Genomic DNA, 288358 nt, shown 5'->3' on the forward strand with positions numbered 1-288358 from the left:
TATATATATACACACATACACATATTACTCCTATTTGCTCATATGTTTTAAATCACCAACAAACTCAATAGTACAGCTGGCCAACACAACTAGGATAATATTTAGCCTTAGACAAACCATCACTAACTTATTGTAAAAACCAAAGAAAACAAGTTACCTGCGCTCTCTCCTTAATCCCTATGTATTTTTAAACAAATGGAGGTTTTTAGTTACCTCCAATGGCCATGAGAGGGTATGCCCACCTGTCACGTCAAGGCAGACCTCTTAGGTGGGTCCTAACGCTAACCATTCACCTTGCTTCCTTGAGCTTCTGGCAAAAAATATCTCTAATGAGACAGAAAGGGGTATTTTTTTTATATACATCCCTACATGCTTTTTAACCCTTAATAGGGAACACACGGGATGGGTGGCAGCATTGCAACCTAGCTGTGTGATACAAAAGTGAATACAAATACAAAGAAACAAGTCCTGCGCTCAAACTCCCATTACTCCTGGGCGGCAGCAACGACCATAGTACACATCAGCCAAAATACATATAGTAAAAACCAAAGAAAAAAGTTACCTGTCTCATTAGAGATTTTTTTACCAGAAGCTCAAGGAAGCAAGGCGAATGGTTAGAGTAGGACCCACCTAAGAGGTCTGCCTTGATGTGGCAGGTGGGCTTACCCTCTCATGGCCATTGGAGGTAACTAAAAACCTCCATTTGTTTAAAAATACATAGGGATGTGGAAAGAGCGCAGGTAACTTTTTTTCTTTGGTTTTTACTATATGTATTTTGGGTGATGTGTACTATGGTCATTGTCATTACTAACTTCTTACCCAATGGTCATTCATATGTCCGAGTTCAGTGACTTCAAACTACTTCTGATGGTAATGGCAACAAGAATTGCTATAACTGTATTCTGAACTCAGTCACCTATACAGAGGACAGAACTTCATAATTTTATGTGTGAAGCAGTTGAAATGCCAGTAATACCAATATACGTCTATAATAACCTGGCGCAATCTATAAATCTATCCTGACTGGTTCATGCTTAATGGACTGTTAACAATGATTTGAGATTTTATCGCTTCATTTCACAGGCTGGGTCTCTATGGATAAACAGTTATTGATCTAGCTGACTGATTTTCCATAGGAGAATAACCCTACAGAGCAGACAGGGATTGTGTGTGATAATGTTTAAAAACAAGAACATAAATTACAAAAAAAATCAGAGGTAACCTGGTGAGAACCTCATTTATGCGTACCTCCCAAGTGTCTCTATTTAGGAGAGACAGTCCCTATTTTGGACCCAAATCTCTCTGTCCCTCTTTATCAGTTCACTTTGCTACTATAACATACTATAAAAAAACCTGTTAATCCCCATTTTGAATCTTATATAGCTCATGGTCCTCTTTTAAGAGCTGATTGTGTCCCCTTGTTGTATATTTAAGGTAAGATCAAACAAAATTCCAGTTTGTCAATTTAACAAAGGGAACTTAAAAACACATTTGGTAACAATTGAAAAATGTGAAAATTGGACTCCATGTAAAATTGTGCCTGCTTAACCAAACAAGTCCAAAACTGTCTGTCTGCAACTGGCTATCCAGGAGAGACTTGCTGGCCACCCATCTTAAACGTGGGACTCATTTGTGCCCGACCTGGACACAGGACACATGCTGTAATGAAACTTAATCTCCAGAGCCTGGAGCTCTGCTTGCCCTCGCCTCACCCTACAGCTATAAATTAGAAGCAAGTGTGGCATTGATATCCACGGCTCATTGCTATAATGGTGCTCATCCTTTCAAAGCCAACAATTTTAAAGTGTATCCTGGGATATAGTACATAACATCATCGGTGTTTGCATTATCGAGTAAGATAAAACTTAGTGATATTCCCCAATATATTCGTTGCATGCCCTTTATCTGCTAAGTGCTCTGTGTTCAAATTAACAGGTGTGTACAATGACATTTGTAAGGAACTTGTGACTGCAACACTTCCACTTCCTAAGTGGTGTGCCCTGGCTGTGATATATTTATGTATTTGTCCTGCAGATATTACATGCATGTGTGAGATTTATGGTTTGAAGTGTGTTATGTGGGTGCGTGTTCTGTGAATGCAAGAGTAAAAGTTTACTTCAAAAGTCATGTTTAAAGCACCGACGAGCTTTTGCTGCAACTCATTTTGCCTGCCAGTGCTGGGCTTTCGAGTCGAACTTCTATAAATCAATCTGCAATGCTGACAGATCTTAAAGCCGAAAACAGAACTTTCCTCTATCCCAAAACTCATTGTATACTCATTGTATACTTCATTGCTGCTTCACCTCACCTCTGATATCCCTAACCTTCTCCCTAACCTTGCTCTGCTAACTCTTCTACACCTAGTCTGTTGCTCTGCACAAGGTCCCTTGAGGCATATCTTGACTCTAGATGCCTTCACCACTGTATGCCCATGCATGATATATTTATTGTTGGGTTTATTGTTAGGTCATTAAAGCATCACCAACTAAGGTATCTGAAACCAAGGTCATTAGCTGGTGGAATTTACATGTGTTCTTCAAATGGCCAGGCTTTGGCACTAAATTGGACTAGTATTTGTAAAATATTTGTAAATACAGCCAGAACACATTTGGATCGTTCAGAGATGTAGCGGACCCCGGGTAACACAGCCGGTTACCTCCCTCAGCCACTCTGGAACTGCTTACAGTATAAACTCACCCATTCCTCCCAGTAACTGGACTAGACACAGCTCTGGGAGTACAACACGATTTTATTATGCCATACACGGCTTTTATTCATAACCCCTTGCAAGGGGTCTTCCACACAGACACACAGGGGTTTCTATCCCAGGATCCTCTGTACCTGGGAGTCTGGGCGCAGGAAAAGGGACCTAGTCTCTTTGCCTCCTAGGTACAGAAAGCCCGCCCCCATATACAAGGGGTCTTTCACACTAAACGACAGGGGTCTTCATCCCAGGATCCTCTGTGCCTGGGAGCCCGGATGTGGAAAAAGTGACCTAGTCTCTTTGTCTCCCAGGCACAAAAAGCCCACCAACTAGCCAGTGCACCAAAAGTGTCCCCACCAACCTTAGGACCCCCACAATGTACATTTCCCCGACTGGTCTACGTTCGCGCTGCTCTAGTGCGAACCCCAGACAACGGAAGCGTCTCTTTCCAGGATACGAATGCTCCCCCTGGTTGGCGTTCGTCTATACAAAATGGGGAGCACTCATTAATTACTTCCCTTGCGGTTATTTTACGGGTGTGAATGTTCTAATGAATTGGGTGTAAACATTCTAATGGGGCACCGGGGTGGTCCCCGTTCGGGAGACAAATGGGTTCTGTTACGTATGGACTCTCTCGAACGGCACACAAAATACACGGGAAAACACACAGTACAAGGGGAAACATTAGAATAAGCAATGGTTCTTCTACAAGAGATATTTCAGAAGTTTCCCACTGTAGTTTCAACTTGAATGGACATTTCAAGCAACTGCTACCTAGAGTGGTGGTTTCCAACCCAGTCCTCAATTTTCACCCACACTTGAAGATTTAGACATTTCCTATTTCTGTGCGGTGGAGATAATTACAAAACCTTTAGTGCTATTTTGACTGGAGAATTTGTTAGGGAACCAATGGCATAGTGCCTTCTAGTGCGGTCCCCTAGGTTTCACATTGACCTGAGCATGCGCCCATTTTGTTCAGCACAGTGTGGGTTAATAAAATTTAGATAGTATGCCTTGCAAATAAAACAAAAAATAGTTATTTTTTTTACTGAGAATTAACAGGAAATAAAAGTTTTAGTTTGCTAGTGGATTGTGCCGAAATCTCAGTAGAGACAGTTCTACTATAAAGGTACACTCGAAGCACCAGACGCAATAGAGATTAATGTAATGGTACTGGGGCAAATAGCCAGTCCATACAGTGTCTGAAGTGTAAATGCTGCTATTTCTGAGAAAAGTTTGTGTTTAGTTACAGTCAATGTGAAGGCCACCAGAGGCAGCATTGGCAGCAGTATAAACACTGCCTTATATCAGAAACAGGGCCTTCATAGTTCTCGGCCTGCAAAGATTGCAAGACTGATATTCAGAGTCTCCAACACTTCCCAGAGAGATGCTTTGTGGAGATGCTTACTGACTCAGCACAGCGTTTGCTATGCACTAGCCTTCCACTGTTTCCCAAAGGGGAAGCACTGGGTTGGCTGAAATCCTCAGAATTGATGATCTCAGCCAACAGAGTGGGAGAAACCTTGGAGGGCTTGGCACACCAGGGAAATAAAATAAGTTAAACTCTGATTTTAGTTAATTAAGGGGCCAATAATCTAAATAATTATACAATACTCTAGGATTAGAAATACATGTTTGTATTGCTAATGCTAGAGTGTTTTTTTTTTAAGAGATCACAAGTGCTGTGCAGCACATCCACTTTTCACAGCCTTGATTGTTTCAATAACAACAAACATGTTCTAAGTCCATTCATTAACACGTGTCACATAACAGTATTAAAAGGTAGCATTTTTTTCACTCTCCCAATTAGATCATCCAATCATATAATTACCATGGAAACTAAGCAACCTCAAAGAAGATCAAAGTAATTGATTGTACTGTAACAGTTTCCACAAAATAAAAGGATTTTCAGAAATTCAAGCTGTGACTCTCCTAACACTAGTAGAACGTTTTGGGTGTAATGCCAACATCAAGCATTAGGGTTGAGTAAAATTTACTGTATCTCATGCAAAAATGTCTTATTTTAGGATAACAAGAGGTATTTTCCAATCTTACCCCAGAAATCAATATGGTAAAAAATACTTGGAATTCACTTTAATTTTGGTGTGTACCTTGTCTAATGTTGATACAGGGAACGGGGATAAAGACTGGACTTTTGACTTGACCGATATGCGTGTTTGACTGTTTGTCTTTCATTGTAGTGTCCCTTTATTCACTGTATCACTATGTACTATTAAGTGACTGTTAACTTGGTTTGCTTTCCAAAGTTTCTTATTGCATGGAAAATGTTAATAAAAACTATTTTCGGGAAAACTATCATTATTTTTATTATCATGTCCCAAGTACAGGAGGTTGACTTTGAGTGTCCATAATATTACTAATTTTGTCAAACTGCTTGGTAACGTTTTTACAAAAACCACTAGGGCTGCACCGATCGCCTCTTAGCGCCATGATCCGTCTCAAGAAACTTTAGTGTTTATGGGACTTAAAGTGTCCCTTTAATAAACAACAAAATATTTACCATGAATATCTGAAAGTTGTTTAACAATGGAACTTACAGTGAAATTAAGGATTTAAACTTTTCAGAATTCCAAGGTGTGACCTTCAAAGAACAGCAGATAGGATCAGATCAAGGCGTGATCCAAAAAGCAACAGAACATCTAGTGTTCCTGCCAAGAACATAATTACTTTTCTTGTTTGTGAAGTATGGATAGGAATTGTGTTAGAATAATTGTCTTTCTCAGAGAATTAGATACTTTATCTAGGGTAGTGATGGAGAACTTGGCTTGAATACAATAATATCTACAGAAAGCAAGTGATGCATATCACATTCTCCAACCCTGGCTTATGTGGACTCTGCAGCTAAATAAAAGGACATGATTTAAGAGAGTAATGACAGTTCCCCTTGGAGTCCATTGTCTACACTGAACAGATGGATTCTAGCTGTTCTGAAGTTGTATTCCTAACACTATAGTGTACCTCTGCCCCTGCGGCCCCCTTACAGCAACAAGAGTGTTAAAACCACTCAAATTCACTTACCTTATCCTAGTGCCAACGTCCTGTGGCGCTGGCTCCATCTCCGCCTTCTCTGACGTGAGTGATGGGGCAACCTAATGCGCATGCGCGGCAAGCATCGCATGCACTTTAGCCTTCCACATAGGAAAGCACTGAATCCTATTGGGGTGTTTCAAAATGCCAGACATTGTCATGTTAAACTCAATGAAACAGCATTGTAATGTAAACATTGTAGTTTCTCTAAAACAGCAAAGTCTTACATTGGAGGGTTAAAGGAACAGGGACACTGCACCCAGACCATTTCAGTGTGATAATTGAGATTAAAGTATTGAAGAATAGTGGAGAGTCTGATGTGGATAGGTAGACTGTTCCATAAGAGCCTCCCGTGAGAAGTTGTTAAAGATTGCAGTATAGATATGAAAAGCAGACAGGAGAAAGCCACTGGCAGAGAACAGCAGCCAAGAAGGGATGTATCTATGAAATAGAGAAGAAATGTAAAATGAGTTATTATTAGCTCAATAATATGAAAACATACCCTAAAGCAAGCATGTCAAACTTGCGGCACACAGTGAATATATTTGTGGCCCACCTGCCCTGGGGTTGCTTTGAGCTATGACTGTGGCCAGCTGCGAGACAGGAAAGATATTTCCTGTCTGATTTTTGCCTTCCCTCCCACAGCCGAAAGAGGACAGAATTGGCCACACAATTGGGAAGGTGGGCAGTGTATTAAATTGGGGAGGGGGTGCAGTGTATTAATCTGAGAAAGGGAGGGGGCAGTGTATTAATTTGGGGAGAGGGCAGTGTATTCAATTAGGGGATGGAAGGGCAGTGTATTCAATTAGAGTGGCGGGAGGACGGGCAGTGTATTAGATTAAGGGCCAGAGTATTAGAGGGGAGATAGTGGGGGCGGGGGGCAGTGTATTAGATTAAGGGCCAGTGTATTAGAGTGGCGGGAGGAGGGGCAGTGTATTAGATTAAGGGCCAGAGAATTAGAGTGGAGGGGGGGGGGGCGGCAGTGTATTAGGTTAAGGGCCAGTGTATTAGAGTGGAGGGATGGGGGCAGTGTATTGGATTTGGGGCAATGTATTGGATTTGTGGTCAGTGTATTAGAATGGGGATGAGGGCAGTGTATGAGATTGGGTCTGCATGGAGGCACTGAACGCTCCCTATGGAGATGCTGAGTATGCGCGCACCTTTTACCACTCATGCACAATAGCCTCCCAATGCTTTCCTATGGGAAAGCATTAGATTGGCTGAGATCATCAATTTTGATGATCTCAGCCACAGTTAACTCATAGTACTTCAAAATAAACAAGATAACGTAATTTGTTTTTTTTTACAGCTGTGCAACAGCACATATTCACCATTTTAGTCCCATTACCAAACTTTTCTTAATATGTCATGGTAGTTGGACTGTAACATTGGTTATATGCAAATGCATGTCTCCTTAAAATAAATCCACTCTTTGAAGTTTACTTAGAAGCCCTACGAGCATGAGGACATCCAGTGTCAGTTAGGAAACTTTATTTATACTGTACGTTTCTAAATAAACCTACATTTCTATGAAAACTGAAGCTTAGGCTTTTTTGCGGCCCACATAAACGTAAACCTTGTTTATTTGGCCCGTGTCAGCCTTTGAGTTTGACATGCTTGCCCTAAAAAGTAAATTAGGGAAATACAAATGTTTCTTTTTTTTTAGATGGAAATGATGAGAGCACAATACAGAGACACAGGGGTACAGTGTTCTCTTTAATTTGTGGTTCATGGTAAAATGAAGCCTCTCATTGTGTTGAGTTCTAAAAACAGACTGCCATGGAGGACAGATGGGTAGCTGCATTTAAAGAAACACTTTCACTTTTTTTCTGATGTGTAAAATCCCCCTTGGGCTCCCCTGTTTTTTGTTTTCTTTTAACAATTCTTATTTTTAAAGTTATACATACGGAACTCTAAGAACTACTTTTCATTAAGCATAACCTGCAGGTTGACAAGAGTTGACAAAAAAGGTAATTTGCTCAGGTCTTGTGTGTGTGGGGTGGAGGTATCAATAGGCTGGGGTTATGGGAGGTATTTGTGATGGGACTCACCATCACCAGGACTTTCAGATGAACACTTTATGTAGGACCTTGGACTTCTCCTATTTCAAAGTCACACTGTGTCCATTATAGGTGCAGGGTGTGTATTTGTGTATTGTTGGTTGTTTTGTGTTCTCTCCTGTCTTGCTGATGCTAGATACCAACTAGGTGGATTTGGCTTTGGAGCCTGCATAGCGCCACCTCTTGGCTGCAAGGATCTAGCAACAGCTATATGCTCTACCTGAATAGCAAGGCTTGCTAATTTGCTTATTCAGGTAGATTTGCATATTGTGAATACTCCAGGCAGGAGAGATATTTTGTGTTCGTTATCGTCTCCACCCCCCCCCCCCCTTTATAAATGGGTTATTATGCTATAATAATTCCCTGTATGTTTTCAGACATATTTTGGTTATTTGTTTTTTATTGAGTTTGTCAGAGCAAGGTTGATGTACGGAACATATAGGCTAGTCCTAACTAAAAAAATAAAAAAAATTAAGTATTGTATGTTTGTTCCTTTTGGAACTGGATGTCCTGTGTGGATTTCTAGGGATCGCAGCAACAAAGTCTTTGGTCCTGTTGACTAGATGCACGATTCTTCTAATCCTGAAATAAATCAAGAGAGCTAGCCGAAGTGAAAGGCAATAGAAATCATATTGCAGGCAGAGGTGGATACTGGCCTGGAAGAAGGGCTACAGCAGAATACGCAGAGGGGACAATATCTGCCTGGAAGGAGAGCTAGGGCCTGGTCAGGTGGAAAGGCTCCAGAGAGACCCCAGACAAGCCTCAGAGACTGGGGTTGAAGTGTTCCCTCCCCAACAGCTAGAAAACTGATTTGGCGGAGCTACTCGGTCGGAGTACAGGAGCTCCATCACAATTCTAAAAGCTTTAATACTTTCAAAGAATTTCTGTATTTTGCATTATTACATGGTTATATAGGCTGAAGGGAGTCAGATGTCCATCAAGTTGAGCCTCACACCTGTTTTTGCTGTTGATATTGTTACTCTTTTGTTCCTTCAGTTTTCTAATTACAGTTTCGAGATGTATTGTGGGTGAAAATCCCTGTTCATTATATTCTTTAGTTTCATTTAAAGGGACCCTATAGTCACCTGGACTACTTTAGCTTAATGAAGCAGTTTTGGTGTATAGAACATCCCCCTGCAGCCTCACTGCTCAATCCTCTGCCATTTAGGAGTTAAATCCCTTTGTTTATGAACCCTAGTCACACCTCCCTGCATGTGACTTGCACAGCCTTCCATAAACACTTCCTGTAAAGAGAGCCCTATTTAGGCTTTCTTTATTGCAAGTTCTGTTTAATTAAGATTTTGTTATCCCCTGCTATGTTAATAGCTTGCTAGACCCTGCAATAGCCTCCTGTATGTGATTAAAGTTCAATTTAGAGATTGAGATACAATGATTTAAGGCAAATTACATCTGTTTTAAAGTGAAACCAGTTTTTTTTTTTCATGCAGGCTCTGTCAATCATAGCCAGGGGAGGTGTGGCTAGGGCTGCATAAACAGAAACAAAGTGATTTAACTCCTAAATGACAGTGAATTGAGCAGTGAAATTGCAGGGGAATGATCTATACACTAAAACTGCTTTATTTAGCTAAAGTAATTTAGATGACTATAGTGTTCCTTTAAGTGCTCTTGTTATATTGTAGTTCTGTTTTCGTTTTTCGTGTTATCCCCACAGTCATTGTCTAGTTTGGGTTACATTCCACATTGGATCGTTAATGGTTTTTGCACGACTCTAATTCTGACGGACGTTTCTGTAGCTTCTATTATTGTATAACATCGACATTTAGATAGCATCTGACCCTACTTCCAAACTAAAATTCCACATGGTACACAAATTATGATATCAACATTTTGAAAAAGGTGGAGAATTAATTCTCCTTTATTATCTGATTAATCTAATCATAAATGTGCATCAATTTTCCATCTCTTAATTAAATATTTATTATGAGAATTAGGCAACCCCAGAAGAAGATTAACCCCTTAAGGACACATGACATGTGTGACATGTCATGATTCCCTTTTATTCCAGAAGTTTGGTCCTTAAGGGGTTAAAGAAATTGTTTGTTCCATTAATCTTATCATAAATAGAATTTAACTTCTCAGAAATGGTGTGATCCTCTTTAAATAGGGATCCGTGCCAAGCTCTCCACTGTGACTTGAACTAATGTCTGTGACCCTCGTTATTAAACTGAATTATATGGGGGGGGGGGGGGGGGGCTAAGATGTTTATGGCTGAATTGCAAATTGTCTGAATTAAGGCTAATCAGAAGGTTGTACAAAAGATGTGACTCTGAAGTGCCATATCAACGTATAACTGAGCGACTTGCAGAATGATTGATCTTGTTGATTGGATTTGTGATTTGGAGTTCCACTGCTGGCACCAAAGAAAACAAATTGATGGCTAAGGGAGAGTCACAAAATATTGATTTTATTCACAGACCAATAGAGGAAAAACGGAAGAGACGTTAAGAAATCTATATTTATATATTTTAAAATATATAATTAATAAATATATATATAGATATTTTATTAGGCACCTCCTCCTCTTTTCCCCTCAAATGGCTACTTTTTCTTACCTGATCTGTGAACCAAATTGCGGGAAACATGTTATATTATCTATAAAGTTTGTAGTACATGGTTTGGCTTTTTTTTTTTGGCACCCTTTCTGGTTCATTTGAATTGCTTTCCTGACTATTTTTTATGGATGATATTTGGACGAGCTGAAACATCAAATGATCGAGTATCAGAGGTCTCGAACTAAATTTCATTTTGGGAAAAAATGGTACAGATGAAACCAAACTTTCATAGTTTCTACCGTGCACAAGTCTATGAAGACTCATCTTAAGAAAGTTTTTTACTTTCACAAAATGGCATCCAACTAAAAAAAAACTAGATCTGAAAATTACATTAATACCTTTACCTGATAATGAATGCAACCTTTATGCACTATTATCAATGGATCATAATTAACTCACTCTTTTGATATACTAAACGATATTAGCACTTTGGAGAGAATTGATCCCCATGACCTGTTTAACCACATCATTTTATTGTCCTGACCATCTACTGCCGCAGATTCCAGTGATCGTGTTAGAAATTCTAGAAATGTCTACTCGTAAAGGGACAGGTTAAGAATATAAACAAGTATTCTGAACATTAGAATGTTTTTGTATATTTTTCGACTGATGTCCCCTCCCCTTAGAATGTTGAAATAAATAGTTTTACTTACCTTTAGTCCCCCGTCGTGTCAGTCTCGCCATGACCATAACTGATAATCTCAGCCAATCCAATGTTTCCTCATAGGGAAGCATTGGGGGCTAGTGCACATGCACTGAAATTGCTGCAATGTCCCAATCAACATCTCTTCATAAAGATGCATTAGAACAATATATCTTTAAGGGAAACCTTCAGCATCTTTATGTAGAGAGTGGAGACGCCAAATGTCAGTGCTGCAGGAAGTTGTGCTAATGGTTGTTTGAGTGACAGCTACTAGAAGTGTTATTAGAGACAAATGTAAACACTTTCTGTGACAAACGTTCCTTCCCACAAACATTTGCCACAGACTCCGGGAGGAGTGTGGAAGCCGGCCTCCTGCCCACTGACTATGGTCCAGGTCTCGGACACCGTTTGGGAGTTCCCCTTCCCAGCCGCCATTAGCAGCTTTCCCTGGGTTCCCCTGGTTCGGTACTTTCCCTTCATGCGAATGGAACTGAACGCTAGCTCTCTGGTGGCTGTTCGCATGAACCAAACCCACTAATAGTCCTCAGCAGTGCTTAGTCTAATTTCGGCATGAGGACTTTGCGGGACTTAGCCGCGAATGTTATGGAACTGTTTTCGGCATGAGGTGACGGTGAGGTTCCCGGACAACTTGGTTTGTGGTTTTGAACCACTTTGAAATCTGCCAGGAGAAAGCTTTTTGGAGGGAAGGTGCCTGAGACTAAGGGGAACAAACGCTACCGAAGAGCCAGGAGTAGCACCTAGTATTGCGGTAGCAGGAGCTCCCGAAATTTGACCAGCAAAAGCACCAAATGCCCTGGAACTATTTTGGGCATAGGATCACGTGTGCGGCCGGTCAGAACTTTAACACAGTGGCGTTTCCCCTACACTGCATGGATCTGATTGCTATTTGGAGAACTTGGGCGCTCAGATCAGGGCTATTTAAAGATGTTTTATTTGTGGGGTTATTTTATGTTTTTGGGTACTTTAATGTTTTTTTCATTTTTGTGCTTACCGGTCTTTAACCCAATTATCTCAGAGATTCCTGGGAGGGGCTTGTGCTGAATACAATGGAGACCCCATGCTGGGGTCTGTGCATAAAAGGCTGAGTTTGGCTCATTAAAACCAGTTATACTCCCAGAACTATGTGTCCTCTAGTTACTGGGAGGGAAAGGGCTATAATCAATGATCAGCACCTTGTTCAGCTCGTGGAGGATTCGGCGGGGAAAGTCCTTGTAAGGACTAGAGCTCCCAGGACTGTGTGCCGTCCAGTTCCTGGGAGGGAAATAGAGCTAGTCCCCTATCCTGTTCCAGGATGGAGAGGCTCCAGGAGGACCCCAGCCAAGCCACTGCGACTGGGGCAGAAGTGCTGATGTTTTCCCCTGTTTCAGCTAGGAAGCGGTCCTTGACGGAGGTACCCAGCCGGGCTACACTTCCTTATCTCAAAAAGGCAGTATTTACAGTTATCAGACTGCAGGGAATGACTCTTTGAACCAGGACCACTACAGTAAAGTGTAGTAATTATGTCGCTTAGTGTCCCATTAATGCTGTTTTAGGATGACTCCAAGAAGCTGGGAAAAGCAAAAAGATGGATGTTAATGTATGGCTTGAAAACACAGAACGTATAATAATGGTACTAAAAGCAATAAAAGTGAGACTGGCAGAGATACTGATTCTGGTATTCTTGGAAGATGGGACAGTGAAAAGCCTCCAAGTATGAAAAACATGATGATGTTCAACCCAATTCTTTTTCTTTGTGTCAAACAACACAAATTTGTCAAATAAACATTTCCTTTTCTTAGAGAACAAAGTGGATCTAGTGGGCACAGTTTGCTTTACTTGAGAGAGTGAGTTCAGATCAGCTCTAATGATCCACATTCCGATTCTGCATATTATTATTTACAGAGAGTGGTGGAGTCAATGACAATGATATTAGTCTGGATTTCTGCCTTGTGGGTACAGTGGGGACAATATTACCCCCTCAAACAGATCAGAAACACGTGTAGTGGCAGAAGTGGATGGCGATGGTGGGTTTTGAAGATGACACTCTGTCACACTTTCTTCTCTGACTTGCTTATACAAAGATCCGTTCTGATTGTGTTTGGGGCATGTAACGTGGATGATGTATAAAGTTATAGCAGTGACATATTCTATTAGCTATGATGTACAAGTTTGGGGCTTGGTGAAGTTGTGTTTGTTTAATGGTATTTCATTTCTGTTTCAGCTTTCAACACTATTTCCTTGTTTTACATTTGGTTTTCTCAACAAAAAAAAAAAATCGAACTGACGTAAGACTCTAAGTTTATAAACTATTAGTAATACTATCTACCTATTAAAGAAAAGCCCACTAAATGCCAGGATTAGTAATATAACCTGTTAGACTTTTACCTGACTAAGTCTAGTTCCATTACCCATCAAGCTCAACTTACACCAAAGGCTTCAATCTATTTATACTATCCGATCGACTGTATGTGTGTGGTCTTAAAAAAAAATGTTTTTATGCAATTAATATACTATTTTCAAATTACCATAAAATCATTTTTTTTTATAGTAGGAGCAGCAACACTTAGCAATGGGTAATTGTATCCACCCCACTGCTGGACATGCACCTACTAACAAATTAGCACAAACGGTAACATTTAAGCTCCTCCTTAGATCTCGGCTCTGCGACCATATAAGGTGCAAGTAGAACAGAGCTTCCCAAACACAGGACACATTATAAGGGACAATTTATATATAAAGCACACAAAAAAAAAAAAAAAGACAGGGAATGAAATGTTGCTGTTTCTTTAAACAAAATGATTTTATGATAAGAAAAATTATATTTTTTTTTAGGCATTCGTTTTTTGGGCAAATTGTTTTGGCTGCTCTCTGTTTAGTAGACATGCCCCAACTCGCAGCACAATGGGTAGAGGCAGGAGATAGAATTTAACCTCCCTCATTTACTTTTACTTAGTATTAGTATAGATGTCTGAAAGACCAAAATTACCAAGCCCTTTCTTTTCGTAATTATTAATTGTGAGTGAAAATGACTGTTCATTATATTCTTTAGTTACATTTAAGTGCTCTTGTAATATTGCAGTTCTATGTTGGTTTTCATGTTATCCCATATAATGCCACAGCCATTGTCTAGTTTGTTTTTTAAATGGGTTACAGTTCACTTTGGATGCTAAACCCCTTAAGGATGGCGGGCGTGCTATGCCGTCCTTGGGGACCCGGCTCTAAACGCCGGCGGGCGGCATAGTACGTCCCCGCCGTCCAGGGGTCTTACCTGCTCGCTGGTGCTCGCGATGGGGGGGTCTTGCCTGGCATCCTAGGCAATCGCCCTGCGTCTGATCCGGCTCTCCTGGGCCATGTGATCGCGAGGTCCTTGCGAGGACCTCACGATCACACGGACAGAATAGCCTACCATGGCAGTGCCAGCAGGGGTATAAATATGTAAAATTGAAAAATAAAAAAAATTATAAAAAATAAATAATTTAAAATATATATATAAATGTGTAATTTAGTTTTAACTGTATTTTATATATATATATATATTAATATCAAAATACACTTGTAACGAAATAATATATATATCTTTATACATAAATATATATATACACATACACACACACCAATCAATAATTAAAAATATATATACACATATGTGTATATATATATATACAAAAAGAGAAGTCCTGAGCTCACTCCCATCACTAATGGGCCGGCAGCAATGACCACAGTACACATCAGCCCCAATATATAGTAAAAACTAGTGATGTCACGAACATAAAATTTTCGGTTCGCGAACACGAACTTCCGCAAATGTTCGCGAACCGGGTGAACCGCCATAGACTTCAATGGGCAGGCGAATTTTAAAACCCACAGGAACTCTTTCTGGCCACAATAGTGATGGAAAAGTTGTTTCAAGGGGACTAACACCTGGACTGTGACATGCCGGAAGGGGATCCATGGCAAAACTCCCATGGAAAATTACACAGTTGATGCAGAGTCTGGTTTTAATCCATAAAGGGCATAAATCACCTAACATTCCTAAATCACAATGGATATGGATTGACACCTTGACATATGGATTGACACCTGTCCTCAGAGACCCTGATACACACTGATACAGAGCAGAATAGGGACTGTTCCCCCTACATAGGGTCACTTGGCAGATATGGATTGACACCTGTCCTCAGGGACCCTGATACACACTGACACAGAACAGAATAGGGAATATTCACTTAATGCCAAATATTGTTATACAGTGTAATATTCAGTAAATAAGGATAAGGGGGAGGGGACCTACTGTCCTCCCCCCGGCCCCCCTCCCCCCCTGCGCGGTGGGTGGGGGCCATAAATCACAATGGGGGGACCTACTGTCCTCCCGCCCCCCCATTTAGGGGGGGGACCTACTGTATGATGTTGTATCGATCAGGTAGTGTAAGGGTTACGCCCGCTTCACAGTGACAGACCAAACTCCCCGTTTAACGCACCGCAAACAACCACAAACAGTCCATTTGCACAACCGCAAACTCCCCATTTGCACGAGGTTGGATACCAAGCTAGCCATGTCCCGTTCCTTGTCCTCACTGATGTCATTGAAGGTCTCTTCCTCCACCCAGCCACGTACAACACCAGGGGCCCCGAAAGGTGACAACAAGCCCCCTGGGACGCCTGCTGTGTTTGGTCTTCCACCTCCTCAAAGCCACCTTCCTCCTCTGACTCCTCTTCTTCAGACTCCTCTCTCTGCGTTGCCTCTCTCTGCGTTATTATAAGGTGTTTTAAGTAGTACTATTCTTTTTTTTTTGTACATCTTTCTTTTATTAAGGCATATATGAGGGGTACAAAATAAAGAAAGGGAAATGCATAGGTAGTACATATCTTTGGTGTTAATACATCGAAAACATAGTGAGTTACATTTCCAGGAAGGTAATGCCTTGTTTTTATATTTTGTGAGTCGCTTAGTGGAAAAGAGTTTTAAGCAAGCTAGAATAAGATGCAATACAGCGAGTAAAAGCTTTCCATTAGAGATTATTATCATCTGGGGCATCTTTAGGTTAAGTAATTTGAGCTGAGGCTGATCCGTGAAGGCCAAGATAGCAGCGAGTTAAACTAGTTCAGCAGTATTAGGACAGCTATATTGTTTAGTAATGCTAACAAATGACAGGTAGGTCAATACAGTGTACAGTACACAATTTAGTGTCTCGTGTAGCTAAGTCATGGTATGTCATTCAATGGCAGCCTATGTCAGCCAGACTGGGATTGAGTGCATAAGTAGGTGTCAGCAGCAAATTAACAGGCTGGTTTGCCATCAAGGTTGCAGCTCGAGTAGCCTACGGTTATGTTAACACATGATGATATTTAGCACTAGGATGCATGTGGGCCATGGGCCTAACAAATAACACAAGTACAGTTGCGCTAGTGAAAACCATAAGCAACATTACGATACCGCTGTTCAGTACTGGCTAAGGGGTATTCATGAATGACTGGACACATTGAGGAGACATATGTTAAGTCGCTGAGGCAGAAAACAGTGTGCATGGTAACTACACAGATTAAAAATGTCCCGCCTGTTACTGTATGTTGCCCAGAGGAGTATGCCTGCCGTGCTCCGGTGTGTACAGGTTCTGCCCGCTGAACCCTGAATTGAGTGTGGCCAGGCAGTCAGGCAGTCCAAAGCAGTCTACAGACATGTACCTGTCGGCGGTATCAAGGGTTTGTGGCCCAAGACATGTGTAAGCGTTTGGGAAGTCCGGTTGGTAGTGGCTAGTGTGTCCGGTTATACTCTCATTGCTCGTCCAAATCCCCCACCGGGTGTGCTGTTGTGTCTCAATTGCTTGGTCTTAAGATTTCCCGGCGTTGTGGCAGTACCATTACCATGGGTCACCAGCCTGAGGCCTGAGGCCTTAGCAGGCGCTCGTGCCCTTTCACCATTGATCCCATCAGCAGGATCGTGGGCCCCGGGTTCCGCCGGATCGCGGTCTTTTCCCAGGGAGTATGGCAGGCTGTAGAGGGGTTCCTCTTGGTGAGTGCCCAGCCCAGAAGAAGGGCGTGCGGTCCCATGGGTAGCTCCGTCCACGGGAATAGAGCGATGTGCAGGGTCTTGCTTTCGGTATGTCACCGGATTTAGGTGCTGCTGTACTTTGTGGGTCACCACATGTTTGCAGCCTTGTGCTCCATGCCAGGTCCTGTCTGCTGTCTGCCTTGGGGTCTGCGGTTCTGTCCCCGTACACGTGGCCGCCGCCATCTTGACTTCGGGTCTCAGGCCTGCTTGGTGGTCGAGTAGTGCCTCCGAGTGTAGTCGTGGGGCATGGACCGGGATCACCCCCCCGGCCCGGTGGAAGGGGGGGAACAGGACCAGGCCAGCTGATGTGCCATGTGCATGTTCGGCTCCGTCGGGCAGGATATTGAAGCGGCGGCCGTCCACTTCACTCACCGCCAGGTCGGGTCCCGCTTGGTGCTGCAGGGATCCCACCTCCGGGGGACTGGAACTCCAGGAGCGAGCCTCTCCCCGGCTCCGGTAACCCGCATACGTTGCGGGTCAGGGTTGTTGGTCGCTGGGTGCCTTATGAATCACGGTTTATAGCATAGATGGAGCTTATTGTGCAGGAGCTGTTCTTCCCTGCGACCGACCGGCATCGATTTTAGGAACCGGGAGATGGAATAAGATGCTTGGTCGGTCCTCCTACTTCCCTACTTCAAATTTGGGGCACTGCGCATGCAATCTAATGTGCCACCAGATAGGAGTGGTGTGTTAAGTAGTACTATTCCTATCAGTTTAATCCCTATTATGTGCCTTTTTTCTGGTTTGGTTTTTGAAGCCACAGTGCAGCACCAGAGGCCCGATAAATTAGGCATGTACACAGCGGCCAGAAAAAATTGATGTTTGTTTCCCAGGCAGAAAGTGCCCTAAAACATTGCGGCTTGAACCCTAGTTGGTGGCGGATAAGTCACGCAAGTCAACCGGCATTCAGAGCTAAAATACAGCAGCGATATACAGAACCATTTTTAGCCCAAGGCAGCTCATATCATCAGGCCTTTTTTAGTCGAATGTATCGCCCACTGTCAGTCCCTTCGGGATCCATCCCTCATTCATCTTAATAAAGGTGAGGTAATCTAGACTTTTTTGAAATAGGCGACTTCTCTTCTCAGTGACAATACCTCCTGCTGCACTGAAGGTCCTTTCTGACAGGACACTTGAAGCGGGGCAGGCCAGAAGTTCTATCGCAAATTGGGATAGCTCAGGCCACAGGTCAAGCCTGCACACCCAGTAGTCATGGGGTTCATCGCTCCTCAGAGTGTCGAAAGCTGCAGTTAAGGCGAGGTAGTCTGCTACCTGTCGGTCGAGTCATTCTCTGAGGGTGGATCCCGAAGGGCTGTGGCGATGCGTAGGACTTAAAAAGCTCTGCATGTCCTCCATCAACAACATGTCTTTAACCCCTTAAGGACACATGACATGTGTGACATGTCATGATTCCCTTTTATTCCAGAAGTTTGGTCCTTAAGGGGTTAAAGCGTCCTCTCCTTGGCGGCGTGGTCATGGGAGGAGGAGGATTACTTTCACCTCTTTCCCTGTTAGATTCCCGTTGTGCTGTGACATCACACTTATACGCTGTGTAAAGCATACTTTTTAATTTATTTTGCAAATGCTGCATCCTTTCCGACTTGTTGTAATTTGGTAACATTTCAGCCACTTTCTGCTTATACCGGGGGTCTAGTAGCGTGGACACCCAGTACAGGTCGTTCTCCTTCAGCCTTTTTATACGAGGGTCCTTCAACAGGCACGACAGCATGAAAGACCCCATTTGCACAAGGTTGGATGCTGAGCTACTCATTTCCCGTTCCTCCTCCTCAGTGATCTCAATGAAGGTATGTTCTTCCCCCCAGCCACGTACAACACCACGGGTACCAGATAGGTGACAACGAGCACCCTGGGATGCCTGTTGTGGTTGGTCTTCCTCCTCCTCCTCAAAGCCACATTCCTCCTCTGACTCCTCTTCCTCACAATCCTCTTCCAGCGTTGCCGCAGGTCCAGCAAGCGATGCTGATAACACTGTTTCTGGTGGTGATGGTGACCACAACTCTTCCTCTTCACGCTCATCTACGGCCTGATCAAGCACTCTTTGCAGGGCACGCTCCAGGAAGAAAATAAATGGTATGATTTCGCTGATGGTGCCTTTGGTGCGACTGACTAGGTTTGTCACCTCCTCAAAAGGACGCATGAGCCTACAGGCATTGCACATGAGCGTCCAGTAACGTGGCAAAAAAAATCCCAGCTCCCCAGAGGCTGTCCTAGCACCCCGGTCATACAAATATTCATTAACGGCTTTTTCTTGTTGGAGCAGGCGGTCGAACATTAGGAGTGTTGAATTCCAAAGTGTCGGGCTGTCGCAAATCAAGCACCTCACTGGCATGTTGTTTCGCCGCTGGATATCTGCAAAGTGCGCCATGGCCATGTAGGAACGCCTGAAATGGCCACACACCTTCCTGGCCTGCTTCAGGACGTCCTGTAAGCCTGTGTACTTATGCACAAAGTGTTGTACGATCAGATTACACACATGTGCCATGCACGGCACATGTGTCAACCTGCCCAACTTCAATGCCGCCAACAAATTTGTTCCGTTGTCACATACCACTTTGCCGATCTCCAGTTGCTGCGGAGTCAGCCACTTTTCCACCTGTGCGTTCAGGGCGGACAGGAGTGCTTGTCCGGTGTGACTCTCTGCTTTCAAGCAAGTCAAACCCAAGATGGCGTGACACTGCCGTATCCGGGATGTGGAATAGTACCTGGGGAGCTGGGGGGGTGCCGTTGATGTGGAGCAAGATGCAGCAGCAGAAGAGGACTCAGACGAGGAGGTTATGGAAGAGGATGGAGTAGGAGGAGTAGAGGAGGTGGCAGCAGGCCTGCCTGCAAGTCGTGGCGGTGTCACCAACTCCTCTGTAGAGCCACGCATTCCATGCTTGGCAGCCGGCAGCAGGTTTACCCAATGCGCAGTGTAGGTGATATACCTGCCCTGACCATGCTTTGCAGACCAGGTATCAGTGGTCAGATGGACCCTTGCCCCAACACTGTGTGTCAGACATGCCATTACTTCCTTTTGCACAATCGAGTACAGGTTGGGGACTGCCTTTTGTGAAAAGAAATTTCGTCCGGGTACCTTCCACTGCGGTGTCCCAATAGCTACAAATTTTTTGAACGCCTCAGACTCCACCAGCTTGTATGGTAAAAGCTGGCGGGCTAATAGTTCAGACAAGCCAGCTGTCAGATGCTGGGCAAGGGGGTGACTTTCTGACATTGGCTTCTTACGCTCAAACATGTCCTTGACAGACACATGACTGTGGGCAGATAAGCGTGAACTCTTCAAGGCGAGAGACGGAGTGGCGGATGGTTGAGAGGGGGCAAGGAGGACAGCAGTGGTTGATGTGGCTGAAGATGCTGAACCAGGTGGAGGATGGCGGCTTTGAGTTTGTGTGCTGCTTGTACTCATATGTTGATCCCATAGGTGTTTGTGATGTGCGATCATGTTCCTACGCAAAGCAGTTGTACCTAGGTGGGTGTTGGACTTCCCACGACTCAGTTTCTTGTGGCACAGGTTGCAAATGGCATCGCTGTTGTCAGAGGCAGACACACAAAAACAAATTCCACACTGCTGAGCTCTGCAATGACGGCATTCTGGTGGTGGACACATCATGCGTTGATTGGCGTGCTGTCGGGCTGACCTCCATGGACGCATCGTCATCATCAACCGCTTCACTTGTATCTGACAGCTCAGCAAAGGAAGCAGCAGCGGGTACAACATCATCATCATCACACCGTAGTCCATGTGTGTAATGCTGCCTGACTGAGACATATCCCTTTTATCTACATCCTCTGGCAATAATGGTTGCGCATCACTCATTTCTTCAAACGGATGTGTAAATAACTCCTCTGACAGATAAAGTGAAGCGGCTGTGGTGCTAGTGTTGGTGGTGGCGGCAGGCGGGTGAGTGGTATCTTGAGAGGTGCCCGAAGCTAAGCTGGAGGAGGATGTTGCGTCAAGGTTCCGAGCGGAAGCTGTAGAAGATTGGGTGTCCTGTGTTAGTCAGTCAACTATGTCCTCAGAACTTTTCAAGTTCAGGGTACGTGGCCTCTGAAAACTGGGCATTATTCTAGGGCAAAAGGGAATCACAGCACCACGACCACGATGGCCCCTGCCGGGTGGCCTGCCTCTGCCTGTAATTTTTTTGGGATTATTGGTACTATGCGTGCAAGCTACTGTGAGACCAGATATGAGTGGCACTGTGCAGTGGCAGAGGTTGGCAGAGTACACGCTGTAGGCCTGACACACACGCTTAAAGACAACTAACTGCTATTCAATCTATAACAGTGAAAAAAAATTTTGTTTTTTTTAAATGCACGCTATTGTGACACCAGATATGAGTGGCACTGTGCACTGGCAGAGGTTGGCAGAGTACACGCTGTAGGCCTGACACACACGCTTGAAGACAACTAACTGCTATTCAATCTATAACAGTGAAAAAAATAATTTTGGTTTTAAATGCACGCTATTGTGACACCAGATATGAGTGGCAATGTGCACTGGCAGAGGTTGGCAGAGTACACGCTGTAGGCCTGACACCCGCTTGAAGACAACTGCTATTCAATCTATAACAGTGAAAAAAGTTTTTGGGTTTTTAAATGCACGCGATTGTGACACCAGATATGAGTGGCACTGTGCACTGGCAGAGGTTGGCAGAGTACACGCTGTAGGCCTGACACACACGCTTGAAGACAACTAACTGCTATTCAATCTATAACAGTGAAAAAAGTTTTTTGGTTTTAAATGCACGCTATTGTGACACCAGATATGAGTGGCAATGTGCACTGGCAGAGGTTGGCAGAGTACACGCTGTAGGCCTGACACCCGCTTGAAGACAACTACCTGCTATTCAATCTATAACAGTGAAAAAAGTTTTTGGGTTTTTAAATGTACGCTATTGTGACACCAGATATGAGTGGCACTGTGCACTGGCAGAGGTTGGCAGAGTACATGCTGTAGGCCTGACACACACGCTTGAAGACAACTAACTGCTATTCAATCTATAACAGTGTAAAAAAAAATTTGGTTTTAAATGCACGCTATTGTGACACCAGATATGAGTGGCAATGTGCACTGGCAGAGGTTGGCAGAGTACACGCTGTAGGCCTGACACGCGCTTGAAGACAACTAACTGCTATTCAATCTATAACAGTGAAAACAGTTTTTGGGTTTTTAAATGTACGCTATTGTGACACCAGATATGAGTGGCACTGTGCACTGGCAGAGGTTGGCAGAGTACATGCTGTAGGCCTGACACACACGCTTGAAGACAACTAACTGCTATTCAATCTATAACAGTGTAAAAAAAATTTGGGTTTTAAATGCACGCTATTGTGACACCAGATATGAGTGGCAATCATAGGCGTGCGCACGGGGTGTGCCGGGTGTGCCTGGGCACACCCTAATCCCCGTGGCACGCCTATGTATTGAGTCCTGCAGGAACAGCGTTCCTGCACTTTTATTTGAGCAGGAACGCTGTTCCTGCAGGCACTCAGCTCCCCATTCCTCCCCCTATGTTCCCCCTGTCATGGGGGGGGGGGGGGAAGGTGGTGAAGGACTCCCACCCCCCGGTCAAGCGCCGGTCTCCACTCAGCCGCGGCGAGGGAGCTGTGTGCTCTCTGCTTCCTCTCGCCGCGCGCTGTTTGCTTATGCCGGGAGCCGGAATATGACGTCATATTCCGGCTCCCAGCTACAGCAGACAGCCCACGCGGCGAGAGGAAGCAGAGAGCACACAGCTCCCTCGCCGCGGCTGAGTGGAGACCGGCGCTTGACCGACCCACTGGACCCCAGGGACAAGTCCACGCCAGCACTCCAGGTAGGGAGGCTGGGTGGACATTTTTTTATTAAAAAAATAATAATTTGTATGTATGTGTCTGTGAGTGATTGTGTCTGTGAATGTATGTGTGTGTGTGTCTGTGAGTGAGTGTGTCTGAGTGATTGTGTCTGTGAATGTGTGTATGTGTGTGTGTGTCTGTGTGTATATGTCTGTGAGTGAGTGTCTGAGTGATTGTGTCTGTGAATGTGTGTATGTGTGTGTGTGTCTGTGTGTATATGTCTGTGAGTGAGTGTGTCTGTGAATGTGTGTGTGTGTGTCTCTGTGTATGTGTCTGTGTGTCTGTGTGTCTGTGAGTGAGTGTCTTTGTATGTATGTGTGTGTGTCTGTGAGTGAGTGTGTCTGTGAATGTATGTATGTGTGTCTGTAAGTGTGTCTGTGAATGTAGGTGTGTGTCTGAGTGTGTGTGTCTGAATGTGTGTGTGTGTCTGTGAGTTTGTGTGTGTATGGGTGTGTGTCTGTAGGTGTGTGGGTGTCTGTGAATGTGTGTGTGTGCACGCGTATATATGTGTGTCTGTGTATGTGTCAGTCTGTGTGTGCACGCATATATATATATATATATATATATATATATATATATACACACACACACACACACGTGTATATTATTTTTTTGAGGAGGTGGGAAAAGAGTTCCCACACTTTATTCCCCAGGACTTCACCGGAGATCTCCGGATCTCCCCTGTCAGCTCACGCAGAGTCGGCGCTATCTGAGTGCCGGCTCTGCTCTAAGCCTCCATGGGCTGGCGGGGAGATCAAAGATCTACCTCACCAGCCCACAGCAACATGGAGGGAGGCAGTAGAGGACCCGGGGAGCTCTAGACAGCAGCTCCGCCAGGTTCCTCTCACGAGATCTGAGCATTGCCACGGCAACACTCAGATCTCGCGAGAGTTAACTCTAGCCCCGCAGGCTAGAGTTCACTCTCCACTGGACCACCAGGGATGGCACATGGCAGCAAGGATCCCCCCTCCCTATATAAGGTAGGGAGGGGGGATATTTACTAATCTGCCCCCACCTCCACAATCCCTCCAAACATACAGCCCGCACGCTCACACACACAGTACACTAACCGCACCCTCACAAACACACAACACCCTCACACACAGCACACTAACAGCACCCTCACAAACACACACAAACAGCACCCTCACAAATACACGACACCCACACACATCACACAAACGGCACCAACACATGCACACATCACACAAACAGCACCCTCACACACATAGCACCCTCACACACATAGCACCCTCACACACACAGCACCCTCACACAGCACAGTAACAGGACCCTAACAAACACACACACAAACACCCTCACTCACATAGCACACTACCAGCACCCTCACACAGCACACGAGCAGCACACACATACACAGCAGTGTATGTGTGTGTGTATATGTGTGTATGTATGTATGTATGTATGTATATATATATATATATATATATATATATATATAAATATATATTACATATATACACATGCGCCGTGTGTTTGTGCTTTAGGGTGCACACCCTAATGCAATAGGCTGCGCACGCCTATGGTGGCAATGTGCACTGGCAGAGGTTGGCAGAGTACACGCTGTAGGCCTGACACACCCGCTTGAAGACAACTAACAGCTATTCAATCTATAACAGTGAAAAAAATTTTTGGGTTTTAAATGCACGCTATTGTGACACCAGATATGAGTAGCACTGTGCACTGGCAGAGGTTGGCAGAGTACACGCTGTAGGCCTGACACACAGACGCTTGCAGACAACTAACTGCTATTCAATCTATTACAGTGAAAAAAAAATTTGTTTTTAAATGCAAGCTATTGTGACACCAGATATGAGTGGTGGCACTGGGCAAGTGGGCACAGTATTCACTGTGAGCCTGACACAGAAGCTGGCAGGCAGGCAACTGCAATTGATTACACAGGAAAAAAAAGCAGACTGATGTTCTAGCCCTAAAAAGGGCTTTTTGGGGTGCTGTCCTTACAGCAGAGATCAGATGAGTCCTTCAGGACTGTAGTGGACACTGAATACCCTAGCCTAGCTATCCATTTCCCTATCAAATGAGCAGCAGCTACACTTTCCCTCCTCTATCTAAGAATGCAACTTCAGAATGAATCTAAAATGGATGCTGTACAGGAGGTGGGAGGGTCTGGAAGGGAGGGTCTGCTGCTGATTGGCTGGAATGTGTCTGCTGACTGTGAGGCATAGGGTCAAAGATCGAACCGCGCATATGTTCGCCCGCCGTGGCGAACGCGAACACGCGATGTTCGCCAGGAACTATTCACTGGCGAACCGTTCGGTACATCACTAGTAAAAACCAAAGAAAAGAAAAAGTTACCTGCGCTCTCTCCTTAATCCCTGTGTATATTTAGACAAATGGAGGTAATTTAGTTGCTCCAATGGCCATTGGAGGGAATGCCCGCCTGCCAACGTCAAGGCAGACCCCCCTAAGCGAGTCCTAACACTGACCCTTCAGCCTGCTTCCTTGAGCTTCTGGCAGGCGAGCATTCAAACAACTAAATGACCTCCATTTGTCTAAATATACATAGGGATTAAGGAGAGAGCGCAAGGAGACATCTGACTGCTATTTTGGGGGCAAGAAGGATTTTTTTCCTAGTTTGTGGCAAAATTGGAAGCGCTTCAGACTGGGTTTTTTGCCTTCTTTTGGATCAACAGCAAAAACATATGTGAGGAAGGCTGAACTTGATGGACGCAAGTCTCTTTTCAGCTATGTAACTATGTAAAACCTGTACATGGGGGCAGGGGCGTATTAGCCGCGAGGCAAACAAGGCATTTGCCTTGGGCGGCATTTTCTAGGGGGCGGCAAAAAAAGCCGCCCCCCAAATGCCCAAGGCAAATGTCTTGTTAGCCTTGCGGCTAACAGACATGCTGGGCTGCTGCTGGGCGGTCGGGCGGGGCTCTTGGGCGGCTGGCGAGGGAGCACTTCATCGGAGCTGTCTGCTCAGCTCCCTCGCGCGCCGCAGAGTGAGGCTGGGAGCCGGAATATGACATCATATTCCGGCTCCGCCTCCCAGCCTCACTGTGCGGCGCGCGAGGGAGCTGAGCAGACAGCTCAGATGAAGTGCTCCCTCGCCAGCCGCCCAAGAGCGCCGCCCGACCGCCCAGCAGCAGCCCAGCAGCCACTGGACCACCAGGGAAAAAAGATGCCCCCCCCCCAGCATTCCCAAAGGTAAGGAGGCTGGGGGGGGTTGAAGTAAAAAAAAATAAAAAAAGTGTTAATGTGAGTGAGTGAGTGTGAGTGTCTGTTAGTGAGTGTGAGTCTGTTAGTGAGTGTGAGTGTCTGTTAGTGAGTGTGAGTGTTAGTGAGTGTGTGTGTCTTTTAGTGAGTGTGAGTGTCTGTTAGTGAGTGTGTGTCTGTTAGTGAGTGTGAGTGTGTGTGTGTGTGTGTGTGTGTGTGTGTGTCTGTTAGTGAATGTGTGTCTGTTAGTGAGTGTGAGTGTGTGTGTGTCTGTTAGTGTGTGTGTGTGTCTGTTAGTGTGTGTGTGTTTGCCTGTGAGTGTGTGTGTGTGTGTCTGACTGTGTGTGTGTGTATGTTAGTGAGTGTGTGTGTCTGCTAGTGACTGAGTGTGTGTCTGTTAGTGCGTGTCTGTTAGTGCGTGTCTGTTACTGAGTGTGAGTGTGTCTGTTACTGAGTGTGAGTGTGTCTGTTACTGAGTGTGAGTGTGTCTGTTAGTGTGTTTGCCTGTGAGTGTGTGTGTGTGTGTGTGTCTGACTGTCTGTGTGTGTATGTTAGTGAGTGTGTGTGTCTGCTAGTTTGTGTCTGCTAGTGACTGAGTGTGTGTCTGTTAGTGCGTGTGTGTTAGTGCATGTCTGTTAGTGCATGTCTGTTAGTGCGTGTCTGTTACTGAGTGTGAGTGTGTCTGTTACTGAGTGTGAGTGTGTCTGTTACTGAGTGTGAGTGTGTCTGTTAGTGTGTGTGTTTCTGTTAGCGAGTGTATGCGTATCTGTCAGTGAATGTGTGTGTGTGTATTTAGAATGCGGGACGGGGTAAAGGTTGGGTGGGGGTGGCGCGGGGGGGGGGGGGGGTGCCTGAGATTTGTCCATAAAACCAGGATACACCACTGCATGGGGGTACTGTTTTACTTGGGAGACTTTGCTGAACACAAATATTAGTGTTTCATAACAGTAAAATGTATTACAATGATGACATCATCAGAAAAATGTAAGTCTTTTTTTTAGTAGCCACTTAGCCAAAAACACTGGGCAAAATTGGCATTCAAATTCTTTTTTTTTTTTGCATTTTTCACACACAAACAAATATTAACGCTAACTTTGGCCAGCGTTTGTGACTTAGTGACTACTAAAAAAGACTGGACATACCGCATTTGCAATACCTTGGGTTGTCTACTATTGCAAATCGTATGTCATCATGGGGATTATTCTTATTCCTGGGCTACCGTACGATCTCAAAGGCAACGTAACCAATCTGGCGAATTTCAATGTGAAAAAATAAAAAACATTTAACACACTATAATTGACCCTGTAACTCCCCAAAACACCATAAAACCTGTACATAGGGGATACTGTTTTACACGTGAGACATTGCTGAATACAAATATGTGTATTTTATTGCAGTAAAAACTAACAGTATTATGACATTCACAGTTAAAATGTCATGCAGAACAAACAAAATGTCTTAATTTCGCAATTTTTTTTCTATTTTATTCATATTAAATTATGTTTCATAGCTAAATATTTGATGTTAAATAAAAATCCCTATTTCTCCTGAATAACATTATATATAATAAGTGTGGGTGCACTTAATATGAAAGAGGTGAATTACGGTTGAACAGACATATAGTCAAATTCCAAGTTTTGTTTAGGTTTTATTTTGATCAAAACGTGTACATTTGGCTCAGTCCTTAAGGGGTTAAGCGTTTTTGTGTGGCTCTGATTTTTAGAGAAGTTTTGTAAATTCGATTATTGGATAAGATACAACATTTAGATAGCATCTGCCCTTCCTCCCAAACTAAAATTTCACATGGTACACACTTAAGAGATCAAAGAAATTAATTATTCCATTAATCTTAGCATAAATTAACTTACACTTCTCAGAAATGTAAGGTGTAATCCTCTTTAAATAGGAAATCCTGCCAACCTATCCACTGTGACTTTAATGTCTGTGAACCTCGTTATTAAACTGCATTGTATGGGGACTTGAGCATGACATGCGCATTGTCGTCTCTTTGGCCTATTCCAGTTATAACCAATTAACCTCCAATAAACACAGACACAAGGATTATTTGGCAAAAATATTCCACGGCTTTATTAATCACATAAATATATATAAAATAAGATATAAAATTTAAGAGGTCATTGTCACCAACATTTGAAAGACATTCCCCCAATTAACATAACTAAATACCCAGACAATGACCTCAAACATATTTGCATAATACCATATAACAATGTAACATATCATAAATAACATAAACAATTAACACAGCCACCCAGGGCAACCATTTCCAATTGTAGGGGCATACCGAGACACCCCTACACCATTATCATAGCCACCAAGGGCATCCCATTTCACAGTAGGGGCATACCAAGACACCCCTACACCATAACATAGCCACCAAGGGCATCCCTTTCCACTGTAGGGGCATACCAAGACACCCCTACACCATTGTCCCAGCCACCAAGGGCATCCATTTCCAGTGTAGGGGCATACCGAGACACCCCTACACCCCCAGGTTCGTAGCTACCGCCGAGCTCGAACCTACCACCAAATCTAAAGGTAAGTATTCCTCTTGACCTATCCCACTTACCAAAAACCGACCTATCCCCAATTAAACTAAACCATCCCCCGCCGCCGTGACAAAACGGGAGAGTCATAAATCTTAACCATTAACCCATTAAATTAGGGAGGGTGGGCGGGACAGCTAACAACAGGTAAAGATTTCAAATTAAAATGGAACCCAGTTTTAAAATGGCGAATATTTATATGACTAAGCCACTCCCCTTTTACCAATTGACCAATCAAGTGACACTCCTCCATAGGCCTGCCTCCTAGCTCTGTCAAGGCCCATTCCACCTAGCTTTGCTTATTCCATGGGCTTCATTCGTTCAAATTCAGGCTGATTGGCAGGTGTTCAAATTCTGTAAATCCTAACTGAAACTTGTGCAACGGATGAGCATGTTTGTTAATTCGTGTTTTGTAGTTTCAATACTGGCAACAAAAAATAGATAATTGATGGGAAAACAAGATCGTGGCTTGGGGACAGTCGTTAACTGTTGATTTTAACGCAGATCAAGTGATCAAGAAGTGATCTGTGGAAAAATAGTAAAAAAATAAAATAAAAATCTACGTAAAGCAACACAGTTTGGTCACTTGCAAACCGCCAATACTTACTGATTGACACAACACACAACAACCAACAATAAGAGTTAAAGGGACACTCCAGGCACCCAGACCACTTCTGCTCATTGGAGTGGTCTGGGTGCCAACTCCCACTACCCTTGACCCTGCAACTGTAATTATTGCAGTTTTTTTTATAAACTGCAATAATTACCTTGCAGGGTTAAGTCCTCCCCTAGTGGCTGTCTACTAGACAGCCACTAGAGGGAACTTCCTGGTCCCTAGCACAGATTATCTGTGCTAGAGCGTCGCTGGACGTCCTCACGCTGTGTGAGGACCTCCAGCGTCGCTCTATTCCCCATAGGGAAGCATTGAAATTAATTTTCAATGCTTTCCTATGGGGTGTGCTAATGCGCATGCGCGGCATTACCGCGCATGCGCATTAGGTCTCCTCGGCCGGTGGGCGGGATCAGTCTCGCCCACCGGCCGACAGAGGAAGAAGGTGGAGCGGCGGGGGAGGAGCAGGCAGCGACGTGGGACATGTCGCTGCCTGAGGTAAGTGACTGAAGGGGTTTTCACCCCTTCAGCAACTGGGGATTGGGGGGTGGGAGGGAGAGGGACCCTCCAGTGCCAGGAAAACGGATCGTTTTCCTGGCACTGGAGTTTCCCTTTAAACTGGAAACCAGGATTCCATCAGTGTTTGTTGCATCTTTCACCCGAAACCTGCATGCTCCAAATACAGCACATCCATCACATGCAGGCTATTGCAGGCTGCTGCCCTGGAGATTTGATCCATTTTATTTTCTTCGTTGGCCATCCAAAAGGATGGTTTTCCCATGTGAGAGGTTTCAAAAATGTTATTTGAAGAGGCTCAAAGACTTCTACATAAAGTCATAGTACGAGGTTAAGGTTCTAAAGAGAAATTAACTAGCTTTAACGAACTAAACAACTAGAGGATGACTTGCTAAAGTCTTAATTAGGAAGGAAATTTGTTCAAATGTCGAGAGAAGAAACTAAAACGTCTGTAAGCAGAAATGAGAGTAGTGATACAGATATTTATTGAGAAGGAAACTGGATTCATTACACCACCAGATATTTATCCTGTAAAGCTGTCTTGTTAAGCACATGGTATGTCATTGCTTATATTTGTCAAAAAAGGCTAAATAGGGCCCTTAGATGAGGCACTTGTGACAGGGAGGGGTGCAAAACCAAGGAGTTGGTTAGGCCCTATTTAGCCTTGTACTGCAGAGAGCCCCAGATGGAATTTGTTCCCCAAGTAAGTGGGTTAATCTCATAAGAGCAGACATTAGGCTGTTAGTGAAGGACGTGCCAAAGATGGGGTACATTGCCACTGTGGCAGACTTATGCAATGTATGAAAATATAATGTAACTAAACCCCCATTATTTTTGCCTAGATAAGGTGTTTTTTTTATAAAACTAGCACAATCTGTCAACATTGAAGTTGCGTGTGTGTGTGTGTGTGTGTGTGTGTGTGTGTGTGCGTGCGTGTGTGTTGAACTTTAAGAAAGCATTAACTTAGAGTGGAGTGAATGCATAGCAAAAAATAAAAACACTGGTTCCAATCATATTGAATCTTAGGCAACCCTTGTGTTGATAACATTTATTAACAGATTTATAGGGGTAAATCAAGACCATCAGTATGTAGAGTGCGTGAGATAAAACTGTGCCATGGGAACTTCTAACACCAGAACATCTTCATTCCGTTTAAACTGTTATGGTACTCCGTGTCCCTTTAAGTTGGATAACAACAAGACCTACTTTGAAATTATAGACAAGTTAAATTCTGTTTATCAGTTTTTTCCAGGAACATAACGTAAATAATAACAAGGAATCGGTAGGACAGATTGTTATGTTTTTCACTTTAATTAGATAAGTGTTAAAGCGTATGTTCGTGTGTTGCCTCCAGGCGAATATACTTACATTGGTAATTACCGAATAACGAATGTGCAGAATTCCTAGAACGTCAGCGCGTGTGGCACTGAATGTACTAGAAAGTTCCCTGAATCATCACGTTATTCCGCCTAATCATTATCTTATGTTTCCTTTCAATATCTCCTGAAACAATCTCTTTTGTATTTTTGTGATTTTTATTTCACCAACATAATGAACTGAGCTTATAATGAACTGAAAGGTTACACCATGATATGGTTCTTTGCCACCTAAAAAAAAATAGCTTACTACCAGTACTTATCCTATTGTTACAGGCACTTTAAGCTTTTAAATGACAATAAATTATTCAAAGGGGTACATGCTGCAATAAACATGAGTTCACTGAAAACCACGTGCAATTGCACCTACAGCAATGGATTTAAAGAGAGATAGCCGTGCCACAAAATGGCAATGAGCAGCCAGTTCTTGCTACTGGGCACTGCTAGTACTACCTATATATTCACCTACATGATCAGTAATTCCTAAGTGGTTAGTTCCTAAGTGGTTAGTTTGGTAACCTCCTTTGGAATTTTGTGAGAATCTCATTTAGGAGTTTGATTGATTGACATTGACAGGCAAGTGTATGCCAAGTCTACTTATATTTTGTTATCTGCAAGAATATATACTGATCACAAGATAGTGACTTGTTTGTTGTTTTTCTTTAAAGGAACACTGGAGTGTTAGGAATACATGTTTGTATTCCTAACACTATAATTTGGAATTACCTACTAACCCTAAAGTGGAAAGGTTTGAGCTACCTATTAGGGTTTTTTTTCAGAATGGTGAAATTTGGTTTTAAACTTACCTTTTTTGCACTGTACAGCACTGAGATAGGAAGCACCTCTAGTGGCCGTCTGAGTGACTGCCACTATGTTTCAATTAAAAATTAAGCTGTAGTGGTTCTGGTGACTAGTGTCCCTTTAACCATATTTTTTTTATTGACCAATCTTTTTTTAGGTAAGGTTATATGTGCAAATTAGCACCACCTAGAGCTATTTGCCTATTGGGAAGAAGTGAAATAAACTATCTATGGCTTATTTACGGGGGGGGGGGGGGTTAATATAAGACTCGGTCTTATTTTCAGGGAAAGACAGTAGTAAACAACAGCTGAGGTAAAGGAACATTAAAGCGTTCTATAGGTTTGTATCCCTAACACTTTGGTATCTGTTTAGCCCTCCTCCTTGGTCCAAACTAATGCTCCACATAGAGGAGAATTGGGGACCTGATGCACAAGCACGACAGACGCATCCAAGCTTCCCTATAGGAAAGCATTGAATCAAATCTATGGGGGCATCTGCGTCACGTGACCAAGTTTTACTCGATCAGTGCAACCAAAATGGTGCTTGTGGCCGTCAGCAATACAGCCACTAGAGGTGGAGTTAACCCTGGAATATAAACGTTGCAGTTTCTATAAAGAAAAAAAAAATAAAAAGCTTTAGAAACAAAGAAACATAGAATGTGACGGCAGATAAGAACCATTCGGCCCATCTAGTCTGCCCAATTTTCTAAATACTTTCATTAGTCCCTGGCCTTATCTTACAGTTAGGATAGCCTTATGCCTATCCCACACATGCTTAAACTCCTTTACTGTGTTAACCTCTACCACTTCAGCTGGAAGGCTATTCCATGCATCCACTACCCTCTCAGTAAAGTAAAACTTCCGGATATTATTTTTAAACCTTTGCCCCTCTAATTTAAGACTGTCCTCTTGTTGTGGTAGTTTTTCTTCTTTTAAATATAGTCTCCTCCTTTACTGTGTTGATTCCCTTTATGTATTTAAATGTTTCTATCATATCCCCCCTGTCTCGTCTTTCCTCCAAGCTATACATGTTAAGATCCTTTAACCTTTCCTGGTAAGTTTTATCCTGCAATCCATGAACCAGTTTAGTAGCCCTTCTCTGAACTCTCTCTAAGGTATCCTTCTGAAGATACGGTCTCCAGTACTGCGTACAATACTCCAAGTGAGGTCTCACCAGTGTTCTGTACAATGGCATGAGCACTTCCCTCTTTCTACTGCTAATGCCTCTCCTATACAACCAAGCATTCTGCTAGCATTTCCTGCTGCTCTATTACATTGTCTGCCTACCTTTAAGTCTTCAGAAATAATCACCCCTAAATCCCTTTCCTCGGATGTTGAGGTTAGGACTCTATCAAATATTCTGTACTCTGCCCTTGGGGTTTTTATGTCCAAGATGCACTATCTTGCACTTATCCACATTAAATGTCAGTTGCCACAACTCTGACCATTTTTCTAGTTTACCTAAATCATTAGCCATTTGGCTTATCCTTCCTGGAACATCAACCCTGTTACATATCTTAGTATCATCCGCAAAAAGACACACCTTACCATCAAGACCTTCTGCAATATAACTAACAAAAATATTAAAGAGAATGGGTCCAAGTACAGATCCCTGAGGTACCCCACTGGTGACAAGCCCAAGCTTTGAATATACTCCATTGACTACAACCCTCTGTTGCCTGTCACTCAGCCACTGCCTTACCCATTCAACAATATTGGAATCCAAACTCAAAGATTGCAGTTTATTGATAAGCCTTCTATGTGCAACAGTGTCAAAAGCCTTACTGAAATCTAGGTAAGCAATGTCTACTGCACCACCCTGATCTATAATTTTAGTTACCCAATCAAAAAAATCAATAAGATTAGTTTGGCATGATCTCCCTGAAGTAAATCCATGTTGTCTCTGATCTTGAAATCCAGGTGTTTTTAGATGTTCAACAATCCTATCCTTTAACATGGTTTCCATCACTTTCCCCACTACTGAAGTAAGGCTTACTGGCCTATAGTTGCCCGACTCTTCCCTATTACCTTTCTTGTGAATTGGCACAACATTCGCCAACTTCCAATCTTCTGGGACTACTCCTGTAATAAATGATTGGTTAAATAAATCTGTTAATGGTTTTGCTAGTACACCACTAAGCTCTTTTAATAGCTTTGGGTGTATTCCATCAGGTCCCATTGACTTATTTGTCTTTACTTTTTGAGAGTTGAAATAGAACCTCTTCCTCTGTAAACTCACGTGTAATAAATTACTCATTTATCCTTTTTCTTAACTGAGGTCCCTTTCCTTCATTTTTATCTGTAAATACCGAACAAAAATATTAATTGAGGCAGTCAGCTAGACCTTTATCCTCTTCTACATACCTTCCTTCTTTTGTTTTTAATCTAACTAATCCTCGTTTTACTTTTCTTTTCTCATTTATGTATCTAAAAAAAGTTTTGTCCCCCTTTTTTACTGACTGTGCTATTTTCTCTTCTGTGTGTGATTTGGAAGCTCTTATAACTTGCTTAGCCTCTTTCTGCCTAATTATAATTACTTGTAATAATAATTACTAAATGCTAACTTTTTGTTTTTTACTATTTTGGCCACATCTGCGGAGTACCACAGTGGTTTCTTGAACTTTTTGCTTTTACTGACAAGCCTAATGCAATTTTCTGTTGCCTTCAGTAGTGCGACTTTTAAAATAATCCCATTTCTCTTGGACTCCATTTAAATTGCTCCAGTCTGATAATGACTACTTTACACATATTCTAATTTTATAAAAGCCTGTTTTCCTGTATGGTGTGACTCAGTCACTGTTCTTATATAAAACCACACTGATGATCAGTGGATCCTAAACTTTCACCTACAGTAATATCAGATACCAAATCTCCATTTGGTTTTTTTTTTTCCTTTATTTTTGTTGTGCTTTGGGTAACATAACAAATAAGTTCTTGGTGCCCCAATAGCATTCCTCAAGCACATTTTCAGGCAAAACAATTGGAACATTGGGATTATCAGCACACTTTGTTTTTTTTAAACGTGAGATTAGTATTGATTAGATCATGTTATTGGTAAATGAAGGTCGCAATAACCAGCGTTGTGGGTACAAGAGGTTAATACACATGACTGATCTAGGTTATTAACATGCACAATTCTTTGCTAGTGTATCTGTCTTATGAGGCATATGCTCATTAATGTATGCGTGGTAGGCAGGCTAAACTGAGTGTCTAGGCATAGAATCTAAGGCTACATTAACATAGTAAGAGGTGAAATGCCTAGGGTTACAGTAGGTTGGCTAAGCGTATAAAACATATCTAAGTATAGAAAATAAAGGGTACTGGCAGAATGTGCAGTGCATAAGAGTCAATAGAGGGGGAGATCACCGGATTTTGTGTGTGTTTTATGGTTCTCAGTGTCCTGTGCAGCTGGCGGCCGCCTGCCTCAGGTATTCAGTCCAGTGCTTGTTTCAGCCGATGCCTAGTTTAGCTATGGTCTGATTGCGGGCTGGTGGCTTCTCCAGGGCAACCAACCTCCCAGTCTCCCGGTCAGTGTCGCGGTCTGTTCCATGGGTTCTCCTGTGCGGGAGTGTGTCACGCTGGGTATAGGTCTCTGGAGCCACTGTGGGGTGAGCGGGTCGGGTGCACTGGTGGGTCTCGCTCTGGTGCATGTGGACTTTGGCGCTGGTGTCCAGGCAAGCTTGCTTTGTTTTCCGCTGTGGTGACTTTCGGCTCCGGTTCCGTCTGGGGGCCTTTCTGGCTCGAGGGGGATTTACTCCCAGGTGGCGGCGGAGTGCCGGCGGATCCTTCCCGCTACCGCTCTCATTGCCTGCTTGAAGGTCAGTCTCCGGTTATTTAGCAGTGTCCAGAGGCTGGTTCGGAGCCGGTCATAAAACAACCGAGTATGCTTGGGAAGCTTGATAAGTGGGCGCGTTGTTGTAGGCTGCTTCCGTCCAGCCATCTTGCTTGGGCCTTGCTCTCCCCGTTTTGCTTTGGTCATCGTCGCTTGGTCAGTCAATATTGTGGGGGTAGTCGCCCCCAGCGAGGACCGGGATATCCCCCGCCGGTCCAGAGGGGGTCTTATTTTCAGGGCTGTGTGGAAGTCTCGCTTGTGAGCGTGTCCTGTGCCGGGTGATCGGCCGCCTCCCCCGGGCCTCAGGCTTTGCTCTGGTGCAGGCTGCATGGTCGGCACAGGTTTTTCTGTGTCGCCTCGGGACCGGACTGGTACCATACTGTGTCTCATTGCGTATTGGGTCGGTCCCCAGGTCCTGTTTGTTGCCAGGTCGCTCTGTAGTAGCCCGTTTATGCTTTTTATTATAGGAGCTCTTAGACTGTGCGACCGGCCATCTTGGCTGTCAGGCCCCGCGCCCCAAATCTCCATTTGTTAACACTAAATCTAGTATGGCCTCTTTACGAGTTGGCTCCTCAACTACTTGTTTTAGAGACAATTCCAGTAGGGAGTTTAGAATATGTGTGCTCCTGGCACAAGCAGCTATTTTTGTTTTCCAATTCACATAAGGAAGATTAAAGTCACCCATGATGATAACTTCCCCCTTCTTTGTCATTTAGCTATTTCCTCAACTAGTAGATTATCTAACTCTTCAATTTGTCCTGGTGGCCTATAAATCACACCTACACGAACTACTGTGTGATTACCAAATTCTAACGTAACCCAAACGGACTCTATGTTCGCCTCACTAACCTTTATTAGGCTAGATTTTATGCTATCCTTCACATACAGGGCCACCCCTCCCCCTTTCCTGCCTTCCCTGTCTTCTATACAAAGAGTACCCTGGTATTGCTATGTCCCAGTCATTTTTCTCATTATACCATGTCTCAGTAACAGCGACTAAATCTACACTATCAGTTGCCATTATTGCCACAAGTTCATGGATCTTATTCCCTAAACTGTGAGAATTTGTAGACATGACTCTAAGCTTAACATTTTTTAACACATTTGCTACAGGCACCTTCTGTCCTTGTTTTGGGGGACAATTGGATTGATATTTTATCACCCTTTTGCCCCCTCCTAGTTTAAATACATCCTAGCAAAACCTCTAAACTGCTCACTGAGAACATTTATTCCCTTTTGAGAAAGATGCAAAACATATTTTTTGTACAGTTTATTTCCATTCCAAACAGAGCTACCATGAGCAATAAAGCCAAATCCTTGCTCCCGACACCATTCACCAAGCCACAAGTTAAAGTCCCTAATACGCATCCGCCTGTCGTTCTGAGTGTTTTGCACAGGCAAAACTTCAGAGAATGACAGTGTGGAAGCAACCTGCCGTATATCATTGGCAAAAACACTAAAAACTTCCTTAACCTCTGAAAGCTCATTGCAAGCCAAGTAATTTGTCCCTAGATGGACAAGTACATCCAATTCGCCTTCCTGCTTTGCTCGCTTAACAATATTATAGATACATCTCCTGTTTCTGTGAGTAGTAGCTCCGGGAAGACACCTCACAAGACCACCATTGTTCATCTCCACACCTCTTATGATGGAATCCCCTAACAGCAACTGCTTTCTATTAGGCCTCACCATAGTCTCTAAGCCTCTCTCCACAACACCACTAGCCTCAGTGCCTCTCTCCACAACACCACTAGCCGCAGTGCCTCTCTCCACAACACCACTAGCCTCAGTGCCTCTCTCCACAACACCACTAGCCTCAGTGCCTGTCTCCATATCACCATTACACTCTGAAAGTGCAGAAAATGAATTATGTAGAGCAACAGACTGTGCAATATGCCTTTTATCCACAACTCTAAGTCTACCAGATCCTACAGTGATCCATCTGCCATTCCTAGTATGTCTCTGTGGCAGTGGCTTTGCAACAGTTCCAGCCTGAGTTTGTTTACCAGATAATTTACAAATCTCAGACTTCAAAAATACAATCTCCTGCCGCAAGATAGAGAACTGTCTACAGATTAGACAACAACCAAACCTCCAAATAGTGGAATGTGAAACAAATGCATAGCAACTATTACATGGAACTAAGTCTGCCATTCCAATTAGGTGAAAAGTAAATCAAACAAATCTTAACTTTTTATTTATCCTCCTGAATACCTCAGATTACCTCTAGGTTATCTCCAGAATATCTCCAACCACACTTAGAAGCAACACTCTCCAGAATATCTCCAACCACACTTAGAAGCAACACTCTCCAGAATATCTCCAACCACACTTAGAAGCAACACTCTCCAGAATATCTCCAACCACACTTAGAAGCAACACTCTCCAGAATATCTCCAACCACACACTTAGAAGCAACACTCTCCAGAATATCTCCAACCACACACTTAGAAGCAACACTCTCCAGAATATCTCCAACCACACACTTAGAAGCAACACTCTCCAGAATATCTCCAACCACACACTTAGAAGCAACACTCTCCAGAATATCTCCAACCACACACTTAGAAGCAACACTCTCCAGAATATCTCCAACCACACACTTAGAAGCAACACTCTCCAGAATATCTCCAACCACACACTTAGAAGCAACACTCTCCAGAATATCTCCAACCACACACTTAGAAGCAACACTCTCCAGAATATCTCCAACCACACACTTAGAAGCAACACTCTCCAGAATATCTCCAACCACACACTTAGAAGCAACACTCTCCAGAATATCTCCAACCACACACTTAGAAGCAACACTTAGATGAAGCAACCAAGCTATATTAGCCAAGCTAATGACAACTACCCTTATATAACTCCTAAAATCACCACCGACTACGAATGTTTAACACCTGGGTAGGCCTCTGCTTATTTGCACACAATAGCTAATTAAACAGCAATCAATAGCAAGTAGCTAACTAATCAAATTGAATGCCTTGTAATTACAAACAGGAAATCAAACCTTGTGCAGTCAGTAACCTTTTCCTACAGATGAATCTTACCTGTAACAGTAGAAAAGAAAAACTCGTAGCACAACTCTTAGACAGTTGAAGCTTCTGTAAAACTCTCCAGAATATCTCCAACCACACACACTTAGAAGCAACACTTAGATGAAGCAACCAAGCTATATTACATTGCAGGGTTAAAAGGACAGAACCACTGCATCAGGGCCTGGATGACTATACTGATCCTTTAAAAGGATCTGGAGTTCCAAGTATATTTCACTGCTCAGTGGTTATGGCTACAACACCTATAGTGCCTATACAAACTGCAAGTTGAATTCTCACAATTTAAACACAGGTATGCATTTTAGTATTCACTTTGTGATTTCTACTGTATGCTTCCTGTTGATATGTGTTTCTCCTGTTATAACTGCAACTATCCATTTAGAACAGGGGTTCTCAACCTTGTCCTCAAGGACCCCCTACCAGTCAAGGGTTTAGGGATTACCTGGGTGTGTCTAAGGTGTTTAGAAAAAGAAAAGAAAAAAAACACCTTAGAGTCTAAGTCAGGTAATCCCCAAATCCTGGACTGGTAGGGGGTCCTGAGGACTGGGTTGAGAACCCCTGATTTAGAAGTGCAGTATAAAATAAACTGTACCCGTTACTTTATAGATAGACATATGGATTTGAATTATGTTGATCATTGTGTATGAGATTCAGCTTTACATTAGTAGGATAAACCAACCACCAGGTCAGAATCTCAGTGTTAACAGCTGAGAAACATTGGCAGCCAAATTAAGTTCTTTATATATATATATATATATTGAAATATCTCATTTTCTTCACTTCTAAAGGAGACAGTGTCTGTGATCTGCAATACACCGGGGTTCTTTACTAGAATTGGGGTTTGTGAAAAAACAACTTTTCCAACTCAGTTGCTGTTCAAAGCAAGCAATTTTTGCCTAAAATGTGCCCATATTACCACATTTCATGGACTAGGGGAGAAACCATTTGTTATTCGAAGTTATAATTTTTCAGGTTTGGATAGGGTGTTTTTTTTTTCTCTCCAAAAAATACAAAGTTCAAAATTTACTGTACAATAAAACCTTCTGATTTTAATAGACTTTTGGGCATCATCGATGCTGAACAAAATCCAGCACTTTTATTAAAAATAAATAGAATAAAATCAACTATGTGTATATTGTAAAGAACAAAGGTTGGTATTTTACAGATTAGGTAACACTGTTTCCTAAGTCCAGTTTGTATCCGGATAGCGCGCCATGGGATGATGTTTCCGTGCCTGGGAAGCCAGTTTCTGTCTCAGATCTCGTACTTCATTTATAAGAATGCGTTCTCGGAGGTCTAGGTCCGCTCTGCCTCGGTCTAAAGAAACTTTAAGGAATAAAAGCATAGGATTATTAAATAACATTGTTTGATAAGATTGCTTTTAACAAGCTATAAATATCAAACATAGGTCTCGATTTATTAAGCTTTCCAACTGATTTATCTACAGAAGTCACCATTAAAGTCTATGAGAATTTTTGCAGATAAATCATTTGAAACGTTTTTCTTACAGTACTGAATGATTAAGCAGTTTTGGTTCTGGTGCTTAGAGTGTATCTTTAAGGATTTATAATTGGGAAGAGTGAAAAAGAAAACACACACACAAAAAAATGATCAATGAATATGGTAGTTAAAGAGATTTGTTTACATGGATTTTAGGGAAAAATATGGGAGATGGGAAAAAAAGCCAAGTTGGTACTATATGCATATTTTTAGCTATATTCTACAAACATAATGTTAATGTATGGGGAAGCAATCTTTTGAAATTAAGCCCCATTTTGTCTGGCACCAAATCTATTAATGATTGTAAAGTGCATACTTAGAAGTGTTCTCAACAAAACACTCCAAGCTCCATAACCATTACAGCTCGACTCCCCCTTCCCCTCCATAGTAAATAGTCAAACTGTTTTTGAATGGTTTAACTTCTTACCGGGGGTCTGCCTGGCATCACCATTTACTACCAATGTTGAAAGGTCCTAAGAAAAAGTGTTCCTTTAATAAAACATTTTAAAATATGACCACCCCCTTTACCATTGGTGTCAAGCATTTAAAAATCTATTATTTGTGATAACAACATACATAACACCAACATGTCTCTAGAAAAACCTACAATGAGCAGATGAATCCGAGGAAGAGACATCATTTAAACAGACGTTCCCAGGTCTCTGTTGATCTTCTGTTTTTCGTTGCTCCGAATTTCTCTCAGAGGAACCAAGTCTTAAATTGCAGAGTTTTTCTGTGCGAAACAAAAACATACCAGAAACCTAATATTTAGAAAAACTAGGATACAGTCTGATATCAACCCTAATAAAACAAGTCACAACACATGACATACCAGCATTGCCATGCTACCAATAGATTTACCAAAGCTGTGCTACAAGAACAAAAGTAATAAAAAAATAAACAAAAACACATCGAATTCACAAAGATTAATGAAAAAGAGATTAATTACAAATTCTTTCTTAAAAAATCTTTTTTTTTTTTTTTAAATAAAACAGTAAAACATTGAGTAACATTGGTTTAATCAAATCTTAAATATCTACTTATAAGCACTCACAAAGTCATGTTTTTAATTAGAAAAAATTATATAATTACAAACTCAATGATGATTTGAAAAAAACAGTGAAACCATAAACCCATGGTTAAGGTTTTCTTATGCTTAACACATTTTCTTTACATTTCATATACTGGCATCACAAAGCACACAAAGGCCAGGCACAGCAATTTCCATTAGGCAAGTCATAACACTCGATTTCAGATACATCAGTGATAAATAGTGCTTGACTGCAACAGAATTAAAATAAAGATAAACCAAACCAAATACTACTAACCAAAACAATCATTTTCATCTTCTAGGACATCTTCGGGGAGAACCTCTTGAACCATGCCAGTTTGTAAAAAGCATTTCCTTTGGTTATCCAATACAGATGTTTCATGTTGCTCACTTTCCAGCTGAGCTCTTCTGTTTGAGACATCGGCCCACTAAAATGACAATGACATAGGTATATGTTAGCACAAAAAGGAACCCAGAAACTGCTGTTAGAACTGGAAAACAACAACAAACTGCAGTAAAAATATGGATACGTGTAGGTTGCAAAATGCATAATTTTACTGCATGTTAAGAAAGCAGTTTAAAAAACAAAAAACACATTTGCTACCAACCTTTTCTGAGTGGACCCACCCCATTTATGCCCAGTACGAACCTCCTAGTTAGTGCTGGACAGGGACAAATCAAACGCTTCTCGTACAGAAGCACTGTGGACACAGGGAGTTTAATAGAATATTTTATGAACACTTCCGCAAATAACCGCTTAGTGGATAACAACACACATATTTGGAATATGTAAAAACATACATATTAAAGTATATTTAACTTTATAATTTTTTTTTTAATATTGGATGTTTTACAAGAACATTTCGCAAAAACTCTGCTGACCTGAATGGCATTAGCTGCTTCACAGCTCTGAGCAGGGAGATACGAAGAACCCCCTCCGCACCTTTCTTAATAGGACAATGAAAAAGCCTCAAAGGAGAGGAATGAAATGTATACAATGGGACAAGACTCGATATTTCCACTCAGCACTGCTTGCCTGGGCTAAATGTCCACTAGAGGGTGTAGTATGGCTTGCAGTGGCAAATAACCTCTAGGGCCTGGACTACATATTTTAACACCCTGCATTAGTAGTTAGTGTGGCAAAGGTTAGCTTGGACACACGAGGAGACTAACAGGGTTATTCACTAAATGTAAGGCCAGAGTAACCTTAAATGTGAATTCTCACTTTATTAAAAAACCCTGGAAACATTTCCCGAGAGCAAATTGACACTGAAAATGGGTGAAATGGGCACAGGGGGCATTGCAACGGACAAGTAGCTGCATTGGGAAAGAACAACAAAGAAATCATTTACACTGAGTAGAGAAACTTGGAAGCTCAGGTGAACATTAGCAATATTTAATAATGATTTAGATTTCAAAACTGGTGAAACAGATTAAGCATGCATACTGTAAGACAGAGGGTCAGCAGAATCCTAACTAGTAATTAGAACTGGTGAATCAGATTAAGCATGCATACTGTAAGACAGAGGGTCAGCAGAATCCTAACTAGTAATTAGAACTGGTGAAACAGATTAAGCATGCATACTGTAAGATAGAGGGTCAGCTGAATCCAAACTAGTAAATAGAACTGGTGAATCAGATTAAGTATGCATACTGTAAGACAGAGGGTCAGCAGAATCCTAACTAGTAATTAGAACTGGTAAAACAGATTAAGCATGCATACTGTAAGACAGAGGGTCAGCTGAATCCAAACTAGTAATTAGAACTGGTGAAACAGATTAAGCATGCATACTGTAAGATAGAGGGTCAGCTGAATCCAAACTAGTAAATAAAACTGGTGAATCAGATTAAGTATGCATACTGTAAGACAGAGGGTCAGCAGAATCCTAACTAGTAATTAGAACTGGTGAAACAGATTAAGCATGCATACTGTAAGACAGAGGGTCAGCTGAATCCAAACTAGTAATTAGAACTGGTGAAACAGATTAAGCATGCATACTGTAAGACAGAGGGTCAGCTGAATCCTAACTAGTAATTCGAACTGGTGAAACAGATTAAGCATGCATACTGTAAGACAGAGGGTCAGCAGAATCCTAACTAGTAATTAGAACTGGTGAAACAGATTACGCATGCATACTGTAAGACAGAGGTCAGCTGAATCCAAACTAGTAATTAGAACTGGTGAAACAGATTAAGCATGCATACTGTAAGACAGAGGGTCAGCAGAATCCTAACTAGTAATTAGAACTGGTGAAAGATTAAGCATGCATACTGTAAGACAGAGGTCAGCTGAATCCAAACTAGTAATTAGAACTGGTGAAACAGATTAAGCATGCATACTGTAAGACAGAGGTCAGCTGAATCCGAACTAGTAATTAGAACTGGTGAAACAGATTAAGCATGCATACTGTAAGACATAGGGTCATCTGAATCCTAACTAGTAATTCGAACTGGTGAAACAGATTAAGCATGCATACTGTAAGACAGAGGGTCAGCAGAATCCTAACTAGTAATTAGAACTGGTGAAACAGATTAAGCATGCATACTGTAAGACAGAGGTCAGCTGAATCCAAACTAGTAATTAGAACTGGTGAAACAGATTAAGCATGCATACTGTAAGACATAGGGTCATCTGAATCCTAACTAGTAATTCGAACTGGTGAAACAGATTAAGCATGCATACTGTAAGACAGAGGGTCAGCTGAATCCCAATTAGTAAATAGAACTGGTGAAACAGATTAAGCATGCATACTGTAAGACATAGGGTCATCTGAATCCTAACTAGTAATTAGAACTGGTGAAACAGATTAAGCATGCATACTGTAAGACAGAGGGTCAGCTGAATCCTAACTAGTAATTCGAACTGGTGAAACAGATTAAGCATGCATACTGTAAGACAGAGGGTCAGCTGAATCGGAACTAGTAATTTGAACTGGTGAATCAGTCTCAGGACAAACCTTTCTTGTCTCCAGGTCTTTAATGACATCGAGTAGCTCCTTTTCTTTTTCCTTAACGTCTTCTGCTAGTTTTACAACCTTATCATAACATTTTCCCCGGTCAACATCATCTAGTTTCTGCTTGTTAAGGGCTTGAATTTTCAATTCGGTCTCCAAACACAGACGATCAGCCTGTGCCAAGCTCTCTTCAAGCAACTATTAAAAACAAAGACATGGAGGAAGTACAAAGTTAAAAATTGAACTTCTATACTGTAAAATCTTGTTAAATCGCCTGTTGGACTGGGGGCTAAGGGTTAGACCAGTTCTATGCTTTATCGAACATTTCCAATTCAGTGGCAAGTCGAAAAATACAAACAAGAAAAAGCTACAATAACAATGTGTATAACATTTCAAGTTATTACCATATGAAACGGTTATAAAAAACAAGGTATAGTTACCTTACCAAAACTGGTATGTAACAAAGGTACTCAGAATAAAAACAAGAAATAGAGAAAGAAAAATATATAGTGTAGTATTTTAATGAAATCAAGTTAAAAACATCTGAGTTGATACACTCACAAGTAGAACTCTCCAGTGCGGTGCTACCAAATAGTATTCCAACGCAGGAACTTGGGGAAAAAAAAAGTGAGTAAACTTTGGAAAGGCAGACAGGGTAATAGGAAAAAGGGCACAAAGTTGTTGGCACTTCCAGTGTACATACTAAAGGCAGGACAGGAAAATCTACTCCCCTCTGAATGTATAGATCCTTTTTAGGTTTGGCGTTTCCTGAAATATCTGCAGTAGTGTGGGATTATCTCACTATATGTGGGATCAGTGACAGTAAGGAAAACAAAGATAGTAAAATTGTGAAAGTGACTTTTACCCATTAAGTTTAGATAATTTCTCACTGCAAATTTTGAAGTTTTACATATTAATTCAGATTGTGTGCTCCTATGAGTAATGCTTGCTTTTTATAAATGAAAAAGAAAATACATTATATTTCAGGACAGGGACCTTCTCAGGAAGCATGAAAGCCAAGTTTTTCATTTTTCATATAACTAAACTGCTGATCCAAAGTGCCGCGCAGGACAGAACCAGAGATTCTGCTTCATTCATCTTGAACACTGACCTTCTGATCCTTGAGGTCGTCTTCGTTTTCCATGAGTCTCCAGAACATTTGTTCTTCAAGGTCGGCCTTTCTACGGTTAGTGTCCAGCTCCCCTTTCAATTCCTGAGTCACAGCTTCCTGCTCTTTGGCCAGTTTCTGTATAAGAAGAAATAATGTATTGTTCACCCAATCAGTTGATCTCTGTTTACATTGTTATTGATAGTAAGCCTCTCTAGCTGCCTTTTAGATGCCAGGAGCATTTCAAATTAATTTGTCAAACAAAGCATGTGAAAATAATATTGCACTGCTCATATTTTGCCAAATATTGAATTCATTTTGGGCTGGTTACGCAGTGAGGTACATCTGTGACCTAATCTTTTAATAAATAACAATGGGCTTCAAGTGTTGGATATAAGGTGGATTATCATCAATTCTCTGTTAAACCGAAAATGAACTGGGCCACTAATTGCAGTAAAGGAATGACCCTTACTACATAAAGACTGACATAAAGACTCCATTACAAAAGCCATCGTGTGGAAATCAGTTTATTAAAGTGCCAGAGGGATGAGCAGAAATTTGCTTTTGCAATGTATCCCTTCCCATTGTGCCCCTCCCTTCCAGTAATGAAACATATTTTCTTTTTAAAGAAACAACTTTCTCAAATAAAAGAAAAGAATAAAAAAAAGAAACAAACTACTAGAACTGCATAGACAACAGAGTAGAATTCCCAGCAAGAGCCATACTTGTTCAAAGAACCGTCGCTGTGCTTCAAGTTCCATTTGCCGTATTTCAACATCTTGAACTACCGTGGCGGTTTCCCTTTCCCGCATAGACATCTGATACAGTAACAAATAAACATCAGAACAGTTGTAGAAATACATTATGGTTTAACTTTTTCATCATCGTAATTGCAACATCCAATCTTGTTTAATTTTAATATTCAATTAGCTAGTCAGTGTGAAGACTTTTGATTGGTTGTTTTGTCCTAACCAATCACAATGCGAGAGGGGATTCGTCTATGCTGCAAGTTTGTAAAAAGAGTGCCATTACTACATCCTGCAAGACACTGGTATTGTCATAAATGGCTTGTTTATAGCAGTAGCGCACTGAAAAAATATGTTACCTTTACTATTTAGGAATGGATGTGTGCATTGCAAGAACAATTATAAAATGTAATCAATAAAATCTGCTAAGTCTATATATTAAATAAAGTTATATACATTTGAAGTTTAAAGACATGGCCTGCGTGCTTTCACAATCCCTAGTGCAAAGCCACTCCCTATGCATTGTGGGAAGACCATACTGCTTGGGCTCTCATTGCCATGCTGGCACTTTGTACGTCTATGCAGATAGCACATTGATGGAGGTTAAAATGAGCAAAAATAGTTTTATCTGTACAGTTGCTAGTAATTTGGCTCCCACACTGGACACATAAAACTCTGCTTCACAAAAGGCCATCAGGCTAATTGCAAGAAAAATGGAGTTTAGCTATTAAAAGGACACGGAGTGCAAATCAGAGAAGGAAATACAACAAACAAAACCACACTGTGGGTAGAAGTAATCAATGCGATGATCAAATGATAGAAGAATATATGTATGCTAAGCTAGGAGATCCATACAGTGAATGTTGCTTTTGTTTAAAGAGCAGTACCTTTCGTTCAATCTCATCATCCAGTCGTTTCAGTTCCATCTTGCGTTGTTCCTGCTGATATTTTAGAAAACGTCTTCGCGCTGCATCCAAGAGCTGAAGCTCCTTCAGTTTGAGCTCACGTTTTACAGCTGCCAGCCTGGACAGGACAGATCAGGTTATAATATATCATTGGATTCCCCCCCCCCCCCCCCAAGGAGTTTCTTGTGCTTACATTAAAAACAACAATAAAACATATTTGGTCTCATTGAAAATGCAAACGTTTTGTGATCACTTATTTCACTGCTTTATACCAGTGTGTCTTGTGCATCAATTATATTCTGGTTTGATGATTTGAAGTCAAGATGCTTCTCATTCAGAGCATCAACACCAAGTTAGAAAGGGTGTAGTAATGATGGATATATGATCAGTTTGATGGACCTGTCAAACAATACCTTTGCCTTTGATGTAGCAGTTTGTCTTCCTCTTCCTTTAAAAGTTTCCGTCTCTGTTCCTCTGCCCCGCGTAGTAGTTTCTGCTGCTGGTACCAGGCTTCATCTTCCACCCTGCGCTTCAATGCTTCAATTTCTACTTCGTGAGTTAATTGTCTGTGGTAAACAAATAAAAAGAGGGGAAATGAGAGCAGGACAGAGGCTCTCCTACAGATGGTTCTCCTACACTCTGTTACAACACTATTCCCTTAGCAAGCATTTTCTATAGGAAAGATGGGACTGATGTCACTCCATTTAAACACTATTACTGTGACAGTGAAGTTAGGAGGTGGTAGTCATTAGCTTGGACTACCCTGTTTAGGGAAGTCAGAGATCCAAATAAGATCAGTAATGAAACAGTGGTGGGAACCGAGCAGTTGGTGCTACGGTAACGTATACCGCATAGACCTCTAATCATGACAGCGCTGACACCCTGGAGAGTAGGTGAGATCATAAATCTAAAGCATTACGATATATAATATATCTTTATGACAAATTATATATTTAATGCTGTAAAAATTATAAATGTTTAGTTGAACATGAACAAGTTTCCTTTAATACAGAGAGAAGAAAGTATTACTGGCATTTATAACGTTTCAACAAATTCCGCAGAGCTGTACAATTGTAGAAAAAGACCGTACAATGTATAATACAAAAGGTAAAGAGGGCTCTGCGGATGGTATATAAAATGATGGACAGAGTACAAAACTACAAAGCTTGCAAATTATGATGTAGTCTCCTATTGTACCACTCAATAAATCAAGGGTACCTGGCCTTCCTTATGTTGTCCCCCAGATAGCAGCCTGTGACTACCCTCGCAGGACACGTAAGAACTGATGGTCTAGATTTCAGAAGGGCTATTTAAGGTACCAGGGAGTGAGGGGACCAATATTAACTCTGTTTTAGATAAGAAGTTGCAAAACAAAACAACTACGTTGTTGAGTGTTAAATATCGATTACTTAACTTCAATTAGTCTGTAGCCTCCCAAGATCGTTATCGTATGATCGTATGGTCTGGGCATGACTGGAGGGAGAGCCTGGTGCTCTGGCGGCGTTATATTGACGATGTGATCGTTATCTGGAAGGGGTCTTCTGACAGCTTTTCAGATTATGTTCATTATCTCAATTCCAACTTGTTCAACCTTGTGTTTACTCCTGAGTGGAACAAGAGCAGGATCCATTTTTTGGACCTCGAAATTTTCTGTGATCAGGGCCAAATCCATACTAAATGTTTCTTCAAGCCAACGGATGGCAATGGTTTCGTTCACCAACGTAGCTGCCACCACAAACCGTGGCTTAAAGGCATAGCGCGTAGCCAGTTCACCAGACTTAAAGGACCACTCTAGTGCCAGGAAAGCATACTCGTTTTCCTGGCACTAGAGTGCCCTGAGGGTGCCCCCACCCTCAGGGACCCCCTCCCGCCCGGCTCTGGAAAGGGGAAAGGGGTAAAAACTTACCTTTTTCCAGCGCTGGGCGGAGAGCTCTCCTCCTGCTCTCCTCCTCCGATCCTCCTCTTCTCCTCCCCGTCGGCTGAATGCGCACGCGCGGCAAGAGCTGCGCGCGCATTCAGCCGGTCACATAGGAAAGCATTCATAATGCTTTCCTATGGACGCTGGCGTGCTCTCACTGTGAAAATCACAGTGAGAAGCACGCAAGCGCCTCTAGCGGCTGTCAATGAGACAGCCACTAGAGGACATAGGGGGAAGGCTTAACCCATTCATAAACATAGCAGTTTCTCTGAAACTGCTATGTTTATGAAAAAATGGGTTAACCCTAGAAGGACCTGGCACCCAGACCAGCTCATTAAGCTGAAGTGGTCTGGGTGCCTAGAGTGGTCCTTTAAGCGCAATTGTTCCCGCCCACATGATTTCCATACCCAGTCCACACATATAAAGAATAAATTGTGTGCGAGGGGCTATAACAAAAACACCCTAGAGAAAGAGATCCGTTCCATAGGCTCTTTAGAACGAAGCCAACTTTTGGAGGACAAACCACCGGGGACAGGAGGGAGGGGTAATTTCAGATCTTCCTTTGTAACTCAATATAATACCGATCATCTTAAGATAAAAAGAAGTTTAACTGAATTCTGGCCTATCTTACAACAGGACCCCATTTTGGGCAGTTCTCTATCTGAACGTCCAACAGTGATTTTCAAGCGAAATAAGAACCTTAAGAACATGCTAGCGCCCAGCTATGCGATTAAAACCAACAGATCTAATGTACCTCCCGACTCAGGTTGTTTTAGAGGATGCAATAGCTGCAAAGCCTGCACCACTGCCCATATGGAAAGAACCAAGGAATTCGGCAGTTTTGTAACTGGAGAATCCTTTGGGATTAAATCACCAATTAGCTGCCACACGGACCATGTAGTATATTTACTGCAGTGTCCGTGTGGCAAACAGTATGTGGGACGGACACAACGTATTTTTAAAGTTAGAATCTTGGAACACCTAAACAATATACGTAAGGGACTTGTAACTCATTCAGTCTCCGCCCACTGCTCCAGCTGTCCTTCTTTTTCATTTAAAGAATTTCGATGTATGGGGATCGAGCATGTTCTGCCCTACTGGCGGGGAGGAGATAGAGTTAAGAAGCTATCCCAGAGGGAAACCTTCTGGATACACAAGTTAAAGACCCTGGAACCCAGGGGCTTAAACATTGGGATAGATCTGGTGTGCTTTTTGGAGTAACCGTAACGATTACTCTTCTCTTTATAATTTCTTCTTAAAGGGAGTACCCTTCCTCTAGACAAAGGAGTACCAGTGAATCAATCATATAGGTTATTAGGGACATGTTAATGTGGACTCCCTCTGGCCTGGGGATAACTTTTTTCTCCTTTTTTCTCCTTTCTTTCTTTTTTTCTTTTGATGATATGGGACAATGAGAGTGATCTATTTTTGGTGCATATGTATGAAACCAAAGAATATAAATAAGATAAAAAACAGATCAAGATAACATGTATGAAACAATAATAATAATTAACGTAGTTTACATTATACAGTTATGTGTACTAATCAGGTATTTATAATGTCCTTAACTAATAATATTCAGGGAACATTTGTAAAATTTATAGGTTATGGTTTTTTATTTTTTTAGCCTATCAGGTATGAGTCACTTGGATAATTTTGTAATAGGTGCTTGTCACCTTTACTGATTCACGGAGGAATCTATAACTTTAAACAGGTTTTTGGAGATAAGGTGCTTGTCACTTTAAAATAAACCTATAGAGGGGTTTATTATGACAATATCCTCAATAAAGAAGAGGTTTATAGAAATTTATGAAGAGTCTGTCACTTTAAATAGATTTGCAGAGAAGGTGTTTGCTATTTCCATAGAACTACAGACACCAGAAGTATAATGTTTAATGTTTAATTTTGTCACATGACAAGTTCAAGTTCACTAAAGTAACTAATTATGTTTGTATATCATATATTAATTTATTTTTTCTCTTTCTAGAGATTAATTGCACCTTTAGTTAGGTTTTGAGCTTTTAAGGGCTTTTTTAAATGCATTAGGATGTTTCCGATTAAGATAGTTGTGTAATACCCACTGAGCATGTGCGGACTGCCCTTGGAACGCATGTGGAACGCACGTGGAACGCATGTGGAACGCGGAAGTGAAAGAAAACGTCTACTTCCGGTTCCGGCGTATGAAAAAAACGCGCTCGTTTTCTGGGCATTGAAATGCCGAAAATGGAATCAGCTGGATGATACTATCCCTTGACCAATGGAGAGCAGCCCGGAGGACACCCCCCACACTTAGGACCAATGGGACATTGGGATTAGCCCTATTGATAGTGATTATTGTTAGGGTGAGTAGGATGTGTATTTTTTTACAATCTGCAATATTGCTGTTGATTTCTTTTACTGTGCGGTCCCTAATGAAGTTCCTGTGTTGAACGAAACGCGTTGGACCTACTGCTGCACTTTTATATTTTATCTGCTTGGTGTTGTATCACCTTTTAAAGAAAATAAAACTACAAATATTTTCTACCATTACTCACCTGGAGTCCTGTGTCCCATTTGGCTGCTAGACACTACCGAAGGATACCAGCATCCCCCCATATTTCCCGGGGAGGCACCTTGAATGCTGTTTTACCTTTACTATCTCGTGAGTGCATCCATTTAAGCGCACATTTTCACTGTATATACTGTATCACACTATTGTTTTTTTCCTTGTATGTTCCCTATATAGACTGTACAGCCGTATCCCACTTCTGTTTGTGGTTTAGATAAGAAGTTACCTGTCCAGCATAATTTGAATATCTCTAGTGTACTACTGCTATACATTACAAAAATACAGTTCACATTAAAAGGTTAAAAAGTACACTCTGTAATGATGCAGTATACCATGGACGATGCTTGTTACAGTGTACCTTTGATATTCTATGGGTTAACTCGCACATAACTTCATTTCAACATAAAACAACAAGCACACATCTGGAAATCAAGGAGCTAAGTCATGTACATTATATGCAGCAGTATTAAACTATGCTTACTCTTTGCACTTAAAACAACTGCAAAATGTATAGATGTAAATTAAGCCTTCTATAACACTATGTGAAGTGCTTTGTACGTAGCATATTGTTGCTTGCACACTAAAGGGGAATGTTTAATTTTTACACCTATTTAAAATCACCTATAACTTGTGTTAACCTTTTTCACGGAGATGCTCTGGATTATTTTACATTTATACTAAAGATTCAAGAAATTATATCATAATCCAGTTCAAGACACTGCCAGGGCACACAATGCAAACGAGGAGGAGAAATAGAACATTGATTAATTTCTCCTGTTCTCGGTATGCTCTCTATGAACTACCATTGACACGAAGCTAAGATGGTGGCACTCAGTTGTAGGAAACAAAAAAGTGTGAATTTCTACATCTCTAAAACATATTTGTCAATATAATAGAAACAATATTAAAAATCCGGGGAAATGACTGTTGTCCTGGAAAAAGATAAAAACAGTTTTCTCATGTACCTCTCGCGCAAATATTCCATTTCCTCCTGCCTGATCCTCTCTCGCTCCTGACTCTGATAATCCACAATGAACTTGGGGTATTTGTTGAATATTGGATACTGCCCTTTAGTAAGTGGCACAAAGTCACTTATCAAACGCTGTGGGTGGATGTCTGCAGGGGTGGCATCCATGAGATGATACGCTTCTTTGATCATGTTGTTAATATCCAAATTATTCCGGTGATGAAAAAAGTACTAGACAAACCAAAGTACAAACATGCGTCAGACACCTTATTGCACCAATGATAATCTTCATTATGGTCTACTATGCTTGTGTGTATAATATATATATATATATATATATATATATATATATATACACACACACATCAATCAAAGCTGTATTTATTTGAAATATACCCTAATTGCATTGGTTATTATGCAAGGAGATTCCCTATCACTTACTTCCTGCACAAAATCAATTTAACTCTAAGCCTGCTACTTTTACCTCTAATGTCATGAGAAGAATCTTTACTTTTTCTGCGGATCATACATAGATTTTGACAGTGGTCTGCTGGGAGAGGGGCTCTCTACAGCTGCTGCCGGGGAATTAGCAGAAAAGGGTAAATGTGTCTTTTTTTTGTATTCATATTTTAATGCATTATCTATATGATGTGAGAGAAATAGGGGATACTTCTGGCATGAAGTGAACCTTTAATTAATTCCTGGGGTTTTGAATTTAAGTATTTATTACACTATGGATATTCTAGGAAAATAGTTAAGTAAGCTGACCTTGTTCTATGCCCCTGTGACTGTGAAAGCGAGATTGCACTGAAATACAATTTCAAATATAGTTTCAATAATCTATTGAGGCATCACTTTCTGGCTCCCAAGGAATTTAAGCTTGTTGGCAAAACATTATCTCCTAAATCTTCAAAGTTTGCCTGCACCGCTGAACCATACAATCTGACAAAGTGATGCGACATACGCAAGTTACAGAGGAGAATGAAGAGAAATTTATTTTTTTTCTTCTTTAGAGTGGCCATATGATAACATTCTTTATATCATTGTTACAATCCTATGCAACATTTTGTGACTGAAAATTGTGTATGTTACTCCACAAATATGCATCATTGCAATATAAAGAGATAGTAGGATAGAGATATAATCCAGGACTTAGGAACATGGTGCAATAGATTCCTTACCTCAAAGTCATCCTTCTGGTTGCAGTACAATAATGGTGACCGAGAGGATATGACATAAGCTACAACAGCCATCAGAAGGAACGAAGGGTGGTTAGAAAACACGTTATCAAACAGCTTCAGCCATTCTTCTCTTGTTAAAACCTCAGAAAAGAGCGTTTCCAATAGAGGCCATGCATAAATCTACAGAAAAAACATGAAATTGAAACACATTTAATACAAATTTTTTTATTTTATTTTTTAAATGGGAAGAGTAAAAATTGTAAAGCAACAATATTATTACACTTTAACTTTATGTAACGTTTGGTAGAAAATGCATTTGAAGAAAATAATTAACTTCCATTTAATCTACCCCGCTAGACTCTGCCCATGGCTCTGCACACTGAAAATGATCAAATGGCTGGTAGAAAAAAAGCAAACCTATGGGAAAAATGAATGGGCTATTTGGACATAATCTAAAATCTTGCTACTTGGGTGATATTGCAGATATTCCATTAATTAATAATTCCTTTAAAATAAACCAACATGAACATATATAATGAAATGTAAAACTTCAACATTCTGCCCAATGAATGCTGGCAATGATGTATAACATGTGCAAGTCCTATAGTACGATCCAGGCCTGAAAGTTACTCTGCACTGCAAATCTTCTCCTGCAACAGGAGCTCTAAGAATGAACAAGACAGAAGCACACACAGTCACCCTGTCCAACTTGTGAAATGTGCTTGCATTTGTGTACATGGTTGGAGTTGCAAGGTGCCTTGCATGCTGCCTGTAGACTCCATATTTCTGGTCTCTATATCTGAGAACGAAGCAGTATAGGTGGTTAGGGATCAATGACACACTCATGGCTTTACATTGTCCAATGGCAAGTGGATACTTTGAGGCTGACATTTACATTTATCTGTATGGGTTTCTGTGCAAGACTGTTTTCAAATGATACTACCTGATCTTTCATTGTGTGCTGATCATTCCTCGGTTTAAACTCTACATAAATCCAAAAACAAATAAGAATGGGCAAACAGCTACAGTACATTTCAGACTCCGTATGCATTTATATATGCTTGCAATATAAAGAAGTACAAAGAAAGCTATGTGCGTTCTTTTCACTGTGCTTTTGGTAACTGGGATAATACAAACACAGAGTGTTCTTCTTCAGAGAAATATGGACTTTACCTGGGCTGTCACCCCATGATTCACCAAATGTTGCACTAGCTCCTTGTCATGATGCACAAGGACATTCTCAATCATACCCAGGATGTTGATTGGCGGATTTGGAAAATACTCAAACCAATGTTGACACCAATTAGCTATAAAGAAAATAAGAACAAAATTAACTTTACACGGGAAAGAACTGCACAGTTTATGTACTACAGGTGATACTCGAAAAATTAGAATATCGTGTAAAAGTTCATTTATTTCAGTAATGCAACGTAAAAGGGTAAACTAATATATGAGATAGACGCATTACATGCAAAGCAAGAAAGTTCAAGCCGTGATTTGTCATAAGTGCGATGATTATGGCTTCCAGGTCATGAAAACCCCAAATCCACAATCTCATTAAATTAGAATATTGTGAAAAGGTGCAATATTCTAGGCTCACAGTGTCTTACTCTAATCAGCTAAGTAAGCCATAACACCTGCAACGGCTTCCTGAGCCTTTAAATGGTCTCTCAGTCTGGTTCAGTAGGAATCACAATCATGGGGAAGACTGCTGACCTGACAGTTGTGCAGAAAACCATCATTGACACTCTCCATAAGGAGGGAAAGCCTGAAAAGGTAATTGCGAAGGAAGTTGGATGTTCCCAAAGTGCTGTATCAAAGCACATGAATAGAAAGTTATGTGGAAGGGAAGTTCTATGTACACTCCTTGTTTTATTTATTGCATGTAATATTCTAATTTACTGAGATTGTGGATTTGGGGTTTTCATGAGCAGTAAGCCATAATCATCGCACTTATGACAAATCACGGCTTGAACTATCTTGCTTTGCATGTAATGTATCTCATATATTAGTTTTCCCTTTTACATTGCATTACTGAAAAAAAAGAACTTTTGCACGATATTCTAATTTTTTCGAGTATCACCTGTATACATAGCAGTAGAGAAATGTACACATGACTGTTTCTTCACAAATATTACATAACACTTACTTAGCACAGTAGCAACAACTTCAAAGCAGATAAGCTGATTGTTCTGAAATAATTTCACAAATGGAAATGCCAGCAGAGGCAGGTATTTCGTTTCTCCAAATATTGCAGACCAGTGAGCCAAGGAAGAGAGCGTTCTGTTGGGAAGACACAAAATTGAGACAAATCCTTAATTTCCCACATGGGAAGGATCACCGAGGAGTAAACCAAATCAAGTCAATGGAAATGGTCACAGAGGTTAACTGGCATGGCTCTACATTGCTATTCCCTGCATGCATCAGTACAAAATAATGACACTTTAGACCCTCCCCCCCCCCCCCACCCAAACAGGCACACGACGTAAAGGACAACACTCACGACCACTTAATATAACTCAGACACACCACGGCATTACCCCGACTACACCTCGGCAGACCAGATCACTGAACCGAGCAGACGCGCACCGTCCACAGACGACCCACAGGCCACTGAAGCCGAGACACATATACCCAAAACCCGAGGACGACCACATCACCACACATACACCTACTAAACAGCCCATACACCCACGAGAGACTCGGGCCAGCAGTGGACCCACAAAAGAAACGAATGACACCCAGCTACTCAGACCAGGCGACACGGACACACCAAAATACCCCGCGCACAAAGCCCAAGCACCACACATGGTGCAGGAGCAAACACAGGACTGACCCCAAGACAGCTACTCTTTTAGCACAACACGAGAGACACAGCCCCGCACACACGACCGATACCCACCTCCTTAGCGATGGGACAGTGCCACACAGCAACTCTCGACACCATACTAGATACCATCCCCCCACAGACACGGGGGAGAGGGGTAGCCATACACACAAATATACACCAAAAAAGAAAAAGCACGGCACCCACAAAGAGAGCCACGTAACGGACCAGCCACACACAGCCCAGCTACGGACCTTGCCACGACCCAAAATACAATGAGACAAGACACTGACCGACGCCCAAACGACCACACAATACACCGTGACACACAAAGGCACAAACCCCCACACACGGCCAGCATAACCCACACCGTTTATCGACCCAGACGAGACAGACACCCTGGACGGATGCATACCACCCACCAGGGACTCTCGAAACAGATAGAACCTAATGTATTACACAACTTCAGAAGGAGACCTCGTGGCCGCATACCCTCCAAACAGAGGACCCCAAACACCGTGAACACACACTTCAACACATAAGAGCCGACCACAGTACAAGCAGACATAGGCCAAGGCCACAAACAACCAAACCGATTCGCAGATAGCACACACAATGATACAAAACTGAGAAGTATTGCTATAAGTTAGCCTCGACGTAGGCGTAATGTTAGTTACCTTTGTTATATAAGCAGAGCCTCTACATAGGCGTTTTTCTCTTGATGATATTTTGCCATAACAAGCAGAACCTCTGCGTAGGCGCATTTCCAAGTTCTTGGGATATACGAGCAGAGCCTCTGCGTAGGCGGTTTCCTTCTGATTATATTTTGCCATACCAAACAGAGCCTCTGCGTAGGCACATCCCCAAGTACCCGAGATATACGAGCAGAGCCTCTGCGTAGGCAATGATGCCACGAAAGTATACATATATGCTTTGTGAATGTTTAACATAAGAGAACGTAATAAAAACAATTTAACACAAAATAATGACACTTTAGAAGGTGAAACAAACTGATACGGTTTCAAAATCACACAAAATCGGACCAAAATCTTTTACTCTAGCCTCTATTGGTTTTTGGATAATCTGTTTCACATTTCAGCTTTTTCCATAACAGTGGTTATACGTGTAACATTGTTTACTGCTTGGCTTTGCCCAGTTAGTGATAATTCTATGCCACTGCTTCTAACGTTCTGCTTTGTAGGTTTGACAAAACACAAACTCTAAAGTGAAAAAAGAAAATGTAGCGGTGAATAAATCAGATATGTACCTCTGCAAAACTCTCAGAAGCTTTCTACTTTTGATGGGGTAATCCTGATGAAGAAGTGCATACTGAGAATGGGTGCCTTTGTCAATTAAACTGCTGAAAGCTGCATGATTCTCTGGCAGTTGGAGCAAAGACCTCCAAATAAACATTCTGTGCAGAAATACAAAGAGTGATCACACTTAATTTAAAACACATTTTCAGAATGTAAACATTACACATTTATATAGTACTCAGCTTATTTAGATAACTTAATTATACTTTTCAAAGTCACAGTTACAATAACATCTGCGTCCACGACAAAACATTTAGTAAAATGTTTTTGTGTGTGACAGAAACTCTAAGTTGGTTTGCTAAAGGTTAATTCACAAACAAGAACCATCTCACAGTTCTACTATGGAGCACCAACAGGATGGCAAGGGAACACCTGGAATAGAACAGGAATCATAAATCTGCAATTACTCTTTCCTAGGGGTAGACAAATGATCTGGGCCCAAAATAAGTTCTGAACAAGAATATAAACATAGTATAATGAAAAAATAAAAAAAATAAAACCTCACAAATATTGTGCCTTCCAATAAAACCCCCACTTGCATATTCATTTATGAGATCAAATGGAACAGATTATGATTTTTTTTTTTACATATTTGTTATAGCTGCAAACATTCCCAAACAAAAAGAACAGGAGTTTCAACCTATCCCTTATCACTTCGCTAAAAATCAATCAATTGTACCATTACCTATATTTTGTTGGATACTCTCCGAAGCCTTTTAGTAAAGCCTGCATTCGTGGTTTATTCAGCCCACTTGTCAATTCATTCTGAAAGACAAATAGCTTGTAATTGTGAATTCAGGTACCTAGAGGGCAAAATGGAAAACTAGATTGAAGACAGTGGCCAATCCTGGGTCCAATCTTAATAGGAGCACCCCAAACACGTAAAGCACTTTAGCAAGTTATGGTTCTTGGGATGTTCTAGTTTTTAAAACAGTAAGGTATAACTTACAACACTGTAAAAGATCCATAGATTCAGTAAATGAAAATAATTACATACCTCCTTATTTTCACAAGCTGGATTTGTCTCTGGCCTCAGTATTCTAGTCTTGACTATTTCATCCTTTGATTTCCAAGGCCGACAAGTCCTACCAGATGAGACCCTGACTTTCTCGCTACTTACTCCGGTCTTATTGACAGTAGAATCTTTGTCTTTTGATAAATCTACCATTTTAACAAGCGGTGGTGGGGGCTAAACATAAAAGTAAAAAAAGTATTAGTGATTTCTGTCACTCAGAAAATAAAACTAAAACAACAACTGCTAAGAAATGAAAGCAAAGAGAGCATCAAGACGGGCAAGAGGAGGAGATTATATATATATATATATATATATACACACACACACAGACTAACAGGGTTATTCACGAAAGTCTGAATGGCCCTGACCAGACTGTCCGGTTGCATATGTGGTCATTCGGACTGAAAATTCAAGACGTTGTTGATGGAAGATTTTGTAATTCAGATCCCGAACAGGTCTGAAATTGGTCCGGATTTCAGACGGGCCGAACTCCACTGGACGGCTGAAATCCAGGCCAAATGAGCCAAGTGCAGGCTTGGAGATTTCAACTTCGGCTGGAGGATGGAAAGAAACAAGCAAAAAAACAGGCAAACAATTTGCCCGCTGGCAGTACTAGTATTATGCTAATGGCAGCTAGTAAACAGTTAAAACAAATGGCTGCCCAGTCGCTAGAAAAGACCCTTTCCCATTGGCATCAGGTGGGGACTACTTTAAAATTTAAGTGAGGAGGAACCCATTGTTCCCTCCCCTGGCCCCCATCCAAGGACGACAGGTGGGGGCCCTAATTTTGTAAGGTAGAGGGATCCAGTGTCTCCTCCACCGGCCCCCACCCATTCCGGCGTGTGGTGGCCCTAGTTAATTATAATAAAGGGAGGGTTGACAAATCGCTGTCCACCCTCTCAAATAATAGTACCCCCCATTGTGCCTAGGGGTCCCAAATCCTAAAATAAAGTCCCTACCTATCACATCTCTCACCCTAATAATAGTGAGGAGAGGGGCATAAAATCTAATAAATAAATAAAACATTTATCTATCCAGTCTTCTTTCTTCTAATTCTTTATCCCCAAAAATTCCATAATTCCGGACATTGCAAGAAAAATAAAAGAATAATAGATCTTCACCAATGCAGGGCTTGCTGCAAAATAAGCTCAGGACAGCCCTTTTATAGGTTTCCCACGCTATGAAACCTGTCTCGAGATTTGGCTGTCAAAGCTCTGATTGGTTGGCTTACTAGCTTACCTGTCATATCATGGGAAGTCTACAAACGGGTTTTCCCCTCTAGGAGCACTCATTCTGTGGCGAGCCCACCATGGGTGAAGATAGATAGGATAGGTTTTTATTTTTCCGGCATGTAGACTTCTAAAAGTAAGTATAATTGGATTTATTATTTTAAAAAAAATTAGGTTTTAGATTTTATGGCTCCCTTCTCACTGTTATTAGGATGAGAGGGGGTAGCTTGGGACTTTATTTTAGAGGGAGGCTAAGGGATTCCAAGCCATCCAGGGGGAGGGGTTGAAAAAGTAATATTCACCCATCTCATTTTATCATTAAAGGGACACTATAGTCACCTGAACAACTTTACCTTAATGAAGCAGTTTTGGTGTATAGAACATGCCCCTGCAGCCTCACTGCTCAATCCTCTGCCATTTAGGAGTTAAATCCCTTTGTTTATTAACCCTAGTCACACCTCCCTGTATGTGACTTGCACAGCCTTCCATAAACACTTCCTGCAAAGAGAGCCCTATTTAGGCTTTCTTTATTGCAAGTTCTGTTTAATTAAGATTTTCTTATCCCCTGCTATGTTAATAGCTTGCTAGACCCTGCAAGAGCCTCCTGTATGTGATTAAAGTTCAATTTAGAGATTGAGATACAATTATTTAAGGTAAATTACATCTGTTTGAAAGTGAAAACAGTTTTTATTTCATGCAGGCTCTGTCAATCATAGCCAGGGGGTGTGTGGCTAGGGCTGCATAAACAGAAACAAAGTGAGTTAACTCCGAAATGACAGTGAATTGAGCAGTAAAATTACAGGGGAATGATCTATACACTAAAACTGCTTTATTTAACTAAAGTAATTTAGGTGACTATAGTGTTCCTTTAATTAGGGCTTGCACTAGGTTTCTCCCCCTTTGTATAAATATTAGGGCCCCTACCCAATGATGTAAATGGGAGCCAGAGGTGGGGACACTAGGCCCCCTAGGTCCCTCCTCCCTAAATATTAGAGTAGCCCCTACCCGATGCCCAATGCCAATGGGATAAAGCCTTTTCTAGCATCTGGGCAGCAATGGCTACCAAGTTGTTAGTATTAAAGGTTTAGTAGACATGCCCCCAGCTGGAGGTAGAATACCACCATTATAGTATTATGGGAGTGTTATTGACCCACTATACTATTTCCACGTGGCGGCTGACTAGCTAGCACTGACCTGCTGCCCAATAATTAATCCTTGAACTGCCGTGGGTTTTTAACCATTTGCCCACTGACTACTAGTACGGCCAGCAGGCAAATAGTTCTTCAAATTATCAATTCACTCACAAATAGCAAGTGAAAGATAATTTGTGAACTAGAATCCTGCCGGATGCATTCAGATCATCATCAGCAACCATGCGGTCGTAAATAAATCTCCGATTCTGTTGCTGTACGTTGATTCGGAAGCAATAATGATTTTCCGAACCAATGCTACAGAATCGGTCAGACCAATCGAATCTTCACCACATTTGGTTTTAGTAAATCTGAGAATTGCCAATTTGGTCTTTTAGTGAATAATCCTGTATATATATAAAAAAAAAAAAAAAAAAAAAAAAAAAGGTTGAACATTACCTTATTGATTTCTCTGGTCAGAACTTGTACATTATACAGGTTCACACTGCCATTCTCCATTATGCTGGCAATGTACCGGCCATTGGTGCTGATAGATGAAGTAACTATTCCGTCATCATGGGTGCCAATGTCAAATATAAGTTTGCACGTGTGAATATTGATAAAGCGCATTATACCATCTTGGCTGAGCACCCCTAGGACCTGCATGAAAAATCAGAATTTGTCAAGTCAGAAACTGGTAAAAAAAAAAAAATTATATAATATTTAAAATAGCAAATTACATATCAAATGCTGTATCGTCATTTAAAGGGGAAAACTTAAATATCCTTTTATCTGCGGTGTAGATGCAGAGAAGGCCTTTTACAAGGTTGCCTGGGTTCAATATTTTTTTTTGCATACTTTCGTCTTTCATAAGAAGAAACTGCAAAACAATACAACCATATTTATTACAACTAATGGGCCAGAATGCACTCGAGGGTCGAGCATGAATGCACACTCTTGCCCTACATGGTTTAATGGGGCACTGTAAAGACAATAGCCATTATGAGGACCTGTAGTGGATATGGTGACAGAAGTCTCTTTACAGAGATTGCTATAGAAAAGGTTCCTCTTCCATTTTGAAAATATACATTTTGGTCAGTTTAAGATGGAATTGAGGCTATTAAAGGGATGCTATTGGCATGTCCCTTTCCTCTTAATCCTGCAATGTAAAACAGAGTTTCAGAGAAACTGCAATGTCTACATTACACGGTTAAGACAGCCACTAGAGTGGCTTCCGGAATTTGACGTTGGAAATCCTCTTTGCACGAGTATGTCCAGCATCTTCAAAACCCCCAAAGGAAAGCATTGATTCTATGCTCTTCTATGAGGAAGTTCTAATGCGCTGGAGGAGGTGTCAGATCCAGCGCTGAGAAAACTCGGCATTGGAAATTAGGTAAGTGTTAAAAGGGTTTTTAACCCTTTCAACAGCAGGCAGAGGGACCCTATACCAATACAGCTTTGTATTCCTATCACTAGAGTGTTCCTTTAAAACATAAGTAGGAACTTCCACTCACCTAGGGTGACTGATGTATGTATCGAATCATTCAAAAACTGAAAAGAAGCTAGTATACCTGAATCACCGTGCATGACGGCATGTCACAAAACCATTGCTTACCTGACTGGAACAGCCATCGAAGCTATCTGGGAGAAACTCCAGCTGCCTCACACTTCGCACTGTAGCAGGCAGCTGGATTATTCGGTAAAGCTGCTTGGAATCCAAACACCAGAGGTGCACATTGCAAGATTTTCCTCCAGCTGCCAGAATTCTCCCATCCCTGAATAAGAACAGATCAAATTATTACTACTGCACACAAACGCATTATCTGTTTACACTGTGATTCAGTTTGTGTAAAAACATTAGTCAATGATAAATAAATTATTTAAATGATCAATGTCAGAGCACCATTCAGGTACTATGAAAGTTACGTGTAAAAAGCTAATGCAAGGGCACGTTCTTAAAGAACGAACAATCATCATAGACACCAAGGGAAATCTTGGTTCTATGTAAGATTTCCCAACCAAAAGCAAGGTGGGCGCCAAGTTTGTTTATGAATCCTAGTCACAACTCCCTGCATGTGACTTACACAGTCTTCCTAAACACTTCCTGTAAAGAGTCATCTAATGTTTATCCTTCCTTTATTGCAATTTCTGTTTAAATTAGATTTTTCTTATCCCCTGCTATGTTAATAGCTTGCTAGACCCTGCAAGAGCCTCCTGTATGTGATTAAAGTTCAATTTAAAGAGAAAGAGATAACATTTGTAAGGTAAATTACATCTGACTGAAAGTGAAACCAATTTTTTTTTTTCATGCAGGCTCTGTCAATCATAGCCAGGGGAGGTGTGGCTAGGGCTGCATAAACAGAAACAAAGTGATTTAACTCCTAAATGACAGTGAATTGAGCAGTGAAATTGCAGGGGAATGATCTATACACTAAAACTGCTTCATTAAGCTAAAGTTGTTTAGGTGACTATAGTGTTATTTTAATAACTAAGTTTAGGGGGAAAAAACAAAAAATGTTGTACAATTTCTTAGGTAACATTTTATCGCAGAGATTAATTAGGGAATGTTCTGGTAAATGCTTGTTTCTCCAACACAGAACTAACACACTTAATGCTTCAACGCTAAACGGTTACTAGATGCAGTGTCGTATTCAGTTAATTTGGGAATCCAATAAAATACATAAAAGAAAAACAAACACTATAAATAAGTACATACTTCCCTTTGATGCTCATCTATTGTTTACAATGGGAAATGTGCATATACCAATATAAACCTGCCCGCCAGAGGTTTATAGAATATGAAGTTCTGTGATGGCCAGTAATAACCACATTGCTGCTTCTATTGCTGGGCAGTTTTTGTTAATCAATGCAGCTATAATGCACAGAATGGAGTACAGGTGAAGTAATTATATACACACTCCCAGTACCAGGTAGTACTTTAACACAGCGGTAATCGAATATAGCGTCTCAGGAAGTAACAAACTGGAACTGCACCTTGTAATAGCAAAGGCCTTATAATGCATCTTCGATCCGTCCTCAGGACACGGTAGCTGGTATTTGCAAGTGAGGGTGTCGCTCTCCCAGGCAAAGATCGAGTCATCTTTAAAGCAGCTCAAGATTGTGTTACTTAAAGGAAGGAAGAACACCTGTAGTAGAAAAAGACAATCATCATTCCCTCGTAGCCACACACAACCATTATCTGAAACTTATTACATCTTTGACAAACATACACTGTAAGCACCATAATCCCTAAATCTGCATAAAACCAATCTGAGAAAATCTTGGGGCTGGAGTTTTGTTCTCAATACTTCTGTGTGAAAAACATGTGACAATGCCCAGCACTAACATTTTTTGCACAAGGGCCCCTGAAAGAGACATGCTCGCTTGCAGAGCGCATGCCCGGGTGTGCAATGGAAGGTAGATCTACATAGCTGCAACTGTCCCCTATAGGTGGTGCTATCTTGTTGGTTTTGTTTTTAGCTCCTGGTGCTTCAGCCACCAGGAATCACTTTGGTGGTGATAACATTCTTACGATGAGAGAGAGACGGAGAGTGCAAGGAAAGAGACAAAGAGATAGTGGGAGGAGAGAGACAGAGAGCTATAAAAGGACACTTTTAAAAGTTCCTAAGGCTTCTGACCTTGCAGTAAGTGTAAGTAGTAGAGACCCCTCCACCACAGGGAAAGACTCCCCCAATCAGGTGCCTTTCTTTCTAGTCTTTGTAGAGTTGAGCAGACGTGAGCATGCATAATATGCACAAAATTGACACAGGAAGCGCTAGAACATAATATTCTGCTTGTCTGAGTGACAACCTTGGGGTACTGTTTATGCAATTTGTAAAATTAGTGTAGTTATAAACAGAATAAAAATTGGCACAAACACAATTTTAAAGTGCAAGTATCTACACCCAAATCAGTGTCGTGTCACATCACATGCAGCAACCTATACAGAATCCAGATATAAAACTTCCCGAACAATTAAAAAACAATATTATAGGTGTGCAACCAAATTTAAAATACAGTGCCAACTTGAATTATAAAATGTATATACATAAATATTAAAATGTGAATGGATATAATTTACACTGTAATGTAGTGAAAAAAATCATATAGAGTATACTTGCACAGACTTTGCAATGTCCTTCTTAATGATCTAGAACAGTGGTTCTCAAACCAATCCTCATGGCCCACCAACAGATCAGGATTTATATATTTCCCTGTTTTATTCCAATGGAGATAGTAACAAAACCTGGACTGTTGGGGGGTCTTGAGGACTGGTTTGAGAAACGCTGATCTAGAACATATAAAACCAAAAGAGAAACATAGTACAGCAATGTAAAAAATAGGGGTATGACTAGAGTTAAGCCAAAAACAAACTCACAAACGGGGAGTGGTTGAAGTACCACTCCAGACTATAAGGCAAAGGGAGGATCAAGCCCTTGTGTACATTGGATCCAAATAGTAGACTCGCCACCAGCTGAACAAAATATCCAATGCTTTGTTTATGAATAAAAACAAAAGAACTGTTACGTCCGGTTAAGTAAATAAAGTCTCTGATTCGTTGTTTTAGGCGATCTGCCTTTATAGATCATGAAGTGATTTAGGTGATCTGCCCCTATTGATATACTGAATTTTTTGTTTCTTATTAATTACAGGATGTAAGAGCAAATCTGTATTTTCCCTAGCTGTATATAGTTGTGGTTTGGATTTGAAGTTTATGCATTTTATCTGTTTTCATAACAGTTTCTAGGATAATTATCAGATGTACTGTATTCGCCGTTTATTTGTATATAAAGACTATTTTCTTACCATCTATACACACACACACACACACACAAACAAACAATATAGTGTTACAGGATCCACTTGGATTTTTAACCGATATGAGATGGGACTTGAGATTTTTTTTGTGACGGTATAAAGAGAAGCAGAATGGGAGGACTCACTACATGCTTTAGAAAGCCCCAAAAGGCGGGGCGAAACGCGTAGCACGCTGAACACACAGAACATGGAAGTGAAGTCAGAGATCAGTTGCCTGTTTGCGGGGAAGAGAAAACGCACTCGGACTGCACCCCAACGAACCAGAGACTTTATCTACTTACACACTGTGAGCCGGACTTAACAGTTATTTTATTGTACTTCAACCACTCCACATTTGTGAGCTTGTTTTGGCTTAACTCTAGTCATACCCCTATTTTTTTACATTGCAGTACTGTGTTTCTCTTTTGGTTTTATATGTTCTAGGTCATTAAGAAGGACATTGCAAAGTCTGTGCAGGTATACTCTATTTGTTTTTTTCACTACATTACAGTGTAAATTATATACATTCACATTTTCTCCCAATCTATACATTTGCTAGCAACATGTATAGATAGCATTTTATCTTAATTTAAAGCACATACATTTTTATAGGCATCACAGACATGCATAAAGAGAAATAAAGGGTTACTTTTACTGGTACTTTAAACACAGTATTAGGTGTATAGTCCACATAATTTAGTTAAGCAGAGCAAGTTTTCTTAGACATTTTAGAGAATCTATGTGAAAAAAATATTTTCCAAAAATCTTCTAACAAGAACCTTTTGTATTTCAACAGACTGGCGGACATTGAGTTTTCTTTTCCTTTGGAAGGTATCCAGGTCCCAGAGTTGAGCAGTATCACTGGAGGTTGTAATTGCATATCTCCCAGAGCTATGTACAGAGATGGATGTAACCGAAGAATCATGGCCACGCATCCAACTCACGATTTCCTTTGTATCTACAAAGAAAAAGAAAAAAGCAGAAGTGTATCACAATGATACCAAATGCAAAAAATGTATGCCAGATAAAAAGAATAAATAATAAAATAAAATAAAAATAAAAAAAAAAGCACAGCACAAAGCCATCAGCTGTCTTGCTATGTATTTGTTGAATTTAACAGGTTCTACGGTCTTCACATATGAGATGAACTGTAAAAAGCTTATGTTAACTGGTTCCAGCAGTTCCCAGACACTATAGATTCTAAGTTTCACACAGGACCTGGAATCTGATTTACCAGATTCTGTCCAATTAACTTTGTAAACCTTTTTCAGTGCTACATAACATGCTATGCCAGAAGAGTGCATGAAATGGCCACAAGGAGGGGCGGGGCCTAAAAGCCAACCGGGATGGTCGCATGGTGCTGGAGCTCCACAGGGGAATCCACTTATTGAGCCAAAAATTGGCCCAAACCCTGCATGTAACCATGGTGAACACCCTGCTGATTATTTGACACTTCTAAGCCTGAAGGCCGTGGTTCCAGCTAGTGTCTGACTTTCCTGAGCCCTGCAGCTACCCTCTTCGTGGGGTGAGGCGGTTGAACCTCAGCCTTGACTTGGGGCTTGCTTGCTTAGGGCCCCCCCTTCCACAGACTGGCAGGGGATATACTGGTCCCCACTGGAATACTGATGTGGTCTGATTGACAAGATACACGGCCTACTGCTGAATCGGAGGATTGAGGTCTGGCTATCAAGATGGTCGCCCTGTTGGGGTCAACAGCCAGAGACGCCTGTCCGCAGTCATCCACGCATGCGGAGAGGGAACAGGTCGACCTCCTGCCGCCTGTGCACATGGTGCCCGCCATCTTGAGTGCCACGTCCGGGCCCTCCCAGCTCAATTTGCGACCTCTCGGTCCCGGCCATAGGGTGAGGGGGGGGGGGAGGAGGGGAAACAGGGCCAGGTTCATTCTGTTTCGTGCCCCAGAAGGGGTCCAGGATGCAGGATAGCGGGGCGGCGGCCGTCCGTCCCACTCACCGCTGGAATAGGCCCCAGGTTTTGCTTCGAGAGTCTCTCCTCCAGGAGACTGAAGCTCCTCCAGCCTCTCCCTGGATCCAACAGCCCCCGTGTTCCAGGCAACATCGCTGCTGGTCGGTTTTGGGGTGAAAAATCATATTTTAGTAGGGTGTCTGCAGTTTAGTCGCAGGAGCTGCTCTTACTTGTGACCGTCCAGCTCAGCGGTCCGGCCCTGCCCCCCACTTCCTGTAGGAATCATAGCCCAACAACTAGGGGACTAATAACAAACACCAATGAAATAAACATCTCTCAAGCTCAGAACTGGGGGGAAAAAAAAAAAAAAGAACCTTAGAAAGAACACTGTAGGCACTGTAACCATTTCATCTCACATAATTGGAGCCCTATAGTGCTACCCTGTCATTCACTGTTAAATTATTTCTGAGTAGTTTAACATGAAATAAGGGTCCCTGGTCATTCACAGCCTGGTCCCTACAGGAGGTACGGCCAAGACACATACTACACACTTCCTTCATGACACTCTCAGCCAATTACAGCCACCCATTGCTTCCTCATTAGCCCAAGTAGAACAAAAGGGAATGGGCTGCTGGGGACTCTTAAACATTAAACACTTAAAAAATGATGTCACACTTATTATTGGCACTCCCACAACAAGTTTGCTAAGAATGTTGATGCATATAGGTATGGAGTAAATGTTCCAACTTGTTCTAATTAAGAACGATCTGAAGGAGCAAAAAAGTTTAAATGCAGAAAAAGAAGGTTAAAAATTAACTAGTTAAAAAGTCAATGCATAATTTGTATAACAGTGCAACTACTGGCACTGCAAACATTCTAACATGTCAGTGCAAATGTGTATAAATGCTTTTAAGAGTAACACCTTTATCTGTTACAAAGGTAGCCCTTTACTTGGTAAAAAGGATTGCCAACTCACAAAATGAAATATCCAACAAAAATACAAGCAGCAGTACAAGCATTTAGATGGCCAATGCTGAAAAAAAAGGTGTTGGAAGACGCTATATGATTTATTTTCAATTCCTTTAACATACTATGTACATACATGACTATTCTATGATTAGAATTGGTCGAACCTTCATATAACTTACCTGTGTCAAAACATTTAACAGAGTAATCGGCAAGGGCCACAAGGAATTCTGACTTTCTGTGAAGGTTAAATGCTAGAGCTGTGCATGCCTGTGTGGTCCGTTGAACAAGATCAAACCTATTAGGAAAAATACACAAATACGTTCGTCCACCAATTGTAAAGCGCTGCGGAATTTGACAGCGCTCTATAAATATCATAATAATAATAATAATAATAATAATAATAATGTGATGCACGTAACTTATATTTTATGATATAGGATTATATAATCTATATAGATATTTTTCAGCTGAGAAAATCGCCACCTATTTGAACTGCTGAGGCCTATCTTGTATACAGCCTGGCATTACAGAGTAACCTGCCAAGACATCTAACTGGCAACAAACAATTACGCAGATTTTAAGTGAAATCAGTGTTTTGAATGCCCACTGGCTTTTGAGGAATGACCTGGATTATACCCAGGAAGACATGTAGTAAGAATATCACCTTTGCATATAAAAAATTACTGAAAATAACCTATAAACTTGGTTAACCTTTTTTTCCCCCCCATGTGACATTTTTAGATTTTAAAAATATATTAAAAGGTTATTACAAGCACCATGACCTCTTTAGTGATTTGACGTGTTCATGGTGACTCGAGTTTGTATGTGCAACATTTCACTATGATACGCTGCACATGCAGAGTTTAACACCTCTGCTGCTGGAGGTGTAACTCCACTTTTGGCAGCATCACTGAGGTGTTATCAGGCAGCCAGGAACTAGAGTTCCAGGCTGGCTAACGTCAATTCTGTGCAACTATCATTGCACAGAATTTCATTTATTGGTTGAGAGTGGTCAGCTGATATCACAATCTAGGTTAGTCCTTGGAACACTTTGCAGGAGAAAGAGAAACAAACATTTATTTTGTTGAATGACAAAAGTCAGGGATTATAACAATGACTGACAGGGAGCAAGGACAGAAGCACTCCGTTTCTGAACACAGCACACTTTTTCTGGAAAGCAATCTAATCTGCACATTCTACAAACTCAAATCCCATTTGCCCATATCAAATCAGTAAACTAAAATGTCACATATAAACAATAATTAAAGAAACTTTCTCACTTGTTTCTGTTTAAATTGAATGAATAGATATTTCCAAGATGATCACCAGCAAGAAAGGAGTCCCCAGGACCGTCAAAAGCCACCTGCAAAAACCTTCCCGTATTGGAGTGACTGGCAGTACTTCCATGCACAATATTCACGATAATCCTGCAAAGAAAAACAAAGTAACCCAACCCCATATAAATTAACTTCCAATGGTATCATGTGTTTATTTTTAAACAACAAAAATTGCAATTGCTGCCCCAATTAATATGATTGGATTGACACCAACATATTCCGTTTCTACAAACTCTCAGCAAGTCAGAATGTTTCTATAAAAACAGCTGCCAGTATATGAACCCCAGAAGAAAAAATATATATATATATATATATAAATGACATTATTTGAGGGTTTAAGTTGCATGCTGGAATGAAGGAAACCCTGGAACTAATCTAACACAAGACTACAATGTGACAGGTATTAAATTGTGTGTTAGAACTATTTTACGCTCAGCCCAACTGACAGCAGCAGTACACAATAGTTTGTATTTTTTAAATGAAAACTTTAGTTCATCAATGTCATAAGATGCCACATGCTCTGGGTAAAGCAGTTTCACTGCAAGGATAGAATGAGATTCTTATTGGGAACTATTGAAACCAATGAAATAATGAGTGGAAGATGGTAGCAACACCATCATGTCTGATGAAGCATGTCTGACAGGTGAATTTTACTTAGGTGAAGTAACTTACTATGTGTTGGTTGAGATATAAACCACATGTAATGTTCTTAAAGGTACATTATATGTATTCCTAGCACTATAGTGCTCCTTTACTTGTGTAATTGTGTAAGTGTATCTATGCACTCCCACAGTGCTGGTTTTGCCACACCTAAGTTTATTTACTAAATATTTACCTGTAGTAAGTTGAAACTTGAATTATAAATAAAACAGCCAAGCTGTAACTAAAGCCAAGTTGAATAATATTTCCAAATCAACAATGTTTGCTCAAATATAGTAATTTGGTTTTCAGTTTATTACAATTCGGTGTTTAGTGACTATCAGTTCTTGAGCACACAGATAAAGCACAGCCCACCACAAACTAATAGAAAAACACAGATAATGTAATAAAATAAATTCCCATGGCACCATAATCTATACAGATTGCTTTGGCCCCTTTAAAAGAGTTACAAAAGCCACTTCCTCCTTTAGATACATTACTTTTCAAAGTCATTTATTGGAACTTCACTTGAGGAGGATAGGCTGATCAGAAGGGAATGTCCTGGTGCTGTATAACACAAGTTTAACTGCAATTTAAATTATTAAACAAAAAAACAAGGGCACCAAGTAATTTAAAATTTAATGGGAAAAGTCTTGCATTTAAAAATGTTAGACTCCCCTCTTAAGACAAATGGCTGCATCTTCCATAAGGAGGTAATGGGCCTTAAGGCAGAGAGGTATATATTTTATTTATTTTTTTAGATAAAACCAGCTTGAGACTGAGGGCAAGCAGAGTTGTTGTTCATTCTCAGTATTCTATTGCAATTTTTTTTGCAACATCCATAGGATGTTCCCAAATTAAAGGAGTAATAATGACATGGACCACATGCTCATTGTACCTAGTGGGGTTTAGCCACACCTCACTGACAAAGCCCCCCCAAAGCCAGAATGATCGTTTGGGGTTGTTGTATATATTTCATGTAGAGGGGGCTGACCAGCATTCCAGAACAGGACCACCCACCCTTTTGGGTGGGAACAGCCTGGTTTGCAAATTGCTCAGGTACTCTCTGTAACAGTACAAGATGAGCATAGAACCCCCAAATGCAAGCCAATTGAGCAGTTGTCCATTCTTAGTATTACCGGTATTTTGTACTCTATAGTGGTTTATGCTATTTTTGACTAATATACAAAGTTGACCACACCCCAGAGACCAACCCCAAGGGTGGTGTCTTGTTTACCCATCATTCGTGGCAGGAGTGGACTTTCTATGCCAGATCTTTCCAGTTTCTTTGCTTCCCAAATCTGTAGTTTGCATGATGGCAACCAAAAAAATGCTGATAATGATCACAGCTAGCAGATGAATGTCAAATCAAGCTGTAAAAACAGGTGAATATATAAATGAATAAATTACTTAAAAGCTATTTCATTTTCAAAGAATTTAAACTGCTGGTAAAGCAATTGCGTAAACGAAAAAAATAAAATTAGAGTACAAGATTACTGTGTGAAATCACATCTCAAATAAAGAACAAACAACTTTCTTTAAGTACACTGAACAAAATTCTAAACGCAACACTTTTGTATTTGCCCCCATTTTTCATGAGCTGAACTCAAAGATCTAAGACTTTTTCTATGTACGCAAAAGGCCTATTTCTCTCAAATATTGTTCACAAACCTGTCTGAATCTGTGTTATTGAGCATTTCTCCTTTGCCAAGATAATCCATCCACCTCACAGGTGTGGCATATGAAGATGCTGATTAGCAGCATGATTATTGCACAGGTGTTCCTTAGGCTGGCCACAATAAAAGGCCACTATAAAATGTGTCAGTCAGTATCTGGTGTGACCACCATTTGCCTCACGCAGTGCAACACATCTCCTTCGCATAGAGTTGATCAGGTTGTTGATTGTGGCCTGTGGAATGTTGGTCCACTCCTCTTCAATGGCTGTGCGAAGTTGCTAGATATTGGCAGGACCTGGAATACGCTGTCGTATAAGCCGATCCAGAGCATCCCAAACATGCTCAATGGGTGACATGTCCAGTGAGTATGCTGGCCATGCAAGAACGTGGATGTTTTCAGCTTCCAGGAATTGTGTACAGATCCTTGCAACATGGGGCCGTGCATTATCATGCTGCAACATAAGGTGATGGTCGTGGATGAATGGCACAACAATGGGTTTCAGGATCTCGTCACGGTATCTCTGTGCATTAAAAATGCCATCAATAAAATGCACCTGTGTTCGTTGTCCATAACATACGCCTGCCCACACCATAACCCCACCGCCACCATGGGCCACTCGAACCACAACATTGACATCAGCAAACTGCTCACCCACACAACGCCATACACTGTCTGCCATCTGCCCTGTACAGTGAAAATCGGAATTCATCTGTGAAGAGAACACCTCTCCAAAGTGCCAGATGTCATCGAATGTGAGCATTTGCCCGCTCAAGTCGGTTACGACGACGACGAACTGCAGTTTGGTCGAGATGAGGATGACGAGCATGCAGATGAACTTCCCTGAGACTGTTTCTGTCAGTTTGTGCAGAAATTCCTTGGTTATTCAAACAGATTGAGACCAGCCACCCGGACAGCTGCTGCAACAGACAATCTTGGAGGTTAAGATGTTGGATGTAGAGGTCCTAGGCTGGTGTGGTTACACGTGGTCTGCGGTTGTGAGGCCGGTTGAATGTACTGCCAAATTCTATGAAACGCCTTTGGAGACAGCTTATGGTAAGGAAATGAACATTCAATTCATGGGCAACAGCTCTGGTGGACATTTCTGCAGTCAGCATGCCAATTGCATGCTCCCTCAAAACATGCGACATACATGGCATTATGCTGTGTGATAAAACTGCACATTTTAGACTGGCCTTTATTGTGGCCAGCCTAAGACACACCTGTGCAATAATCATGCTGATTATTCAGCATCTTGATATGCCACACCTGTGAGGTGGATGAATTATCTCAGCAAAGTTGAAGCGCTCACTAACACAGATTTAGACAGATCTGTGAATATTTGAGAGAAATAGGCCTTTTGCGCACATAGAAAAAGTCTTGGATCTTTGAGTTCAGCTCATGAAAAATGGGGGCAAAAACGTTGCGTTTATAGTTTTGTTCAGTGTATATAAGAAGGGCACAGAATTCTGAGAGAGTCTATTATAGGCAGAGAGATCAAGAGGGGTATTGAGTGGGGAAGGTAGGGAGAACTGAATGGATTTGGTGTCAGGTACTAGTACTCAAAAACAACACTCACCAAATTTCAGAATGGAACATCCATAGGCATCTCTAGGCTGCTTAGGAAAAAACTAAAAATAAATAGTGAATAAACAGTACCGTAACTAAACTATTTGTTAGCTAAAGGGGAATTTTAGTGAATTGCAAACTTTCTACTAAAATAATCAACTTGGAAAAAATATTTATAAAGGCTTGACTATTTTGCAAGCAGAAGTAAATGAGTATTACACATGTTGGTGTGTGTATATTTAATAGATTTTTGTTGCCTATGTTATGGGTATATACATGAAGCAGATGTGGGTGTGTGTGGGTGTATATATATATATATATTTATTTATTTTTAAATATAGTTTTCTGCATTTGTCTGTGGTTATCTATGAAGTAGATTTTATTTGTTTTGTGTTTCCTCTTTATTAATGTATTGTAAGAAGGAAACGACTTCCACAAGTATGTCTCTGGTCTGGATGCATAAATGAAGTTGTTGTATTGCATTGGCTGTCTCAGTCTCTACCCTGTTTTTATGTTCGTAGCTGTCTGTCTCTAACTCTTGACTGTATTGCAGAAGTTGCCTGTATCTACATTATCTGTATTAGAGTGTGTCTGTCTCTCCTTTACCTCTGTTGCGGTCTGTCTCTTTGTTCCCTGTATTGCTCTGTGTCTGTCTCTTTGTTCCCTGTATTGCTCTGTGTCTGTCTCTTTGTTCCCTGTATTGCTCTGTGTCTGTCTCTTTGTTCCCTGTATTGCTCTGTGTCTGTCTCTTTGTTCCCTGTATTGCTCTGTGTCTGTCTCTTTGTTCCCTGTATTGCTCTGTGTCTGTCTCTTTGTTCCCTGTATTGCTCTGTGTCTGTCTCTTTGTTCCCTGTATTGCTCTGTGTCTGTCCTTGCCCTGTGTTGCTCTGTGTCTGTCCTTGCCCTGTGTTGCTCTGTGTCTGTCCTTGCCCTGTGTTGCTCTGTGTCTGTCCTTGCCCTGTGTTGCTCTGTGTCTGTCCTTGCCCTGTGTTGCTCTGTGTCTGTCCTTGCCCTGTGTTGCTCTGTGTCTGTCCTTGCCCTGTGTTGCTCTGTGTCTGTCCTTGCCCTGTGTTGCTCTGTGTCTGTCCTTGCCCTGTGTTGCTCTGTGTCTGTCCTTTACCTGTGTTGCTCTGTGTCTGTCCTTTACCTGTATTGCTCTGTGTCTGTCCTTTACCTGTATTGCTCTGTGTCTGTCCTTTACCTGTGTTGCTCTGTGTCTGTCCTTTCCCTGTGTTGCTCTGTGTCTGTCCTTTCCCTGTGTTGCTCTGTGTCTGTCCTTTACCTGTGTTGCTCTGTGTCTGTCCTTTACCTGTGTTGCTCTGTGTCTGTCCTTTACCTGTGTTGCTGTGTTCTCAGTGTATACAATGTATCCATGCACAGGATGTATGATAGACAGTCAGTACTCGGGACATGTGACCGCGTGTCAGCCAATGCACGCAGTGACCACGCCCACTCCCAACGAACACCTGAGAGCGCGACACAGCGGGAAATTCAAACCGCCCACAACTCCCAGCCACCACCAACTGCCAGCTCAGACCGCCCACAACTCCCAGCCACCACCAACTGCCAGCTCAGACCGCCCACAACTCCCAGCCACCACCAACTGCCAGCTCAGACCGCCCACCTCCTCTGCCAGTGCCGGGTGTGGCCGAGTCTAACGCTTGCCGTACCGTGTGCCGCTGTCTGAGGGCTCCGTGTAATGCACTGTTTACTCCGGCAGAGTAGGAAGATGACGTCAGACCATAGAGGAGATGTGAAGGATAGATTGTCAGTATGGCTCGGTTTCCGCCATGTTTGGTGTGGGCAGCTTGCCAGGAAGTGGGTCACATGATCCTTGCAGTGTCTGACAGTGGATTCATTGTAACTCCCCAGGGTCCAGGATTCTAGAACAGGGTTATTGTTTCTCAGATCATAGTAATTACTGACATGTATGTTAATAAAGGAAATGAAGAACTGAAAAAGAAAGGACAAGTTTTGTTACATATTCTAACTGCAGGTTAGAGTAGTAGGAGTTTGAGCTCAGGACTTCATTTTGTATGTTTGTATTTATTAAAATTATTTATAAAGCGCAAGCTTATAGCTCTGTACAATAGGTACAATAAAGGTGCACTGTAAGAGGTTTTGCCTTGATGTGACGCGTGAGCTTACACTTCAATGGCTATTGGCGAGATACTAAAAAAAAGTTATTTAAATGTGCATTGGGATTCAGGATAGTGCGCAAGTAACTTTTTTTTTCTTTTTTTTTGTATGTATTGGGGCTGATGTGTACTATAGTCATTGCTGCCACCCAGGAGTGAGATTTTGAGCGCAAGGCTTAATTTTGTATGTTTACAGCAATGTGTTGTTGTTTAGTTAAAGGACCACTATAGGCACCCAGACCACTTCAGCTTAATGAAGTGGTCTGGGTGCCAGGTCCAGCTAGGATTAACCCTTTCTTCTATAAACATAGTAGTTTCAGAGAAACTGCTATGTTTACAATAGGGTTAATCCAGCCTCTAGTGGCTGTCTCATTGACAGCCGCTAGAGACGCTTCTGCGCTTCTCACTGTGATTTTCACAGTGAGAAGACGCCAGCGTCCATAGGAAAGCATTGAGAATGATAAGGAGGAGGAGAGTCCCCCGCCCGGCGCTGGAGAAAGAGGTAAATTTAACCCCCTTCTACCCCCTAGAGCCCTTTGGACTACAAGTGATAACTAAGTCCTACTTGCTGGGAGTCTGATGGCCATAAGTTGATCTGCAGTATAAAAGATAACATATGGAAAATAAGAAATACCCAGCAACATAATTAAACCAAAATAAGTTGAGCTGTACTGTTTAATGAGCAAGTTAGTAAATTGTCATGTCCAGTAATAAAGGTCTCTCAGCCAATAGAATGCTTCTCATGGGTTATTTTTGTCTCAATTCGGAATTATTTTTTTCATAAATCACTATAATTTGTTGTTTAGTAAATAAACCCTTAACGTTTTTCCTTCATTTCCATGGTTTAAGTATATCATAATATTGAAAAGCGCTACGGAATCTGTTGCCGCTATATAAATGGCAATAATAATAATTTACATAACAACAATTCCACAAAGGTAACTTGAATATCCCTTAATAAATGTTTTTTTAATAAGTGAAATTATTTTGTTTTCATTGTTTCTCACTATTTATATTGAATCTACCTGTTTACTCTTCTAGCTGAGTGTGAAAACTTGTACAAGTGGAATAATAAATATGGACTTGAAAACAAACAAACGTGCGTGATTTTTTGTTCACTTTATTACATTTTTGCTGACCTTAAAGGGACACTACAGGCACCCAGACTACTTCAGCTCATTGAAGTGGTCTGGGTGCAGTGTCGCTGTTCCCCTTGGTCCTAGAGGCTCTTCAAGGAGTTTATCGAACAAAGCGGCTCTGTCACCATCGGTGGTCTTTGCATATTTTGCAATGACGCTTCAGGCTAACACTGCAGCTTGGAGTGTAGCGGAAGAAAGTTATACTTACCTGAAGCTGTCTTCTTTCTTCAGCTTCTAGTGATTTAACTGTGAGAAGCCACATCATTGCTATACTCTCCTGCATGCTTGAGATTACAATACGGATGTCAATGGAGGACCCCACATGACCCTCTACAGATCCTATCGCGTAAGACAATGATTGATTCCCACTACCGTTGCAGACCAAATTTCATGGTGAAAGCTCTGCCACTTGTAAAGTTATTCCTTTACCATCAGAAACAGTGCTATTCCCTAAAGTGAGAATTGCTGTACATTTAAAGGGAACCTGTCACTCCCCAAACCACTCATGCTCTTTGGAAAGAGCATGAAATTAAATTCATTTTTGCATTGTACTAGCTGTTTTTCTAGTAAATGTATAAATTGGGAGAAAAGTTTCTTTAAGAATATTTTTTTCTACCATCTGTCAATCAATCCTTCAACATAGACTCTATGCCAAATAATTGATGGACAGGAAGAGCAGAAGGGACCTTCCCCAGACATCCTTCAGCTCTCTATCCATAGCAATCACAGTGAATGTTCTGTTGTTGCTATGATAACTCCATAACTGGTGCTGGTAGCAATGGCAAGGAAGTATAGGAACGGAATGACTGACATCACTCCATTCAGACGCCATCAAGGTTTGTCCTTCTTGAAACATTATTAAGCAGGTCAAATCAGTGAAGAACACCGGAAAAAGTACCAAGAGGTTGCAATAGGGTCAGGTAAGTAGTGTCAGGTTCCCTTTAAGATCAAAACAGCTGTGAAGAAAATGGACTTTATTTCGACATTTTCTTCTATATTTGTGTGTTTTCTCCATTTTGCTGTATAAATATTGGTTATTAGTTCGGCAGTTTGAAACTACCGAACACCGACCACCCTCCTGGCTTGTTAAGTTCAAAAGTACCGTTGATTAAGTGTTCCCTGGGTGGCCGCTGTTCGTTTAGCCGAACGCCACGTGGAAAAGAAAACGGCGGCCATCTTGTTCGCACGAGGGGAGTCAGCGGGACTTGGTTGTCGAGTGTCTGGAACTAAAATCGGACACTCAACCTCACGAACCACCGCTGAAAACTACCGAACACCAGCTTCTCCCACTTACCGAACAGCCAGAAAGCGGCATTCGGTAGTTATGTTCGTGCAGACAAGGGGAACAATCGCTGCTATGAGCCAGGAGGATCTATTCGGTATTTTGCTCGCTTTTCACCTTTTTCCCAATTGACCGACCGCACATGCTGAATTTGTGGAACTGTTTTGGGCAGGAGCCTCGTGTGTGGTCGGTAAAACATGACTTCAACACTTTTCCTGAACCGATCTGGGTGAAATTTGGATATGTTTGTCCCCCAGATCGGGGCTATCAGGGGATATGTATTTTGTGGGGAAAGGGGTGTTCTAACTTTTGGGGAAAATGTGTGCCCTTGCCTGGAGATAATTGATTTATTCCTTAACTTTTCTCAATATCTCCCAGGTAGTGATGTCCCGAACGGTTCGCTGGCGAATAGTGATGTAGAATTATTAAAAATCTTTATTGTACTTGTATTGAATTATTGTACTAACTCCATTTTAATCTCATACTGTGACAAATCCTCCATTTTGTCCTCCTAACCTGACTTCTTCATTCCTCCATTTTGTCCTCATAACCTAACTTCTTCATTTTAAAACTACATTACATGACAGAATTTCTCAGCACATCTAACAATGGACAAAGACTGTATTTTCTATAAAGATATGACTAACTCAGGAACTGCTGACTTTCCCCTAACTCGCAACATAGTATAATTTGAAGGCCATGAGAACACAGTAGTAATGAAATGTTCTATTCATAAGAGACCTTGCACCTGGCCACGAGGTCTGAGATCACTGACCGTGTAAAATGACGCTCCAGACCCCCTTGTCCCCACCCGTGTCCAAAATAATACCACCTCTTGGTGGGTGGGCACGGGACTAACCACTTAGTTTTTGAGCCAATTAATTATACTGATAGGTGGACACTAATTCAGACACTTAACAATTAACCCAATTAATGATGTTTATTCACTAATATATTGATAATCAATGATGACGTAAAATGTCTCTTAAAAGGGCCTGCGCGCCCGCTTTTCTTCACTTGCCAATAAATTTTCTCGAAGTTATTTTAACCTGAACTCCGTGTGTCAGACTTAATTACTTCAGCGTATATACGCAATTCAATTTTCTTAATTTGGACAGGAACAGATAGACATTTAAACATTTTGGTTTACTGCTAAAAAGTACCATAACAACTTGGCGCCCAACGTGGGGCACCGGGCTATGTCTGGCCGGTGAGCCGTCCTAAGGAAGACGCTGTTGGACGGAGGAATCCAGGGGGAAGGAAAGGAGACTGATCACCTCCAGGTACACGGTAGAGACTTCTGCAGAGCCACCGGCTGTAACGAGGGAGGCTAACGGATCTCGGACCGGTGTCAGTTGTTTTCCGTGGCCTTTGGTAGTGAGACTTAAGGAAGTCGTTCTCCGAGCGGAGACACTACGGGGTTGAGGGAGGTGACTTTGGAGTAAGCACACGAGTAAAGGAAAGGTTTACTGTTGATTTTATTTGAACTGCGATGCATGCACTGTATTTCAATTGTATTATTGTTTTGTTTGTTTAATTAGGAGTCATTTAAACTCCTGTGTCTGTCTCTAAGGATTTTCTTTTTTTTTCCCTTGCCTTTTCCCTTTCCTATACTTCACTTTATTATTATTATTCTATCCACTCCTATTCCTCTTGACAGAGAAGTGATTGGTCACACACTTCTCACCTCGCTCCAATCCGTGTCTACCACCTCGGGTAGGCGGATTCAGTGACTAGTCTACGTTTTGGGAAGACGCACTTGAGGGGGGACCCACCCCTTTCCCCGAGTGGCAGTCGAGCATTGTAGACGCTCTTGTTCCTTTTCCCTTGTCTATCCCTATATCTAGGACGCTGGTATAGGGGGGAGGGGGAATATGGGGCAGGAATTGGGCAAGCCCGGTAGGGGCTGGCTCGCATGTGATTTAGTTGAAGACAGAGAGGGAGAGGAAATGGTTAAAGGTGTTGAAAGAATTGCTAAAGTGTGTAAAATTGCTGTGCCTTCATGTGGTAGATTACAACCAGAAAGCTGGCGTAGATTACTGACAGAGAAGAAAGGCAAGCTTACAGATAACGATTTATTAAAGACTGCTGAAGCGTGGTACAGAGTAGCGAAGGCTATTCAGCAAGAAGGTTGGGTTGAAGAAGAAATAAATCACAAAGGTGTGAAATTGTTTGTGTATCATAATAACTGTGTTGCTGGGGCATTCCCTCAGCCAGCGCCCCAAAATGGCGCTCAGGGGATGTCTATCCCCAAGGTTCAGTCAGCAGTAGGTGATAGCCAGCTGACTATGTTCCCCACTCCCAATCCTCCCGATGCTCATCCCACCACCTCCCCTGTCTGCCCGGTCCTGAATTCTGACGGATCTTTCTTTTCCCCTTTCCCATCTCTAACACTCCCATCATCCTCATCCATCCCTGCACTACCTTCTGCACCTAATCCTAACATTTCATCTGCCATTTCTTCTCTACACTCCCTCTCCGTTAACAACTCTACCCTCCCTTCTGCATCCGCCCAACTAACTACCTCCTCCTCTCTTGCTCCGGCTCCTCCTTCCACACCCACCCCTACCAATCCTTCTCCGTCCTCTCCCGTGCCCGCCTCCGCCCCGGTCCAGTATCCCACCTCCTTCCCAAATCCCCACCCAATTCTCCTGCCCTCCCCAGCCTGGCCATACCCCTTCCCGTATCCCATGGCCCTGCCCTATCCAAACTATCCATACCCCCTTCCCCAAGCCACTCCCCAGGTTCCGGTCATGCCCAGTACGGCACAGTCTGCCCCGGATGTGCCCACATCCAACATGGCCGCCGCTTCTTCCCTTAACCCAAACGCAGCTTCCTTTCCCGCCCCCAATATGGCGGCCCCCAGTCATTCAGCCCTGATGCCGGTACTTCCCGGTGACTACTTATCCCACGACTACGACCCACAAGCCACCCCTGCATCTGGGACTCCCTCCCATCCCCCGGTTCTGACACCTCAAGCGGGCCCCTCACGTAGAAGGGCCCAGATCGTAGAAATAGAGGAGGAAGAGGATGACAGGGTATCCCAGGATTCATTGGAGGCTGTGGGAGCCTCAGCTCATCGTTCTATCGATGATCCCTTTGGACACAAGGGTCGGGGAGAACGGGCCCCTCCCAAATATGTTGCTTTTAACCCCACTCAAGCTAGTGCTTTAATGAAATCACTCCCTGACCCAGAAAAACAGCCTATGCCTTTTTACCGAGGGATAGTTCAGATTCAAAAGACTTATTCCGCCGCATGGCGTGATTTACTGAGTATTTGTGCTATTAAAGCAGGGGATGCATATTGGCCCAGCATGGCCCGTCACCTCAGTACGGATCTGCTCTCCAGTGATGTTGATTACCCCTCCGGAGTAACTTTTTGCAACCAATTAAGAGAATGGGCTAAGGACAAACTTGCTGATCAGGCTGCTGGCCTTACTGATGTTATACAAGATAAAGGGGAATCAGTGGAAAGGTTTCACGCAAGACTGTATCAAATGTTTACCGATTTAGGATTTGATCTTACTGATAAGATCCATTCACAAATGCTGTCCGGTGCTTTTGTCCAAGGTGTTAAAGATTTCATACGCAAAGGAATCATTGCTGCACGCCCTGAATATAAGGTTGTTCCTCTGGACACTTTACTCCTGGTTGCTAGAGGTTTAGAATCTGCCCAAACCCCAAGAAGACCCAGTTCTGCTCCGCTCATGGTGTCCCGCACCACCCCTATCCCCAAAGGCACCAAACCAGAAGATGGTTATTGTTTTAATTGCAGAGCAAAGGGACATTTTAAAAGTGATTGCCCAGAACCTAAAAGAGAGCCAAGAAAGCCTTCCAGGCCAGCACCGGCCCCTAAGGCCGAGACCACAGTTCCTCTGGTTGAGGAACCTGATGATTAGGAAATTGGCAAGCCTGTGTCATTAACCCCTGTCATGGCAGTGACTACAGGGGAGAGGGGGGGGCCACTTGCTACAGTGACTTTACCCATTGAGGGCCAACCAACCACATTTCTTGTTGACACAGGTGCAGCCCGTAGTGTTCTGCGAGAACAAGACCTGCCAGACCCATCTTTTCTGTCCAATATTGATGTCTCTTGTGTTGGAGTGGATGGCCAGCCAAGACACAGCCCTTTAACAACTCCACTACGAGTTGGCTCTAGCCTGCTTGCTCGTTTTGTAGTATCCTCCACTTGCCCAATTAACCTGTTAGGCGCTGATGTTCTCTCACGCCTGCAGGCATCTATCACCTTCACTCCAGATGGACAAGTAGAAATGTCTACACCTCTATCTGATTCAGATACCTCAGCCTTATGCTCCATACCTCTGATGCTGCAGTTAGCAGAACCCCATGGGCAAGCAGCAGAACAGAGGTCCAATTTCCCAGAAATATTAATGACCCAGGTGCCTGCTCACTTATGGTCCTCAGGCCCAGAGGACATAGGTCACCTAAATGTCCCACCTGTGGTGGTAAGGCTTATTCCAGGAGCTAAATTACCAAGAAAACCACAATATCCGTTAAAACCAGCTCAGGCTGAAGCCATTTCAATCCACATCAAGGCACTCTTGGAGAAGGGTGCTTTAGTGAAATGTAAATCAGAGTGTAATACTCCATTATTTCCTGTAAAGAAGAAAACTCCAAAAGGTGAGCCAGAGAAGTACAGGATGGTCCAGGATCTCCGTGCAGTTAATGAAGCAACTGTCCTGGATACCCCTCTTGTACCAAACCCGCATACTCTGCTCTCTGGAGTCCCACCATCTGCTAAGTATTTCACAGTCATTGATCTGGCTAATGCTTTTTTCAGTGTTCCACTAGACCCATCCTGTCAATACCTGTTTGCTTTCACCCATGAAATGCAACAGTATACCTGGACTGTCATGCCCCAAGGGGCCCAAAATTCTCCAAGCCAATTTGCAAAAGCCATGTGTACCATCCTTGACCCATGGCAAGCAGAACACCCAGAAGTTGTTTTACTCCAGTATGTGGATGATTTACTGCTCTGTGGAGATGATATTCCCACTACTGAAAAGTGTTCACTTAGTCTCCTTTGCTATTTGGCAGAACAAGGATGCAAAGCTTCACTCCTCAAGCTGCAGTTCTGTCAACCTTCAGTAATTTTCCTTGGTCATTGCCTATCTCAAGGTACCAGACATCTCACTCGGGACCGGGTGAGAGCAGTACTGGATATTCCACCTCCAAGGACTGCAAAATCTCTTCATGCCTTCTTAGGCCTCATCTCCTATTGCAGAGCATGGATTCCAGAAGCCTCTCTGCTTATGCAACCCCTCTATGATGCACTCAAGTCAGATCCATTTGGCCTGACCAATGAAGCTCTGGACAATTTCCGCACCCTAAAACGTGCTATTGCATCCGCTCCTGCACTGGGCCTACCAGACTATTCCAAACCCTTCAAATTATTTGTCTCGGAAAGACAAGGCCATGCTACAGGAGTGCTTACCCAAACTAATGATTTAAGAGGCCGCCAGAGGCCTATTGGATATTTCTCATGTCAACTGGACATTGTGGCCAGGGGGACCCCTTCATGCCTTAGGGCTGTTTTTGCTGCAAGAGAACTCATTGAAAGAACCTCAGACCTGGTCCTTGGCCACCCTCTGGTTGTTTTGGCCCCTCATGACATCTCTGCCATTATCAACCAAGTCCAGCTCAAGCACGTGTCTCCTGCCAGACACCTACGCCTGCAATGTCATCTTCTCCTGCCTGACAACATTTCCATACAAAGATGTCAAATTCTTAATCCATCCACTCTTCTTCCACTCCCTGAGGGGGGTATCTACTATGGGTTTATCATAGATGAAACCTACATCTACCTTCTCTGTGGGTGCATCAAGAGAATGCATCCAGACCTCACATTTCATGAAGAAGATACACCTTTGTGTGAAGGCCCGGAGTACGCCTTCTGTACCACGTGGTACAAACCAAATATTACTCCTGAACCTTGCTATGAAGATGAGCTATACCACTGGACAAAGGTGAAGCTCACCGCTCAAGATTTCTATTGTGACTCTGAAGGCAATAGCATGGTTCTGATCCAACTACCTCAAGAACTCAACTACCTCTACCGCCATTGGGATACTGCTATCCCACATATTCCTGTTACCAAGTTGAAGACAAGGTCATGGAATTATCTTGGGCCCATGGCAAAGTTATGGGCCACCATGGATGAATCACAGCTACAGGAAAATGGTATTGTCAAATACCCAACAACTGACCTTCTGGAAGCATGGCCACGCCATTTCCTGGAAGAAGAATTTCAAGATCTGGTCATAGTGAATGATTATGATCCAGAAACACCCCATGACTGTTTTGAACAAATGAAGATGGAGACAGTGCACTTACCAACTGTGCATGAGAATCCATTACCAGATCCAGATTTTACCCTGTTTGTGGACGGATCAAGGTATGCTGATGAAGAAGGAAGATACCATACAGGATATGCCGTAACCACAACAGATGAAGTTATCAAATCATCACCTTTGCCACCAGCAATGTCTGCGCAAGAAGCTGAATTACAAGCCCTAACTTCAGCATGCAAAATTGCCGAAGGAAAACGTGCCAACATCTATACAGATTCAAGATATGCTCTGGGTGTGGCACATGACTTCGGCCTCATCTGGAAGACGAGAGGATTTCTTACCACTGCCGGTACACCAGTCAAACACAGCTCTGCAATCAAGGATCTAATGGATGCCCTCCTACTCCCTGAAGAGGTGGCCGTTCTGAAAGTGAAGGCACATGGGAAGTTGGATACAGATGAAGCAAAGGGCAACCATTTGGCTGATCAGGCTGCTAAGCAAGCAGCCAGAGATTTGCAGGAAGTGGATGAAGAAGTATCCGGACAAGAAGAAGTTCCTATTTTTGCTCTGCAAACTCTTCCTACTGCAATTCCTACTGTAATTGCAGCAAGCTGCAATTACCCCTGAAGAAATCCAGAAATGGAAGAAGAAAGGAGCTGTCCTAAAAGATGGGGTATACTACAACAACTTCAAATTCTGCCTTCCAAAGAATTTATATCCAGCCGTTGTCCAATGGGCACATGGACCTGCACATTTGTCAAAAGACTTAATGGCCGCCCTCATACAGAAGTATTATGAAGCACCTGGAATCACAACATTAATCAACAGCTTCTGTAGGGCCTGTGTCATTTGTGCAAAATGCAATCCAGGAAAACCAATCAAGGTGCCTCCAAAACACCTGGCAAAACCCATGTACCCATTCCAGAGAATTCAAATTGACCATATACAAATGCCCAAGAGTGGGCCTCATGAATATGCACTAGTGATAGTGGATATGTTTTCAGGCTGGCCAGAAGCCTACCCAGTGGCCAATATCACTGCAAAAACAACAGCAAAACGTCTACTTACGGACATTGTATGTAGATTTGGACTTCCAGAAGTCATTGAAAGTGATCAAGGCCCAGCTTTTACAGCAACAGTGACTAAAGAAATTTGGACTGCTCTGGGGGTGACCCTAGCCTTTCACACCCCTTACCACCCGCAAAGTAGTGGTAAAGTAGAGAGCATGAACGGCACTCTAAAAGCCAGAATGTTAAAAATGTCACAAGAAACAAAGATGCCCTGGCCAGAAAGCCTGTCAATAGCTTTATTCAGCGTTAGGCACACACCTAGAGGGAAGCACTCATTATCCCCATATGAGATTCTATTTGGAACAGCACCCAGACTAGGTTGTTATTATCCGCAACAGTTACAGCTCCAATCAGATGTTTTAGTAGACTATGTAACTGAACTTGCAAGTGCCTTAAACAAAATACATGCCCAAGTTTTCTCTTCAATTCCAGATCCCGATTTGGATACAGGTACCCACAGCCTGCTTCCCGGAGATTGGGTTCTGGTTAAGAAATTTGTGCGGAAAAATACCCTGGAACCAAGATTTGACGGTCCCTTCCAAGTTCTCCTGATCACCGCAACCTCCGTCAAAGTGGCCGGCAGGCCAAATTGGATCCACGCTTCCCATTGCAAGAAGTCTCCTGCCCCAGAGGAAGCAGATACCGCACAAGCATGTACCTCTGGTACATAATCTCCTTAATTAGTTCAATTAAGGCCCAGCAGGTAGCCATTACTAAGGATGTTAGTGGGTACACCTTTTGGTATAATTCATCATGTACCCATGTGGCTACCTATACCTTTGATTATTGTGATATTGTAGAATGCCCGTTCCCTACATCACAAATTCAGAACATCTATAGAGATATTCCCCATTCAAAAGACCCATATGTTTGTGTAGTGGACAAACAATGGGGGCACAATTGTGACCATTGGGGGGCGGCGGGATGGAATGCCAGGCCTGCCTGGGGTTACAAGCCAAAAAGTGCCTTATCTAAAGTAGATGATCAGGGTAGATCCCTTCTCCAGAGAATGACTTTGAGAAAGCCTGGGGGAGGTACACCATTGAAATTAATTCTTAATATTGAGCATCCAAGTCCAACAGATGCAGACCAATATGTAATGGGAATGTATTGGAAAAAGGGTTCCTATAAAAAGTTAGGGCATTTCTACCTTAAAGATATGTGCAACTCTTCTGAGTGGCAAGGGGCCACCCATATGGTCCCCAATCCATTAAAACCTCACATCCAGACCTTTCAAGATATGATGGCCATTGCAAACCCCACCTTTGAAGATACCATGGCCGCAGAAACAGGTTTTAATGATGTAAATTTATGGTTAGAATGGATGAAATATAATGCTAATAAGCATAATAAGACTGCATGCTATGTGTGTGGCGGTGCCCGGCCTCACCTGGGCACTGTGCCTTTAATCCTGCCAGTAGATATAGAAGCATGTGTTTTGAGCCTTTTTGCCTATCACTATGATTTTAACAGGTCCATATGTATAGCATGGACAAAAGAGTATCCTCTCCTAACCCAGGATGTCAAACCCCCAGATGGTATTACAGTATATAAAGGTAATTACACTTGTTATGCTAATTATGATGGAATTGGCAGATTCTTGGGTAACTTCTCCAAGGGGTATTGTGCTACCTACAGAAATGTCTCCATGAACTTGTTGCAGTTTCACACTAGGTCATTGGGGGATATTTACTGGTTGTGTGGGGATTTACAGTTAAGATCCAGAATGGACAAGGAGTGGTGGGGGGAGTGTACTTTGGCTAAAGCCATTATGCCCATACACATCATCTCTGACACACACCTCATTACTCATGAGTCCAGACACACTAAGGTTAAGCGCGAAGCCCCAGTGAAGGGAAGTTTTGACCCTCATGTTTATATTGATGCCATTGGGGTGCCTAGGGGGGTGCCCAATGAATTTAAAGCAAGAGGTGAAGTTGCTGCAGGATTTGAATCACTTTTTGCCATAGTTACCACAAACAAGAATTTAAATTGGATAAATTACATTTATTATAATCAACAGCGTTTTGTTAATTATACCAGAGATGCCCTCCAGGGATTGGCCGAACAGTTGCAGGCCACATCCCAAATGGCCTTCCAGAATAGAATGGCCTTAGATATGATCTTAGCCGAAAAAGGAGGGGTATGTAAAATTTTGCCCGACACCATGACATGTTGTACCTACATCCCAGAAAACACAGGCCCTAATGGTAAAGTTACATTAGCCATAGAAAAATTAAATGACCTTTCTGAAGAGTTAAAAAGGAATTCTGGGATAAAAGATCCCTGGGAAAGATGGTTTGGTTGGATGACAGGATGGCAAAAAGCTTTAATGCATATTGGTATGGCAATAATAATTTTTCTTTTTATCTTTGCTCTTCTCTTTTGTTGTGTCCTCCCTTGTCTGAGAAAATCCCTCATGAAGACTGTTGATCAAGCGGCACCCACTTTCACACATCTCGAAGTTGATGACCAAGATTTCCAAGATCTCAACTCACCCTGTTTACTGCTGCAAACTATCCCTTTTGTTGATAAAGTGCGAGAATTCTAGGAAGGGACCAGCTTAGGGACAGCATCTGTCAGTGAATGGTAAAGACCCCGTGTGGAGAAGTGGTGGGCAAGCCATCATGGGCCACCCATGGGAGTGAAGTGTTCGAGAGCCATACTGACGATGAGTTAGCCTATTAGGGTCAGCTCTAGGGACAGACTTGCACTTTGCATTAACACCTAGCTAGCGGCCACGGGGTTTCAGAGGCGGCTCTCTAATTAGGCGGTTTAGGCGGCCGCCTAAGGCCTCGCGCTGGCGGGGGCCTCGCGGCCGCCTAAACCACCTGTGAGCAGAGTGTGTCAGGTCCTCGGTCAGTGACCGAGGACCTGACACCAGGAGGGGGCCCGGCGGCTTGCCCGGTATGCCGCCGGGTGCGAGGCCCCTCCTGGCTGCCCGGCCACCATCGCAGACACTGGTCTGCAGCTCCGCAGTGTGCAGAGCTGCAGACCATGTGACTCGCGAGAATTGGCCAATCAGAGCGTTGCCGCGGGTTACCGCGGCAACGCGCTGAAATCTCGTGAGATTACATGGTCTGCAGCTATGCGGAGCTGCAGACCGGAAGCAGTGGCCACCGGACCACCAGGGAACCCACTGGACCACCAGGGAAAGGTAGGCTCTCCCTCCCCATCACCCCCACCACACTCAGCCTCACCCACAGCATCACCCCCCACCACCCTCAGCCTCACCCCCCACCACCATCACCCCCCACCACCCTCAGCCTCACCCCCCACCACCATCACCACCCTCAGCCTCACCCCCCACCACCCTCAGCCTCACCCCCACCACCCTCAGCTTCACCCACCCTCAGCCTCACCCCCCCACCATCACCCCCCACCACTCTCACCATCACCCCCCACCACCCTCAGCCTCACCCCCACCACCATCACCCTCAGCCTCACCCCCACCATCCTCAGCCTCACCCCCCACCATCACCCCTCCCCACCCTCACCCCCCACCACTCTCACCATCACCCCCCAGCACCCTCAGCCTCACCCCCCACCACCATCACCCCTCCCCACCCTCACCATCACCCCCCACCACCATCACCCCCACCACCCTCAGCCTCACCCCCCCCCACCATCACCCCCCACCACTCTCACCATCACCCCCACCACCCTCAGCCTCACCCCCCACAACCATCACCCCCACCACCCTCAGCCTCACCCCCACCACCATCAGCCTCACCCCCACCACCATCACCCCTCCCCACCCTCACCCCCACCATCATCCCCACCACCCTCAGCCTCGCCACCACCACCATCACCCCCCACCACCCTCAGCCTCACCCCCCCACCCTCAGCCTCACCCCCCCACCCTCAGCCTCACCCCCCCACCCTCACCCTCACCCCCCCACCATCACCCCCCACCACTCTCACCATCACCCCCCACCACTCTCACCATCACCCCCCACCACCCTCAGCCTCACCCCCACCACCATCACACACCACCCTCAGCCTCACCCCCCACCACCATCACCCCCCACCACCCTCAGCCTCACCCCCCACCATCACCCCTCCCCACTCTCACCATCACCCCCCACCACTCTCACCATCACCCCTCAGCACCCTCAGCATCACCCCCCACCCTCAGCCTCACCCCCCCACCATCACCCCCCACCACTCTCACCATCACCCCACCACCATCACCCCCCACCACCCTCAGCCTCACCCCCCATCACCCCTCCCCACCCTCACCATCACCCCCCACCACTCTCACCATCACCCCCCAGCACCCTCAGCATCACCCCTCACCATCACCCGCCACCACCCTCAGCCTCACCCCCCACAACCATCACCACCCTCAGCCTCACCCCCTACCACCATCACCCCCCACCACCCTCAGCTTTACCCCCCACCACCCTCAGCTTTACCCCCCACCACCCTCAGCTTTACCCCCCACCACCCTCAGCTTTACCCCCCACCACCCTCGGCTTCATCCCCCACCACCCCCTCAGCCTCACCACCCCCCCACCACCCTCATCATCACCACCATCCCCCACCACCCTCATCATCACCACCACCCTCATCATTACCACCACCCTCAGCATCACTCCCCCCACCACCCTCAGCATCACCCCCCTCACCACCCTCAGCCTCACCCCACCACCCTCAGCATAACCCTCCGTCACCACCCTCAGCCTCACCCCACTCACCATCACCCCCTCCTTCTCACATTACCCCCTCTCACTCTCACATTACCCCCTCTCACTCTCACATTACCCCCTCTCACTCTCACATTACCCCCTCTCACTCTCACATTACCCCCTCTCACTCTCACATTACCCCCTCTCACTCTCACATTACCCCCTCACTCTCACATTACCCCCCTCACTCTCACATTACCCCCCTCACTCTCACATTACCCACCCACTCTCACATTACCCACCCACTCTCACATTACCCACCCACTCTCACATTACCCACCCACTCTCACATTACCCACCCACTCTCACATTATGCCCCCTCACTCTCACATTATGCCCCCTCACTCACACATTACCCCCCCTCACTCTCACATTACCCCCTCACTCTCACATTACCCCCCTCACTCTCACATTACCCCCCTCACTCTCACATTACCCCCCTCACTCTTACATTACCCCCTCACTTTTACATTACCCCCCCTCACTCTCACATTACCATTACCCCCCCTCACTCTCACATTACCATCACCCCCCGCTCCCTCTCACCATCAACCCCCCGCTCACCATCAACCCCCCGCTCCCTCTCACCATCAACCCCCCGCTCCCTCTCACCATCACACCCCCCGCTCCCTCTCACCATCACACCCCCCGCTCCCTCTCACCATCACACCCCCCGCTCCCTCTCACCATCACACCCCCCGCTCCCTCTCACCATCACACCCCCGCTCCCTCTCACCATCACCCCCCTTTCACCATCACCCGCCTCTCACCATCACCCCGCCCCCATACACACAACACACTTCAAGCAGCTACCCCATACACAGGGTCTCAGACAAAAACGCAAACATGCTCACAGAGACATACATTCACACACACAATGATACTCTCTGTCAGACACACTCTCAGGCACATACACAGGTAGACAGTGCATCAATGTGTATATGTGACACTTTTTTGTTAGTGGGGCCTCATGTTTGCGTTTCGCCTAAGGCCTCATAAAGTCTAGAGCCGCCTCTGCGGGGTTTCTGTGCCTTTGGGTTAACACGTCTTCTGATACTAACAAATAAAGTTTTATCTCTTAGAATCTAACATTTCATAGGGGGGACTGATGTAGAATTATTAAAAATCTTTATTGTACTTGTATTGAATTATTGTACTAACTCCATTTTAATCTCATACTGTGACAAATCCTCCATTTTGTCCTCCTAACCTGACTTCTTCATTCCTCCATTTTGTCCTCATAACCTAACTTCTTCATTTTAAAACTACATTACATGACAGAATTTCTCAGCACATCTAACAATGGACAAAGACTGTATTTTCTTTAAAGATATGACTAACTCAGGAACTGCTGACTTTCCCCTAACTCGCAACATAGTATAATTTGAAGGCCATGAGAACACAGTAGTAATGAAATGTTCTATTCATAAGAGACCTTGCACCTGGCCACGAGGTCTGAGATCACTGACCGTCTAAAATGACGCTCCAGACCCCCTTGTCCCCACCCGTGTCCAAAATAATACCACCTCTTGGTGGGTGGGCACGGGACTAACCACTTAGTTTTTGAGCCAATTAATTATACTGATAGGTGGACACTAATTCAGACACTTAACAATTAACCCAATTAATGATGTTTATTCACTAATATATTGATAATCAATGATGACGTAAAATGTCTCTTAAAAGGGCCTGCGCGCCCGCTTTTCTTCACTTGCCAATAAATTTTCTCGAAGTTATTTTAACCTGAACTCCGTGTGTCAGACTTAATTACTTCAGCGTATATACGCAATTCAATTTTCTTAATTTGGACAGGAACAGATAGACATTTAAACATTTTGGTTTACTGCTAAAAAGTACCATAACAACAGTACCTGTCGAACATAGCATGTTTGCGGCCGCGGGCGAACACATGTGATGTTCGGTCCGCCCCCTATTCTTTATCATTGAGTAAACTTTGACCCTGTACCTCACAGTCAGCAGACACATTCCAGCCAATCAGCAGCACACCCTCCCTAGCAGACCCTCCCACCTTCTGGACAGCATCCATTTTAGATTTATTCGGAAGCTGCAACCATTTTTTTTTCCAATTTATTATTTAACAGTCCCTATTCTGCTCTGTGTCAGTCTGTATCAGGGATCCTTAGGATAGGTGTCAATCCATATCTGCCAAGTGACCCTATGTAGGGGGAACACTCCCTATTCTGCTCTGTGTCAGTGTGTATCAGGGGTCCTTAGGATAGGTGTCAATCCATATCTGCCAAGTGACCCTATGTAGGGGGAACAGTCCTATTCTGCTCTGTGTCAATGTGTATCAGGGATCCTTAGGATAGGTGTCAATCCATATCTGCCAAGTGACCCTATGTAGGGGGAACAGTCCCTATTCTGCTCTGTGTCAGTGTGTATCAGGGATCCTTAGGATGGGTGTCAATCCATATCTGCCAAGTGACCCTATGTAGGGGGGACAGTCCCTATTCTGCTCTGTGTCAATGTGTATCAGGGATCCTTAGGATAGGTGTCAATCCATATCTGCCAAGTGACCCTATGTAGGGGGAACAGTCCCTATTCTGCTCTGTGTCAGTGTGTATCAGGGATCCTTAGGATAGGTGTCAATCCATATCTGCCAAGTGACCCTGTGTAGGGGGAACAGTCCCTATTCTGCTCTGTGTCAGTGTGTATCAGGGATCCTTAGGATAGGTGTCAATCCATATCTGCCAAGTAACCCTATGTAGGGGGAACAGTCCCTATTCTGCTCTGTGTCAGTGTGTATCAGGGTCTCTGAGGACAGGTGTCAATCCATATGTCAAGGTGTCAATATGTGATATATCAGGTGTCAATCCATATCCATTGTGATTTAGGAATGTTAGGTGATTTATGTCCTTTATGGATTAAAACCAGACTCTGCATCAACTGCGTAATTTTCCATGGGAGTTTTTCCATGGATCCCCCTCCGGCATGCCACAGTCCAGGTGTTAGTCCCCTTGAAACAACTTTTCCATCACTATTGTGGCCAGAAAGAGTCCCTGTGGGTTTTAAAATTCGCCTGCCCATTGAAGTCTATGGCGGTTCGCCCGGTTCGCGAACATCTGCGGAAGTTCGCCGTTCGCGAACCGAAAATTTTATGTTCGCGACATCACTACTCCCAGGCAGAGGGAAGGCGTGTATTAGTGAAATACTGTATAACGATTGGTTAATGAATTTGTTTGCTGTGGGAGGTCCTCTTGCAGGAGGATTTCTCATAAAAGCCAGCCTGTTTCAATAAAGGTGAGTTCTGTTACACCCTTCATGAAGTCTGGGCTCATGTTTGGGGAATATTCTATTTGCTGTGAAGAATCGTCTTGGAAGCTGTATTCATCTCTACTATTCCTCTACTCCCTGCTGTAGCTATAATCACTTAGGCTCAGCTGTTGGGAAAGGAATAGAAGACCGCAGTACCATAACCACTGCAGGTCTTAACAACAGCCAAACTAAAACCAGAATTAATTTAGACAATTTCTCACATTTGGCTATTTTGGCCTAAATCCTGAAATTCACTATAGAGAATAAGTCTGTAATTAATCCCTACTTTAAGTGTGACTCCAAGCACCACAACCACTACAGCATATTGGAGTGACGGAGCACAAGCAAGGACTCTATATAGCACCTTCAGATGATAGCAAACCATTTTCAATCACTTTGACAATAACCACGGGATTTTCCAGCACCCACTGCCCATCCTCTCTGCTTGCGATATTAGGGTGAGTGCCACAACCATATATTCCTGGTTTCTCCTACCTCCGCTCTGTGCTTTTGAATTTACTTAGGAGCACTTCGGAAGAAAGGCACAAACAAGAGCTTCCCTATGATGCAAACATGCTATTTTATTGTGAGCACATCGGTGTCTCAACAGAGTAACATCTGTATTTCTATCAATATATTCCTCCCGCAAAAGTGAGAAACATCACATCAACTGCAGTGCATGTGACAGCGTGTGAGGCCCCTTGCTCTATTTATGGTAAAAAATGCTTTTGGCAGGTGAAAATACGGACCATACAGGGTTATTCACTTAAATGAGTATTCACAGTTAATATCAAATTTAAGATCCAGATAGCCAAATCAGAAAAATTCCCTAAGTCCCTATGCTTCCCTAAGTCCGCTATGCTCCCTGCTACATTGGGTACGATTCTTTCCAAGCCTGTCTTATGATCTGGTAGTCACTGATTGAGAGCGTTAGCTGACCTCTCTCAGCCAATCAGGCGACAGTCCTCGCTTCCTGAAGCTGAGATTCAGGAGCTGGATGCCGCCTGGGGGGACATACGGAACGGCTCCTTTGTGGTTAAACCGTTTGAGAATAGTTTGACCCCCTGGTGATACCGGAGAAACTGACGGAAGCCAAGCACAGAGAGATGGACACAGGTTTCTTCAGGAAGGAAGAGATTCTTTATTCGATTCACCGACCGGGACTCAGAGGGACTAATGTCACCAAAAAACAGCAAAGTCTGAGTCCTGATCATACAGTGTAGGTCCCTTATATAGGCATGTAGCTCCTCCCATAATCAGTTCAACCTACACATACTCTTATCTAATCAACTGAATAGAGACTAAATTCCTGTTTGACCACATGGTTTGCCCAGCACAATGGAGGAGGGGAAATACTCGTATATCCTGTATTCCTACACTTGCTCAGTACTCTGTTGATTGTATCTTAGCTACGTGCAACCAACCGACCGATACATCAACATATGCAAGTGCACATACCATGTGGCAATCTTGTCCTAGTAAATTTATTTTTACTGAGATTCCACCACATTCCCCCCTTTGATGCTTCTGATATTTCACAATTCCAGATGCATCACTTAACCATAGTTTGCTTACACCTCAGGTTGCTATGAACCAGACCAGACTTTGCGACTCCCTAACGATATGAATACCTCAACATTCCTCTTCCTGTACTAGTTCTCCCTGATTTAGAGCCTCATACCTATATATAGCCATTATCTGTGCAGCAGCCTTTCTCTCTGCTATATTCTCTATAATGCTCTGCACAGACCTAACTACCAAAGGAATCAGACATGGTAGGAGAAGGCACAGCATCAAGATTAGCGTGACTCCACCTACCAATGCCTTAAGTCCTCCAAACTGCTCATACCAGTTACCAAACCAACTTGGATTATACCCTTTCCATACCTGGGTAGGCACATGCGCTAGTTTAACCATATGGCTAGTAAGCTCAGCTATTGCTTGCCCTTCATCATCTATTTGAAGACAACAATTGCTTAGGTTAAACTTCCCACATACACCTCCCTCTACTGCCAATAGGTAATCCAAGGCTAATCTATTTTGGTAAACGGCTGTCCTCATCCTAGTATTATGTTTCGCTAGGAGATTGAGCGCTTGCGATGTTTCATTGGTAATTATCTCAACCACTGCCTGTAACCTTATAATACGGTTGAGCATATATATTGGGGTTCTATATCCAAAAGTACCATCCTCTGCCCACGTAGCTGGCCCATAATAATCTATAATACGCTGGGGAGGCCACTCATTATCTTCCCAGGTACCTATCTCTAGGGGTCCCCTTTTCTTTCTATGATTCACATCATATACCTTAACTCCCAAAGTCTCTCCTGTTTCAATAGGCAACAAGAAGAAGGATGGTTTGAGCATACCTAACACACATGCCCCTTCCCAGTCCTGTGGTAACTCCGAATAGGCTTTCTTACCACAGATCCAGTACAAATTTGCTGGGGCTTTCCAACTTGATGTAGCAGATAGGTCAAACCACACATCCTTTAAATTGGTATAACTTGCAAACGGGTTAGGTGGTTCTGAGACATTTGAAGCTGACCACCAAGTTGTATTCTTTGTATCATCATCATAAGCTTTTTGCCCTAGACAGTAATTGGCAAACCCCAAGAAGCGTTGGATTGCTTTAAGTCCAACTGGTAAGGGCCATTGCTGAATGGCCTCTAACTTTTTCGGCTCCATTTGGAAACCCGTACTAGAAATGATGTATCCCAGGAAATGCACTTCTTCCTTGTGGAACAAACATTTCTCCAATTTACAATAGAGACCATTCTCTAATAACTTTGAAAGAACCAATCTGACATGTTCATAGTGTTCGTTCATGTTTTTAGAGTAAATCAGGATATCATCTAAGTATACTATTACAAACATTTGTAAAAAGTCTCGTAACACATCATTAATGAAGTCCTGGAAGACTGCTGGGGCGTTGCATAACCCAAAGGGCATAACTCGATACTCATAATGACCATAACGAGTATTAAAAGCAGTCTTCCATTCATGCCCCTCTTTTATTCTGATTAAATTATATGCTCCCCGCAAATCCAGTTTAGAAAAGACAGTAGCTCCTTTCAACCTGTCAAATAGTTCAGTCACTAAGGGGATAGGATAAGCATTACGTATAGTAATCTTATTTAACCCTCTGTAATCAATACAGGGTCTTAAATCCCCCTCTTTCTTAGATACAAAGAAAAACCCAGCGCCCGCAGGCGATGAAGATTTAGTGATAAACCCCTTCTTTAAGTTCTCAGCAATGTATTCCTCCAATACTTTATTCTCGGCTATCGACAGGGGATAAACTGTACCTCGTGGAGGCATAGTGCCGGGCAACAATTCAATAGAACAATCATAGGGACGATGAGGAGGTAATCTTTCTGCCTCTTTAGGTTCAAAGACATCTTTAAGATCAATATACTGGTTGGGTATTTGGGTGGTCAATGGTTCCATAGTAGGTATATTGATCAAACCCACTGGTTTGATCGGAGTAATGCATTTACTGTGACAAGATTCTCCCCATTTAAGAATCTCCCTCTTCTCCCAGTCAATCGAAGGATTATGCTGGGCTAACCAAGGAAACCCAAGTATTACAGGAAAAATAGGGGATGTTATCTGTTGCAGGGTGATAACCTCCCTATGAAGGAGACCTGTAGATAATACTAGGGGAATGGTTTCCTGGGTAATAAGAGGTATCGACAGTGGTCTACCATCTATGGCCTCAACGGCCAAGGGTGCAGATTTTCTTTGGAATGGGAGATTATTTTTCTGCCCGAACAAGTGATCCACAAAATTCTCGGCAGCCCCAGAATCAATTAAAGGGTGGATACTTTCTTTCCCTCCCATTCTAGAGTAATAGGTAGAAGAAGCCGGAGATCTTTTTTATCATTGAAGGAGGACATACACATAACACCCAAGGCCTGTCCCCCCTGCGGACTTAGGTGCGAGAGTTTTCCGGCCGGCTAGGACAATTCACTCGTGTATGTCCCTTCCTGCCACAATATAAACATAAACCTTCCCTCCTACGGTATTGTCTCTTTGTCTCAGACAATCTTGTAGACCCTAATTGCATGGGTTCTGGAGGGGTAACTGTTGGGGTTTCTGACGAGGGATAAGTCAGAGCAAGACATTCCGGCACCCTCCTAGGTCTCTCTCTGGTATTCTGCCTATACCTAAGGCGTTCGTCAATATGAGCCAAATATGTTATCAATTCCTCTAGAGTGTCTGGTAAATCTCTTGTGGCCACTTCATCTAAGATTCTGTCAGACACTCCATTCAGGAACACATCCACGAAAGCTTGTTCGTTCCATCTGACTTCTGCAGCTAAAGTACGGAACTCCAAAGAGAAAGGGTACCTTGTCTTAAACGTAACAAGGATTTGGCAGCGTTAGTCTTTCTGCCTGGGGGATCAAAAGTTCTCCTGAAAGCTGCAACAAAGTTTATATAATTAAAGACAATTGGGTTGTCATTTTCCCACAAGGGATTAGCCCAGGTTAAGGCCCTATCTACTAACAGGGTGATAACATGCCCTATCGGTAGGGTACGCTCTAGGATGGAGTTCAAAATAGATGCTTATCTGGTTCAAGAACCCTCTGCATCCCTTAGGATCACCCCCATACCGGAGAGGCGCTGTAGCCTGATTGGAAGTGCCTGTAGGTAGCACTTCCATGGGATGTTCCTGGGGTCTCTGACTAGGAGTCTGCTCCTCCGGCTGGAGATAAGCAGTACGGTTAATTAACGTCTGTACGGCGAGAGCGATCTGGTCCATACGATGGTCCAGTTCCTCAAACCTATTGTCAGTACCAAGCCCAAGAGGGTTAACACCTGCAGGGTCCATGGCCCTAGTGTAATGTCACGGCAGTGACCCCTTCTCGCAGAGTGTAACCTAACTATAGAACGTATACCGGACCTTAGAATGGCCGGACTCACGTTAGAGTAGTCAAATGGGATAGCCAGAGGTCAAGGGATAACAGAAGACGGGATAACGATAAGCAAGCCAAAGTACAGGGAACCAGAGAGTAGAGTAGTCGAATAGAGAAGCCAAAAGTCAAATACCAGGGTAGAATACAAATATCACAGAAAGTAGCACTAGGGGAACCAGCAAGAACCACACTAGGGCGTCTTACTGCTAAAACCACGCCCCCAAAAGGTCCGGGGGTACGGCCGCGTCAGGACCTTGTCGGCTTCAAGCCGACGGCAGTGGCGCGCATGCGCCGAACCTAGAAATTCCGAGCTGAGTGAGCGGCCGGCGTCAGAAGTGCCTTGCCGCTCAGTGAAGGAGGATGCTGTGCTGCGTGGGTCCGAGGAGGCCAGGTAAGGTATCGTGACACTTATCTACTGTCTGTCCCCAAGTTGCCCACCCTACACAAGACCAATATGGACAATAATTATAATTCTTATTTGGGCATTTTGGATCTATATACTTGTTCTTACTACTGGGGCAAATATACTTATCATTAGACCCATACGTTCTTTCCCATTTAAGATCCCCGCATTCATTCCACGTTTTTCTACCACTTGATTTCGCCTTACATGCATCAAATAGCAGAACACCCGAAGAATGTACGGTTTCTAGTATTGTCTTATTTATTATGGTCCCCTGTGAGTCTCCATTCCGAAGGGTCAACCAATTTGTACGGGGTTGATACTCTGGACTAAAACACTTAGGTTATCCTACTCCTAAATGGCATACACTATAATCTATACCTAAGTATCTACACTTAGATACATATCCTTTACACTCATATTGTGAATGCCAAATAAGGGTCTGGGAAATATGATTACCTGTTTTTGTAGTCTTAATGCAAACCTCACAGCCAGGTGTGTCGGTACCTCTACCTTCCTGAATAATTAAAAACACACACATATACATTATAAAACACATCACTCCTGACATCTTTGTCCTCATTCTTCGACCGTGCGATGGCACCTCAGCTTCCAGGATGTAAGGGCTGCAAGGAATGGAGTCCTTCAAGTCCTCTCTTCCCTTCACAGAGGTCCCTTCAAGACACTCTGGCTATGTATCGTGGGTAGGTGGTCAGGCTTTATTATAGCCGTCAAAACACCTACTTGCTGATCTCTTTGTTTACTCTTGAAGTCCCAATATCTCCTCGTCACTCCGACTGAGTTACACGCTTTAACCGGATCTTGCAGGGATTCTCTGGATCTGGTGTAGCTTGCCAAGAATCTACTGCTGCTGGTTTAACCCTGGAGTGATGAATACACGGAGTCACTTCAGCCACCTTTATAGCTGTAGGGGTAGACAAAAGAACAACATAAGGACCCCTCCACTTTGGCCCCAACGGTACACTGTTCCACTCCTTTATCCAAACTTTATCCAAACTTGATCTCCTGGATGATAACAATGGACAGGTGGATAAATATTCACAGGTAATATCTGTACCTCCTCCATAGTTTTACCGAACTCTACAACCTGCTGCAGGGTAATTCCTTCTCCCAACTGACTTAAATCCCCCCTTAAGTTACCAAGTACAGGAGGTGGATGCCCATACATAATTTCAAAAGGTGAGAGACCCATCCTTCTGGTAGGTGTACTACGAATGCGCAACAGAGCTATTGGCAAAAGAACATTCCACTTAAGTTGAGTTTCTTGACATATCTTTGCCAATTGGTTCTTAATAGTTCTGTTCATCCTTTCCACTTTCCCAGAGCTCTGAGGCCTATATGCCGTATGAAGTTTCCACTTAATACCAAGCATATGAGTCAGTTGTTGTAGGCACTGGTGAACAAAGGCTAAACCATTATCCGATCCTATAGAGCATGGTAGTCCATATCGGGGTATTATTTCTCGCAACAGGAATCGCACAACTTCTCCTGCTTTCTCTGTACGAGTAGGACATGCTTCTACCCAACCTGAGTAGGTACACACAACTACTAGTAGGTAGCGATGTCCGCCGGATTTAGGCATTACCGTATAGTCTATTTGGAGATCGGACATAGGGAGTCCTCCCATATACTGGACTCCCGGTGGTTTCACTGGACCTTGCCTTGCATTGTTCTTGGCACATATCACACATCTTCGTACAATGGCTTGAGTCAAGTTGGACAATCTTGGTATGTAGAAATGCTTCCTAAGAGATTCTTCCATGCTATCTCTTCCGAAATGTGTCCCGTTATGATAACTCTGGACAATTTCTACAGCTAGCGATGCTGGAATAACTATTCTTCCATCTTCTAACTGATACCAATTGTTCTCCAGGTACTTCTCAGCTTCAGTCTTTAACCACTCTTCTTCTTGAGCTGTATAAACTGGAGTTCATTGAGACAGAGGGGTCGGTATGAGAGCAGCTATACGTTCCACATACTCCTGTTTTCCTGATTCAGCGGCACGCTTGGCTGCATTATCTGCCATCCGATTTCCTTTGTTACATCACCATCACCTTTCAGATGCGCTCGACAATGTATGATACCAACTTCTTTCAGTTCCCACACGGCTTCCAGTAGTTGTAATATCTCAGCTGCGTACTTGATTTCTTTACCCTCTGAGTTCAGTAGTCCTCTTTCTTTATACAAAGCTCCATGGGCATGAGTGGTTAAAAATGCATACTTGGAGTCCGTGTAGATGTTCACCCTCAAACCTTCGTTTGAGTGCGATAAGTTCTGCCTTCTGTGCCGATGTTCCTTTTGACAATGGCCGAGCTTCTATCACCTTGTCTATGGTTGTCACTGCATATCCTGCATAGCGAATCCCTTCTTTCACATAACTACTGCCGTCCGTATAGTACTGGACATCAGGGTTCTGGATGGGAAAATCACGAAGGTCCGGCCTACTTGAAAACACTTCATCCATCACCTCCAGGCAATCATGTTGACTCTCAGTAGATTGTGGCAAAAGGGTAGCTGGATTCAAGGTATTAACAGTCTCTAGATGCACTCTCGGGTTTTCACATAACCTAGCTTGATACTTAGTCATGCGGCTATTGCTAAACCAATTATTCGCTTTATAGTCTAGCAATGTCTGTACTGCGTGTGGGACTCGCACGTAGAGTTCCTGACCCAGAGTAAGCTTATCAGCTTCGGCTACCAGCAGGGCGGCGGCAGCTACGGCTCTTAGACAAGGTGGAAGACCACTGGCCACTGCATCCAATTGTTTGGACATATATGCAACAGGTCGTTGCCATGATCCCAAGTACTGTGTCAATACTCCCACAGCCATTCTTCTTTGCTCGTGTACATATAAGTAGAATGGGCGTGTATGATCAGGTAGACCTAATGCTGGGGCGCTCATCAATGCCTTCTTCACATCTTCAAATGCCTTTTGCTGTTTGGGGGTCCACAGGAAGGGATCGTGTTCTGTACCTTTTATAGCCATATAAAGAGGTTTCGCCAATATCGCATAACTGGGAATCCATATCCTACAGAAGCCTGCTGCCCCCAAGAACTCTCGCACTTGTCTTCTATTCTTGGGTATTGGTATTTGGCATACAGCTTCTTATCTCTCTGGCCCCATTATCCTTTGACCTTCAGAGATATGGAATCCCAGATACTTGACAGTTGGCTGACACAACTGGGCTTTCTTCCTGGACACCTTGTATCCTGCCTTCCAAAGAATGTGCAGTAGATCATGTTGCTTGCTGACATATCTCTCTTGTAACTGCCGCTATCAACAAATCATCTACGTATTGTAATAGTACACATTCTCCTGGGATGGACTTGAAATCCAGTAAGTCTTGACTTAAAGCTGATCCAAATAGGGTAGGTGAATTCTTAAACCCTTGGGGCAATCTTGTCCAAGTCATCTGGCGTTTCGAGCCCGTTACAGCATTTTCCCATTGGAATGCAAAGATACACTGGCTTTCCGCAGCAATTCGTAGGCAAAAGAAGGCATCTTTGAGATCCAAAACTGTGAAGTAGGTAGCCCCACCCGGAATTAAAGCAAGCAGGTTATATGGATTGGGCACAACTGGATGTATACTTACTACCGCATCATTGACTGCTCCCAAGTCCTGCACAGGGTGATACTCATCTGTACCGGGCTTTTGAACAGGCAACAATGGGGTCTTACAGGGGGAAGTACAGAATTTTAGGATACCATACCTTATGAACTTATCCAAAAAAGATTGTATGTTCTTCTTGGCCTTTTGTGGAATGTGATATTGTCTCAGGCTTACTGGATAAACCCCAAGCTTTAGTTCGATACGAATTGGTGGGATATTACGAGCAAGTTCTGGTGGGTTATTCTCTGCCCACACTCCTGGTATATTGAACAAGGATTCATCACTCTTAGGGTTTTGGCTAGTCAACACTGTATAAAGTCGCCACTCTTCTTCCTTTGGTACAGATATTGTCATTATACCTGAGGGTCCATTGAACTTCAAAGATGTTGTTCCGTTAGGTAGAAATGTTATCTGTGCTTGTAATTTCGACAACAAATCACGTCCTAGCAGTTGGACTGGACATGCAGGCATATAAAGGAACTGGTGTTTCACTATGTGGCCTCCCAATGTACAGAGTCGACTTTTAAGAACCGGTTTAGCGGCACTCCTTCCAGTTGCTCCTATTATGGTGATAGTTCTTCCTGAAGGAGGAGCGACTAGGTCAGTCACCACCGAATGTTCAGCACCAGTGTCAATCATGAAAGAACTCCTTTTTTCCCCCTATTGCTACATCGACCATAGGCTCCGCTCGGCCAAGGGGGATGGAGCCCGGTCGGTATCAATAGTCCTCCATGACTGTGTCAGCCAAACCCACACAGTCCCTATCCTCTCTCTCGCGGGGTCTCTGCGCTGCTGGGTAATATCTATCTCCACTAACACTTCCTCTATTATTCCCACTATTTCCTCCAGGACCTCCTCTACCTCTTGCTCTACCTCTATAATTACTGCTATATCCTGCCCTAGGTCTGTCTCTCTCATACTGTTCCCTTCGTGGACACTCACTTCTCCAATGCCCTTCTTCCCTACAGTACGCGCATTGGTTCCTACTCAAAGGTTCCCCATTCCACTTATTCTCACCTTTTATCCGTTCCCCTATATACTTCCTTTTCCCTTCTATCTACGCCTGCGATAGCTACTGCTAGCATATCTGCTTTCCTACGCATCTTTCGCTCTTCCTCCTTCATCGTCTCTGTCTCCCTATTCATATAGACCTTATTTGCTATTTCCATTAGTTGGGTTATGGACATCCCTACAAACCCTTCTAACTTCTGTAGCTTGCGCTTTATATCTCCGTAGGCTTGGCTGACAAAGGCAGAGTTAACCATTCGGGAATTCTCAGGAGCCTCTGGATTAAAGGGGGTATACAAACGGTATGCCTCCAATAATCGGTCATAAAAGGCACTGGGCGATTCATCACATTTCTGCAATACCTCAGCCGACATATTAATCGCCTTTTTTCCTCCGGCTTTCATGCCAACAATAATAGCGTCCCTGTATGCTTTTAAATGGGCCATATCTGCGCCATTGACATTCCACTCCGGATCAGTATTTGGATAATGTGCTGCGGCCCATGCTGCTGGGTTGGCCTTATTTTGTGTACGGGCCACTTCTTCCAGCGCTTTAATTGCCGCTTGGTTTATCCGTGTCCTTTCCTCGTTATTAAACAATGTCATAAGCAGTTGCTGGCAATCAGCCCAAGTGGGATTATGTGTCTGGACTATGGAGGTAAACAAATCCGTCATGGCTTGAGGTTTATCGGTGTATGAGGAGTTATGGGTCTTCCAGTTAAATAGATCAGTAGTAGTGAAGGGAACATAGACGAATACAGGATCAGCGTGTTGTAACTGGCCGTCACCGTTAATGTGTGTCGGGCCTGGTGTCAGTCGGAGAGGCATTTGATAATGTCGGGGTTGGAGGGTACCGGTCAGTTGTCGGGTTAGTATGGGGCTTCGTTTAGAAACGTCAGTTAGGGGTTCCGTTCGAGGGGTAGTAAGACGAGGGGAAGGGGACGCTTTACTGAGGGGGAGATCAGTGAGTAAAATATTCCGGGCCGGGCTAGGAGGAGCCTGAACAGGAACTAGATATGACGTCAAATCTGGATGGGTGGGGTTAACGGAGGTAGGTACCGGAAGGGGAGGGTTTAATACAAGAGGGCTAGGCTCTGAGCTAGAGGAGGGGGTAGGTGGGGACAACGGGGCAAGGGGAGTAGCGTTACCAACAGCACCTCCTCTTCCTCTTCCTGTGGAGGAGGAGTAAGGGGGCGGCATGGGGATCTCGGATTCAGGAGGCGTGTCCAAAATGGGCGTAATTACGGCCTTAGTGGACAAGCGAGTTCTGGCCACCATGAGGCGACATTGTTCCTCGTGGCATACCCGGATCCATTTTGGCAAGTCATTTACGGCCTGCTTCCAACAATCAATATACGGAAACTGGCCGTAAAGTTCAGGCCTACCTGATACAGCCACGTGTACACGCTGTACCAGATTAGGATCCAAACTGCCACGTGGTGGCCATGCAGCCACCAAAGTAGGCCATTCCCTACTACATAAAGTAGTCAGGCGTGTTGGAGACATCTTTACCCCAAAATCATACACAGTGTATCCCTTTTTAAAGTTTTTCAACATACATCCTAAGGGATCCATAACCGTTGAATCTGACGCACCCATACTAACAATGAAGCGTCGTCTCCAACAGAAACTAAACAAACACACTTCCAACGGTCACACCCGTTCCCTTGGCAACAGCACCACGTGGTACAGTTACTAAGCGAAACGCACACAACAAAACACTCAGGGAATTCCCGTACACACACAGCTGTTACACCAGTCACTAAATAACTATTACTGTGCCTTTTGGCGAAACTATACAGTCACCCATGCTATAATTCCCTATATATGAATTACCCGTTTATAACATACCCCAGTAACATCGTCTTTACAAACAGTAGTTATAGTACGGTTAGCATTGGTTAGAGTACAATTTAAAGTCACAGTTCAATTAGTAGTGGTTATGGTGTTAAACATACAACATAGACGACAGTTATTAGTAGTTATTTACAATATCAGTAGTTATTATACATGGTTATGGTACCGTGCGCTATAATACAGTTACACACTATTCACACTCTCGCTAGACGGCAGAGCTCACGCTATCTAGCAAGATATACACGCTACTACAACAATCTTTAACACATTTACAATTCCCAACTAATCTATTGGCCAGTACCTCGATGGACTACCTAAAACTATTTACATCCGTTTTGGTTAATAGAAAAGATAGATATCAGGTGTATTGAATAACAAAATTTAGGACTGGCAGCTACATACATACACAAGCGTCTAAAATTGAGTGGTAGCTCAAAAAAGTATAAAGAAGTATGTGCGCTCAAGAATGAATATGTCAAAAAATAACTATTGTATAAACTGTGACTTAACACTTATACAAAAAATAGATATATTTATTTTAAAAAATCAAACAAAACACTGAATAAATAAAAAATCACAATGTGTGCACGGATCCACTTTGGTGAACAATGTATCAATCAACTTTCTTTGTAAAATATGTAACACCATACAAAGTATAATATAGATATTAATCTGTCACCTAACTCTGTATAAAGAGTACAAAGTATCACATACGGTATCAGAAGCAGCTGCCAAAATAAAAACCTATAAACAAAAAATAAAAACTATAAACTATAATGCATAAACAATAATAAAAAGTACCTGCCTCGGTGTGGGCCCCCCACCGAGGTAATAGAGGAGAAAAAACCCCAAAAAAGGGAAAGGGTATTGAAGAGGATTCTATGCCGCCGATATCCGACCCACTTCAAAGGGGGTCCGTCGAGGAACGGTGATATGCACCGCGGTCGGGATCTTCGAAAAAGACCGCGGTGAACGATGTAACAGACCACTCACACAGGCACCTGGTGAGTCACTCACAATATATATAGATGCCGCGGTCGGTGTCTTCTCAAAAGACCGCAGTGTAGTTGAAATGGAGCCGCCTTGAATATGTAGCCGTCAGTCCTCGGCTTCACTATATCCGGAGGTATAGTAACCCTCACTTCACTTGGGCCAGGGAGGGAGAACCTTTCAACTGGTGGTGGGCTGGGAGGCTGGCCCGTTTTGGTTAGCCACGCTGCCCAAGCACCACATATAGCGAACTAGAGGGCGGAATTTACAACAGCACCCTCTTAGTCTATATACTCTATCAAAAATCTAGTGGGTTCCAAATTTACACGCCTTCCCACTTACCCAAGATAGGTTGAGATCTAGCGGACCGAATTTACACAGACGCCGCTTAGTCTCCCGGTCCCTCCGACCTAGCGAGCGTAATATACACCCTAGAACGCTAGTCTAGACAAGACACCGGTGTCCGGCTTGGGCTATTTACACAGAACCCAGCCTGACTCCAAACCAAAATTAAACGGGCTGACTACAGGGCGTTTAATTGAGCGGTGCGCCTTCGCTCCTTCCCTCCACTGGAGGGGGCAGATTCCATACACAAATAACCCCTTATGGGCCTACCGCACAATCGGTATCCAATACCCCTAGTGGGTCCACCGTCTAAAACAGTAGTCGTCTTACCTCCTCGTTCCTGAACCTGGGTTCACACTCATCGACGGGGGCACCCCAGCACTTACTACGTAGAGGCCGATGATCTCCTGGACAACAGACCAGTGGCGCCGAGACGAAAGGAGGTCCACGCAGAAATTCAGGGGTGCAGCCGTAGGGAGCGTGGGCAAAGATAGACCGTCTCACGCCTCTGCTTCTCAGCTACCGTTGAACGATGAGCTTCCCGGCCAATTGCACCAAATGATAACGGAGAAACTGACGGAAGCCAAGCACAGAGAGATGGACACAGGTTTCTTCAGGAAGGAAGAGATTCTTTATTCGATTCACCGACCGGGACTCAGAGGGCCTAATGTCACCAAAAAACAGCAAAGTCTGAGCCCTGATCATACAGTGTAGGTCCCTTACATAGGCATGTAGCTCCTCCCATAATCAGTTCAACCTACACATACTCTTATCTAATCAACTGAATAGAGACTAAATTCCTGTTTGACCACATGGCTTGCCCAGCACAATGGAGGAGGGGAAATACTCATATATCCTGTATTCCTACACTTGCTCAGTACTCTGTTGATTGTATCTTAGCTACGTGCAACCAACCGACCGATACATCAACATATGCAAGTGCACATACCATGTGGCAATCTTGTCCTAGTAAATTTTATTTTTACTGAGATTCCACCACACTGGTAGTAAGAGTGCTACGGGGGCCTGCTGGCACAATTACAATTTAATTTATTTATTTATTTATTTATTTTTTTTTTTTTTTTAATATATTTTTATTAGAGAATTTTTTCTTTACATATACAACAATATACTGGTCTCATATTTTGTTTAGCAGACAAATACAGAATCACATAGCGTTCCATTAAATTATATATCATCGAGATTTGTCTTGTGTTCAATTATAGCTCAGTATATATCACATACGAACATAGTCTACAATCACAAAAAAGAAATAAAAACACAAAAAAAGAACAAAAACACAAACAGTAAAAACCCCACACCAAGTCTAGAGCACATGATCAATTAATTTCAGTACTCGCTTATGTGTATTATATTGTCACTTATCTATATTCATCGCTTTCCATATACCAACTGCTAAATTTCGAATAATGGTATAATCAAGAAGGACTATTGGAGGAGCAAAATAATATCTTATATTTATACAGCCAATCACCATACCATTGTTTTTTCTTCGAATTCTCATTGTTGATCATCTCGTGTTCCATAGATATTTGGAACAGGACCTGATCAATCAATAACCGTTTGTTGTATGGCTTAGATGATTTCCATTGTCTCGCTATAATAATTTTAACAGCGACTAAACAATGAATAGCAAAACAAATGTCTTTTTTTGAATCAAATGACAAGTTTAGATGTAAAAGAGCAGAAGCGGCATTCTCCATAATTCTATTAGTAGTCACAGTTGTAAAAATATTAAAGGCCCAAGACCATAGATATTTGACAGCTGGGCAGGCCCACCAAATATGTATGTAAGTACCTGGATGAGTACCACATCTCCAGCAAGTTGGATCGGAATTATGGAACATTCTCGCCAATCTTGCCGGAGTATAGTACCATCTATAGAGGACTTTAAAGTGGCATTCAGACAGGTTCAAACAGTGAATATATTTGTTCACCAGGCTCAAAGAGACATTCCAATCATCCAGAGAAATTTGCAGTTCTAATTCTTGTTCCCACGTCTTAATCAAGCTGTGGGGAGACTCCTTAAGAGCTTCCAACATTGATGCTGCAACAGACATAATCTTATTGATAGATTGGGAATTAAATATAACTTCTAACTTTTTAGCAAAAATGGAAGATGATTTAATCACGTTTTTGTGAATAAAGTTTTTTATGCGGAGATAAGTAAAAATTTCTCTGCGCGGAATATGCAGAGTGTCAATAATATTCTGGAAGGGTAGGATATTGTCTCCCTGCATAATTTCTGCAATTCTTATTTTATCCGCGCAGACCCAATTCTTTAACGAAAAGTCTTGTATAAGTAGTTGGAATATATCCAAGGGACATGTCTTAGGTATCATATTTATTAGGCCTAATTTTTTTTTAATTAGTATCCACTCTTCTAATATTTGGGTTAGTATCGCTGAATTATTTATAGGCGAGTTTATTAAATTTTTACTTGTAACTGTCCACATCAAATATTGTAATTTGTCTACATAGGCCACCTCGGCCTCCATAATATACCATGGTTCCAAGACCTGTTTAGGGTCCTGAAGGAAATATATATGCCTAATAATGCTAGCGTGATAACTATAAAGAATACTAGGGAAATGTAGACCTCCATTTGTCAATTTTTTGGTTAAGATCTTTTGGGCAATTCTTGGTTTTTTGTTATTCCAGATAAAATTGTTGAAGTATGTTTGGATCATCGCCAACCAAGGTCTGGAAACCCCAAGCGGAATCATGGAAAACAGATATAGCCATTTAGGCAAAATATATGAATTAATGATGTTTATTTTTCCTTGCCAGGAGTTTTCTAAATTTCTCCATTTTCTAAATTTGAGGTTCATATTTCTCATAAGAATCGAGATATTCCGCTCCATTATTTCTGACACTTTAGATGTTATAACTAATCCCAAATAGTTTATTTGTGAATCGGTCCATATAAATTTATAGCTTAGGGCTAAACTATTTACTATCTCATTATTCAAATTCATAAACATTGCCGTAGATTTATTTATATTTAACTTGAAATTAGAGATAGCAGAGTATCTGTCGATCTCAAACATTAAAAATTTTAAAGACGACTCAGGGGCTGACAACGTAAGTAACGCGTCATCCGCATAAAGAGATATTTTAGCATTCAACGAATTGGTTTGTACACCTTTTATTAATGCATTGTTCCTAATGTTAATAGCCAATGGCTCAATAGACAAGATATACAACAGAGGAGAAAGAGGGCATCCCTGTCGCGTACCATTTTTGAGTGCAAACCACCCTGCTGTGATGTTCGGACCCACAGTTCTGGCGGAAGGAGAAGAGTAGAGAGCCATAATGGCATTATGTATCCAGCCCGTGAGTCCAAAAGCCTTAAGGGCTTCACTAAGATAGCCCCACCCGACCCTGTCAAATGCTTTCTCGGCATCTAATGACAGGGTCAGGAGGGGAAGCTCATTTCTATTGGCCCAATCTATAATGTCGATTATTCTCCTGGTATTGTTGGACGCTAACCTGCCTGGGACAAATCCAATTTGATCAGGGTGAATCAGTGACGAAATAATTTTCTTAATTCTATCGGCAATTATTGCCGCATATAGCTTCATGTCTGTGTTGATTAACGCTATGGGTCTATAATTACCGGGATCAGAGCTTAATTTATTTTGTTTCAGTATTGGAATAATATTCGCCTGCAACAATTCAGATGGAAAAGATTTGTTTAGGGCTATTTGATTGAACATTTCTGTTAAAGGATTACTTAATAGAGGCTGCATCTGTCTATAATACATATTCGTAAAGCCATCTGGTCCCGGAGTTTTGTTAATAGGAAGTCTATTTATTTGCAATTTGACTTCATCCACCGAAATGGGCCTATTTAAAATTATTAGGTCTTGCGATGTAACTTTAGGAATCTGGGTACAGGCTAGATAACTTTGAATATCGTTTAAATTAGGAGACAGTTTGAGATTATACAGATCCTCATAAAATTGATTAAATCTCTCCCCAATTGCAGAAGGTGTCGAATAAATCTTTTGTCCGTCTGTCAATTGTTCGACTCTATTTTTGGCGTAATGATTTTGCAGTCTTTTTGTCAAGTTTTTATTTGCCCTGTTTCCCGTATAATAATTGTTTAATTTTAGTTTGTGAATATTTAATTTGATTTTTTGCTCAACCTTCAAATTGATCTGTTTTTTTAAAGTGTTTAGCTTGGTTTTTAATTCTATAGATGGCTTCTGTTTATTAAGTTTGGATGTATTATAAAACTCAATGTATAAATCGGTCAGGGTCTTACCATTAAGAACCCTCATTTTATGGGCTAATTTAATTAAGTAACCACGCATAACGGCTTTATGTGTACACCAATTATTTGCCGGTGTTGTATCAGAGGAACTATTTTCTAGCCAAAAATTATTTAATAATTGAATTAATTCCTTTTTATTCTTTGCATCATTAAGAAGAGCATCGTTTAGTCTCCATGTAGTACGGGCCATAGGGGGTTTATTTCCAAGATCCATTAATATGAGGCTATGGTCTGACCATAGACTCTCTCTGATTTCAATTGAGTTGCACAAAGATATCGAATTTGCGTCAAGGAGATAGAAATCAATGCGTGCATACGTTCCATGCACACATGATTGATGAGAGTAATCTTTATCAGTGGGATGTAATAGTCTCCATATATCATGGATATTATATTGTTTCGAAATATTGTAAAGCCTTTTAGCCTGTTTAATAGTTCTTTTATCACAAAATTTGGAAATATGCGTCTTATCCATTTTAGGATCCCATACACAATTAAAATCCCCCGCTATAATTAAATGTCCCTTGGATACTTTATCGACTCGGTCCATTATGGTCGCAAATTTAGTCATAGGATCGACATTCGGAAGATAGACATTAACAAGAGTGTAGGTCACTTTATCAATAATGCAAACAATAATTATGGATCTAGCTTCTGGATCCAATTCAATATATTTAATTTCCAACTCTATATTACAATTAAACACAACTGCAACTCCTCTTTTTTTGTTATCTCTTAGTGAGGCGTGGACAATATTAGAGTATTTATGCCCTCCCCATCTTTGTTTGATATCTTTGAGCCAATGAGTTTCTTGTAAGAATGCCACCTGCACATTATGCTCATTAAGAGTATTATATAGTCTTCTCCTTTTTTTATTAGTATTCAAGCCCTGAACATTCAGCGATAAAAACCTAAGCATCTGGAGTTATCACAAATTGCACATATATTATACTATTCGAAGCCCCGATGTCTATAGGCAAAAAAGCTTTAATATCATTAGATAAAATATCTTTATCAAGAGTATCGTATGCTCTAAAAAAAAAAAAAAGACGAGAAAAGAACACCCATAGAAAAACACAACAACAAACATATTGCGCCTAATCTCGCCGAATAAATTCGTAGTAGATTCAGCGTCAATACACAACATAAAACAAACTTAAAAAGAACGTAGTTCTTTTTTCTCTTTATTAACCCGTAGATTTCTGATTGCGATAGAAATCAACGGAAACAGTGTAGTAGCACTACACCAAGAGGGGCATCCCATCGAGAGGCAAGGGGAAGGGGGAAAAAAAAAAAAAAAAAGGGAAAAAAGGCAGCCTCATCATGCTATTTCTAATAGATAGAGAATAAAACAATAACCTCGTCTGTAACAAATAGACAAGATTCCGATTATTTCAATTAATTTCAAACGAGATAAACGCAGTACGTATCAGCCTTTATTTTATACCGCTATACATCCGGGTGGCATAGTATACGGACACCTGGTGCTGGATTATCCATTTACCCCTGCCACTCGGACGTGGTTAGGCCAAACCTTGCACTACTTAAACATCGTGAGTAGTGATAATAATAATAGTGCAAGAAAAAAAAAAAAAAAAAAAAAAAAAAAATAAAAAAAAAAATAATAATAATTTTTTTATATCAAACCCCTATGTCCTTATATTGCATGATGTTATCTATGGATAGGCCAGATATCCTTAAATGGTTTATTCCCAAATTTGAGCCATAACCATAGATCAGATTATTCTATAATTGTGCTGTTAGATATACTATGTTATGATCATCACCACGGAACAATATCCATTTATATAGATCTATAAGATCATAACATCTCAGTGTGTAGTTATATTCTATTTTATCAAAATGTCTGTGGATAAGCCACATATCCTCGTCAAAAGCACAGTCTATACATTGTGCGCCACCGTCAATAGGTCGACCATAATAATTAAATTGTTCTATGGTGACACCATTACGCACAGTATATGATATTTAGCACCATACAGAAATATAAACAATATACAAAAAAAAAAAAAAATTATATCAAACCCGTGTGTCATTATATTGCATTATGTTATCTGTGGATAAACCTCATGTCCTTATCAAAACACAATATATAACATTGTGTACCACCCTCGTTAAATCCACCTTAATAATTAATTTGTTCTTTGGTAGACCCATTACACATACTACATCATATTTAGGACCCTACAGAAATATCAAGCAAAAAAAAAAAAAAAAAAAAAAAAAAAAGTGTCATTTGTGTTACTTCGTGTCAGGATATCTCCACACAAACCAGACCCAGATTCTTTATAATAGTGTTAAATTGACGTTATAGTCATTATATAGTGTTTCTCAATTAACTTCTGTCTACCCTGCATCAAACCTATTACATACATTATTTGTCACCTCATTTAAGTCATCCAAATTAGCTAAATTGTTCTATAAGTGCTATTACATATATTATCCAATACTCAATCCCATAGAAAAATATTGATACAATACCTATAGTAATGAATCGTGCTATTATATTATTTCGACATATCTGTGCATAGACCTCAAGAAATATTTTTCCATATCATCTATAATAGTGTTACTGTGGTAAAATTAAGCTAATAGGCATTTATACAATGTCTAGCAATTAGTGTACAAAATTCCAAAACGTTGCAGCAAACAACCAATTTACTTTATATCTATTATTTACACCCTTACTTAGGCCGCAATAGTTGGTTAAATTATTCTGTAGTAGTGCTATTTCGCATATTATACCATTATCATCCCCGCATATCGGGAGACTGCGCATCCACCACCCCAAAAATCCTTCCCTTGTCGTTTCTAATAATATTAATTGACCTAACAAACCTAAACCATGTGTATTAAGAGAGAAAAAAAAAAAAAAAAAAACCACAACCAAGTCAGATGATTAAACGACTGCCCTATCTATTCATCATGCTGATTCACCCCCCCCCCCCTCCCCCAGACCCCACACAGCGTTCTGGATCTACTATAGTAGTTTCTTGCCCCTCAACCATTCAAGTAAATCAGAATTTGAATCAAAAGTCTCTCTTTTTTCTTCATGTGTCAGAGACAGCTTTAGGGGATATAACCACCTATATCTTATGTTATGGGCTCTGAGAATTTGAGTTGCTGAGCTGAATAATTTCCTGTTTTGACGAGTTTCATACGATAGATCCCGAAAGACCTGAATGTTTTGGAAACGTCCAGAATTGCTTTGCCCAGTTCTGACAGAGTTTAGAATTGATTCTTTGAATTCATAAGAAAAAAAACACGCAATAATGTCCCTTGGTAGATCTTTCTGAATAGATTGGGGTTTGAATATCCTGTGACACCTTTCAATTATTTGGTCATGTGGGTCAAACTGAATTCCCAATGTTGCAACAAAGTCCAGCAGAATTTGTTTAGTATCTTCTTGTCTATCCTTCTCCGGAATATTCCTAAAACGTAAATTCTTACGACGACTGCGATCTTCTAGATCAATTAATTTATTTTCAAGAGCCAAGATCTTGCTTTGGGCCTTCTTATTCTCGTCTGTAAGATATTTAACTTGGAAATCAATTGCTTTAAATTGGTCCTCCATCCTTTGGATATTGACCGAAAGGAGATTTATCTCTTGTTTAAATTCTGTTTTTATTTCTGCCGCAGTCACCGCCAATTCATTCTTTATTTCTTCCAAATGCGATCTTAAAGTAGTGCGTAATAAAGTAGGCGTAATTAGATCTTTTTCAATAGTAGTTACCCCCTCGGCTTCACATGCCTCAAGAGTAGAGTCATTAACATTATCTTTCAATTTCGGATTCTTATGATGTTGGGGGGAGAAATAGGTATTCAGTGACTTGTCCTGTGAGACCTCTCTCTTATCCTTTCTTGATGAGGATTTATTATCAGTGGATTTCTTTGAAGCCATATTCAGTTGTATTGTATTGGCCCTTATATTGTGTGATATATAGACAGAAGTGAAAAATTAATATAGAGGATGTATAAAATTGCAAAGTATACAATTATAATGTGCGCCACGAGGCTTTAACAATGTCGAGAGCCCCAGCTGCGTTATTCAGAAAAGAAACATAAGTTCTCCCACATGATTGATCTGAATACTTGCAAGCTTAAACAGCAATGATAAGCTGAAAACGTTTAGGAGAGCTCTCAACTACTCGTTTGGACAAATTCTTAGGGTTAAGAAATCCTTGTCACTCTAAGAAGTAAACCAGGTATGAAGTCCTTGACAGAAGAGTAAAAAAAACCTCATAAAACACAGGTGGAGAAGGTTAGATTAGTTTAGTCTGATTCTGCCAAATGTTCCAAAAAAAAAAAATGACTGGAGTAAAAAAATCACAATTAAAGAAAAGATATCCCAATTTCTGTCTCAGGAGATGAACAGGGTAATACCCATGTTGGTCCTTGGGGGCTAAACAACCCGGTTCATTCCAATAGTCTTTGATACCATATTATAACAAATTTATGGCAAAAAAAAAAAGCGACCACGTGGGAAATCAAAAGTACCTTCACTTGAGAAGAGAGAAGTCTCACACGAGGCAGAGCCACAGCAAAAGCAAACTGCCGTTATTGTATGCTGAGTTGAGGGCTGAGTTGAGGGGAGGGGGAGCGGTATATATGCCTCCTAGGATGGACCATCAAGGCTGACACGAGGATGCCGGCAAGTATGTAGACGCCTCATCCGAGAGCGGCCGCATCAAAGCCCGCCATCGCCCGCCATCCCCCTCGCCGGCGGATGCCCCTCCTCTTCCGTCACGACGATACCGCACGTGGGCACGTCCACACGTCAGCACGTCATAACGCCAATTTAATTTAAATGAAGTTGTTATGGTGTCTAAACTGTCCCTTTACATTTTTAATTCAGTTTGAATTCTCACTTTATTAAATTACCCTGATAGCTTAAATGTGTTTTTTTTTAATAATAAATCAGCTAGCTATATACCCGGTACTTAAATATATATATATAGATAAAAGCTGACAATATTTAAAGTTCAATGTATAAAAATAGGGGTTATCCTGTCGGGGAAGAAATGGCACAACAGTGCAAAACTGTATGTTTAAATTGTATAAAATATGTATCATAGGGCCACTCACAATTTGTAAAAGATAAAAAGGCCTTCTGTATATTAGATGTAGATCTTTTCGCAGTCTTGAGCTTTGAATATCTCAGAATAAGAAGAGGCAGGGTGCAATCCAATTATAAGACAACCAAAATAAAGTGCACAATGCAGATTTATTAATTTACAACAGAGTTAATATAGGTAGATGTAGTTGTCACCATAAGATTAGAATGGTAAGTCCTACGTGTTTCGTCCCATCCAGGGACTTCTTCAGGGACAAATCAATGTTGTTCAAACAAAATACAAAGTGCAACTTTGCATAAGTTGTTATGGTGTCTAAACTGCCCCTTTAAATTTTTAATTCAGTTTGAATTCTCACTTTATTGAATTACCCTGATAGCGTACATTCTTTATTTTTATAACTTGCTAATAAAGCAGCAAGCTATATATATCCAGTTCTCTGGATTCTAATAAAGGGAGATAACAATGATCCCCATTCCCTACCAGGCTCCCTCTCCATGGGATTATAGTGACTCTAGGAATAATGATCCCCATTCCCTGCCAGGCTCCCTCTCCATGGGATTATAGTGACTTTAGGTATAATGATCCCCATTCCCTGCCAGGCTCCCTCTCCCTGGGATTATAGTGACTCTAGGTATAATGATCCCCATTCCCTGCCAGGCTCCCTCTCCATGGGATTATAGTAACTCTAGGTATAATGATCCCCATTCCCTGCCAGGCTCCCTCTCCCTGGGATTATAGTGACTCTAGGAATAATGACCCCCATTCCCTGCCAGGCTCCCTCTCCATGGGATTATGGTGACTCTAGGTATAATGATCCCCATTCCCTGCCAGGCTCCCTCTCCATGGGATTATAGTGACTCTAGGTATAATGATCCCCATTCCCTGCCAGGCTCCCTCTCCATGGGATTATGGTGACTCTAGGAATAATGACCCCCATTCCCTGCCAGGCCCCCTCTCCATGGGATTATGGTGACTCTAGGTATAATGATCCCCATTCCCTGCCAGGCCCCCTCTCCCTGGGATTATAGTGACTCTAGGTATAATGACCCCCATTCCCTGCCAGGCCCCATCTCCATGGGATTATGGTGACTCTAGGTATAATGACCCCCATTCCCTGCCAGGCTCCCTCTCCCTGGGATTATAGCGACTCTAGGAATAATGATCCCCATTCCCTACCAGGCTCCCTCTCCCTGGGATTATAGCGACTCTAGGTATAATGATCCCCATTCCCTGCCAGGCTCCCTCTCCATGGGATTATGGTGACTCTAGGTATAATGATCCCCATTCCCTGCCAGGCCCCCTCTCCATGGGATTATAGCGACTCTAGGTATAATGATCCCCATTCCCTGCCAGGCTCCCTCTCCCTGGGATTATAGCGACTCTAGGTATAATGATCCCCATTCCCTGCCAGGCTCCCTCTCCCTGGGATTATAGCGACTCTAGGTATAATGATCCCCATTCCCTGCCAGGCTCCCTCTCCCTGGGATTATAGCGACTCTAGGTATAATGATCCCCATTCCCTGCCAGGCTCCCTCTCCCTGGGATTATAGCGACTCTAGGTATAATGATCCCCATTCCCTGCCAGGCTCCCTCTCCATGGGATTATGGTGACTCTAGGTATAATGATCCCCATTCCCTGCCAGGCCCCCTCTCCATGGGATTATAGCGACTCTAGGAATAATGATCCCCATTCCCTGCCAGGCCCCCTCTCCCTGGGATTATAGTGACTCTAGGAATAATGATCCCCATTCCCTGCCAGGCTCCCTCTCCATGGGATTATGGTGACTCTAGGTATAATGATCCCCATTCCCTACCAGGCTCCCTCTCCATGGGATTATGGTGACTCTAGGTATAATGATCCCCATTCCCTGCCAGGCCCCCTCTCCCTGGGATTATAGTGACTCTAGGAATAATGATCCCCATTCCCTGCCAGGCTCCCTGGGATTATAGTGACTCTAGGAATAATGATCCCCATTCCCTGCCAGGCTCCCTCTCCCTGGGATTATAGTGACTCTAGGTATAATGATCCCCATTCCCTGCCAGGCCCCCTCTCCCTGGGATTATAGTGACTCTAGGAATAATGATCCCCATTCCCTGCCAGGCTCCCTCTCCATGGGATTATGGTGACTCTAGGTATAATGATCCCCATTCCCTGCCAGGCTCCCTCTCCATGGGATTATGGTGACTCTAGGTATAATGATCCCCATTCCCTGCCAGGCTCCCTCTCCATGGGATTATAGTGACTCTAGGAATAATGATCCCCATTCCCTGCCAGGCTCCCTCTCCCTGGGATTATAGTGACTCTAGGTATAATGATCCCAATTCCCTGCCAGGCTCCCTCTCCATGGGATTATAGTAACTCTAGGAATAATGATCCCGATTCCCTGCCAGGCTCCCTCTCCCTGGGATTATAGTGACTCTAGGAATAATGATCCCCATTCCCTGCCAGGCCCCCTCTCCATGGGATTATGGTGACTCTAGGTATAATGATCCCCATTCCCTGCCAGGCTCCCTCTTTCTGGGATTATAGTGACTCTAGGTATAATGATCCCCATTCCCTGCCAGGCCCCCTCTCCCTGGGATTATAGTGACTCTAGGAATAATGATCCCCATTCCCTGCCAGGCCCCCTCTCCCTGGGATTATAGTGACTCTAGGTATAATGATCCCCATTCCCTGCCAGGCTCCCTCTTTCTGGGATTATAGTGACTCTAGGAATAATGATCCCCATTCCCTGCCAGGCCCCCTCTCCATGGGATTATGGTGACTCTAGGTATAATGATCCCCATTCCCTGCCAGGCCCCCTCTCCCTGGGATTATAGTGACTCTAGGAATAATGATCCCCATTCCCTGCCAGGCTCCCTCTCCCTGGGATTATAGTGACTCTAGGAATAATGATCCCCATTCCCTGCCAGGCTCCCTCTCCCTGGGATTATAGTGACTCTAGGTATAATGATCCCCATTCCCTGCCAGGCTCCCTCTCCATGGGATTATAGTGACTCTAGGAATAATGATCCCCATTCCCTGCCAGGCTCCCTCTCCCTGGGATTATAGTGACTCTATGAATAATGATCCCCATTCCCTGCCAGGCCCCCTCTCCATGGGATTATGGTGACTCTAGGTATAATGATCCCCATTCCCTGCCAGGCCCCCTCTCCCTGGGATTATAGTGACTCTAGGAATAATGATCCCCATTCCCTGCCAGGCCCCCTCTCCCTGGGATTATAGTGACTCTAGGTATAATGATCCCCATTCCCTGCCAGGCTCCCTCTCCCTGGGATTATAGTGACTCTAGGAATAATGATCCCCATTCCCTGCCAGGCTCCCTCTCCCTGGGATTATAGTGACTCTAGGTATAATGATCCCCATTCCCTGCCAGGCTCCCTCTCCATGGGATTATAGTGACTCTAGGAATAATGATCCCCATTCCCTGCCAGGCCCCCTCTCCCTGGGATTATAGTGACTCTAGGAATAATGATCCCCATTCCCTGCCAGGCTCCCTCTCCCTGGGATTATAGTGACTCTAGGAATAATGATCCCCATTCCCTGCCAGGCCCCCTCTCCCTGGGATTATAGTGACTCTAGGAATAATGATCCCCATTCCCTGCCAGGCCCCCTCTCCCTGGGATTATAGTGACTCTAGGAATAATGATCCCCATTCCCTGCCAGGCTCCCTCTCCCTGGGATTATAGTGACTCTAGGTATAATGATCCCCATTCCCTGCCAGGCTCCCTCTCCATGGGATTATGGTGACTCTAGGAATAATGATCCCCATTCCCTGCCAGGCCCCCTCTCCATGGGATTATAGTGACTCTAGGTATAATGATCCCCATTCCCTGCCAGGCCCCCTCTCCATGGGATTTTAGTGACTCTAGGAATAATGATCCCCATTCCCTGCCAGGCCCCCTCTCCATGGGATTATGGTGACTCTAGGAATAATGATCCCCATTCCCTGCCAGGCCCCCTCTCCATGGGATTATGGTGACTCTAGGTATAATGATCCCCATTCCCTGCCAGGCCCCCTCTCCATGGGATTATGGTGACTCTAGGAATAATGATCCCCATTCCCTGCCAGGCTCCCTGGGATTACAGTGACTCTAGGAATAATGATCCCCATTCCCTGCCAGGCCCCCTCTCCATGGGATTATGGTGACTCTAGGTATAATGATCCCCATTCCCTGCCAGGCCCCCTCTCCATGGGATTATGGTGACTCTAGGAATAATGATCCCCATTCCCTGCCAGGCTCCCTCTCCATGGGATTATAGTGACTCTAGGTATAATGATCCCCATTCCCTGCCAGGCCCCCTCTCCATGGGATTATGGTGACTCTAGGAATAATGATCCCCATTCCCTGCCAGGCTCCCTCTCCATGGGATTATGGTGACTCTAGGAATAATGATCCCCATTCCCTGCCAGGCTCCCTCTCCATGGGATTATAGTGACTCTAGGTATAATGATCCCCATTCCCTGCCAGGCCCCCTCTCCATGGGATTGTAGTGACTCTAGGAATAATGATCCCCATTCCCTGCCAGGCCCCCTCTCCATGGGATTATGGTGACTCTAGGAATAATGATCCCCATTCCCTGCCAGGCTCCCTCTCCATGGGATTATAGTGACTCTAGGAATAATGATCCCCATTCCCTGCCAGGCTCCCTCTCCATGGGATTATAGTGACTCTAGGTATAATGATCCCCATTCCCTGCCAGGCTCCCTCTCCCTGGGATTATAGCGACTCTAGGTATAATGATCCCCATTCCCTGCCAGGCTCCCTCTCCCTGGGATTATAGTGACTCTAGGAATAATGATCCCCATTCCCTGCCAGGCTCCCTCTCCATGGGGTTATAGCGACTCTAGGAATAATGATCCCCATTCCCTGCCAGGCTCCCTCTCCCTGGGATTATGGTGACTCTAGGAATAATGATCCCCATTCCCTGCCAGGCTCCCTCTCCCTGGGATTATAGTGACTCTAGGTATAATGACCCCCATTCCCTGCCAGGCTCCCTCTCCCTGGGATTATAGTGACTCTAGGAATAATGATCCCCATTCCCTGCCAGGCTCCCTCTCCCTGGGATTATGGTGACTCTAGGAATAATGATCCCCATTCCCTGCCAGGCTCCCTCTCCATGGGATTATAGTGACTCTAGGAATAATGATCCCCATTCCCTGCCAGGCCCCCTCTCCATGGGATTATGGTGACTCTAGGTATAATGATCCCCATTCCCTGCCAGGCCCCCTCTCCATGGGATTATGGTGACTCTAGGAATAATGATCCCCATTCCCTGCCAGGCTCCCTGGGATTACAGTGACTCTAGGAATAATGATCCCCATTCCCTGCCAGGCCCCCTCTCCATGGGATTATGGTGACTCTAGGTATAATGATCCCCATTCCCTGCCAGGCCCCCTCTCCATGGGATTATGGTGACTCTAGGAATAATGATCCCCATTCCCTGCCAGGCTCCCTCTCCATGGGATTATAGTGACTCTAGGTATAATGATCCCCATTCCCTGCCAGGCCCCCTCTCCATGGGATTATGGTGACTCTAGGAATAATGATCCCCATTCCCTGCCAGGCTCCCTCTCCATGGGATTATGGTGACTCTAGGAATAATGATCCCCATTCCCTGCCAGGCTCCCTCTCCATGGGATTATAGTGACTCTAGGTATAATGATCCCCATTCCCTGCCAGGCCCCCTCTCCATGGGATTGTAGTGACTCTAGGAATAATGATCCCCATTCCCTGCCAGGCCCCCTCTCCATGGGATTATGGTGACTCTAGGAATAATGATCCCCATTCCCTGCCAGGCTCCCTCTCCATGGGATTATAGTGACTCTAGGAATAATGATCCCCATTCCCTGCCAGGCTCCCTCTCCATGGGATTATAGTGACTCTAGGTATAATGATCCCCATTCCCTGCCAGGCTCCCTCTCCCTGGGATTATAGCGACTCTAGGTATAATGATCCCCATTCCCTGCCAGGCTCCCTCTCCCTGGGATTATAGTGACTCTAGGAATAATGATCCCCATTCCCTGCCAGGCTCCCTCTCCATGGGGTTATAGCGACTCTAGGAATAATGATCCCCATTCCCTGCCAGGCTCCCTCTCCCTGGGATTATGGTGACTCTAGGAATAATGATCCCCATTCCCTGCCAGGCTCCCTCTCCCTGGGATTATAGTGACTCTAGGTATAATGACCCCCATTCCCTGCCAGGCTCCCTCTCCCTGGGATTATAGTGACTCTAGGAATAATGATCCCCATTCCCTGCCAGGCTCCCTCTCCCTGGGATTATGGTGACTCTAGGAATAATGATCCCCATTCCCTGCCAGGCTCCCTCTCCATGGGATTATAGTGACTCTAGGAATAATGATCCCCATTCCCTGCCAAGCTCCCTCTCCCTGGGATTATAGTGACTCTAGGAATAATGATCCCCATTCCCTGCCAGGCTCCCTCTCCCTGGGATTATGGTGACTCTAGGAATAATGATCCCCATTCCCTGCCAGGCTCCCTCTCCCTGGGATTATAGTGACTCTAGGAATAATGATCCCCATTCCCTGCCAGGCTCCCTCTCCCTGGGATTATGGTGACTCTAGGAATAATGATCCCCATTCCCTGCCAGGCTCCCTCTCCCTGGGATTATAGTGACTCTAGGAATAATGATCCCCATTCCCTGCCATGCCCCCTCTCCATGGGATTATGGTGACTCTAGGAATAATGATCCCCATTCCCTGCCAGGCCCCCTCTCCATGGGATTATAGTGACTCTGGGTCTGGGACGGGGATCATGTGATCAGCATGTTGTTCCTTTCCCATGAGCCCCTGCGCGCGGTGGGCGTGGCCCGGGATGACAGCTGACCGGCCCGGAAGTGGTGGAGGCGCGCGTGCGCCGGGCTGCTGCCGAATTCTGAGCGGACACGTCAGTGCAGAGCGCGAGACTCCGCCAGCCGGTTCTGATCGGCCCGCTCCCCCCCTGCCGCCATGTCCGAGCTGGGAGACTGGTTCCGCAGCGTGCCGCCGGTGACCCGGTACTGGTTCGCGGGTTCGGTGGCCCTGCCGCTGGTGGCCAAGCTGGGACTGCTCAACCCCGTCTACCTGGTGCTCTGGCCCGAGGCCTTCCTCCACAAATTCCAGGTCAGTGACCGGCCCCCCGGGGCCACACAGCACCCCCTCCTCACCGGCCCCCCCGGGGCCACACAGCACCCCCTCCTCACCGGCCCCCCCGGGGCCACACAGCACCCCCTCACAGCACCCCCTCCTCACCGGCCCCCCCGGGGCCACACAGCACCCCCTCCTCACCGGCCCCCCCGGGGCCACACAGCACCCCCTCCTCACCGGCCCCCCCGGGGCCACACAGCACCCCCTCCTCACCGGCCCCCCCGGGGCCACACAGCACCCCCTCCTCACCGGCCCCCCCGGGGCCACACAGCACCCCCTCCTCACCGGCCCCCCCGGGGCCACACAGCACCCCCTCCTCACCGGCCCCCCCGGGGCCACACAGCACCCCCTCCTCACCGGCCCCCCCCGGGGCCACACAGCACCCCCTCCTCACCGGCCCCCCCCGGGGCCACACAGCACCCCCTCCTCACCGGCCCCCCCGGGGCCACACAGCACCCTCTCCTCACCGGCCCCCCCGGGGCCACACAGCACCCCCTCCTCACCGGCCCCCCCGGGGCCACACAGCACCCCCTCTTCACCGCCCCCCCCGGGGCCACACAGCACCCCCTCTTCACCGGCCCCCCCGGGGCCACACAGCACCCCCTCTTCACCGGCCCCCCCGGGGCCACACAGCACCCCCTCTTCACCGGCCCCCCCGGGGCCACACAGCACCCCCTCTTCACCGGCCCCCCCGGGGCCACACAGCACCCCCTCCTCACCGGCTAGCAGTGCATCATGGGTGGTAAAGTCCAACACAGCTGGAGAGGCAGACATTGATTTAATCTTTAATAATGGGAGGGAATTATCCCCGGGGATATCACCCGGTTACTCTGTAACGGGAGGGAATTATCCCCGGGGATATCACCCGGTTACTCTGTAACGGGAGGGAATTATCCCCTGGGATATCACCCGGTTACTCTGTAACGGGAGGGAATTATCCCCGGGGATATCACCCGGTTACTCTGTAACGGGAGGGAATTATCCCCGGGGATATCACCCGGTTACTCTGTAACGGGAGGGAATTATCCCCGGGGATATCACCCGGTTACTCTGTAACGGGAGGGAATTATCCCCGGGGATATCACCCGGTTACTCTGTAATGGGAGGGAATTATCCCCAGGTATATTACTGGTTTACACTGTGCTATAGGGATATCTGGGCGGCCCGGATTAGCCATCACTGACCTGAGAGGGTGTAGGTAACCCCAATATCCCCATCTCCACCCCATTGTATGTAATTGGACAGTTTAGATGGGGTGTAATTACAGATGTCATGTAGGTTCTGAGATGATTTACCCCTTCTTTCTGACTTTTAATGGATGTACGCCTGCCGAGGTATAAACGCTATAACCAGGCATTATAAGTATTACATTAGGGTCACCCATGATGTAATTTCCTCTGGGTGTCTTCTAGAGCAGCACTGTCCCGTCCCCCTTACCCCCACCCCCTCTCTGAAAAATGAATGCTTTGTAAAGATAGAATCCTTATGAAATAGTGATATTGACTGTGTCGGAATTCACTGAAATCCCAACCCTGTCGAGATATGGGACAGTGTAGAGACTACTTTGTCTCTTTATAGTTACTACGCTTGACACTTCTAGACATTGGGCGGAGTTACCTCTGTCTACAAGTGAGAATCACCCAGCTGTCACCAGCTAAAGGGAATTGGATTTATCTATAGAGGATACCACAGTCTCATGGGATCTTCCATAGACCTCAATGCTGTACTCTAGCGGATGAGCGTAATTTCAGCAGTGATGTCTGCTTCTGTCACTGAAGTGGAGCGGCCAGGTAAAGATGATGGTACTGCGAGGGGCAGGCTCAGGTAAGTAGAAATCACCTTTACCTCACCCCAAGCACCGTCGGTGACATTGCCGCTTTAAAGGGTTACTTCAACATTCATGACCACTTCTGCTTTCTTATGATTGTATAATTTATGATACAAGTGACCTAAAGTAGTGGTTCTTAAAGAAACACTCCAAGCACTGTAACCACAACCTGACACACCCCCACAATGTAAATTACCTTAACCAGTGCCTGCTAGGCATCAGCCACCTCCTCCATTGAGAGATGGAAGCTCATACATAGAGCCTCCATTAGTTCTGAGCTTAGTCCTGAACTGCTAGATCCAGAATGGAGGAAGGGACAGGTGTATGACAGATCGCAGATAAGTTGTCAAATGGTTGCACTACTTACATTAGAGGAAGACCACACCTGGCATCACAAACACTAAAGCAATCTTTCCATTTTACAGAGGAAATCATTAACCACTCTATTGTGGGCTGTTGTCTTTAAAACTGTTCTTTCTCCAGGTGGGGGTTTCTGTCTTGTTCTGAAAGTAAAACCTATGCCTTTTCTGTCTCATTTCCAATAGCAGAGTCTTAAGTTTTGCATATTTATCGCCGTCTTTGCTAACCACAAAATAAACTATTTCTGCTTAAAGCATCTGTCACTAACTATAATTTGCAAAGACCCCCAGTGGTGACATCATTGCTTGGGTTCTGGTGACCAGGGGAGGAAGGGGGGGCAGGGGAAGGTAGGTTAATCTTACTTGAACCTGTCCCACGCAGACTCCTTAATCCTCTTTCATTTGGTCCTTTTCGGCTCCTGGCTCTCTCAGGAGCCAACATTAGTACTGTGCTCTCGCGCATGCATACAGCATTGAGATCTGTGGAGGATTACGGGAGATTGCGAGATCTTTCATAAAAATAGCTTTTTTTTTTCTCCTATTACAGCCATCCCTACTTTATCTCAGTATATATTTTGACTGCGTTGTAATAGATAGCGATATAGATATTATAGATATTTGAACGTAGAGAAGAACACAGAGGTTGAGTGGCAAGTCATTACTGAAGTTATCAGCATCACAATGATCATAAAATGCTAGCTGAGCATTAAGGATGGGGGTGGGGCAATAACCAGTAAAGCAGCCGGACCATAGTCCATAACCAATAGGTAAATGTATAAACGTAATAACTGAGAGCCAAGCTATAGGAGGTTATTCAAAAGGGGTGGAGAGGAGGAATCAAAGGGTATCGAGACCGAGAAATCAGGAAGCGTATAGCGGTACAGGATATAGAGTTATGTCTCATCATTGTTTGTGAAGCTTGTGTATCCATTTCCTATTTGTTCCTACACCTTCTCGAGAAATGCTAATTCCAGCCTTGCATTGCTGTTTACCAGGTAGTTTAACCTGCTGCCAGGTAGTGCCAGAACAGATAAAACGCTACGGAATCTGTTGGCGCTATTTAAATCGCCATAATAATAACAACAGATACTTCACGTATCCAGGAATAGACAGAAAGAAAGCCTTGTTCACCAAGCACTGCTTTGCTCCACAAAACTAGTAACTTCAATGGCAATGTTCCAGGGTTGAGTGATAATTTAACTAGACACAGATTAGAAAAAAAATGTCTCAACAGCATTCCCACAGAACTAAAATTTCAAGGAACACTTTAAGCACTGGTGCTCATTGAAGTCATAGTTACAAGGATTCTTTGCGTGCCATCCCTTTTTGTTTTGTCTAACGGTACCACCACAACGAGTTGAGTGAAGCTGCCATATTCACGGTCTTACCTCTATATCGGCATTCACAGTTGTAAACACTAGATGGAGAAACATAATACAATATAATGAAATCTGCACATTTGCTGTAAATGTGGATCAAAACGTACAGATATTTTATTCTCTACAACAGGGCTGTCCAACCTTGGGTAATCCGAAAGCCACACTAAAAACCAAGATTTATCCAAGGGCCATATGCAAAGTTATTGCACCCCTGATACAAAATGCATTCCTCAAACACTGCAGCCCCACACTGCATCCCCTTTAGACACATTATAGGGGATGCCGTGTGTATGAAGGATGCAACGTGTGATATGGGGACGTTGGTAGCCAACATGCATATGTATATTCTTTTTGTTTTTTGTATTACTTTTTAGAAAAAATTAAAAAAATATACAGCAGTCCCATTTCCCTTCTTACCGGTTTGTCAGGAAGGAAGACCCTGCAGGCCCTGGTGCTTCGGTGGTATTCCGTAAATCTGCCTGCAGCTCCTCTGGTTGCAGGCAGAGTTCAGTCCTCTCGCGAGCTCCTCGGAGCGTTGCAATGGTAACCCGTGGCAATACTCAAAATAGCGCAGCTCGCAGAAGGAACATACTGCCTACTGCTCCTCACCTCCCATGCCGCGTATTGGGCTGCTCCGCTCTACAGAGTAGTAACATATGCACTTTATAGCGGCTCTGCCACACCATATCAAAATTGAGTATTTCATAAAGATAGTCTTGTTATGAAATACATCGACTGGATTGGAATTTCAGTGAATTATAATATTTGTGTTTATCAATTGTTTATGGACTATGATCTTGCTGCTTCACTGATAATTGCCCCCCTTCCTGCCCCGCTGACATTTTATAATCCTACTCTACCTCTCCACGGTCAGGTGATATTTATTTTGAATTTTTTTATATACAGACTGTGTGATCTTTTTACTTCAGCCTATTTAGGCACAGTCTGCTTTCTTATTTGTTCTTGAAGGTTGCCCTAGTTTATTTTCTAGAGGATTATTTTATATCCATTTTGGCCTTGGGTTTATGGGTATTTATGTAACACTTTGAATTACACTTACCGTACCTGTTTCATTCAACTACTTTGTGTTTCAGTCGTATTCTTTAAATGAACTCTTTAGACCCCTAAAGCACTTCAGATTTTATTTTCTTTATTTTACAAAAAGTGCAGATTGCATTAGAATTCCTTCTGCAATATCGCTAATAAAAATATTAAAGAGAATGGGTCCAAGTACAGATCCCTGAGGTACCCCGCTGGTGACAAGCCCAAGCTTCGAATATACTCCATTGACTACAACCCTCTGTTGCCTGTCACTCAGCCACTGCCTTACCCATTCAACAATATTGGAATCCAAACTCAAAGATTGCAGTTTATTGATAAGCCTTCTATGTGCAACATTGTCAATTATAGCAGATGTCTTTTGATACCCAGTTGTTCAAAAATTGAGAACACGTAGCATTGTATAAGAAACAAGCGCATATCAGGAGAGTATCATAGATCAATCGCAATGAAACACTCCAGGATATTTTTAAATATTGATCTGTTTTTTTGTGGGAAATTCAGAAAAGAAGCAAACCAATTGGGATGTATATGGTATAATAAGAAATGTGTAATAAAATATAGTACCAAACAGAAAAAAAACAATGATGTATTTATTGGGCTATTTGTAGCTGTAAAGATACTCTAACAAGGGGCAAATGTGGAAGTTGGACATAGAGTATTATATTAATACAAAAGTTTACTTCTATGGATTATTGCATGGATATTTTTATTTCCTTCATTTCATATCAGATCTCTATCTTGTATGTCTTTTGAACAGATTTGGAGACCGCTCACTGCAACATTTTACTTCCCTGTGGGACCTGCGACAGGCTTTTTGTACATGGTGAATTTATATTTCCTGTATCAGTATTCAACACGACTTGAAACTGGTTCGTATTTCCTCTTCTTATCGTCATACTAGTCATCTTGCACACATACTTTTTTTCTTCTTCTTATCCCCAGATTAGAGACAGTGCAACATTTGGATATCCCTATTAGGTAGTAGTGTAGGTCGGACTAATTTTATTTGGTTTTTTTTCCCAGCGTGATAAGGCTACCGCCAGGGAGGACTCTGCTAGATTGTAGAGCAGCTCTGGTTGTGTCCTGGGTTTTCCTACTCGAGTGATGGTTATTCACTATGATGTAGAGTATACCTGCACAAAAACATATTTGAGCTGCTTTGCAATATTTAAATGCTTTTTAATCTGCTCCTAAACACATTGATTTGACTGGGATTTAGCTGTGTAATCTTCATTGAGTAAGACTCCACATGTATATGTCGGGCAAATTGATTAGTTTGGTCGCAGATTAAAAGGCATATGATTTGGACAAATTGGCTCAAATTAATTTTTGTACTAGTCTAGGCTAATAGTGCCCACAATTAATATTGAGTATATATTGAAGTGAGGCTCCTGCATATAGTAACCTAGAATTTCTTATAGTTTAAAGGAACACAATAGGCACTATAAAATCATCAAATTATTGAAGTTATAGTGCCTTCGGTCCTACCCCCAAAAACTTGCAATGTATTGGTTAGGAGGCTTGGAAGCGTGGCTTGAAGCCTCAACTCCAAGCCCCTCTGGGTATGATAGCTGGTAATGTTACTTTTGAGTTCTCATACCCAAACGTACTAGACATCATGCGCGTGTGCGCGGAGTCCTTACTGTGCTGTAGAGAATCATTGGTGAACTGAGGCAAGCATTACTCTATGAAAAAATTACTCAGTGCTGGAGAGAAGGTAAGTCACTTTATTTATTTTAATGAGGAACTTCACAACTGTTGCGTTAGGAATATAACCACATAGCCCCACCACATAGCTGCCTAACTAGGCATAAACAAGTATAAAACCTGAGGCCTGATGGGACATTCCACTGGGTTAACTTTTTCAACAGGTTATCTCTCTATGGAAAATGAAAAGCAAGTGTTTTGCCATGACTTCTAGTGAGGATAGAATACAAGTGAATACATTTGTTTTGTTGCTTACGTGTCCATCCATATTTTATGTTGCAGGTGTGTTTGATGGCCGACCTGCAGACTATTTGTTTATGCTCCTTTTTAACTGGATCTGCATTGTTGTATCCTTCAGAAATGTGTTCAGAATTCTACCTTAATCTAATCACATTTTATATATTTATAGGTATAAAGCTTTATAACATGACTGAAATAACCTCTGACTAACTAACTGTGTCCTGCAAGAACACGTTTTAACAAAACAATGACTTTTCAGGCACCACGTGAACTTGCTTCGAATGGTGGAGAAAGTTAAAATGTAAAGTTCAAATATCATTTAGTGTCACTATAGATAATGATTTCCATAAATTGATCTAACAGATTGCTACATCTGAAGGGGTTGAAATATAGATATACACTTGCAGTGGGTTTACAACCATCCTTACTATCCACAGTGCTGAGTGCAGCATCTCATTGTCAAGATATATGAATTTGCTATAAATTGTGTATGTAAAATGTTACTACTTACTAAACTTCAGCCATATGATCTAGGGATGCAATCATTTAAATAAAAAATATTAACATGTAGCCAGAACCAACCAAGTTTTCCATTACATGCTATAGGGAGAGGCACAGAAGAGTAGAAAAAACAAAAACCAATCATGTGATGCATTCTTAAGTCAATATTTAGAGATGTTTACCCCCCCAATAGTTACTCTAAGCACCATGCCACTTCAGTACTTTAAAATGGTCATGGTGCTTGACGTCTGTGTGTAGAGGGTTTTACTTTGGGGCACCATTAGCCAACTTGGAACAAGAATTCTGTTCTATAAATTGAACCAGGGAACGGGACTAAGGCATCATAACCATTTGAGTGAGCTTGTCCTTTAACCTACACATGCTTGAAAGATGGGTGACTGCTTTTTCCAGTTTACTGTACTATTGACCAAACCATTTGAAAGCATGATTGCTACAATCTTTACTATAAAATCAAATCTAATAAAATAGACTTTTGATTTGCCTTCTTGCCCCCAAATTCTCCCCTACATAAAATCTGCAATATTTAAAAGGGAGCTCTGTCACACCTCTGTACACCTGGAACATGCATTTTGCAGGAATGGTCCTGCCATAGAGACCAAAATGTATATAAAATACAGATTAAGGAACAGCGCACACATACAAATATTTCTAAATTCTATAAGGCTACTTGAAATCACCAATATCAGCAAACAAATATAGGGATTTGTTCCACATATGGCCATATTGTGTGAAGCCCCCCACTACTTCACAGTACCCCCAATATCGCTGGATCCTACACTAATTCCAAATGTGGCAGACAAAAATTACTGGTGGCACTCGTATCATGTGAGAGCAAGGAGAAAACACTGCTGAATTTTGTGAAAATATGCTGAGATTGAGACAAAACCTATTGGCAATAAAGAAACCCAGACATATTGATCTGGTTTATGCAGTTCTGACTAGTGTTATTTCAAACTCTGGAAGAAAAGGGACATTGAATGAAACACATCTCTCTGGGGAATGGAAAAAGGAATGATAGAAGTATTTGTTTACAGATTGCATAAAAATGTTTTTTATATACAGTGGGACCTCGGTTTACGAATTTAATGCGCTCTCCGGGGACGTTTCTTATTGCAAAAAATGTGTAGACCGAAACACTGTTTCCCAAAGGAATGCATTGAAAACCAATTAATCCGTTCTGGAGGTCAGAAAAAAGTCAAAATGAGCTGGCATGGAAACCAACCCACAATGCAGAACACACAGTAAAAGGCATGCAAACGATGAAGCTCAGCTCCCTACCTTTCCACAGCTTGAGAAATGCACCAAAAAGTTCCAAAACAACTGCAAACAATTTCCATAATTGCTCCAAAACTTAATGCCAAAGCTGCTCCAACACCTCCACACTCGATGCCACGTGCTACCCATAGGCTCCAGCATGCAGAGGGTGGTGCTATAAACTTCCCAGGTGCAATGCCTCCTGGGGAAACGTGCTTTGTCTTGCGAAAAATATTTTGTAAACCGAGGCATTATTTTTAATGGATTTATTTGTAAACCGAAAATTATGTTAACTGAGATGTTTGTAAACCAAGGTCCCACTTTGTGTGTATGTGTGTGTGTATATGTATATGTGTATATGTATATGTGTATATATATATATATATATATATATATATATATATATATTTATTTTCTATATAATGTAACATTTTGTTTCTATTATAATGACCGGGTTTATTGATATGTCTGATGTGCTAATGGTGTAACTTTATTTGTGCGTCTCAGTTTTTCACATCTGCAGTTAAGTTGACAAATTTGTAATGCACAAATGTCATGTTTTCAACATGCTTGTGTATTTTATTTTGTTTCTTCAGTGGGTTAAAAGTAAAATACTCTTCTTTAAAATGTGCAGGAATGATCCATCTATATTCACTGTAAAGCCATTTATGACTGAGTGAACAGAGCTTGTTGCCAGTTTAGGTAGAATAATCTTGTAAACCTAAATTATCAGATTTTCTTTAACCGCTTTCAAGATTTCTGCAGTGGTCATGGATAAGCAGGTAAGATGTTAAATAATTATGGTTTCTAAGTAACTGACCTCTGAGCTTGTAATCCACTTTTTTTTTTTCTCTCTCCTTTTTGTTAACATACCAACTTTATCTTCTAAGCATAGATACTAGAAAATTGCCTGTACAACTTATATTTAACAGATCCAAGTAGAACCATCACACAAGCAATAAAACATTTTTGTGTACATTTTTTTTAGGCTGTTTTGTGGCTTTCCACCTAAGATACCCATCTATTTTCATAAGACCCCTTCCTTTATCTCTGTGGTTAAGGATAACCATTGTACCCTCCTAAGGCCTGGGGTCAGGTAAATGTCTTTATAATATCATACCTAAAATTCAATTAGTTATCAAGGGGTTGAAATATATCGGACCTACTCAGCTGCCACACATTACTAAAAATCCAATTTTGTGATCTTGGATACTGATAAAATTGCTGTTTTTCCTTCTCTATTTTAGCTATTGATGATCCCTCTTATAATGTCAGTTCTGTATGTCTGGTCTCAGTTGAACAAAGATACAGTAGTATCATTTTGGTTTGGAACAAGATTTAAGGTATAGTACTCACATTAAGAAAAAATATTTTTACAGAAATTGTAAGATTAAAAAAAACCTTTATTGTATTTTAGAGCAGATCGGGTCCTGACGTAGGTATATTTACACTGTACATTGTCTTTCCTTTCAGCCTGATTTATATTTGCTGTATATTAAAATAGACTTGTGTGTGTAAGAGACCGTTTATGCTAGTCTCCAACTTGCTCTTTGTATTCACTTCCTCAACTGTGAATACAGTTGCTGTATACATTTCCCATTGATTTGTGGTGGACATTTCTGTGGAAGCTATTGTACGTATATCCATGTCACACATGTATAAAAGAAAGGACAACTGCTGGGATCAATCATCTTGCTGTTTTAGCAGAACGAAGCTCAGGTTGCACGATTGATTTGCTTGTAAAATATACTGCAATAGACATTTTGTAACAATAAGAATTATATACCTGTAAAAGAAAAAATAATATACAATGTACATGGTAGAGGCAGTTGTTTTTTATCTTCTGATAATGTAGCTGAGGGTGTGCACCTAAATATTGCATGTTGTTATAATATGATGTCATGAAGTAAAGTCTGTGACAGTGGTTCAAATACAGTACTTCCAGCTATTGGCAAACTCCAACTCCCCATAATCACCGCAGCATAAATTTACCAAATGTTCACTGTAGGCTTACTACGGAGTATAATTATCTTTGTTTTTTTTTCCCCTCTTCTTTTTTTAAGGCCCATTATCTTCCGTGGGTCATTCTCGGATTCAACTACATAATCAGCGGATCGTAAGTAACTCTAATGATCTTTATTAATTATCATTCTATCTTGCCCATTGTATGTGCATCAGTGCACTCTTACATTACCGAGTAGAGCGTCCAACAATTGTCTGATGTTGCAGAAGCAACATCCAATGCTGCCTTATGCACTGGTACCTTTATAGCTCCGACCTGAAAAAAAATCCCCATATAATTATGTAATTATACTCTCCTCCCCATAAATACACATCATTTTAGCTCATCAAAACATATTCCACATCTCAACGTGCACTTGGATAGAGTGCTGAATGAGTCCTCACCCTGCATGCTAGGATAGAGTGCTGGATGTTTACAGATCTGCTCATCACTTACCTGAGTGCAGTAATATCCAGTGCATTATCCCACCTACATAACAAGGACATTTGTGACTGTCAACACAGTGCAATCCAATAAGTCATGGAAGCACATTTTAGTCACTGTGCTTCCTGAGCCACATACATGATTTTCTGGAACCGCATGTTTATGACCCCTATGCTAGCACACCGGATTAAGGGTGTGTTATTCTCTCTAGTGGAGCTATATTAGTATAAAGAGATGTCTTTTGGTAGATGGGTAATCATTATACTTTTCCATTTACATAGCACTGGTTAGACTGGTAATATTTATTTCTGGTTCCTCAAAGACTTTGCTAGGCAGATGCCCATCCTCCTTTTCATGTTTTCGGTCTTAATACAGTTTTTTTTTTTTTTTTTTTAAATACTGGATATATATATATATCCTATTTTATGTTTTCAGAGTCGTCGATGAGCTTATTGGAAATCTAGTTGGACACCTGTTCTACTTCTTGATGTTTAAGTACCCTGCGGACTTAGGAGGAAGGAGCTTTTTATCTACACCACAGTTCCTGTAAGTGTTTCATCACTAAACACAGAGCATGTTTGTTTTTGTTTTTTTTCTCTCAATTCATATTTATTGGTTTATAAGTGCGATATATATCTTATGTATAGTGAATTCCACCAGTTTTCTCAGAAATTTCTGTTTCATAAGTGAAATTCTGACACTTTTCTGTAGAAAAAGTGGCGGATAAATCCATTGCATCGAGGAGAAAACAGCGTATATTTTTAAAAATGGTTTAACTCACAAAGAAGGAACAGATGAGAAAATCTGACAGATTTAAAGGCGCACTATAGGGTTAGGAACACAAACATGTATTCCTGACCCTATAGGGTTAAAACCACCATCTAGTTCCCCTGATCCCCTCATTCCTCCCTAAATATAGTAAAATCTTACTTGTATTCAAGCCTGAAGCTGCTGGATTTGTGCCTGTTTCCTTTAGACCTGCCTGCTGACATCATCAGAAGTGGTAGCCTGATCCAATCACAGTGCTTCCCCATAGGATTGGCTGAGACTAACAAAGAGGCAGATCAGGGGCAGAGCCAGCACAATTCAAACACAGCCCTGGCCAATCAGCATCTCCTCATAGAGCTGAATTGAAACCATGAATCTCTATGAGGAAAGTTCAGTGTCTGCATGCAGAGGTAGGAGACACTGAATGTTTGGATGCATTTTAGGCAGCCATGACCCAGGAAGGATCTCTAACAGCTGTCAAAGGAGTGGCCAGTGAATTATCCCTAGGCTGTGATGTAAACACTGCGTTTTCTCTGAAAAGACAGTGTTTACAGCAAAAAGCCTGAAGGGATTGATTCTACTCACCAGAACAAATGCAATAAGCTGTAGTTGTTCTGGTGACTATAGTGTCCCTTTAATAAATTGTGCCAAAAATTAGACATATAAAAATGTTGGTGACACTTTGATAAATATCCCCATTATATTCTATAAAGCATGTCTTGTGTCCATCTACAAGCAGAGATGAATTTCCTGTTAGGCAGAGTGGGTAATTGCCTAAAGGCACCTGACCACTAGGAGGCGCTTATTTTCAGCACTTATAAAGTACCATTATGAGTTTAAATAGGCAGGTGGGGAGATAAGTACCAAGATCTTTGGCCAGTGTCCTCTGTAGTCCTGTCAGCCTTAATAGCAGAACTGCAGGAACAGTTATAGAGCGTGTAACACTCAGTGCTGTCTAAGCTCCTCCAGTGTCTGTGTGTGAGGCTGAACAGGAAGTGGAAGGGATCACTTCCCATCTGCCAACTAACAGCCTCTCACAAAGGAAATGCCTTGCAGGAGGAGCAGGGGAAGCTTTATCTGATACACACTGTATAACCACTCCTTTATAGAAAACATAGGAGGATAAATACTTTGCAAATAACCCTTCAAACTCCAGCACTCAAAGCATAAACCTGAAAATAAACCCTTTACCTCAATCCTATGTTTAACTTATCTTAGAAACTAAGTACCTCATATACCCTAATACTAATTTTAACTACTACAACCTCAACCCCTCTCAAGCTGTTAATCTTTTTAACACCAAACATCCTATGTAATGAAACTCACACTAAACTTAAACCTCCTTTACCATAACCACTTCTAACATTATCCTTAAAGGACCACTATAGGCACCCAGACCACTTCAGCTCAATGAAGTGGTCTGGGTGCCAGGTTCCTCTAGTTTTAACCCTGCAGGTGAAAACATAGCAATATTCAGAGAAACTGCTATGTTTACACTGCAGGGTTAATCCAGCCTCTAGTGGCTGTCTCCCTGACAGTGTAAATTGCGGAAGCGCCTCTAGTGGCTGAGTAAATCGCACTTGTTTGACACTGGACGTCCTAACGGACCTCCAGCGTCAAAAAAGATCCCCATAGGAAAGCATTGAGTAATGCTTTCCTATGGGTGGGTTTGAATGCACGCCTGCCTCTGGCCGCGCATTCGGCTCCATTTGGGAGCTGACGTCGATGAGGGAGGAGAGGTCACCAGTGCCGAGGGAACCCAGCGCTTGGTCAAGGTAAACAAATGGTTAACCATTTATTCGCCGCGGAACGGGGCCCTGGTCACCATTTAAGTGACTAGGACTCTATAGCATTAGGAATGTATACTTGTATTCCTAACCCTATAGTGTTCATTTAACCCTGCATGCATTTAAACAGCTGCATCCACTAACTTTACTCACAAATTCGGACACCATACATTACAAGCAGAGCATAAATCTTCACATATATACATTTATACATATGCGGTTGTCAAATATGATTGCTTTTTAAGATGGGTTTATGGTTGCAATACCCACTTAATAAATGAATTGTGCTTTAGTTGCCTTATTTTGGGGTTGGGTAGCAGGGGGCGTTTTAGAATGTTGTGCCTGTAGACGCTTGACGTGTAAATCCAACCTGTTGGGGTCTGTATCCAAGCTATATCCTCTATAAAAATTTGCATGGCATTCGTATAGAAAGCAAATACTTTGTGACAGACGTGCATTCACTGGCATTTCCTCAATGCCTATGGAGATCTTCGAACGTTCTGGCAGATGCAAGCTTTGCGGAATGTGTGGATATTGCTCAGGAGATTAGAAAGTACATTGCTAGTTGTTTTTCCAGAATACTAAATAGATTTTAACATTTGTAGCTTGCCTTTCACCTACTTGTTGATGAACAACACATACTAAGCACATGTCTTGGTTCTTATTTGTGCAGAGTCTCTCTATTTGGGAAAAGGCATTCGATTTCTTTTATGGGAAAATTGTATGTTGTATTTGGCATTAGTCGGCTGCATAAGGTTATGATGGGCTCCCATTGATTTTGGTAACATTTGTTCTCGGTTTTCTAGTCAATTTTTATTTATTTTTGTATTTTAAATAGCAGTTTTTTGTTTTTTGTTTTTGTTTTACACACTACTGGTTGGTTTCAATTGTAACTTTTTAATAGTTTTTAACATTTGGTTGTTTTATTTTGCATTGCTGGTAATAAAAGCAATATATAATTTATGGTAGTGGTATGTTAAGAGCAAGAGTGCCACCTTGTGGCCATTTAATTTGTTGTTGTCATTGTCTTTCCTTGATATGTTACAGGGATGTTTATCCTTTTTAGTGGAAGTCTGCTATACCTTCTAATTAAATAAACACTGTAATTTTTTATAAAATGTATGTAATTGATTATAAAAGCATCACTTGTAATTACTCTTCCTTTAAGGGTGCATCACTCTTGATTAGCCTTGTTTTCAATACTTTTACGGTCATACAGGACATGTTGGAACTTTATGAATATTTTCCCAGCATGCATTTTTCTCCCACCAAGCTGTTTATGCCGTTTAAAAGCTATGTATAAACATTTGGATTTTGCTTATCAGTCTACCTTTCCGTTCCTCTTTTCAGCTACCGCTGGCTTCCTAGCCGAAGAGGTGGCATTTCAGGATTTGGCATCCCACCAGAGAGTGCAAGAAGACCAGCAGACAATCCTCCCGCAGGTGGCGGCAGACACAACTGGGGACAAGGTGTCCGACTAGGTGACCAGTAAAAGGCTTATCAGATTTGTGCCGGAAACTTTTTTACTTTTCTTTAGAATTTTAGAATGGACTCGACACATAAAGAGCATAAACGTATGTAAGAGACAAGAAGAATCAACCACTGCTAAGAAATTTCTCTGTTGATGGATGCAACGTGTAGTGGTAAATGTAAACCAAGGTACAAATGTGTATTGAGCTGCTGCACAGGCCAGCTGACTGCAGGTGTGAACACGTCTCCCGCAATTTGTGAAGATTACTCTCTGCCAGTTACGTTGCCTGAAAATCCCTTGATATATGGAGGAATTGCAAAAGGCAAACTCTGTCTTATGGATGTGTTGCGATTCTCCCTTAATGTAAATAAAAGGTTCAAAGGTTCTCTTTAGAGAAGCTTTGAGAATACTCGTCCTCCAAGTCTTCTCTGTTCTTACACCAGTACATTGCGGACCATTATCCCAGGACAGGATAATTATATCCTTTATTGTAAAAAAAAAAAAAAAAAAAAAGCTTAAACGATTGATCACAATATTGTCTTTTACAAGATCTATTCATTAGCAGAAGTGTTTGTTTTTGTTTTTTTGAAAGTCTGGTCCTTAAAGAATCAGTTATACATGGAGTATACACCTATTTATAACAACGTTTAAGACACTAGCTAATTCTGTAGTTTGTTATAATGAAAAATATTTTATTAAAATTACTTGCTTGTTTAATTGGAGCAAAAGTTAGAATAGTTTTAGCTTGAATGGAATCAATCTGGTACGTTACAAAGATGCATATAAACCTTTTTTTTTGGGGGGGGGGGGAGAAGGGGTTTAATTTTTAAATGCAGTACATACATAATGCATTCAATATATGCAAAAACAATACATTAAAGTTAAGGTGTCTACTTATGTTCCTGCATGTGATCTACATTCCAAGCCATTGCTGCTTCTCCTGTGAGATACATGTCTGCACTACAAGAATTTGTCAGGTACAGCATGGGAGTTGGAGTTCATTTGTCAACTTTCTACTGCCGAAAGCTGGCTGCTGAATTAAAACTCATGGAAACCCATGAAGAGGTGTACAAGGAAGAATGATGTGTGGCACTGGACACCTTAATCTGTGCAAAGAACAGGAGATATTATGATGTTTGGAGTTGTTTACACTCTGGGTGAGTGCCCTGAAACAACCATGTGCACCTCAAGCCTATTATGAAATATTCTTATTTTGATATATAATTTGCATAAAGGACATGGTTAAAGCCCCCATTAACAGTCTGTGAAATATAATCATACTTTAAGGAGCATTTGCAGACCACATCAGCCATAGTGCTTCCGGTTTATTGCACATCCCAGAGAGCAGAACAATAGCATATATTTTAAGGTGCATGTTTGTTTGTTTGTTTGGTTTATTTTGTTTAGTTTTTTTCCTTCCCATCCATCTTGTGCATCATGTCTTCTTGAATAAGATTGGGCAACTATTGGCACTCTAGCTGTTGTGATCCAGAACGGACTGTAATGGAAGACTTCATAGCACCTGCTGACTTACTATATTAGAAATGTCACCCTGTAGTTGTTAAGCAGTTCATCAAAGGAGTCATGTAATTAATAACTTTTTATAGAGGATGACTTTTTTTGTTTAAATTTTATTTGTTAAAAATCTGATACCATGTGAGGCCATAATCCAAGAAATGGTGTTGTTCTTCTATAAGCACATGTTTTAGTAAATAAAGCTACTTACTAAAAGCTTAGCAGTTCCCATTCTAGGCGGTCACCGTAGTACCTGCCATTTCCAAAACGGAAATTGCAATATTTAGCATTGCAAGTGCATGGACCCATCAATCACAAACTTTAAAAATGCCTAATAAAGTCTTTCTTTGCTCAAGATCTGATCTAATGCTCATTTCACCAAGGGACCCCTCCAAACATGTTATTACTGAAGAAGTCTTCACCTGTTTGAAAGACCGGATAAATGTTCGTTTTATAGGAGGAATGGTTTAATGTTAATATCTATATATTTAATATTTGCTTCCAATGAAGAACATTTAAAGTTCCACATGACCGCTGTGGTGGAAAATCTGGACCAAAGTAACTGGCTTATTATTGGTATATTATAAATTCTCAATCCACATGGAAGAGTGTTGCATGTATTGTGAAAGGGTTACCCTTCTGCCAAACAAAGCAGCCTGTTCTGTTCGTCTGATATTTGCTATGTTAAATTACCCTTCCCTATTAATTGGACAAATACATGCTTATTGAGGGTATACCTAGGAGTACATGAGAAGCCATATTCATTCAAAGAACAACAGTAGTGTACAAATCCCTTTCATCGGCAACATGCTAGATGTAAACTACAGCTATGATGGATTCTGCCTTGGGTGTATTCCACACACATACTACGGTACTTGGGGGTGAATTCTAGAATACAATAATGTTCCTGTAGTATTTTGAGATGTAACCTTCTTGCTAAACATTGAGAAGCAACACCTTATGGGCCAAGGAGGTACCCAGACCATATCAAACAGTCAGGGTTAAAATTAAATAAAAAATACAGCCTTAACTTCATAGCACCATTAACTTGCAACATGCTGTAGTGCTTATAGAGATTTGAGGTATTTGTTTCCCAACCTTATAGAGGTTAGAGTGCCCCTTTAAGGTATGTTTCCTAACCTGCTTAACACTGTAACCAGCTACTATTTAGAAGTTGATAATAAGCCATATATCAATAACCTTTCCCTGCTGCTTGTTACATTCAATGAAGTGATGGGTTCTAGAATTGTAGCTTTTAGGATAAAATCTGAATGGCCCCATTAGAAGCTGTGTCTGAGCACGGTTATGTATTTTCTCTGCAGAACCCAGAGTATGCCGGAGCACTCACAGAGCATCATAGGGCGATTACCGGTACTCCTCACCGGTAAGCAGTTAAAGAGATGTGACCATTCTACTTTAACTTCCTTATTAGTTAAAATAAAACTCTACCCATAGTAAAGCCAGCCTTTTTATGAACTCTTGGGCAAAATACCTTATTTTAATCATATTCAGGAAACCAGAATATGGGGCGTGGTGATTGTAAGGTGCACGTCTCTTTCAGATAATTTATATGCCAGCTGTTCATTAATATAATGATTACATTTCGGAGTTGGTTAAAAATATTGAGACACTAGCAGCCTCAAACTTTCTCTTAGCTTTCATGCACTAAATATTATTTGCCATCCTTTTCATTAACTCCTTATTGCTTAGCTGAAATCCAAACTAATACCGGTCGGGGGGGGGGGGGAAGCCACCGATGCAAGGAAACTTGTTACAAATGTCGTCAGAAAATACAATTTAATATTTTTGTTGTGGATGAACTTTGTGTTTTAATTTTAACAAAACTTCATTCAAAACATGAATTGACCACTAGCAGTAAGACGGTTCTAGCAGCAGAACTGATCTAACTTGTCATCATGCTTGTAGAATTGGTTGTCAGTGTTTTAGAGAACATTGATACATTAAGGCACTGATTCTTAAAGGGACACTATAGTCACCAGAACAACTACAGCTTTTTGAATTTGTTCTGGTGAGTAGAATCATTACCTTCAGGCTTTTTGCTGTTAACACTGTTTTCAGCGGAAATGCAGTGTTTACATTACAGCCTAGTGATGACTTCACTGGCCACTCCTCAGATGGCTGTTAGAGATCCTTCCTGGGTCATGGCTGTCTAAAATGCATCCAAACATTCAGTATCTCCTCCTTCTGCATGCAGACACTGAACTTTCCTCATAGAGATTCACTGATTCAATTCTTCTCTATAAGGAGATGCTGATTGGCAGGGCTGTGTTTAAATTGTGCTGCTCTGTCACTGATCTGCCTCTTTTTCTGTCTCGGCCAATGCTATGTGGAAGCATTGTGATTGGATCAGGCCACCACTTCTGATGATGTCAGAGGAAGTTCGCAGGCAGAGGCAGCAGCTTCAGACTTGAATACAAGTACGATTTTACTATCTTTAGGGAGGTCAAGGGGGCAAGATAGTGGTTTTAACACTATAGGGTCAGGAATACATGTTTGTGTTCCTGACCCTATAGTGCTCCTTTAACTCCTGGGTGAAGACCCGAAATTGGTCTCCATGCTATTTATTCCCATTGATACTTCATTGTGACCGCACTCCCTTCTCCATTGCAATCGAGACTTCTTTAGACACTGGATATAATCTGTTTATGCTGTTTTTTTAGAATTTGTGTTGTATATTAAACTCTGAGTGTACGTCTCTGAACTAATTTAAAAATTTACAAAAGTCATCAAGAAAATACCACATATGCAATTTGGGTCCTTGTCAAAGAAATGTTAAGAATTGTCATAAGGCACAATTTTCCAAATGATTAACAGATGTCTGCTTCTTGAATGAATGGACACTGTACTGAAACTCTCTAGTTAAATTCCAATCAGCCCTATCTATGTGAAGCCATTCATAGTTAATTGTGCCTGAATTGCAGAATTAACCATTAAACTTCCTACCATAGTGTCTAAATTAAAATAATGGAATGCTTTCTATGATAATGCTCAGATACGTGTAATACAGAATACAAACCTAAAACATTTTCAGATATTTGCCTACAAATGTTCTTTTGTACAAAAAAAACTTATTGTAATCAAACATTATTTGTAATATTTTAAATTAAAGTTTTAAAGAAAGTTATGAGTTTGAATTTTTTTTTCTATAAAGAAAAAAAATCTATAGTTATTCTAAATAACATCTGCATATTCAAGGAGCACTTTAACTTTAAAAACAGACTTTCGGTTTTGTTTGGACTGTTCCTTTAACCCTATCAAAGCCAGGTGCGCAGCCGCTAAACCTAAAAATACCTTCCCTGCCCAGCTGCGAGTCCTCTCTTGTCGCTGCTTTGCGACACCCTTCAAAGACGGTCAGTGACAATAGTCTCATTTCCTGCCCAGATGAAAATCACCAGTCAAACTATTTTCAATGTTTCGCAATGAAAGCTTTTACAATTGTTCAAGAAGCACACCTGGTTGTTAGCTTGACTGTCAGGGCGTTGTTTCTAAATTAATTGAAAGCTCATTTGAGCAGGGTCCTCATCATCTTATTGTTCCTGTAGCATATTGTAATTCTCATTTATTGTTAAATTTTCCCCTTTATAAAATTTTAGTGCTGTGGAATATGTTTTAAGGGTTACTGCCAAAGAACACCCTGATATGTGTTCGGCAACATCTCCTGAGTACAGTGATACCACCTATGCATACGTTTGGGGGGTGCAATGCCAAACTTCTGACATGTTTTTCAAATTTGACATACCGTATATACTCGAGTATAAGCAGAGTTTTTCAGCAAATTTTTTGTGCTGAAAAACCCCAACTCGGCTTATATTCTAGTCACTGTCTGTATTATGGCAATTTACATTGCCATAATACAGACTAGGGGCTGCAGAGCGGTTACTTACCTCTCCTGCAGCTCCTGTCAGCTCCCTTCTCCTCCGCGGCGGTCCGTTAAGCACCTCGGTCAGCTCCCAGTGTAAGTCTCGCGAGAGCCGCGGGGTCATAGTGCGGCTCTCGCGAGACTTAGTGTGAGCTGACAGAGGGAGCTGCACGGACCGGCGCGGAGGAGAAGGGAGCTGACAGGAGCTGCAGGAGAGGTAGGTGCTCCCTGCCAGCCCCCCTCTTCCCCCCCACTGAACTACCAATGCCACTGGACCACCAGGGAAGGAGAGCCCCCCTCCCTGCCATGTATCAAGCAGGGAGGGGGGACGGAAAAAAAAAAAATTATTTTTTTATTATTATAAATATATTAACAAAATAAAATGAAAATAATAAAAATCCACTGGACCACCAATTAAATAATAATAAAATAAAATATTAATATATAAAACAAAACTAATATAACCAAAAAAATAATAATATTAAAATAATAATTAAAAAAATAATAAAAATGCCCACCCCCCCACCAAGGCTCTGCCACACACACACACACACACACACACACTCACACACATATACACACACACACTGAACTCATATACACACACACTGCACTCATACATACACACACTGTAAATAAATATTCAATTAATATAATTTTTTTAGGATCTAATTTTATTTAGAAATTTACCAGTAGCTGCTGCATTTCTCACCCTAGTCTTATACTCGAGTCAATAAGTTTTCCTAGTTTTTTGGGGTAAAATTAGGGGCCTCGGCTTATATTCGGGTCGGCTTATACTCGAGTATATACGGTATATTCTTTTTGGGGGCCTTTTTAGATATCCCAATTTTTTGTCTTGCCATGAGCGTGCATATATTTGAAAAATGACACCCCACGGTATTGTTTATGGAGTGTTTTGATGCCTTCAATAAATTTAGTCAAAAAATTGGAGAAAATGTGTGGTGGTAATTTTCATTTTTACACACATTTGTGTGTGATTTACGGGAACCTGTTGTTGGTTATTGCAATAAAACACTCCAGGTTGTTTTCTGCAAGGCCTCCTTAGTACACCCATATACCCCCAATGCATAGGTTTGCCAGGATTTGGGGAAGGTTCGGTTACAATTGTATGACTTGTAATTTGAGTTGAAATTGAGTCTTTCTTCTGATAGGCCTATCTTTTTAGTTTGGGGCAATTATCATGTACCTCAGCTTTATTTATTGCCATGAAAGTGTATATATTTGAAACGTAGACATTCCGAGGCATATGGAGTGCTTTGATGCAACCGTTTTAGCCCAAAAAAATAAAGTGTGTGGTGGTAATTTTTCATTTTAAATTTTTACACACACACAATGATTTTTTTTTTTACCGATTTAGGAGAGCCAGTTGTTGGTTGTGGCAAGAAAAAACTCCATCCAGGTTGTTTTCTGCAAGGCTTCATGAGCACACCTATGCCCCCCATACATAGGGTAAACGTAACAAAAAAAAGAAAAATAACTGAACGGCAAATGTTAATTTTTTTATTTATTTATTTTTTTTTTAAATGGACCAGTGTGTGGTATCGTTTGAGGCAGTCCCCAATGCAGAGTCCAGGGCAATCAGGACAGTAATATACGGTATCTTTTCTCTGTTCCCTCTTAAAACAGACTCTGCATCTTTTTTGGGGGATTCTGCTTTGCCGCAGTAGGAGGAATTTTAAAAAGAAAATGTGTAGCCCCAACTCTGCTCTCTCCCATCACCGCCCGGGGAGCAGGTGCATCACGATACAAAATCCCCAAAATGATATGGAGCTGAAACTGTAAAAAAAAGTCTGTTGCATTCCAGGGTTTGCTTTTGTGCACAACAAAAAAAGCGTTGTGGGTTGCAATCTGCATTAGGTAGCTTGGAACCTTTTTGTACCAGGCCCTTGTCTTGTGTGTAATTAGGCAGAGCTGCAGCAGCTGATCGGTCAGATCAACCACCCCACCCATATGCCGGTTGTAGGCCTTAATGCACACTGGCTTCCTTGTGCTCTCAGCTCTGCCACGTACAGAGACCTCCACAGTACTCTGTGTGGATAGTGATAAGAAGGTACACATCATTCTTGTCTCTGTACTTAACTGCCAACAGCTCCTCTTAGCGCAGCCAGGTGTGTGCAAGTTGTCCGGGGAAACCTGCACGCTTCTTTTTTTTATTGTACCGCAAGGGAATACAGTAGCTTGAACAAAGGGAAACTTGTATAAAAATTGTCAGTATACAAGTTGTACCCTTTGTTCATCAGGGGGAATGTCAGGTCCCAGACAATCTTGCCATTGGTTCCCATATATTCTGGGCAACCTAGAGGGTCAAGGTGGGTATCCTTTCCTTTGTATACCTGGAAGGCTTGAGTATACTCAGTCTCGCTCTCACAGAGCTTATACATCTTTACACCATACCTGGAACGCTTGGTAGGAATATATTGCTTGAATCCCAGCCTTCCCTTATACTTCGTCAGGGATTCATCCACGCATATATTCCTTCCAGGTGTATAAGCCTCTGCAAACCTGGCCTAGGGGTGGGACTAGCAGCCACAGATATATCATAACTAGATACATCATTAGCAGCAGACACTGTATCTAGTGATGTATCTGAGGACCTGGCAGGGTCGGAGTCAGACATAGACGCATCAGACTCTAGCGCAAGGATGGCATACGCCTCCTCAGCCCTATACGACCTCTGTGACGTGATCACAATCACTTTACTTAGTGATCTGTCATAAAAAAAAAATTAACCCCTAAAAAAATGAACAGAGCAAAATAAGTTCTGCTGTGCAAGAGCTGGTGATCTATACAGTGATCACTGGCAGGATAGGGGTTAATAGCTCTGAAAAGAGCTTTTGGGTCTCACAAAGAAAAATAAAAAAAATGCACAGACAGCAAAAAAGTGCTGCTGCTATGCAAGAGCCAGTGATTATAGTGATCACCAGGGCCGCCACCAGCTCAGGGTCTGGCCTGCCTCCAAGCCCGCCCACAGGGACCGCCTCCAAATCCCGCCCACAGGAATACACACACACACACACACACACACACACAAAAGGACACAGATACATACTAACACACACATACTAAAACAGACATACACGCATATAGGCACACATACTGAGACATACACACATATACAGACACACATACTAAAATACATAGACACACATGCATTAGGACATACTGACATACATACATTGATACTGGCATATATACATACATACACACAGACATACATTCATAATGATATACATATATACATACATACTGACATACATACATTCATAATGATATATATATATATGCATACATACAGTCACACAGACACACAGAGCTCATTTTTCATCCACCCTCCTGTTTCTTACCTTTTCTTTGTAGGAGGGTGGCTGGGGATTGATGGGAGTCGACGCGGCTCTCCCTCTTTACTTGCTCTCCTCCCGCGCGGAGTGAGCTGGGTGGAAGTTACTTTTTTTTTTTTTTTTTTTTTTTTTAAGGGGCCCCGTCTCACTATTACACGGCCACAGCGCTAACCGGGACCTGAAGATATAGGGCCCATCGGGTGGCCCTAAGTGCGTGCGGGCCCCGGTGCAACTGCACTGGCAGCAGTTCCGCTGCTTCACGAGGGGCCCGTGCGGCCGGGCCGCCAGGCCTGTGACAACCGCCATGGTTGTCACCCCCGTGATGGCGGCCCTGGTGATCACTGGCAAGATAGGGGTTAATGGCTCTGAAAAGAACCTTTGGGTCTCACAATTTTACAAATCCAACCTAAAACTACCTAAATCTCTCTACCTAAAATACAGATCTCTCCCCCCTCTCACTAAAACAGAAGTGAAGAGAGGAGAGAGATCCACACTAATCAGAGTCAATATTTACCAATATTGACCTGATCAGACAAATGGGGATCATAGTTATAATAAATATTATTGTAGGGTCAAGCTCTGATTGGATGTCCCCTAGCCTGCCTCGAATTAGCTTCCATGCTCTAATTGGCCACGGACGTATCCGGTACATCCGCGGTCCTTAAGGACTGTTTTTTATCGGGCGTACCTGATACGTCCGCGGTCAGAAAGGGGTTAAAGAATAAGTATTTGGCCAGCATTTGGGATTGCATCTTGCCATGGGATTTTATTTTCTATACCAATGCTCGCGCACTGCCTTGCTCATAGGAAAAATTGCATCACTGCTTTTCTATTGGAATTTAGAAGATGCTGAATGTCATCATGCAAAACGTGAGAACGCACAGCATGGTTTATGGAGTTAACTCTAAAACAGCAGAAAGCGCCTCTAGTGGCTGACTGCGAGACATCCACTAGATGCAGTCTTAACCCAGCTGCTCTAACTCTAACACTGCAATGTTTTCACCTGCAAGGTTAAGGTGACAGGGACTATGCACTCAGATCACTTCATTGAATCCTTTAAACAAGGCATTGTTTGTTAATTGGTGTTGAAAACAACGTTGCAATTAGAAGATAATGGAATCTTCCACATTCCAAGTTTTAGTTATACTTTCTCTCTCTCTCTCTTTCTTTTTTAATTTTTTTTTTTTTTTTTAATCTGATTTGTAGTGAATTGAATATCCAAATCACAGTTAGGCCAAAATAACTGATTTGGATTAAAATAAAATAATAATAATAATAACTTTGCTATATACACAGCTTGGCTGTTTTTAGCTTTTTAATTTTGCTATAAGAAATAAGAGATTAACCAGGCACTCAAGGTGAAACCAAAACTTGCAGATTTATTGTAACGTGGATAACATGACCCTAGCAGGATTTGACCCAACCTTTATGGTCCACTTGCACCCTGGGGATGAGAGTGGTATCCTTCATTTCAATTTTGCTATAGTTACAACAAACTCTGCTACAGATCAAATTACTCTCACAAGGGTATTTGATTAGCGTAACATGGATTTTTGCTGCGCATGCACACTTAAATTTGCAATAAAATAGCCATTTCTAACAGCCAATGTAGGACGGCTGTAGGAACTGACCACCCTTGATTGTGAAAGTCATGCCTTTTGTCACATTTTGTGAACTTAAGGCTCGACTATACCATAAAGTACTCTATTTTATCTTTAAATTGGTTTGTAATGTCATTGATAAAGATGTTATCTATGAAATGTTAAGATATTTTATCTTGGTGACAAAGCCCCTTTAAATCATAGTTTAATGGATCTCTACATTTTATTAAAATGTAAACATATGGAGACCTTCATTCAATGTCTTAACCCCCAAACGACAGGGGCAATTGTCCACTTTCTAAACCAAAACAAAACCTTAAATTTGAGGTATAGGTTCAAGTGCCCCATATACATTATATATCATTATTTAAAACAGAAAGGGCTTTAATTTAACATTCTATATGCATACTGAACACATTACATGTGATTAAAATTAATGTGATTAAAATGACAAGAATGTAGAAAAAAAGAAAACAAACTTTTTTTTCACATATTTGTCTATAATTTTTACACATCCAGTGCAACTAATTAACAATCGGCACTGATTAATCTATGTTGAGTTCATTTTAAATACCAAATGTGTATAGGATCCAAATTAATGTAGTTTAAACCAGCCATACTAAAGGTTTACACTAGGTCTAACTTTTATGCCTACTATATTAGCCTTAACTTCAACGCTACCCTAAATTATCATTAACCCACACCCAGTATTAACCCTATCTTACCCTAATCCCACACAAAGTGTAACTCTACTGTAACCCATAAATCTAATCTTAACCTAACCATAACCCTAACGTAACCCACTGCTAATATCAATTTTCAAGTTTAAAATATATGGTATGTTGCCACCATCTACTGGTCGTTTTTAGACTTACATTTAGTGCACTTCTGAGTGAGCATGGTTCCCAGGCTATTATGTCGAGATTGGTGCTGCAAAGCTGGCAAGCCAAGCATCGGTCCATATTGGCTGGATATAGACTGGAAGACACAAAGCTGCCTACACCCAACAAAAGAAACTGTGGCCGTGCATGATTGCTCAGCCACATTTTTTTTATTAATGGATTTAAAGGGCTCTTTGCAGCGCTTACATATGCACAGAGCTCATCGGTTAGACTCGGGCTACTAAGAATGGCCCCAGGTGATTTACAGAAGTCCCAGGTATCCATTGATACCTCCAGCTCATCAAAAGGTCTCTGGTCACTAAAACTAGCCCCCAGCACTTGAAGGGAAGCCCCAGGTATCCATTGATAGCAGGGGTTAATGGTGTGAGCAGAGATTTAACCCTGCTAACACTGTGATCACTAAATAGGTATTTAAAGAGCCACTTACAGCGCTGGCTTACTGTGCTGCAAGCAGCTAATCGATTGGTACCTGGGGATAGTGGTATGAGTAGGGATTTAACCCTGTTCACACCACAATCTTTTAATAGGCAGGGCTGGCTGAGAGCTCATCTAAAAGTCCTGTGGCTTTAAAATAAAAAAAAAATATGTCTCCAGGGATTTAAGGAATTTAACCCTGCACACACAAAAAAATGCAGGGTATTCTGTGCAGCACTACAGGCTTTATAGCCCACTGTATCTGGGATGGCATTGAACTCCATCAGGGTGTTGAGGGGTCAAAATGATACTAATCATTTAGTACACTTTAGGTTAATGAAGCAGTTTGGGTGCTCACTTCTCAATTCTCTGCAACGTAGGTGTTAAAGTAATCTGGGTGCAGTGTCCCTTTTGCACTTAGTGCTGCACTGTTAAACATTGCTGCTCCAGAGAAACTGCAATGTTTACATTGCAGCTCTAAGTGTTCCTCCAGTGCCTGTCAACCACACAGCCTGCTTCTAAATGGACTTCTGGTCCGGTATCTGATGCTGGATATCCTCATGCTGCTCTGCATGAGGACATCCAGTGTCAGATTAATCCCCATAGGAAAGCATTGATTCAATGCTTTCCTATGGGTAGGTCTAACGCGCCTGCTCGTCGCAGGACTTCGGAGGGGGAGAAGCATTGACTCAGCGCCAAGGGACATCGGTGCTGGGATCAGGTAAGTAAATAAAATGTTTTTAATCCTCTATTAACTGGGGAGGAGGAAGGCAGGGGGAACAATAGTGCCATATAGCTTTGTATTCCTGGCACCAGTAGGGGAACTACCTTTGTCGCAGCTGCGACCGGGCCCGTCACTCCATGGGACCTTGCCTCCCTGTGGACCCGCCGGCCATGCATTGAGGCCCCGGTATGTGCGGTAGAACATGCGGTTATTCATCTGCTGGCAAAGTATTTCCAGTAGGCCCGGTCAGCTCTGCCGCGCTTTAACAACGCGACCAGGCCCCCTGTGATGTGGTCAGACGCTGGGAGGAAGTGACAGCCCTGGTCAATCCTCCCAACTTACACAGAGTGGTGCACGGGAGAAAGAGGAGTAGGAGAGGAGGGAGTCAGAGTAGGAACTCTGACTCCCATCAGCCTGAGCCACTGGACCCTAGGGAAGTCACCCTACTGCACCTAAAAGGTAGGAGACAGGTGGGGGGTTGACTAAAGCATTCTGCGTGTGTGTGTTTGTGCATGTGTCTGTATGTGTATCTGTATGACTGTTTGTATCTATATGAGTGTTATTCTGTGTATTTGCATGTTTGTCCTTAAGTGTTTGAATCTATAGGAGTGTCATTCTGTGTCTGTGTATCTGCATGTGTGTCTGTGAATATATGTCTGTGTGTCTGCATTTGCATGTCTGTGTATCAGCATGTATGTCAGTGTGTGTTTATCCGCATGTCAGTGTATGCACCTGTGTAACTATCACCCTTCTTTAACCTGCCACATACACAATAACTCCCCCAAGCCATACCCACCTCCCATCGCTCTGCCATATGCACCCATTACTCACCTTCTCTCGCATTGTCATATGTACTCCCCCCCCCAATACTGTCTCACCTATGCCATATTCACCCCTTTACATTCACCTTCTCTTGCACTATCACACTCACCCCTCAATCCTGTCACGCTCTTTACCAATCGCTCTGCCACGCTCACCATATCTCATGAACCGCTCCAATTCTGTCATACTCAACCCCCCACCCATGCCACACTAACCCTGCGGGACGTGAATGAGACACATGTATGGGCTGGGGTGGCGAGACGTATGACGGGGGCCCTGTGGTTTCTAGTTAACCTCTGCCTGGCACTACAGTATCTCTTTAAATTACTTTTTTTTTTCTGTTTATGCATCGCTAGCCATACCTCCCCTGGCTGTGACTGACACAGTCTGCATGAAAAAATAAAATTGGCTTTATTTTAACCAGATGTTAACTTGCTTTAGAAGTCTTTATCCTATGATCTGTAAATGGAACTTTAATCACACACAGGAGGCTCCTGCAGGGTCTAGCAAACTATTAACAGTGCAGGAGATCATTGACCTCTTTATACTGCACCTTGGTTTGTCCAGCTCCCTGATAATCATTTGTATAAGGAAAGGAAAAGCATAAAGAGAAGAGGAACGATAATTCCATTCTTCTCGTCATTGGTAATGTGTGCCCTGGCTGTGCCTCATCTGAACTGGGTTATGGTATCAATAAATGGAGCGTTAAATAGGGGGAAAGCATTGAAAAAAATGGGGAATTTTCAATGTTTTATTTAGTTTTGTAATTTCTAGAGAAGTGAAGGTTCCCCATTAAATGCATTACAAGAAAATTTTAAACAAATACAAAATAACCTCTTACATGGCTCGTTTCTCCCTCTACAGAGAATTTTTTATTTTTTTTCAGACAGTACCCGCCAGTAGATTTCTGCTGCAGTTCCTGTAACTCAGGCCTTGGTACATAAGTCATCATCAATGCTTTCTCTTACAGAGAATTTTTAATGCTTTATCCTTGCTATCCAGCGTTATTACCGATGGCCATGATGGAAAAAGGAGGCCATTACTGCTTGTTTTATGGACGGCTACGGTCTCTCATTCAAACAGCCCATTAGGGGGTAAAGACCTGATGCATAGTGGAAGAATATATGGGGTTAAATGGCCACTGCTGGTTGACACCCCACCATTCTGGAGATAATTACATAACATATATTAAAAAACAAATTTGTTGCAAATCCCCAAGCCATGTTCACCAAACCAGAAAACAATAAATGATCACACTGCAGTTGAAAAGACAGATTTATCGAGCAAAACGAAGGGAGATAAAAATTTAAAAAATAAATAAAAATACAGCTACCTGTAGCCTAAACTATATACATTACACTAAATGTGTGTGTGTCCTGAGCGGCCCCTTCAAGTTATCTTCTGTTCATAAAATTGTTGGTTAAAATACACAAACCGCAGGAATCTGGAGTGTTTGTCTGGCAGGATGTAACAAAGAGTTTGATACTGTAATTCAGTGATCAAACATTCGAGCTGGCATCCTGCCTAATTGTTCAGTTTAATGTGATTTGTAACTCATTCATTTTTCCCCAAACTTGTAAAACTGTTCCTAGAAATGCTAGTAATTGTTTAGAAGAATTTAATTACAAATGGCAATTTTTTTTTATTTTTTTTTGTGTGTGTGTGCATTATACTAACTGTATTTAACCACTTTTACCAGCATTTAAAAAAAACGTATATTAATTGTATGTATATTTTTGGGGAATTTCTAGATCATTAACCTTCCTAAACAGCCGAATATTCTTATAACATTATAAACAGCATGGCTAATTGCAATTTAAGACTAATTAAATACCTGACTAGGGCTCTGTGTTGTACGTAATCCTGGCCGAGTTAAATATTTTTTGTTAATGCAGCCCATATAAGTGATCAAGCAAAGACCTTCCTTGCAATCCATAGATAATCTCACGCCTTGTCCGCATCCTAAATAAGGCAGGCTTTTCTTGGGGTACAAAGGATTTCACATTAGCTTGCAGCTATGACATAGATTCTTCACGCCGAGTCGTACCATCAATCATTAACCTGGATTTGAATGGGGAAACCACATTCTTATGTAGACAGGGTTCTATATTACCTAGGAAAGCTTCCTGGGAAACAGACTATTATTTGTGTTGATTGTTCCACAAATACACACCTACATTACCCACGAGCTGGAGGCTTGCACTGCTCACCTGGATCACGGATAGACCACCACAGATTTGTCTTGAACAGAATTCAACTTAACGTGAGCTGCACATTCCTTACTCTAAAAATTCAGAAAGTCCGCTTTCGTGAGATCATCAAGAAGCTTTGACATTTTTTTGCATTACTAATAAAGTCCTACATTTTGAAGGGACGCTCCAAGTACCATTACCTCTACAGCCCACGGTAGAGGTTATGGTGCCAGTATTGTCCTGGCATCATGTTCTTGTTCAGCTTGTTGTACAAAAGAAGTATCTGGTTTGGAACTTCCCATCGATTATGGGATCTCAAACAAGCTAGTTAGGGCCCTGGTACAAGAATAGCACCCCCCCCCTTAATGCAAGGGTAGCCAAAAGTAGATCCCTGTCTTTCATTCAACCCCCATGATATTTTGCCAGTTGGGGGATCTGCCATTTGCCCATCCGTGCAGTCTCCATGAGCAGGGCTTGTGTATGGGAGGGAGTCCCATCAAATTGAGTGCAGGAAGTTGAAAACTGCATTGATAAAGTAGGATAGAATGGCAGCCACTTGCTAAAGCGCTTATGTGAAACATAACTCCAATCAACCTCACCCAGTATTTGTCTGCAAGTCCCCATTTTACTGGGCAAATACCTAAAAACGCACTTGAACCAATACAGCCTTAAAAATATGATTTAAAAAAATAAATAAATATATATTTTTATAAATCCCTAAATGTCAATAAAATAACCAAACTATGAGAACGTTTGGACTGGACACATATACTCAAATTCTTATGAGAAATATTTGGACAATAACCAGCTCTAAGGAGGAAGTACTGGCCAAAAAAGGGGGATTCAGCAGCAGCAAACACCCATTCTGCAGCTGAAAGCAATATTTTTGGATAGATTTTAGATTACAGGTACCCAGGCATGTGACAGTCTGACAGCTTATGCTGGGACAACGCCAGAACAATCCTGGCACCATAACTACTGCAGTGATTGGATTGTTCCTTCAACTATATGTATTTAAAATAAAATAAAAAAATGCTTTTTTGGACATAGTAACCCTTTAATTTCTCCACTGCATCAGTATCTGCTACTTTTGCTTAAAAAAAAAAAAAAAAAAAAATCAAATACAGTGCAATTTAAAAACTATTACCGCAGTTTGGCTAGTTTAACTTTTACTGGCGTTGAGGGACATTTAAACGGAAGCTACAAAACCAAAGCTAAACTATCAGTTAGAAAAAGCATTGCTTTCTGTGAATTTACCAAAAATGTAATTTATTATAAAACTAATAAAAAAAGCAACAAAAATACAGAGATACCTTTAACCCCTTAAGGACACGACGTGTGACATGTCATGATTCCCTTTTATTCCAGAAGTTTGGTCCTTAAGGGGTTAAACCTCATCGTGTTCTGCACGATGGTTAAATTGTCTTACTGGTGCACTTACCATTCCATGTTCTAAGATCCCCTGTATTTTGGAGAAAGGGGAGGGACTGGAGGTACTCATTTATCATATTAAGAAGAAATACTGTACAGCAGCATTTTTATAGCAGACAGCTTCCTGGACAGTGCCCAGTCTTGAAGGGTTACTCCAAGAACCATAACCACTTTAGTGGTCATGGTGTTTGGAGTCTGTATGTGCATGGTTTCAGCAGGAAATCAGACTGTAGCTATGATGGGAGGAGTAACCCTTTAAAAACATTCTGAAAGGCAAACTTTAATTGTTTTTTGTTTTTTTTTCTTTAAATGCTACGTTACATTTTGCATATTGTTATCTTTAAAAGTGTTGCAGAAAGGAATTATAAGCATGATTTAAGATTTTATTGCTTTTATCAGAAATGTGACAATTTTACATACTTTTATCAGTTTTTGATTAGGTAAATCTATTGAGAAATGTAATTGGATATTTATTTGTTTTATTGAAATGGGTAGCAATATAGACACAGGAACGCTATAGCACTGGGATGCGTGCCATAATACAAAACACTTTTTTGGCCCTCTGCAGTCACCATAGTGACAAAGAGACAACAATACGTTCAAAAGGAGAGCGGAGGTAGGATATGAAGGAGTGAGGCGGCCAAGGGGGAAAGATGGCGAATATTCTATGCCTGTTATTTACATTATGCTATGTACCAGACTCTAGATTCTATTAAAAGCCTGAAAATGTGAGTTTACATTTTGAAGGCTGAACAGTGGTATTGTGAGTTTTTTTTTTTTTTACAATATTGCCCTCTTTATTTAAAGCACTCTGATTGCAGAGATAGGAATCCTTTTATTTTCCCTTCTGAAAGTATCCTGTTTTTGATTGATTCTATTTCACACAGGTGTGTGTATATATTATATATATATAATTACTTTTTTTTTTTAAAGCCTAAAATGTACAATTATTTGTTCTATTCCAAAACGCTTGGTTTAGATTAGAACAAAACTTTCTTTCTTGTATTGCTTTACCTGTATCTATTTCGAATATATGATCATGTATATGTGCACAGCCTTCATATGCCAACATTATATACACAATGACGCAATAAAACACAAACACAGCACACTCCTTTTAACCCCTTAAGGACAGAGCTTCAGAAGCTTGTCTTTCACTTAATGACAACGGCATTTTTTGCTATTTGCGTTCAACTGCAATTTGCATTTTACTAATTTATTGCACCGACACATATTATATACCGTTTTTTAAAGGACAGAAAGGGCTTTAATTTGATGTAACAAATATATATATATATAAATGCTGATTTATTATAAAAAAATACAGAAATATGCAAAAAAAAAAATAATTTTTGTGTGGTTTTTTTTACAGTTTTTGCAATAATAATGTGTACATAATTAGTGCAGGTTAAGGAAAGTAATTAAAAATAAATTCATTTAGTTGTTCTGAATTACAGAATATATAATGTGTCTGGGATTTTAAGTTTTTTTTGGTAGTTACAGGTCACAAAGCACAAGGAGTAAAATAAACTTTTTATGTGGAGCGATTTTCGAATTTGGTATGTTTGTCTTGTAAGCCTAATAGCCATAAAAGAAAACAAAATTGCCACACAAAAGTATATATTTATATAAAGTAGACACCACAGGCTATTTACCTAAGGTTGTTTTGACACTTTCTACGTAGCCATTTTACCGCCAACCTCTGCTAAATATTGGAGTAAAATTGTGTTTTTTGGGGGTTTTCGCACACAAACTTATAACAAAGAACTTCTCATGTGTATTTTGTAAAGTTGGTGTGTGCTATTCCTGTACAAAGTTTTATTATGTGTTCAGTTACTTCTGCTGAGTACAACGGTACCTCCATTGTATGTCTTTGGCACTATTTCGTGAAGCTACAGTGCCATATAGGAGACCTGTCCTTTTCAGTATTCACAGTAAAATTTTGAGAGACGGATTTAATGAGCCTATGCTTCCATTTGGGGTATTATAGTAGTTTGACTGTTCAAAAAAACCCCACAAAGGCCTACCATTTGTAAAAGTAGACACTCCAGGGTATCTCATAAGGTGCATATTGTGCCTTAACATGCCCCCATTTTTTTTTACCATTACATGCCAAAGTATGTGGTAAAAAATAATTTTGTGCATATTTTACATACGGATTGCATTTTTGCTGGGCATTTTGTATATTTCATGTGTGCCACTAAGTTCAAACCCCCCAAATTATGCTCAGCTAAGTCTTCTGAGTAAAAGGACACCCCCATTGTATGTCTATGGCACTATTTTGTGAAGCTACAGTGCCATATAGGAGACCAAGCCATATCAGTTTTGACCGAACTTTGAATTTTGACGCCGGGCCTATGTGCAATTTCCAAGCATCTTTGCAGGTTTTAAATTCAAACTACCCCACAAAGGCCTACCATTTCTTAAAGTAGACACCCCAGGGTATTTCAAAAGGCATATTTTGAACCTTAGCGTGGGATCATTTTTCCGCTAGCTTGTACCAGGTGTAGTGGTAATAAGCGTTTTTTCTGCCCTTTTGACACACAAAGTGAGTTTGCACAGTATATTTTGCAAACCTTATGTGTACTACCACTGTATAATACTTCATATGTTGCTCAGCTATGTCTGCGGAGTACAAAAATACCCCCATATGTACCTTTGCCAGGTATATGTGGACATCGGAGGGGCACATTTGGGACACAGCCATTCCATTTTTTTTCAAACTTTTAATTTTTACGCTGTGCCCATGTCCCATTTTAGAGTATTTTACCAGGCTATATAAACCAAATACCCCATAAAGCCATACCATTTCTTAAATAAGACATCCCAGGGTATTTCAAAAGGCATATTTTGAACCTTAGCGTGGGATCATTTTTCCGCTAGCTTGTACCAGGTGTAGTGGTAGTGAGCGTTATTAAATGTATTTTTTTTACTTTTTAAAACTTTTTTTACTTTTTAAAACTATTTTTTAAACTTTTGTTTTGATTATTCATTTTTTTAAAGTTTCCTAAACTTTCGTAAAACTTTTTTTTTTACAGATTTAACATTTTTCTAAGCTTTTTTTTTTACGTTAACCCCTAACTAGCAGTAAGCAGCACTAACAGTAAATTCCCCATTTTCCCATAACTCCCACCCACCCCAGCTAGCAAAATATTTAATTATACAATATTTAAATTAGTTAATTAAATAAATTTAAATTAGTTAATTAAATAAATTTAACCCCTGAGGGTTAAAAAAATAAATAAAAGTTAATCGTCAGGGGTTTAAAAAAAAAAATTAGAACAGTATAATACTGTGATCTGTATTTTGATCACTGTAGGCAGTGATCGACTGGCAGGGAAGGGGTTAATTTTTATTTGGACTGGGTAAAGGGTTTATTTTTTTTTTAATTTTTTAATTAAACGTTATTAAAACTTTTTTTTAACTTAATTTTTTTACTTTTTAAAGCTTATTTTTAAACTTTTTTTAACGTTAACCCCTAGTTAGCGTAATACTAAATTCCCCAATTCCCCACTAACTTCCACCCTCCCCAGCTAGCTAAATTTATAATTTTAAAATATTTAAATTAATTAATAAAATAAATTGAACCCCTGAGGGTTAAAAAAAAAAAAAAAGAATTAACCCTCAGGGGTTAAAAAAAAAATAAAAAAATCAGATCTTAGTAAAATGTAATCCCTGCCAATTGATCACTGTAGTCAGTGATCAATTGGCAGGGAAGGGGTTAATTTGGGTAAAGGGGGGTGGGATTTTAATTTTATTTTTTTTCCACCAGGGGGCAGGATCACTGAAGATCCGTCTCCCTGCACTTCACACAGAACCAGGAAGTGCAGGGAGGCGGAGGTGAGTATAGAGAGCACATGTGCCCGCTCAGACATGCTGTCAGAGCGGGCACATGTACTGGGGCAGCCCGATCCGGTGCTCCCAGTCTGCCTCTAATGCAGAGGCAGACCGGAGCACCATTAACCCCACGATCGCCGCGATTGCGGCGATCTGGGGTTAATTTTAACGGGTGACGGACGAGGTCCGTCACTCGTCATTAACGCATTCCCCTGAGTGACGGACCTCGTCCGTCACTCGTCGTTAAGGGGTTAAATGGCAACAGTCCCTACAACTACATTCAAATGCCAACACTACACCCAAATACATGCGCACGCACAAACACATACATACGCATGCTTACACTCCAATACACAAACCCTGCAAGGATGGGCAAATGGCAGATCCCCAACTTTTGCCATTTGACTACCCTTGCATTAAAGGGGGGGGGGGGGGGGAAATAGGGGCGGGCTGCTATTCCTGTACCAGGGCCCTCAACTACTCCAGTTCTGCCACTAAGCTAACTAGCTGGTTTGAGACCCCATAATGATCTAATAGCGAGTTCTAAACCAGATACTTTTTTTATACAACAAGCTAAACAAGAACATACCAAATGCAATATAATTTAAAGGGACACTAGGTTAAAATTTATAGCCTACGTTATCTCCTGTATTTTCCTTTTTGCCTGCTCAGTTTTATATAGTTGAAAAATAAAATGTTCTGCAGCATTCTGTATATCTATCAAGAAAGTTATGGTGGGGAAAAACGGTGATTGAAAAACCTTTGTGCCTGAAGTCAGTGGATAGTCAATACAATGTAAAACACCAGTCAAGCCAATGACTTGCTTTTCCAACAGAAATCACTAATTTGCAGTGATGTTACTACTGCAAAGGATTCTGGGTGGGCATATGCAAATTAGTTCAACAAAGAAGCGCATTTTTGCCTCATCTCTTCCAGAGTTGTGTTTCAAAGCAGTTGCATATAACAAACACAAACTCAAAGGAATCCATGTTTAATGTGAAAAAAGGAAACTTAAGCCTTATATTTGACTCTGTAACTTTTAAAAACACCATAAAAATTGTACATGGGGGGTAATGTTATACTCGCGAGACTTCACCAAACACAAATATTAGGGTTTCAAAATAGTAAAATGTATCACAACAATTATATATTCAGTGAAAGTACCGTTTGTGTGTGAAAAATGCAAAAAAACTGCATATTTACGGACTATATCATCATTGTGATAGGTTTTACTGTTTTTAAACACCAATATTTGTGTTCAGCAAAGTCTGCCATGTACAACAGTACCCCCCCATATACAGATTTCATGGTGTCCCAGAAAGTCACAGGGCTAAAAACAGGGCTTGTGAGACAAATTCTCTGGACTTTCTGCTTGGGTTGTCGGGCAGGTCCCTCAGATTGTAATTAATAAAATAACTGGATATGTAAAAATATTATATAAATATATATATTTATATTTTTATAACTTCATTCTAAATGTATTTTGAATTTAATATATATGTATATTAATATCAAAATACAGTTTGAAAAAAAATTATATACCAGTTTTAATTTGTTCTATTTATTTTATATTATATATATATATATATATATATATATATATATATATATATATATATATATATATATATATATATATATATATATATAAAATTAATGCCATTCTAAGTGTATTTTAAGATTATGTAGGTGTGTATATAAAATACACACACACACACACAATCCAAGTACTTTTATTTATTTTATTAAACTTTTTATTAACTTTATAAAGATTTTTGCAGGCTTTAGGTGGACAACCTAAAGAGTTCAGGCACTGCATAAGCCGGCTATTCCGGCCATGTGATTGCGAGGACCCCGCGATCACATGGCCGGGGAAATCCGCATCGGGAAGAGGGGGTCTGCCTGAGCTCCCAGGCAGACCCCAGGATCGCGACCGTCGTCGGGGGAACATCGGGGGCCCAGTAAGTACAAAGGACGTGGGGATGTTCAATGCCGCCCGCTGGCGTTTAGGACCGCCTACAAAAGGACAGCATAGAAAGCCCACCGTCCTTAAAGGGACACTATAGTCACCTGAACAACTACAGCTTAGTGTATTTGTTCAGGTGACATAGCTCCCTGCAGGCAATCTAATGTAAACACTGTATTTTCAGAGAAAATACAGTGTTTACATTGATTGATAGGAATACCTCCAGTGGCCGTCACTCAGACGGCCACCAGAGGGACTTCCTATCATGTAGGGCCCTAAAAAGGCCATGTACACGTCAGACGTATTAAGATAAGTCTGACGTGTGCAGGAGAGAGAAGGCACTGTGTGCGCACCTTCTCTCTCCAGCCTGTCAGAGAGGAGAGGGGTCAGTCAGTCAGCTCAGCTCGCGGCCACGCTCACGTTTGTGCGTATATGCGGCAAAGCCGCGCAAGCGCACAAGGGAGCAATGATGCTTCCAAATGGAAGCGTCTGATTGCTCCCTGCTCGCGCCCGCCTATTTCGTCATTTTGACGAAATAGGGGGCGTGGCTTCGCGAGGCTCCCGGCGCTGGAACCAGGTGAGTAAATTCGGCTGCCTGGAGAGTCCCTTTAAGGGGTTACTATGAAATGAAGCAAAAATGTTATTCTAATTTGCATATACCCACCCAGACTCCTTTCCCCTTTGCGGTAGTAACATCACTGCAAATTTGTGATTTCTGTGGGAAAAGCAAGTCTTATAGCTTGACTGATGTATCTGTATCTGCTAACGGAGTTCCAACATAGAGAGCTGATAAATGAACATTACACAACTGGCTGAAAGATTTATAGTGAGAGAGGCCTCTTCTCATATGTATTCTAGTGACCATCACATCTCTAATTTCTGCAAAGAATAAAAAACCGGTTGGTGTTCTATATGCGTTTTAACATTTCCATTGTTACCTCACAGGTCAGATTCCAGATACCACGACGAGAGGGTCCAGATTGGATAAGTTATATTGATGATACAACGTGTGAGGATTTCCACAAAAAAGGTGGAGGGTGGTGATGTTAATATAAATGTATAAATGTTTTAGTCTTGGATTCTTTGTTTTTGTAGATTTAAAAAAACGCCTTGTCTATACCAAAAAAAAAAAAAAAAAAAGTTTCCCGTCTAGCTGGAACGTCCCTTTAAAATGTTAGAAAAAGTTTCGCATAGAACGGCTTAAATAGGGGTTGTGAAGAAAATTAAATTTGCAGCAGAATAAAGTAAACACATTTGCATATTTTCACACACTTTAAATCAATGCAATGTCTGTTTTAATAAAAAAAAAAAAAGTCCCTTTAAGAAATACAGAAGAATATAAACGATTTGCAATCAAAAAACTGTGATCTGGTTATAGCAACGCATTCCTTTGTCCTTTTACACAAAAAAAAAAAATCACAATTTCAGCTCCTTCCTAAAATTGCTTAACAAGACTGACAAGCTGGGAGAGTGGTTAAAAAAATATTAAAAAAAAAAAATTTAATTCAAGCTTCCTAGCATATTTGTGCAGTGTACTGAAATAAGGATATTTTTCTCCAAACACAACTGTTCTTATTTCAACATATACAAGTTAGTTTTATTTATTTATTTTACCAAAATGAAAAAAAATAAAAAAAATAAAAATAAAGGTTTTCCGAAAGTGCACTCACTGGCAGGGTTAAACTAAATCTAAAACAGAAATAATGTGATGGGGTACAAAACAAAAAAACCATAACAAGAAAAAAATACAATTTATGTATAATAATAAAAAAAACAAAAAATAAAAAAAAACACACACAACCCATAAAAAAAAAAAAAAAAAAGTAAGTCTTTAGTTGTGCTCACCACTTTCAGAAGAAATTAAAAAAAAAATTAGTCTATAGTGATGTTTTCTCTTAAAATGTACTGAGAATTTTGAGAATACTCCTCTCAATCTTTAGCCACCAGGAAGCCCTTTGAAGTTTAATGTCCTTCAACTGATTACAATATACAAAAAAAGAGAAATACAAAAAAAATAATAAATCACATTGCACCGGAAGGTACTGTGAAAGGAAAATTACCAACACTTCTTTACTTACAAAGATGTTTGTCGTGGTAAAAAAGTGGGGATGAAATTGAGGCATTAATCTGGCTCTTCCTTTTAAAGAAATTGTAAGTTTGATACAGCTTTTGTGCCACTGCAATTTGGACACAGGACTAAACATATTGCCCCAAAAAGTCCACTCAAGCAAAGGTAGGGGGTCCCACAATTTAAGCCTTTGTACCACAAGAAGGTAACAAATATATATATTTTGTATTTACAGGACACGGGGAAGGCAAAATAAAATAAAAACGAAAAAAAAGGAAGAAAAACCAGGACACAACTTAGTGGTTACTAATTCTAAATAATGCAAAAGTTATATTTATATATAAAAAAATGCAAATTCATCTTTTTTTTTATCAAACAGTAAGGGTAATCAGTCTTTCAAACTTTAAACAGTCAAGTAGGTGGTGTATGTAGCATTTACATGGTCTCTGAGTCCTTAGTTCTTTGGCAAAAAGAACTTTCCATGGTTTATAATCCATTAGGTCCAAGTCCGCAATGTGAGAGGAAAACAGAGGCCTAAACGGTTGGATTCACAAACCGTAGTAAGAAAATAGATCTCTAGATTATCTTCAAAGAGAACAGTAGAAGAAGTGGTCTATTCCACTAACCTAAAACGAAAGAAAAAAAATAAATAAAATTGTATTTTAAAGTTGGAAACATCACATGGCTTTGGTTGCTTATTGGCTCAGGATTGCACTCCCCATTCAAAATAGGGGACTCAATGCTGACAAGCTACAGTATATAAAGACTTCGGTTTCATATTGGTTCCTCTGCTCTGATGAAGACCTTCACCATTCCTCTGTTTGCACTCATATCACAAACACACAATTTTAAAACTTCTCTAGGACTACCCCATCATTCTTCTGGAAATTCCTTTCCCAGTCACCAGACTTATCTTCACACTATAATGAACATCCTTGATATCCACTTTCTTGGAGACCATATGAATACATGTTCCTTCCATGCTGTATTTCGAGGGTTGTCTTCATTCATTCCTCCATACTCCTGTTTCCACTCTATAATGTTAATGCAAGCAATACTTTTTTTTGTAGTTTCCCTAATTCTCCCTATACCATTCACTACCTATTGTTCATGTATGAGTAACGGTCATATAGTGGCGCTTATTGAACTTTCCAAAGAACTTTTTAGAAAACTGTTTAAGACATCAAAGTTGTCCCTTGGTTGCTTTGTCCATGTTTTTATGCTTCCGATTCATTGTATGACTAGGAAGGTCGGCCGTACTTGGCAAATGATATTCTGTCCTTTGCCATGGATTTACCAGTGATATGAACATTACAGCTCTGGCTTTGATACCCATGATCACCTAGGATACCTACGGCAATTATTTTACAGCTCTCTGGGAAATATATAATTGCTTCATTAATAAGTGCTTGGATGTAAATAAGCCTTGACCATACCAACAAATCTCAATGATGGGAGTCCGTGATTAGCTGCACGCCCTACACTGATGCGCTTCTCCTATCACTGTAACCAATCATTGTTCAGACAAAGCGGAAGCATTAGCTTAAAGGACCACTCTAGTGCCAGGAAAGCATACTCGTTTTCCTGGCACTAGAGTGCCCTGAGGGTGCCCCCACCCTCAGGGACCCCCTCCCGCCGGGCTCTGGAAAGGGGAAAAGGGTTAAAACTTACCTTTTTCCAGCGCTGGGCGGGGAGCTCTCCTCCTCCTCTCCGCCTCCGTTCCTTCCCGTCGGCTGAATGCGCACGCGCGGCAAGAGCTGCGCGCATTCAGCCGGTCGCATAGGAAAGCATTCATAATGCTTTCCTATGGACGCTTGCGTGCTCTCACTGTGATTTTCACAGTGAGAATCACGCAAGCGCCTCTAGCGGCTGTCAGTGAGACCGCCACTAGAGGAAAAAGGGGAAGGCTTAACTAATTGATAAACATAGCAGTTTCTCTGAAACTGCTAGGTTTATAAAAAAAATTAGTTAACCCTAGCTGGACCTGGCACCCAGACCACTTCATTAAGCTGAAGTGGTCTGGGTGCCTAGAGTGGTCCTTTAACCAACATAGGGGTAAAACAAAGGTTACCGGCATAGTTTAACATAGAACAGAAGGATGGTGCCAAGTGACTCCAGACACCATAACACCTTCAATGAGATGAATAGCATATATGCACAGCATGCCAAGCTTCCACGCTAACATACCAAATGGTATTTATAGGTCAATGGCAGGAGCTTTGTAAATGCCAGACTAGTGGAATAGTGGAACTAATACCTACTTTCAATTACACACACAGGAAAATATATAATTTTAGTGGAATATTTTCTGTGTTTTATTTATTTTTAAGGAACATCAACATTACCTGACTAGTTGTGAGAATTATCACTAGGTGCACTTCCATATTCGTAATCCTGCGTTTCTTCTGGGGTTTCGTTAGTAGTGTGACCCCAGCTGTCCGCACCATCAGAGGCAGCACTTTCATTTCCAGGAGAGGCCTTGGCCCAGTCCTTTTCTTGAGAATCACTTTCGGCTATGATTGGCTCATCCGGACTGCTGCTGTCCAACTGATCCAGAGCTGCCTGTTGTTGCATCTCAGCAAAATAAACCCTAATCTGATCAAAAGTCATCTTGGACTTTATAGCAAGAAGATCAATATCCTCTTCATGAAGCTGGTTGTACTCCTGAAAATATCTTGTAAGAAAGTCTTTGCCCACCTTGGTAGCTGAAATCGTCTGTACAAACACTTTACGTTCCTCTAGTGAACGCTCATAATGTTTCCTGTATTGCTCCATCCACCTTAAACTACCTGTTCTGAGGACACACCTATTGTCTTTAAACCACTTGACTATTTCAGTCCTAACGAGACCAGTCTGTGCAGCCAACTGGTCATAATCCTGTGGGGATGGCCATTGAGTTCTTGCAAATGTACTCTTTAGTAGGTGGAGCTGCTCCTGTTTAGATTTATAAGAAGCTGAAGGTTGTGGCCAAGTGCTAGTTGAATTACTTGATTGTTTTAAAGATCCGTTCACAAGTCCAACTTCGTTTGTTTTTTCTGTACCCATTGAATCCAAAACAGCTTGTTCCATGGAATCCCTAATTTTCCTTCTTTCTGAAAACCACAAGTCAATTTCTTTTCTACTCAATTTGGTTTCTGCTTTTAAGTGATCCATTTCGGTCTGTGTTGGAAAAGAACTTTTTAGAAAACTGTTTTCAAGAAATCGAAGTTGTTCCTCTGTTGTCTCTGTCAATTGTTTTCGTGTTCCTGTTTCACTGTATGGCTGGGAAGATCGACCGGACTTGGCAATGGATATTTTTTCCCTTGCTATGGATTCGCTAGTGATATGAACAATACCTCTCTGGCTTCGATACCTATGATCACTGAACCACTTTTTAATTTCACTTCTTGAAAGCCCAGTAACATCGATTAGCCTATAGATTTCGGTGTCATCTGGAAACTGACTAATTACAAAACTAGCTTTTAAGAGAGCAATCTGTTCCTTGGTCTTTTTACGATCATTGTTGGTTGATGGCACAACACTGGACTTTGGTGTGGAAGGGGATTGTGCAGTATTTTGCCGTTTCACCTCTGGAGCTTCGGGGGTGTTCTGCATTGATCGTTTCTGGCTTTGTTTGGCAACACTGACATTGGAGTTAAATTGTGGAACTGTAACAGTGGGTGCGTTTGTCACCTGAGTTAAAACAAGACCAGTTTGTCCAAGTATTTGACATGGCAATGCTGTCTGAATAATAGGCTGAGAAACTTTGGCCGTCGTCAGAGAGCCAGGTAAAACTGTGATGGTTTGAGGAACAGACTGAATAGTACCATTAAACATTTTCTTTCTTGCCTCTTCTACCTCTTCTGGAGACCAGCTTATGCCATGCTTCAACCGCTGGGTGGCAAACCATATTCTAATTTGCTCCTCTTGGTGTTTTGATGCTGCGGTCAACCAAGACAACTCTGCTTGTGTTGGGTAAGGAAATTTGTTGAAGGAATTTATTAATGTTGAGTTTGCATCGAGGGCACAATTATACTTGCTACTATTAAAAGGAACAGGGACCTTAGGAAGAAGGTTTATATTAGGTGGAAGCTGAACGGAGGGCATAACGTGCGATAAGCCATCGTGATGATTATGGTTATTTAAAACACCATTTGTTTCTGGAATACAGGTACCCGCTTCATAGTGGTTGTCCTGTACAGTTTCCTCTGCTTTTCTTGATCCTTTTTTTATTTCTGATCTTCCCTTCCCAAATTTCATGATCGGCATTTTACTTATTGGAATCCCGGATGAGTTGTCACCATTGTCAAAATTTTCATGGGTACTTGAGACATCTGGAGGGACCTCTATCGACTGTTCTAGGATGGTCTGATTATTGCGTTTCATCAACTTTAATTTGAAGTTGTCCTCCCCGGGATGATGTTTTGCATTGTGTTCAGATAAAGAATCATATTTTTTGGTTGTGAAATTACATTCAGCACAAACGTAAAGGGGATTGAGAATTACATTTGGATGCTGCACATCTACATGCACTGTAAATTCATTGAGATGTTGTGTTACATAAGGACAGTATTTACACTCATAACCCCCTTGAAGTTTTTTCGATTGGTTCTCAGGTGGTGGCTTATCTTCCACCATTTCATTCTCTTTGCTAGCCTTCTCTTTCTCCACCCTGTCATCTCTTCTTTCAGTATCTGGTGTCCCATCATCGCCAACTTCCATATCATGGTCATCTTGATCAAGAAGCTCAGTTGCCCGCACCATGCACGGGGTAGTTGACTTCCTTTTACTGGCCATGCCAACAATGTGACAGAGCTTCTGTGTCAAGTCTTTAACTCGAGTTAAGTGCCCTCGAAACGCTGCAAAGATGTTATATGTTGTAGGCAGCCATAGACCGCATCAACGATTACCGTGAATAGGAAGATAAAGTGATCTAGGCGTACAGCAGACCTGAAAAACAAAACAAAAAACGACATGGATTAGCAGAAAATTTATAACCCACATATTAAATAAAATGGTAAAAGCATAGATGTGATTTTATTACATGTCAGAGAAAGACTGCTACTTACCCAGGATTAGAGAGTTAGGAACTAGTTTTAAACTTCCAAATGTATATAAAATATTAGGTTGTGCACTTATCAACTAAAACAATTTGATGCAATACATTTGTCCTATATTTAACAATACAAGACATTTTAAAGAGTACAAAACAAATTGGCCGTTGCTTTAATTTCAGTAAAACACACACCCATCAAACCCTCTCCCCCACCCCCAAAGCATACATCCCCCCCCCCCTTCCAGTGCGGAAAACAACACTATCATGTTACGGTCATGGATGTTACACTATAGACCTTACATCAGAATAAAATACACTGCAAGTTTACCATTATTATTATTGCCATTTATATAGCGCCAACAGATTCCGTAGCGCTTTACAATATTTTGAGAGGGGGGGATGTAACAATAAATAGGACAGTTATGAGAAAACGTACAGGAACAATAGGTTGAAGAGGACCCTGCTCAAACGAGCTTACAGACTATAGGAGGTGGGGTATTAGAAACGTTAGGACAGGAAATATCAAATAGGGTGGGAGTGAAGCAGAGCTGGAGGAGAGAGCAAAGCACTATCCCATAGGATAGAGCAAGAGACCGGTATGTAAGGTAGAGATTACTCTGGGAGGCCATAAGCTTTCCTGAAGAGATGGGTTTTAAGGCCCTTCTTAAATTATTGAAGACTAGGGGAGAGTCTGATGGCCTTAGGCAAGCTATTCCATAGGAGAGGAGCCGCCCGTGAGAGATCCTGCAAGCGCGCGTTGGCCATACGGGTGCGAGCAGCGGTCAGGTGGTGGTCACGGGCAGAGCGGAGGGAACAAGGAGGGGCATACCTATGGATCAGTGAAGAGATATAAGAGGGGCTAGAATTGTTCAGTGCTTTAACCCCTTAAGGACCAAACTTCTGGAATAAAAGGGAATCATGACATGTCACACATGTCATGTGTCCTTAAGGGGTTAAATGTATGGGTTAGCACTTTGAATTGACTCCTATAGCATACAGGAAGCCAATGTAAGGACTGACAGAGGGGTGAGGTGTGAGGGGACTAACTAGAGAGGAAAATCAGTCTAGCTGCAGCATTCATTACAGACTGTAGCTGGGCAATATGGCTTTTGGGAAGACCAATTAGGAGAGGGTTACAATAATCCATGCAGGAAATTACTAGAGCATGGACAAGCTCCTTGGTAGCGTCTTGCGTAAGAAAGTGGCGGACGCGGGCTATGTTTTTGAGTTGGAACCTACAGGACTTGGCAACAAACTGGATGTGAGACTCAAAGGTGAGACCAGAGTCAAGTATGACGCCAAGACAGCGCGCTCGCAGGGATGGACTTTTGTGGATACCACTGACTTGAAGGGAGAGCGAGAGGAGGATCAGTATTAGGAGGAGGAAAGACAAGGAGTTCAGTTTTCATGGATTCCCATAGTGCACAGTCCTGCCAATCCTTAAGAAACTGTATCATGCCATTTTGGAATAGTATTTTGTAACCGCAGCCTGGTGCCCTATTTACCACTAGAACGTCTTAAAGCATTGAACTTAGCAGGGCTAACCGTACAGTTATCTTAACCATAATAATATATAGTTAGTAAGAGATCCTCTATTTAAAATCTATAAATAATTGAGAATACAATATAAAATGGGGATTGTTATTGCAATAAAGTTTTCTCTTTTAGATATTTTATTAAATAAAAATATAAATATAGACATATAAAATCCATTACAATAATTTGTAGCAGAGTTTAGAAGATTAAAGTATATGCTTGCAATATCATTAAAAATAGAATAGCATACCCTCCTGATCATATCAACATCTCTCAGTCATTATAAATAGAGCGACAGTGTGTCTCCAAATCTCTCCTGTATGGGCTCCCGGCGCTGGAACCAGGTGAGTAAAGAGGCTTGGCTGGAGAGTCCCTTTAAATATTAGGACACATTTAGATCGTAGATGTTTTTCATTTTAGGGCTACTGCAGTTCATATATGAAAAGGTAAAAGGAAAACAACCTTATATTAAATCTTTATTTACTGGAAGTTAATGTGACAAAGCACAGCCTTGTTATTGCATTATGGTTATTGTATTAAACCAAGGCAAATTTGTTTTGTACTCTTTAAAATTACTTGTATTGTTAAGTATAGGACAAATGTATTGCATCAAAACTCGTTCCTAACTCTCTGTGTTAAACCCAGACAAAATGGCGTAAGCCAGGATGACGTACCAGTCTTGATGTTATGCATAACTTGTTTTTGTATTAAGCTAAGGCAAATTGGCGTAAACATATTATGCACTGAAAGTAGGTAAGATGTTATTGCTTAAGGACCAAACTTCTGGAATAAAAGGGAATCATGACATGTCACACAGGTCATGTGTCCTTAAGGGGTTAAAAGAAACACGTATGAAAACACAATAAGTTCCATTTCTGCAGCAGGGGGAAAAGGTTAGATAAGCCAAAAAAAAGTGAAACAATGGGGAGAAGGGAGGGATTAGGTTAAAAGAATCAGGATAAGATCAAAGCGAAGAAGTGCGGATATGAAAACCTTTTACCCATTGCATTCTAGATGAATACAAAGCGTTCAAGTGTTAAAAGAAGTTTCCACATGACCTCCTGTAACTAAACAATCAAACTGTCAATTAGCAGTTACCCTATTTACGTTTTATATATTATTTTATATAGTGAATTTAGGAGAAAAAAAAACAAAAAAAACCCAAACTTAAAATAAAACACCAACTAATTTCTCTGTCAATTACTAATATTAGCCAGTCCACCAAATTCCTCTGCTACATTTTGTCTAATCTCCCCATTTTCACCTATAGAGTGTAAGCTCACGGGCAGGGCCCCTCTACCTTTTGTATTGGTCTGTTTATATTGTTTTGTTTTTTTTCCCCCCAATTGTACAACGCTGCGGAATATGTTGGCGCTTTATAAATTCCAGTAATAATAATAATAAAATTTCGACCATAAAAACAAAACAAAAAAATAAAATAAATAAAAAGCCACCGCACAAACCCAAAAGTAACGGGTTTTATTTTTATATTTTTTTACAATTGGAACCAGTCATTAAACCACCACGTGGATACGTCCAGAAGATAGTAATATGTCATGTAATTAATCACCTAAAATCAAATAGCGGTTTCTGCATTTCGTTCTGCGAAAAGAACGATATCAAACACCATTCTATCAATGATTCCAAGTACAAACATTTAAAACGACTGCAACAAAAATTACTTTCCTTTTTACCAATGTTCTAAAGTCCTATAACATTTTTGACAGGTAAACTTTTTTTCCCCTCCTACTTAACATTAGCAAGTTGCCAATACCAAAACCTACGTGTGAAAATCAGCTGAGGGTACACGGATCTTTAAAATCCAGCTTTTCTGTTGCTTCTAGGAAAACACTGACCTCAGCCAAAGCTATTAATATTCCATGCTTGTAGCCAGAGACGAGCCCCAGTGAGCTCACCAGAAACCACTGGCTTGCACCAGTGACCACAATAGTGATGAATTCAGATGGAAAATGATTAGGCTTGCAGCAGTGGGGCTCTGCAGTTGCTATGTATGGGACATAGTTTGAAGACGACAAACAAAACCCTTCTGATCACAAAAATGTAAACCCTCACACAACAAAAAAAATTTAAATAAAAAATAATTGCCCAAACATATGGTTGTTCGAATGCTGCACCACTGATTAATTTTCCCAGACTTTGCTCCTTCCACAAAACAGTATTTAAATATACAGAGGTACATGCACACACACCCACCAAATTATTTATGGCGAAACTTTTAAATTCCACTCAACTTGCAGATAGAAACATTACTGCTGTGCATCACCTGCATCTCTCAAGTTAAACTTTGAAAAGTCCACCTTGAGCTCAGTAATGCCGAGAGAACAGGTTTGATTTTTGTTTTTTGGTCATTTTGGGTTTTAAAAAAAATAAAATAAAATTTAAATGCAATATTTTCAACAGTTTTCCACTGCTAAGGATACAAGTATAAGTGCAGGGATTTCTGGGATTAATGTGTAATCGCGATTCCTTCAGAATTTCTGTGCCCAAGAAGGACTCGCTAAATTCCAACTTAAATGTGCAGGTGATGGAGATATAGTCTTGCTATATTATATATATATATAGTAGGACCTGCCAAAGATGGGGTACATTGACGTTGTGGCAGGCTTATGCAATGTATGATCATATAATGTAACTAAATCCCCATTATTTTTTGCCTAGATAAGGTGTTTTTAAAAAAAACCTTTTAAAAACTAATAAAATCTGTCAACATTGAAGTTGCTGTTTAGTAGATAGGAGAGTGCGCTGGATCTTGTGTATTGTTTATTGTATAATATGGCCCCCAGCAGCACCCCATTTAAGCATGTTCAGGTGAGTGCAGCCACCCCCCCATGTTCCATATGTGTGTGTGTGTATGTATGTATGTATGTATGTATGTATGTATGTATGTATGTATGTATGTATGTATATATACACACACACACACACACACACACACACACACGTCCTCTCTGAATCCTATGGTTTACATATCAGGACATGATTTCACACATACATTACAACTCACACAAAAAATATCATGGTGTTAGCACACATTGCAGATTGCAATAAAACGGTTCCCCAATAGACTGGGCTAGAGCCTCTGAGCTTTTAATTTTACTGATGGCCCCAGTGGCTTTTGTCACATGGTTTGCCACAGCTGTGGGGAGGGGTGGGGGGATTTCACGAAAATCCATGTACAACATTTTATTTTCCGGTACTACAGAAACAGAGGTTTTGTAGAGCAATTTATGTGCAGAACTAACCCAATAGTAACAGTTTTAACATCAAAGGGAATCTACAGTGTTAGGAACACAACCTTGTGCCCTCTGGTCCCCCGCCTCCGTGACAGTGTTTAACCCTTTCCTCACCCAATTCCAGTGCTGATGTCCCTCAATATTTTGCCTCTTATTCCATGATCCAGCTGGGAGAACTTATGCACAAACGCGGCGAGCACCACTTGACGTTTGAAGTCCTCATGCACAAACCTTTTCATCACCGACATGGACTACATGACGCTGGATGTCCTCATGCATAGCGTGAGGACGTCAAGCGTCACGGACCGGACCAAAAGTCACCTATAGACCCGGAAGTCAATCTAGTGGCTGTCTGGTAGACAGTCAATAGAGGTGGGATTAAACCTGAAGGGTATTTATTGCAGTTTGTCAAAAACGGCAATAATTACAATCACAGGGCTGAGGGGGCTGGGACACGGCACTCAGACTACTTCAATGAGCTGAAGTGGTCTGGGTGCCTATAATGTCGCTTTAACCGTATGAGGTTCTATTATAGTGCATATTTAGCAAGTGATCTCACAATTCAGTTTGGTCAAGGCACAGGCAAGGCACACAATGCAAAGGAGGTAGAGAACAGAAACACTGTTTTGGTTTCTTTTCTTCCAGTAAATTATGTTCAATGGCTTAAACGGGCAGCATTTATAATGAGGACTAACAGATGGAGAAGAATACATGTTGGATTGCTACCTTTTATTTTTTAATTTTCAGAACTCACAAAAATATAAATCCTAGCAACCGACAGGGTCCAGAGAAAGTTGCAGTCACTTGGGATCCTGACATCAAGTTCCCAGACAGAAGCTGCATCGTCATCAACCAATGGTCCAGTTCTTCAATAACCAGAAAATCTGGACTCGCACCATTTAATCAAGCAAGCCAATGTTGTCATCTGTTAACCCCTTAAGGACACATGACGTGTGACGTGTGACATGTCATGATTCCCGTTTGGTCCTTAAGGGGTTAAGATATACATTGCTTCTTCATCTATAGATCACTGCCTGCTGAGTAAACAGACACATTGGTGCCTGGCCTGGTTTATTTAACCAAAAAATATTTCTACACTCACCGACCTAGGCAGTAAAATCCTGTTCTCTCCTAAATTCTATAAAAAATAAATAAAATTAAAAAAAAAAAACAACACAGATAGAGATTTTAAGATCCACGAGTGTGTTTGAACCCAGCACTATTTACAGTAAATATGTATTTCGTCAAACTGTATCGAAATTCTCTCTTTTTGGAGGAGGGCCGACACAAAGACAAACACGGCTAAATGTTTGTCTTCTAGGCGAGGGCAGAGGGAAAATCATGGTACTAGGATTGGAAAGAATAGTGTGCCTACACTGCATATTGGTACCTGTAATACTACATATTGTAAAGACTGGGGGACATAGTTTATTCCTCTGAGTGCCCTCTAGCATAGCTCCAGCACTGCCAAGTCTTTCCATGGAAAGTCTGACTCATTCACAGTGAGCAAAGGTCATACTTTGCAGCAACAGCAACGCATCCAAACTCTGACAGTGGACAAACAAAGCAGACTCCAACCATGACTGCACACTGCCAAGCGAAGCCGTGAGACATTACAGACGTTGGTTCATTTGTAACCCTTCTAGCAGTGTAGACAGACGTTACTCGGGGGTTAAATTCATCCCTAAATTCACTCAAGAATCTTAAAATCGCCTTTAGAATATTTTGGAAAAGCAGTCTAACTGCTGACACAGCATCATGGGAGTCGTAGTTCAACCACTGCACCCTCTTTGGCTGAGAATATGAGCTCGTTACAAGTCTCCGGTTTTACCAGCCCTCTTTTTCAGCTGATCTTTTGTCCGCTGCAGATGACCTAAATAAGAGCTTGTGTTTTTTTTGCCCGTATCATGCTTTTTTTTTTTAAATAATGTAATTAGGGATTTTAGCGATGGGTTGTAATTGTGTGTTTGTATATACAGAGTTAAGATCTCAGTTTAACCATTTATTAATTGCTGTACTTTGCTCTCCCACATCGGCCAATGGGAGCAGATTGTGCCTTCATGCCTGCTGTCTGGGCTGCAGTATGACATCATCCTCTGCTGGGAAAGAAGGCTGCTTGCTGTAAGTCGTTCATGCTTGCATTATAACTTCTGACACAGCAGTGGGAACGATACGCACACACAGAGACACGCCTGTGCTAGTTACTAATGTAAGACATACCAAGGTATACACACAATGATCCGTGTCCTGGAACCTATGCAAACAAAACCGGTGATTGGGCTTGGGCTGTCCCTTTAAGAGCTGACATACTGCAACCAATAAATATGCTAGATCGGCTGCCTTAGAGCTATAATTAACCTTTGCATGTCAATCCAATATAAACTATAAATCCCACTATGCTCAGCCAGCCTTAAAGAGATGCTCTCATCTGCGGGTATGCAACTAAAAAGGTAAAAAAAAAATTAAAATAAAGAAAAATTAGGAGGTTTAATCCAAAAATAAACTTTTTGTAACTCTTTGTTCGCACACTCTGTTCTGGGTAACCTTGTATCACACAGGATCTGCATGACAAGTGGCACGCTGCAGTCCGCGTCCAATCCCACATTTGTCAAGGGGTGGTACAGTTCCAGCTGCCAGGCCAGCGTTGTCAGAAGCGTGCTGCGCCATCTGTCATGGGTTTTACACTGCAAGAAGAAGATCTGCAGCTCAGCACAAAGGATTCTAGAGTTCGCCGCACTGAAATGCCTTTTCCAACATAGGCTACATAAAGACTGTAGCTTTGGCAGTCACCTCTTTTGCGTATCCCCTGCTATCTCACCTGAGGACTGTCCGTTATACTGGTAGCCAACGGTGTATTTTGTTGTCGAGAGGCAAAAGCAGCAATTTAATGTCAAATTCTTTGCCATAGAGAAAAATGTCATGAGATTCAGTCCATGTCACAATCAAAGCTGGCCCAGGGCTGATACACAATAGTACTGCATGCCTGTTTCACAGCCCTGGTTTGCTTAACTGAGCAAGTCTGGTTAGAAGGCAGGACATGGTTCTGTGGACCTCAAGGCGTTTCTATGTTGTACAACAAGTTCCCTAGTTAAAATAAAGAAGATTAGAGGAGCGAAAAATAGATAAACTCAAAAGACAATCTAATGAATAAAGAACATCAGATTGGTAAACCAGGAAATGTAAATGCTGAGGTCTACTTAATCGCCCAAGTGGTGGCACTCATTCTACCATCCTTGGAAAGGTGAAAACCTGGGATACGGCAGCAGGAGCTTATTGTGAATTATCACACCAGCTATAGAAGAACCAATCAATGTTCTAACACATGCAACCCCTTTAAAACACGTCAAAGATTCAGTCTTAAAGCTCCTCTGCTCTTAACGCTGCACCAGATACCTGTGAGGTTCCAAATACACAACCTGTATTGAAGCATGCCTTTGGTGCTGTGCTAATAACTAAACAGCAAGGTGACCACAACTGTAATGTAAGTGCTGATCATTGAAGTTGCCAGGAATTCTAAGCCAATATAGAATCACAAAAATTATCCAAGCCTCTGGCTTTTTCGGGGGCCTGAAATTTTAATTAACTTTGGATTTCCATTCATTTACACTTTACCAGGTAACTTAGTGCAGCTGTAGGTAATCCCGTCTATCTTCAAATTTGATGGTGTAAAAAAAAAAAAAAAAAATACTAAAGCCTTATTGTCCAAATGATAGCCAAGTACCAGGAGAGTAGATACACAGTAGCACCGCATATTTTAAAAAGATACAGTTACACGCAACCATATCCAGACAGACATTCTCTGTGAAAATTTGGAGGGGTATGGTCAAATAATGCAGAACTACAGAACAAGTCGGTCACGAAAAAAAAATTAGCCCAGAGAACAGAAATATTCTGCATTGACGGCAATATTTAATGATGCAGAACAAACCGTTGAAAGTAGGCCACGGTCTAAGCTTGTGACTTCAAGGAGTTGTTGATAAGTCATGACAGGTCCAGAACCCAGTGACAACTCCTGTCTGCCTGCGGTCCATTCTGGGGAGGACCCCACTCCCCTCATCTGCTGTCAACGGTAGCAACAGCCTGCAGGCCTCGGCTCGTTTACTATGGCAGAGGGAGAAGTTCCACATGTCTTTGAAATATCCAGAAATAACCTTTAAGAACTGGCACGGAGGGCAATTCAAAAGAAATATAGATTTCGAGTCCGGCCTACTGCCCTACTTCACATCAGGAGTCCCTTAGGAGATTCATATCTAATATTCCTGCCTAAATCTGTATTCAGTTCTATTATACGCAATTCAATCTCTATTATTCAATTTAATTATTCTGTTTCTATTCTAGTTTGGTTTTTAGCAAATACATCCCAATGGCTTTGTACCACTGGACACTATTACAGTAAACAATGAACAACAAAGTGCAGATATGCAATGAACCACAGAGGACTTACAGTTCATTTTACAGACAGTTCTAACATTTTAAAGGACAGAGTGACTGGAGGAGTTAAACCTTTAAAGGGGAAAGTATGACTTCTCTGGAATTTACAGCATTGAATAAGACATTGCAAATCACCTAGAACTTCCCATGCGATGCTTGTTTTCGGTCTTTTAAAGATTTAGCAAATCACAAGGCAACACCAGGGCAAATTTTGCAAATGAAGAGTAATAAGATAAGCATTGTTTAAAGGGACACTGTCGGCACCCAAACTACTTCAGCTTATTGAAGTGGTCTGGGTGCAGTGACCGTGTCCCCTTAACTCTGCAATGTTAATTACTGCAGTTTCTGAGAAACTACAATAATTACATTGCCGGACTAAGACTGCCTCTAGTGGATTTTGTGTCGCCTGACGTTGGATGTCCTCGCGCTCTGCATAAGGACATCCAGCATCAGTTAAATCCCCATAGGAAAGCATTGAAGCAATGCTTTCCTATGGAAAGGGCCTAACGCACTTGCAGAAATTGGCATACATGCGCATTAGCCAGTGATGGTCTATGAAGCCAAGACACCACGATGTTTGTCCAATGAATTAAATGTAATCGAAACTCTCCCTCTTGTCTACCCTCCTCTTTGGACCACTCTAGTGAATGCACACAAGTTTCCAGTTCGATGCTTTGCAAAGTTCCTGGCTCTGAGTCATGCTGCCAGGAAAACATCATGACATCATATAGGCCTGGGTGATGTCACAATGCAGAATTGTACATGAGCAAAGTGCATTTACTTCTGATTAGCAAAGCAAGTGGTTACTAAAAGCGAGTGGTAACCAAAGGCGATGGTTAAATCTCCCAAACTGCTGTGCAGGCTGCCAGTGTGCAAATCAGTTAGACTAACTTCTGTCTGAAATATCTGACAGAAGTTTCAGGGTTAAAAGCACGCCTCTAATGGCCATCTTCCTGACAGCAACTAGAGGCACTTCCCTCAGAGTAAAACGGTTCTCAATGAAATGTTCCTAGAGCAGCATGTGATCTGACAGGAATGCGCACTAGCCCCCCCGTGGGAAGAGAACCTCGGCAAGGGAGTAAAGGCAAGTTATACTCCTAGTTTTAAATCCTTACTGCAAACATGTATTCCGAACACTATATAGTGTTACATTCACACCAGCTAATGGTGAGTGCAGCAAGGTTCATTCTGCAGTACACACACAGACACACACACAGACACACACACAGACACACACACAGACACACACACACAGACACACACACAGACACACACACAGACACACACACACAAAAAAGGTTTACAATGTTTCTTTATGAAATATAAACTTACCCTGTGACCACAATAAAAAAATGAAAGCAAATTTACACAACACAAGGCTGTGTTTAAGTGTAAATAATATAAAGACAATTTAAAAAAAAAGACACAAAAAAATATTTTCTCCAATGGTCTAGCAGAATTTCAAATAATTAGCAGCAGACAATGCACATGCTAAAAGCTCTATACTACAATGTATCGGGGACTTTGTAAAGGATCGCCGACGTTCCCTGTACTTCGAGCAAGAAAATGTAATCAACAAAAACTTTTTATCTGACAGCTTCCCACTTTTCACTGAAGGGTCGCAATATTTCTCACTACATTTGTCAAAAACCTCAGTAAGAAAACTATATCCCAACACATACACTTTAAAGCAGACCACTCTATAGAAAATACCTTTCAATTATTCTGTATCAATATTTTCAGATTTAAAACAAACTCTTTAATTAAACTACGCTGATACAACACTTGCGGATAATTAAATGCAGAGTGGGAGTCATTGAAATGCATCCCCCAATATTTATGTTTCCCCCCCAATATTTGCAAAATTATCTCACCAGCCAGCACACGGATTTAAAGGGACAGCTGTCGCCTCAAAACTATTTCTAATATAGTAACCCTTCCATTAATTTTTTTAATTAAATATTATTTTCTTTATGAATTAAGTATATGTAACAGAATGATCAAAACTCATTCCTACCGTTAGTATATATTCAGCCATATCCACGCACCTTGGGTCGGACTGTGTTTGAAAACTGACAGTTAGTCTCTATGGTCTTCCCTGTTTCTGTGTATGGAGTGAAGCAGAGCTAACCATAGAGACTGTCCGTTTTCAAACACTGTACAATCCAAGGGGGTGGTGTGGTGGTGGTGGTGTGTAATATATATATATATTAATTAAAAAATGTATTTCAAACTTATTTAACCCCTTAAGGACCAAACTTCTGGAATAAAAGGGAATCATGACGTGTCACACATGTCAAGTGTTCTTAAGGGGTTAATTTCTTATTTCAAAAATAAATAAATTTCCTTTTAAAAACGCGATAAAAGGATTATTATATGAAGAAAAAAATAATAGTTTTGAGGTGGCAGTTGTCCTTTGAATGGAAATTATGAAGCTATAAAACTAAAGTTGTGTTCCTGGCACTATAGCTGGCTGTAGTGTCCCCCTCCATCTCTCACGTGGTGCAGAAGGGGTTAAAAACTTCCGTCACTTACCTAATTCCAGCACTGATGTCCCCCGGCACCGGTCCGGGTTCAACCTGCGCTCCACCCCCACCGACCTCAGCCAACGAGGAAGATCGAATACACATGTGCGACCACAACCGCGCTCACATTAGTATTACCCCCATAGGAAAGCATGTATAATGGGTTTTACATGATGCTGGATGGTAGACAGCCACCAGAGGATGAGTTAACACTCAAAAAGGTAATTATTGCACTTTATTAAAAACTGCAATCATTTTCTTTGCAGGATTAGGGGACCTGGCACTATACACCAAGATCACTTAAATGAGCTGAAGTGGTCTGGATGCCTATAGTGTCCCTTTAACAATGACTCCTGCTTTGCACTAACAGGGATTTCTCTTAATGGCTGCTGGGAGAGTCTGTTTAGAAAGTGCCAGTTTTTTTCCCTGTTCAACTGCTCTTTGTGCAATCAAGTTTCTCAATTCAGAAAATGTGTTGTCACGTTGGCTGGTAACTACGCTCCAGGGACCAAAGGGATAGTCCATAAAATAAGGGGGTGGGGGCTGGGAGATGGAGATATATATATATATGTTGGATAGATCTGTCAAACCTCTGTTTGAAAAGTTCAATTTGTTATTAAACAATGAGGGGGAACAAAACCAAACAAAAACAACAACTCCTGTCGCTGCTGCTCCGCACATCCTCTTGAAGTCACTAGGGCCACATGCGGTCCAATCAAAGGCTTCTTATAGAGAATCCTGTGATTGGACCATTTCACCGGCTCAGAGCACATATGCGCACCCTTGCTGGCATTGCATAATGGAAGATATTCACGTCTGTTGTCAGTGTGTGCCAACAACCGTATTTTATGCACAGAATTCACATTAGGAAGCCTGGAACATAGTTCCTGGGTGCCCAAGTCAAGTGTGCAGGGGGCGGAACACCATTAACAATATCTCTGAACGTACAGTGTTTCAGGGAAGACTCTGTACTGAGCCAAGCTTGGTGGGGCAGAGAGGCGCTTTGCCGACACCCAATCATTAAGCCAATTCTGAAAAGTAGTACATAGCTTTGTTGGAGCGAAAGGAAGCTCCTCTAGTAGGGCAATCAGCAAACACCAGATACGTTTCAGATCATTCTCAAATGGTTTGACTACTTACTATGGGAGGGCACCAGGACACTCCTAGCACCATAACCACTACAGCAGGCAGTAATTGTTACGGATGGTGCTTGGAGTGTTTCTTTAAACATAAATAAATTAGAAGTGCTGACAGAAACCCTACTGTATGGAAGGTCACACAAGAAAGGCATTTAACAGTAGCAGGACCACTCATTCACTCAGCACATCCAAATGGGTTATTTCAGAGAAAGTATACCTTTGCTAAGATGGAATCCTCCTCGTGGACACGTCAAACGACATCTCTTAATTCATGGAGGCTTCCGAATACTAAAAGGGGGGAAAAAAAAAGCGGTTATGATCAATACATTTACATAAAGACCTTACATTACAAACAGGTTTACAAACAAAATGTTTTCAGAAAACACTGCTCAAAACAGGACAGTCAACAATCACAAGAGCATACAGCCCGCAACATATCCCAAAAGTATACAGATTGGATTCCATGCTCTGCAGTAAGACTAATCGAATAACCGTTCCTACACAAGATCTACGTAATGTAATCAACCGCAGGATAGATGTCACACCGCATGTCAGGTGTTTCACATTTGTTTTTTTGCACATTTGTCATTGTGACAAATTGCTCCCTTTTAAAAAACAAACAAAAAAAAACAAATATTATTCTGTCTTTTTTACACAACACAAGGATGTTAATACTCACGCATTTTGATTTTGTGCTGTCCATTTTAAAAACAAAGAAATACATATAATAAATCAATTAGGTGAAAGAAGAAAAGGAAAAGATAAAACCAATAACTACACTACTTGACGAGAAAAAAAGTCAGATCTGCAGATAATTGTTGCATGTAACAGGAGGAAAAAAAAAAGGCGACAATGTATACATATTCTAAGTCAGGCATAGGCAATCTTTGGCACTCCAGATGTTTTGGACTACACCTCATATGATGCTTTGCCAGCATTATTGGTGTAAGAGCATTATGGGGGATGTAGCCCACAACATCTGGAGTGCCAAAGGTTGCCTAACCCTGTTTTACACACAGGATACTGGCGCATGTGGAGGAAATAGAGAAAGACGTTACAAACTATTGAAACACTTTATTCGTATTTTCTGTGAATTTGTCCGCTACGTATAGCATTTGTTAAGACTGGCAAGGCATCTTGGGGATTTTATTTCTAAAACGGCTTGGCATATACTTTTTGACCACCTCAGGCCTGTATGAAGAAGCAGCATGCTTTCAGGTGTATATGTCAAATCCGAACTGAATAACAATGTTGGAAAGCAAGCCTTGAGACAGGATTGTCAGCAAAAGTCTCTGCACTGGGTTACTGTACAGTCACCTCTGGCAAACACCATAACTAGAATTAGAAAATGGTGCACATTGTGCAAGATCACAAAATAAGGTTACCGACGCCAAGTTGACAAAAAAAACAAAACATACAGACATCCAGTCTGTTCTAGTGAAACTCCTGAACCCAGATTTAGAACCTTGTATATTTCTGGACAGAATAAAAACCAAAATGAACAGTGGCAAGGAAGGAAAACAAAAACACACACCTAACAAAAAATGTAAAACACAATACAAAATAAAGCAAAGCCCATCAAAGAGTATTTTTAAAATCAAGTCACAGGATACATGGTTTCAACATTTTAATTTTTTTTCCCTTTAAATCAGATTAGTGATGACATCCTACTTCTCCTGCAGAAGACTGGATGTAGTGCTGGTGCCCTTGGGACCCGGGCTGTAATGTTCAGGGATCTTAAAGTGGGTTTTTAGGTCTGGCAAACCATCATGGGTGATCTGTTAGCCAACCTGCTTTAAGACAAGGACAATAGCTAGCTAGCCAGCCTGATCCTCCTCCTCTGACGTCACTCTACCCTCGCTGGAGGAGCCAGGGATGGCAGGCTGACGGCACAACAGGGGTAACTGTGGGTCAATGCACCTGACCTTAAAGTGTTTATGGTGATGTGTTACTATCTGACTTTTCTCATAAGAAGAGCATTAATTCCATTTAAGTCAGCTTGTTACTCTATTGAGGATGCCTGCTTTTCCAGTCTACACACCCATATATTTTTCATGACTGCAACATTACACACTCTCATCCCTACATAGCCAAGGGCAGTGACATGTACCGACAAGACTGTGTTCTGCAGTGTGTGCTCGCTGTGCGGAATTCAAAACGGTTAGGCCCAAATAGCAGAAGTGAAGACATTGAAGAATTTATCCAATTCAGGTATTTGTGTCAGATTTCAAAATCAGTATAATTTCACATTGGCTCACAGTGCTGTGCCAAGGTGAATATCCCCTACACCTCACAGATTAGGAAGAAAGAAGATCAAAATGGCCGAGGGGAAGGGTTTCTGTATCGCTCAAACAGAGGGATAAAGTATTTGGGATCTGAACACCCCTATGGATGGAGGAGTTATATATTTGGTTTGCTTTTCTTCAATATTTGTCTGGCATTGCAACTTTCCTTAAAGAGAAAGTATAGGGCAAGGAAAAGCAAAAGTTGTTTTCCTGGCACTATAGCTCCCTATAGTCCTCCCACCCCTGGTAGACAGCCACTAGAAGAGGAGTTAACCCTCAAAAGGTAATAATTGCCGTTTATTAAAAACTGCAATAATTACCTTTGCAGGGTACAGTACACCCAGACCATTTAAAATGAATGGAAGTAGTCTGGGTGCCTACAGTGTCCCTTTAAAGCCACAAGCCAGACCACCTTTATTCATTATAAAACACCAACGTATTCCAAAAAAACTGTACAAGCAACAGACAAAATAGATTATGCAGTAGAATGAGAAGCCTTCTACTTTAAGCACTTAGATTCAGATACGAGATTTAAAGGGACACTATAGTCACCAGAACAACTACAGCTTAATGTAGTTCTGGTGAGTATAATCATTCCCTTAAAGGGATACTGTACTGCCAGGAACACAAAGCTGTATTCCTGGCACTACCGATCCCTCTGACTGCCCCTCCCTCACACCCACTCCTACCCAGTAAATAAAGGGTTAAAAGCCCTTTATTTACTTACTTGATCCCAGCACCAATTCCTTTGGCGCTGGGTCGAAGCTCCGCCCCTTCCTTTGTTTCACGACGAGCAGGGTCTAAAGCGCATGCGCAGCAAATGCTGCGTGCGCATTAGACCTCCCCCATAGGAAAGCATTTCAACCCATTGGATTGGTAAAATCATCAATATTGATTATCTCAGCCATGGAGGCAGGGCAGGCTAAGGCAATGGTGAATAAGTAAAACACCCTTTGACTTCATTCTGAGGAGGGCTGGTTACCTAAACATGCACTCCAGCACTATATTGTTGGGAATTCAAACATGTATTCCTAACACTATAGCGTTTCTTTATTGAAATTTTATGTTAAATTCTTTGTGCAGACAATTTGGTCATTTATTTATTACTGGTATTTATAAAGCGCCAACATATTGTACAGCGCTGTACAATTGGACATAAAGCTGATCACTGCATGAGTGAGCTACCAGTAGTAGGAACCGAATAGTAAAAATATACTTTTTAATTACATTCTCACCAGCCATCACGAGGACTCCTGCCAGTAAGTAACACACTGGCCACAGCGGCTCAGATATTGTTATCCTTTGGCTGCTGGGAATCTTTGTCATGACTGGTAGGAATAACGAACAAGTAACCAGTCCATTAAAGGGACACTATAGTCACCTGAACAACTATAGCTTAATGAAGCAGTTTTGGTGTATAGAACATGCCCCTGCAGCCTCACTGCTCAATCCCATGCCATTTAGGAGTTAAATCCCTTTGTTTATGAACCCTAGTCACACCTCCCTGCATGTGACTTGCACAGCCTTCCATAAACACTTCCTGTAAAGAGAGCCCTATTTAGGCTTTCTTTATTGCAAGTTCTGTTTAATTAAGATTTTCTTATCCCCTACGTTAATAGCTTGCTAGACCCTGCAAGAGCCTCCTGTATGTGATTAAAGTTCAATTTAGAGATTGAGATACAATTATTTAAGGTAAATTACATCTGTTTGAAAGTGAAACCAGTTTTTTTTTTCATGCAGGCTCTGTCAATCATAGCCAGGGGAGGTGTGGCTAGGGCTGCATAAACAGAAACAAAGTGATCTAACTCCTAAATGACAGTGAATTGAGCAGTGAAATTGCAGGGGAATGATCTATACACTAAAACTGCTTTATTTAGCTAAAGTAATTTAGGTGACTATAGTGTTCCTTTAATAATTTGCTCTAATAGACTTTAAAGGTCATCCCTATAAGATATTTTACTTAAAATGTTTTTGTAACAAAACTACAGACTTTACTCTTGGGGGGGAAAGAACTACTAAGCAAACCCCTTGTGAAGATTAGGGATCCACAGTCATTAAATCGGATTTGTAAATTGTTTATCAGCCAAGTTAGGATTCATTTCCAAAACCCATACTGATCTGAAGCTGTGATCGACTCCCAACATATCTCAACTTCTGTGAATAAAAAGGAATTTGATGACCATCTTAATTGCCAAAAGAGAATGTTTTACACGATCAGTGCAGGGAAAGCCTCTAGTGGCTGTCGGTATCACAACGGATTTGTCTTACACTGCCCAGTTAAAAAGACATGGCCACTGTACCCAGACCACTTCATCCCTTTAAATCACTTTGCTGGATAACAGTTACAGTTTAGAATACCATTTTGTTCCCCTCAATTAGTAAATTTAACTTGATGGCCCTACTAGCAAGGGAAATATAGACTTAAGCCGGCATTCTGAAGATCGAAGAAAATACTTTATGGATTTACACACGTACTGACCAAAGGAAATACTAGGCCGACCTTTGAAGACACACACTGGGTCACAGTTGCCAAGTCCAACCAGTAGTAACTACTGAAGTTTGTACTCTAAAACAGGACATGATTATGATCATTGCCACATAATGATTGACTGTATAAATAGAAACACTTGTGATTGAACAGAGCCAAACACAAAATAAGTTTAAAAAAAATAACCTATTACATGCCCCTGTGCATCCTTAGTAGCTCACCTTACACTAATTATATTTTACAAATCAACACTTATTTTCTCAAAAGTTCATCAATCTCACAGCAGAATTAGGGGGTAGAGAATAAAAAATAAAAATATTTTTTTTTAAATTCATTATTACACACCTGGCAAATATTTAAATGCATATTGATGGTCCTCCGAAAAATATGCAAATCCACAAAATGATGGCACTCTGAGGACTTTGTTTTTCAAATTCTACTTTTAAAACATTTCTCACAGTATAAATCATCACATATTTAAAAACAAAACAAAACGAAACAAACAAAAAAAAAAACCCACAAAACAAATGCATTGGATTGATGCTTTGATGATCTCAGCCAAGGAGGCAGGGTGACTGCGGAGAGATCAATGTAAACGTTAACTACATTTGTAACCTTTGCAAGGGGAGCAGTCACCAAAACTGGGACTAGGACACTATTTAAGAATACACATTTGTATTCTCAATACCATCGCGTTCCTTTAAACGTTCATAATATAACAAAAGGGAAAAAAAATAAAGAAGTTACTGTACTTAAAAGAAACAGTCCTTTGCTAGCCACAAAACACTTCTATTCTGTTATCCCCTTTGTTTAGGCTGTGAAGTGCTAATTAGCAGTGGCGTCTGCATTAGAAAGCAGATATAAGGGAATGGCTGAAGCCACTTCAAATGCCCCCCCCCCCCCCAACTTAGATAAAACATGGTTAAAAGCAAGAGGAAGACCTAAAACAAACTTTAACCTTAAAATCCTGCACCATAAATTAAAAAGGAGTCCACGTCTTATCTCCTGTTCCCTACTTAACCGCCTCTGGCTTTCTTTCCTATCCCCCATATCCCTATCTTTTAAGAACATAGCAAAAGTCATCACAATAAATCATTTGACATTCTAGTGGACATTATCTCACTTATTCTACCTCCCCACTGTAGAGACATTTTTTCCCCCATCACATGCGCCATTCTTTATATACTGTGACGGATATTACAGTCAAATATAAAACATTGCGTGTGCACAGCAAAGAAGCAGAGTCACATTTATTTTTAGATTTATACAGCCACTAGGGTAATCCTCAAAAACATGGAGCCCCTCACCAACCAAGATTACTATTTGCAATCTAGCCATTTGTGCAGTCCGATAGATCGGCGTTTTTAATTTGAATTGAATTTTAAAAATCAATACAAAATGCAAGCACGTAGGCATCCAAGGTAACATAACAGGGGAAGAAAATGTATCAACAATGCATATAGAGAAACAGATTGTAAAAATTAGCCTATGTTATCTAATTATGGTAGAACAATGTACATCTTGCTAGGACATTTCAAATCCTATGACAAAATAACACTACTAGGTCATACAGAAAGAGGTTAAGGTCCAGGTAAGACAAATTGCTGCTTACAATTCTTCTCGACGATGTGTTCTAACTGGGAAGGTAGGTATTACCCAGATCTAGAATACAGATACCTTTCCTGTGTGATAAACCAGTAATCTATTTTCACTTGCAGTGCCCTATTAGGATGGAACAAGACGTGAAGCAACACCACAAAATGTACTTTTAAGAAAAATACAAACCTATGAGCTACAGTTGCAGTAATGTAGACATAAAGCTGTATTATACATTACACGCAACAACTGTAAACTAAGAGTTTTCTTCAGGTTTGCCGTTTTAAAATCAGCAGCTACTAATCCAAGCACAATTTCAACACAAATGTAAAAATATAAAAAATATAAAGATTTTTCTTTTCCAGCAATACTAAATTTTGGCATTTGCAACCTTTTGTCGATAGTTCCCAATTTGCTGTATAATTCATTGAGTGCTGCAATAGCTAAAACAAAAAATATATATATCCTTTTTTTCGATCTCCACTTTATCTAAGTAGGCATATGTCAGAACCACCAGTGTGAAATGCCATGTGTCAAACTTACTGGTGCCGGCTGTTATATGTTGGAGTGCTGCCAAGTTTCCGTGTTTGGTTATTGCGATAAAGGTTGTACTCATGTCAAGACATTTTCTTTACATTGTACGTTACTTTTTGTGTTAATTATTTCTTCTAGAATTAGAAGTTGCTTACTGGGTTTCTTACACCAACTGAACCAATGCTGTAAAACAAGCATGTCAAACTTGCGGGCCACGGGCCACGGGCCACATGCGGTCCACAATGACTATATTTGCGTCTCAGCAGAGGCAGCTCTCTAATTAGGCGATTTAGGTGGCTGCCTAAGGCCTTGCAGCAGCCAAGATCACCTTAGGGCAGACTAACATGTCGGTTCCTCGGTATAAGACCGAGGGCCTGGCAGCTTGCCCATTATGACGCCGGTGCGAGACCCTTCCCTCAGCCTTCCCTGAGAGAGCCAGCACTACAGTCAGTCTGCAGCTCTGCTGGGCGCGGAGCTGGAGACTGAAGTATGTTACGATCTTTAGCCAGTCAGAGCGTTGCAGCGGGTTACAAAGGCAACGCTCTGACTGGAGATCGCGAGACACATACCATGTGGTCTGAAGCTCTGCACGCGGCTGAGTTGCAGATCGGATAAAACAGACCACCAGACCATAAGGGAATGGATTAGGAGATAGTTTAAATAAAATAAAAAATAAAAAATAGTGTATTTCTGGTATTGCTCTGTTACACTCACTCCAACCATACTACATTCCCCCTAACCATGCCACATTCACTAATCCTGTCTCACTTACCTCCCCTCACCCTGTAACACTTCCTCCTCCAACCATGCCACATTCACCTTGTCACATTAACCCCCTAATCCTGTCTCACTTACCCCCCTCACCTCCTCCAACCATGCTACATTCACCCCCCTCACCCTGTAACACTCCCTCCTCCAACCATGCCACATTAACCCTGTCACATAAACCCCCCTCACCCTGTAACACTCCCTCCTCCAACCATGCCACATTCACCTTGTCACATTAACCCCCTAATCCTGTCTCACTTACCCCCTCACCTCCTCCAACCATGCCACATTAACCCCCCCTCACCCTGTAACACTCCCTCCTCCAATCATGCCACATTAACCCTGTCACATAAACCCCCCTCACCCTGTAACACTCCCTCCTCCAATCATGCCACATTAACCCTGTCACATAAACCCCCCTCACCCTGTAACACTCCCTCCTCCAACCATGCCACATTAACCCTGTCACATAAACCCCCCTCACCATGTAACACTCCCTCCTCCAACCATGCCACATTCACCTTGTCACATTAACCCCCTAATCCTGTCTCACTTACCCCCTCACCTCCTCCAACCATGCCACATTAACCCCCCCTCACCCTGTAACACTCCCTCCTCCAATCATGCCACATTAACCCTGTCACATAAACCCCCCTCACCCTGTAACACTCCCTCCTCCAATCATGCCACATTAACCCTGTCACATAAACCCCCCTCACCCTGTAACACTCCCTCCTCCAACCATGCCACATTAACCCTGTCACATAAACCCCCCTCACCATGTAACACTCCCTCCTCCAACCATGCCACATTCACCTTGTCACATTAACCCCCTAATCCTGTCTCACTTACCCCCCTCACCTCCTCCAACCATGCTACATTCACCCCCTAATCCTGTCTCACTTACCCCCCCCTCACCTCCTCAAACCATGCTACATTCACCTTGTCACATTAACCCCCTAATCCTGTCTTACTTACTCCCTCCAACCATGCCACATTAAGCCCCCTCACCCTGTAACACTCCCTCCTCCAACCCTGTCACATAAACCACCCTCACCCTGTAACACTCCCTCCTCCAACCATGCCACATTCACCCTGTCACATTAATTACGTTTTTGGTTTTTGCGGCCCACATAAACCTTGTTTATGTAACCCATGTTGGCGTTTGGGTTTGACATGCTTGCTGTAGAATATTGTACAGCTGTGTCATTATGGCGTTATTCGCTACAGTGTAAAATGTCAGGAATTCAACATGCATCACACATTTTAGACCAAAATAGCCCAAACTAAAAGCATAGCTGACTTGGCAAGTTTTTACAAGTGGGCTACTGAAATCCATTTTGAATTCTAGACAATTCACAATTTTTAAAAATAATCCTGATAATAACAATTACACTTGTGGCGTGTGAACAGCACTGTATCTGTGCCAGAATTGTAATTTTTAGAGCAATAAACCCGCAAGTCTGCAAGTCCGTAAGACACAAACTGTGGACCTTTGACTTTGTCACACAAACCGGCCAATGACTAACCCACCAGTTACAACGCTGCTGTAACTCAATAACCGTTTGCTTGTTAAAGCGTCACTGTCATGCCGAACTTACCTTTCCTCAATCTCTTCCTCTTCCCCCCTCTCTCGGGATCTGTTTTTTTTTTTTTTCCTTTTCTTCCTATCTTCTTTAGTTTTCTTTAAAATCATAAGACAAAAGTAGGGACTCTTTGCCTTATGGAGGATTCCTCCGCTTGACCAGCTCAGACCAGCGGAGGAGCAAAGTGTGCTTCATTTCCGCTGGTCAGAGCAATTTTCCCATGATCCCTAGCTTTCCTCCCTGTTCCCACAATGCTTCCTGTCAGTATTGCCGAACGTCCTGTCACTTAGACAGAACTCCGGCAAAACTGCCGAATTGCATCCTAACAGAATGAGAAGAGTTTCTCCATTCGTGTTAGGATGCAATTCGGTACTTTGTTCGTATCGGAATTTCATTCTAATGAATGAAACTCCGATCCTATTCATTGCCGCGGCTGCATCTTGCAGCCGCTTAGTAGATAACTCCCTAATTCCCACGGTATCAGGGAGCTATCTACTAAAAGGCTGAAAGACCTAAATTGGTCTTTCAGCAAAATTTACTAATACTAAGTAAAAATTACTTAGTATTAGTAAATAATATGCCCCTACTCGCTGTACCGCGAGTAGGGGCATGTCTATTAAACAGTGAGCAGGTAGCTCCCTCCTTGTAATAAACTGAACGAACAAATGAACACTGATACTCAGTGTTAGTTTGTTCGTCTGATTTTTTCTATTCATTCGTCTGTCTGATGAATGAATGGATGAAATTCCCGTTCGCATGTCCAGGTGTTTCACTGGGCATGTGCGGGAATCTCACAGTCTATCTAGTGTGGGCAGATGACGTGTCCCACAGGGACTTCACCTACCCACACAAAGATGGCGGCGCCCTGAATAAAGATCGGGGCAGAAAATAAAGAATAAAAAATAGGTAATGTGGGGGGCTTAGGGGCATTTGGGGGTGACTAGGGGGTCGATTGGATGTAGTGGAGGCGGGTTAAAAAAAAAACGGGATTCAGCATGACAGTGCCGCTTTAACATTAGCAACATATGTAAATTTAATACATACTTTGTTTCGATTTCTTGTTTTGGCACTTTTAATTTATACTTTCTTCAGTCTACACAACGCGTTTTACAAGTGCTGTGGAATTAGGAGAGAGATTTAGATGTCAGTTTTTCCAGATATCAAAAAGCAGTAACTCCTAATATATTGGGCAGCCTTTGTCATTTTGGTCCATATTGTTTAGAACGGTGACAGAGCCCTCTTATCCCAGATTGTACCCATTTCATTCAGGAAATTGTGAACTGGGCTCTGTTTAACCCCTTGAGGGGTTAAGTAGAAAGCCACCATAACATGGCTGCTATCAATTTAGTTCTATCTGGAGAACGATAGTGCACCCGGGGGATAAACTACGGTACTTATGACAAACCACACTGTACAGTGGCTCACGGAATACAACCATAGAATAGAAGGGCTCTGATTGGTCAACCCCTTCATGGCACAGGTGCTGTGCAACCATCTATATTATGCATTAAAACATTTTTTTGTAACTTTCCCTTGAAGTTTAAAGCATTGCTACACTTTCTAGTAAATGATGCAAGTCACCGTGGAGGAGGAATGCCAGGAAACAGAGGGATGGGGACAAACTCCAACCCTTTTAAACAAATAAAAGGTTTACGTGCAACACATTATGCAATGACACTGCAGGTTAGTGCTGCGCCTCCAACGCAGGCTAGTCCTGCCTCCAATGCTTACAGTAATGGGAGTGGTGATCACAGTATTGGAGAAGGCTACAAGCTGGCCTCATGCATAGACTGGTTTCAGCACTATCCAATCTGCTCTGCTCAAACACTGTCACTCTCAAAGCGCCAGTCACATGATTATACAAGCAGTCACGTGCAGAGGATTACCACTGTCCCTTCATTGAAGGCGAACGCATGCACTTTCGCAAGACAGATTCCCATTGTTTTCAGCTTCCATTTACTAATAGGCAAAGTCACAACGAAATCAAGAGAGGAAAAAAAAACTGAAAAAATACCAAATCGCTGATTTCAATAATTTTGCTCTCTAGCATAGAAATTCCAGGGGTTTAAAACAAGGCAAACATTGCAAAACAAACAAAAACAAGAAAAAAAACACAGATCTTCCATCAATGATGTTCGTTTTTATAGTTTAAACATACTTTGTAGAGCGTTGCTATGGGGATATAAAACAATAAAAAATATATATAAATAGCCGACAGAAACCAGGATAATACTTTGAAAATGTGGAAGAAACTTAGGCATACTATAGTATAGATGTAAAGGAATATAAAAAAAAAAAAGTAACCAGTTTACATCTTAGACATTTTAAACGGACGCGAGAGAAACACACTTCGCTGAACAGGAAATCACTTGACCACTGAACTGCGCCTTAATGCAGAGAATGCAAAGCCAGTAAAACCACACGATGAGTCCGTCTGCTGCCATTTCACAGATGTGGGGAAAAACAACACAGATTGTGATCACCTGACACAACTTCCCCACAATACCGTGGGGTATATTCACTGAACAATGGCTTGTGATCAATTTTGCAAAACGAGGCCACGTGAGAAAGCAAAAAAAAAAAAAAATCCTGTCTCCAAGTCCATAATTAGGTCAAATACTACTACAGAGAGAAGAGAAATCTCTAATTTAGACATAAATAGCCAAACTGGATAAGTCATGTTTTCAGTTTGGCTATTTTGGGATAAAATGTGAAATACATGTTTGATTCCCAGAAATCATGCGTTAGTCAATAATCTCGTTAGCGAGCAGTAAAATTAAAACTTTCAGGTGTTGCTTAACGCATGAATAGTAGAAAGGGCTTCATTAGCTACATTGTGAAACCACTGGGTTATTAATACAACGCGCTCATTCATAGAGCATTAGCTTAGTTACGTTTGGCATTTGCGTGGTGTGAGCTATGTTGACTCTCCATTGCTGTAAGTCATTAACAAAATCACAACAAGATCCCCCACATTAAATTGTGATTTTTATTTTTTACTTTTCTGGGGTCACACCTTTTTTGGGAGTGCTTTAATTACCTTCCCTGCCCTTGCTGGTCATGTACATAATTTAAAGGTAAACCACATTGCCCAAAAATAGATTCATTGTTTAGTAAATATAGTGAAAGCTGACATGCATTTAATTAACCCCTTAAGGACTGAGCCAAATGTACACGTTGTGAACGTAAGCAAAACCTGGCATTTGCGCTACATGTCTGTCCAACCGTAATTCACCTCTTTCATATTAAATGCACCCCCTTATTATATCATTTTATTCAGGGGAAACAGGGCTTTCATTTAATATCAAATATTTAGCTATGAAACATAATTTTATATGAAAAAAATGGGAGAAAATAAGAAATGTTATTTTTTTAGTTCTACATGACATTTTAACGGTCAATGTCATAATACGGTTTGCTTTTACTGCAATAAAATACACATATTTGTCTTCAGCAAAGTCTCACGTATAAAACAGTACCCCCTATGTACAGGTTTTATGGGAAGTTACAGGGTCAAATATAGCACGTTACATTTGAAATTGAAATTCGCCACATTGGTTACGTTGCCCAGGATTGAAATTTACACCCATAATGGTATTGCAAATGGGGTATGTCCAGTCTTTTTTAGTAGCCATTTGGTCACAAACACTGGCCAACGTTAGCGTTAATATTTGTTTGTGTGTGAAAAAAGTCACAAACACTGGCCAAAATTGGTGTTTTCTGCAAAGTGGCTACCAAAAAAGACTGGACATACCCCATTTGCAATACCTTGGGTTGTCTACTATTGCAAATGGTATGCCATCATAGGGGTAATTTTCATTCTTGGGCTACCATAGGGTCTGGAGTTTCCCTTTAACTTTTTTGAATAGAGGATTTGGGATTTAATTGTAAAAGTGTGATAATCTAAACTTTATTATTTGCAAAGAATGGTGGGTCAGAATTTGCTCAGTGGTCACATCGATCAATAGAGGAAAAAAAAGTATGTATAAGAAAAAATAAGAAATACATATATTTATTATATCTACAGTCTACATTCACTTTTAGGTTGCTCGTAGTGGGTAACACAAGTTATTTGACCACAAGTTTAGAAAAACAGGTATTCATAACAGGAGAGTTTCAAACTGCAAACTAAACCACATAGCATTTCCTTCCAAGAAAAAAAAAAAAATATATACAAAAGAATTTTAAGACACGGCAACAAATTGCCAACATAAACTGCCATGGCTTGTGGTCACACAATACAAGATCTAGGTCCAGTCACTCAGAACAACATACAATTTCCCATGTTTTGAGACTATCCATACAGACTCACAGGCATCTCAATTTAAAAGGGACACTCCACACACAAAGTTTTACAAAAGTGCAGAATTCAGTAGAAATCTGCACTGTTATATTTGGGGCAGAAATTGCAAATTTGGGGCTCAAAGGCTTCTTTGATTGGAGCATTCCCTGCACGGACTGAAAATGGTGAGGGCATGAAACGGCTGCAGACAGGAAATCTGCAGATTTTTATTTAATTTTTAGATATGCATGTTTTCATTCGGGGTATATGTACTAAAAATTGTTGAAAAATGAAATGGCATGTTCCTTTAAGATACCAAATCACACATGGATGGCGAGTACCTGAAAAGACTGAGAAATTCCAGGATATTTAAATCACTAAAAACATTTTCTAAAGTGTATGAGCATTCCACCAGCATCATGCTCAACCTTGGGCCTATAGATTTTAAACAAACAAACAAAAAAAAATACGTCACTTTATACATTTAATTTTGGCACCATGACAGACACGTTTTATTGCCTGTGGACTAACCAATCACAATTTTCAAGCGGTCCAAAGCAGGAACCAAAATGGGAATATTTTTGCCTAATCTAATGAAGGGAAAAACAAACAAACAAACAAAAAAAAACATGAACAGTAGGGGGCTAACCGCTTTGCAAAAACATCCATAACACATTTCTCACTCATTCCTCATCCGCACATAATAAAGACAGTGACATATTTAAGGAATTTAGAAAATATACCTTACTAGCCAGCGGAATTGTATTGAAGTGCAAGCTTTCGAGATTAATGACCTCTGCTCTTATCTTCAAGTAGCATATAACAGTGATAAATACACCTCAATAGCTCAAAATTCCTTGGCGATTAATCACCAGCCTTTTGTGGAAATCGCCAGTCATTTGTTTGAGAAACCGACATTGTCAACATTATCAGTCCACATGTGCATGTATAATAAAAATCACAATTATATTGCATATACACAAATATAAATTCTACAGACAGGCAATGTGTAGATTTCTTGACTCAATGCTTTCCCCTGGGGATTTCACGGACACTGGATGCCCTCATGCAGAGCTTGAGCACGTCCAGTATCAGTTAAGTGACCTTAAATCCCGGAAGCGCCTCTAGTGGCTGTCTGGTAGAGGGCCACTAGACGCTGTTGTCCTGTAAACTTTGCAGTTTCTCTAAAACTGAAATGTTTTACATTGCAAGACTAAGGACAATAGGGACACTGTACCCAAATCACTTCAATGAGCTAAAGTTGTCTGGGTGCCTATAGTGTCCCTTTAATATACATATAAGCTTCATGGGCTACAGTTAATTATGACGCCTTGCCTTCCAACATTGCATTGATAAAATTCACTAAAATACAATAAACGGATAGGTAATAAACCCTCTCTTCAGTATAAGAACAGTAGGGTGTTCGCCATCAGTTTTTAAGAATAAGAATGTCTCACCAAAAACAGCAATGGTCAATTATGCGACTATTTCAATATATCTTAAGTGAGAAAATATTTGATAAATAAATAGGTTCTGTGTAGAAGAGAAGCAAAGTACCCCACACTCGTGTTGTCACGCGTCAATACAATGTGGTCTGCATTGGCGAAACACTGAAAAAGAAATACTGCCTAGGTTAGTTGAAAATGCCATAAACCTACCAGCAAGTGCCCGTTATCAAACACCTAAACACGGGAACCCTGGTGGGTCTCGAAGATAAAGAAGGAGAGATGTTTGCATTTTGTTACTGCTCCCCAGAGACCCTGCATCGTAACTCAACTGTAGTAAGCCACAAGAGCAAGGTAAAAATAGCAAGAACTATACACCTCCTGAATGAGAAGCAACAGACGGACTACAGACATGGCTAGTCACCTGGAAGACTGAGGACTTCTAAAAGTCAACGGTAGGAAGAAATTCACGCTGCGGCTTATTACACGCAAGCATGACAACGGTATATAAAGGCATAATCAAAACCTGATATTTGGTCCAAAACGTTGCCAAATTCTCTTTGGTGACCGCGAACGTAGCAGCTTTAATTTGATCTATATTTCTTTTCCCTATAGTTAGCATTCTTGGAAAAACGTAGAGAAAAATAAATACACAATTTCGGGATCTAGCTTTTTATTTTAAAATCTACAAAATTACTGAAACCGAGCACTTATGTATCAAGAGAGAATTTCTGAATATCGGGGACAGTTGTTGGCAGCAAGGCTACCCAGCACCTGGAATATGACAAATACGCACGCACACAATTTAGAATGAGATTTTGTGACGTCACTCTTGGACTCCAACCAGCACAGCCCACAAAACACAAGCAAAGCCAGGCTTGTTCTATATTGAGCAAAAAATTGTCTTCACGGCACAGATGCAGTCTAGAGATCGGGCCAAGAATTCCAGGGAAGAAATGTGCCATGTAAACCAGAGTATCTTGCAAAACATAGAACACCGAGTCAAAAGAGCTCGCAGACACAACTGCCTACAGGAACGCAATGGGTTAGTCATCACAGAGCCTCCATTTTGTGGCATATTAACAAACAGCTGAAAATTTAAATGGATTGATTTTATTTTTTCTTACTATTAAAAATCCATAATTATAAAAAAGTGTCCATTTAACAGAGAACCTGCCAAAGAATTGATTTACAGGGAGAGCATAAGGGACCTCCCCACAAGAAGTCCTCCTTGGCCCACGGCGCATGTGCTGTGGTTACTATGACAACTCTCCAGCCAATGCCACTAGGGTCGATTAGGGAGTGTAGGAACGGATTAAGTGACGGTTCCATGTTGGCATCATGGAGGAGCCTTTCCCAAGCAGGGCAAAACGGTGAGGACGCAAGGCATACCAGAGGTGGGAGTTACATAAGAGGACATCGCTGAGTATATGCAGGCGAAGAGGGGGAAGGGGAGGGGAATTTATCAGACAATCACTGATTTTGTCCCAAAAACTATCCATCCTACTTTTATCAGAAAATGATACGTAGAGCCTGCACGCAGCTGTTTAATAAACCACTCAGCAAAGAAATAGCAGTTACTTAATAGATTTCATAATTGCAAATTTACAAATTCAGAATTCAAAGTATGTTTCAAAATATATGCGTCTCTGTGATTGGCTGTTTGATGTAGAGGCAGCCAATGACATTATGAAAATTATGGAAATTTGTATTAGTTTGGCAATTTTGGCATTGAATTTGACATTCCCTTTGTATTCCAGACAATTCTTACTTCAGTAAATAACCCTGTAAGACATTCATTTACTCAGCAGGGTAAAATAAAAAAATAAATATGGTGCTCAATTTTAGTCTGGTTTTCTGGGACTTTTCCTTGGGATCTGGACTGCCCGTATGGGTTGGACCAGTCTAATATGCTTTAGATAGGTTCTCTCTGTAATGGCACAAGATGAGCTAAAACCAGCTTGAGATCTGAGCGGGGACCCACCGAAGGGCATGCTATTTCAGATGCTGTCCGTTCTCAGTACACTCTTGCGCCTTGTTTTTTGCTCTCGAAAATACAATTCTTAAGGGGACCCTATAAGTATCCAGAAACACTACAGCTTAATTTAGTGACTCTGGTGTCTATAACCTGTCCCTGTATGTTTTTCAATGTAAGCTCTGCTTTTTCAGAGAAAAGGCAGTGTTTAACTTGCTGCCTAGTAACACCTCTATTGGCAGTCACTCCAATAGGCACTAAAGTGTCTCCTATTTCAGTGCTGCACAGTATGCAGCACCTACATTCAGTGTGGAGGCGCCGCTGAAGTTCCCCATAGAGATGCATGAAAGTAATTACAGTTCACTTCCTCACGGTACACAGATCGCTACACGGGGATTGAGATAGGAGGAAGAGGAGGGAACAGGCTGACCAATCCCAGGAGCCAGGGCAAAATTCTTAGTCGCTATAGCGACTGATTTGTCGAGCCCTGACTTACCTGGTGGTTCCAAAATGGCTGATATCCTTGATTGTGCTGAGCGGGACTTACCAAAGACATGTGACGGACTGTGTTGGTCTTCTTGGCTGAAGTGGGCTATCAATTCTACACCCAATTTATCACAATAATCTTCATTGCCAGGTTCTGACTAACAGAGTAGGCGGCTATGGGGGGGGGGGGGGGTCTCAGGGCCCCCATCGCTTGATATTTAAGGGCACAATGGCACTGGATGGGAGAGACTTTCTTCAGGCAGCAGGCAATTAGTGTAATTTGACCCCTGCACTGGTTTCAAACCCGGAAAGCCCAGAAGCGACGGCGGGAACGCCAAGCTATGACTTGACATAGGTTTGTACTCAGTATTGATCTAGGACATCTCAGAACAACAGGATCGCTCTGACTGGGGAGCATGGTGCTCCTGTCTGTAAACAAACCTGGAGGCTGGTTGGAACTTTCCTGCAACTTCTGAAAGCCATGGACCCAGTGACATGGAGACAACAGGCTTTTATCAGCTCTCAACCTCCTGTCTACCCAGTTATCCTTCGAAAGGAATTGGATAGACTTTCAGGACACTTCCTCTGCACACAGTTTTTGGTGTTGAGATTTTTCTTTGAACTAGTTTTATCTCAATTTGTTTATTATCTTTTTGCCATCTAAATCAATGATTTATTGAGCCTGTGAGAAAAGATTAGAATGATCTGTAGTCAGCATCTTGCTCGATTAGCGAATATACAAGGGTTCTTTATATCAAAAACACACTTACACCAATACTAGTTCTGCTACCAGTTAATCGACCTGAAAAAAGGAGATAGGGTTGCACTCAATCACATCAATTTAAACACAGGGTGCTACTGGGCAAGGGTCAGCAAAAAAAAACCCAAGAAATGTATGCATATAGAAAGAATCCCAGGCACTCACTGTGATTGTTCTTCAAGCAGGTTTATTGCAACGTTTCGACCTCAATGAGGTCTTTTTCAAGCTGGAAAAAGACCTCATTGAGGTCGAAACGTTGCAATAAACCTGCTTGAAGAACAATCACAGTGAGTGCCTGGGATTCTTTCTATATGTATACCAGTTAATCGACCAACTTGGTAATACTTAAAAATGAGATGTCTATCAACCAGAATTAAGTGACATAGTTAACTATGCTGATATATACTGGTCAAACATTTTTTTTGTATCGTGCTATTATCTCAATAAAACCACGATTGACAAAAAACAAAAACCAGACATTCTAAGCACCACAACCACTACAAAACCAACCCACCCCCACTGCTCACAGCTCATCACTGCAATTGGACTGATTTGTACAACAATTCTGTCAAACAGTTCAAAAACAGATTGGAGGCCATCATACAATAGGTGTTAAAGTGCTTAGAGTATCCCATTCCCAGTAATGAGAATTATAGGCGTAGCATATATTTGGATTCCATTACAGCCTATTATTTCTGCCGTGAAAGAGTCTACATAATAAACCAACCACTAGAGACGAATGACAGTATGCGCAGTGCTAAACAATGACTTAACACCACATTACGAACAAGAAAAGTGAATAATCATTCACAAGAAATTCAAATACTATTTTAAATGTGGGTGAACAGAAATTAAGTAATCCAAATAAAAATAGGGAAGAGTTTAAAAAAAAAAAAAAAAAGCCACAAAACACCAAACAGTGCACCTTCTTGAAGTGCATTTAGTGGTGTTGCTGGTATGTTGCATTTCGCACTAAATGTGACATGACATATGGTCTGCCCTTCATAGATGTGAAAGAGCCACTCACGTCCAGACTGCAAAATTTCCAGTTACCTTTCGAAGTACTGCCGACACACGTTAAATATCATTATTACCACGGCCACAATATTATATAGTCAGTGCCCCTCCTCTAGGCTGCGGTTTCAGACAAACTGAATGCTGTCTGTAGAATACCCAGGTAACACAGCAGCTCACACTGGAGAGGGCAGCTAAACAGCATTAACAATCCTAAAAACAAACACTCGAAATTAAATGCCTATTGACACAACTATGCAAAGTAGTGACCTGTAATCAAACTGAGATAACGAAAGCTTTTGGTGCTTAGAATGTCCCTTTAAATGGAACCCACAGTCCTCAAAACAACTTTACTCTCTAAAAAGAGCAAACAATTCCATACATTGTGCTAGCAGTTTTCCTAACTGTATAGACTGGGAGAAAAACTGAATTAAAAGAGGTTCTCTCGCATTTGCCTCTCAATTCACCGGCAGACACTCATTGCATGCGCTAGCTAGAGGTATAGGAACGGAGTGGCGTGACATCACTCCATTCAGAGGTCGGCGTTACTGATAATGTTGGCCAAATCGGTGATCGTCCAAGGAGGAGTGCGGGCAAACCAGAGTAGCAGAGGAGGAGCTGGGGTTGAAGCTTGCTAATGTGATCACGGCAGAGGAGCCTAGACCAAGGTAAGTGGCTGTAGGTTCCCTTTACCAATCTAAGGTTTACTCAATAATCAGTGAATATATAGTGAATTGAAAATGCAGCATTCATGCTAAAAATAACCATGTTGGGGGACTGGATTATAATATGGTAAGTGGATCTCTCAAAAATGTACATTGCATGCATCATGTATTTTTCTGTGGTCTAGAATGTATTCAATGCAATGGGGTAGATGGGTGAGGTTCACTTTAACACTGATCGGAGGGAGAGCGTGCCTGAGGATCCAGGCACTGTAACCGGTTTAATAAGATTACAGTAAATGGTTATAGTGCTACAATGTTTCTTTAAAAGGAAAACTGTACATGATTTAGGTTACACACACAAACTGCACCTATTTAAACAAAAAAGGAACTTTTTTTATATTTACAAAAAAAAAAAAAAAAAAAAAAAAACATACGCATTTACATCCTAGATCAATTATAATAAAATTCAGAAATAAATGTAAGAAAAGTTTATTATGAAATAAACTTGCCTTCCAATTCCCTGGTTAATTCCCAATGAGTGGTTTACCATATAAATCATATTTACTATAATATGGACACAGTGCATTCAGCATTCCTGTAGTGATAGGAAAACATTACTTTTCCTTTCTTATTAAATTGTGTGGATGATTTCTGTTAAAATATTCTAACGTAAGATTTGGAATTTAAAAGCCTGCCCCCTGATGAAACAAAGAGGGCAACACCCAATCCAGCCTCTAAGCAGAACTTTATTCAAATTTAGAAAAAGTGAAGCCAAGTAACTGGAGTTTTGTACAGGATAACATGAGCCCAAACTAATCTGGCACACACAGGCCTCAAAACACCACAGGCATGAACCTAACTGCACAGTATAGAGCAGGGGTGGTGAAAACCAGACTCCCTGCTGTTTTATAGCTACAACTCCCATCATGCTTTGGAAGCCTTAAGAGAACAGCTGGGTATCCATCTTCTGGGCGGCCTTGCATTAGAGCTTTGTAACAGTCAAGCATTTAATGCTATGAACAATTAAAATTCCATCCATTACAAAGCAAAGTTAGCCGTTATACAGGACAGAAATCGACGTAAAGTTAGCAAGTGCTTAAAATAGTATTAGTAAATATTCAATTTCATTATTTTTTAGATAAAATTAGGAAAACAGCATAGAGATAAAGTATTGGCAATAGTTTGTACTAGACTACAATTACCAGGCCTATATGTAAGGGCAACTGGAGCTGCAAGTTTGTATTTATTAAATAATAATAAAAAAAAAGTTAACTAGAAATATAATTAACTAATACTTTGACACACATCTATCTCTCTCTCTCTCTCACATACACACATAAGTACCAAAATAAGAAATGTAGATCACAAAAATCTTGAGTGGCAAATTAAACCAGCGCCAGCCGCTTACACAATTTCATATGTTTTTTTATTACAAAAGTACATTTTTGGTACTAGGTCTCCCATAGTGGAGTGAAATCCACTGTAAGATGTTCAGGTTTCACCGAGAAACACAAGGCAAGGTGGCATGTACATTCACATGGCAACATCATAAACCTCTTACTGGCTGTAAAACTAGTAAGAAACAGAAAATCAAAAAGTCACACGAAAAGCTACCCATTAAAAACTGTTTGTGTGGCCCTTTGGGTATGGATCATACAATGTAACAGTTAGCGTGGCCCTTTGGGTATGGATCATACAATGTAACAGTTAGCGTGGCCCTTTGGGTATGGATCATACAATGTAACAGTTAGCGTGGCCCTTTGGGTATGGATCATACAATGTAACAGTTAGCGTGGCCCTTTGGGTATGGATCATACAATGTAACAGTTAGCGTGGCCCTTTGGGTATGGATCATACAATGCAACAGTTAGCGTGACCCTTTGGGTATGGATCATACAATGTAACAGTTAGCGTGGCCCTTTGGGTATGGATCATACAATGTAACAGTTAGCGTGGCCCTTTGGGTATGGATCATACAATGTAACAGTTAGCGTGGCCCTTTGGGTATGGATCATACAATGTAACAGTTAGCGTGGCCCTTTGGGTATAGATCATAGAATGTAACAGTTAGCGTGACCCTTTGGGTATAGATCATAGAATGTAACAGTTAGCGTGGCCCTTTGGGTATGGATCATACAATGTAACAGTTAGCGTGGCCCTTTGGGTATGGATCATAGAATGTAACAGTTAGCGTGGCCCTTTGGGTATAGATCATAGAATGTAACAGTTAGCGTGACCCTTTGGGTATAGATCATAGAATGTAACAGTTAGCGTGGCCCTTTGGGTATGGATCATACAATGTAACAGTTAGCGTGGCCCTTTGGGTATGGATCATAGAATGTAACAGTTAGCGTGGCCCTTTGGGTATGGATCATACAATGTAACAGTTAGCGTGGCCCTTTGGGTATGGATCATACAATGTATGGATCATACAATGTGTATAGTGGTTTTCCCCAGCCATGGTAAAGAGTAAACCATAAGACTGATGCCACCATTCTCATATAAAAGTAAATACCCCAAAACTAGTTCACCAAATCCATTGATACGCTTTGCAGTTACACCAAATAATTCTTTTTTTTTTAACGCACAATTTCAAGCTACACTATCCAAGCAGTGACTATAGTAGTGTTGGAAAAATGTTCCAAATTTTCATTATTCAGCCTTCATATATATGGACTACAATAATCCCCTCACTTTCAAAATAGTTATTGTTTCATCTCTGCACTTCCTGGGTTTTTTTCTGGGTCCTTAACCAATATTGCATTAAGAGCGCCAGCAATTTATTATTGCATACATGGTTAACCATTTCTATAAATGACAACAGCAAGAGTCAGCTAATCACCAGGGATTAGTGCTAACATATTACATGAATTCACCAATATGGAATTCAACAGGTCTGAATAATGAGATTTACCACTTTAGTGTAACATTACACAGCAACCTATAGAACTATCGCATACATCCAAGTTAGTCAAGTCGAAAACAAATCTTACTAAATGTTTGGATTTCCACAAGCGAAAACAAACAAAATAACTGTTAGCCAGGAAATAGCTACAAACAGCCTCTCAGGATTTCAAGTAAAATACCCCCAAGTGAACTTTTGAGCAAATCACATATTCACTTCCTAAACACCCCCCCTGCCTCCCCTTCACAAAAAATATCAATCTCAAACAAAGCTGCAAGAAAATGGAAGTGGGTGTGTAAAAGTAAATTCATATTTTACAGTAGCCACACCAGATGTGCTGTGAAACCAGGCTGGCCAAGCAGATTTAAAGGCAACAAAGTGGCTATCCCCGAAGGGGGTTTATTTTATCTTTGTATTTCAGAGTTAACATATTGCGTAGGACATCTGAAAAGCACATGATCAGCATTTTGCAGTTGCCTAACAATAGTGGTGCCAAGCTCTTTTGATTGTGGTTGAGAAAAGTTGTGTATAAAGGGTAGGGGGAGCCACACTGGGGATATATATGTAAAGAGCGGTTCTGGAGCGAAGTTCTAAATAAGAACCAACCAGCATGAGCATGGCATTGGTTTCCATGGCGACTGCTCCACTTTTAGAACTTTACCCTAGAATTACTGTATACTTAACCCCATGTGATCAGTAATGATTTAGGACAGAGTTCACATACAGCAGTGTGTCCTGCTGCAGAACCTCTTGATCTCATGGTCTGTACCACCTCCTAGTCGCCATTCACAGCAGGCAATCAGAACGTGTATTTGGAGTTCTGCAAAGAGGTTCTGCGGCAGCAGTCTGTTTAGAAGATCACTCAGTGGGATGAGTCTGTGGAGGTTTTTACACCCCTCCTTGTTTACAGAGTTTAAACAGAGGCCTAATAGTGAATTTACCCTAATCACAGAAGGTGGGAGGCTGCCCCTGATGGTGTTTTGCGCCGCTCTCTCTCTCCCTCTCCCTGCAGTCAGGAGGGGGGAGGGAAGGAACCACCGCGTCATGGCTACAGCAGCCACATCACTGCAAATAGCCCCATGGATCAGAACCCCAATGAGGGCACAGCCATGAAAGTGAGCAAGTTAAAACTTCACCGTGGGGCAACCCAGGAATAAACAGCGAGCTAAACACCCACAGCCCCCCATAGCGCCCACAAAATCCGCAAACAATCAGCTCTCACACGCACCCTACAGCCTCTACGTAACGCCCTGTCGAAAGCGGACGCCATATTTTCTGTTGCTTATGTCGACATAGGGAAACGTAGACATGTTATTAAGGTCTCCTCATGCAAGCCCCCTGTTTGCAATCCCACCCAAACTTACACCCGATCCAGTACAAAAGAAGGGGGGAGAAAAATCCCTGATCCACCCACGCCTCCCACCAGAGGCTCCTTCTACCCCCCTCCCTCCAGTGATCCACAAAACACGCGGGAGCTACTAAAGTTAACATGGGAGAATGGAATAAATGAATTAACCCAATACATGCTTTTTACCTCTTATAACCGCTCTTTGATGTGGCTGTGAAACAGTAGTTAATAATAAATTTAGAAAAAATAAAATAAACAAACCCCGCGGTGTCGGTGGATGAATCCCAGGCAGACGCAGCCGCTCGGCTTTGCTGGGTTGTTTGTGCGTCAATGTCGAAGTTTCTTACCTGCGGCCAGGTCTTGGAACGCGATGACGTGCTTTGGAACGTTGGCAAACAGTGTTGCTACAATGTTTCTCTTGATGAAGTCACAACAGAACGCTGGGAAACGCAACATTCGATCGGCACCCCCCCACCCCCAAACAGCACAACGGCGAAAAAAAAAGAATCCTCGATCAGTGGGGAATCTACGCCAAAACCCACATGATCTCTAACGTCAGCATGCGTATTTGCATACGATACCACCCGCACTTCACCCTGGATCGCAGCTCACTTCTTGCGCAAAGTTGCGCACTGGCCATTTGCATAAAGCTTCCATTGTAGGAGAGAGGCCCCCGCTGGTCACAAAGCGCCCCTCAGAGCCAGTGAGGTTTTTTTTTTTTTTCCTTTTGTAATTTGTAATTGATCTGGTAGTTAATACGCAGCGCAATAAGAGTCCATTGCCTCTATTCAAATAATGAAGTCAGTGGAGAAAGAAGTGAGAGGCTCCGCAGGCCAATGCAATACCCATTTTCTTTATGAAAAAGTTCAAGGTGTCACTGATGAGCGCTTGCAAACTGTTGATCGTGACCACGTGTGCTGTAAGCTGTAGAAATCGGTTTGAAATAAGTCAGAAGGCAGGATTCATACACTGGGTTTGTGTGATCACATGCTACAGTATTCCCCTTGTTGTCAACAGTGTAAACAGTCAAACAACTGTTTGTTAAAGGAGACACAACATTGCATTTGGCACTATTCAGAGCTTTCCTGGCAGGAAGGGGTTAATGTGCATGTACTTCATTATCTTGGGTAAGGCAGCTTGTGGAAATTAGGTCATAGCAGAGGGTTTCCATTTATAATGACTCAGGCTATGAGAGACAGCATAGGATGCTGTAATGCCAGGACAAAAAGTGGAGTTTTCTAAATAAGCACTTTGTATAAAAAAAAAAGCTTCCATGGCTACATCTCAGCATAGGAGCAAGGTCCTCTCTACCTTTTGTATTGTCTGTGTATATTGTATGTTCTCCCTTAATTGTACAGCGCTGCGGAATATGTTGGCTCTTTATAAATGCCAGTAATAACTAGATACATTTGTACTGATAGGATATGGGATTTTGTGAAGAGGGATGAATCATTCCTTGCACAGCCTAGTTTAGCCATCCCCCAGGAGAGTTTGGTGCAGTCACTAGAGACTGCCATATGCCTGGTGGCAGTTGGAATTTTCCAGAAAATTGCAGCTGGAGAGCAGGGGCTTTCTATTCAGTTACAGTGATTTCTTTCGACTTGTGAATTGGATCGTATTTACTGAAGGGTGGTGAATGTGATTTCATGCACTGTTTTAGGATGGAGATAAAATAATATCATTAACACGTTTTTCCACAGCACAATGGTGATCTAAATAACGAGCGGGAAACATGAGCACAAGGTGAAAATTGCCCTCCTTTGGGACTCTCCAATAACCATAACCACTCTAGTATCTATGGTGATGAAAGCTATGGGTGCAGTGATGCAAAAACTCTAAAAACACACTTCTTTAGAGAAGCCTATCAGCTCTCCCTTTAACTCATCATCCCCCACAGCCTTCCTCTACCATCTCCTATGCTGCCTCTTACCAGACATCCCTCCTATCCTCGGGTGCATTCAAATCTCTTGATTCCTCTACTTCCCTTTGTGTATTTGTCCCCTATATATTTAGATTGTTAGCTTGTTTAGGCAGGGTCCGTTTCACCTATCGTTCCCATATATCATACATGTTTAATATTAAATATATGTCTTGTTTCTTATGCTACAGCGTTGTAAAATATGTTGATGCTATATAATTATCTGTAATTGTAGTCCGATTTTTGTCACGTTGTTTTCAATCAGTTTGACAAAAAAAAGAGTATTCTGTTAAAGGGACTCTCCAGTGCCAGGAAAACAAACTGTTTTCCTGGCACTGCAGGTCCCCTCTCCCTCCCACCCCCCATTCCAGGTTGCTGAAGGGGTTAAAACCCCTTCAGTGACTTACCTGTATCCAGCGCCAATGTCCCTCGGCGCTGGTTCAGGGTCCGCCCACGCTCCTCCTCTGCCGATGTCATCCGGTGTGGGAGACCTATTGAGCATGCGCGTCCGACGCCAGGGGATTCCTAATGCATTAGACCTTCCCATAGGAAAGCATTGAATAATGCTTTCAATGCTTTCCTATGGGGATTTCAGCGACGCTGGAGGTCCTTACATAGCATGAGGACGTCCAGCGACGTTTTAGCACACTTTTCATGTGCTATAAACACGGAAGTTTCATCTAATGGCTGTCTAGTAGACAGCCACTAGAGGAGGACTTAACCCTGCAAGGTAAATATTGCAGTTGATGAAACCTGCAATAATTACACTTGCAGGGTTAAGGGTAGTGGGAGTTGGCACCCAGACCACTCCAATGGGCAGAGGTGGGTGCCTGGAGTGTCCCTTTAAACCAAAAGCCCCACCCATCTGTGAGGTTATACTGCCAAAATATCACTTTATATCTGATGCCTAAATCACAGTCCTGACCATGCTTTTGTTTGTGAATGGTTTCTGAATTTTGGGCCGTATGTGTTTAACACAATATCCAACAATGATTAAAACATTTTCTGCCAGTATTGTCGCAGCAGTCTGAAATTATTATTATTGTTGGCATTTATATCATGCCAATGTATTCCACAGCGCTTTGCAATAGACATCATTATCATAATGAATATCCTATTCATCGTGCCCTAAAATAAGACCTTATTGGAATTCGATACATAGAGTAATTAAAACTGTTGACAATTCAACTGATAATTTGACACCAGAGCTTTGTCTTTTTAAGCGAATTCCCATAAATTTACCAAACTATAATAAAATTATACTAGGCCATATTCTAATTTCCATAACGACAATTATCAGCCGACACTGGAAAGCTATTACAACACCACACATAAATGAGGTCATAGAATACATACATATTTGAAAATAGACTAGCTTTCCGCTTAACAACAGCGAAAAATTACATTTTTAAACAAGAGTGGCTTTTATGGGAAGAAAACATCAGAATCAATTCTAATCTTATTACGTAGTTCGTTCTTGACCGGATGATGATTGCTAATATGTGGTGTATATTTGATTGTATATAATAATATAATATATATAAACTGATAAGTTATTACTCGTATCCCACTGGTTCATTGTATTTATAGAGTTTATCCCCTGTTTTTTAAATGGGATTTTCTGTAATAATATTTTTGTGTCTTATTGTACAAATTTATACATAGTTATTTGAAAAAATGTCAATAAAAATATTTGAATAAGAAATCATTATCATAAGCTTTCTAACTGTTCTGATTTTGGCAGGGCGGTCCCTATTTTAGGGTCTTGCCTCGCCGTGTTTTTTCAGAAACAGAGACACTTACCAGTACACGTGGATATAAACCTTGATTTATAACCAGAACTTAAAAAAATACAGTTCTACAAGTTAGACAAGGAAGGATTAGGGGGGGGGGATGAGTAAAAAAATATCCTTCCATATAGCACTTATCTCACCATTGTTCATAAAGCAGGGTTGCATAACTTTATTAAATGATCATAATTGCACACAGAAGTGAATTGGTGAATAAATGGATTTAAAGGGAACCCCCCAGACCCCTAAAGTACTTCAGCTTGCTGAAATGCTTTATGTGTCAAGGGTGTGGTTTTTGTTTTCATTAACAAAAAAGTGCAGTTTTTAATAGAAATTGGCACTTAACCCCTTAAGGACTGAGCCAAATGTACACGTTGTGATCAAAACAAAACGTAAACAAAAACTTGAATTTGCGCTATATGTCTGTTCAAATGTAATTCACCTCTTTCATATTATGTGCACTTATTATATATCATTTTATTCAGGGGAAACAGGGCTTTCATTTAACATCAAATATTTAGGTATAAAACATAATTTAATATGAATAAAATATTAAAAAAATGGGAGAAAATCCGAATTATTAAATTTCTTTTAGTTCTACGTGACATTTTTTTTTAAATTCTTTATATATGTTGACAGAGAAAACATGCATAGGTCGAGAATAGTTCGTAATTCACAACGATTGACATACACATAGTATACAGGGTACAGTAGTTTGTCCAAAGTATAACCATGTGGCGGATGACTGCCTAAGAGTCTCCACCATTACCCCCTAAACGTATATTTTAGATACTGCAATACTCCCTGGCATAGTGAGCTACGATCTGTCAACTTTAGGTTTGAGAGTTATCAACGAAGAAAAAACAAAGAAATGTAGTAACATATGTATCTTGGCTGTTGAACAAGTACATACACGATGTAGGAGTGTGTCCACCAACTGCCGGAATCCCTCTCATCCGATAATGTGTTATGTAAAGGGTTGCTTTGTATGTTAGAGTTAAAGAATCTACCATGGGTTTTCCACCCTTCGGTGTCTTGAGGGCCCGTGGAATCTCCCATTGTGGGCATCAGTGCGCGCTCTACCTATTGCCGGCAGCTGGCAGGGACCCTTGAGGGCTTTGGTGTGTGCCCCATTAGTCTCCCCTAAGCTTTAAATCGTGTTATGGGTGTACCTCTCCCTACTCCCTCTGGGAGACAAATGTTACACATAGAAGAAGATATATAAAAGAGATAGAAAGGTGTTGAAATATAGTAAGAAAGAGGGGGGGGGAGGGGGGGTGAGGAGCATCTTCCGTTTGTTTACCTATCTTGTGGTCCCTTGGCTTACCAGGTGTTTTAACTCAAGGGGCTATCTTCCCATGGTGCCCATATTTTCTGGAAACGTTTTTGAGTTCCCCTAACTCTTGCTGTCAGGTCGTCCATCATGTGTACTTCCCTAATTCTATTAATGACTCCTGCAATCGGTGGGGTGGTCTGTTTAAGCCAATCCGCTGCCACTGCTCTCCTGGCTGCTAGAGTTATTTTATGAATGAGTTTTTGTTCGTGTCTAGTCCACCCGTCTATTGTTCTTCTGAGTAAGTATACCCATGGGTCTGGGGGGGGAGCCCTGTTCAGCACCTGGGCTAGTAGATCTCTAATTTGTTGCCAAAATCTTGCTATCAGGGGGCATTCCCACCTCATGTGGATACATGTCCCTTTTATTCCGCACCCTCTCCAACATACGTCAGTAGGGCTCTTTTTCATTTGATACAGTTTTACAGGAGTTGTGTACCAGCGAAGCATCGTCTTAATTGCTTGCTCCTGTATCGTTACGCAAACTGAGGATTTATGGTTGGCTTCCCAAATCTCCTGCCACTCTATCCCTTCCAGCTGCTCCCCCAGGTCCCTCTCCCATTGTTCCGTGTAAGCCAGCTCTCCCCCTTCGTTAGTTACTGAGCAGAGGTGGGCGTACAGCCGAGTTATCAGACCCGTAGGCATATGGTCCTGAATGCAAATTTGTTCGAAGAATGTCATGGGATTTTGGGCCGCCGCTCGGACCCACGGCAGTTTTACAAAATCTTTTATTTGGAGGTACCTGAAAAAATCGGCAGGAGTGAGATGGCCTCTTTGTTGTAAGGCGTTAAAGGTCACTATCTCTGAATCCTGCACCAACTGATGTATGCATTGCAGACCTATTCTCTCTAGGTTCCTAAAGTTGCGTGCTGCCATGCCCGGCGGGAATGCTCTATTTCGTAGAAACGGCATCAGAGGGGATGGGGCTGATGCCAGCCCGTGCCGCTGTTGGGCTCTGTCCCAGATATGTATAGAGTTCAAGATAGCTGGGCAAGTTGATCTAATGATTGGTCTATGTTCTTTGGGAACCCAAATGAGTAGCTGTGGAATGTCCGCACCCACCATCAGTGATTCCAAGTCCACCCATTTCCTCTCTCCGGGTCGTGAGTGCCATAAGGCTATTTGCGACAATTGTGTCGCCATGTAGTAGCCGTATAGGTTAGGCAATCCCAGCCCTCCCCTGTTATTTGGTCTGAGCAATATATGTCTCGAGATCCTATGGCGTTTGTTTTGCCACACGAAGTTCCCTATCGCCTGTTGCAGGGGCGCAAGATGCGTCTTGGAGAGATGTATGGGGAGAGATTGGAAATAAAATAATATCCTGGGTAGGATATTCATTTTGACCGCATGAATCCTCCCTATCCAGGAGATGGGTCTATCGTTCCAGGTCTCTAGTTCCCTGATGAGTTGTTTCATGAGTGGTGTATAATTCTGTGAATAGAGTTGGTCAGGGGCTGCTGTCAGTTTAATACCTAGATATTTAATCGACTGACGTTCTATACGTATATGGTGTGCCCTCTGGAGAGCTGTCAACTCCCCGACTGGAATCTCGATGGGGAGGGTGCTGGATTTGGTCATGTTAGCTTTGTATCCCGAAACAGCTCCATAGGCTTCCAGGACTCCTTGCAAGGCCCTCATTGAGTTAATGGGATCAGTGAGCGCCAAGAGCACATTATCCGCGTACGCCGACACCATGAATTCCCTGCCTCCCACACGAACACCCCGTATGTCCGGGTGTCGTCTAAGGGCCTGGAGTAGGGGTTCCAGGGAAAGTACAAATAGGAGCGGGGACAATGGGCACCCTTGTCTGGTGCCATTGTATAATCTGAACGGCTGTAGTGGGGCACCTGAGATTTTCACCTGTGCTCGCATGTTGGTATACATTGCTTTAATCAGAGTTAGAGCCTGCTCGGGGAATCCCATGTGGGACAGGAGTGTGAACAGGTATGTACATGTGACCCTGTCAAACGCTTTTTCAGCGTCTAATGAGACCAGCATGGTCTGTGTGTGTGTAACTTTCTGCTTCCAAATGATATCAATATTCCTACGGGTATTCTCAAACAACTGTCTGCCCTGCACAAATCCCACTTGATCTGCGTCTACCAATGTGGCTAAAAAAGGGTTCAGTCTTGTCGCCTGAATTTTTGCCAAGATTTTCATATCATGATTAATCAGTGAGATTGGCCTATAACTTCTCGGGATGCTCGGGTCTTTGTCAGGTTTAGGCAATAAAACAATGGTTGCTAGCGACATGTCCAAGTCTGGGGCGCCCCCTGCTCGAAAATCGTTAAAGAGGGCGGCTAAATGGGGAGCAAGCTCGTCTCTAAATTCCTTATAATAACTCCCGTCGAACACATCCGGTCCAGGGGCTTTATTCCCTTTCAGGGTAGCTATGGCCTGTGCCACCTCTTCTGTGGTGATTTCTGCCGCTAATGCTTCCACCCCTGCCTGTGCTAGCTTGGGCAACCCTATGTCTGCCAGGAATTGTTTTACCAGTGCCTCATCCCCCGCCGTCCGCGACTCTGATCCCGGTGAGTGATTATACAGGGATTTATAATAGTCCGTGAAGACCTCCACTATGTCTCGGGGACTAGTTTTAGTTGATCCGTCGTTATGTCTAATGGATGTAATGTGGCCCACTCTTTGTCTGGGTTTCAGGACTCTAGCTAAGAGTGTGTCCATTTTGTTCGCGTGTTTGTAGAAGGTCCTTTTGGACCACGTAATGGAGTTGGCGTATTGCCAACCTCAACACCCTCAGTCGACCTGCAGTTAGGTCGTCCGGACTGCTCTGGTGTTGTTGTTCTACCCTCTTCAGGTCGGTCGGGAGTCCCTCTAGTTTCTGGAATTTCAGTTTCTTTTTGGCCGTTGCTAATTTTATGAGCGTACCTCTAATGACTGTCTTGTGGGCCGCCCACACTGTCGCCAATGTCACGTCTGGGGTGATGTTGGTCTCGAAAAAACTGTTGAGCTCTGTTCTGATCTGGGTTGCTATAGTCTGATCTTTCAGTAGGGAGGCATTAAGTCTCCACGTCCACGGGGTCGCCTCGCTTAACCTCCCCAGTGTCAGTGATACGTCGGCATGATCCGACCAAGTGATGGACCCAATGTTCGTGCTAGTTATTCGTGGTAGGCTCCTATTGTTTACAAGGAACATGTCTATTCTGGAGTAGGATCCGTGTGGGGCCGAGAAGAACGTGTAATCCCTTGTACCCGGATGATGTGCCCTCCATGCGTCCACCAACCCTGACTCCGCCATAAATCGCTGTAGCAGTTTGTCTTGGCTACCCCTCCCCTGGGACCTCTGAATACTGCTGCCTACCCTCTTGTCTACTGCCGGGCTTGGCGTAGCGTTTAAGTTGCCCCCCACAATGACCATCCCGTGATGTAGGGTTTGGAGTTTGGTCTGCAACGACTCCCAGAAAGCTGCTTCTGGGTGGTTTGGTGCGTATACATTAATTAAATGGATATGTTGGGACAGCAAGGTGCCCGACACTATGACATATCGCCCCTCCGGGTCAGATTCGGTGGACAAGATTCTGATGGGGCAGCTGTTCCATATAAGGATCGCTACTCCGTTACGTTTGCGTAGAGTCCTGGCTTCATACGTTGATCTATAGGTGTGGTCCTTTAGTTTAAATTTAGCCTGTCTCGGTAAGTGCGTCTCTTGTATAAATCCTATGTCAGTTCTCTGAATAATAGACGCCGTTTAGTTGGGGAGTTTAGACCCTTTACATTCAGTGAAGTAATTTTAACAGCCATTAGTCCTCTCCGCTCGGTCTGCTACAGCTCGCGCCCACCTCTGCTCTCGCTGCGCCCCTCTCCGTTGTGTCCCCCCGCATCCCCCTCGGGATAATATAGGAACTAAGAAGGAAAAATATAAGGGAAAAGAGGGGAAATGAAAAAAGGAAAAAGGAAGAGAAGGTGGTGCACCTCCCCTTTACGCGCTGTTGTGCTTATGGTGACGGCAACCAGACATCACCAACTTCAAATACATCAATATACATATATGTAAATACCAATTCCCGAGATATTAGGTACCGAGCCCCCCCCCCCCCCCCCCACAAGGCGGTCAACATAAAAACAAAAAAAAAAAACAGTGGTTAAGCATGTAACAACGTGGTATTCTAACATTGCAGTAAAACAATCCCAAAGTGGGGATGCCTGCCTGACTCCTCACACTTCTGTCGCACTAGTACTATGCTCCCTGTCCCTCTCCTTTTTGTTTTTTAAAAAATTTTATGGCATGTTCGCCCAACCTTTTTTTTTTGTGTTGTTTTTTGAAATTTTTAAAATTTTTCCCCCTTTTTTGCCCTCCCCCTGCACCATATGATAGCTTTTGTGAATTCCTGCTCTTTGTTGGCCGTGCATCTACCACTCACTTTTGTATACATTATAGTTGCGTTCTAAGATGGTGGGGTCTTTTTAGTAATGCCATTGGGTGACCCAAATTCCCCTCTCCAGTGAAATGTGAAGTTACACCCGTGCCCAAGCCTATGTATACACATCAAAAATTGTGTAAAGTCTAAACGAGCGGTAAGTCTCCCCGCTGGTCAAAGGAGGTGATTATAGGCCCGCAGTAACAAAACTTCCTGAACTTGTAGGGTAAGTGGGGCTCTTAGGTAATCAGGGCCTTTCGGCCATTGTCCCTCTCATCCTCCTGCCCGCTGCAATGTGGTAATATGGCGACGTGCGCCTTCCCGCCAAGGAGATGCCAGTCCCCAGCATCTCCCTTCCGTGTGCCATTGACGGGGCCCCCGAGACCCCCTCCCAAACAACTCTGAGGCCCCCCCCCAACTTAAGTGCTAACCACAGTTACACAGAAGGCCTCCCAAAACTGTCCCGGCACCCCCCCTGGAAGGCCACGGTGTCCCCCGAGACCTCATACTGTACCCGGCTCAGAGGTCAGCGCCGTCGTACTCCCACCTCCTGCCACTCTGTCGGGAGAGTCTCCAGCTCGTGGGCTGTTGGCCACGTCTCCGGTAAGCCACCACTGGCAGTGATGCCCAGGGCATCCAGGAATCTCTTTGGCTCTCCACTGGGAGTTAGGGTGTGGGTTTTCCCCCCTTGAAACGCCATCAGCCGAAATGGGAACCCCCAGGCGTACTGTATATTCGCACTGCGTAGTGCCTCTGTGACAGGTCTCCACTCCCGCCGTCTCAGATGCTTGCTAGGGGCCAGGTCTTGGTAAACCTGGAGTTCCTTCCCCTCGTGTACCATTTTGACTTCCCTGCTCTTTCTCATCAGGGCTTCCTTGGTCTGGAAGAACAAAAAGCAGACGATAAGGTCCCTGGGGGAATTAACATTGGTTCTTCTGGCTCGTAAGGCCCTATGCACCCTTTCCATGTGCCATCTTTCCTCGGGGAGGTCCGGTAGTAGGGGCTTGAAAATGGCCATGAGCACCGCAGGCAGCATACCTTCTCTCTCCCCCTCTGGTAGGCCGCGTAGACGGAGATTATTTCTCCGTGACCTGTTGGCCATATATTCCACGGCGAGTTCAGCCTCCGACATGCGGGCCGCCAGCCCGTTAATGTGTGCAACTGCTGCGTTGTGGGCCTTGGTCGTGGCCTCCAGCCGCTCCTCGAGGCGGGCCGTTCGTGTTCCCAGTGCGGCAATTTCACTCCGGAGAACTGTCGTGGAGTTGTCTATTTCTCCCGCCAGGCCACTTCGGCCAGTCGCTCCAGTATTTGTGCCGTTTCTCCCTTGTGGCATTCTCCCCCCTGAGCCTCGTGTGGTGAGGGTGGGTGCGATGAGGGGCTCCGTCCGGCGCCATCTTGGGGATCCGCAGACCCGGTCTTATGGGCCGTCATCAGGTCCAGGACCGACGTTCCCCCTCCGTCCCCCTCTTAGGTTGCTTTTTGGGGTACCTCTTTTCCATGGTTGGTATTCAAGTGGTTTTTGTTTCGAGTGAAGTCAAAATTAATGCTAAAGTAGGCTGTATTCAGCACGTTGGTGCCGGAGCTCTACTCACGTCCAGCTCGTTCCCTGGTCAGGCCACGCCCCTCTACGTGACATTTTAACTGTGAATTTCATAATACTGTTTGCTTTTACTGCACTTAAATACACATATTTGTATTCAGCGATGTCTCACGTGTAAAATAGTGCCCCCTATGTACAGGTTTTATGGTGTTTCGGGAAGTTACAGGGTCAAATATAGAATGTTAAATTTTTCAACTTTTTCACATTGAAATTCGTCAGATTGGTTACGTTGCCTTCGAGACTGTATGGTAGCCCAGGAATGAGAATTACCCCCATGATGGCATACCATTTGCAAAAGTAGACAACCCAAGGTATTGCAAATGGGGTATGTCCAATATTTTTTTGTGTGTGAAAAATGCAAAAAACTAATTTGAACGCCAATTTGAATGTGAAAAAAACGAAACGCAAGCCTTATATTTGACTCTTAACTACACAAATGTTAGTGTTTCAAAACAGTAAAACGTATCACAACAATTATATTGTCGGGGGCGGAGCCGAACTGGAAAACTGACCTCTGAGAGAGGTAGAGACTTAGAAGTTTATCCGTCCAAAAGGGCTGTTTCCTCCGTCCCTCGCGGTCCTTCCGGTCATTTACACGCCGGCCGCGAGGGATCCACTTCCTTTTGTAACAAGACGCCCAGCAGTCGACGTCATGACGCAAACCCGGACCGACCTGTCACTCAATTGTCTGGAGACTAATCAGGACTCGTCGGAGGCGTGTCTACTCTCCTGAGACAGGGTATTTAACAGTGCTTCTTCCATTTGCTCATTGCCCTGTCGTGGTTCTAGCCTGTCTAGTCACCCAGCGCTCTTGTATTTCAGTTATCCTTTTGGTTCCGACCCGGCTTGTTTGTATTACTCTGCTTATCTCTGTTACCCTTTGACTCGGCTTGTTCCTCGCTTACCTGTCTTCTCGTTCCCTCGACCTCGGCTTGCCTTTGACCATTCTCTCTATCTCCGTACGTTAGTCCGGCCATTCTAAGGTCCGGTATACGTACCTTTCTACTGTCTGTACTCTGCGTGTTGGATCCCTGTCCCGATCCTGACATTACGACAGGGCCAATGGATCCTGCAGGTACAAACAGTCAGCTTGGTCCTTCCGATCCTAGGTTTGAAGCCATGGAACACAGAATGGATCAGATGGCCCTAGCACTACAGGCGTTATTATCTCGTGCTAATAACCCACCAGAGGAGACGCGTACTACTTCTATTTCCCCTGTGAGTTCAGGCCTAGAGGTAGCCACTGTAGGTGCCTCTTCCCGTATTACCCCACCAGTACGTTATGGTGGTTCACCTGAGAAGTGTCGTGGTTTTTTAAACCAGATCAGTATCCACTTTGAATTACAACCTCGCTCCTATCCTACAGATAGGGCGAAGGTTGGATTTATTATCACCTTACTCATTGAGAGAGCTCTGAGATGGGCCAACCCATTATGGGAGAATGATAACCCGTTAGTATATAATTATAATGCCTTTGTAGCTGCCTTTAGAAGAACTTTTGACCCTCCTGGTAGAAAGGTCAATGCAGCTAGATTACTTTTGCGCCTGAGACAAGATAACCGAACACTTGTGGATTATGCACTAGAGTTCAGGTCTTTGGCGGCAGAAGTTAAGTGGAATGAGCAGGCTTATATAGATGTATTTTTGAACGGGCTATCAGATGTAATCCTTGACGAGGTTGCTACTAGAGAGCTTCCTGAAAATTTGGAGGATTTAATTTCGTTCATTTCTCGTATTGATGAGCGTTTAAGAGAGAGACAGAACACTCGAGAGAGGAACTTTAGACCTTCCTTTAAATTAGCTCCCGCATTTCAAAGTCCTGATTCCACTACCTCACTGTTTCCTGAACCTATGCAGATAGGCAATACTCGCCTCTCAGAAGAGGAGAGACAGTACAGGAGAAGGGAGGGATTGTGTATGTATTGTGGAGTCAGAGGTCACTTACGCCTGAATTGTCCTAATCGCTCGGGAAACGCCCGCACCTAAGTTTCTCTAGAGGACAGGTCTTGGGTGTTTCTATTTTGTCCTCTACTCATAATTATAAAGATCACAGGCTTCTGCTACCAGTTTCTTTAACTTGGGAGAAGGGAGTACTAAAGACCATGGCTTTGATAGATTCCGGAGCTGCTGAGAATTTTATCGACCAGGCCTTTGCTACTAAACACACTATCCCATCCCAGTTAAGGGATACACCCTTGGCCGTTGAGGCCATAGATGGTAGACCTTTACTTGAGCCTGTTATCTTTCGTGAAACCATACCCGTTAACTTAACTGTTGGTATCTTACACGAGGAAAACTTATCGCTTATGCTTATTTCGTCCCCTTCTGTTCCCATAGTCCTGGGTTACCCATGGTTAAAGAGACATAACCCTATTATTGATTGGGAGTTAGGGGAGATACTCTCATGGGGCCAGGGTTGCCAGGAGAGGTGTTTACGGAGGGTTTCTCCATTGGGTGTAATCAACACACCAGGTAGTTCTACCCAGTCTACAGATTTACAGATACCGCCTCGGTACCTGGATTTAAAAGCAGTATTCGACAAAAGGAATGCTGATACTCTACCTCCACACAGGACTTTTGATTGTAAAATTAATCTACTACCTGGTACCATGCCTCCGAGGGGCAATGTATATCCTCTATCCACCAAAGAGAATTCAGTTCTAGAGGAATATATTCGGGAGAATCTAGACAAAGGATTCATTAGGAGATCTTCTTCTCCTGCCGGGGCTGTTTTTTTGTTTTGTTAAAAAGATGGATGGTTCCCTAAGACCTTGCATTGATTACCGAGGGTTGAATAAAAGAACCATCAGAAATGCCTATCCGATCCCCTTGATTACCAAGCTGTTTGATCGCCTAAAGGGCTCTAAAATTTTCACCAAGTTAGATCTCAGAGGGGCATATAACTTGGTGAGAATCCAGCAAGGACACGAGTGGATGACAGCGTTCAATACCCGTTATGGGCATTATGAATACACGGTCATGCCTTTTGGTCTTTGTAACGCACCGGCAGTATTTCAGGATTTGATTAATGAAGTTCTCAGGGAATTTCAACATGATTGTGTTATTGTGTACCTGGACGACATACTTATACACTCTAGGGAGATTGAGACCCACCACAGACAAGTCAGAAAGGTATTACACAAACTTCTTCAACATGGGTTATACTGCAAATTGGAGAAATGTAGTTTTGACCAGTCTCAGATAGACTTTCTTGGTTACGTGATTTCTGGGGAAGGCTTTAAGATGGATCCCGACAAACTCCAGTCTATTTTAGATTGGCCATTGCCTAAGGGACTCAAGGCTATTCAGAGGTTTATTGGTTTCTCCAATTATTATAGGCGCTTCATTAAGGGATACTCTTCTATTATTGCGCCTATTACCAATATGACCAGACAGGGGGCTGACACTAAGACTTGGTCTACTGAAGCTCTCGTTGCTTTCAAGACTCTCAAGGAACTTTTTGCCTCTGCTCCAATTTTAGTCCACCCTGATACGACTCTGCCGTTCCTACTCGAGGTCGATGCCTCTGAGACAGGCGTAGGTGCTATTCTGTCACAAAGGTTAGGGGTGGACAAACCACTACACCCTTGTGGTTTTTTTTCCAAGAAACTGTCTGGCCCTGAGAGCAGATATGACATCGGTGACAGGGAATTATTAGCGGTCATTATGGCTTTAAAGGAGTGGAGACATTTATTGGAGGGGACCTTACATCCTGTTACCATTTTAACGGATCACAAGAACTTGTCCTATATTGGGGAGGCTAAGCGACTGTCCGCCAGACAAGCTCGTTGGTCCTTATTCCTGACCCACCTCAATTATGTGCTTACTTATAGACCTGGTTCTAAGAACTCTAAAGCCGATGCTTTGTCTCGCCAATATGAACCTTCTACTATATCTGAACCTGTTCTTTCCTCTATAGTTCCGAAATGCAATATTATCGCTAACACGAATCTCAGGATTCACTCTCCGTTACTTGCCGAGATCTTAAAGCTGCAACATCTAGCCCCTAAACAGACTCCCGGGGGTCGACATTTCGTTCCTCCTGCTCTTCAACTGGAACTGCTACAATGTTTCCACAACAGCAAGGTGGCTGGACATCCTGGCGTTCGCAAGACGTGCGCTTTGATCTCTAAAGACTTCTGGTGGCCTGCTTTACGTAGGGATATCAAAGATTTCATCGGTGCGTGTGAGGTTTGTACTAAGACCAAGCAACCTCATACGCTTCCATGTGGATTTCTGCATCCCTTAGAGGTTCCAGAAAAGCCGTGGTCCTGTTTGGCTATGGACTTTATTGTCGATTTACCTATATCTAAAAAACAGACTGTTATCCTCACCGTGGTTGACAGATTCACCAAGATGGCTCACTTCGTTCCTCTGCCTAAACTTCCGTCTTCTCCCGAGTTGGCAGAGATATTCGCAAGGGAGATTTTTCGTTTACATGGGATACCCTCCCAAATTGTATCTGACAGAGGTTCCCAATTTGTTTCTCGTTTTTGGAGATCCTTCTGCTCTCAACTGGGTATCAAATTGAATTTCTCTTCCGCCTATCATCCTCAGTCTAACGGAGCTGCTGAACGCACCAACCAAAAGATTGAACAATATTTACGTTGTTTTGTTTCCGAACACCAGGACGATTGGGTCGGTTTGATTCCTTGGGCGGAGTTCGCGCACAACAATCTCGTTTGTGATTCTACTCATTCAAGCCCCTTCTTCATGAATTATGGCTTTCATCCATCCATTCTTCCCTCGGTTTCTCCTTCCCAAGGGGTACCGTCGGTTGATGTTCATGTTGCCAATTTGAGGAAGTTGTGGGATCAGACTCGAAAAATTCTTCTGCACAATTCTATGCTGGTTAAGAAAAACGCTGATATACGTAGAAGGTCGGCTCCGGTTTTTCTTCCAGGCGATAGAGTATGGTTGAGTACTAGAAACATTCGTTTAAAAGTGCCTTCCATGAAGTTCGCTCCTCGTTATATTGGACCTTACAGGGTTCTGACTCGAATTAACCCAGTTGCGTATCGTCTAGCTCTCCCATCTGCCTTACGCATCCCTAACTCCTTTCATGTTTCATTGCTGAAACCGCTAGTCTGCAACAGATTTTCCTCCACGGTATCCTCTCCTCGCTCTGTTCAGGTGGAGGGTCAGGAGGAGTATGAGGTCAACTCTATCATCGATTCTCGAATCTCCCGGGGGAGAGTACAATATCTGGTCGACTGGAAAGGATATGGTCCTGAGGAGAGGAGTTGGGTACCTCAAGAGGATGTTCATGCTCCTCGCCTCCGCAGGGCGTTTCACTCCCGCTTCCCATCTCGTCCCGGTTCCTTCCGCCCGGTGGGCGTATCTGAGAGGGGGGGTACTGTCAGGGTACCTGAAGTCTCTACCTCTGAGAGAGGTAGAGACTTAGAAGTTTATCCGTCCAAAAGGGCTGTTTCCTCCGTCCCTCGCGGTCCTTCCGGTCATTTACACGCCGGCCGCGAGGGATCCACTTCCTTTTGTAACAAGACGCCCAGCAGTCGACGTCATGACGCCAACCCGGACCGACCTGTCACTCAATTGTCTGGAGACTAATCAGGACTCGTCGGAGGCGTGTCTACTCTCCTGAGCCAGGGTATTTAACAGTGCTTCTTCCATTTGCTCATTGCCCTGTCGTGGTTCTAGCCTGTCTAGTCACCCAGCGCTCTTGTATTCCAGTTATCCTTTTGGTTCCGACCCGGCTTGTTTGTATTACTCTGCTTATCTCTGTTACCCTTTGACTCGGCTTGTTCCTCGCTTACCTGTCTTCTCGTTCCCTCGACCTCGGCTTGCCTTTGACCATTCTCTCTATCTCCGTACGTTAGTCCGGCCATTCTAAGGTCCGGTATACGTACCTTTCTACTGTCTGTACTCTGCGTGTTGGATCCCTGTCCCGATCCTGACACTCCTGCAGTGAGGGCCCAAACTCTGCGGATAACCCGAGATTAAACGCTGCGATTACCCCACAAATTAGCTCATTGACAAGAGGAAGCAGCCACGAACCTGCCAAAACAATACCCGACACCCGACTCGACCGGGAACCGCAACAGCAGAATGAGACCTAGCGGAGGCACGGGGGAAAGATGGCTGCCTTCCCGCCAGACGCAACATGCAAGTACAAACTGCGCCCCCCCCGCCGCTGTGGACCGGTGGGGGATATCCTAGTCCCCGCCAGATGGAGTGCCCCAAACCTCGCACCAAACGACAGGCACAACGACCATCATAAGCAATGCTGAGACGGGTGCCCCCAAGATGGTGGATCACTCTGACACGATAGTGTCTGACAAGCCGCGACAACAACATGAAGTAACGGACACCGGGGACCACGCAATAGACCCCATTACTCTAATCATTGACCGCTTCTGGGCCAAGTTTCAAGCACGCTTACAGCCTGAAGCACCTTGCCAAAACCTACCCACGAGGGCCAGAGCCGATGGGCGGATGATTGGTGTAGCGGCACCCCGGAGTAGTAGGGGTTTACGCCGCTAGGAAGATGTCCTTTCCCCCCCAAGATGAAGTCCGCTATAACAAAACACGTTCCCAGAGAATACGAATCAGCATAGTAAATATCCCCTCCAAGCACGAGACGAGACTCTGTGTTGAGGGTCAAAAGTAGGAATAATCTTTAATCTGTAGCTCGGGCTTTTATGCCGTACAACAACTCCTCCCCGTATCCGGAGGAGATAATACATTTACAGTGGGAATCCCTCCCACTGTACCGGGCAGAATATTTAACAGTTATTTATAAGTTTAATAACACACACAAAATGCAACGGAAATACAATGTACTACGTGTATTAGAGAACGGAGATCTAGGGGAACAATATACGTGAAAATCCCCTAAATCGGTTGGGCCGTTCACTAGATACACGTTTGCACCATTTACTCTGGAACCACATAATATAAACGAAAACTCTCTCGTGGATATAGTGTCTCTAGTTCGGTACTCTGGATCTGTCGAACAGCATGAGCGTAAGTTACCGGTAAGGTGGAAATTCATCGTGTGGAAAGTTCGTGAGTGTTCGGTCATTAGTTCGTGCGGTCAAAATGGCCGCGACCCATTGTTCTCCCCACGTGGCTGCGTATACCGAACAGATCCAGAGAAGTCCACAATAATCCAGGTAAAAACAGGCAATTCTCCGAGATGGTATCTGTTACTCCCAAAAGGGGTCTGTCACAATTGGTGGTCCTCCTCAGGGCAAATCTAAGACCCATGCTTCAAACTCCCACACCCAAGGCCCTCTCGGGCTGAGAGCAAGAAGGGGCATGCCCCAGAGGTGCCGGCCAACACTCAAGCGACCTGCTAAGACACCACCCCGAAATGGTCGACCCTGGACCACGAAGGTTCCCAGGCTCGTGGCCAACAAGCACCAGCCCTCACACAGCTCTGGGGCAGGAGAGGATTCCCTCCTCCGAGACACTGCGGCTCCACCCAGCTGAGACAGAACTCAGGCGTGAGACCCAAACCTGGAAGGCAACTGACAACCGGCGGTCACCGGGCCCGCAGCAACAGGGCTCTAACCCCAGTACACTCTAGAAGAAAGAGCCCCCCTACACGCTGCATCTACACACACTTACACTCACAGACTGAGCCCGAAGAAGAGACCCGGTCTAACCACATTGCATCTGATCGCATCAGACTCAACTGAAGACCGGCACTTGGCACTGGCCAGTAGGAGGGCTAAGGGAGACACTATGCTGGGCAATAAAATGGACTATCTCTTAAAACACAACAGTGGCATCGGATGAAGGTTGGCATCAGCCCCCTCTCTGGCTACCAGCCGCGTAGTGCAGGACTTAATTAGCTGAACGCCCAGAGTAACATCCATGCCTTTTCATATAATTTGCTATATTCATTTAATTTGTTTTAGGGGTACCCGATGCGTACAAATCGTATTAGATCCTAACTCATATGCTATCCACAGCATGATTATATACATGCAGTGTCAGCAAGGTACCTAATGTTTCTCCCCGGCCAAGACATGACAGAAGTGCACACCTCATAATAGTGTATATTACTTAAAACCTGATGTTTATCTTGTATTTATTTTACTATAAAAATTGTTTATTGCCTAGCGATTACCCTACTTGTTACTTATGCTAAGCAGCTCGAGGATTGCCGTTGGGGTACCTCATGCCAGTTTGTATTCATTATATGCACTGCAAAAAACCAAACAATTATATAGTCAGTGTAAGTGCCATTTGTGTGTGAAAAATTCAAAAACTTTAACTTTCACTAAGGATATCATCGTTGTAATACATTTTACTGTTTTGAAACACTAATATTTGTGTTCAGCGAAGTCTTCCGAGTAAAACAGTACCCCCCATGTACAGGTTTTATGGTGTCTTGGAAAGTTACAGGGTTAAACATAGTGCTACCAAATTAAATTCTCTGGACTTTCGGCCTGGGTTGTCAGGCAGGTCCCGCAAATTGTAATTAATAAAATTACCTAATTATGTAAAATTATTACATAAATATATATGTAGAATTAATAATTGTATATGTGTTATATATATAATTTTTTTTAATTATTTTTTATTTATATATAGGTATATATAGTGATATATACATATATACTTATGTATATAGATGGATATATAAATTTTTTTGTTCTACGTGTATTTTGATATCAATATATATTAATTTAAAATTCAGTTAGAACAAAATTACATACATATATATATATAATTTATTTTTGTAATTTTCTTTAACGTATTTACATATATATTTTCTATTATATATAACTGTATATATAATGATAATTATATATTTATATATATTTAATCAATATCATTGTACGTGTACTTTGATATATTTTTTTTTAATTCTTTATTTTATTTGTGCATAGATAAATCACAACTGGCTTACAATGCCACAACAGCTAGGGTAAGCATTTCCGACAGAGCATGACAGTAGTTAGGCATTAGTGGGTACTGCACAGTTTTATGTATATTAACATTGCTTATCTAGGTGTTGTTCTATGTTGCTGAATATAACAGGTGAGTTTCAAGATTAGACAGAGCAGGTATGTTTGTAGTATTATAGAGTAAGGTGTTGCTCTTGCAGAATTTTCTAGTGAGGGGTATACTGGTAGCTGCTTCTGAATGTTTGCCTGTTGATTATTAAGCTAGTGATTATTCTAAATATTCAAAGTGTGTTGCTTGTTAATAAGATGTCTATCTCAGGTGCAGGCATCGTTTGAGTGCACACATCATGGGAGGACTAGTGTACAGCGTCCTTATTAGGTGATGCCTCGTCCAGGTCGGGCGATTTAACCGATCCCCATCAGCCTTAGTTTTGGTGCCCGGAGTAGTGGTCGGTGGGGGTCCCCCCCAGTCGATGTACTTCCAGTTCCCAGCCGAGATGTGGTTCGAGGGTAAGATGGCAAAAGTCCCTTGATCTGTGGTAGGCCTGCCTTGGGCTTGTTGTCTCTGACTGGGGTTTGCTGTCTGGGCAATGTGGTGAGGTGTCGGGGATCCCCCCTTGCTCCCCTTCTTTATCAGGTAGAGGTGCTGTGCTGGGTCTCGTCTGGTCGTCTTGGAGCGTCCGATGGAGTGTCTTCGCCCAGGAGGGTTGTTTGTCACCATGGGGGAAGAGAGGGTTCGAGCGGGCAGACCCAGGGCTCGTTGCTTGTCAGGTGGTTGACTCACCGCTGGCGGTCTGTTGCTGGCCCGCCGTGGCTTGTGTTGGGTCTCCCATCTTCTCCTCCCCGCCTTCCAGGTTGTAGTTGCGCCCTCTCTTGGAGCCGTTGGTCGTGGCTTGGTGGGGTTTGTTGCTGATGGTGACGCTGTTGGGGCATTCCTGCGGCCCGAAAGTTTTGCCAAAAAGTCGGCCAGCAGGCGATCCAGCCGTTCCGAAAGTGGCGGCAATGAGGCTCTGCATTCTGGCTGGCACGTGGCATCCGCCATGTTGTGTGGTGCTGGGCCTGCAGGGCTAGTAGTCTGGAGCGTTGACGTGCACCTGAGGTGTGGGTCGTGAGCCGGGATATCCCTCTCCGGCAGGGGGGGGGGGGGGAGGGGGGAGAGATTGTGTCGGGGAGATCTCCAAATAGTTTGGCAGCGGTTCGCAGAGGGATCGGCCGCCTCCCCCGTGCTGTCCTTGCAGGCCGCCTATAGGCCTCAGGTCGATCCCCGATGTATCGTTTGTGGTCCGCCGCAGACTCGCTGGGGCACTTTCTCTCTGGTAAGCCCTGTACCAGTGGGCTGAAGGGTAGGCAATTTTAGGGGTTATCATCTATTTTTTGGGCTTAATTCAGGCGTTTTTGTGAGGAGCTCCTCTGATGTGCGGCCGGTCAGCTTGGCTGCTAGGGTCCGCCCCCTACTTTGATATTTTTTATAAATATATATATATATATATATATAAATTACTATTAGGGGGGCGGAGCCTAGCAGCACAACTGAATAGACGCCATTTCTACAGCTCCGTGCGCTGAAACATTAATCCACTCGATATCTCAAACATCCTGACGACAACTAAAGAAATAAGGTCAGATCTTACCGTAGCGTACTGCCCTGAACCTGCCGATGCCTTTTTTACTGACCCCGGGCAAAAAAACTCCGACCCGCGGCACTAAGGCCTACCGCGCTATCCGACACGCTCCAGCAGCCTACGGAGGCCCACTAGACTGGGACGACCCCGACTACCTGCACCTGTTAACCGGCAACATGGGGAGAAAAACCCAAAGGCCGACTGCATCCACGGCCAAGCCGCAACAAGACATAAGTCACATGCTGCAACAACCGCCGTCGGCGAAAACTCCGACGATAAGGGCGACAGCATCCACCCGAGAGCCCTCACCAGTAAGGGAAGACTGCGGGACCATAAGTCAAAGCCCGATGCCGACGGATAGAGGGGCACCAAGCCAAATGTTAGCAGAAGCACCGGCGACCAAACGGGAGATACAAGAAATGCTCACTGGACTTCAAGACAACCTCAGGTTGATGTGGGAGGCGGACCTGGCGGTTCTCAAAACGGAGGTGCAAGCGGTAAAGGGACGCACGCAAGCCACCGAACATAATGTAACAGACTTGCAGAAAGGCCTCAAGGAATTGAGCGACAGGGTACTACACATCCAGACTCAACAAACTGAAACGAATAAGCAGTTACTAATATTGGACGACAGATGCAGGAGGAAGAATATAAAACTGCGGGGGGTAGCAGAAACCGTACCCCTTGAAGAACTACCGCACTTCATAAGGAGGTTAGTGGCATCACTACTCTCAGCCAGAGAGGCTAAATATTTCTCCTTCGATGGGGCATATAGAATTGCCAAATCTCCTAAAGCCCCTGCAAATGCACCACGAGACATCATCCTTAGGTGTCAATCGATGTCCAACAAATTAACCCTGCTGGCAGCTATGAAAGGGAAGACACCTTACGACTTTGAGAACTGTACACTATCATTTTTTCAAGATCTCAGCAGAGCCACATTACAGTGGCGCAAAGCCATGCAACCCCTCACACAAGTATTGCGGAAGGCAGGACTAACGTACAGATGGGCGACACCGCAAACCCTATGGATTACCAAAGGGGGAAAGTACTATAAAGCCACAGACCCAGCAGATACTCCCGCGCTCCTGGCGGCTTTGGACCTACAACCACAACGGGGCTCAGCTCAAGACCCACAGGACACACAGCTCCTCTCAGACACTGACTCTGACACGTCTTCTTCCGAAAATAGGGGCGCAAGGAGACCAAAGACCTGAACAGGCAGACGTTCCAAAGTGTCCCAAACAGCAGAGACATTTCTGAGACTTTTCTTAACCTAAAGTTATGCAATGTTTAACGTTTACTATTTAATGGTTTGCTCTTTCAACTTACTCTAATGTACGTCAATACATAGTTACATGTTCACATAATTCATCCGAGCGACCCAAAGGGCACACACAGCGCACACACTGAGCTCGAGACGCCTTCCCCCCCCCCCCCCCCCCCCCACTAGCCACGCCAGGGAGGGACTGGATAGAGGTCAGAGGAATACACATAGTCGAGGACCACACAATAGCGACCACCACGTAAGGCCGGCCTCACTGGTGAATCAACAACCGACCCTCCTCATACTATTAAAGTGATCCAGAACCCGCATGCCTCGCTGGTCTTTAACTCCCGAGATATATCACATAGAGGGGGCACACATATTTTAATCCAACTAGTGCTAAAATCGATACAACACGACAGACCACCAAAAACCACAAAACGTGCGACATACCAACTAGACACCACAACTTGTGATGCTATACACATTGTTTACCGCTGAACTTATCTGTGTACAATACTTGTATCATATGATTCGAAGCAATGTATACCTTTCATGCAACTTGCACCAAAAATAAAGAATTTAAAAAAAAAAAAAAAAAATTACTATTAAAATGCACTTAGACAGTGTATGTGTATTTATGTTTATGTATGTATATGCATATATATATATATATATATATATATACTTAGATCATATACTTATATACTTAGATCATATATATAATAAATATATATATGATATAAGTATAAATGTTATTTTAAACTGTTTTAAACAGTAAGTTTTTTTTTCACGCACTCCCCCTGCTAGCACTGACATGGACGGCTATGCTGTCCATGTGATCGCGAGGTCCTTGAGAGGACCTCGCGATCACATGACCCAGGGGGGCCGGAACGAATGGAGGGGGACTCCCTGGGCTCTCAGGTGAGTCCCCACAGCGATCACCGGCATGGGATTGCCGGCGACCGGGTAAGTAGAAAGGACGGCGGGGACGTGCTATGCCGCCCCCCAGCATTTAGAGCCAGGTCCATAAGGATGGCATAGCACCCCGCCGTTCTTAGGGGGTTAAAGGACCACTATAGTGCCAGGAAAACAAACTCATTTTTCTGGCACCATATAGACCTTAGGTTCCCCGCACCCTCAGGGCCCCCCTCCCGCTTCAGGCACTTAACTAAATCCAGTGCCGGACTCCCTCGGCGCTGTGACCTCTCCTCCCCTCCAACGTCAGCTCCCAAGTAGAGCTGAATGCGCATGCGCGGCAAGAGGCGCGCCCATTCAAACCGCCCATAAGAAAGCATTACTCAATGCTTTCCTATGGACATTCTGCGTGCTCAATGCGATTTTCTATTAGCCTGTATCTAGAGGTGACAGAGCTTCTTGATAGATTTAGTTTTCAACAGAGTAACAAGACCGGTCAAATGAATTGGAATCTCTATCCAGAGAAGAGAAACAAAGTATTCATTTGACCTCACAGCCTATCCTTCCACATAGCACGTATCTCTCCATTGTTCATAAAGCAGGGTTGCATGAAGCAGACCGGACTTTCTCACTTCTACATCTATAGATCATTCTGCTTTCTACCATTATTGCTTTGGTCTCCCTGGAGGTTCCTGTAAAAGTTTATCATTTGTTGTGTGGAAATTACTCTAAAGCAAATTAAAAGCATCTCTTAAAGGAACACTGTAGTCACCTAAACAACATTAGCTTAAAGGGACACTCTATTGCGGCGCATGCGTATTGGGTCACCCCGGCCGGTGGGCGGGATCAGTCTCGCCCACCGGCCGACATAACTGGGAGGAGCGGCGGCGAGCAGAAACCACCGCCGAGGGACAGGGGTATAAGGTAAGTGACCCAAAGCGGTTTTCACCCCTTCAGCAACCGGTGATGGGGGTGGGAGGGACAGGGGACCTGCAGTGCCAGGAAAACTGATAGTTTTCCTGGCACTGGAGTTTCCCTTTAATTAAGCAGTTTTAGTGTATAGATTATGCCTCTCAGGTTTCACTGCTCAATTCACTGCCATTTAGGAGTTAAATCACTTTGTTTCTGTTTATGCAGCCCTTGCCACACCTTCCCTGGCTGTGACTGACGCAGCCTGCATGAACAAAACTGGTTTCACTTTCAATCAGATGTAATTTACCGTAAACAATTGTATATCTTTCTCTGTAAATTGAACTTTAATCACATACATAAGGCTCTTGCAGGGTCTAGCAAGCTATTAACATAGCAGGAGATAAGAAAATCTAAATTAAACAGAACTTGCAATAAAGGAAGGATAAACTTTAGATGACTCTTTACAGGAAGTGTTTAGGAAGGCTATGCAAGTCACATGCAGTGAGGTGTAGCTAGGGCTGTATTAATAAAGTGATTTACCTACTAAATGGCAGAGAATTGAGCAGTGAGACTGCAGGGACATGATCTATACACCACAACTGCTTCATTAAGCTAAAGTTGTTTTGGTGACTATAGTGTCCCTTTAACCCCTTAAGGACACATGACATGTCTGACACGTCATGATTCCCTTTTATTCCAGAAGTTTGGTCCTTAAGGGGTTAAGCACCACCCTTAGAGCTTTCCTTTCTCCAAAACCAGTCAGACACTGCTCTCATCCTTTCTGGTGCGATGGCTTATATATATCTTGATTGCTACTTGCAATCTACAAAACGTCTATGCACCCTTAATACATCTAGCCGCACGTTGCACACCTCCGAGAAAACTATTTTGTACTTTAATGGCGTACCCGCAATCTACATTACCTCTGCCTATCTTATTAACACACCAAAAGATTACAGGCCTTAAACAAAGCAGAAACTATTACCGCCAATGCATACCCTCGTCACGGACCTCATTCTAAAGCCTTCCCACGCCCTGCAATTTGACTCAGAGCGCTCTAATTGTTTTTTAGTTTGGCCTTTTTTGGGGCTGAAAAAATAAGTTTTTAGAAAAAAGAAGACATCAAATGGTAAGTTTTTTATTTTTTTTTATTTACAGATATTTAGTTTTATTGTTCCCCCTCACTATTTTTAAGGTAAGGGGGTAGGTAGTGGTTTAACTGGGCATGCGCGATAATTTTACAGCGCTATCAAGTGTGTGCAGATGATGCGTCCCACAGGGCCTTCATCTGCCCACACAAAGATGGCGGCGCCCAGGACCTAGGCCCGGGCACAAAATAAAGATTAAAAATAAGTATTATGGGGGCTTAGGAGCATTTGGGGATTACTAGGGGGGCAATTACATATAGTGGAGTTGGGAGGGGGGTTAAAAAAAAGCGGATGTGCCAGTGCCGCTTTAATAGTCAAAGCTCCCTTGCAGCCCAATCTAATCCCACAAACTTGACACAGTTCTATTACCTCCAGTTACAACAATGTATCCACTACCTACTTAGGGGTTCCACTCTCTCTATTCCTTTTCTGTCTCTTTATCATTGCGACCCAAAGGTGGTATCTACTCCTCAGGTATTTTGTACTATTGTGTAAAATTAATATTTCAATATACCGCCTGCGTCCTCGTGCTTTTATTTCTAATGTATGAATCGTACTCTGATGCGCAATAATCTGCCGACCTTGTCACACTGTGTGGGAAATCTCTATAATTTCTGTTATTATTTCATTTTATTCATTTAAGAAAAACAAAAAACTTCCTAAATAAAGATTGACAAAAAAAAAGAAGAGATGTTCATCAGGACCTGAGGTTTTTTTTTTTGTGCCATCTGTTAAAGGAAAGGTAATGTATTAAACCAATGAGTTAGCACACAAAATTGGAAACATTAAAATTGACAGAATTTATTTGAAATAATATTTTGTAGCATAAAAGATGTATATATAAGTATTGTGCTAATTATCATAAGAGCTTCAGGACAATACTTCTATATCCATCTTTTATTATACAAAATATTATTCCAAATAAGTTCTGTCAATTTAAATTTTCCCAATTTTGTGCATGATTTTTTACTGTAACATTTTCAACGATCACTACCACTGAATCAATTTACTCTCAATATGAAGAAGCTTGTTTGAAATGTAATTGGATTGCTAAATTACTTGAGATCCTTTTTTTTTTTTTGCATTGCATTATTAAGGTTATTATTATTACTGTTCCATAGAAACTAAAATTGTTATGTACTTCTAATTCTTTTTCTGATTTATTTTGTAGTTAAACTGACAGAAATAAAATAGTCCACTTAAAAAGAATGTGAAAAATCCCAGGGTTATTAAGGAAGGGAATTACAAATTTAAGTCCAAATCATCTCGATGACCAAAATAATTTGGGTGAATAGTCAATTTGGACGCAGAGTCCAATTCATCTTTTTGTTGATATAAAGAGGCAGTTTCTGGCAGTTAAGGGCTTAGTAAAACAACCTGGACAATGCCTTACAAGTCCAAAGTCCATTTTACAGGCTTTCATTTTGGTTCGACATAAATAAGGACTCAGGGGTGAGTTAAAGGGAGCAAACTTTTGTAAAGAGAATAGATTGTGAGCTGGTTTGAACATGGCTCTATATAAATTCTATAATGATAACTGATATTGATAAATAATGATAAATAACATTAACAGTGCCATAACTGCAAAGGGATTCTTTCTGTATAAGAGATACAGAAACCCCAGATGATCATTTCAGCCTTCCTGGGGCCTCGGCTGCGAGGTGTAGCTGATACCCCTCTAGACGTAGTGAGCACGCCATTATGTACAAGCTCACATGCACACATCGCATACAGGCCCTCATACACACATTATATACATGTATATACACAAATTACACACACATATATATATATATATATATATATACACACACAAATATTCATATAGACTTTACCTGTGACTTGTGTAGGTAAATCATTTAGAAAGTTTTTCTAACAGATTTGAAGCAGTTGAAAAGCTTATCCAAGTATTAAATCAAGACGCCCTATGCTGCTAAAGGAGTGGGGGCAAATAAAAGGATTAGGAATATAAAGGGAGGGGGGTGGAATGTGGAAAAGGCAGAGCAATTCAGTTACATCCGTATACAACACTGTCAACACCTGCACCCACCAGTGAGTGACCCTGCCAGGGTTTCACCAGGAATCTATTGCTCACAATGTCTATAGCCACACTGATATTGTAGAGCAGGGGTAGGCAACCTATGGCACGTGTGCCATGCCCGGCACTCAAGGTGTTTTTGCCCGGCACTCAAGGCTGCTGGAGCCAAACAGGCTCTGGCCTATCAGGAGTCCCAGTGAAACTTCAGATATCTGCTAGTACGAAAAGGTGGTGAAGGACAATCCTCAATTCATGCATTGCAGCACATAGAGGAAGTGATCTCAGATCACTTCCTCCCAGCACTTGTGAATGGGAATCCGCACTGGATTAGAGCAGCCCGCAGCTGCTGTTGCAGCTCCTGTGATTGACCTGTACCTGGCCAGCCTGAAACCCAGGGAAGCCACCGACACTGCGAGATATACACAGAAATGCAGAATAACCTCATACAAAAAATAATACGAACAGCTCACAAACAAACATACACACAATCACAAACCAACACAACTAACAATCCACATGCAGCCTCTCACATTCAATACCTGAAGCAGCCCCATACATACACACACCACCAAACACACTAGGTGACTAACTTAAACTATCTCCCCAGCCTGCAGAAATCATAATATACAAATCTACCTGATCATGCAAATTAACAAGCCTTGCTATTCAGGTAGTGCATATATCTGTTTCAAGATCCTTGCAGCTAACAGATGGCACTGTACAGACCCACTAGCCAAATCCACCTAGTTAATTGCAGGCATCACTTCAAGATCTTTGCAAGCAACAGATGGCGCTGTACAGGTATCACAGCCAAATCCACCTAGCTGATTGCATTAGAACAGAACAGGAGAGCACACAAACATTTAATAATGCACAATACATTTTACACACCCTGCTCTACAATGGGCACAGGGTGACTAAAACATAAGAACAACCTGGGGATGTACATAAAGTGTCCATCCTCAGCCCCCATTGATGGTGACTACCATCACACATGTCAAGCATAGGTGTGCGCAGATGGAGTGTCGGTGCTCCATCACAAACTGGCTCTGCACCGCTTATTTGTAATTGAGTATGGCCCAATTGATTCTCATCAGGCCATCTGTGTTTCTGGCAGGACGACCAAATGATCTCCACGCCAGCTATTAAAACCTTCTTCCCCTGTGGTCCGTGGTTCTGCGACACTTCATTGGGAGGCATGCAGCTGCAAAGGAACACACTTGATCCCCAGGGACCCCGCTACCACCAATGAATCCAGTGGCAGCCCACTGGAGAACCAATGACCCACTGGACGACCAGGGGGTATAATATTGTTCCCCTTCTTACACAGGAGGCAAGCATGAGGGGGCTGCGTAATATTATACAGGGCTGTGGAATACAATTAGCTAAATAAATGCTAATAATAATAATAATAGTAATATTTTATATAAAACAGGATAAACCAATAAGCCACACTAAAAAAATCAACTCTAAAGTTATACTTGCTTGTTTAAATCTTTTTAAAATACATTGTGAAAATACAGTGAAGTCAAGACCTACTTATTGTCTGATCATTTCATTTGTAACGTTTTGTAGTTAAGATGTAAAATCCAGACAGTCATCCTGCACAGTACTGGATGTTGTGAGAGATGTTTGAATGAGATAAGTAAAGTGATTTTGTGATGTTGTGCTTGACATATAATTTGCTTTGAGAGCGGCACCTTTTACTTTGAGAGATATTACATTGTATTTTATCGACACAGTAAAATATACCATTGTCTTTCCAGAGCACCTTTTTTGTGTGTACTGTAGACATGAATACATACATAGCATCAGATCAAATTATCTGACCCCTGATCAATCAGGCATTCGTCCAAATCACTCAACTTCGACTGCCCTCTTAAAAGTTTGTAATGGCATCCAAATTGGCATGAAACAAGGAGACTGTAACGAAAATATACCCCAACTCGCAGGATTCAACTCGACAAAAGACAACACAGAGGAGAGATACGTCGACCGGACCTAAGAATGTCCGGACTCAACGTATATGAGAGGAGACAGAGTCAGGAACGATCCGAGGTCAAGGACACAGAGAGACAGCGAAAACTAGGACTAGCCGGGGGTCTGGTACACAGTAAACATCAAGCCGTCAAACAGAACAGATAAGGATAAAGAGAAACCGTAGTCAGAAACAAAGCCAAGGTCAAGTTTGAAGGAACACAACTGAACACAACAAGCGCTAAAGGAACTGAAACAGAAACCACGATAGGGCAGGGAGTAAAGGGAGAGGTAAGTTTAAATACCTTCAACTTATTCTTGATTGGCCCCTGTCATATCCATGCCCCCAATATGTGAGAGTTTGGGGAGTGTGGGGTGACAGGGGCCAATGGGAGACCGTTTTGATTTTCGGCTCCCACTTCCCCTTTAAGAGTGTGCTCGTGACGCGCGGCGCGCTCTCAAAGCTAGGCGGGACACGTGACCGCATTCTGTGGTCAGCGCCTGCCGTCATCGGCGCTCTGAGCGCGCCGGGAGCAGCGGACCTCGGCCGGCCCCCGGACAAGGTAAGTAACGCTACAGAGACTCAACTGGAGCTATTTTCCTTGATTTTGCCAAGGCCTTTGACACAATAGACCATGGCATTCTTTTGCAAAAACATAAAAACTCAGGCATTGGTGATCGTCCGCTAACCTGGTTTCGATCATATTTTTCAGACCGATTGCAATATGTGGCCATTTCTGATAGCACTTCCCTCCCTCTTCCAGTCACGCATGGTGTTCCCCAAGGCTCCATACTCGACCCCCTGCTATTCACATTATTTATAAATGATCTGCCTAATGTCTGCAAATCCTCAACTGTACACATGTATGCAGACGACACTGTAATCTACGCTAGTAAACCCAAGCTACCGCAGCTTGAGGCTGTGCTCCAAAACCAATTCACAGAGGTAGAAAAGTGGATAGCGGATAACAAACTCTTCCTAAACACTGACAAAACTGTTACAATGATCTTTGGAGCTGTACTTAAATTACGTAAACTACAAAATCAACAATTGTGTATCAGAACAAATTCAAATAGCACACTGACAGCAGTCTGCTCTTTTAAATATCTAGGTGTGTTGCTAGACCCCGATCTATCCTTTGGCCTTCATATTAAAAAAATCTCTTCAAAACTTTACCCCAAACCAGGTGCCCTGTACAGAAACAATTCCTGGCCAAGCCCTACAGTAAAGAAACAGTGCAACAAATGCTAATGCCGGTCAATGATTATGGGGATGTAGTGTATGCACCCGCACCGCAAACCCACCATAATAAACAATACGTTATATAATTTGTTCTGCCACTTTGTACTAGAATGTAGTTACCTTACCCACCACTGTGACATGTTAAGAGCTAAACTGGCTGTCGCTGGAATCCCGACGCTCTCTTTATCTTTCCAGCCTTGAGCATAAGAGCATTTCTGGGAAGCTCCCACCCTACCCGAGTAGAATGCTCTCCCCAGCTGTTCCCACCTCCTATAACCTCCGATCCAGTACTAGCACAATATCAAGCATACCACAATACAAAAAAAAAAGTGTCTCAATTATGGAATAACCTCAGGGACATAGTCAAATCTTCATTCAATCTAAAATCTTTAAAGACATCTATGGCAATATACCTCAGCACAGACTGCACCTGTCACGGTTGAATATATTTATTACCTGTTATGTATTACATTTATATATATGTGTGTGTGTGTATGTATATATATATATATATATAGTTTGTATATTGTATTTTTGTAATATTGTATCCTATTATAACAATGCAATGTTTTGTGGACCCAGGACATATTTGAAAATGAGAGAAATCTCAATGGAAATCCTGGTAAAAAAAATTATAAATAAAAAATAAAATTAGACCCAATCTTTACAAAAAGCATAATGGCTAAAAGCATACTGATGTCATTTAATATATCTAAACTTGCTTTGCAAAGTATAAGCCTTTACAAGTCCTCCCCTTCTAGCCCCGCCCAGACTTTCTTGGCTGTCCAATCACAGACTTCCCAACGCAGCTCAATGAGAAGTCTTTGTAAGTCAGGTGCTCTGGGCATTGCTGAATCTTGTATTTAACTCCACTGAGCTAAACAAACCAGGAAGTAAACTGGACAGCTGTCTGATTGACAGCCAGGGGGTGTAACAAGGTTAATTTATACTAGAAATATGAATCAGTGGTGTTTTATGTTTTTTTTTTTTTTTTTTGCAGCACATCACAATAGACCTACTTTCTACATTGGAAAGTCAAAAATGAATGCTGATTTCTTACAAATACCCTTAGACAGGGTATACAACCTCTAGCATGCTATGTTTTGCAAAGATGGATAAATAAGCAAAAATAAAAGAATCAGAAAGTATATATCATGCATTATTGGACAATCTTGCCCAATTTCATGTTCTCAAATGAATGCTTAACAGAAGGAACTTAGTAGTGAAGGATTTAGATAGATTTCACAGACAAGTGTCTTTTTATTTTTGGTATAGCAATATGTCTACATTAAATTCTTTCTTCGTCATTTCCAAAATTAATTTTTGTCTTTGAAGCAATCTTAGAAATCATTTGAATCTGCAGAAAACCGGTATTTTAAGTTTCTCGGCTGGGATTACAACAACATATGGGTTTTTTTTATTCTTAGGCAGCATTTTTACAGGAAAAGTGTAGCATATTAAAATAGGTATTACAATTTTTTTTAATGTGTGACTCATGTTCTTAAAGGACATTTGTCATCTCCAAACTATTTTTAATACAATAATCCTTTCATTTTTTTTTTTTAAATTAAAGGAAAACTATATATACAACAAAGTTGTATTCGTAGCACTATGGTGCTCCCCTTCCAACAGAGCAGAAACCCTTCTGTCACTTACTTGAATCTTGCGCCGATATCCCTCGGCGCTATGTAAGACTCCGCTTCCACTCATCCTTGAATCAATGCTTTCCTATGGGGTTTCAGCAGGCGCTGGATGTCCTCGTGAATAGCGTGAGGACATCCATCATCAGTCAGGCTACCAAAAGTCGCCTAACGACCCAGAAGCACCTCTAGTGGCTGAAGGGGTCTTTACTCATACAATGTCCCTAGTGTCACTTTAATCATGTTAAAAAAATGAGAAAAACTCAACCATACCTTTACTATATGACAGGACTCTTCAGATACAAACATGCACCTTGGGTCATACAGAAAACTGACAGTTAGTCTCTATGATTTTCCCAGCTTCACTCCATACACAGAAACAGGGAAGACCATAGAGACTAACTGTCAGTTTTCAAACACAGTCCGACCCAAGGTGCATGTATATGGCTGAAGGATCCTGACATAAACTGAAATTAAGAATTTATATATATAATTTTTTTTTGTTGCATATACTTAATTTAGAAAAAAAAAATCTATTTCCTTTCAAAGCTTGATAAAACAATTATTAAATACAAAAATAGTTTTAAAGGTAACAGTTGTCCTTTAAATGTTGGTGGAGAACATCAACATCTTAATTTATTCGGGTTATGTCTAGTTCCAAGGCTCCCAACTGTATGGTGGGCAAGCCTATGGGGGAGTGCCATTGTTGTGATAGTCATTGGTAACATATAATATAGTGGTTCCATCTGAAAAATTGGCACATCAGCATTATGCAGGCCAGGCAGACTGACAGCCTCATTGGCTGGCCCCACAAAGGGCTGCGCATGTACATAGCATGGGCTAAAAGGGGCACTGTCACGTATGTTGCTTGTTTTTTTTTTATTAAAATTTTCTTTTCTTTGTGCCCCATGTATTGTAATGGTTACACCCCCACCCCCAAACTTCCACATGCCTTTATTTATTATCACTTCTTCTTTGCACTGGACCTGTTTGCCTCCTTTTTTGCTCTCCTCTGCCTATGAAGTCTTCAGTTTGCCCTTCTGTGGATAAAATAGAAGAAAAAGGGATTAATTTAAAACCAAAATCTGCAAAGTGACACTGCTGCTTTAATGCCCAGAGCATTTCTGAACCACTAGTGCACTAGTGTTCCCGCTGTAGAACATTAAAGGGACACTCCAGGCACCCAGACCACTTCTGCCCGTTGGAGTGGTCTGGGTGCCAACTCCCACTACTCTTAACCCTGCAAGTGTAATTATTGTGGTTTTTTATAAACTGCAATAATTACCTTGCAGGGTTAACTCCACCTCTGCACAGGAAACCTGTGCTAGAGCGTCGCTGGACCTCCTCACGCTGTGTGAGGCCTCCAGCGTCGCTCATTTCCCCATAGGAAAGCATTGAAATGCATTTTCAATGCTTTCCTATGGGGAGCGCTAATGCGCATGCGCGGCAATGCATTAGCGCTCCCCATAGGAAAGCATTGCGCATTAGGTCTCCCCAGACGGTGGGCGGGATCAGCCTTGCCCACCGGCCGACAGAGTCAGAAGGAGGAGCGGCGCGGAGGAGGAAGCAGCAACGAGGGACATCGTCGCTGCCTCAGGTAAGTTACTGAAGGGTTTTTCACCCCTTCAGCAACCGGGGATTGGGGGTGGGAGAGAGAGGGAATCTGCAGTGCCAGGAAAACAGATTGTTTTCCTGGCACTGGAGTTTCCCTTTAAGCTAAAGTTGTTTTGGTGCTTCTAGTATCCCTTTAAGTTAACTGGCATAATAATATTTCAATATGCATCTACTCTCATGTTTGAGGATACATGGGGGTATAATTTCATCACGGTAAAGTGCTGCTCAATGTGGTAGAACTTAATAAACAATAATGAAATGAGTAACATTCTCATTGATGCTAGACAGATTCTGGGCTGTGAAGAGCAATACAATATTTTCAGAAAAATCTGAAAAACAGTTTTACAATGGGCTTGTTGGTTCCTAGCTGTCAGGCCTTCATCGTTGTTTGGTGACCCAAGAGGTTTTAAGTCTGCGTGTTCTCTTAGAATTTGGATTTTATGGATATAACTAACAATGCACTACCATGTTGAGTCACATCAACTGAAGAGAGTATGGCTTGTGTGGTCCACAGTACATTATCACCATTTCCTCCTTCCTTTCCCCTGATATGTTAATGTGCTCTATTAATGCCCTGTGTTCTACAGTAAACCAGTGGTTGTGTTCTCCACTTAATCAACTCATTAAAGGGACACTATAGTCACCTGAAAAACTTTAGCTTAATGAAGCGGTTTTGGCATATAGAACATGCCCCTGCAGCATCACTGCTCAATCCTCTGCCATTTCGGAGTTAAATCCCTTTGTTTATGAACCTTAGTCACACCTCCCTGCATGTGACTTGCACAGCCTTCCATAAACACTTCCTGTAAAGAGAGCCCTATTTAGGCTTTCTTTTTTTTTTTATATATAATCTTTATTGAAAAGTTTCCCTTTCTTTTCTCCCCTTTTTTTCTTTTCTTTTACATGCATTATTACAAACAGATAAGAAAGCATAAATTAAACATTCAACATTTACACAATAAGAATAAAATGACATAGGGTATGTATAAATATTGTTACAGTTCAATCATAATTTGGCAATTTTCATTCCAGAGAGGATGAAGTTAAATATATGTAATAAATTCTAAGGGCCCTTTCCTTTTCTTTTCTCTTTCCTTCCTACTTCTTCTTCTCCCTTTTCCCCTCAATTCCCCTTTTCTCATTCCTCTTAGTTTTAAGTCCCTTCCTTATATATTTCTGCATTGCCCTGAATTTCCCAACTACCCTAGCCTTATATTAACGAAACCTAGACAGAGGGAAAAAAAAAAAAAAAAACACACACTCTCGCTGAGGGTTGGTCCCGAGTCAATCTTAAGAACCTGAAAGGCAACACTTATCAGTCATTCTATCTACTAATCAGGTTCCATATAACCACGGATATCTTGAAAGTGAATGCTCAGGGTTCACCACCCAACCGCAGTTCCATAGCATGTACATCCTAGTGTAAATTAAGACTCATTTCTTCTATCTAGTTTTATAGTCCATTTCTGCCATTGTTCAATTCGCGGATTAAAGTAGTGTTCCTGCCTTAATATCCCTATTTCCATTTTGCAATTATTCAAGACCTGCTGTTTTATCAGCTCCCAAGTCGGGGAGTCTGGAGTTTTCCAGAATCTTGCAAGAGTAGCTTTAGTTTCTATGAGAATATGGATTATTAATTATTTTTTATCCTTTGGAATTGTAGGCCAACCCAGATGTAATATCATAGAACTACAAGTATAATCAAGGTCTACCTCTATTGCTTCCCTGCAGAATTTCGCTACCTTTTGCCATAATGGAGATATAATCGGGCATGACCACCATATATGAACATAATCTGCTCTCAATGAGGCGCATCGCCAGCAGAGATATTGAGATCCTGGATATATTTTTGTTAATTTAGCTGGAACGTAATGCCATCTATTGATAATTTTATAATGACTTTCCGTTTAGGCAGTGCGAGGCTTTCATTACTGCTTTATTGGCCTTAAGCCATTCATTTCTCGTAATTGTAATTTGTAAGTCTCTTTCCCATGCTTTTAGGGCTGGGAATTCAGGGATTGACTTATATTTACTAGAAATTTTTAAGCTTTTGGAAACTAAATTTTTATTATGTCTGGTGTTTATCAAATTTAGGAAAGTTTGTAATTCCTCAGGAATCTCAGTTATTCTATGTCTCATTAGGAAATGTTTTATCCTTAAATACGCAAAACTTTCTCTATAGGAAAGCGAAAAAACTTGTTTAATCTCCTCAAAAGGTCTAATTTGTTGCTGTTGGAATAGCTGGTCTATTCTATTAATACCTTTGCTTAACCATGGATCTAGATTTAAATCCTCAATATTATTGGACAATACATGCAGGGGTAAATCAATAATAATTTTATCTTCAATTTGAGTCTTTTTTTCCAGATTCTCCATTGACCCAATAAATTAGCTAGAATTAAACCCATATCATCTCTCTCATACTTATCTATACTCCAAAATAAAGTCGTCAAATCCGGAACTGACGCTTTCCTAGCCTCAATTTTTTCCCATGATTCACCCCTAGAGCTCTCTTTCATAGAGGAAATAACATGCGCCAATGAACAAGCTTCATATATGTCCGTAATATCAGGGACTCCCATCCCTCCCAACTTAGGCTTTAAATTCAAATTTTTTTTATTAACCCTGGGTTTTTTCCCCAGCCATATATATTTATCTAAAGCAGATTGAATCATCATGAGCCATGGTTTAGGCATTTTCAATGGTAACATACGGAATATATAACTCCATCTGGGAATCAGGTAAGACTTTACGATGTTAATTCTACCTGTCCATGATATCTCTGCTGTTCTCAAGTCCTTCAGTTGTTTATTAATTTGCATCATTAGAGGTAAAACGTTGTATTCCAAAATCCTAAAAGGATTACTGGAAATCTTAATGCCTAAGTAGATAATAATTTTTTTTGCCCATTCGAAACTATATTTCGCTTTAATGTGTATTTTCTCTTCCTTCTTTATATTTTTGGCAAGAATAGTTGTCTTATCTACATTTAACTTAAAGTTGGAATAGTGCCCAAATTCATAAATCACCCTTAACAGTTCATCTGTTGATGTTATAGGGTCTGATATAGTGATTAGCACATCGTCTGCATAAAGTAAAGTTTTAAATTCCTCTTGGCCTATTGTTATTCCCTTTATTTTCTCATTAGACCTGATGTCACAGATCAAGGGTTCTATATATATCAAATATAGCAATGGGGACAGGGGACACCCCTGTGTTGTCCCATTTCTTATGTTAAACCACTCAGAAGTTATACCCCTGCCGATTGTTCTTGTCATTGGGGAGCTATACAAGGCCATAATAGCGCTCAGAATCAAACCTTCAAAACCAAAAGCCTTCAATGCCTCCCAAAGGAAGTCCCATCTGACTCTGTCAAAGGCCTTCTCCGCGTCCAATGACAGGGCCAGCAATGGAGTGCCTGATTCATGAACGTGTTCCAAAATGTCAATCACTGTCCTTACACTATTGTTTGATTGTCTATCCTTCATAAATCCAACCTGGTCTCCATGAATTATGGACGGGAGGACTCTTTGTAGTCTCTTTGCCAAAATACTTGCATATATTTTTATATCGGAATTTAATAAGGATATAGGACGATAATTCCCTACCAATTCCGTCGATTTATCTGGCTTTTGTATGGGAATTATATTAGCGTATAATAATTCGTTGGGCAAATCTTTTTCTCGAACTATACTATTAAAAAGATCTTCAAGGTGTATTACCAGTACGTCCTGAAACTGTTGGTAAAATATATTTGGAAAGCCGTCCGGCCCCGGAGTTTTATATTTTTTTTAAAGACTCAATTGCATTTGTTATTTCAGTTTTTGAAAAGGGTTCATTAATAGAATTCAATTGTTCCCTTGATAATTTTTTTAGGGTTTTATTTTGAAAATATGTTTCTGGATTATAGGGGTAATCAGGTAAGTTATACAATTTTTGATAAAATGAATTAAATGCTTTACCTATATTTTCAGGAGTTAATTGGATATCATCTGTAATAATTTTTTGTATTAACTTATTTAATTTCGCACCTTTAACTCGGTTTGTGAGCATTTTATTTGCTCGGTTTCCTTTATAGTACCATTTTATTTTTAAATATTCGAGTTTTTTTGAGGTTTGTAAAAGTAGAATTTTATTGATTTTATTTTTTATTATTCCTATTTTCTCGCTTATCTCTGTATTTGGATTATTTTTGTTAAGATTTGTTAATTTATAAAGAGACACATATAGTTCTGTCAGGGAAGCTTCTTTTTGTTTTTTCTTAATTGTACCTAATTTAATAAAATGTCCCCTCAACACAGCCTTATATGTACACCAAACTATGGCGTCTGAAGTTCCTTTATTTGTATTCTCCTCGAAAAAACGGTTTGTTAATTCTTTTATGGTATTTATGTCTTGGGCCTCCCTCAGAAGGAATTCATTAAGTCTCCAACTATTCCTAATTTTAATATCTGGTGAAATAGTGAAATCAAGTATTACTGGGTTATGATCTGACCAGGTTACTTCTTGAATCAAAACCTTTTTAATCTTATATGAAACCTCTAAAGAACCCAAAAACAAATCTAATCTAGAGTAGGTACAATGTGCTTTCGAAAAGCAGGTATAATCTTTTTCTGATGGGTGATTTATCCTCCAAAGATCTAATAATTCATACTTGTTTATCAGAGTTGAGAATTGCATTGAGGATTTCTTTCCCCTTTTATCTTGCATTACCCCTATCAATGAGTTCCTATCCAACGTTCCGTCCAAAATGCAATTAAAATCTCCTCCTATAATAATCTTACCCTTTTTAATTTTTTCTAATTTACTCAAAACCATTTGTATAAACTGAACTGGGTTAGTATTAGGAGCATAGATGTTTACAATAGTGAATTCTTCATCTTGTATTTTACATATAGCTAAGATGAATCTGCCATTTTTATCTATATCCTGGTATATAACTTGAATATCTAGATCATCTGTTGCTAATAAAGCTACTCCACATTTCTTTTTATCCTCCAATGAAGAGCAGAGTTGGATTTTAATTTTTTGGGGGATAAAACGTTTTATATCTTTCCTTAACCAGTGAGTTTCTTGGAGTAATATAACTTTTGCACCTTCCTTTTTAATATATTGGTACACCATGGCTCTTTTAGTTGCGTTATTCAGACCCTGTACATTCACCGTCATAAACTTAACCATAGTCTAAGCATTTGAGACTCGGGACCAAACCCCCCGGCGGGGAAAAAAAAGAAGGAAAAAAGGAAGGGGAAGAAAACACATAACAATTACATTCATATGACCTCATGTAAATCAAACATGAGTCCAAACATACCCACATTCTTGATAAGAAGTTCCATCTCCACTCCCACTTAGTGGAAGACAGAAAATGCGTCCCAGAACCCTGGGAATACATCCAAAACTCCACAAAAATATGGAGTTAATTGGGGGAGCATGAGGAAAACCCTCCCCGAGAGTGCTGCGGGAGTCCATGTAAACCCAACAGGAAGAAGAAGGGAAGAGAGGGGGAGAAGAAAAAAAAAAACAAAAAGAGAGAAAATTTCATATTTACATTTTCCTGAATCTCACTAACTTACCGTATATACTCGAGTATAAGCCGACCCGAATATAAGCCGAGGCCCCTAATTTTATCCCAAAAAACTGGGAAAACTTATTGACTCGAGTATAAGACTAGGGTGGGAAATGCAGCAGCTACTGGTAAATTTCTAAATAAAATTAGATCCTAAAAAAAATATATTAATTGAATATTTATTTACAGTGTGTGTATAATGAATGCAGTGTGTGCGTATGTGTGTGTGTATGAGTGCAGCGTGTGTGTATGAGTGCAGCGTGTGTGTATGAGTGCAGTGTGTGTGTGCATGAATGCAGTGTGTGTGCATGAATGCAGTGTGTGTGTGCATGAATGCAGTGTGTGTGTGTGTATGAATGCAGTGTGTGAATGCAGTGTGTGCAGGGCCGGTGCAAGGATATTTGCCGCCGTAGGCAAAAAAAATTTTGCCGCCCCCTCCCCCCCCCCAAATGTCCTGACTTCCCCTCCTCCTCCCTCAGTGGTCCTTACCTCCCCCCCCCCGTGTTCCTTCACCCCCCCCCAGTGGTCCTGACTCACCCCTCCCCTAGTGGTCCTTACCCTCCCCTCCCCTAGTGGTCCTTACTTCCCCCTCCCCTCCCATAGTGGTCCTTATCCCACCCCCTCCCTCTCATAGTGGTCCTTATCCCCCTTCTCCCTCCCATAGTGTTCCTTATCCCCCCCCCTCCCTCCCATAGTGGTCCTTATCCCCCCCTCCCTCCCATAGTGGTCCTTATCCCCCCCCCTCCCTCCCATAGTGGTCCTTATACCCCCCTCCCTCCCATAGTGGTCCTTATACCCCCCCTCCCTCCCATAGTGGTCCTTATCCCACCCCCTCCCTCCCATAGTGGTCCTTATCCCACCCCCTCCCTCCCATAGTGGTCCTTATACCCCCCTCCCTCCAATAGTGGTCCTTATCCCCCCCCTCCCTCCCATAGTGGTCCTTATCCCCCCCCTCCCTCCCATAGTGGTCCTTATACCCCCCCTCCCTCCAATAGTGGTCCTTATCCCCCCCCTCCCTCCCATAGTGGTCCTTATACCCCCCTCCCTCCAATAGTGGTCCTTATCCCCCCCTCCCTCCCATAGTGGTCCTTATCCCCCCCCTCCCTCCCATAGTGGTCCTTATACCCCCCTCCCTCCCATAGTGGTCCTTATACCCCCCCTCCCTCCCATAGTGGTCCTTATCCCACCCCCTCCCTCCCATAGTGGTCCTTATCCCACCCCCTCCCTCCCATAGTGGTCCTTATCCCACCCCCTCCCTCCCATAGTGGTCCTTATACCCCCCTCCCTCCAATAGTGGTCCTTATCCCCCCCTCCCTCCCATAGTGGTCCTTATCCCCCCCCTCCCTCCCATAGTGGTCCTTATACCCCCCTCCCTCCCATAGTGGTCCTTATCCCCCCTCCCTCCCATAGTGGTCCTTATCCCCCCCTCCCTCCCATAGTGGTCCTTATCCCCCCCCTCCCTCCCATAGTGGTCCTTATACCCCCCTCCCTCCCATAGTGGTCCTTATACCCCCCTCCCTCCCATAGTGGTCCTTATCCCACCCCCTCCCTCCCATAGTGGTCCTTATACCCCCCTCCCTCCCATAGTGGTCCTTATACCCCCTCCCTCCAATAGTGGTCCTTATCCCCCCCCTCCCTCCCATAGTGGTCCTTATCCCCCCCCTCCCTCCCATAGTGGTCCTTATACCCCCCTCCCTCCCATAGTGGTCCTTATCCCCCCCCTCCCTCCCATAGTGGTCCTTATACCCCCCCCTCCCATAGTGGTCCTTATACCCCCCCTCCCTCCCATAGTGGTCCTTATACCCCCCTCCCTCCCATAGTGGTCCTTATACCCCCCTCCCTCCCATAGTGGTCCTTAACACACCCCCTCCCTCCCATAGTGGTCCTTATACCCCCCCCCCCTCCCATAGTGGTCCTTATACCCCTTTTTTTTGTTATTATTAATTTTTTTTTTATTATTATTATTTTTTTATTATTATTTCTTATTTTATTTATATTTTTTTTTTTCGTCCCCCCTCCCTGCTTGATATATGGCAGGGAGGGGGGCTCTCCTTCCCTGGTGGTCCAGTGGCAGTTCAGTGGGGGGGAGAGGGGGGCTGGCAGAGCTGTAACTTACCTGTTCTGCAGCTCCTGTCAGCTCTCTCCTCCTCTGCGCCGTCCGGTCAGCACCTCGGTCAGCTCCCAGTGTAAATCTCGCGAGAGCCGCGGCTCTCGCGAGACTTACAGTGTAAGCTGACAGAAGAGCAGAACGGACGGCGCAGAGGAGGAGAGAGCTGACAGGAGCTGCAGAACAGGTAAGTTACAGCTCTGCCAGCCCCCCTCTCCCCCCAGTCTGTATTATGGCAATGCAAATTGCCATAATACAGACCTTGACTCGAGTATAAGCCGAGTTGGGGTTTTTCAGCCCAAAAAATGGGCTGAAAAACTCGGCTTATACTCGAGTATATACGGTATATAATTGTTTCAATTTCTTGTATATCAGCTTTACATTAATAAAGTCAATCCCTATAATCAATAAGCCATGTCTTGACATGCGAACCATTATAAACAATTTAGCTATTAAATATCACCAAAATGAGGAAAAAAAAAAAATATATACACTTTTTATATACATATCATAATCCCCACTGTGGAAGCTACTTTCAATATAACTATTTCAATTTCTTATGTTACACCTTGTGTTAATTCTACCAATCCTTATGATCTATGAGTTATTCTAAACCGATAGCATATCATGTAAACCATTGTAATCCATTTTGCTATTCAAATTACACCAAGAAGTGTCATTATATATGTATTATCCTGTTCCCCTCTAGCAGAAGATACCTTTAAATGTGGTTATTTCAATTTCTTATATAACAGTTTTATATTACTAGAATCTATCTTTGCAATCTAAAGTGTTATCTAAACAATATCGTGTGGACCATATAGCTAATTTAACCATTAGATTTACACCCAAAAATACACTAAAAACAATACAAGAAAAAAAAAAAAAACCACATTTATATGTACATTCTCCTAATCTCCACTAATGAAGACAATTTGTAGTGTAATTAATTCCATTACTCACATAATAACTTTATATTAGTGATTTCAATACTTATACTTTATAGATTATTTTAAACCAGTGTTCTATCATGCGAACCATTCTTATCAGTTTAACTATTCAAATTACACCGGAAAGTGTCGATATCTGTACGTGATCTCATTCTCCTCTGGGAGGAGATACTATCAAGTGTGGTTATTTCAATTTCTTATATGCCATCTTTATATTAATAAAATCAGTCATTATGATCTAAAGTTTTTCTTTTTCCCCCCTCCCTCTACTCTCTCTCCCTTCCCTCCTCTTTCAAACAACATCATAAAAACCAAATACCTGGTTTTACCATTAACATTGCACCAAAAAAGTGTCATTTATATATACATTAACCTATTCCCCTATAACATGAAGCGTTTATAGTATAGATATTGCGATTTCCTATGTACCAACTATTATAAGAAGCATCTTTGTAAGCTGTGAGTTAAGCCGAGCAATGCCGTGTCAGCCATTTACAGTATAGTATATTTAGTTAGTGTAGTTATATCAGAAAAAAAATAAAAAATAAAATATTCAACCCTTAATCGGCCTGTTAGGATGGCCAGTCTTATCAGTTAAATTTACATATGGACCTCCTGTAGCCATTTCCTGGCTAGATCTGAGTTGGCAAACACCAGAGTTTTTGCTTCGTAAATGATGATTAGTTTTGCTGGAAAAGCCCAAAAGTGTTTAACATTATTTTTCCTTAATGTCTCCAGAACCGAAGCGAATAATCGCCTTTTCTTCCTCGTTTCGTATGATAAATCTGGAAGAACTTTTATGCTCGCGTATTCTTCTTTTTTACTGCCTTGCTTTGAGGCTTTTCTTATTTCTTCTCTAAATAGGTATGAATTGCAGCAAACCATAATATCTCTGGGAGCTTCCATTGTGAGATTTTTAGGTTTTGGAATTCTGTGATATCTCTCTAGAAATTTATAATTATCATCCTTCTGAATCCCTAACTCCAAAAAATATGAATCCAAGAATGCTTTTATTTTTTCTTGTGTGATACTTTCCGGGATGTTCCTTAATCTCAAGTTATTTTGTCTTGATCTGTCTTCAAGATCATTTATCTTTAATTGTAGCTGTTGGATTTTCTGGTTTATTTCTCCCTGTTGCTGCTGTTGATCTTTAATTAGTGAGTCAATTAGATCCATTTTTCTTTCGACTTGGTTAATCCTCAGGCCTATCTCTTTAATTTCCTTTTTTAAATCCTCATTATTACTGAGAATTTCTTGTTTTATTGCTAGAAGTTGCTGGTCTAGACAGTTTTTTAAGAATTCTGGCGTAACCCTCGGATTTTCCATTTGTGATGTTTCTAATTGAAATATTTTTTTCTCACCTGTTGTCAGGTTAATTTATTTTGCAGAGCTCTCTGGCAATGATCTATCTGTTTGGGGAGTGAAGAAGTTAGAGAGTCTTTTCTCCGTTTTATTATCTTTTCTTTCAGCCTTCTCTTTATGTTCTTTATCTTTATCTTTGCCAAGGATCGCTTTGTTTTCTTGATTTCTTCCGTCTTCCTTGAACTGCACACACCAGCCAACCTTGAGTTGCAGCCGCCACCTTAAACTTGTAAATAAAAGTAGGAAGTCTAGTGCTCTCAATTCCCCTGCCTCCACCACAGCAAAAAATGACAATGGAGCACCTCTAGTTCTCCCGCGGTTCGAAAATCCACTCGGGTCGGGGGGCACAGCCGGGCTAATTCTCTACGACAGCTTTTCTTTTCTTTCCCTTTCCCATAGGTCTTACATGCCAGTTAAAGCTCCTCCGTCCGCCATCCGACTCCCACGGCACTCTCGGCGGGCTTCACTCCCTCCGCCCCCTTACGTAGCGTTCGCGCACGCACGCGTCCTACGTCATCCCCGCCGCCTAGATATTGAGAAAACATTTTATATTTAGGCTTTCTTTATTGCAAGTTCTGTTTAATTAAGATTTTCTTATCCCCTGCTATGTTAATAGCTTGCTAGATCCTGCACAAGCCTCCTGTGTGTGATTAAAGTTCAATTTAGAGATTGAGATACAATTATTTAACCCCTTAAGGACACATGACATGTGTGACATGTCATGATTCCCTTTTATTCCAGAAGTTTGGTCCTTAAGGGGTTAAGGTAAATTACATCTGTTTGAAAGTGAAACCCGTTTTTTTTTCATGCAGGCTCTGTCAATATTAGCCAGGGGAGGTGTGGCTAGGGCGGCATAAACAGAAACAACGTGATTTAACTCCTAAATGACAGTGAATTGAGCAGTGAAATTGCAGGGGAATGATCTATACACTAAAACTGCTTCATTAAGCTAAAGTAGTTAAGGTGACTATAGTGTTCCTTTAAGTTTGTTGAGGAATTTTATGCGTTTTAATTCTCTGGGAAATTAGTGGCACAACTAGGAAGGAATAGCTCATTGCTAGACATTGCTAGGGACAACTGCTTTGGTGGAAATGTTCTGGATTCAATCCAGGGAAAAGTCCTCTTGTGTCCATTGCACATACGCTGGCACCTTTCTGGTTAACAGGTAGTCCCAGGACTTCTTTTTTTTTTTTTTTTTTTATTCTTATTTATTTATTTTTATCCCATAACTCTTGTGGCTTGGCAACACCTAGTCAAATATAGCTTATTTCTGTAATTTTGCCCATAAAAAGCAGGCAAACAAAAATACCAGAATGTGCCAACAAATGTCTAAATTTAAATGGATACAGGTGAGTTTGACAAAGCACTGTCTGTCACTACTCTTTTTGGGGGCAGAGTGCAAAGGTCCAGGAGGTATATTACAATGTTTAACCCCTTAAGGACCAAACTTCTGGAATAAAAAGGAATCATGACATGTCACACATGTCATGTGTCCTTAAGGGGTTAAAGGGCCACTCAAATTCTAATCAAGTCACACTATGTCATAAGACAAAATAGACAAAAAAATCACAATATATCATAAGACAAAAAGACAGAGCTACTGCTTTTAAGTTTTACCAAGTCATTACTAGTAATAGTGTTGTACTCTTTTGCATGCGTGAGAGTACAGCCAAGGCCAGCCTTAGGCCTACTGGCCCACTGTGCGAAAAATCTTTCAGCACTTCTTCCTGGCCATGTCTCCTCTCCGACTACACCCCGTCACCCCAGTTCCTACCGATGTTCAAAAATTCCTATTCTTCTTAACACCAAAACAAAAGAGATTGGCAAGGCTGATGAATTTTTAATTTTTTACTCACAGTTATTAAACTTGTAAGTGCACTATCAGTACAATTATTAAATAAAATAGCAGTAAACTAGTGGTAAACAATAATTATTAAACTAACATACTAACATATTATGGGGCAGATATACAGCCCTGAAAATTAAAGTGTCAGAATGTCATGTATTACAGACCCCTTTCTTTCAAGTAAGTGGACATAGAAATGTATAGCGTCTGCTTGTATGTGCACGCCTTAGGGCTGTAGAGATTGTGTGTGTGTCTTAGACAGGAGTCAGCAACCTTTTTCCACATAAGGGCCAAATGCTGGGTTTGTAAATAGATGGAGGGCTACCCTCCTTTATAAAACCTGTGATAACATTAGATGGCTCCCTAATTTGGTATCCTTTTGTGGGATTGCCATATTTAAGGATTGCAAATTAGGGAGCTATCTACTAAACAACTGAAAGATCAAAATTAAAAAGGGTCTTTTTAATTTGGATCTTTGAGTTGTTGATTAGAAAATTCCATAAATTACTATCATTATATGGGATTTACATATTTAAGGATACCAAATATGTGAGCTATTTTCTAGAACAGGGGTAGGCAACCTTTTAGCAGCACTGTGCCAAAATAAGATTGTGATGTCCCATAGCGTGCCGGTCCTATTTTTTTTTTTAAATTGAGGTGTGTATGTTGCCGTATTCTGCTTGTGTTATTGATACTGCAGTTGCTTTGTATCATTGCATTTGTGCGTATATGAGCTAATATAATGTACATGTTCTTGAGTAGTTTGTGGTATCGTGTCCCTATGAATGTGGGCTGTGTATGGGGGCTGCTTGTGGAATTGTGTGTGTGTGTGTGGATGGAAATGTCACATAGTGTGTTTGGTGGTGTGTGTATGTGTGGGGCTGTTTGGGGTATTGTATGTAAGAGCCTGCATGTGGGGTTGTGTGCATGTATGTGGATTGGTTGTTACTTGGGTTGCATTTAAGCAGAATTATTTTTTTTTCTTTATTCTTTATTTTTTTCTGTGCATAACCCAAAGGCTTACGATGCTACGTCAGCAGAAGCAAGCAATGATATCAATGTAGAACATATACATGGCATGAGAAAGTGGCACAGCTTTTAAATATAATAATACACAGGCTAGTTGTGTTTGTCTATTTAGAAGTCACAGGAGTAGAAATAGATGCAAGGATAAGACAGGTAACGATTTAAACTTTGCTTAATATGTGTTAGCACGATTAGCACAAGATTAATTAGCTAAATTATTGAGGCATATACAAAGCTAGGATGAAAGACATGACGTACCACAGCATTTTTGTTCTTAATCTACTACACAGCAAGTACCCGTTAGTGGTAGGAGCAAAGTGGGGGTCTGTGGCTGAGAGACTATATATTAATAGGCATATAGTACACTGCAGAATACGTTTAGCCCCAGGGTCTGTTCTTGTCTTTCACTCCACGCCATCTCTTGAGGCTGGATCTTTCAGTCCCTGGTTGTAGCTGAGCAGTGGGTCGCCAAGGCGGCACAGAGCCGGTCCATGCGTGTCAGCAGCTCGCCACTGTGGTGTGTGGGATCAATGTTGCCTGTAGGAGTAGTGGTGGTGTTGGCAGCCGAGGTTGTATTGCTGCCTGCCGGCTTTGCCCGACCAGTAGGGCTCGTGTGTGCAGGATCAGGCTAGTAGGGATGCCGTGGCAGACCGGGATGACCCCCGCCGGTCCAAAGGGGGGGGGGGGTTAAGGGTCTGCAGTGCCTTACAGGACTTACAGGCTTACAGGCTGCAAATCGGACCTGCCTCTGCAAGTGCACCCAGTTAGTTCAAGATGCCCCTGCCCCATTGCCACTGGGTGCTCCGTGGGGTGGGTAGATGAGGTACCCGTTTAGCTCTGCTTTGTTGCCGCAAAAAGGACTGACTTAATGTCGGCCATTCGACCGGAGCCCCGGGTGGATGCGGCTGCTCCACATGGCGGTCAAGCTCCGCCCCCCAGATTTTGAGTATGTTTGTGTGTGGGCTGTTCGTATTATTTGAATGAGGGGAGGGTTATTGTGCATTTCTGTGTATATTTAGCAGTGTGTGTGGCTTCCCTGGAGTCAATTGGGGACCATGATGGCCAGGTACAGGTCAAGGACAGAAGCTGCAACAGCAGCTGCGGGCTGCTCTACTACCGTGTGGGTTCCCATTCACAAGTGCTGGGAGGAAGTGATCTGAGATCACTTCCTCTATGTGCTGCAATGCATAAATTGAAGATTTTCCTTCACCACCTTTTCGTATTAGCAGATATCTGAAGTTTCACTGGGACTTTTGACAGGCCAGACCCTGTTTGACTCTAGCAGCCTTGAGTGCCGTGCAAAGAGACCTCGGGTGCCGTGCATGGCACACGTGCCATAGGTTGTCTACCCCTGTCCTAGACAGTGCCCCGATTTTGCATCATTAAATATGGCGATCCCACATAAGAATACCAATTTAGAGAGTCGTTTACTAAACAGCTAAAAGATCGAAATTAAGAAAAGACCTTTTATTATTTTGATCTTTAGCTCTTTAGTAATAAGCTCTCTAAATTAGTACCCGTATGTGGGTTCGCCATATTTATGATACAAAATTAGGAATCTATCTACTATACACATACACATTCTCATGATCACAGACACACACACACAATCTCAGACATACACAGACATTGCTAAATACATATTTTTGAAAAGCTAAAGGTTGTCATTCTCCTACTTATGTAGACATGCCAGTCCTCTCCCTGGTGGGCAGTGTTCATTGCCGGCTTCATTGTACTCTTCCTGAACAGCTCTCGTCTGCACCTTGTAGTGGTGCCATGCCGGGGTGACATCATATCCTGCCTGTGAACATACTGCAGGGCATACAAGAGAGCTGTGTTAGGAAGAGTCCAGTAAGTACATAGCTCCGTTGCCACCCTTCAACTCTCCTACCAGTGTAATGGGTCACAGTAGGCACCTTATGTGTGGGCAAGCACCTACTCTGCCAAGTGAGAGCCCCTAATGCTAGCTAGCTGTAGAGTGTATATATGTTTGTCGGTAGGGGTTGTAGTGTGTGTATAGGGGCTGTACAGTTTGTGTTTGTGTAAGCAACTGCAGTTTGTGTGTATATGTGTATAGGGGTTGCAATGTGTGTATTAGGATCTGTTCTGTGTGTATGTTTAGAAGTGCTGTAGTGTGTGTGTATGGGGCTGTAGTGTTTGTGCATTGGGATACAGTGTGCGTATAAGAGGTGTATTGTGGCTCTATGGGGGTATAGTCTGTGTATGTATAGCGGATGTAGTATGTGTGTATAGAGGGTGCATTGTATGTATAGAGGGTGTAGTGGGGCAACACTCTCATTGGATGGAGTCCAAGTCCATGCTCCCCTCGTGTATTAATGTTCATCATTGTGTCCATGTCCACTAATCCCCCATGTGGCCATATCTCATTGTTTACCTTGCAACCTTGCCCATGTCCACCCTTGAGTCATGTCTCCTATATGTCCATGTCTCCCTTTGTGTCCATGCTCCTCTGTCCTTTTATAAGTCCATGTCCTCCTTTTGTGTTCATGTCCCCTTCATGTGTTCATGGTCCTCCTTGTTTTCCATGCCCCCCCACTTGTGCCCATGTCCTCTTGTGTCCATGCCCACCTGTCCCACCGTATGTCCTTGCCTCACTCTTATGTCCATGTCTCCACTTGTGTCTGTGTCCCCCTTGTGGCCATGTACCTCATTTATGTCCCCATGTCCTCCTTGTGTCAATGTCTGTTTCAAGTGATATAACTAAAGACACTGCAAGCTATTAGTGTATAGCAGCCATGTTTCAGTGGAAACAGGAAGGAAGTACACACCCCAATAGGAAACACGTGCACTAGAAAATAAACCATAGATTTAGCTGAATGTAAACCAAACATAACATCCATAACAATGTCCTCCATTTGTGTCCATGCCCCTGTCCCCTCCTGTGTACAAGGTTTCACCCTGAGTCCTTGTCCTACCCAGTGTCCATGTCTCTCATGTATCCATGTTGTGTCTATATTCCCCTTATGGCCAAATCCCCCTTTATGACCCCGTTTTCTCCTTGTGTCAATATCCCCTATTTGTTTCCATGGCCCCTATCCATTCCTATGTACATGATCTCACTTTGTGTCCATGTCCCACCCCCCCCCCCCCCCCATGTTACCATGTCTCTCTTGTGTCCCTGTACCTGTTCCCCTTGTGTGCATGTCCATCCCATATTCCCTAATGTACATTTCCCCTTTTGTGTCCATGTCTCTCTTCTGTGTCCCTGTCCCATGTGAATGTATCCCCATTGAGCCCATGCCCTCCTTAATGTCCATGTTCCCTCTTTGTGTAGATGTCCTCCTCATGTTTGTTCTCATCTGTGCCCTCATCTCCCACAGTAACTCCATCTCCTCAGTTTTGAAGCCTGACTGAGCAGCATGAGAGTGAGAGTCCTCCTGAGACCTTGCATGCCCTGCCAGGACTCTTTTAATCAGGAACTGTGTGGAGGGGACTGGGCTATAAAGTGTCTCTGTTGGTACACACAGCACCCAGCATCACAGAGTCCTGACAGAGCATGCAGGGCTCAGCCTTCCATGGTACATGAAAATAAATTGTAAAACATTTTTAATTCCTGGGCTGGAGACTATGGGTACAAGAGGAGAGAGAATCTGACACCTCTAGTATCTCCGTTGGATGCCTGGTGCCCCTGTTGCTATGGTGCCCTGTGTAAACGCACAGCTCGCTCACCCTAAAGGGGCCCTGAGTACAGCACGGACGTGGAATCCTGGCAGATGAAGCACCAGGAGCTGAAGGGTGCCTTGTGGAAGATGATCGATCATACAACCCGATGCCACATTGCGTCAAGGTGCAATGTCACCATCTGTTTTTTTTTTAAATATATGCAAAGACCCGCAAGGTGACAGCTGCTTTAATTAATTACTATTGCCAAAAATCGTGCTCCCCATAAGATAAAATAGTCTCTACTTTTTCATATGTAAAAACTAAGGTATATTTCTAAAAAGAAATACAGGGACATAAAAGGATTAATCTAAAAACTAGTTTCTAAGTGCTCTAATTTCTAAGTTCTAGTTTCTAAGTTCGTTCGAACAGCGTCCTCATCAAACCATTGTTCCTGTAAAAATTTGTAAGAGTTTTTCTAATTTTTGTTACATCCAGCCCCTGTATAATATTGTACAGCGCTGTGGAATAAGATGGCGCTATATGAATGCCAATAATAAAAATAATAACTGCAGTGGCTCAATATCTACCACAGCCGCTTTTTAAAATTCAGCACATATGACCACGCAAGCTGGGTAAACTTCACGCAGCTGATTCTTATAAACTCGTCCATCAAATACAGTTTTAATTAAGGACCTGGGGCAATATTTATAATTAATACAGGATTGGATTGTGCATTTTATCCCAGCTTGCCTGTCAATGTGGCAACCCCGAGGAATAGTTTTTTTGTTTGCTTTTATTTTTCCAACAAATAGTATAATTTATTCATGTCTGTATTAAGCATAGACAATTCCTAGCAGGAGAATCATCACATGTTTTTTGACATGACTAGCATGTACAGACCATGGCATATTACCTAAACGGTGAATTGGCCAAAAATACACAAACTAGAAAAAAAATTCAACAACTGGCTATTATATCTGGTTTAGCGAATAACCCCCTCAATAATGAATTTAGTTGTAGGGTTTGCTTGTGAGTTATGATTTCGACAGATACATGCACAAAATGTGTTCTAATTAACATTTGATCTGATAATAAAAATAACACTTCCACGTCTACAAGGGATGTTTTGAAGCTTATTGATATTTAACATATTTCAAAATAAACCTTTTCACTTTAGAGTTTGCCGTTACCGGCTCGGCTATGTCGCCGTCTATGCTTGCCGTTGGCTTGGCTCGTTGGTGGGGTGGGTAAGAGTTCTTATGGCGGGCAGCGATGTAGGGCATGGAGGTGGAGGTCGCAGACCCCTTGAGACTCCGTTCAGCAGCCTTGCTGTTTGCTGTGGGCTCAATGAGGGAGCAGCCTTTCTCATCGGCCTTGGTGCACCTGGCGTTCGCCATCTTGCGTGCTGCGCCCAGGTCCCCAACCGGGGCCGCGGTGTTGCTGGGCCTGGATTGCATAGCCACTAGGTGAGGACCGGGATCGCCCCCACCGGTCCCATGGGGGGGCGGGGAGGGAGAACAGGGCCGGTTCCGCCCGGTGCTGGGCCTATGGCTGGGTGCCATCAGGCAGGATAGTAGGGCAGCGGCCGTCCGCCCCTCTCACCACCGGCGAGGGCCTCACCTCCAGAGGACTGAAACTCGAGGAGCCGGCCTCGCCCTGGATCCAGCATCCCCTTAGCACTGAGGACCATTGCTGTCGATCTATGGTTAGTTAGTTTTTCATGTTTATTTGCTTTAGAAGTTAGTGAGTTGCAGGAGCTGGTCTCACTTGCGACCTTCCAGCTCGGTGGTCCAGCCCCGCCCCCTCACAAAACATTTTTGAGGAAAATACAAGTAAATAGTTATTTTGCATTGTCAAATTTAAGGCTAAAATAGTCAAAAATTCTCCAACTCAGCTACGCTTACCGTTGGGCTTTTTAACCCTGCAAATTTAACACATTATTACCAAACAAATGGACACACGTACCACATGTGGCCTATAAATATTCTTTCACTCAAAATTACAGGTGATGATAAATATCTTAATGAGTCATCAGCACATAGCCTTTGTCATTTAATAGGGGCAAAAATGTGGTTAGAATTGACCACAATTCAGCGAGAGAGAGATAAAGCCTTCTGTTTTGGTATTGTTTATTATTTTATGACTCAACAGTTCATTTATAAAATTCTCTATAAACAGCCCATTATAAATATAAGTAATTATTGTGAAATTGGCAGATGGGTTTTGCTCTCAGCCTGTTTGGACATTTCGGATTTTCCTTGCTCATACGCTAGTTGCAGCCTCTGCAGTCCTCTCGCCATAAATGCTGCCTGCTCATCTCCTCCGAAGTGTATGATCCACTTTCTTAGCTCCTCGGTAGAAAACAGGGTACTCTGGGGCATGTCAGTAGAATTTATTCTTTGAATTCCTAGATCTGATAGAGTTCTTGCAGGAAGAACAGGCAAAGAACACACTTTATTTTCCATCGGCTCTGTGTGCACAAACAGAACAACCAACTGATGAACATTTTAATAGCAAATTCAAAAAGAAAATAACAAAAAACAAACTGTGAAGTTTATTCACTAACAAGTGTGTGCTGATCTCTGAGCAAAATACCAAAAAAGAAAAACCTCTATTGGAGCTCTACCTGTCTTCCTGGAGTCATAACCGGAGCTGCTAGATGATAAAGACGATGTGAAGTATTGATCACTATATCCACCGTTGAAATGGCAGGAAATTGACTTTCTGGAATCTGAGGACTGGACAGATACATTTGGGTTTTACTTTGCTGTTCTAGAACTGCCTCCTAAACCAGTAAAATGCTTAAAAATATAAAAAAGAAAACAAAAAACAAAGTACAGTAAAGCAAACAAAAAATTTTTTAAAGAGTAATAAGGGAAAAGCCTTGTTTGTTCTAAATGTTACACAGCATACATTGCCGGCAACTACACTCTCAAACCCACCCTGCAAAGACACATACATGATTAGTGGTACATCTCGTAAGTCATGAGGTAAGAATTAAATAATGATACCTCTCCCAAAAGCCAAGGTGCAGCCTAATATCAACACATCTAAACATATTTATGCAGTAAAAGATCAAACAAGATGCAGTGTACAGACACATTTGGGATCTAAATAAGAGATATAAACTATATTCTACAGATTGTCTTTCTGAGATGCCATAGTTACATGGAAATCTTTATTCCCTTCTTCTCTTCGCTGTAATTATACCATCATTATTCACTACAGTGTGAATTGTGACAAGTCAATCTCTGCTGAGAGATGCGTGCATTTAATACAAATCTACCCTTTATGCATGAAAAGATAAATTATTTAACCAGGAAAAAGAATTTTGGCTTCTGTTAGTTTACAAGTATGTACACAGAACGTTACCCAGCTCAATTGCACTCATTATACTGATCTAAGGATGAAGGAATGAGTTAACTCTGCTGGGAATTAAACCTGCAATCCAGCTGGGAAATTGATACTACCTAAAATAAAAGATCTAGATAGATCTGTTGTCTTTACTTTTGTAGCTCTGGGCCAATAAACGATATGACTAATGGCAAACTCTTTAGAGTAGACTATGAGATCTAGAATAGTTTGTGAGCTCAACGCTATTTTAATCAGACTTTTGTTTAATTTAGATTAATGGGCCAACAGCAAAGCCAGGGCCAACAGCAAAGCCAGATTAACGCTCGGCTGGGGGCTGAAGCTCTACGTCCACACATCGCAATACACCCACTGTTTTGACTGTCGGATCATTTGTACTGTGACCCGTATCAATAGTTGCTGCCCCAACAGATTTTTCTGTGCCTTCGCCTGCTTGTGAAGAGGGGTTTATATGCCTGAAATTTCCAATTCATATGTGCACGTGGAGAGAGTTTTGAATATGGCTGCATGGTATAAAAAATTCAAATTTCGTAATATGACCGGTGGTGATTTTCAGATTCAGGCCTAGGAAGCCTTAATCCCGCTCTGACCACCAATAACCCATGATTAATTTCCCTGTTTGAACAGAATTTGGTCATCCCTAAATCTTTAAACTATTTGTGGGTTTAAGGACTGGTTTGCACCAGCGATGCCCAGCCTCTTTAGCAGGGTACACAGAATTCTTGGACATTAAAGTGTATAATATTCACTATCATTCCTGTTGAAAGAATTCATATTGGAGTAAAAAATATTTTTTTTACCTTTTCTGGTTTCCTCGATTTTTGTTGTACGTTCTGCTTGTTCTTCCCTGGCTTACTAGTGGCACTGGGCAGGTAGCTTTGTGGCAGCCACACAGGGACAGCGTTACTTTCCACGGATTCCTTCTTGCCTTCATTAATACAGGCCCTACACGCAGTACAGGTTCTCGGCCTCAGACGTCTCTGTAAATGCTGCGTTGGGTTTGAATAACTCTGAACTGTGAGGTTACTGAAAAACAATCACAGAATCTGCTGAACATCCATCAAAGACACATTATGGCAGATCCACTTTAAATCCATTATTTATGTATGATTATTATGGGATAGGATTCAAACAAGCACATGCCTTGCAGAATGAATGTCTTTGCTTGCATGGGTTAATTCCTTTGCAATTTGTTATTAATTATTAAAAAGATTTGAAAGATTTATTTGTGTTGAAATGTTATTTGCAATTATTTGTGTTAGTCATAAGAAAGCCCTACTTTCCAGGGTAGGATTGCTGGTATTGAGTTTTCTGATTAGTAGCGGTGTATGCAAACTTATTATTCTTATTAAACTTATTATTCTAACATATTCACATTTTCCTCTGCATAGCATTCAGTACAAATCCTGGTACTAAAGCATGTCCTGTTTTCTTTCTGCACTTATATGTGCTCTGATTTTACTCTCGAAATTTGTAAGTTTGTAATTCTCCCCAAAAAATATCCCAATACTGGTTCTCGGGCTATTGGCAAACTACAAGTCCCATGAATTTTTGGTTACTGCGTGCAGTGGTTTTTTTTTTTAGCTTTTTTTTTCTAGCAAATGTTCATGGGAATTGTAGTTCACTAATAGTAGTACGTATTTGTTAAACAACAAATTGTAGTGATTTGAAAATCGTTTTTATAAAATGATATACCTAATGCATAAAACATACATTAAAAAAATAGATAATACAAATATATTTTGACGGTCGAGTGTTGCCACAGTTTTGACACCTGTCAGCCGTTACTACCTTCCCATTATTTACACTGGGAGCTGAATATATTCCATATGCCCTTGGCCAACAGTACGTCCATTCATCAGAATATATATTTTATATTTAGTAGTAACTGCTGACATTATAGATACTCATTGAATAAGAAATCACAATTGCAAATGCTTGTTCAGAGAAATCTTTTACGACGGTGGCACTTAGGAACAGGAATGATGAATAACAAAAAGGAAAATGATTAAAATGTCACATTGTGTTCTAGAATGAACATACAGTGATTGTTCGACCTTTTTTTATACTTTCAAAACTACTACAAAGTAACAGCTTCCCAAGATGGTCCACTTTTTCAGAAAACCCAGTGCCTGCAGCCAGCTGTCTCAGCCGAGTGTGTGATAGATAAAAGGAATTTCACGATGACACTCAAGTCAGCTGCAAGCTATATCTATACCTGTTTGTGTGATGTTGATCTGACACATGTTTGAAGTCTCTCTGTTTGTTTCCTGGTCTTCCGTAACACTTTAGAAGTTGCTTGGCAGATGTGTAATTAATATAGCTGTACTTTATGTCACCTGCTCTCTGTGACATTCCTGGAAAAGGAAATAACAACAATAAATAATTTGCAGGTTTAGTAATGGATGCACCTAATTTATTAAATTACTTTTCAGTGAAAGAATGTTAGTTTTAATTAATAATCTTCTAATCTAGAGCTATGGGATGCAAGGCAATGGACACACAGTGTGTTGGGGAAACCCAAGTCCTTTAGCCCTCATTAGAAACGACCTGAGGACAAGTTTTCCATCCCTTATAAACTAGGGAAGGAAGTCTCCAAAGCCACTGTGCCAATACTGTAATCCAACAAGGCTAGTGAAGGTAGGTCTCCAAAGCCCCTGTGCCAATACTGACCACCTACCAATTATAATAATACTCAAAGCCAGTGAATGCAGGATGGGGAAAGTGCTGATAGGCTAGGGAGTATAGGAATGGAGTGACTAAAGCATGTCATCATCATGAAGGAGGTATATACCCTGTTTTGGGAAGTGTCCCCAAGCAGTGTAGAAAGCAAGAGGAGTGAGGGCGGACCGGAGTTTGGGTGTTACAGAAAAGTAATTAAACCGTGGCAGGTGAGCGGCGGTAAGTCGCGGCACTAGAGGCAACCATACCTCCTAACTCCGGAGTTGTGCGATTCCAGATGCCAGTGTTCAAGGGAAAAAGGGGCGAGCCAGTGAGGCATCTGCGTCACATGCACTGAACCGCCCAGAAAGGGGACTAGTTAGCCCAAAAGATTGGCAGGTCAGCCTGGTGTGAATGCTCACACCTGCTCATCATTCAGGCCGGCCCACCGAAGGCTAACCATGCAGGGAGCTCTTTTCAGTGCCCTCCTTTAAGGCTGTGGTGCCCTCAACATTGTGGAAGCACCTCTAACGATGCCCTCGCACTAAGCTTGTTGGGGACAGATCCCTGGTGTCCCCTACAAATGGGACACCTGAGAATTACAGTTCAGCTATTTGGACTTAAAGGACCACCAAAGTCACCCAGACCTCTTCATCTCAATTAAGTAGTCTGGATGCAGTGGCTCTGTAGTTTTAACCCTGCAAAGTAAACACTACAGTTTCGTAAAAAAGCCATATGTACATTAAAGGGTTAAACATCTCCCTGACAGCCACTAGAGGGCCTTTCATTCCAAAATCAAGTAGAACCCAGTTCTTCAAAGGCTGCTGATAGTAGCATTTGATTGGAGGATTGTGGTGTTTTGCTGCTTATATGTTTTCATCCCCATTGCTTCTCCATAAAAAGCACCGGATTGGACGAAAACACAAACGATGACAGCAGGGATGCTGACATCGACAGAGGTGGAGCTAGCTGCGACAGAAGTGGAGTCTTGGTGATGGCAAGGTGGTAAGCACGCTTTATTTAATTTTCATTTTACACAGTAATCAGTGATCAGAGTGATAAAAGGGAACCTATAGTCTTGGAAAAGCAATTGCTATTTTTGGGACTATAGGTTTCTTCTAAATTTGAAATTCACTTTGAATTCCCACGTTAGTGATAGAAAAGAAAAACATAGGAATTTTAGGACTGTCCCTGCTATTCAGGGACACTTTGTTGGTATTGTAATTTCTGCTGTAAGATAATGCAAAGCTGGATCAGCTCTCCTAGAATGCTCAGCCAGGCAACAAATACATGATGGTGTCACAGTCCAGAGTACTGCAGTTTCAGAGGCAGCCTGTGATTGCTGTAAGCTCGTTTGTGCAGGGTCCTCAGCTACGAATTGTTCCTGTGTCATTGTGTAGTTGTCTAATTTATTGTAAAATGTCCCCCTTTCATAATATTAGAATTGCTGCAGCATTAGTTTGCGCTATATAAATACCAGTAATAAGTGTGCATTAACCCCTCTATAGTAATATCATTCCCAGAGCACCTACCTGCTGTCCCTGTATAGTATTGCCATTCCCAGAGCACTTACCTGCTGTCCCTGTATAGTATTGCAATTCCCAGAGCACTTACCTGCTGTCCCTGTACAGTAATACCAGCCCCTGGAGCACTCACCTGCTGTCCCTGTATAGTAATGCCAGCCTATGGAGCACTCACCTGCTGTCTCTGTATAGTATTGCCATTCCCAAAACACCTACCTGCTATCCCTGTAGTATAGTAATGCTATTCTCAGAGCAACTACCTGCCATTCCCAGAACACTTACCTGCTGACCCTGTATAGTATTGCCAGCCCCTGAAGTACCTACCTGCTGACCCTGTATAGTATTGCCATTCCCAGAACACTTACCTGCTGTATCTGTATAGTAATCCCATTCTCAGAGCTATCTGCTTCCCATTACCTGCTCTCTCTGTATAGTAATCCCATTCCCAGAGCTGGCTGCTTCCTATTACCTGCGGTCTCTGTTTGGTAATCCCATTCCCAGAGCTGGCTGCTTCCTATTACCTGCTCTCTGTCTAGTAATCCCATTCCCAGAGATGGCTGCTTCCTATTACCTGCTCTCTCTGTATAGTAATCCCATTCCCAGAGCTATCTGCTTCCTATTACCTGCTCTCCCTGTATAGTAATCCCATTCCCAGAGCTGGCTGCTTCCTATTACCTGCTCTCTCTGTATAGTAATCCCATTCCCAGAGCTGGCTGCTTCCTATTACCTGCTCTCTCTGTATAGTAATCCCATTCCCAGAGCTGGCTGCTTCCTATTACCTGCTCTCTGCATAGTAATCCCATTCCCAGAGCTGGCTGCTTCCTATTATCTGCTCTCTCTGTATAGTAATCCCATTCCCAGAGCTGGCTGCTTCCTATTACCTGCTCTCTCTGTATAGTAATCCCATTCCCAGAGCTGGCTGCTTCCTATTACCTGCTGTCTCTGTTTGGTAATCCCATTCGCAGATCTGGCTGCTTCCTATTACCTGCTCTCTGTATAGTAATCCCATCCCCAGAGCTGGCTGCTTCCTATTACCTGCTCTTTGTATAGTAATCCCATTCCCAGAGCTGGCTGCTTCCTATTACCTGCTCTCTGTATAGTAATCCCATTCCCAGAGCTGGCTGCTTCCTATTACCTGCTCTCCCTGTATAGTAATCCCATTCCCAGAGCTGGCTGCTTCCTATTACCTGCTGTCTCTGTATAGTAATCCCATTCCCAGAGATGGCTGCTTCCTATTATCTGCTCTCTCTGTATAGTAATCCCATTCCCAGAGCTGGCTGCTTCCTATTACCTGCTCTCTCTGTATAGTAATCCCATTCCCAGAGCTGGCTGCTTCCTATTACCTGCTCTCTCTGTATAGTAATCCCATTCCCAGAGCTGGCTGCTTCCTATTACCTGCTCTCTGTATAGTAATCCCATCCCCAGAGCTGGCTGCTTCCTATTACCTGCTCTCTGTATAGTAATCCCATTCCCAGAGCTGGCTGCTTCCTATTACCTGCTCTCCCTGTATAGTAATCCCATTCCCAGAGCTGGCTGCTTCCTATTACCTGCTCTCTCTGTATAGTAATCCCATTCCCAGAGCTGGCTGCTTCCTATTACCTGCTCTCTCTGTATAGTAATCCCATTCCCAGAGCTGGCTGCTTCCTATTACCTGCTCTCTCTGTATAGTAATCCCATTCCCAGAGCTGGCTGCTTCCTATTACCTGCTCTCTCTGTATAGTAATCCCATTCCCAGAGCTGGCTGCTTCCTATTACCTGCTCTCCCTGTATAGTAATCCCATTCCCAGAGCTGGCTGCTTCCTATTACCTGCTGTCTCTGTATAGTAATCCAATTCCCAGAGCTGACTGCTTCCTATTACCTGCTCTCTCTGTATAGTAATCCCATTCCCAGAGCTGGCTGCTTCCTATTACCTGCTCTCTCTGTATAGTAATCCCATTCCCAGAGCTGGCTGCTTCCTATTACCTGCTCTCTCTGAATAGTAATCCCATTCCCAGAGCTGGCTGCTTCCTATTACCTGCTGTCTCTGTATAGTAATCCCATTCCCAGAGCTGGCTGCTTCCTATTACCTGCTCTCTCTGTATAGTAATCCCATTCCCAGAGCTGGCTGCTTCCTATTACCTGCTCTCTCTGTATAGTAATCCCATTCCCAGAGCTGGCTGCTTCCTATTACCTGCTCTCTCTGTATAGTAATCCCATTCCCAGAGCTGGCTGCTTCCTATTACCTGCTCTCTCTGTATAGTAATCCCATTCCCAGAGCTGGCTGCTTCCTATTACCTGCTCTCTCTGTATAGTAATCCCATTCCCAGAGCTGGCTGCTTCCTATTACCTGCTCTCTCTGTATAGTAATCCCATTCCCAGAGCTGGCTGCTTCCTATTACCTGCTCTCTCTGTATAGTAATCCCATTCCCAGAGCTGGCTGCTTCCTATTACCTGCTCTCTCTGTATAGTAATCCCATTCCCAGAGCTGGCTGCTTCCTATTACCTGCTCTCTCTGTATAGTAATCCCATTCCCAGAGCTGGCTGCTTCCTATTACCTGCTCTCTCTGTATAGTAATCCCATTCCCAGAGCTGGCTGCTTCCTATTACCTGCTCTCTCTGTATAGTAATCCCATTCCCAGAGCTGGCTGCTTCCTATTACCTGCTGTCTCTGTTTGGTAATCCCATTCCCAGAGCTGGCTGCTTCCTATTACCTGCTCTCTGTATAGTAATCCCATTCCCAGAGCTGGCTGCTTCCTATTACCTGCTGTCTCTGTATAGTAATCCCATTCCCAGAGCTGGCTGCTTCCTATTACCTGCTCTCTCTGTATAGTAATCCCATTCCCAGAGCTGGCTGCTTCCTATTACCTGCTCTCCCTGTATAGTAATCCCATTCCCAGAGCTGGCTGCTTCCTATTACCTGCTGTCTCTGTTTGGTAATCCCATTCCCAGAGCTGGCTGCTTCCTATTACCTGCTCTCTGTATAGTAATCCCATTCCCAGAGCTGGCTGCTTCCTATTACCTGCTCTCTCTGTATATTAATCCCATTCCCAGAGCTGGCTGCTTCCTATTACCTGCTCTCTCTGTATAGTAATCCCATTCACAGAGCTGGCTGCTTCCTATTACCTGCTCTCCCTGTATAGTAATCCCATTCCCAGAGCTGGCTGCTTCCTATTACCTGCTGTCTCTGTTTGGTAATCCCATTCCCAGAGCTGGCTGCTTCCTATTACCTGCTCTCTGTATAGTAATCCCATTCCCAGAGCTGGCTGCTTCCTATTACCTGCTCTCTGTATAGTAATCCCATTCCCAGAGCTGGCTGCTTCCTATTACCTGCTCTCTCTGTATAGTAATCCCATTCCCAGAGCTGGCTGCTTCCTATTACCTGCTCTCTGTATAGTAATCCCATTCCCAGAGCTGGCTGCTTCCTATTACCTGCTCTCTGTATAGTAATCCCATTCCCAGAGCTGGCTGCTTCCTATTACCTGCTCTCTCTGTATAGTAATCCCATTCCCAGAGCTGGCTGCTTCCTATTACCTGCTGTCTCTGTATAGTAATCCCATTCCCAGAGCTGGCTGCTTCCTATTACCTGCTGTCTCTGTATAGTAATCCCATTCCCAGAGCTGGCTGCTTCCTATTACCTGCTGTCTCTGTATAGTAATCCCATTCCCAGAGCTGGCTGCTTCCTATTACCTGCTGTCTCTGTATAGTAATCCCATTCCCAGAGCTGGCTGCTTCCTATTACCTGCTGTCTCTGTATAGTAATCCCATTCCCAGAGCTGGCTGCTTCCTATTACCTGCTCTCTGTATAGTAATCCCATTCCCAGAGCTGGCTGCTTCCTATTACCTGCTCTCTCTGTATAGTAATCCCATTCCCAGAGCTGGCTGCTTCCTATTACCTGCTCTCTGTATAGTAATCCCATTCCCAGAGCTGGCTGCTTCCTATTACCTGCTCTCTCTGTATAGTAATCCCATTCCCAGAGCTGGCTGCTTCCTATTACCTGCTGTCTCTGTATAGTAATCCCATTCCCAGAGCTGGCTGCTTCCTATTACCTGCTCTCTCTGTATAGTAATCCCATTCCCAGAGCTGGCTGCTTCCTATTACCTGCTCTCTCTGTATAGTAATCCCATTCCCAGAGCTGGCTGCTTCCTATTACCTGCTGTCTCTGTTTGGTAATCCCATTCCCAGAGCTGGCTGCTTCCTATTACCTGCTCTCTGTATAGTAATCCCATTCCCAGAGCTGGCTGCTTCCTATTACCTGCTGTCTCTGTATAGTAATCCCATTCCCAGAGCTGGCTGCTTCCTATTACCTGCTCTCTCTGTATAGTAATCCCATTCCCAGAGCTGGCTGCTTCCTATTACCTGCTCTCCCTGTATAGTAATCCCATTCCCAGAGCTGGCTGCTTCCTATTACCTGCTGTCTCTGTTTGGTAATCCCATTCCCAGAGCTGGCTGCTTCCTATTACCTGCTCTCTGTATAGTAATCCCATTCCCAGAGCTGGCTGCTTCCTATTACCTGCTCTCTCTGTATATTAATCCCATTCCCAGAGCTGGCTGCTTCCTATTACCTGCTCTCTCTGTATAGTAATCCCATTCACAGAGCTGGCTGCTTCCTATTACCTGCTCTCCCTGTATAGTAATCCCATTCCCAGAGCTGGCTGCTTCCTATTACCTGCTGTCTCTGTTTGGTAATCCCATTCCCAGAGCTGGCTGCTTCCTATTACCTGCTCTCTGTATAGTAATCCCATTCCCAGAGCTGGCTGCTTCCTATTACCTGCTCTCTGTATAGTAATCCCATTCCCAGAGCTGGCTGCTTCCTATTACCTGCTCTCTCTGTATAGTAATCCCATTCCCAGAGCTGGCTGCTTCCTATTACCTGCTCTCTGTATAGTAATCCCATTCCCAGAGCTGGCTGCTTCCTATTACCTGCTCTCTGTATAGTAATCCCATTCCCAGAGCTGGCTGCTTCCTATTACCTGCTCTCTCTGTATAGTAATCCCATTCCCAGAGCTGGCTGCTTCCTATTACCTGCTGTCTCTGTATAGTAATCCCATTCCCAGAGCTGGCTGCTTCCTATTACCTGCTGTCTCTGTATAGTAATCCCATTCCCAGAGCTGGCTGCTTCCTATTACCTGCTGTCTCTGTATAGTAATCCCATTCCCAGAGCTGGCTGCTTCCTATTACCTGCTCTCTCTGTATAGTAATCCCATTCCCAGAGCTGGCTGCTTCCTATTACCTGCTGTCTCTGTATAGTAATCCCATTCCCAGAGCTGGCTGCTTCCTATTACCTGCTGTCTCTGTATAGTAATCCCATTCCCAGAGCTGGCTGCTTCCTATTACCTGCTCTCTGTATAGTAATCCCATTCCCAGAGCTGGCTGCTTCCTATTACCTGCTCTCTCTGTATAGTAATCCCATTCCCAGAGCTGGCTGCTTCCTATTACCTGCTCTCTGTATAGTAATCCCATTCCCAGAGCTGGCTGCTTCCTATTACCTGCTCTCTCTGTATAGTAATCCCATTCCCAGAGCTGGCTGCTTCCTATTACCTGCTGTCTCTGTATAGTAATCCCATTCCCAGAGCTGGCTGCTTCCTATTACCTGCTGTCTCTGTATAGTAATCCCATTCCCAGAGCTGGCTGCTTCCTATTACCTGCTCTCTCTGTATAGTAATCCCATTCCCAGAGCTGGCTGCTTCCTATTACCTGCTGTCTCTGTATAGTAATCCCATTCCCAGAGCTGGCTGCTTCCTATTACCTGCTCTCTGTATAGTAATCCCATTCCCAGAGCTGGCTGCTTCCTATTACCTGCTCTCTGTATAGTAATCCCATTCCCAGAGCTGGCTGCTTCCTATTACCTGCTCTCTCTGTATAGTAATCCCATTCCCAGAGCTGGCTGCTTCCTATTACCTGCTGTCTCTGTATAGTAATCCCATTCCCAGAGCTGGCTGCTTCCTATTACCTGCTCTCTGTATAGTAATCCCATTCCCAGAGCTGGCTGCTTCCTATTACCTGCTCTCTCTGTATAGTAATCCCATTCCCAGAGCTGGCTGCTTCCTATTACCTGCTCTCTGTATAGTAATCCCATTCCCAGAGCTGGCTGCTTCCTATTACCTGCTCTCTCTGTATAGTAATCCCATTCCCAGAGCTGGCTGCTTCCTATTACCTGCTGTCTCTGTATAGTAATCCCATTCCCAGAGCTGGCTGCTTCCTATTACCTGCTGTCTCTGTATAGTAATCCCATTCCCAGAGCTGGCTGCTTCCTATTACCTGCTCTCTCTGTATAGTAATCCCATTCCCAGAGCTGGCTGCTTCCTATTACCTGCTGTCTCTGTATAGTAATCCCATTCCCAGAGCTGGCTGCTTCCTATTACCTGCTCTCTCTGTATAGTAATCCCATTCCCAGAGCTGGCTGCTTCCTATTACCTGCTCTCTCTGTATAGTAATCCCATTCCCAGAGCTGGCTGCTTCCTATTACCTGCTCTCTGTATAGTAATCCCATTCCCAGAGCTGGCTGCTTCCTATTACCTGCTCTCTCTGTATAGTAATCCCATTCCCAGAGCTGGCTGCTTCCTATTACCTGCTGTCTCTGTATAGTAATCCCATTCCCAGAGCTGGCTGCTTCCTATTACCTTCTGTCTCTGTATAGTAATCCCATTCCCAGAGCTGGCTGCTTCCTATTACCTGCTCTCTCTGTATAGTAATCCCATTCCCAGAGCTGGCTGCTTCCTATTACCTGCTGTCTCTGTATAGTAATCCCATTCCCAGAGCTGTCTGCTTCCTATTACCTGCTCTCTGTATAGTAATCCCATTCCCAGAGCTGGCTGCTTCCTATTACCTGCTGTCTCTGTATAGTAATCCCATTCCCAGAGCTGGCTGCTTCCTATTACCTGCTCTCTGTATAGTAATCCCATTCCCAGAGCTGGCTGCTTCCTATTACCTGCTCTCTCTGTATAGTAATCCCATTCCCAGAGCTGGCTGCTTCCTATTACCTGCTGTCTCTGTATAGTAATCCCATTCCCAGAGCTGGCTGCTTCCTATTACCTGCTGTCTCTGTATAGTAATCCCATTCCCAGAGCTGGCTGCTTCCTATTACCTGCTCTCTCTGTATAGTAATCCCATTCCCAGAGCTGGCTGCTTCCTATTACCTGCTGTCTCTGTATAGTAATCCCATTCCCAGAGCTGGCTGCTTCCTATTACCTGCTGTCTCTGTATAGTAATCCCATTCCCAGAGCTGGCTGCTTCCTATTACCTGCTCTCTGTATAGTAATCCCATTCCCAGAGCTGGCTGCTTCCTATTACCTGCTCTCTCTGTATAGTAATCCCATTCCCAGAGCTGGCTGCTTCCTATTACCTGCTCTCTGTATAGTAATCCCATTCCCAGAGCTGGCTGCTTCCTATTACCTGCTCTCTCTGTATAGTAATCCCATTCCCAGAGCTGGCTGCTTCCTATTACCTGCTCTCTCTGTATAGTAATCCCATTCCCAGAGCTGGCTGCTTCCTATTACCTGCTCTCTCTGTATAGTAATCCCATTCCCAGAGCTGGCTGCTTCCTATTACCTGCTCTCTCTGTATAGTAATCCCATTCCCAGAGCTGGCTGCTTCCTATTACCTGCTCTCTCTGTATAGTAATCCCATTCCCAGAGCTGGCTGCTTCCTATTACCTGCTGTCTCTGTATATTAATCCCATTCCCAGAGCTGGCTGCTTCCTATTACCTGCTGTCTCTGTATAGTAATCCCATTCCCAGAGCTGGCTGCTTCCTATTACCTGCTCTCTCTGTATAGTAATCCCATTCCCAGAGCTGGCTGCTTCCTATTACCTGCTGTCTCTGTATAGTAATCCCATTCCCAGAGCTGGCTGCTTCCTATTACCTGCTCTCTGTATAGTAATCCCATTCCCAGAGCTGGCTGCTTCCTATTACCTGCTCTCTGTATAGTAACCCCATTCCCAGAGCTGGCTGCTTCCTATTACCTGCTCTCTCTGTATAGTAATCCCATTCCCAGAGCTGGCTGCTTCCTATTACCTGCTGTCTCTGTATAGTAATCCCATTCCCAGAGCTGGCTGCTTCCTATTACCTGCTGTCTCTGTATAGTAATCCCATTCCCAGAGCTGGCTGCTTCCTATTACCTGCTCTCTCTGTATAGTAATCCCATTCCCAGAGCTGGCTGCTTCCTATTACCTGCTGTCTCTGTATAGTAATCCCATTCCCAGAGCTGTCTGCTTCCTATTACCTGCTCTCTGTATAGTAATCCCATTCCCAGAGCTGGCTGCTTCCTATTACCTGCTCTCTGTATAGTAATCCCATTCCCAGAGCTGGCTGCTTCCTATTACCTGCTCTCTCTGTATAGTAATCCCATTCCCAGAGCTGGCTGCTTCCTATTACCTGCTGTCTCTGTATAGTAATCCCATTCCCAGAGCTGGCTGCTTCCTATTACCTGCTCTCTCTGTATAGTAATCCCATTCCCAGAGCTGGCTGCTTCCTATTACCTGCTGTCTCTGTATAGTAATCCCATTCCCAGAGCTGGCTGCTTCCTATTACCTGCTGTCTCTGTATAGTAATCCCATTCCCAGAGCTGGCTGCTTCCTATTACCTGCTCTCTGTATAGTAATCCCATTCCCAGAGCTGGCTGCTTCCTATTACCTGCTCTCTCTGTATAGTAATCCCATTCCCAGAGCTGGCTGCTTCCTATTACCTGCTCTCTGTATAGTAATCCCATTCCCAGAGCTGGCTGCTTCCTATTACCTGCTCTCTCTGTATAGTAATCCCATTCCCAGAGCTGGCTGCTTCCTATTACCTGCTCTCTCTGTATAGTAATCCCATTCCCAGAGCTGGCTGCTTCCTATTACCTGCTCTCTCTGTATAGTAATCCCATTCCCAGAGCTGGCTGCTTCCTATTACCTGCTCTCTCTGTATAGTAATCCCATTCCCAGAGCTGGCTGCTTCCTATTACCTGCTCTCTCTGTATAGTAATCCCATTCCCAGAGCTGGCTGCTTCCTATTACCTGCTGTCTCTGTATATTAATCCCATTCCCAGAGCTGGCGGCTTCCTATTACCTGCTGTCTCTGTATAGTAATCCCATTCCCAGAGCTGGCTGCTTCCTATTACCTGCTCTCTCTGTATAGTAATCCCATTCCCAGAGCTGGCTGCTTCCTATTACCTGCTCTCTCTGTATAGTAATCCCATTCCCAGAGCTGGCTGCTTCCTATTACCTGCTCTCTCTGTATAGTAATCCCATTCCCAGAGCTGGCTGCTTCCTATTACCTGCTCTCTCTGTATAGTAATCCCATTCCCAGAGCTGGCTGCTTCCTATTACCTGCTGTCTCTGTATAGTAATCCCATTCCCAGAGCTGGCTGCTTCCTATTACCTGCTGTCTCTGTATAGTAATCCCATTCCCAGAGCTGGCTGCTTCCTATTACCTGCTCTCTCTGTATAGTAATCCCATTCCCAGAGCTGGCTGCTTCCTATTACCTGCTGTCTCTGTATAGTAATCCCATTCCCAGAGCTGGCTGCTTCCTATTACCTGCTCTCTGTATAGTAATCCCATTCCCAGAGCTGGCTGCTTCCTATTACCTGCTCTCTGTATAGTAATCCCATTCCCAGAGCTGGCTGCTTCCTATTACCTGCTCTCTCTGTATAGTAATCCCATTCCCAGAGCTGGCTGCTTCCTATTACCTGCTCTCTCTGTATAGTAATCCCATTCCCAGAGCTGGCTGCTTCCTATTACCTGCTGTCTCTGTATAGTAATCCCATTCCCAGAGCTGGCTGCTTCCTATTACCTGCTCTCTCTGTATAGTAATCCCATTCCCAGAGCTGGCTGCTTCCTATTACCTGCTGTCTCTGTATAGTAATCCCATTCCCAGAGCTGGCTGCTTCCTATTACCTGCTGTCTCTGTATAGTAATCCCATTCCCAGAGCTGGCTGCTTCCTATTACCTGCTCTCTGTATAGTAATCCCATTCCCAGAGCTGGCTGCTTCCTATTACCTGCTCTCTCTGTATAGTAATCCCATTCCCAGAGCTGGCTGCTTCCTATTACCTGCTCTCTGTATAGTAATCCCATTCCCAGAGCTGGCTGCTTCCTATTACCTGCTGTCTCTGTATAGTAATCCCATTCCCAGAGCTCGCTGCTTCCTATTACCTGGCACTTTATCGCAGGTCATTGCTTGTAGGAGAGCCAGTCACGTGGTCACAGTTCAGTGACAGCCTGCAATGTGGGCGGGGATTCCTTGGCTCCATGGCTGGGTGCTTGCAGTTACCAGGGCAACGGGAATGGGAGGCGCCTGGCTGTCTGCTTCCTACACAACGTGTTTCACAGTCAGACAGGGATTTCAATATCACTATAGACAGACATAGAACCTGTCACCCTGTCTGTCTATCTGTCACATGTCTGTCGGTCACCCTGTCTGTCTATCACCCAATATGCCTGTCTGTCTGTCTGTCACCCAATATTCCTGTCTGTCTGTATATCAGTCACACTGCCTGTCTGTATGTCAGTCACACTGCATGTCTGTCACCCTGTCTGTCTATCATCCTACATGTCTGTCTGTCTGTCTCCCTGCCGTGTCTGTCTGTCACCCAATATGCCTGTCTGTCTGTCACACTGCCTGTCTGTATGTCAGTCACACTGCATGTCTGTCACCCTGTCTGTCTATCATCCTGCATGTCTGTCTGTCTCCCTGCCATGTCTGTCTGTCACCCTGTATGTTTGTCACCCAGTATGCCTGTCTGTCTGTCACACTGCCTGTCTGTATGTCAGTCACACTGCATGTATGTCACCCTGTCTGTCTATCATCCTGCATGTCTGTCTGTCTCCCTGCCATGCCTGTCTGTCACCCTGTATGTTTGTCACCCAATATGCCTGTCTGTCTGTCTGTCACACTGCCTGTCTGTATGTCAGTCACACTGCATGTCTGTCACCCTGTCTGTCTATCATCCTGCATGTCTGTCTGTCTGTCTCCCTGCCATGTCTGTCTGTCGCCCTGTATGTCTGTCACTCAATATGCCTGTCTGTATGTCACACTGCCTGTCTGTATGTCAGTCACACTGCATGTCTGTCACCCTGTCTGTCTATCATCCTGCATGTCTGTCTTTCTCCCTGCCATGTCTGTCTGTCTCCCTGCCATGTCTGTCTGTCACCCTGCATGTCTGTCTGTCTCCCTGCCATGTGTGTCTGTCACCCTGTCTGTCTGTGACCCTGCATGTCTGTCTGTCACCCTGTATGTCTGTCTCCCTGCCATGTCTGTCTGTCACCCTGTCTGTCTATCACCCTGCATGTCTGTCTGTCTGTCATAGTGCTAGGAGCAACCCTTTAAACATCGGTACCCTGTATGGTTTATGACATATGTCATGGGGATAACATTGTTATGTACATCCATCATGTATTTAAAGGAACACTATATATAACCTGTATTCCTAACGCTATAGTGCCCCTAATGTAATAGGTCCCTCCCACCCCCAAACATGATCGGGTTAAAAACCCTTTTTACACTTGTCTCTTTCCAGCAGCAAGGCTCCCACGACACGGGCTAGGTCTTCTCCTCCCGTGACGTCACACCGATGTGGTGACCTAATGCTATACGTACTCTTTAAAGCTTCCCTATATTAAATCATTGAATCAACACTTTTTTATGGGGAATTTGAAGACGTTAGATGTCCTCATGCACGACGTGAGTCATTTCAAGGAGTAAAACTTAATGAGGCTATAGGAAGCGACTCTAGTGGCTGTCTGGAAGACTAAGCCCTGCAATGTAAAATATTGCAGTTTCTCTGAAACTGCAATATTTTACCTTGCAGGGTTAAGGGGACAGGGGCAATGCACCAAGACCACATTAATGAGATGAAGTGGTCTGTCACACTGCCTGTGTGTCATCCTGCATATCTTTCTGTCTCCCTGCCATGGGAGGCAGGGAGATTCAGTGCTGGAACAAATAATTTTGGGTTAAATAATTTGAGAACGGCTTATGCCCTGACTCCATAACAATTTCATTTTGTTAAAGTTCTTATGGTATCTAAACTATTTCTTTAAATTGTGCAGGTGTTTCTGCTCACAATATGGGTATATGTATATATTGTTATACAGACTGCTTGCAAAGTACTTGCAATTTTATGTCTCTCTCTTATTTTTCAGATGCTGAAACAAAATAGAGATTGAAGAATTGTCTCAGTCGTGATCCTCTGTTTCCTTTTTGTTTCCCCCTCCGTGGTGTCACTCTTATAGGGTACTTTGCTTATGTTTTCCTTTTGATGTTTCATTAATCTTTCTGTCCTTTTTACTTCTCCATCTTTCCTGTATTTCTGTGGGCACTCCCCCCCCCTCTATCATGGGTTAGTGGGGGTTGGGGAGAGTGCTTACTGTGTGGGGGCACCTGTGGGTAATACAAATAATTATCTTTTTACACACACACATAATATTACGAGGATGACACAATAGGCAAGTTGAAGTAATACTTATTATTCTAGAATGCAAGTATTTGTCATTTGTAATTACCACATCAGTTCCCATAACCAGAAACAAAATCTTCCTGGCCCCAACCTAACAGACTACTGAACTATTTCTTTGCCCAGTAGACGATCAATAGCTGGTTTGATCTTTCCTGGTGTTAAAAAGTCCTGGGATTTTTAACTAGTATAATTCTATACCATTAATAATTAATTAATCTAAACCTTAAGGGCTAATATGGACATTGTTTAGATTATTGTAATGGATACAAAGTAAACTGTGAAATATAGGCGTTTAAAAGTTGTAAAGTTGTAAGGGATATAAATATGCTATATAGCAGATATCTAGAGAAAAGAATAAAATGGGAACAATATGGTGTAGTATGTCTAAGAATAGTAAATAGTGGAAAAGTCCATATGTAACAAACTCACATGACTTAGAGCCTAGGAAGGATAGGCTCAAGTCACAGGCGCAGGGGTATTTAAAGAGAATACCAGACTTCTTCTATGTTGATGTTCAGGTACTCAAAAAAGAGAAAGGAGAGTAGAACAAAATTCCTAGTGTATTATCCTCATTAATGTATCAAATTAAAAAATGATGCAAATACTTGCTCACCTTATTGAGAGCCAAAAATAACTGGGCTCCCAGTATAAAGAACACTTTTCCTTTAAGAGGGCACAACTCTTCTTTTAAAGCAGGAGAAAGATGCTGCAGCTCATAGAACTCAGTAGGAAATAAAATAAATGTATTAAACAAATATAAAATAGTATAAATAAGATACCATCTAATTATGGTCAGTGTAAAAGTCCTGGCTGCCCGAGACGCGTTTCACCTTATCGAAAAAGGCTTTCTCAATCTAAGTCATGTGAGTTTGTTACATATGGACTTTTCCACTATTTACTATTCTTAGACATCTTACACCATATTGTTCCCATTTTATTCTTTTCTCTAGATATCTGCTATATAGCATATTTATATCCCTTATTTCAAGGGTAAGGGTGTTTTTAAATAGCGCTCCACTGGGTTTTCTTTGATGTGACAGCTCTTTCTAACTCAAATTACTCCAAATCGTTTGCATTGTTTAGATTATTACCTGATCAAGTACACAATAAAGTTGTCATAAACTATCTACTGGCGCACCCTCTCCACCCCTCCCCCCCACCGCACCCCAAATCATGAAAAAGTACACATTTTAAAGAAAGTGATCCACCATGTAAAGAAACATATCTAGCATTATATTGTGTCTCCTAATCCTCCCTGTCCCATAAAACAAATGAATAAAAAGGAATTGAAAGTTCCTGAGGTTTTTCTGCCAGTCACACTATATGAAACCCCTGCTCCATACACAATGCTTTCCCAATAATGCCAATGATAATATTTATCAGCCTCAAATCATAAATATATATATTTACACACACATATTTATACTTGTGTATATGGTGTGATGGTGAGGTGTCAGAGGAATGCTGGTCATATTGCAAGCATAGTACAGGCACATCACACCTTATCACAAGCATAACACAGGGACATCACACCATATCCGTGTCGGACTGGGGATAAAACCATCCCCAGAAATAATTTTATACCAGACCGATAGTATGTGTCATTATACTGTTCACAAAATAAAAAAACAGGCGTTTTAAAGCACATTTAAAGAGTGTATTATTTATAGATAAGACTCATATATACCCATGCAGAGGGCAATATATTCCCTTAGTATATACACAGTTATAAGTTATATCTTACACACTACCAGAGGCGTAACTAGAAACCACAGGGCCCTGGTGCATACGGCTACCCCCCGCCACCCTGAATCCTAGAGAAACACAAACTAAAATTACTTGTTTTATTCTCTTGCACACAATATGTAATCCTGGACACACACATCATTTACTCGAAAGCTTCACTTCATTACTCACGGTCTCAGTAGTAATGCCATGGTCTGGATTTCTGCTCTGCTCGCTTCCTCAGTCCCGATGCAAACTGCAGTCTCAGCTAGGTAAGGTGTCACACCTTAGGTCTCTCCTCCCTTCCATCCATATCCCCCCTCATGTCTCCCTTCCATCCATGTCACTCCTCCCTTCCATCCATATCCCCCCTTTCTTCCATTCGTCTCTCCCCCATGTGAATCTCCCCTTTCCATTCATATTTCTCCTCCGTGTCAATCTCCCCCTTCCATCCATATCTCCCCCAAATCTCCCCCATGTCAATCTCCCCCTTCCATCCATATCTCCCCCCCATGTCAATCTCCCCCTTCCATATCTCTCCCCATGCCAACTCCCCTTCTATATATCTCCCCATACTAATCCCCCTTACATATTTCTTCCCATACCAATCACCCCCTTCTATATATCTCCCCATACCAATCCCCCCCTTATATATTTCTCCTTAGACCAATCCCCCCCCCCCCCCGTTACATATATCTCCCCATACCAATCCCCCCGCTTACATATATCCAGGGATGTATTTGCTGCGAGGCAAACAAGGCATTTGCCTTGGGCGGCACTTTTCATGGGGCAGCAAAAAACGCCGCCCCCAAATGCCCAGACAAATACCTTGTTATCCTGGCGGCGGCTAAGTAAGAATTCAGGCTGGCGGGCATCACTCTGCGGCGCACGGGAGCTGAGCAGAGACAGCTCACTAATCATTGCTCCCTTGCCAGCGCCGCCCGCCCGCCTGGATTCTTAGTTAGCCGCCCAAGTGCCTGCCTGCCTACCTCCCTGCAAGAACACCCACTGGACCCCAGGTAAAAAAAAATCCACCCAGCACTCCCAAAGGTAGGGAGACTGGGTGGATTTAAACTAAAATAGAAAGAGTAATTGGGGTGGGGTAGGGGGAGGGGAGCTGTCAGTGTGTATGTCTGAGTGATTGTGTGTGTCTGGCTGTCAGTGTGTGTATATCAGTGTTTGTCTGGCTGTCAGTGTGTGTATGTCTGTCAGTGTGTGTCTGAGTGATTGTGTGTGTCTGAGTGATTGTGTGTGTCTGGCTGTCAGTGTGTGTATCTCTGTCTATCAGTGTGTGTCTGAGTGATTGTGTGTGTCTTGTTGTCAGTGTGTGTATGTCAGTGTGTGTGTGTGTATATCAGTGTGTGTCTGGCTGTCAGTGTGTGTATGTCTGTCAGTGTGTATGTGAGTGATTGTGTGTATGTCTGTCAGTGTGTCTGTCACTGTGTGGCTGTCTGTCAGTGAGTGAGAGAGAGTGTGTGTCTGTCAGTGAATATATGTTTGTTTCTGAGTGATTGTGTGTGTGTGTCTGAGTGATTGCGTATGCCTGTCAGTGTGTGTGTCTGCGTCATTGTGTGTGTATGTCAGTGAGTCAGTGATTGTTTGTGTCAAATCAGAGTGTGTATGTCAGTGTATCTGAGTGTGTGTATGTCAGTCAAAGTGTGTGTTAGTCGTTTAACAGGAAAAGGTGTGGCATTGACAGGAAGGGGTGCGGCAAATGTAAATTAGGGGGTGCCCGAGTTTTGTCATGCCTAGGGCAGCACAGATACTAAATACATCACTGCATATATCTCCCACCTCATATCTCCCTCCCAAGCAGCAGCCAGCTGCTTTACTCACAGAGCCAAGTTGAAGATTGATGGCCCCCTCCCTGCCATTTTACCTGTCATGGCAGGGGAGGGGGCACCTGATGTCCGGTGCGGCGTGCGCTGGGTTTCTGTCAAGCTGAGCACCAGGTTGTCATGCGACACCTGGCGCTCCTATGCAGAATGCAAAGGGGGTGGGCAGTCCTCTTGTGTACAGTGCGTGTGGTTCCCTAATGAGCCGCCCGCTGCCCGGGTGCGCCGAAAGTGCAGGTCAACCGAGGGGGGGGGGGGAGGGGGGGAGCGCAAAAGTCACTGCTCACCCTGACAATTGATTTTTGCACCACGCTTGGCTTGCGCCCCTGGCGGGCACCGGTTTCGCCAACCCCACGGTACGCCCCTGGTCATAAATGCCCTTTGCAAGAGATGATGGAATCGTAACTGCATACATAGTGTTAGAATCTGCTTTACAGAGCTCGCAGTACAAGAGTATATATCAGCATTGATGGGAATGATGTGTATTCTACAGAAATTATTAAACTGTTACTCAAGCCACCATGACCACTTCAGTGATTTGAAGTTACCAGGATGACATACTATTTTGTAAGTGGGCACGTTGTGTGTGATGGTGGCGCTAATTCCGTTACAGACATTCAATGAGAAGTCTTTGCAAGGTAGGTGCTCTGGTCAATTGCTGTCTCTTGAGTTTAGCTCCACTGAGCTAACCAAGCCAGGAAGTAACAAGACTGATTGCATGATTGACAGCCAGGGGATGTAACAAGGTTAATTTATAAAAATGCCAATTACTATTGAAATCTGCACTTTTTGTAAAATGAAAAAAAGAGGAAACACTCTTCACATGTAAAGCTTTTCATCAAGATAGCGTGCTTTAGGGGTATGGAGTGTCTGGAGTATGGAGTATGGAGGGTAAGGAAGCTCAATAAATAGACCAAACCAAACAAACTATGTATTTAAGGCTGAGATTTCTGCCTAAAAATACCCATCTCTTCAACTAAAAAACTATTTAATATAACAGAGGGGATAACATTTGCTTAGATGAACATTAGTACTGCATTTAAAAATAATAATTTAACCTGCTTTGTCATTTCTCAATCATTCTCTGTTTTTTTTTGAATGACAGAGTTTTTTGTTGTTGCTAACAATGCCAAGTGTCTCTGCCAATATTAGCATGCCATTGTGATGAATGCTGCCCTCTAGTGTTTTCCAACTATACTACAACTATTATCCCTCTTACACTCACTGCAGCTGAGGCTATTCAGTGTGCACAGCTTTCTCTGCTATTACAGTACATTGTGCTGATTAATATTGTTTATTTATAAAATGTGTGCAGATGCCACAATATAAGGTTGAGATATTTTGCTATGGCAGAGATCTTGAGCTGAAATTGAAACTTCTCTGAATTTGTCTGTATATGTTTACTTATCCCCTGTATTTAACAAAAATGTGTATTGTGTGGTCTACAAATTAGATTGAAATATAGAAATCTGTTTCACTATATTAAGCTCTATTCTGGAACTAACACCTCCATCTTGGCTCCCTGTTACTCATTGCTATAAGCCTTGCTATTTTCTTTCTTTAAGCCGTAAAGGATGTGGCAATTGTACAAGTTCTGACCAAAACAAAACCTGGATTTTGACTATATCTCCCCCTTCCATAGATCTCCCCCATGTGAATCTCCCCGTTCCATTCATATCTCTCCCCCATGTCAATATTCCCCTTCCTATCTCTCCCCATGCCAACCCCCTTCTATATCTCCTCAAAGCCAAACCCCCTCCATATCTCTTCCCATGCCACCCCCTTCCATATCTCTCCCTAAGCCACACCCTTTAATATATCTCCCCATGCCACTTCCCTTCCATATCTCTCCCCATGCCACCCCTTCAGTATATCTTCCCATGCCACCCCTTCCATATCTCTCCCCATGCCACTTCCCTTCCATATCTCTCCCCATGCCACCCCTTTCAGTACATCTTCCCATGCCACTTCCCTTCCATATCTCTCCCCATGCCACCCTTTTCAGTATATCTTCCCATGCCAACACCTTTTCATATCTCTCCCCATGCCAAGCCCCTTCCATATCTCACCATGCCAAGCCCCTTCCATATCTCTCCCCATGCCACCCCTTCAATATATCTCCCAATGCCACCCCCTTCAATACGGTCTGTCCAACCGTAATTTACCTGATTCATATTAAGTGCACCCACAGTTATTATATATCACTTTGTTCAAGAGAAATATGGCTTTCATTTCACATCAAATATTTATATATAAAACATAATTTAATGTGAATAATATAGAAAAGAAAGTTTGAGAAATTAAGAAATGTTATTTTCTCAGTTCTACGTGGCATTTTAACTGTTATACTGTTAGCTTATACTTATATTGCCAACCTTGTTTTTCTAAGTTACATGCAAAGAAAAGCAGTGTGATTACAATTTAGCATATCACGCCATACCCACAGTAACCATCAACATATTCTTGATTGAAGTTGCTCCCTTCACATGTTCTTCACTGCCCTCAAATATATACACATTGCGTTTGTGCATAGGCTTGGCATAATAAATTCGTACCAAATAAATAAATAAATAATTCAGGTAGTCCAAAGTTCATCCATATGGTGATTCCGAGTTCCAAGCGTGGTGTCAAAATAGAAGATTATAGATTTTATTCACAGTTCAAGTAACCAAAAGTAACCAAAAGAAGGGGGAAAATGGATGTGCAGTAAATACAATAGATATTTACATTTTATATACTTATTTATAGAATATAATATTTAATTCCCCCCCCCCCCCCCCCCCCCTCTGTCTGTCACTTCTCACTTGATTTGTGAATAAACTCAACATTTAGTGGTGGACCCATATTCATCAATCATTTCTTTTCCCATAATCATATCTTTTTTTGGTGCCACAGACAGATCTCCAAATCACAAAACAAATGAACATGCGTGTCCAGAGATAGGGAATTTGGATCACTCATCAATTACTTAAACCAGTTCACTTGAAACCAAATGTACAAGTCTAATGTTTATATAGCTAGCCATTCACCTAGCAGCATGACATCACATCACATCACACACACACACACACACACACACACACACACACTATAATGCACATACAGAGACACACAATCATGCAGAGACATAGACACACAATTCACCTAGCAGCATGACATCATATCACACACACACACACACACACACACTATATTGCACATACAGAGACACACAATCATGCAGAGACATAGACACACAATTCACCTAGCAGCATGACATCACATCACACACACACACACACACACACACACACACACACACACACTATATGGCACATACAGAGACACACAATCATGCAGAGACATAGACACACAATTCACCTAGCAGCATGACATCACATCACACACACACACACACATTATAATGCACATACAGAGACACACAATCATGCAGAGACATAGACACACAATTGTATACACAGTCTCCCCTATACATAGATACATACATAGATAAACCCGCACAATCACATACACAGACAGTTATTCACTATAATGAGAATTTCCTAAAAGTGAAACCAAAATGAATTTCTAAATTTAGGCCAAATTAGTTGAATTATACAATTTATCCATGTCAAATTTGCTTTCAGTTGAGCTATTTTTTAAATTCACTTTGACTTGAGATCACATTGCTGGCAGTTCTCACGTTAGTGAATAACTTCTGGTGTCTCTGTGCTTTGCACACTTTCATCACCTTTCTTCTGGTTTCATTTTGGACCTGGTGCTTTCCTTCTTCTTATTCCCTGGATCCAAAGCCTTCTAAACCACTCTTTGGTCTTTGGTTATGGGGTTTTCAAAAAAAACAAACTGATGCAAATCATTGTTTTTTTCACAACAGAATCTTACAATCTTATATTAATATTAGTTTTGACCTTTACAGTGTGTGTCCACGAGGATTCACTTGTTGGCCTCAAAAAGAGACTAAATGAATGCTAATATGTCACTGAGGAATTAAACCTATCAGACGATCCGTACACTGCACTGTGTTGAGTAAACATTACTGCAAGCCTTTCATTGTTTGGAGACTGTGCTGTAATTATATGATAGTATCACCACACATGATTCATATTCCAATTGTTTTGGGCAATCACAGTGACCTTTCAATGCCAAGAAACAACTTGATTTGTTCTGTTGGCAAATCTCCTGTTCCCACTGTTTGTGTTTTTGATCAATGTCATATTCCAGCTTTGTAAGAAACAAAATAAACTATAAATCGCAGTGTCACCAGGATGAATTCTGTGAGCAATTTCTCATAAATGGGTACATTAATTTGTAGGAAAACTGTTTCCATAGCAGCCACCCATTGGCAGAACATACTTTTAATCTCACAGATTTACCACCAGCATTCTTCCTTCGGAATTACACTGCCAAGAATTTGCTACTTCAGTTTTTTTGGCCCATTTCCAACTCACATATGGGGATTGAAACAGATGTTCTTTCAACTCAAAATAGAGAAGCGCTGCCTTGGAGTTATGGCAACGTACGGACTTCAGACCTTGCCCAACTCAAAAACTAAACCAACTTCTAGGCCAATTCTTGCACAACCAAAACACTTTTGTTTGTTCCAGTAGAGCAAAACGTTTATAGTAATGTTGCTTCTACTTAAGCATACGTTTAGTTCATATATGATTTAGCTTCTGTGTGAAGCATTTGAACTAAGCATGGTGATGCATACGCTTCCTCCTGTCAATCGCTTCCTCCTGTAAATGTGGTGGTAAACCAAATATATTTTGTAAATTGGTGTATTCATAAATAGTAGCATTCTTAGAGGGGTGCTTGATTAGTATGATAACTGGGGGGGTGTTCAAACAGCACTCCCCTCATTGTCACTCATCGTAGCACGGCCAAAAGTGCCCGGAACTGAGGGTGTGCATGCCCCTCTGCATGGTCTGTCAGTGAAGCTCAAGAAAGCAGGTATATTACTGAATGTCATATGTCATATCACATCTCTCTGACCATCTACTTTACATGCCAAACAAATATGGGGATTCAGTTCAACCATATGGCCATATTGTGTTAAGCCCATCACTAATTCACAGTACAGACACTCCACACTTATCGACTGGGTTCCGTTCCTATGACCCTGTCGTAGAATGAATTGGTCAGTAAGTGAGCAGTTAAGGGATTCCCTGCTCTGCTGTGATCTTCTATGTTTGTGGAAATGTCCCTGAACATAGATAAACGCAACAGAGCAGGGAATCCCTCTAATCTATGTTCGGGGAAATTTCCCCTAAGCATAGATTTAAGGAATTCCCTGCTCTGGTGCGCATGTCTGTGTTCAGGGACATTTCCCTGAACATAGACAAAACGCACAAGAGCAGGGAATCCCTCTAATCTATGCTTGGGGGAAATTTCCCCGAACATAGATTAGAGGGATTCCCTGCTCTGCTGCGTTCGTCTATATTTGGGGAAATATCTCCCAGCATAGAAGAACACAGCAGAGCAGGGAGTCCCTCTAATTCCCACAACAGTTTGCACTTACCACCCCGCGAGAGAGCTGGTCATAAGTGCAAGCTGTCGTTATGCAGGTAGGTCGCAAAACGAGGACCGCCTGTACACTGATACTTTCAAATTGCATTTATTACATACATTTTTCATTATATATATATTCACAATGCTCTTACAAACAGATTATTTATATGCACTTCAGCTTATTTAGCACTAGCACAATTTTCCCACGTTGGAGTTAGTGTAGGGCCCACCGATATTGGAGTACTGTGTAGTGGTGGTAGGCTTAACACAATATGGACATATGGTGGAACTGAATCCCCATATTTGTTTGCTGAGATGGGTGATTTTAAGTAACATAGAATTTAGAAATGTATATTAAATATGCACTGTTCCTTAATCTGTATTATGAAAAGCTCCAATCATAGACCAGGCAGAGGAACAGGCAGATCTTCTGGGACATTCCTGCTTGGTAACATTACAATATCGGTAGGTATGAGGGTATTGGATGGCACAGAAGGTGTTGGAGACACAGAAATGGAGAATGAAGGGATCTGAAGCGGCACAAGATGACCATTGGGTCTGGAGAGACATACAAGGGGTAGAAAGGAGTCTGAAGAGACACACAAGAAGGGAATATGAAAAGGAGCACAAAATGTGAATAGGGCCTAGAGACACTTAAGGAGTAGAGTAATGGGTCAGTGAAACACACTATGGGTAGGGACAGGTGGAAGGAGAGATGCTCGAGGGTAAGAAGGTCAGTAGAGACACAGAGGGTGAGAAGAGACACTTAAGGAGTAGAGTAATGGGTCAGTGAAACACACTATGGGTAGGGACAGGTGGATGGAGAGACGCGCGAGGGTAAGAAGGTCAGTAGAGACACATAAGAGGGTGAGAAGAGACACACAAATGGATGAAAGAAGTTAGAGAGACAGACACTGGTAAGGTGGAGATAAACACTTTTTTTTTAAATTACACGGGAGATGCCAACAGCCTTCCTTTAAACATTTGCCAATTAGTAAAAGTCTAGTTTCTAATAAAGTATATTAATTTGAAATGGAACAGTTCTTAAAGAAGTAGAATGCCTGTTATTGGCTTTGCTGATTGTTTTGCCATTTTCATTAGTATCCTGGCTAACACAATTTCTAGATTATTATGGTATATCAAGATCAATGCTTATTCTGCTAAAATATTTAGCTATGTTCTCTCTTCTCCCATAATGTGCTATTATGCTTCTTCAACACATACAGGATCAGTGATTTATCAATCTAACAACGGCTTAAAAAGGTTAAGTATAGTCTAGCTTTGATCTTCCAGCCAATATGTATATATTGTATCTATTAAAGGAAGGATATACAGTCCTCCCTGTACAATTATCCCCCAAGTAGCCAATTATTTTTTGGAACGCCTGATAACAGTCATCCATCATTGCACAATTTAAAGCACATATTTGTAATTTTCACAAGCAAATAAGAAACGCTTCTCTTCCCATGCTTTAATGGCTTTTAGTTATAAAAAAAAACCTACACTGCAATTTCAGACAGCTTCTAGCTTTCTACAACCTTACTGAGTTATACGAATACTGGATTTAATTTCTAAATCTACACTTTGATAAGATTTTCAGCACTAGATGATTGGTTTCTGTTGGTTAAATGTTTTATTCTTTTAACGATATACTGTCACCTCACCTTGGGGCCATGAAATCCAAATTAGTTATAAATCCTTTATTTAGCAAAAGAACCGCTGGATGCATGTAAAATAAAATCTCAGCGCGAGACAGAGGAAGCTTTATAATACTGCGTCCCACTGCAAATAAAGTATGTTATAATTTAAAACTACAGTGCTTTAAAAATTATATTAAATAAACTTGTGTTATAATGTCTGTATCTTTAACAGGGAATAATGTTAACATCCTCTTGCTGCCAGTGCAGAGTAAAATGGTTGTGAATCTTTGTAACCATGTACACTGGCCCGGATAGGAGAAAAATTGGCAAGCCAGAGGCCAGTTAATAGAGACCCTTCTCTGTGGTTGCAGTTGTAATTTTATTGATCTACCTTGTCCCTCTGATGCCTTACGGTCCCTTCTGTTCCCCTCCAGTCACCCAGTCACTCAGTGGTGCCAAGTGACCACTTTTCTACATGGTTTGGACTATCCTGCTCCACGTGGAATTCAAATTGTTCTTTTTGTGGCGTTCACTGCCCCTACTCTGGTCCTGCTTCCCTTTCTTGTTGCCTCCCATCCACTCAGTGGTCAAAACTGCATCTCTTGTACCTTCATTGTCGCATTCCATTCGTGGCCTCTGTGCTCCAGTAATTGTCAGTCGCATAGCCTCCATCCTCACCCTGATCCAATTTTTTCCCATTTGTGACTTTCTCCCAGTGATAACAATTTGTTAGTGTCCTCCCCTGACCTCACCCTTGTAGTTCCAGTTATACTTTTTTTTTAAAAACATTTTTCTGTCCACTTTGGGGTCCTAATATTTCCTCTTATGGTCTTAATAAAGTGCTTCAACATGACATTTGTCAGTCTTTTTCTTCCTCCCTATGTCATGGACATTACAGCTTTATATTGTTAACGATGAAATAACAAAATGCTTTTTTCTTTTTCTTTACTCATCCTAGAGACTTTGTTCTGGTGTTCCCTCTTTGGGTTCTGGCAATCTACTTGCACATGTATTAGCGTAGTCTGGTGCCATTGAGTGTGAAACCCTAATATATATTACAAACCACAATTAATCTATTATTATAATTATTTATAATGTGTCAATATATTAATTTATGTCAACCACCCATACCTGTATGCCAGATAACTACTTTAATAATTAGCTTTGCATTTACCTCTGGGTGCCAAAGAGCATGGTATAGCAGCTATAACAACCCAAGGCTCTTATTGGCCAATCCTTCCATTACAATAAATATACCTTGTAACGGATCGACGGGCACCCCGACTGAGTACCTCCGTTGAAGGATGCTCCTAGCGCTTCCTGAGGACTCCAAGCACTGCAGCAGACACCACAACCACCGAACCGGAGAAACTTGTAAATTCTCTCAAGCATATAAATGCTGTATACAGTCGAATAGGACAAACCATGCGAATAGGTTTACACTCCTAGCAGTCAAACTGGAACAGCATACAATAAATCCTCCCCCAATAATGAGACGACACTTCACTTTGAGGGTTAAGCAGGAACTAGCTGTACTGGCA

The 288358-nt window shown here is 42.3% G+C and overlaps 4 protein-coding genes across 11 annotated transcripts; 1 reads left to right on the plus strand and 3 right to left on the minus strand.

Moving 5' to 3' along the window:
* Positions 1-39907: 39907 nt before the first annotated feature.
* TBC1D31 (TBC1 domain family member 31) lies at positions 39908-138617 on the minus strand. 3 transcript variants are annotated; one of them, XM_063451093.1, is made up of 24 exons: positions 138475-138617; positions 74199-74235; positions 72183-72318; positions 70250-70396; positions 69149-69264; positions 66857-67035; positions 64275-64426; positions 62896-63055; positions 61740-61940; positions 58904-59095; positions 58592-58671; positions 57858-58004; positions 55913-56046; positions 54937-55070; positions 53764-53943; positions 52581-52813; positions 47563-47715; positions 47132-47267; positions 46224-46316; positions 45502-45636; positions 44394-44588; positions 41714-41864; positions 40993-41118; positions 39908-40211 (listed from the first exon to the last, which is right to left on the minus strand). In XM_063451093.1, exons 3-24 carry the CDS (start codon positions 72257-72259, stop codon positions 40069-40071), a joined length of 3264 nt encoding a protein of 1087 aa, XP_063307163.1. In that variant the 5' UTR covers positions 72260-72318; positions 74199-74235; positions 138475-138617; the 3' UTR covers positions 39908-40068. The 3 variants fall into 3 exon arrangements, with proteins under 3 accessions (XP_063307163.1, XP_063307162.1, XP_063307164.1); XM_063451092.1 differs by lacking the exon at positions 138475-138617 and adding an exon at positions 75859-75976; XM_063451094.1 differs by lacking the exon at positions 138475-138617 and adding an exon at positions 75525-75547.
* Positions 123493-139024, plus strand: DERL1 (derlin 1). Its single transcript, XM_063451095.1, has 8 exons — positions 123493-123768; positions 129178-129289; positions 130410-130474; positions 132899-132925; positions 133391-133486; positions 134207-134259; positions 135025-135135; positions 138495-139024. Exons 1-8 carry the CDS (start codon positions 123616-123618, stop codon positions 138634-138636), a joined length of 759 nt encoding a protein of 252 aa, XP_063307165.1. The 5' UTR covers positions 123493-123615; the 3' UTR covers positions 138637-139024.
* A 24290-nt stretch (positions 139025-163314) lies between these two features.
* Positions 163315-206214, minus strand: ZHX2 (zinc fingers and homeoboxes 2). Of its 5 annotated transcripts, none has more exons than XM_063451096.1 (4): positions 205731-206214; positions 181464-181534; positions 165672-168255; positions 163315-163952 (listed from the first exon to the last, which is right to left on the minus strand). In XM_063451096.1, the coding sequence occupies exon 3, from the start codon at positions 168100-168102 to the stop codon at positions 165676-165678; it is 2427 nt and encodes an 808-aa protein (XP_063307166.1). In that variant the 5' UTR covers positions 168103-168255; positions 181464-181534; positions 205731-206214; the 3' UTR covers positions 163315-163952; positions 165672-165675. The 5 variants fall into 5 exon arrangements, with proteins under 5 accessions (XP_063307166.1, XP_063307168.1, XP_063307170.1 ...); XM_063451098.1 differs by lacking the exon at positions 205731-206214 and adding an exon at positions 205645-205706; XM_063451100.1 differs by lacking the exon at positions 205731-206214 and adding an exon at positions 205570-205620.
* Positions 206215-258253: 52039 nt separating this feature from the next.
* On the minus strand, positions 258254-273886 carry LOC134607724 (uncharacterized). Of its 2 annotated transcripts, none has more exons than XM_063450265.1 (5): positions 273807-273886; positions 261732-261870; positions 260314-260539; positions 258768-258879; positions 258254-258565 (listed from the first exon to the last, which is right to left on the minus strand). In XM_063450265.1, exons 1-5 carry the CDS (start codon positions 273826-273828, stop codon positions 258549-258551), a joined length of 516 nt encoding a protein of 171 aa, XP_063306335.1. In that variant the 5' UTR covers positions 273829-273886; the 3' UTR covers positions 258254-258548. The 2 variants fall into 2 exon arrangements, with proteins under 2 accessions (XP_063306335.1, XP_063306334.1); XM_063450264.1 differs by having other exon boundaries at positions 258254-258611.
* Between the last annotated feature and the right edge of the window lie 14472 nt (positions 273887-288358).

The sequence above is a fragment of the Pelobates fuscus genome, chromosome 4 (genome assembly GCF_036172605.1).
Source record: "Pelobates fuscus isolate aPelFus1 chromosome 4, aPelFus1.pri, whole genome shotgun sequence".
NCBI classification, from domain to species: domain Eukaryota; kingdom Metazoa; phylum Chordata; class Amphibia; order Anura; family Pelobatidae; genus Pelobates; species Pelobates fuscus.

Bases quoted from the DNA above. Each gene is read 5' to 3' on its own strand.
- TBC1D31 (XM_063451093.1), bottom strand. From the start codon at position 72,259: ATGCAAACTACAGATTTGGGAAGCAAAGAAACTGGAAAGATCTGGCAT. The intron at 56,047-57,857 runs GTACATATCTGA...TCTTCCCAACAG, and splicing joins CTTCTGAGAGTTTTGCAGAG to AACGCTCTCTTCCTTGGCTC. The intron at 55,071-55,912 runs GTAAGTGTTATG...TTTTCTTTATAG, and splicing joins AGTTGTTGCTACTGTGCTAA to CTAATTGGTGTCAACATTGG.
- DERL1 (XM_063451095.1), top strand. From the start codon at position 123,616: ATGTCCGAGCTGGGAGACTGGTTCCGCAGCGTGCCGCCGGTGACCCGG. The intron at 133,487-134,206 runs GTATAGTACTCA...TCTTTTTTTAAG, and splicing joins GGTTTGGAACAAGATTTAAG to GCCCATTATCTTCCGTGGGT. The intron at 134,260-135,024 runs GTAAGTAACTCT...TTATGTTTTCAG, and splicing joins AACTACATAATCAGCGGATC to AGTCGTCGATGAGCTTATTG.
- ZHX2 (XM_063451096.1), bottom strand. From the start codon at position 168,102: ATGGCCAGTAAAAGGAAGTCAACTACCCCGTGCATGGTGCGGGCAACT.
- LOC134607724 (XM_063450264.1), bottom strand. From the start codon at position 273,828: ATGACCTGCGATAAAGTGCCAG. The intron at 260,540-261,731 runs GTATAGATATAG...ATTGTTTTTCAG, and splicing joins GATCAACATCACACAAACAG to TAACCTCACAGTTCAGAGTT. The intron at 258,612-258,767 runs GTAGAGCTCCAA...TTGTGCACACAG, and splicing joins TTATGACTCCAGGAAGACAG to AGCCGATGGAAAATAAAGTG.